Source organism: Pecten maximus, chromosome 15 (assembly GCF_902652985.1).
Source record: "Pecten maximus chromosome 15, xPecMax1.1, whole genome shotgun sequence".
Lineage (NCBI taxonomy): Eukaryota > Metazoa > Mollusca > Bivalvia > Pectinida > Pectinidae > Pecten > Pecten maximus.
Window position 1 is genome coordinate 19920615 of NC_047029.1, and position 221905 is coordinate 20142519.

General features: G+C 36.5%; 5 protein-coding genes and 3 long non-coding RNA genes across 14 annotated transcripts in view; 3 read left to right on the top strand and 5 right to left on the bottom strand.

Moving 5' to 3' along the window:
- LOC117343987 overlaps window positions 1-4930 on the top strand; it is a 10117-nt gene extending 5187 nt beyond the window's left edge. Inside the window, exons 2-3 of the long non-coding RNA XR_004536106.1 lie at window positions 610-711; window positions 2634-4930. This is a non-coding gene — a long non-coding RNA (uncharacterized LOC117343987). The remainder of the gene's footprint in view (window positions 1-609; window positions 712-2633) is intronic.
- A 641-nt stretch (window positions 4931-5571) lies between these two features.
- On the bottom strand, window positions 5572-11887 carry LOC117344357. The gene is made up of 4 exons (XM_033907095.1): window positions 11849-11887; window positions 10386-10960; window positions 8405-8518; window positions 5572-7367 (listed from the first exon to the last, which is right to left on the bottom strand). The coding sequence occupies exons 1-4, from the start codon at window positions 11867-11869 to the stop codon at window positions 7211-7213; spliced, it is 867 nt and encodes a 288-aa protein (XP_033762986.1). The 5' UTR covers window positions 11870-11887; the 3' UTR covers window positions 5572-7210.
- Window positions 11888-18168: 6281 nt separating this feature from the next.
- Window positions 18169-79969, bottom strand: LOC117343172 (mucin-5AC-like). Its single transcript, XM_033905505.1, has 51 exons — window positions 79843-79969; window positions 78990-79324; window positions 76335-78716; window positions 73544-73682; window positions 72383-72780; window positions 62121-62262; window positions 61394-61917; window positions 60808-60940; window positions 59943-60406; window positions 59262-59412; window positions 58763-59017; window positions 57734-58563; window positions 56327-57197; window positions 55667-55854; window positions 52821-54791; window positions 50991-51674; window positions 50621-50680; window positions 49384-49610; window positions 48874-49000; window positions 46060-46347; window positions 41934-45752; window positions 39226-40290; window positions 37778-38410; window positions 36679-36861; window positions 36337-36642; window positions 34291-34995; window positions 33896-33955; window positions 33049-33350; window positions 32408-32543; window positions 31771-32169; window positions 30966-31364; window positions 30490-30567; window positions 30004-30164; window positions 29628-29771; window positions 29181-29331; window positions 28587-28643; window positions 28068-28358; window positions 27385-27596; window positions 27030-27125; window positions 26182-26332; window positions 25668-25838; window positions 24868-25149; window positions 24544-24585; window positions 23791-24003; window positions 23305-23406; window positions 22413-22519; window positions 21447-21560; window positions 20731-20814; window positions 20361-20492; window positions 19706-19757; window positions 18169-18735 (listed from the first exon to the last, which is right to left on the bottom strand). The coding sequence occupies exons 1-51, from the start codon at window positions 79878-79880 to the stop codon at window positions 18404-18406; spliced, it is 21186 nt and encodes a 7061-aa protein (XP_033761396.1). The 5' UTR covers window positions 79881-79969; the 3' UTR covers window positions 18169-18403.
- Window positions 68018-71203, top strand: LOC117343173. Its single transcript, XR_004535992.1, has 3 exons — window positions 68018-68868; window positions 68980-69061; window positions 70780-71203. It is a non-coding gene; the product is annotated as an uncharacterized LOC117343173 (long non-coding RNA).
- A 291-nt stretch (window positions 79970-80260) lies between the features above and the next one.
- LOC117343306 (mucin-5AC-like) lies at window positions 80261-95581 on the bottom strand. Its single transcript, XM_033905649.1, is given in 20 exon segments — window positions 80261-80271; window positions 80514-82592; window positions 82805-83367; window positions 83821-84121; window positions 84599-84729; window positions 85148-85410; window positions 85600-85784; window positions 86224-86471; window positions 86983-87288; window positions 87889-88118; window positions 88120-88133; window positions 89067-89237; window positions 89520-89823; window positions 90396-90744; window positions 91092-91323; window positions 91944-92094; window positions 92358-92464; window positions 92710-93360; window positions 93930-94025; window positions 95524-95581. Coding segments are annotated over 20 exon segments (6450 nt in total).
- A 343-nt stretch (window positions 95582-95924) lies between these two features.
- LOC117343174 lies at window positions 95925-100191 on the bottom strand. The gene is made up of 4 exons (XR_004535993.1): window positions 100170-100191; window positions 99767-99805; window positions 96445-96517; window positions 95925-96060 (listed from the first exon to the last, which is right to left on the bottom strand). It is a non-coding gene; the product is annotated as an uncharacterized LOC117343174 (long non-coding RNA).
- A 19638-nt stretch (window positions 100192-119829) lies between these two features.
- On the top strand, window positions 119830-134504 carry LOC117344253 (kielin/chordin-like protein). 7 transcript variants are annotated; one of them, XM_033906937.1, is made up of 21 exons: window positions 119830-119914; window positions 121668-121811; window positions 122181-122324; window positions 122517-122660; window positions 123705-123848; window positions 124217-124360; window positions 124547-124690; window positions 125078-125221; window positions 125413-125556; window positions 125940-126083; window positions 126467-126610; window positions 126792-126935; window positions 127122-127265; window positions 127604-127738; window positions 128660-128779; window positions 129850-129999; window positions 130185-130331; window positions 130574-130717; window positions 130957-131085; window positions 131869-132021; window positions 134110-134503. In XM_033906937.1, exons 1-21 carry the CDS (start codon window positions 119860-119862, stop codon window positions 134478-134480), a joined length of 3132 nt encoding a protein of 1043 aa, XP_033762828.1. In that variant the 5' UTR covers window positions 119830-119859; the 3' UTR covers window positions 134481-134503. The 7 variants fall into 7 exon arrangements, with proteins under 7 accessions (XP_033762828.1, XP_033762831.1, XP_033762830.1 ...); XM_033906940.1 differs by lacking the exon at window positions 126792-126935 and having other exon boundaries at window positions 134110-134504; XM_033906939.1 differs by lacking the exon at window positions 125413-125556 and having other exon boundaries at window positions 134110-134504.
- Window positions 134505-139864: 5360 nt separating this feature from the next.
- On the bottom strand, window positions 139865-179618 carry LOC117343905 (telomere-associated protein RIF1-like). Its single transcript, XM_033906461.1, is given in 35 exon segments — window positions 139865-142179; window positions 142989-143102; window positions 148366-148574; window positions 150485-150645; window positions 153639-153740; window positions 155435-155584; window positions 156242-159715; window positions 159717-159926; window positions 160328-160400; window positions 160873-160962; window positions 161211-161290; window positions 161649-161837; window positions 162099-162204; window positions 162770-162972; window positions 163559-163753; window positions 164087-164217; window positions 164968-165064; window positions 165434-165583; window positions 167892-167996; window positions 168326-168506; window positions 168993-169066; window positions 169563-169646; window positions 170244-170398; window positions 171710-171820; window positions 172408-172584; window positions 172936-173011; window positions 173260-173411; window positions 173786-173921; window positions 174259-174351; window positions 174945-175134; window positions 175820-175914; window positions 176651-176792; window positions 177753-177917; window positions 178317-178465; window positions 179533-179618. Coding segments are annotated over 34 exon segments (8082 nt in total). The 5' UTR covers window positions 178424-178465; window positions 179533-179618; the 3' UTR covers window positions 139865-141874.
- Window positions 179619-221905: the final 42287 nt, after the last annotated feature.

Below are 221905 nucleotides of genomic sequence, written 5' to 3' on the forward strand. Positions count from 1 at the left end.
TAAACAATACATAATTCATCTGACAGTGTTATCAATACATTATGTAAATATGCTACTTTTCCGACATAGAGTAATTATGATCGAATGAACACAATCATTGTTGTATATATTTCATACAAAACTAAGTATTTCGTATCTTAGACACGCTCCAAAAGCTTTTCTTTTCATCTTTAAGATGTTGATACATGTTGATACATGTTTTCCCTATTTGTCATACAACTTTCGGTGTTATAAGCTATCGTTATTTGGCAGCTGATAATGTTATTGCAATTTTTTGTTTCTTGGTGTAAATTATATATATTTCTGCATCACAGTTGCTGTTTATGTATTTTTATGGCATGCGGTGTATACGCCGTCAGTGACACTGCATTTTAAAATAAATAATAACCCGTCTCTATAACTGTGACTTTAATAAACAATACTATAGAATGTTCGGTTAGGAGATTTAAATATGGATACGTTATAAATATGTTTTGCTCTCAGTTTGGTTTCATTACTCAATGTTCGCCTGCCACATCCCAATGGATTCATCATACTTACGACCACAAAACACATTAACCTACACATTTTTTAAATAGTCAACCTGAGGTTATGTTTTTGTTTTTGCAGGACAAACGTTGACGCCAGCCATACACGTAACATGGTGACCGTCGCACGATGACGTCATGTGAGATTACGCGTAGTGTAGCCATGCGTGTACCACCCGTGATGGTGAGTGATACTACGAATAGAACATTGTAGATAAGTTATCCGTTTTCACTGTCATAATTTTATCTCAGCTGTATGATAAACGTGATGATTTCAAATTTCCTATTGTCAGTTTTCCATTTCTAGATTGTAACATCCATGTTCTCCCAGCCTACAGTGTTTAAATGTCCCAGTTGATTCGATATTCAGTTCGTTTGCGTATTGGTGTTATCTGTTGTTTCAAGTTTACTCGATTAGAGTAGTAGTTAGTAGTACCGCTACATTTCTCTACATGGTTAGAATTTTAACAGGAAAAGACAAAACTTTATAACGTTATCTTCATTTGTCCATATAAGACTTACTATTATACTGTGTAACCTCTTGACAGCATGAACTAAAGCTGTGAGAAGTCAGATTGTTTGTGTTAGGAAAGTTCTGTTATATGATTACTGGAGTAGGGATGAAACATAAGCGTAATCAAAAAATCAAAAACAAAATCTGAAAGTAAACGGGAAGAGAGCATTTATGACCATAAAGCGAAAATTAAACTCCCTAATCCGAACCAGAACGGTACTAATGCTCATCTTAAGTTGTTATACTCCAAGAATTGTACAGGATTAGTTAACTAATGTTCACCCTAAATCATTCTAGAGTCAAGTGTTAGACAGGGCTAGTGTACTTATGCTTACCCTAAATCATTCTAGAGTCAAGTGTTAGACAGGGCTAGTGTACTTATGCTTACCCTAAATCATTCTAGAGTCAAGTGTTAGACAGGGCTAGTGTACCTATGCTCACCCCGAATTATTATAGAGTCATGTGTTGGACAAAACCGATGTACATGTACTAGTGCATGCCCGAGTTAAATCAGTGAACTTATGCTCACTCTGAGTTATTAAACCATCAAATATTTCTAAAAATTAGTGATCAGAGTCCCTGAACTATTGCACTGCTAAGTATAGTAAGGAACCAGTATACTTGTAAGAACTACAAATGTAGTAAGAACTCTTTACTGAGATTTGTTTACACATGAAGGTTATATCACCTCTACTTGTAAAATTCACACCGATCTCTTACCAAAAATACAAAACAAACAAGGATCGTACTCTCATCTAGTATTTAAAGTATCGAACACCTTCACTAATTTCATATGAAACTCCCTTTTCCATGAACATGCTTAGAAGTGTACTCAAACAGACTACAACATCACAGCCGCTTACCTCGATCATTACTTACAAGGCAACCAACAAGGATGGCTTACAGCTTAGCTTTATAAATAGGCGTGGTAGTTTCAATTTCCCAATGGTTACTTTTCCATTATATATATATAGCAAAATCCCTATATCCTCTGCCTATGGTGTGAACAGTCCCATTTGATTCGATATTCAATGACTTTCTATTGCCACGATTTCCCTGACGGATGTCGATGACAGACGGAGATGATGAAGGCCATGGGAAAGTTTTATAGTCAAAATCATATTCTCATTCTTTTTCCTAATGCGATATGAAATACGTGTTCGAGGCTTGTTGGCCTAGTGGTCCCTTTGTCTTCACTCTATCTCTCATTTGAGATTGTAATTTAACACAGGTTTGACATTCATTTGTATGGCGGATGTAGTCCTTTTACAATTATCTTAATGCAAATCTATGTTGTTTTTGGGTTTTTTTTTATATATGTTTTTTATTATTTTGTACTACGTGTATCTATATTGAGTAAGAATTACGGTTTCGTTACGATGTCGGTGTTCTTGTTGTTTTTGTACTGCTGATATCATAGCGTGTTGTTGTGTATATACGCATGACGTCATTTATATACGAGATCACATTAGTGTCTAAAGCAGTTTTACATCTGTATTGTAAATATGCAATATCGGTTTTAGTGAAAGACAATATTTCACGGCAAGTAAGCTGTGTCAAACTATTAACTTTACTATATTGTTTCTTTGCAGAAAAAACAATATTCATATACAGGCTTCGGATGTCCATGTCACAGACGTGATGTTGTCAGCAGGAGGCAGCTTTCTACGAAAATCCCTTGTGCAGATCATCCTCCTCTTTCTTATCATTAAGGATGCCTCTATCACAAATTCTATGTCTATTCCAAATAATGTCAAAGAAAATATCACAAACATCAATGATACGACGGTCCAATCACATTCCACGCAGGCAGACCGCTGTATACATTGTTATTTACCATCTGGCGAAGACTTCCAACATAACGCCTTCATTAAAAGGCCCCCGGAGACCTACGTAGCATTTAAAGAGAGCACAGCTGTATTCGAATGCATTCCGAGTTTATTTAACATCTCTAGCGATGACGTCACAGTCACGTGGACAATTCCATTTTCAGTTCCGGTGACGTCATATGATAAACTACATTCCGAGGATGCAACAGGAGCATTTATAACCCCAAACAGCTCAATTTTGATTATGAAAAATGTACAGCCTGAATTCTCCGGAATTTATCAGTGTGTTGTTGAGACCTCGGAGAGTACACTAATAGCGGAGATGAACTTGATTGTACGGATATATGTGATCGATCTATACAGCTGGCTCATCGCCGGAATTCCCGGATTTTTGCTCGTATCCATGTGTGTTGTCATTACGTTCTTTTATTGCAAAATTGAGAAAAACCGAAGGGAGTTCTACCGAGCACGAAGAATTATTAAAGAACAACAAGTATTGTACAAGTACTGACACATGTAAATTTTATAATTGCATATTTATAACTATTGTGAATTTATCTGACCTTCCGTCCTATGGATTTAGCGTTATTTTACAAATTCAAATCAATAAAATTCAGGAAAATTGGTATATTTATCATTTTATTAGTCCCCTGCCTATGAAACCGGAGGACTATATGTTTCCTCCACGTCTGTCTGTCAATCCGTCAACTCAGTTTTTCACACTTTTATCAGCCATGCTTCAAGGAATATTGGTGGAAGTTAGCATGTAACCTTAGTATGAGAAGCTTTCAAATATATTTGTTAATAGGTGATCATCATAGACTAAATAATATGATTATAATCGGATCTACATCAGTTGACTAAGTGTTCTAGCTCTTTTCTATTATATCTGCAAATTCTGTGATTTCATTTCCAAAGAGTGAACCAATGAAAAGTTTTGAAATCTAAAATCTAAATAAGCCATCCTTCACCTGGTCATAGTGCGTTATTTTGTCATCATTTTTTGGTATAATTTCTGCCTGAGCTCCGGTGAACTAGTTTATATTTCAACATTATCATAAACTCAAGGCAACTGTTGTCTCTCTATATATTGTATGTTATTAAAGTTCGTTTGGTTTCACTCCGTACACCGATCATATAGATCTTTCGTGTTTTGTTCTGCCTGTCAGTCAGTTTTTATTAATCTTCATGGTTTACTATGTAGTTTATTTATATAATCATTGATTTGACGTCATCGTTCGTATTTGTGTAGTTCTTAACTTGAGTAATTTTGATTATTTTCTTTTTTTTACATAGCTGTATTGTGTACTTGAGCCTTATTCTTTGTAGATTTATACGAATCTGCCAAGTGCTCGTATTGTTTATAATTTGATTAGGTTACCTATGTGAACGTCAAATAAGGATCAGACTATCAGTTCAAAAGATCGGGACAATGTTATCAGAAACACGATACACAAATTATCTGCTTTTCACAGCTTCAACATGTGGTGTTGTTGGGTCATAATGACATTACGTAATCCCAACACAATTTTATTTATGTTTTATTATTGTTATTTTTTCGTAATCTTATGATGGACAAATGGCCTTTGTATGATGAAAGATTTATCCCTTTGAACATTTTCAAATCATTCATTTTTCACCTTAAACACTTTCGTGCAGTTTTTTCCTCCCGATTTCACATAGTTGCTACACCTTACGTACCAAAGCGTTCCAGTTCTGTCTTTTGTTTCTCGGTGTCGTTTTGATATAGATACGTCGATCAGTTACATATAAGTTACATATACCATTATTGTGTGTTAATTCCTGTAGCTTGAAGTTTTATTAATGATATTGTAATAGTCATCTTGTGATCAAGCGCGAAAAAAAAATGAAGAAAGCCCTTTAAGAAGTATATATTACTATTAAACGCACCTTATAATGTGAACTCCGAGAGATGTGAAGTTGTTAATTTTCATTTGCATGTTATCCTCAAAGAAAGAACTTTAAGCTACAAACAAGTGTCTTGAATAACAACATGTTCAAGATTAAGATGTTTGAGCAATAAAGTATTTTTGGTGTTTCTTTCGTTTTGTGTTCTTTGTCATTGGTCATAATAAATGTATCATTAAAGATATATTTCCTATATCAAAACACTTTCTTCTTTCATTTAAGCATTGATGTCATTTTTTTTAGTTTCATCGGGGTATGAAACAAATTTTGTTTGCAAACTGTACTCAAGGTAAACTCTATCTTTACACATTATGTAGATATATCAATTAAACAAATCAATTAAAACGGACGATATTTTTTTGAGGATATATCTTACATCCGATGCATTTAAGACACTTTTGCATTTTTTTTGGGGGGGGGATCGTAAACATATAGAGCGTTTCATGTTAGGTATTGTAGTATCTCCCCGAAATAAAACATATCTTCACACATATATACCTACACTTATATCAGTATATAGCATATGTCATTGAGTACACTACTTCTATAGTCTCAGATATCTTATATACATGTTCACAGTAACATAAATACCTACTCTTTCTATATCATAAGTATACAGTACATAGTCATAAAAGCACATCATGTCATGATCCATGATGTGCATCCCTCGTTACCATTCAGAATAAGCAAAATAAAAGACAATAAAACTTTTTATTTTTTATTTTTTTAATGAATTCCTCACTGTGTTTTGTACAATAACAAATTATTATTCTCCAAAATGATGTTAACATAATAAATGGTCAGCAAAAACGGGAAAATATCTTTAACTACAATTAAGAGAAATGGTACAAAATGCAGTATTCCTTTTCAAACAACTAAAAATTCTCAATTCCGCTGGCTACAGGTTAACCATAATATTCTAACAATCTACTCTTATGAGTATAAAGTAGGATTATCTAACAACACTAATTGTATTTTTTGTGATAGAGAAAGGGAGACAATTGTGCATTTGTTCTGGAAATGTGAGGATGTTTGGAAGTTTCTGGCAAGTCTTGAAAGGCTATTAGAAGCACTAAAAATCACATTACCGATTAATTAAGAAATATTGTTGGTTGAATGGTAAATGTTCATGATACAGGCATTCATAATCGTATCGACAATGAGATTGTTCTTCTTATCAAATCCTATATCTACAAATGGAACTCCTGCTGTTATGGCTCTAGTAAATGTAATAAAAGAAAACTGTGTGGTTCAAAAATGTATTTCATATGGTAAAGGTGACCAATGTCTACAATTTTGTTGTAAATGGATAAAAGAAATGGATCAAAATAATCGATATCGCCTGTAACCTGACATGAATAAGACTGATAAAAAATTCTTCTTCCTCTATCAAAATTCTAATTATTCAGTAACTATTTTGTGATTTAACCTAAATTATAACCTGGTTCAGTCTTGACTTCCTTCAATGACATGCTTGTTGTGATATCTATCTTTTCTTTTCCTCTGTCCTTTTTCTGTACTATTATCAGCTTCCCGTTCTTTCATTTCACCTCTTTTTTCCTTATAACAGTATCATATTAAATGACACAATAACTCTCTTTAAGCAATCGTTAGCGATAAAGATATTCTTTGTATAATTTGTATTGTACGATATGTAATCATATGAAAGACAATTTTTTTAAATAAATTATTATTTAGTTTATACATGTATGAACTATCATTGTCACTGTATTGAAAAAAAACACTCTTTTGAAAAGAAAAGAAATATAAAAAAAACTTTCAGAAAAAGGTACGTACCCGTCCATCCACTACATTTGCAAAACATAAATACATACACTACATATATCAAATAACATTTCAATACTTTGTTACTCACTCACACACATCAATCTACACAGACGAACCACATATATCAAGTTCCCTATGATACACAATTCGTTGTCTATCAACCTACATATAATTTTACTCAATAATGGTCTCCTTTTCAGCTCTATTAAGTAGCCTTTATACTAAGATCTGACTGTACGACCTATCAAAAATCAATGCAGCGTCCTTTTCCCCAGCACAAGATTAATTTTATAAGCAAACTACTCATAAAAACAAACATTTAATCCTTGTTACTCAGTGACTTTGGTCGTTATTGCTTTAATTTTTTTCATGATTTTCAATCCTTAAAGCCGTCGTTCTTCTTTAGTATACTTGTATTAACAACTGTCTATGTTCTCAGAATTTTACCTCAAATGTTATGGTTAATTCCCTTATACATCGCTATTTTATATGACACGTGCCATTTCTGCAAAATGGCAATCACGGTCTGTAATCTGTCAGTACTAACTGACAAAACAAATATTAAGTTAACAAGTACGGATCCGTGTGTTTATGTCAGGACGATGGATAATGAAATATATGGATCACTGTTTTATACAGTTCAACTTTTTACATGAACAGTACATTGGTACACTAAAAGCATCAAACTTCATTTTTAGTTTGGAGTCGTCGTCAACGTCCGAATGCACAAGAAGCCAAATGATGACGTTTTCCAATTTACACTGATCACAAGTCCCGTTTCTGCAACAAATAAAATATACATATGGGCGATGTGAATAGTTCAAAATATAATTACCTATTCAAATGAATATATGACCGTTTACTTAAATTTGATGTTACAAAATATTACGGAAGAAAATAAATGAAATTTTGTGAAGTAAAACAGTTAGTATGAAACGTAATCATCTTCCTATCAATATTGACACTTAATAAAAAGTGTATCATGTAAGCAAATGATAGGTCAATAAGTGGGTTTTTGGGTTTTTTTTTTTTTTTTTTTTTGCGGATATTATTCAAAATATCATTTTGTCATTTAATATAACCAATAAGAAAATGTTTGAGTTATCGGTATGATATATTGAATATATCAGTATACTAAAAACCGTACATAATTTAGTGGTAATCTTATCTTAGCTCTTTCCGCACTGGAAACATTACGCTAAATTATCACTGCTCTAATTTATGAATGCGATGATGTGTTCAAACTAGAAAATTCGCAAAAATTTGAACACGCCAAATTCGGTACGTTTACAGTATATTATGTTTATCAAAACGTATAAATATGAATAGATAAATGAAATCTGAAGATTTGTAATAATGACTTTATACGATTTATTACATTTTTACCACTGAAATATCGACAATTATATATTCTATAAAAATTCACTAGTGTAAAAAAAATATCACTTTTTTATTTGACCAATCAAACAAAACAATGCTAACAAACGACAATAGGGAAAATTAAATGCTGTCCCGGTACATTTTGCTATAAAAATGTAATAAACAGAAAATCTAACAGTTTATTCAGTAATATCAAATAAATTTCAATCGTGATAATTTGATATTTTTCTTGAGTGCTTTTGTTCATTCGTGAAAAATATCAAAATATCAGCCCCACTCGTGAAATATATTTGGTATTACAGAAGTCACTGTTAGATACCCTCTATATATGTATGTGCAATACAAAGTACAGTACAACAACTATTTGTGATCATACATGTAATGGGATAAATAGTCGCTGATATTAAATTCGTTATGATAAGAATTTTTATACTGACTTGCAAGGATCAGGAACAGGGATGACTTGATATCTTTTGTTAAGATAAACTATCATTTTCAAGGTATTTTGCACATTAGTCCTATTTCCCTGCACAGGCTTGTACCGAGTTTTTCTGAAAAAAAACCACACCAAAAATAGCATTTATTTCATTAATAAGACAAATTTGATCAAGAATGTTTTAGTGATTAGGTGAGTCCGTGGGTAGGTATGGGTAGGTATGGTAGGTATGGTAGGTATGGGTAGGTATGGTAGGTATGGTAGGTATGGGTAGGTATGGTAGGTATGGGTAGGTATGGTAGGTATGGGTAGGTATGGTAGGTATGGTAGGTATGGGTAGGTATGGTAGGTATGGTAGGTATGATAGGTATGGTAGGTATGATAGGTATGGTAGGTATGGTAGGTATGGTAGGTATGGTAGGTATGGTAGGTATGATAGGTATGGTAGGTATGGTATGGTAGGTATGGTAGGTATGGTAGGTATGGTAGGTATGATAGGTATGGTAGGTATGGTAGGTATGGTAGGTATGGTAGGTATGGTATGGTAGGTATGGTAGGTATGGTAGGTATGGTAGGTATGGGTGGTTGTGTATGGTAGGTAGTGGGTATGGTAGGTATGGTAGGTATGGAGTAGGTATGGTAGGTTGGGTAGGTTGGTGTTGGTATGGTAGGTATGGTGGTTGGGTATGGTGGTCTGGTAGGTATGTGGTATGGTAGTTGGGTAGGTCTGATGGTAGTTAGGGTATGGTAGGTCTGGGTCGGTCTGGTAGTGGTAGGTATGGTAGGTCTGGTAGGTTGGTGGTTAGGTGTGTCTGGTAGGTCTGGTAGGTTTGGGTAGTTGTAGGTCTGGGTAGGTTCGGTAGGTATGGTGGTATGGTCGGTATGGTAGGTATGGTAGGTATGGTAGGTATGGTAGGTATGGTAGGTATGGGTAGGTATGGGTAGGTATGGGTAGGGTATGGTAGGTATGGTAGGTATGGTAGGTATGGTAGGTATGGGTAGGTATGGTAGGTTGGTTAGTATGGTAGGTATGGGTAGGTATGGTAGGTATGGTAGGTATTGTAGGTATGGTAGGTATGGGTAGGTATGGTAGGTATGGGTAGGTATGGTAAGTATGGTAGGTATGGGTAGGTATGGTAGGTATGGTAGGTATGGTAGGTATGGGTAGGTGGTAGGTATGGTAGGTATGGGTAGGTATGGTAGGTAAGGAGGTACTAGGTAGGTATAACTACATACATGCAATAGAACACAAGGTAGGCATATCATCGCGGATGAGTAGGTAGGAATATGGTAGGCTCGTGATATACAAAGCGTCATTAAAACCATTTATCGACTGATAAAAAACCTTTACCGTAAAATATTAAAATATTGAATAAAATATATATTGTATTAAAAGAGACTACAATATGAAACATTATTTTTGAGAAACTTCCATCTAACATCCTCTTTACGCGATAGTCTTTATAGAAACAATTTTAGTCAAGGAGGTGGTGTAAAAATGACCTTCAACAATAACATAAGGTGAGGCTTATATTCAATCTGATGTCTTTTGTACAATCTTGTGAGATTGCAGGTGGTAGAAACTGCTGGTGGATTTTAAGTACCGATCATTATCGTAACCTGCTTGTCACGTTTTAGTTCATGTGAATAGTCATACGATTAAGAAGTCAAAATATATATAATATATATAATATTGAATATTATGGTATTTATTGAAATTATTGAACATTTTCACCTGCGTATCCAGATTTGGACATTTCTTTTGACCTATTGCGAGGTTTGGGTCGCCTCCTGTAATAACTTTATGCCTTTAGCATCACTGACCAAGACAAACATCAGTATGCTGCATTAAAATTCATTTTTGCTCTACTGTATCTTACTCACAATTTGTTTTTGAAAGATTTTGATATTTTGTGTGATTGCTCAATTTTTCAGATTATCTCTTAAATAGACATGTAGACAAGACACGTGGTCTTACTTACGTTGGACAGCAGTTGTCACGGTCATTATCTTCAAGTTTAAGATCCTGGAAAGCAGCGAGCATGTTGTCCTCGTTTGTCTTCTCGTTCATGAAATCAATTTCTTCTTTTGTGTGAAACAACCCAGGATAAGTATCCATAACCTTGTCCGGATCCATTTTAGTGGAAAGATGAGGAAGATCGTCTTTGTTAATTTGTTCAGTGTAAATATTCTCATCTCTCTTATTTTGCCCGTCATGTCTATTTTCAAGGTCAAGATCTGTGCTTTCTATATGATCTTCAAACTCATTGAAAATAGTAGTGTCAAGTTCATTGCCATTTTCACCATGGTTACCGTCCGGAACAATATTATGATCTTGATGTGAAGTTGCTATGTCAACCTTATTAACTGTCGTTTCAGAGTCACGATCCAAGTTCGTCGTGTCAGCATCATGATTCTTCTTAACTTTCTCAATGTTCGATAAAACATTATCAAAATCAAGATGTGTAACACGTCCCGGATCGAGTTCCGTGTTTTTGAAATCCTGCAGCATCTCACAGGAAGCCGTTGAGAATAAAATACAAAGTAGTACCACCATCTGGGGAGAGAAACGATCATAAATGAGATGTTTGAGAAACCAAAACTAACGGGAAAACATATCTAGCTAAAAAAAAGTTTGTTTTCATCTTATGCAAAGAGACAACAAAGTAACGCCAACTATGGCTTGCATTTGTGGCATAATATGAAATATTTGGTTGAATTTTCAAATATATCATCAATAAACACAGAACAATGTGAGCATAAATCAGATTTTTTCTACTCTGAACAATAAATAGATAACATTAAAAGATCATTACTGGCTCTTATACAGTAATGACCTTTCAACCTAGATTACTTGTTGTTGTAACAATATGATTGAAAAGGACTTGAAAAGAATTGTAGATGACTGTTCATTGCTTTTGTATCATGTAGCAGATAGCAAATTATTTATTTTCCTTTTTTGTTATTGTTGGGTTTTTTATATACCATTATCGTTCAACAAAGAACTGACGATATGTCTACGAACAAGTTTTTTCCATGTCGAATAAAAAGAAATACCGACAAAATTATAAATCATATCACTAAAACGACATTTAAGATTTACAACGATAACAAGACCAGATGTTATTAAAGAATAAACGTCTTCTGTTTTATCGACGATACGCGTCGTAGAAATTTAGGTCAAATCCATGTCAAGGCACCTTATCAGATATCGAATTAAATGAACAGATTTTATGAATCTATTGTTTAGCTAAACATATTATGCATATGTTGTTTACTCGAGTCTTATGCTATCAACATTTACAAAACATCGGTGTTATCAATCGCTTTTCTCCGATAATGGATAGTTTGCTAAAATAAAGAAATATACAGTAATTATATAGGCAAGATATTAAGGTGGTTTTAAAAGACTGATGGGTTGAGTCGTAACTAATGTAGTACCAACCATTATGTTCCTCATCCCCATTCTCTTCTATTGCTTCTTCCTTCACAAATATCTTATCATGGATGAATTCTTTGATTTATAATAAGATGTTGATTGGAATTCCACATCGTGAGATTTTTTTCCCTCCCTATCGCGTGATATACACTTGATAAAACTCTTGTGAATCAGATGTGTATGTCAAGTACAAGTGATCTGTGGCGGAAATATATCAAGATTGGTTAGCTTGAAGTGTCGCATTGATAGTTTCTCTTTTTTCTTATACGTTAACTTACAATTGATACTACATTGAAATTATCACTATTTAAATCAGTATTGTAATAACATGTTAAAATTAAGTAAACAGAAAGGATAATATTGAAATACTAGCTTGTCGATACTGTGTCAAGCATCAATGCATACATAGTAATCGTAATGAATTCGATTGGCTGATTGACTAAGAAATCAATCTACGTCACACTAACAAATACATTTCATCATGTAATCAATAGGAATGTCCAGAAAAGCAATGATTTTACAGAATTTCATTATTCATTCATCTTTATTGAGAAAATGATTAAGTAATGATAGTTTAGCTTCATTTGTAGACAAAATAATATCAAAAATATCTTCAATGAGTTTTAATAATAATGATACGAATACAGAATTTACTTTTACTTTACGAATAGGTACAGTGCTATAACAGTAACAGTACTAGTGTAAGTAAAATATAGAAAAAAGCACAGTGTATAATTAAAATGATAAATAATATCGTAATATATTGTATTATTTCAAAGAAGGATAATTAGTTAGATATTTTGCAAATAAAGAACTTTGATATAATTAAATAAAAGTAAGAAATCATATTGAATATTGACTGATTCAATTTTTATTATCATAGTTTATTTCATTCCGGTGTTACTAATCTTAACTGAACATGTACTGGTAAAAAACTGATGTGTCACAATATCTTTGAAAAGGTTGTATTACATAATACAACTTTTCGATAACGTTATTGTAATAAATATCTCTTTCATATGAAGAGAGCGGCTTAAGAACAGATGGTAAAATTATTTCATTATTATTTTCCTATTAACAAATCCAGGGTGACAAAATTCAAATTTTCTATTTTTAGAAAATAATATGTATGCAAGTAATAGGTATTATCAAAATAACTAAGTGATATTGAAAATTATCAGAACAATTATGGATACCTTATTTACCAAAAGTTAAAGAGTGGATGATAGTAATGTCAGTATAGAACAATGGAGAAATTGGAATACAAATAAATATATGCACTTGTTTACAAAACATTGTATATTGTGTAACACATTCTTTATCGGATCTAGTATTGTGTAACACATGCTTTATCAGAACTAGTATTGTGTAACACATGCTTTATCAGAAACAATAAACAGCAAATCACTCTTCATCAAACTATTGGAATTGCTATTTAAAAAAAAAATGATATTCAATATGGACTATCATGTCTTGCACAATACACACAAAATATCACAAGGATGGAATTGTATTGTCTGATTTGGTATTTTATCAACTATTTGTTTTATTCCAATCAACATTATCATTCTAAAAACAAAATGGTTATCTAATAAAAATCATCTGGCAAAAGTCAAATTCAAGATATTGGAAAAATTCTGAATCAAATATCATTATTGCTGAGTGGAAGTTTATGTATAGATAAAAATTAATAAGTGCCCGTTAAATTCCATAACTCATTGTTATGTGTAAATGATCAATGTCTGTTCATAACATCTGTTAAAACTACTTTATAAATGTATAATGTCCATTGCCATGTGTGGATCAACACCTCAACCAATACATAATCAATACAATAGATAAATGTTTGGTTTGGATTCATACTACATCCAAATCTAGTCTACCATAAGCATTGAGCGGACGCTGACCATCAAGGGGAGTTGATTGGGTCAAGAGATGTATTACAATAAGTAATTTGTTTTCATTTTAAACACAGTATATAAGAAAGTTATGATAACTACGGGTGAAAATAAATTTCTTTCTGATCACCTCTTTGGTCCATCTATATTCCACATACCTAACGTAATTGTAATTTTAACTAAAAAGGGAAAATAATGGCATACTAACGAAACTGTAATTCTGATTTAAGACAGAGAATACTGACATATTAACGTAACTGTAATTCTAACTTAAAACAGAGAAAACCGACATATTAACGCGATTGTAATTCTAACTTAAAACAGAGAACACCGATATATTAGCGTAATTGTAATTCTAACTTAAAACAGAAAATACTGATATATTAACGTAATTGTAATTCTAACTTAAAACAGAAAATACCGACATATTAACGTAATTGTAATTCTAACTTAAAACAGAAAATACCGGCATATTTACGTTATTGTAATTCTAACTTAAGTCAGAAAATACCGACATACATTGTATCGTCAAAATCGTAATGCTGATCATAATAGACAAAATGACTTAAGAGAAAATTACAATTTCGCTTGCATGTGAGTTTAATGAAGTTGTTTTTCTCTAAATTATACATATACAATGCTTATATATATTTTTATTATATATGTAAAAAGAGTAAGATAACAAACAGATAAGTACACCTTATATGTACTTGAATATCATCGAAACCCGCTTCCGTCGTACCAGTACGGAAGTTATGACGCGGAAAGCTATGTCCAATTAGAAAGCCTGTAGCATGTACAAATATATATAGATATAGATATATAGTTTTCTGCTCATTACATCGTTTAACTTGTACTTTAAATTGTGTGTACAGAACATATTTCGGGGAAATAGTTTCATGCATGTATTTTATCAAGTACGGTTACATAGAAATGAAAATTAACATAAAAGTATGGTACTTAAGAGAATGTGGCACATATGGAACGCCAAAGCTGTCTTGTACGATAAATGTTCATTATATGATTTGATTTTACCATTTTACGATATCAAAATCATCATTTTATGGTGAGATATTGTCATTTTATGACATCATTTTGCTGTTATATAATGCGATGTTGCCATTATCTGATGTAAAAAATCATTATATGGCGCAACATTACCATTATATGATGAAATGTATCATAATATGATGCCATATTATCTTTATATGACGTGATTTTCCTATTATATGATACGATTTTCATATTATATGATGCCTTTTTTATTATATGATCGGATGTCTTCTTTATATGATGTAATTTTATTATTACGAGATGACCTTGATGGAGTCGCAGCAGGATAGCATTTGTTTATGCATGTCACATATCTGAAAATTCAACAAACGAAACATAGGAAATGAAAGTCCTGAAAGTTCAGTTGCCATCACCAATAATTAGGATATATATTGCACAAGAGCAATTTTGTACTTTGAAATAAAAACCTCAACACGAAAAATTTAGCATATTAAGCACTGAAAGTCAATTTACCATAGCAATACTTTAAGACATGTTAGACTTAAACAACTAAATACTTTTAAGAGTCAACAAAAGAATGTTCGAATATAAAACCCTGAACTACCATCAACAATAAGCACCAAATAATGGTCGAATAGAAAACCCTGAACTGCCATCAATAATAATCAAAAAGAGAATTTCGAATAAAAAACGAGAAGGGAAATTAAGTACCTCAGATACCATTATACAACAGTCGAGAAAGTCATGCAAAAGGAGAAATATTTATATTGGCGATAATGGAAAATTGCCGTCTTAACAAACAAAGGTTTTAGTGTTGCACAACAGCCAGTGAGCGACTAGTACTTGTTGGGAATGTTCTGAGAATGTGTTCATTTTCGGGCATTTATGTAGTTAAGAAAATACTTTAATACACGTTATGATTATATTGTAACATGCTAGTTAATTGGAATTTAATATGAACGCTATATAATCATAAACGAAGCTTCCTTCAAGTCGTATGTAAAAGAAGGTTAAGAGAAGCATTTCGACTACAGAATCTAATATAGCGAACCGGAAGGGGCAGCGTCCTAAAATGAAAATATGCTGGAATAAATATATATACCATGAAATACACTTGCTAAGAAATCAGCTCGAATTTTGGGTTGAATAACGTTTCATTAATCTTGGTAATCGTCCTTAATATATTATCTAAACTGCATGTTAAGGTTTATTAAATTATAAAATTTACTGAGGAGCAGGGCTATTGCACCTCCTCAATCCAGATTGTGACATTTCTGTCGGTCTGTTTCGAGTTACTTCCGTAGCCTCCTAGGTCTCCAAGCTTTCGGTCCTTAGCATCACTGCGAGTCCAAGAAGGGCGAGTCGGCAGTGTGATATATAAAACTGGACCGTACAGCCGACTCGTCCTTCTTGGACTCGCAGTGATGTTAGGCACATTTTTTATATTTAAAAAACGTGATGAATTATGGATATTCATAAATCGCCTGTAAATATCCATAATTCGTATCTAAATATCAATAAATGAATTATGGATATCCATAAATGAATTATGGATATCCATAAATGAATTATGGATATCCATAATTAAGTTGATTTATGGATATCCATAAATAAGTATTTATGGATATCCATAAATAAGTATTTATGGATATCCATAAATAAGTATTTATGGATATCCATAAATCGAATTATGGATATTAGAATTAATTATGGATATTAAGAATTATTTATGGATATCCATAAATAGTGACTTTTTTCCACTTTGGCTTGCCATACATTTCAGCTGATCTGCTGTGTCTTGATTCTTAGTCTTGTGAAAGATGATATTTTAAAGTTTCGTACAATGCTCGAGATTTAGTTTTGTGAAGTTTATTAGTCGCTGGTGCGTTTATTACAATGTTGACGATTTTATTGTTTTTTCGCTGTCTGTATCCTGTGCTATAAAAGCATGTTTAAGAGTGTGTTTTGTGCGATGATTACGCCTTTAGTGTTCTTTCGGAATATACTACATTATGTAGGCATGTTTATAGTCAAGGGTGTATCACGTGTTATGTAAGCATGTGTACAGTCCCGGATATGTTTTGTGCAATGTTTAGGCCTTTATTGTTATTTCGGAATATACTGCATTATGTAGCAATGTTTAGAGTCACGAGTTTGTACAATACTTGGGCTTTTATTGGGTTTTATTCGGTGTATCCTGTACTATGTAAGGATGTTAAGAGTCACGAGTTTGTACAATACTTGGGCTTTTATTGGGTTTTTTTTTTTAGGTGTATCCTGTACTATGTAAGGATGCTATGATTCCTACTTTCATTATCAGTACTTTATTTATAACGTTATTGTACATTGCTGTCTCGACAAATAAGTAGATCACTAAGACAAGAGGTCCAGAGGGCTTGTATCGCTCACCTGGTTGGATTTGACCAAACGTCACAATAATGTTCATGTTCAATTTGTTAGTAGCTTTATTTGTTGATGTCGAACAATGCTATATGATTATGGCGTTGGGATATCGACTGATTTAAAGATATAACCACGAAAGTCCTTTATGTCTATGGCCCCAGGGGGATCAGTCACCATTTATGCAAAAGCTGTTTCCCTTACCCGAAGGATGTTTCTGACCAAGTCTGGTTAATATATATTCAGCACTTTATGACTAGAAGCAATTAAACGGATTTACTCTTTCTCCTATTGGGCCCCGCTCAGAGTCACCATTTATACAAAATATGTTCCCCTTTCCCAATGGACGTATCTGAACAAATGTGTTAATGGCTTGTTCCTATCGTCATGATCTCCGTGACAGAGAGATACAGGGTGACGAAGACTAAAGGAAACTTTTGTGAGGTGAACCGCTCGTATTCCTTTGGAATTATTCTGTTTCCTTGTGTGATTTAAAGTCACACGTATTAAATGCTTGTTGATGTGGCTAGTGGTTCCATTGTCACTACGCTCTAATTGTTTGAGATTGTGATTTAACTCTGATTTGACATAGATTTGTATGGCGGATGTCGTCGATGAAGTAACACAGGACCATCTAGTCTTATTCCCCTTGTTCTTTTCTGGAGTCTCCATCTGAATCAATATTTTTGTTCATATTTTTCCTTCAATCGATTTTGAGTTTGAAATTTGCTCTCATGTTTATGTCTGTATTTGTTTGTTTTTGAAACACATGGAATTCCAAGAAGTTGGCAAGAATGCATGGACGTTAATGTTATGGAAGAATTTTAGCGTTTTGGAAGAAGTGGATCTTTCTTTTAACATATTGCAAATTCCGAGAATTTCAATGAGATTTCAGAAAAAAATGGTAAAATTACCTCAATCTTGTCCTAAATGATCCTTGGAATTCACAAATATGGCAAATTGTTGTTTTTATGTAGATCTGACTATAGAATACATACAACAATGACAAAGCACAAGCATGAAGATAATTTATTATAGTGACATACATTAACAATGGGATTAGGGCTTAATATTTCTATCACAGAGATTCAGTGCTGCCCTCAATAAATACAATAACATTAACTGGGCATAATCATTACACCAACAGATCTTGGTGTGAAATACAACGTAACCCTTAAAATATTACACTATTACACTAAGTATCATAGTCCTTGTGTCAGTCGTTAGGTGGGCCTTTCGGCTTTCCTTTTTAGGCCCCGCCAGCACACGCACTACAGCCACAAGACGTTGGTACTGTGTACGTCTTGGCGAACGTTGTACCGTCTGTGCAGTGAAGCGTTACGTTACGCGTAACTGTGGCCTGAGGCTGACAGCAATTACACTTGTTGTCAAAACCACGCATCAATGTTGTGTACTTGGCACGTGACTGGCAGTAACCAGAACACTCGGTGAGATCTTGGATGGGGTCTGAATTCTGACAAGTGGCGCTGTTTCTTGTGACCTTGAAAAATCCTACGGAGGCAGCAGGTTGACCAAACATAAGACGTGGTGAGCATTCTGAACACGTCTGGCTGACAGTGGCTGTTAATAAAATGGTATATTTTTAATCACCAGTGCAAGGTATTCGAGACATACATACATTGCTATACAATTCATAAGTTATATCTTTGAAGTCTTAGGAACCTTCATGCAAGTTCTTGAGGCATTTATTTTTCTTTAAAAGGCCAAAAGCATTCAAAACCTTGGTCATGTTTATAAGGCCTTTGTTCACAATGAATTTGTTAATGAATGAAATTATCATGTAAATATATAGAGACTTGAAAATGTTGAGCAAACTTAAGAAGGGAAGGTATCTGTACAAGACTGGAACACACCAGGGCAAAAGGATAAAAGACCAATCTAGTATTTGAATGCTTGACCAAAGATAAATGAACGAAAATGAGTGGTAAAACTTAACAAAAGTAACAAAAGACTCAGAAGGCCAATGATGTTGATCATACACGAAGTTGAAAAGGCATTGGAAGGAAAACTTGACCAAAGTTGATAATGTAAAAGAAACAGGAATAATATGACCTGGCCAATGATGGTAAATGTGAAAAGACTGGTAGGCCTTGACAAAGGTCATAGAAGGTAAACTTGACATGCTTGGTAAGGCTTAAGAAAGGTTTAGAAAGCAAATGAAACAGAAACCGAATATCTTAACCAAACCATCAGAAGGAAAACGTAACAAAACTGGTCAAATATGAAAATGTCTAGACGAAATGTGTTAAGTCCAATGAAACAGGGCTGTCATGTCTTGGCGAAAGCTATAGAAGGGAAATGTTACACATTTGGACAAATTGAATCAAACTTTTACCAGGCAAAAGAAGTCCCAAGACAGGTGGCTATAGAGATGGGCAACAAGAAACATGGCAGAATTAGTCAGACTTGATCAAAGTGATGAAGGGCAAATGTAACAGAGAATGTTAAGTGTTTAGAAGACAAAACTAACACATCTGGTAAGATTTAATGTAGACATGTATATAAGGTAAATGCAGAAAGAATGACTTACCTCTGACAATACAAGTCTTGCAACATCCAGTGCTGTCATACTTGGTTTGGTTCTGAAAACAATTATATATATTATTGCAGATTTTGTACTCTGTACATCAAGGACATGATTTTTTTTTTCTTTTGTTGTTAATTGTTCTATTTAAACTTAACCATTTCTGTATAAAAGTACTCTTCACATGACCCACTTTATTTAATCACTGACTAAAAACAGTGTAGATACCACTGAAATCAGCTTAATATTCTGGTCAGTATATAGTTCCTTCTCCAAAACATTATTGCAAGCACTGAAATCATCTCAATATTGACAAGTTAAATAGTTCATGTCCGTAGACTCATTTAAAGCATATATCAAGGTAAGATTTCCAAAATTACTTTTTAAGTTCCTGAACATTTTGAGAAATGGTTATAATAGATATCCTTGAGGTGATCAATTCAAATCATTTGACATGTTTTCTCTGTACTTCTAACTTAACTCTACCTACCCAACATGTTTACTATCATTCAATTTACCCTTGCGCAAGTTGCTTGTATTATTGAGTATCTACCTTTCCTATTCATTTTAAGGTTGATATTGAAATGTGCTATAACTTTCCAAAAACGTCTTTTGTACCAACTTTGATACAAGTTTTATATAATCCACTAACATCACTTACCCCTTGGCATGTAGGCAGGTTGTCAGTGCGACAATCAAGCTGGGTTTCCCGTATCAGATAGCTAGCACTGCTCACGTCGAAAGCGCACACCTTGGAGTAACATCGCTGAGCTCCTGGTATAGACTGTCCATCCTAGAAAACATCATACACAATAAAATTGCTTGTATTTTCTGTATGTAGAATCCCAAAATATGAATAGTTTTTGCTTTCACTATATCATAACATACCAACATATTCCATGAATCATATCTATCTATAAGATTAATTTATCAATCCATGTCTCTCTCCTGACCATTTTGAAAACATTTGTTCAGAAAAACATCTTTTGATATCTAATATATACAATGTCAATACATTGACAAATCCTTACCTTGAAGACTTGACCATTAGCTACACAGCCAACTGACCTACAAACACCACAGCACTGGTCAGTAGCATTGACTCGTTCTTCTCCCTGTGTAACATACAGATCATTTCATCTTCATTATAGGTCATCAAATTCACATGTCACTATTACACATCTCAGACTCTTATACTGTCTTTGAATTGCTGTTTAGCAGGACTTGGTCAAACAGCTTTCAGTGATTATACAAAAATTTACCAAACCTACTAAGTTATGAATAAGATCCAGTTTAAAACTAACAGAGAGCATCCTCCGACAAGATCAAAATGCTTAAACAGTACAATACCTTCTCAAAATTTAATTTGTCAAATCAATATGTTGTACAGGCAATCACAAATACATATTATTGCTATCAAGCTTAAAAAGGTTTTTTTTTCTATCATTATAATTTTTCTAAAACTGACAGGAAATTTCTGGACTGAAATAAATGAATAATTATAAGTCTCTTTAGAAAATTGTCAGTTTCTATTTAGAAAAACACTACATTATGATTAAAAACCTTCTATATTTCAGAGAGATTGGTTTAAATCTAAGGGAGGTCTGCTGTCAAAACAAATATTTGATGGACAGACAGCATCATATCATATAATTTTACAATCAAATGTGCATTAATTTTTATCATAATGAATATTTTACTGGTTAAGATTGACCAGTTTATTTAGGGCTAACTATTATCAACTCACCAGTTTACAGTCTGGACATGTCTGCATGTGACACACAGTCTCACTGGTGCCATCAGCCTTGTCAAGGGTACATTGGCATGTTTTACACAGTCCGTCCTTCCAGGTCTCGCCAACCTATCAAACAGACACAGATCTCCATCAATAAACACAGTACAACTATATCACTCTTGGCCGTGACTCACTCTTCACAATTTCTTCGCTTAATATCTTTGACAGTATTATAACAATTCACATACAAAGCCTTGGAATCATCATTAAAATTATAAATGTGCAAATAAAAACGCCAGATATAGATTTTGATGCTGAGGGAACTTTTTCATTTTTTTAAAATTATGGTCCATGAAAATGAACAGTTGACTTCTAAACACTTGAAAGTCATAGTATCAACACAACTATTCTCTTCAGTTCCAATTGTAATGAAAGATCTATGAAATATAGCTTCTCAGATGTCTAATGATGTTAATTTTGCTAGAAACAAAGGATTATGATACTATTGTGTATGGATGTCACACAATTAAAGCACTCTTGGCTATTCACCATTTTAACTTCCACATCAAATGACCTGATGTACTATGTAGTATAAGTTAATTTCTATGTTATAACCAGAAAAATACTATTCAAACACAACATTGCTTCTTTCATATCGGTCAATTAATAAATGCTAAAAGAACATTGCTTCAATTACGTCTTAAATTTTGAAATGCTTTTCTTTTAAAATAAAAATTCAGTAAGTATACAACTGCAACTGCTCTACTTCGTTGGAATTCGAGAGCAAGTCGTTTTCTGGCTAATGAATTGTAACAGTTGAATTTTCTACATATCCATACACCTATAACATCCAAGTGGAGTTCCGATTGAAATATAGCATGATGATATAGAGAACAGTTCTGTAGCTAGGGAACTGTAGCTAGGATACAGCTAAACATTAAAGGGGGGTGGGACGTCCCGGGGCAGTCATAGTCTTACCTGGTGTGTGGCTGGGTAGGGTGCAGGGTTGGGTACAGCAGTGGCATTGACAAACTCCATTGTGTAACGACATCCACTGGGTTTTGGAGTGGTAAGAGGCATGGGTACTGTGGACAGATGAAAAACAGAGTATTGAATATCAAATTTACTAAACAGCAGTAAAAATCAATCAAGTATGATACAATAACAGCGTCTACAAGTGAAAGGCTGCATAATACATTTTAACAGCAATAAAATCAATGTTTAACATGTCAGGTCAATTCTTCAAAAAAATACATTCTAACAGCAATAAAATCAATGTTTACCATGTCAGGTCAATTCTTCAAAAAAACATAAGTTCACCAAAAAATCTTTATATCAAAATGTTTTAATTATTTCGTTCAAGGGTTTTTGTAAGACAGACGGATGAACTGAACTGTAGGTGACGATAACAATCACACTTATTACAAACAATACCTATATGTCTACCTGTGTTGTTTACCTGATGTCTATCTAAAATATCAGTACCATTTTTTTACTATAACATTTACCTTCTTTCAACAGCTAACTAATTCAATTTGGAACTATGTTTCTTAACAATATCTGTTAACCTAAATTAGTTCTAGTTTAGCCATAAGCTAAACAAAGTAAAGAATTCACAAAGACACCCTTTGTTCCTGCCATTTTAATAAAATAAAAATTTGTTTCAAAAACTAAAAGCAGAACAGGGCGTCAAGAATGAGCTTGAAGTGAACTCTGTATTATCTAAAGATTCAATTCTTAATTATTTTCATTGTTTACTTGTAAATAAAGATCTCATTTTTAATGGGATTTGTTTTAATACATTCCAATTATCTAGATAGACTAAAACTGTATGTCAAGCTTTCATTGGGAGATCCTGTCAACGACTTACCACAGGCGTAACTTGTGCAGTTGCAGTCGGTTTCTACCATTGTAATGGTTGATCCTGGACGACAGGTTGGGCGTGTTGGGGTAGGACAGGTGGCCGGGCAGTCTGTCAAAAAACAAAATATAAAATTTGTAAGGAAAAACAGAAAAAAAGGAAGAAAGAAAATGTTTTAAGCATTTTAACATATACAGTAATAACAGTGGTAGTGTAGACAAATACAAATTTTCAATCATTGATTTAAATAGGACATTTTAGTCCTGAAATGAAACATTAAAGAAAAAAGTCAAGATGCTCTTAAACAGTTCAAATCCTCATGTAACCAAAAAGGTAAAATTCTGAGAAAAAACAATTATAACAGAAACTTAAACTTTAGGATTTGTTTGCGTATTAACAATTATCTTATTCAACAAAATAAATGGTGAAGTCTTAGATGTGCATGCTTGTCACTCTCAAAACCTTAGTTTAATCTATGGAATTTTCCTAACTCACCACATCTGAAACGGAGACAGCACTCGCCAGGGTTGATGGCAGCCATTACACGGGGTGTAGTGCATGTAACCTGGGATGTACTACAGTGATCAGGCTTGCACACAGCTTGGTAGCGGTCACAACATCCATCATCTGTCTTCACAATCTGGGAAACTTCACCCTCCTGTAAGAATGGCCTTACTAATGGCTGGCAAACAGTAGTGAAGCAGCTGTCTGTAACATAAATTTGGTCAATGTTTGATGAAAAAAAAAATAAGTAAAAATATTTCAGTAGATAGTTACATTCATACTTAATCCGCTATAGACATAATTTGTCTGATCTGATAATAACTTATAATCTGATCCTGATTTACTTTCAGAAACTTTCAAAATAACTTTCTTTAATATTTACTGTTGCATTGAATTATATTTCTTAATGGTGGAAAGATCATTCTAGAAAAATGTATAATTTTTAAAACACAATGTTTCAGCTTTGCATTTAAGATTTGTTTTTAATCCTTATATTTCTTTTTTGCAAGGAAGATTCATTTGATATATGCAGATACATCCCAATGAGGAGTTATATTTTATGTCAAATTAACACTACCAAGTTGTTTGGAATAAAAAATATATGTTTGCGACAAAGAGTTTTAAAACAAAACTGAATATGGAACTAGAAAACGTCTGTAAGATATAAATGCCCCAGCCGCCAAGTGGTTTTTATGTGGGGCATTAAAAAATGTTCATCAGCAAAATGACTGACAATGTTCTTACCTGAAGTTGGTGTAGCGGTTAGAGCTGGAGTAGGGTTTGGAGCTGAAGCACAAAACATAATTATAGAAAATATAGTTGTTATATATAATTATTAGTTTTTCCAGGATTTTAGATTATCAAGAAAAGTTAAAATAAAACCATCAAACAAATATTTTGCACTGATTTTAACAGATTTCTTTGTCATATTTTCTTATAAACATTGTGGATACAGAAGGATGAATAATAAATATTTACTAGTATTTTAGTTGTTTTTTTGACAAATCAATTTTTAAGAACAAAACTATTCTTTTTTGCTTAAAATTTGCTATAAAAATGAAAAATCACCTGTTGAACACTGGCAGTAATATCTGATCTTATAGTTAGAACAAGGAACTGGGAAGTTATCCGAATCCAGACACTTCAGCCCAACATCAGTGGTACACTGAATTACTTCCCCTGTTGAATAGGACGGGGCATTCATGTCAATTGAGTAACATTCGATGCGTTCCAGTGATCCTCCAGGACAGGCTCCAGTGTGTTTCTGATACAGTGCTGCCGACGGCTCAATGTCTCCATTAACTGTTCTGTTGTTCTCGTTGTACCATGGCAACCATCCGCTAACACAAGCTGAAGGACAATTTAAGACACACATCACTAATCACCGTAACACAGAATTGCTGAGACACTATCGCACTAGAGTAGTAAGCTATAACTGCAAGTCTTTATTTCAGGGCCTCTTTGCTCAGTTTCTTTGCATCATAAACCTTGCTCAGTTTCTTTGCTTCAAACATCTCTCAAGTTTCTTAGCATCAATTAAACCTCGCTCAGTTTCTTTGCATCAAACCTAACTCAGTTTCTTTGTGCAAAACAATGCTCAGTTTTTTGTTTCAAACACATATGGACATTAATTAAATAGATTAGCGAGTTGATTAGCTAAACATTTTTTTCCTGTCGCCAATATTTTCCTATAGTTCCCTTCAAATGTTGCTAACATTCATCATGTGTCATTTTCTACCATTGTAGCATATAATGGTGACAGCTAGTATAACCAGAATAAAGTATCAATATTAAGCCACACACAAATCCAAATGTATGGTGATAATAATATGCTGTAAGAATAAAGGGAAAATACTGAAGGAAAATACCAGATGTTCCAGTAGGTGTGTACAAGTCATGGCCAGTGGCTGGTTTTGTGTGCATTGTTGGTGCACGTGTGGGCGTGACCTTGGAATAATTTGGTCCAACTGTGGGGGTTCCTTGGCCTCCAGGTGGGGCAGCAGTGGGTGTGACTGGGGGAGTGAACAGGGGCACAACAGCTGAAAAAGAAAATATCAATTATAATATATACCATTTGTGCTAGCTCTTTCAATAGATGAGAAAATGTCTCTAATGAATCCCCCCCCCCCCCCCCCCCCTCCTCTTCCTATGCAACACTGACTCCTCCTGGACCAAATTGACCACTATAATGTGACCATGCAGGTGTAGAATTTGCTGTTATGATAATTGTTAGATCCAGTTTTATGCTATATTTAATGATCACGAATGTATCAACATTAAATTACCAGTGAATAGCACCATTTAAAGTGAGCAATTTGAAAATGCAGATACCCAGACTCAACAGTAATGTTTTTCTCTTAATATTTTCAAACATCTATTTACCACACAAGTGTTCATCATTGATACAGTCGATGACTCCATCACACTTGGCACTAGCAGGGATACACTGGCCGTTTCCGCAGCGGAACTCATTCGCATCACATGTTACACAGGAACATTCACATGTGGTGGTATTGAAACCCTTGGTGTAGCCCTGAAAGTAAAAACATCAAGTGTAAATATTGATGTTACTCTGGTCTGTGTCTTAAATAACTTAAATAACAAAATTAGATCTGTACGAAACACAATTTTTAAGTAAAAATCTTCCAGAGGTGATTTTACAATTCATTTTTAGTTACTTAGTATTCCAGTCACAATGGTTGGAGCCATGTGCTCAATATTATTTGAAAATCGTCCTCTCATAGAAAATTCATTCATTCATTCACGTTCATTTCTATGGTATTTTTATTGTTTTTATTTATTTTTTAGGGTTATTGTTTCAAATTCATGATTTGACAAATTGACTGATTGCCCTTGAAAATCCATTAATACTTATACACACACTTATGCCACACACATAAAATCGTCATAACACATATACCACACACGTTCATAGACCATAACACATACAAACACCATAAATGCACTTTGTATGTGCATGAGTATACCTGTATTTCTAGCAATGTATAGCTAGATGTTAAGTCGTTAACCAACTTAATACCCATCTTCCCATCTAAAAATCATATATATTCATCTTAGATATTATAGATAGGACAAAGCTGCTCAGAAAGAAAATGTTCAAAAATTTATCTCACAAGCCTATGACCACTACATGTGTAATACGTTTTATAAGAATTGGTCAAAATAATCACTACCTTTATAACAAGAGATAAAGTTTTACATATACTTACATCCATACACAGAGGACACTGTTTGGGAAGGCAGGAAACTTGTCCACCGAAACACTGACATGTCTCACACTTTGAATTCTCCATAATGTCACTAGGCTAAGGAAGGTAACCAGATATATTGACATAACATCATCAAGGAATAATATACATATATCTAGTAAAAATATTTACTACTATACCGTACAAGAATAGATCCGAGAAATATGAATTTAAAATAATTTGTTCTTTTTGGAGAATGCTACATAAAATTATGCACTTATATACTCTCAGCATTGTTTCAGATAGATCGATATCAATACCGTTAAACAGTTATATTATAAAGCAACATCAATACCGGTAGATTATGTACACTTACCCTGACAATTTTGCCTTCAATGAGACAAGTACATTCTGATTTTCTCACACAATTCTTGCCATCACAGACAAGTCCTGGAGCACATCCATTTACTGGACAGTGGGCGGTATTAATGCCCTCAAAACACAACGAACCGTTGTATTTCAGGTCAACAAACACTGTTGATCCGATGACAGGAGCCATGGATGGAGTTGGATGTGGGATCGGGGGAACTGGAAATCAAATAGCATAAACTTTACCTATGGAGCTTGGTCTTTCTGCTTAGATTGTCTCACAGACAGGAGCAGCAGAGTTTGTACATATTACTGTTAGGAATACACTTGATAGCAACTTAATTGTGCTTAATTCTTATCAGGCATGAATCATCTTCAAACAAAACCTTATCACTTGTGTCTGTGTATGCATGAAAAAAAGAAAATACTGGAACACTGGAAATAATAAAAGCAAACAGAAACCTCCTCCAAATCATATTACTATTGACAACAATCAGATTTATGTAACATTTCTCTATAAAGTCAGAAAATATAAAACATTTTTACTATCAGGAAAAATGCCAGTTACACTAAATCCTATTTTGGACATTACACTAGAAATTGTCTCAAAGATATTAAATACAACGCCCACTCTGATGCAAACATCTTGGTGATAGTGATTACATTTTAACAAATAACAGATGAACATACCACACTCAGGACTGTTCCGCAGACACCCAAGTCTGACTTTGTAGTCGAAGCAGCCGTTGCTGTCTGCCTGGTCAGCGTTGTTACACACTAATCCTTGCCAGAGGTTACAACTGACGACCTGGTCAGTCTCGTTGTACAATACTCCAGTGGCCGTGCGACACTCGATCTTCATTGGACTGTGACAATGCTGAGATGCTGCCTTCACTCCATCAATCCTTTCGTAATCTCCACCACTGAGAGGTGTGGGCTGGCCTATGTTTACCCAGTTATCATACTCGACACAGTTTTCATCTGGAATGTATCCAGCTAAGTTAAATTATCCAAATTCTCACCAGAATTCGCAACAATAACTGATCATTCTAACAAGAATTCTCACAAGAATCAAGCAAAATTTAACTGTGATTCGTCACATATAAGATTTGAGTAAATTTAAATTAAACTAGCATATTTTTTCACAAGAATCCAGTGCACTATCATACAATTAGGAAGACAGGTTGATACCAGAGACATTCAACTTACCAACAGCTTTGGTAGGGATAGGGGTAGGTACTTTCCCAGGTGTGCTCTGAGTTGTAGCTGTAACAAAGTTGTTCAATCATATCTGATAAATGACTTGATGCATATTTCATTATATAGTTTTGTCTACTAAACGTTACCTCATTAGTTTAACTTCTGATGATTACTATTAATAGTAATGATGAAATATTGTTCCGCAACATGACTATAGTAACTGGTAACTCGAGCCAGATACAATAAAAATAGGGTATATTGATAGTTGAACATTTAAGAATACATTTTCTAGCTAATATTTCACAGAGCAGTTACTGCAGGACTAACAGAATATCTGAAAATCAAATATATGTACCTTCAAAACCTTAAATATACACAAAAAGCATGGGTTTGGAAAACAATGTGTTGATATTTTGAGTTTCAAGTTTCAAATCCTTGTCTGCATGACCACTGCTTTTACTCACTTCAATTACAATGTATGATTAAATATCTATTCATGGCATATTTTCATAGATTAATGGAATTTTCACGGTAATTTTATGTTTTTTTCATGGAATCTCTTTCCCGCAGTGAAAGAAATCTAGCTGTCAGTACCATACTTACTTGGGTAAGAGGCGAAACAGCCATGGATCTCAAACCTCATTGTGACCTTTCCATGGTAGCTCTGTGGGTTAATTCTGATGTAGCGAGCTCGTATTGGGTTGGAGAAAAAGTGGGTCAGAGGTGTGACAGAGTCAAAGTTGCCGTTGAACAACTACAATATAATGCAGTGAGGTTACACATTCTTCTCAAACAAAAGATTAAAATACTTCAGTTTTAATGAAAAAAATCAATAATGAGGGTTAAAATCACAATAATAATAATCTTTAACATCTTCAAAATGTACTTTCAAATTGCATCTTTTGGCCTATAAAAACGAGAACTCTTGTTTGAGAAGAGAATTATCAATTTGGTAATAATATTATTTTAAAAGATATTTGCATTTTTAAAGCAAACAGTGACTGAAAACTGTGTTTGCGAGCTTGCAGGACGTCTGAGAACTCCTATTACCTTATCAGCTCCTTCCTCTCTGTATGTGTTCCAGTTGAGGCCATCCAAGGAATAGCGGACATAGTATGAGGTAACGTAGGATGGGACATTGGGGCGACCCTGGGTGGTTACCCCGGTGATCAGGGATGACTGTAGGAAGTCAACCTGTTTAAAGAAGCAAACTTATAGCTAAACCATAATGCAATACAGAATAGCTTGATAAATTAACAACACATATGATATAATATTAGTGCTTTTATAAAAACTTTCAAATAAAACATCTGCAAGTGCACAAAACATACTCCAAACATAAGATGGTTGTTTTAACAGGCTGTGTACCTAGTTATAAGTGGTTGACTCGGACTGACTAACAAATAGCCGCCAACCAATACATTACCTGTATAAACTGGGCCTTGTTATCAATGGCAGCAGTCCATGCGGAAGGTCCACCGAGGCGAGCCTTGTATGGGGCAGAGTTAGCATCACGTGAAGATGAGGCTGTTATCATGTCATCACGGATCTGGTGGTTCTGCATGCCCATCTGTTCCTTACAGGCAGCTGTGGAAAATCAGCTTATCTTAGTAGTTTTCTGATACTTGTTGTGGAAAATTAATTCAATGTTTTGGTTAATTTCTATCATAATTATTATACCTAGTGTAATTATAGTTCCATGCAGAATCCTACAGGCCTTACAAAAATGAGAGGTCTCTTGAAGCTAGATGCAATAAATTGTTGTAGTAATGCTATATGAATTATATATACAGAATGAGGCTGATTATTAGAGAGATGATCCAGGTAGAAGAAGTACTGGTGAAGTAGTCTGAAGTACCTAGTCAATACAAAGACAGTGAATGGTAAGGTTACAGAGTGAGTGTCAACTTACTAGGAATGTTGTTAGATGGGGTTACAGGCGCAGCAGTTGGATTAACAGCACTGTGTGATGGTGCAGGTGTGGGAAGATCTGTGAATAAATAAGCACTGAGAGCTAACTCTGGTAAAACATCTACACAACGGGGGCGACTCCCAGTCTGTCAAACATGAACCACCAACAGAAGTTATTAAGATAATACTGTGTAATAAGATGCGTTTTTTTCAGCATCCATCATGTATAGACCTTCTTCATTTCTGAGACCCCCCTCCACAGAATATGAAATTTACTGGAAAAACCCTGACTCAAATACCTTGATCATGACAATCTAGAAATGGTAAAAATATATAACATTATTATTTTATCAATACTATTATATCAATTGCAAATCGTGTATATTTCTTACATAAAAGTTTTTTCGAAAACACTCAGACTATAAATGACTGTCAAAATCTCTAAAATGGTCCAAATTAATCTCCAATACAACTTACCAGCGCAGTCACACCAGTACTGAACTTTGTAGTCACTACAAGGGATGGGGAAGTTGTCAGCATTGTTACAAGTCAAACCGCTGTCAACATAGCAACTGGCAACCTCTCCAGCACTGCTGAACTCGATGCCGTCCACTGTCATACAATGAATTTGAGTCACATTTCCTCCTGGACAGAACTGCTTCTTTTCCGCGGGTGTCATAGCCTCATGTTCCATGTCGCCACTTGTCGGGTTGTCACGGTTGAGCCACTGGGACCAGCGCTTGTCACATGGCACAGGGGCAGGTGTTGGCATTCCTGTTTGACTGTTTGGTGCCAAAGAAGGATGACCAGTTTGACTGCCTGGTGCTGAAGTTGGTGATCCAAAACTACCCACATTAGGTTGGGCAGTTGGTGCAGCTACGTAGTACAATAATTGTAGGCAATTGATTAGATGGAAACAAAAAAGTTATGGATTATCAGCAACAACTTATATTTCACATGTCCCCAACAAAAATACAAGAATAAATTGCATTTAACATGTTATGAATGCCACAATTGAAAAAATCAGAGATGCACATTAGGTCATCTACGTAAATAAAATTACTTCCGCATTAACTAAGTCACTACAAGGGATGGGAAGTTGTCACAACTTACCAGGACATCACACCATTATTAGATTTCAAAGTCACTACAAGGCTAGGGAAGTTGTCAGAATTTACCGGGCCATCACACTAGTATATTGGACTTCATAGTCACTACCAGGGATGGGGAAGTTGTCAGAATTTTTTAAGGGATGGGATAGTTGTCAGAATTTTTAACTTACCAGCACAGTCACACCAGTACTGGACTTCGTAGTCACTACAAGGGATGGGGAAGTTGTCAGCGTTGTTACAGGTCAGACCGCTATCAACGTTACAAGTGGCGACTTCTCCGGCACTGATAAACACAATGCCTTCTTTTGTCCTGCAGTTGATTTTAGTCACATTTCCTCCTGGACAGAACTGGTCTTTCTCAGCTTGTGTCATGGCCTCATGTTCCAGGTCACCACTTGTGGGATTGTCACGGTTGAGCCACTGCGACCAGCGTTTGTCACAGGATACTGGTGCTGCTGAAGGCTTTCCTGTTTGACCAATGGGCGCTACAGATGGCTGTCCTGTCTGTCCTGCTGGCACAATGGTAGGTAATCCTGAACCATCTGGATTAGGTGCTGCTGTTGGAGAACCTAATAGGAAAATCAGATATGCAAGAGTCATTGTTTTGCCTACTGATACAGGTGTAGGTAGTTGAAGGCAGTTGTTCAAAACTCTGTGTTATCTATTTACCAGCTAAATTCCTGTTATGTTATTACAGACATAGTGGAAGGAGTCTACCATATTCTTGTTGCAAAATCATTTAAATTGTAGTCCATATCAGAATATATATGCCCTTTTACCTGTACATTAATGTAATTGTCACATTACCTGTACAACCATACAGCTGCCAGCGAAGAGCAATGTCTCCCTCCCAGACAGCGGGTATAACCTGTACATAGCGGGCGACAAATGGTGTCAAGGTCTGTTTCACAGAACTGTCAGAGTCAAAGTTTCCACCAATCAGCTGCAAAGATACAGAATTATATCTTAAGCTTGTTGGTATGCTGCCATTTCTTATGTACCCTATCTTCATGTAGCCATATCAACAACAGCAACTACGGTCATTAATATTTACAGACTTAATACTAAGTCCTTTCGTAACCTCAAGACAATTACATTTCAAATCCACAGCATTCACATAATACGGTTATAAGCTTTATAAATATGTTAATTTTATTAAGAAACTTTCATTAATAACAACAAGCTCTTAACCTTCAAAACATAAATTCTATTCATCCTAAACAACAAGGTCTAAAACACCAATGTCTAAAACACATATCTCTGCATATAAATACTGAGGTCCAAAAGTCACAAAGATCTTTATCTTGAATGGCTGACAAAAAAAACCATAGCTATATCTACCTTAAACTTCAAAGTCTTATACTCATAGAACCTACATTAAATTATCCATGACTAAACACAACTCCACCTGAACGATCACGTCTAAACACATAGATATAACTGTCTACCTTGGGTTGACCATTCTCTGTGTAGTAGGAGAAGTGAGCACCATCCAAGGAATACATGATGTAGTAAGCCTTCACCCATGATGGCTGTGTTTTATGACCCTTGGTGAGGAGCCCCATAATGACCTTGGGCTGTCCAAGGTCAGCCCTAATCCACTGTAACTTGTTATTGGTGCCAGCCACCCAGGCCTGGTCAGTGAGAAGGGAGTGTTGAGGACCGGTCAGAGTTGTCTGGCTTGTTGAGGAACTCAGAGCAGCATTGGACAGGTCAATCACTGCTCCATTGTCCAGAGGATTTTCGCATACTGAAACAGGTAAGTTGTATCATCATCATCAAACATGGAAGGAAAACCCTGGTATAATTTAATCACAGTTTTGATAGAACAAATACAAGTACTCAAAATAACAAAGAAAGATTAACCTACTGTAATAGTAGTTCTTCATTTTGGTAAAGGGTTTGATATTACACATCTTGATTTTGTGAATAATTAATATAGCAAAAAAAAAGCAAATGAAGAGAGGTCATATATACCTCCAACCTCTTCTTCAGAGTTGTGAAGTGCAAACTTTGACCTTGACAGATCAACAGATCACATAGAATTTGATTGTGTGATATTATGTGCTGTAAATATGAACTAAATCTGCCCAGGGGTTCATGAGACCAAGTCTTTACCTGAGCACACAGATATCTTACACACATGCACAGAAAACTGCTTTTTACCATTTACAATAATCATGTATAATTGAGTTGTGTCAAAAATTTCAAAATGAAATGCATAACATAATTCCTAGTTGAAGATTATATTTAGCTTGACCTGAGTGGAGTTCCAGTAGTGGGTATAAAACTTACCTGGCGCTGGAATCACAATAGGAGACTTGGAAGTTGCGCTGCTCGTAGTAGGGGCTGCACCTACAATTGATGTAAGAAATTACTCAAATAGTTAAAATTTAAAGAGAATTCACACTGTAAAAGTTTAATGTGACAGAGAAAGACCAGGCAACAACAAAATCATATATATCACTCAATGTTAGAAATTTTTTCCTTGTGAAGTGGGAAGATTTGCTGAAATTTCCCCCAGTAGGATGAGTAGCTCCAATCAAACAAATAACCTTAGACATTCCAGTGAATCTCCTTAACTTTGATTTAGGAAACCATTTGTTAAAAACCTAGAAGTTTGTGGACACAATGTTAGTGTGGAACATAAAATGCATATTGGGCTGGTAAGATGAAAATGAATTACTCACTGCACACATCACATCTGTATCTGATCTTGTAGTCGGTACAGGGGATAGGGAAGTTCTCAGCATTGGAACACACAAGTCCATCAGCAACTGTGCACTTGATGACTTCCCCAGAGGATTCAGAAGGAGCATCCAGGGTCACGTCCCAACATTCTATTCCACTGATGGTACCAAAGCTACAGAAGTCTGTCTGTTTCTGGTACTGCAGGGCAGACACCTCATGGTCTCCATCATCAATGTTGGGGTTACCCTGGTTTATCCATGGTGAATAGGTCATGGAGCAGATTGTAGGCTGGGCTGTTGGCTGACCATTGGGTCCTACTACTGGACCAGCTGTTGGCTGACCATTAGGTCCTACTCCTGGAGCAGCTGTTGGTAGGCCATTTGGTCCAAAACCTGGACCAGCTGTGGGCTGACCATTAGGTCCCAATCCTGGACCAGCTGTGGGCTGACCATTGGTTCCTAGTCCTGGACCAGCTGTGGGATGACCATTGGGTCCTAATCCTGGACCAGCTGTGGGCTGACCATTCTGACCTAATCCTGGACCAGCTGTGGGCTGACCATTCTGACCTAATCCTGGACCAGCTGTGGGCTGACCATTCTGACCTAATCCTGGACCAGCTGTGGGATGACCATTAGGACCAAATCCTGGACCAGCTGTGGGCTGACCATTAGGACCTAATCCTGGACCAGCTGTGGGCTGAACATCTGATTTAGAAAAATAGATAAGTAAAGATTATATGTAATGATATGTCTTACATATCCCAATTTGATTTCTCAGTTTAATTACAATAAATCAATTATTATTAATCAAACTTCCAAATTCACAATGCTTCAAATATATTTTTCTAAAAAGCAATTAAAACAACTTCCACTCTGTATGGATCTGAAGCAGTACCCTGTATATTATAGAATTGTGTAAATTTTGATGCAGTGAAAAACAAATGCAAATTTCATATGATATTCTCTAAATGAAATGTGTGTTGAGATGTCCACTATGTGATCTATCTCTATACCAAGTTTGGTTGCAGTTGAACTTATATCTTTTGACAAATCGATCTAAATTCAAAACTATGAATTGAAATGTTGACAATGATGATGTCACTGTCACTGCCAGAAAAGCAACACCATATTTTTGCTTTTGTGATATTCTCTCACAGGCAGGACAATGAAAAATAACTTAAAATTACAAAATCACTCATCACCCTTATTTATACTAGAATTTATTTCAATACCTCAACCAATAGCTTTGTACTAACAGTTTTCAAACTGTTAATTTCTGGAATTTGGTCTTCTTAATGATATCAGGGAAAAAAATTATCCAAGGTAAGACAAAATTGACAATTGCAGCATAAAATAAACAGGAATGCTGAGGGATTGGACCAATATACACCTGTCAGCTGTCATGAAGATTCAACCAAGAATTCCTACAGATAAAAGAGCATAAGCCACAATTTCAGAGTATGATCACTTCATCATCCCTAAATATATTTGAAAATATTACAAGGCATCCAAAACAATACAAATTAATCCCCCACAAACTAACAAGAACTTGTTCAAGGTTTTCTGATTATACTTGACCAACATGTGAAATTTTATCAAAATAAGCTTTAAAATGAAGTCACTAGAGCAATGCCAAAGATTTTCTATTAATAGTAACAGCAACCTTGACATTGACACCCCGAAAGATGAAATAGTTTGAGATATTTAGTTTGATCAAAATTTGTGTAAAAATGAAGGTGTAATTAGAGCAATTACAAAGATTTGATATGAATAGTGTTCACTGACCTTAACCTTGCCCTTGATATATAAATGAACTTTTGTCAGAATGTTTTAATTGATTTTATAAAGAATCACATATCAACATTCTACAAATTGGCAATTGTTATGAACAAAGGGACATAACTCCATCATAAAGCAAGAGACTTGCTCCATTTTTTGACAGGCAAGATTGTACCTATTTGTCTGCATATCCACAAACATTGAATTACTCATAAACCAACAATTCATTCTCTCTTGTTTTCTTCTGGATTCAAATGCTTGACTTACGGCATATGTCACATCTGTATCTGATCTTGTAGTCGGTACAGGGGATAGGGAAGTTCTCAGCATTGGAACACACAAGTCCATCAGCAACTGTGCACTTGATGACTTCCCCAGAGGATTCAGAAGGAGCATCCAGGGTCACGTCCCAACATTCTATTCCACTGATGGTACCAAAGCTACAGAAGTCTGTCTGTTTCTGGTACTGCAGGGCAGACACCTCATGGTCTCCATCATCAATGTTGGGGTTACCCTGGTTTATCCATGGTGAGTAAGTCTCAGAGCAGATTGTAGGCTGGGCTGTTGGCTGACCATTGGGTCCTACTACTGGACCAGCTGTGGGCTGACCATTGGGTCCTACTACTGGACCAGCTGTGGGCTGACCATTGGGTCCAAATCCTGGACCAGCTGTGGGCTGACCATTAGAACCAAATCCTGGACCAGCTGTGGGTTGACCGTTGGGTCCTAGTCCTGGACCAGCTGTTGGCTGACCATTGGATCCTACTCCAGGAGCAGCTGTGGGCTGAACATCTGATTTAAAAAATAAAAAATAAATCAATGAAATGGAAAATTGTTTCTGATCCCTTTTCAACAATTCATGCTAGATAATATTTCAATAATCATCCTATACATCTATATTTTTTAAAAAGACCATTATTTTGGTATTTTTTTTTTTTTGTTGGCAGCATTGAACTATATTATGAATACACTAATTATACTTTCTATTATTTTTCACTATGGAAAATAATTTGGCCATGCTTGTTCATCAATGCATTATTCTGTTGAAAATTTGAAAATGCACTAAAATTTGAGTATACAGGACTTCGAGGAAATACAGCAGTTCACAACTTCCATGTTATGTAGAATGGAGCGTCACCAAAATTTCATTTCCTGATCACTTCATCAAACCCTAATATACATGTTGTATCTAAATGATAAAAATCTTCTCATTGCTAACAGGAACTCGAGGTATTCTCATGTTTGACAAATATATACATTTTTATTAAAATCTGCATAAAGTCACAAGAGCATTGACAAAGATTTTGTTCAAATAAAAAAATGTCACCTTGACCTTGACACCCTAAAACAAAAACTTCTTTGAAGCATTCATTTATTTAGGCTATATATGGACCAATGTAACTATGAAGTTTGATCAAATTATGTTTTAGATTAAAGTTGTTTGAGGGATGATCAAGAATTTCTATATAAAGTGATAGTGACACTGCACTTGATAAGTAAAAGACCATGTTATACTATGTCAAAGTTGATTATATCAAGAATCACAAATCACAATTGATGCATGTACACAACTGGTAATGTACACAATTGGGAATGTTAATGAACAAATCTATCATGTAGCATGGCTATCTTTTTGTCGACAGGCAAGACTTCCCATTAATCTGCATATACAAATGATGTTTATGTTTAATAATCAGTAATGACTTACGGCATATATCACATCTATATCTGATCTTGTAGTCGGTACAGGGGATAGGGAAGTTCTCAGCATTGGAACACACAAGTCCATCAGCAACTGTGCACTTGATGACTTCCCCAGAGGATTCAGAAGGAGCATCCAGGGTCACGTCCCAACATTCTATTCCACTGATGGTACCAAAGCTACAGAAGTCTGTCTGTTTCTGGTACTGCAGGGCAGACACCTCATGGTCTCCATCATCAATGTTGGGGTTACCCTGGTTTATCCATGGTGAGTAAGTCTCAGAGCAGATTGTAGGCTGGGCAGTTGGCTGACCATTGGGTCCTACTACTGGACCAGCTGTTGGTTGACCATTTGGTCCAAATCCTGGACCAGCTGTAGGGTGACCATTTGGTCCTATTCCTGGACCAGCTGTGGGCTGACCATTTGGTCCAAATCCTGGACCAGCGGTGGGCTGACCATTGGGTCCTACTCCTGGGCCTGCTGTAGGTTGACCATTGGGTCCGAATCCTGGACCAGCTGTTGGCTGACCATTGGGTCCTAGTCCTGGACCAGCTGTGGGCTGACCATTGGCCCCTATTCCGGGACCTGCTGTGGGCTGACCATTGGGTCCTACTCCAGGAGCAGCGGTCGGCTGAACATCTGATTTAGAGAAGAAAGAAAATCAAAAATCAATGCAACATTAAAAAATTGTTTCTAATCACTATTCAACATAATTCAAGGAAGATAATATTTTTGAAAAATTCCATATAGATTTAAGTTAATGATAAAAATACAAACAAATAGCTTGGTGTTTACAATTTTCAAAATGAAATCTAAAAATGTTAGTGATAAATTAAAAATTATTGAAGTGTTTTCCCCATTGACAGCATTGAACTACATGTATATCATGAGTGCACTATTTCTACTTTCTATTATTTTTCACTGACTATTGAAATAATTTGGCCATGCATATTTGTCACTGCATTATTCTGTTAAAATTCGAAAATGCACTAAAATTTCAGTATACAGGACTACGAGGAAATACAGCAGTACACAACTTCCATGTGATGTAGATTCAGTTCATACATGTAGTAACATAATTGAGAATACGTCAAAATTTCATTTCAAGACACTTCACTTCATCAACCCCCAATACATATATGGTATTTTAATGATACAAATCTTCTCAATGCTAACAGGAACTCGAGGTATTCTCATACTTGACAAATACATGTATATAGAATAGATTGAAAAAAATCTGCTTCAGGTCACTAGTTAAGAGCAATAACAATGATTTTTATTAAAAAGTAGGTGTCACTTTGACTGTGAGCTGAAAACCGGTGATGTATAATGCCATACAATTCTTGAGACATAAACAGTAACGCACTACTAGATCTACAGGTAGAAAAAATTAACATCTGTCAACCCCCACCCCATTACTTTATCTTTCCTTTTCCAGCGTAATATAGACTTACGGCATATGTCACATCTGTATCTGATCTTGTAGTCAGTACAGGGGACAGGGAAGTTCTCAGCATTGGAACACACAAGTCCATCAGCAACTGTGCACTTGATGACTTCCCCAGAGGATTCAGAAGGAGCATCCAGGGTCACGTCCCAACATTCTATTCCACTGATGGTACCAAAGCTACAGAAGTCTGTCTGTTTCTGGTACTGCAGGGCAGACACCTCATGGTCTCCATCATCAATGTTGGGGTTACCCTGGTTTATCCATGGTGAGTAAGTCTCAGAGCAGATTGTAGGCTGGGCTGTTGGCTGACCATTGGGTCCTACTCCAGGACCAGCTGTGGGTTTTCCATCAGGTCCTAATCCTGGACCAGCTGTGGGTTGACCATTTGTTCCTATTCCTGGACCAGCTGTGGGTTGACCATTGGGTCCTAATCCTGGACCAGCTGTGGGCTGACCGTTAGATCCCATTCCTGGACCAGCTGTTGGCTGACCATTGGGTCCTAATCCTGGACCAGCTGTTGGCTGACCGTTGGATCCCATTCCTGGACCAGCTGTGGGTTGACCATTAGGTCCTAATCCTGGACCAGCTGTGGGCTTACCGTTGGATCCCATTCCTGGACCAGCTGTGGGCTGACCATTAGGTCCCAATCCTGGACCAGCTGTTGGCTGACCGTTGGATCCCATTCCTGGACCAGCTGTGGGCTGACCATTAGGTCCTAATCCTGGACCAGCTGTGGGCTGACCGTTAGATCCCATTCCTGGACCAGCTGTTGGCTGACCATTGGGTCCTAATCCTGGACCAGCTGTTGGCTGACCGTTGGATCCCATTCCTGGACCAGCTGTGGGTTGACCATTAGGTCCTAATCCTGGACCAGCTGTGGGGTTACCGTTGGATCCCATTCCTGGACCAGCTGTGGGCTGACCATTAGGTCCTAATCCTGGACCAGCTGTTGGCTGACCGTTGGATCCCATTCCTGGACCAGCTGTGGGCTGACCATTAAGTCCTAATCCTGGACCAGCTGTTGGCTGACCGTTGGATCCCATTCCTGGACCAGCTGTGGGCTGAACATCTGATTAAAAAGAGAAAAAAAAAACAGAAATTATTTAAACATTAAAAATAACTTCTCTTCTCATCCTGATATATGTCTCTTAAAAGGCAATATTTAAGTTCTTACACTTTGAGTAATACACGTTTCCAGGAGTTTCTAAATAGTCTCCAACTCATGAAACACAAAATGATACCATAATTATAAAGCTTACGAAGTTCAAAACAAATCAGAAGGATCTCTGGACAAAAATCAAACACTGAAATAACGGACAATTATATTTGCCAAAACAGTCGATTACAAATGCTGTTCAGGGACACACAACTATATATAATGGTTATAAATCCTGCTAAGTTTGAAAAGAAATTAGTTGAAAAATGTAGGATTAGATTTGCAGACAAAATATGAATAATGAAATAAACACAGTGGAATAACCTTTCCAAAACTAGAACTATCGTTAGGGGGCCAACTCATACCCTCTTCCCCGCCACCAATGAGCCTATTTGTAGAATAATGAAATTAACTGTTACAGTGGTCTTGCAATACAGCTTTCTGAAACAGGAGGTAAATTCTACCTCTTACAGATTACACAAATCTACAACGTATTAGGATTACTGCTGCTAAGTTAAGTTGAAATCCCATTGCATCTATATAAGACAAGGACATAGAAATAGAAAACCATTACAGAAATCCCCCAAATGACTCCCATATTCCCAAACATACAAATGTGGTCTCTATAGCAACAAAACAGATGTAGTTGAATTTGCAGTTCCTTTAACCCCTATAAATAAATTTTCACAGAAATCAAACAATATCTAAATTTCGACCAATCAGAAACTTCCATGTGGTAACTACGGAAGCCAAACCCATACAGTTGAATTTGCAGCCCCCTAATACTCCTATATACAAATTTTCATGAAAATTTGACAATATTAAAATTTCGACCAATCAGAGGCAGGGAAATGGTTTTACAGTGCCAAACTACACATACATAATAAATCTAATCAAAATCGAACAATATCTAAATTTTGACCAATCATCACTATGGTGGCCATTTTGTCTTTAATTTCAATTTGTTTATAGAAAATTAAAGTTTATGATGTAACCATTCGTCAAACAAAGTTTTATTGAATTCCATTGGGTAGTAAAAGATTGATAGCGAATAAGATTTTTTAGCCAATCAGAAGCGTGGCACAGACAGATGGACAGACGGACAACCTGATTCCAGTATACCTCCCCCTAACTTTGTTGCAGCTGGGTATAATTAGTGAAATCAAAGTTCTTTTCAGGGAATTACAACTTCAAATCATGATTATGATCATGATCACTGAGATTTTTAACTTTGATAATTAAATGACCTTGTTTCAGTATGATTTAGTTAATTATCTAAACACAAAAATGATGTTTTAGTGAATAGTGCGAACAAGGGAAAGACATTACAGACACACAAACTGGGCAAAAGTAAGGGATATAAACCAAGTTATAAGGCAGGTGACTTCGCCATCTTTCAATTTCTCAGATATGATTGTACCCCTAAATCTACATATAAAAAATTTTGAGTTAAGTCTGTCTCCTTCATATACCCTCTTGTTTCTGAACTAATTAATTATTCCTTTAAAATTAATGAGGGTTTTTAAGATTCGGTTTAACATTCAATAATAACTTACGGCATATGTCACATCTATATCTGATCTTGTAGTCGGTACAGGGGATAGGGAAGTTCTCAGCATTGGAACACACAAGTCCATCAGCAACTGTGCACTTGATGACTTCCCCAGAGGATTCAGAAGGAGCATCCAGGGTCACGTCCCAACATTCTATTCCACTGATGGTACCAAAGCTACAGAAGTCTGTCTGTTTCTGGTACTGCAGGGCAGACACCTCATGGTCTCCATCATCAATGTTGGGGTTACCCTGGTTTATCCATGGTGAGTAAGTCTCAGAGCAGATTGTAGGCTGGGCAGTTGGCTGACCATTGGGTCCTATTCCAGGACCAGCTGTGGGTTTTCCATCAGGTCCTAATCCTGGACCAGCTGTGGGTTGACCATTTGTTCCTATTCCTGGACCAGCTGTGGGCTGACCGTTGGGTCCTAATCCTGGGCCTGCTGTGGGTTGACCATTTGTTCCTATTCCTGGACCAGCTGTTGGCTGACCATTGGGTCCAAATCCTGGACCAGCTGTGGGTTGACCATTGGGTCCCAATCCAGGGCCAGCTGTTGGTTTTCCATCAGGTCCCAATCCTGGACCAGCTGTGGGTTTTCCATCAGGTCCTAATCCTGGACCAGCTGTGGGTTGACCATTGGGTCCTATTCCTGGACCAGCTGTGGGCTGACCATTGGGTCCAAATCCTGGACCAGCTGTGGGTTGACCATTGGGTCCCAATCCAGGGCCAGCTGTTGGTTTTCCATCAGGTCCTAATCCTGGACCAGCTGTGGGCTGACCATTGGGTCCAGCTCCTGGACCTGCTGTGGGCTGACCATTGGGTCCAAATCCTGGACCTGCTGTGGGTTGACCATTTGGTCCTAGACTCGGACCAGCTGTGGGTTGACCATTGGGTCCTGCACCAGGACCAGCTGTGGGTTGACCGTTGGGTCCAGCTCCTGGACCAGCTGTCGGTTGACCATTGGGTCCTAATCCTGGGCCTGCTGTTGGCTGACCATTAAGTCCTACTCCTGGACCAGCTGTGGGCTGACCATTTGGTCCTAGTCCTGGACCAGCTGTTGGTTTTCCATCAGGTCCTAGACCTGGGCCAGCTGTGGGTTGACCATTGAGTCCAGCTCCCGGACCAGCTGTGGGCTGACCGTTGGGTCCTACTCCTGGACCAGCTGTTGGCTGACCATTAAGTCCTACTCCTGGACCAGCTGTGGGCTGACCATTTGGTCCTAGTCCTGGACCAGCTGTTGGTTTTCCATCAGGTCCTAGACCTGGGCCAGCTGTGGGTTGACCATTGGGTCCAGCTCCTGGACCAGCTGTTGGCTGACCATTTGGTCCTAGTCCTGGACCAGCTGTGGGATGACCATTTGGTCCTAGTCCTGGACCAGCTGTTGGTTTTCCGTCAGGTCCTAAACCAGGGCCAGCTGTTGGCTGACCATTGGGTCCTAGACCTGGGCCAGCTGTGGGTTGACCATTGGGTCCAGCTCCTGGACCAGCTGTGGGCTGACCATTGGGTCCTACTCCTGGACCAGCTGTGGGCTGACCATTTGGTCCAAATCCTGGACCAGCTGTGGGTTGACCATTTGGTCCTAATCCTGGACCAGCAGTTGGCTGACCATTGGGTCCTAATCCAGGGCCAGCTGTTGGTTTTCCATCAGGTCCTAATCCAGGGCCAGCTGTGGGCTGACCATTGGGTCCTAATCCAGGGCCAGCTGTTGGTTTTCCATCAGGTCCTAATCCTGGTCCAGCTGTGGGCTGACCATTGGGTCCTAAACCTGGACCAGCTGTGGGATGACCATTGGGTCCTAAACCAGGACCAGCTGTTGGTTGACCATTGGGTCCTAAACCTGGACCAGCTGTTGAAGGTTTTGGTAGTGTTGAACAGTCTATTCCTCGTGGTTCACAAAACACTCGAACTTCATAGTCATAGCAACGTCCTCCTGTGGCACCTTGTCTGCTGTTGATACAAGTGAGTCCTCCTCTATGGAAATCACAAATAATACCTGACTGTCCAGCCTCAGTGTAAGATAATGAGGAACCAGCTTTCCTACATTCTATTGCAGTTATTTCATCAGTGTCACAGAATCTGTACTGTTGGCGTAGGTCAACAAATAGCTCCAGCTCTGCGACATCATTAGGCTTGTTACCATTCATCCAGACTGACCATCCACAGAATGCAGGTCCAACAGTGGGCTGACCATTGAGTCCTAGTCCTGGGCCAGCGGTGGGATGACCATTGGGTCCTAATCCTGGACCAGCTGTTGGCTGACCGTTGGGTCCTAATCCTGGGCCAGCTGTGGGCTGACCATTAGGTCCTAGTCCTGGACCAGCTGTGGGCTGACCATTAGGTCCTACACCTGGACCAGCTGTGGGCTGACCGTTAGGTCCTAATCCTGGACCAGCTGTTGGATGACCATTAGGACCAACTCCTGGACCAGCTGTAGGGTGCCCATTGGGTCCTAATCCTGGGCCTGCTGTGGGTTGACCATTGGTTCCAAATCCTGGGCCAGCTGTTGGCTGACCATTAGGTCCTAATCCTGGACCAGCGGTGGGAATAATCTTACAGTCACAGAAGACTCGTACCTCATAGTCTTGACATTTCTTATCCCTCTGTAATTCGTTTCTACATCTTAGACCTCTAATTCTGTCACAAGTTACAATTTCTCCACTAGCAGTGTATGGCAGGTGGCTAGTAGCTACACGGCACTCAATTCTGGTCATCATTTGGAAGCTACATAGAGGCAAGGAATTCCTTAGACTGGATAGAGTCTCAAAATCTCCAGCCATTACCTTACCAGGCTTCATGATTGTTGGGTTATCTGTATTTAACCAGGGAGACCATCCACAAGTGGGAGCAGCTGTAGGCTGACCATTGGGTCCTAATCCAGGACCAGCTGTTGGTTTTCCATCAGGTCCTAATCCTGGGCCAGCAGTGGGCTGACCATTGGGTCCCAAACCTGGACCAGCTGTGGGCAGACCATCAGGTCCTAATCCTGGACCAGCAGTGGGCTGACCATTGGGTCCTAAACCTGGACCAGCGGTGGGCTGACCATTAAGTCCTAGTCCTGGACCAGCTGTTGGCTGACCGTTGGGTCCTAATCCTGGACCAGCTGTGGGCTGACCATTGGGTCCTAATCCGGGACCAGCTGTGGGCTGACCATTGGTTCCTGCTCCTGGGCCAGCTGTTGGTTTGCCATCAGGTCCTAATCCTGGACCAGCTGTGGGCTGACCGTTAGGTCCAAATCCTGGACCAGCTGTTGGCTGACCATTGGGTCCTAATCCTGGACCAGCAGTGGGCTGGCCATTGGGTCCTAATCCTGGACCAGCTGTGGGCTGACCGTTGGGTCCTAATCCTGGACCAGCTGTGGGCTGACCGTTAGTTCCCAATCCTGGACCAGCTGTAGGTTGACCGTTGGGTCCTAATCCGGGACCAGCTGTGGGCTGACCGTTGGGTCCTAATCCGGGACCAGCTGTGGGCTGACCATTGGTTCCTGCTCCTGGACCAGCTGTTGGTTTGCCATCAGGTCCTAATCCTGGACCAGCTGTGGGCTGACCGTTAGGTCCAAATCCTGGACCAGCTGTTGGCTGACCATTGGGTCCTAATCCTGGACCAGCAGTGGGTTGACCGTTGGGTCCTAATCCTGGACCAGCTGTGGGCTGACCGTTGGGGCCTATTCCTGGTTGAGCTGTTGGTTTGCCATCAGGTCCTAATCCAGGACCAGCAGTGGGATGACCATTTGGTCCTAAACCTGGACCAGCAGTGGGTTGACCATTTGTCCCTATTCCTGGTTGAGCTGTTGGTTTGCCATCAGGTCCTAATCCAGGGGCAGGAGCTGTATAAATGACAATTCTTGTTTGTTAGTGAAATACTTAGGTTCTATACCATTATGATCATCTCTTCAATGGCATGTATAATGCTTTTATCTAAACAAAAAAAACACTGCATATACTTTCACCAGAAGTAGAACAAAATAGATTTGATATATTACATGTAAACAAGAATGTTTCCATTAGTATTATTTTTCCACCAAATAAGTAGTGTGTTTAGGAGTAGGTTTTGTTATATACAGAAAAATGTCAGAATTGTAAATATTAAAGAGCATGAACCTTGTATAAAGCTAATGTATAAGAATGACATACTTGTACATGGACAGAAGAATCGGACCTCATAGTCTTTACATGTATTGCTATTTTCCCAATTGCGGCATTGGAGTCCAGTTTGAAGATCGCATGTCAGTTTCTGGCCTGAGAGGGTGGCATCAGTGTGTGTGGCTACAACGCGGCACTCAACCTGGATGGGGTTATCACAGAATGAATGACCTTCACGGATTGAGGACAGGGACTCAATGTCACCCATTCCAGTGGCAGGAGAATCCACATTGATCCAGTATGTCCAGGTACAAGCAGGATGGACGAATGTGGGGTTTGCTATTTACAAATAAAAAGCAAAAAAATTATCAATACAATAATACAAATAAGCCTTCTTCCTTTTTTCAGAATCATCCATTTTAAAGAGTGGTTCGCAAATGGGCCAACCCACAAGTTTTAATGTAGGGGAGGAGGCTTAGTTTAGATAAATACTGTAGCCATTATAAGTTAAACTAGAGGAGGCTTAGTTTAGATAAATACAGTAACCATTATCAGTTAAACTAGAGGAGGAGGCTTAGTTTAGATAAATACTGTAACCATTATCAGTTAAACTAGAGGAGGAGGCTTAGTTTAGATAAATACTGTAACCATTATAAGTTAAACTAGAGGAGGAGGCTTAGTTAAGATAAATACTGTAACCATTATAAGTTAAACTAGAGGAGGGGGCTTAGTTTAGATAAATACTGTAACCATTATCAGTTAAACTAGAGGAGGAGGCTTAGTTTAGATAAATACTGTAACCATTATCAGTTAAACTAGAGGAGGAGGCGTAGTTTAGATAAATACAGTAACCATTATCAGTTAAACTAGAGGAGGAGGCTTAGTTTAGATAAATACAGTAACCATTATCAGTTAAACTAGAGGAGGAGGCTTAGTTTAGATAAATACAGTAACCATTATCAGTTAAACTAGAGGAGGAGGCGTAGTTTAGATAAATACAGTAACCATTATCAGTTAAACTAGAGGAGGAGGCTTAGTTTAGATAAATACAGTAACCATTATAAGTTAAACTAGAGGAGGAGGCGTAGTTTAGATAAATACTGTAACCATTATAAGTTAAACTAGAGGAGGAGGCTTAGTTTAGATAAATACAGTAACCATTATCAGTTAAACTAGAGGAGGCTTAGTTTAGATAAATACTGTAACCATTATAAGTTAAACTAGAGGAGGAGGCTTAGTTTAGATAAATACTGTAACCATTATAAGTTAAACTAGAGGAGGAGGCTTAGTTTAGATAAATACAGTAACCATTATCAGTTAAACTAAAGGAGGAGGCTTAGTTTAGATAAATACAGTAACCATTATCAGTTAAACTAGAGGAGGAGGCTTAGTTTAGATAAATACTGTAACCATTATAAGTTAAACTAGAGGTGGAGGCTTAGTTTAGATAAATACTGTAACCATTATCAGTTAAACTAGAGGAGGAGGCTTAGTTTAGATAAATACTGTAACCATTATCAGTTAAACTAGAGGAGGAGGCTTAGTTTAGATAAATACTGTAACCATTATAAGTTAAACTAGAGGAGGAGGCTTAGTTTAGATAAATACATTAAACATTATCAGTTAAACTAAAGGAGGAGGCTTAGTTTAGATAAATACAGTAACCATTATACATGTAAGTTAAACTAGAGGAGGAGGCTTAGTTTAGATAAATACAGTAACCATTATCAGTTAAATCTAGAGGAGGAGGCTTAGTTTAGATAAATACAATAAACATTATCAGTTAAACTAAAGGAGGAGGCTTAGTTTAGATAAATACTGTAACCATTATCAGTTAAACTAGAGGAGGAGGCTTAGTTTAGATAAATACTGTAACCATTATCAGTTAAACTAGAGGAGGAGGCTTAGTTTAGATAAATACTGTAACCATTATCAGTTAAACTAGAGGAGGAGGCTTAGTTTAGATAAATACTGTAACCATTATCAGTTAAACTAGAGGAGGAGGCTTAGTTTAGATAAATACTGTAACCATTATAAGTGAAACTAGAGGAGGAGGCTTAGTTTAGATAAATACTGTAACCATTATAAGTTAAACTAGAGGAGGAGGCTTAGTTTAGATAAATACTGTAACCATTATCAGTTAAACTAGAGGAGGAGGCTTAGTTTAGATAAATACTGTAACCATTATCAGTTAAACTTGGGGAGGAGGCTTAGTTTAGATAAATACAGTAACCGTTATTAGTTAAACTTGGGGAGGAGGCTTAGTTTAGATAAATATTGTAACCATTATTAGACTAGTTAAAGATTATCTGTTGTAGTCTTAATACCTTGGTAATTATACAGTTGAGCCTTATTACCTCAAAGTCAGTAGGGTCATGAAATAACTTCAAGATATCCAAGATTGGGAGTGTTATATAATTCAAATGACCAGTTACTTTAACTTTGACATAAAAAACTGAATGAATAAGAAACATATCTACAGATAATGAAGAAACATGTCATATCAACAGTCAGTATACAAAAGGGCCATGTGATATCATATCTACAGATAATGAAGAGACATGTCATATCAACAGTCAGTATACAAAAGGGCCATGTGATAACATATCTACAGATGATGAAGAGACAGTGTGTCATATCACACAATTGTATCTAATAGGATTTAAATCTCTGGCTTTAAAACAATTCACTTTAATCAATATTTTTTCTTTAAATTTTGTCATTCCAAAAGACTTAAGCAATCTTTTTAAAAGGAATAATGATTTTTTTTCATCAATAATAAATTGGTTAATATTGTTATTGGTAAGTGAAAATAAAAAGATGGATGTTTTTCGTCCTTGCTGTTAAGATGATGTTGCATCTCACCTCCAGGTTGTGGGGAAGGTTCTGGTGTTGTATTCAGACAACCAGAGTCCTGGATGCAGCTCACAGTATTGTTGAAACAGCGGCAGATTGAACACTCATCAAAGGGGTTGGTCCATGTCTCAAAAGGCTGTTAAAAGATTGATGGATTGTTACAAGTATACAGTAACTGTAGATCAAATCTGCATCATTTGGTGTCAAACCATGGCCAGCAGTACAAGGTATGCACTTTATGCATCACATACTTGATAATTAACATTTAACTTTTACCTGCACAACAAATTTGGTTCAAACTTAACTTGATTTGGCAAATTTTCATTAAACTTTATATCACTCTCTGAAATAAAATATTTTATTGCCCTTTAAAGACTAAAATATTAATAATAACAGGATTTTGTAACATAAATAATTAATTATCCAATTCCATTCTATATTAATCTACTGAATTTTAATTTCCACTGTTATCCAACAAATTGATTTTTTTTTTTAATAAAGCGATATCTCAGAAATTACCTTTGCAATAGAGCCATCCTGTTTTCTGCATGGACACATTGACTCAGGAATACAGGTACCTTTGTCTTTGAGTTTTTCTCCGGGCAGGCAGGCAAAAGTGTCGGTCTTACACATAGGCACACATGCATCGCTATTCTTACAGCTGTCAGACAGGCTGGATAGACTGTCACACATGTCCCCACACTTGTATGCACATGCATGCAGACTCTCACCTGGTGCACACACCGCTGAAACCACAAAAAAAAAAAAAAAGTTACATTTAGTCTACAAAATTTTTATAAAATAATTTGACACGCAGAGAGATGTACCATATGTACCATATACACTTATTGATGGCTACTTAAGACTTGTTGATGATGACCATCAAAATCTTTAGATGGTAGACTTTATAAAATCTTTGATATCAAGAATGGGATGAAACAGTCTTTCAATGTATGTGTAAAATAATGAGCAGTCTGTTAATTTATTTATAGACTATGTGGAAGTCAAAGTCCCTAAAATCTTCATATAAAATAGTTAATCAGTTGTATATTTATGCCTGCTCAAGTCAATTAAGCTATACACATCACCCCTTCTTGAAATTACATATTTTTCTTTTTGTACAGGTTTTGTATCAGTCTGAGAAAAGTGTCGGGAGAATAAACTTCAAAACAAAATTTTGCATTACTGTCAATTTCAATTATCAACTTAAGACCTGATTTTCTTTACATTTTCTATCATATAACTATGATCTCTAATATGCTAGCTGGGTTTATTACCCCGTGAACTGCCGTTGTCATTTTGGCTGGGTATCCTTGTAGTAGTTGGTGACTACCTTACTGAACATTACATGCAATCCAGAGCAATAAGGGTAAAGTGACTTGCCCAAGGACACAACCACATAAGCACAGACCGGCTAATTTCTCAGCGTCCGAGAAACACAAGCTGACATGGAAAGGGATAGTCAAACCACGCACCTCAAATTTTCACCTGAGGCTATGTGGCCGGTGTCATATAAAATTTTGACCCCCCATAAAATACTGACCTGGGTCAGTATTTCATGGGAATCAGAAATTTATAGGACACCAGCACTCTGACTGACTGACCTATTGTGGCCCGATAATTGCTAAAAACAAACACTAAACAATTCAGTGCTTGTCATGTTATTGTTATAAAGTGAAGTGTATATAAATAATTAATCAACAGCTTGACATTACTTCCAATATAAACTTTAAACCTCATGCATTATTATGATTACCTGTGGTTGAGTCTACCACAATATTTGTCCCTGGTGTTGTGGAGATCATTCCTGGGTTACCTAATGATAAAAGAAAGGTAGTCTATCTTTAACAAACCAAATAAAGAAAACAATAGAATTCTAATAATTTCATAGATTTTGTTTTGAAATTCAAAGTAGCAATACTATTACATGTATAACACGGACGAGAAAAGACAGGAAAGTTATCTTTATCATTAATTAATTATATATGCTTTGATTTTCCTTTTAGCAAGCAATTCCTTCATGTATTATTTTGTTTTCACAAAAAAAGTTTGGTTATTAAAATACAAGAAAACTATAAGATATTATTGTAAATTCATCCAATCTTTTGTCAATAGTATATACTTACAATAGTCATTGTTCCAGCACATGACTCTGACCTCGTAGTCTTCACACTGGCCATTCTGCTGATCACGATTATAACACCTTAGCCCATTGGTCACATCACATGTTACACCCGTCTGTCCAGCAAGAGCCAGAGGTGCCTCGCTTCCATGGACACGACACTGAACATCAATAATGTCCTTACACAGGCCGTACTTCAACTTCAGTCCACTGATTGTCTCGAAATCTCCGCTGTTTAGGCGGCTTTCTGGTGTGTAACTGTTCAACCAGGAAGACCAGCCGCAACGGACGAAAAATGGTGTGGCGGTAGTGGGAACCTTGGCTGGTGTCACAGCAGAAGTGACATGAGGCGAGCATTCACAGTAGTAGCGAATCTTATAATCGTTACAAGGTATAGGGGCGTTCTCCGCATTAAGACAAGTGAGACCTGATGCCAGATTACATGTGACAACTTCTCCTGTGCTGTAGAATGGAATAGGGTTGATCTCATCCGATGTGTAGCATTCAATTTTCGCAACCTTGCCTCCAATACAGAAGTCCTCAAGGTCACTCTGTCTGGCCTGTTCGTGGTCACCATCACCAATAGATGGGTTATCCTGGTTCATCCAACTAGACCAGCGGCTCTGTGTACACTGTGTGATTACAGCAGTAGGCGTACTGATGTCGGTCATACCCGGGGTGGGAGTACCTAATACATACAAAACAAAGCATTGAAAATAATGAAAATATTTCATTAAAAATCTCAAAAAATGTATGCATTCCCTTTACAATAAAAAGAACATATATATTTATCTATAATGGAATGAAATAATTCCAATATTGAGTATATTTTGATATTAGGAGAATGAATACTGGAAGTCAAAAAACTGCACATCGATACTATCTTTGCATACTTGTCCCATCCACTTTGAATAATCAAATTAAATATCTGATAAACAATTTGCATAGGCATACTAGTAAAGCTGTACTTCTGGTCAGTAATATTGACTCAAATGGCAAGACCTCAATAAGGAAAGCATCAAAATGAAAAAAAAATTCTATATATTAAATAATCACCATCCATATCTATAATACCATGTAGAGGACAGATTTATTAAAATCTTCAATGAAGAATACTTGTGTGTACAACTGCGAACATATTCCAACCACTAGTCAAAATCATAGACATCCAGAACAACATATATCCTGTCAAATATACACCTTAATCATCTTAATCAAAAACATTCTTATAGCATCCAGACAAGTTGTTTTTTAATATTTTACACATCTAAAGCATCTGAAAATGAACCTTTCTTTCCTCACAGAAACTATGGTGCTCAAAATTAGAATATTTGTTCTGCATGAAATTTTTGAAAATCCAAAAAATAATAGACTTCTAAGGCTTTCCACTAACAAAAATGGTCTCCAAACAGTCTTATTTGTTGCTTCTTTTAGTTTTAAGCCAACATCAATCATTATTAATCAATATCATTATTAAATAGAAAATGTCAATAAGACATCCACAAATCCTACTCAAAACAGTGAAGTAAAAAAACAAGGTCACAGTAACCTGTATGTCATATGACCCCTAACCTTCAAATCACTATATCAACTAGTCTATTAACAAAGATGTATAAGACAAATGGAGCCAAATATAAATTTTACCTAGTGACAGAACTTAAAGCAGTGATCAAAGGTAATGAAAAGTCATAAGGGACACAGAACGTATAGGTCACATGGTGTTGTAATAGTTTGATGATTTACATTGGCTAAATGAGACTAATCATAGAATCATACTGATGGAACTATCCAAAACATAATCACTAAATTCATCCTCTCCATTGTCGAAACCTACCATTTGGTAATACTCCTGGACCAGCTGTTGGTTTTCCGTCAGGTCCTAATCCTGGACCAGCTGTGGGCTGACCATTGGGTCCCAAACCTGGACCAGCAGTGGGCTGACCATCAGGTCCCAATCCTGGACCGGCTGTGGGTTGACCATTGGGTCCTACTCCTGGACCAGCTGTGGGTTGACCATTGGGTCCTAGTCCTGGGCCTGCTGTTGGCTGACCATTGAGTCCTACTCCTGGACCAGCGGTTGGCTGACCATTTGGTCCAAAACCTGGACCAGCTGTTGGTTTTCCGTCAGGTCCTAATCCTGGACCAGCAGTGGGCTGACCATTTGGTCCCAAACCTGGACCAGCAGTGGGTTTTCCATCAGGTCCTAATCCTGGACCAGCTGTGGGTTGACCATTGGGTCCTACTCCTGGACCAGCTGTGGGCTGACCATTTGGTCCAAATCCTGGACCAGCTGTGGGTTGACCGTTGGGTCCTAGTCCTGGTCCTGCTGTCGGCTGACCATTGGGTCCTACTCCTGGACCAGCTGTTGGCTGACCATTTGGTCCAAAACCTGGACCAGCTGTTGGTTTTCCGTCAGGTCCTAATCCTGGACCAGCAGTGGGCTGACCATTTGGTCCCAAACCTGGACCAGCAGTGGGTTTTCCATCAGGTCCTAATCCTGGACCAGCTGTGGGTTGACCATTAGGTCCTACTCCTGGACCAGCTGTGGGCTGACCATTTGGTCCAAATCCTGGACCAGCTGTGGGTTTACCGTTGGGTCCTAGTCCTGGTCCTGCTGTCGGCTGACCGTTGGGTCCCAAACCTGGACCAGCAGTTGGCTGACCATCAGGTCCTAGTCCTGGGCCTGCTGTTGGCTGACCATTGGGTCCTACTCCTGGACCAGCTGTGGGTTGACCATTTGGTCCAAAACCTGGACCAGCTGTTGGTTTTCCGTCAGGTCCTAATCCTGGACCAGCAGTGGGCTGACCATTTGGTCCCAAACCTGGACCAGCTGTTGGTTTTCCATCAGGTCCTAATCCTGGACCAGCAGTGGGCTGACCATTGGGTCCCAAACCTGGACCAGCTGTGGGCTGACCATCAGGTCCTAATCCTGGACCAGCAGTGGGCTGACCATTGAGTCCTAAACCTGGACCAGCTGTGGGCTGACCATCAGGTCCTAATCCAGGACCAGCTGTGGGTTGACCATTGGGTCCTACTCCTGGACCAGCTGTTGGTTTTCCATCAGGTCCTAATCCTGGACCAGCTGTTGGCTGGCCATTGGGTCCAAATCCTGGACCAGCTGTGGGTTGACCGTTGGGTCCTTGTCCTGGGCCTGCTGTTGGCTGACCGTTGGGTCCAAAACCTGGACCAGCTGTTGGTTTTCCATCAGGTCCTAATCCTGGACCAGCAGTGGGCTGACCATTAGGTCCCATACCTGGACCAGCAGTGGGCTGACCATCAGGTCCTAATCCTGGACCAGCTGTGGGCTGACCATTTGGTCCAAAACCTGGACCAGCTGTTGGTTTTCCATCAGGTCCTAATCCTGGACCAGCTGTTGGCTGACCATTGGGTCCTAATCCTGGACCAGCTGTTGGTTTTCCATCAGGTCCTAATCCTGGACCAGCTGTGGGTAGACCATTAGGTCCTACTCCAGGACCAGCAGTGGGCTGACCATTTGGTCCTAATCCTGGACCAGCTGTGGGTTGACCATTAGGTCCTACTCCAGGTCCAGCGGTGGGCTGACCATTAGGTCCTAATCCTGGACCAGCTGTGGGCTGACCATCAGGTCCTAGTCCTGGACCAGCTGTTGGTTTTCCATCAGGTCCTAATCCTGGACCAGCTGTGGGTTGACCATTGGGTCCTAATCCTGGACCAGCTGTTGGTTTTCCATCAGGTCCTAATCCCGGACCAGCTGTTGGATGACCATTAGGTCCAAGCCCAGGCTGAGGTGTGGTAGAATATCGATCATATCCTGTTGGCTTGGTAACTGTTTGGAACAAAAAAATGGCATGAAATATTTCATTTATTTCTATCAAGCACAGTACTGTTATCTCAACAGTACAACAGTGTATAATACTTCATCTTAGCTTACATCTGTATAATCACTGAATTCATCATTTCTGGATTTGATAATTGTTCCAAACATTAAATTATAAATTGTCTTGATCTTGTTTACTTTGGAGCCTCAAATCGTATATATTGCAGACAAGAAAACCTTTGCTTTATGTTATACTTCACCACAGCTCAGTGGCAATAACAAGTGAGTGAATTTCACGGTTTTCACAATTTCACGATTGCCTGCAGTAAACATGTAAAATATGGTCACTATAATTTTGAAACTTATCAAACACTTATACCCAAGTATACAGAAATTGTTAATTCTTAAAAGAGAGTTTAAAATTGATGAACCAATATCCTTTTGCTGTAGGAATTTAGTCACTTTTTATGTCAGTCTGCCCTACCAGCTGAACAGGACATCCAGTTGACCCTCATTTTTTAGTAATTTCACAAGTCAAATCACTATTTCTCAGAAATAGGAAGGGTCAAATCATAGTCAAATATGTCCCATTAATCTCAAGAGTCAGATCTGATGTTTGGGAGTCAAATATGTATACATATACTTTCCAGGGTCTATTGGATGCCCTGCAACATAACATGCATTATTCCCTGGAAATACGGGAACTTACTACTGTGAAAAATCCCAATGATCCAAGCTAAATAAAGAAATGCATTTTCAAATGATATAATCCAAGTTGAATAAATAAATGCATTTTCGAATAAAAAAAATACAACTTGCTAAGAACTTATTAAAGTGCTTGATATCATTTGAAACAGGTACAAAAAGGATTATAAACTACATACATGTACAGAGCTCATTGCACTGATACTTGATCTTGTAATCCTGACAAGAGAATGGATAGTTCTCCACATTTTTACAGGAGAACCCAGTCTTGATGTTACAGGTAGTGCTCTCTCCACTGTTGTAGGCAGGGGTGTTACCAGCTGCCAGGTAACACTCCACTTTGGCTATAACTCCCTGGCCACAGAAACTGTTTCAGAAAGAAAGTATTTCCATTACACAGATTTTCTTCTAATTTATTAACACTGTTATATAGTCAGTTTAACATATACCTCCTGCATAACCCCACAAAAATACCACATGAACTAATGTGTGTGACATACTGTGATAAGATAATTTGGGAAAGATGGACTAATCATATTCTCTGAACAACTAGCTAACTTAAAAAGAGAACAGCTGAAATACTCTAATTTGAGTTGCATTGCAATGACATCAACCAATAAAATTATCAACATTAATGACATATAATAATTCAATAATTTACTAAAGTATCAGATTGTAATGTACTTAGAGTAATCTTTTAGGACAATTCTGGTGCAAAAAGAATGCATGAGTTATGTAGATAAAAAGACAACCATAATAACATTACATATATCCAATAAGTAATACATGTATATCTAATTACTTCAAGCTTAAAGAAGAGAAGCTAGAAATACACGTACGTATGTTGTTCCTCTGGAGTCATGAACTCTAGATCACCTGAACCTGTGCTGGGTTTGTCTCTGTTGAGCCAAGCTGACCATCGTGTACATTTTTCTGGGGCAGCAGTTGGTGTCCCATCCGGTTCTATTCCTGGACCAGCTGTGGGTTGACCATTGGGTCCTAATCCTGGACCAGCTGTGGGTTGACCATTGGGTCCTAATCCTGGACCAGCTGTAGGCTGGCCATTGGGTCCTAATCCTGGACCAGCAGTGGGCTGACCATTTGGTCCTAATCCTGGACCAGCTGTAGGCTGACCATTGGGTCCAAATCCTGGACCAGCTGTGGGCTGACCATTGGGTCCTAATCCTGGACCAGCTGTTGGTTGACCATTGGGTCCAAATCCAGGGCCTGCTGTTGGCTGACCATTGGGTCCTAATCCTGGACCAGCTGTTGGTTGACCATTGGGTCCAAATCCAGGGCCTGCTGTTGGCTGACCATTGGGTCCTAATCCTGGACCAGCTGTTGGTTGACCATTGGGTCCTAATCCTGGGCCTGCGGTGGGCTGACCATTGGGTCCTACTCCTGGACCAGCTGTTGGCTGACCGTTGGGTCCTAGTCCCGGGCCTGCTGTTGGCTTTCCATCAGGTCCTAATCCTGGTCCAGCTGTAGGCTGACCATTAGATCCTAATCCTGGTCCTGCTGTTGGCTGACCGTTGGGTCCTAATCCTGGGCCTGCTGTTGGCTGACCATTAGGTCCTACTCCTGGACCAGCCGTGGGATGACCATTAGGTCCTACTCCTGGACCAGCTGTAGGCTGACCATTGAGTCCTAATCCTGGACCAGCTGTGGGTTTTCCATTAGGTCCTAATCCTGGCACCAGAGTTGTAGGTTCTTTATTGAAATGAAAAATGTTATCAAATATAAATATTATGTGAAATCAAAATATAATTTCAATTGATAATTGATCACAGTAAAATAAAGAATATCTGAAATTAGAATTTTTAAGACAGTATTGATTACACAATTAGTAATATAATCATATTAGATTAGCCATAATTGTCATCCCTGTCATAAATATTGTTGTAATTTGACCTGAAATCCAAAGGAATAACTTGCACCTTAGATACAAAATCTGTAATAATGTAGCCCTATTTGTCTTTGTTTGGAGAAATCTTACAGGCCTAGGGTAGTATAGAAGTAAAATCTATAACCATTATGTTTAAACTGTAACATATGTATTTTTAAATGATGAAATTAAGATCTTCAGTTCACTATACTAGAAGGCCTCTCTTGAGTGGGGTTATAAGACTAAGGCTAACTCTGCCAGGCCAGGACATCTCAACAAGCTAAGAATCTGATCTAGACGAGAGGAACTCTCAATGACAATTACAGGTTTTCAAAATGAAAACTGGGGGAAAAAAGCCTACCTGAGCAATCACAGTAGAATCGAGCTTTAAAGTCATCACAAGGAATAGGAGCATTGTCTTCATCCCGACACACATAGCCATTTTCTGGAGTGCAAGAGCTAAAGGCACCACTGCTGAAGTAGGACACACCATACATATCCTCACATTCTACTTTGGTAATGCGGCCACCGTTACAAAGGCTCTGACGCTCTGCCGTGGACAGGTTCTCGGTCTCACCACCATCTCCACTGGGTACATGTTTGTTGATCCATATCGACCACTTACTCTCATTACACACGGGCAGATTTGGGTTGGGCGTGACCTTTGGAGCAGGTGTCTGGACGGTCGTCGTCACATGTGATGCGCACTCGTCACAGAAGGCCCTGATCTCATGATCCTGACACTGACCAGAGGGCTGCTTGCTGTTCAGACAAACAAGACCATTGTAAGCCATTCCACACATGATGCCAATCTCACCTGTTGCGTTGAACGCCATGTGAGACCCAACAGCCCGACATTCAATCTTGGTAATTCTGTCCATTTCACAGGTTCGTATGAGGTTCTTCATATTATAGATGGTCTCATACTCTCCTGTCTGGTCTGGCTTAACTGTACTGATCCAGGGTGTCCAGTAGAGACAGGAGGTTGGAGCTGCTGTTGAATAACCTGGGATATAGGGCTCGAAAGTGGAAGGTGAAATGTATGGTTCCATTGTTGTCACTTTGTTGAAAGGTTCCATGGTGGAGCCGGGAATGAATGGTTCCATGGTGGTTGGAGCTGGAGTTGGTGACAAACATCCCAGGAGATTGAAGCGAACTCCAATACCTTTGTGCCACTCCAGTGGGCGAAGCCTAGAATAAAAATGCACATATTCAGAGATATTTATCAATCCGAATAAATCTACATAATGATTCCATCATTTAAATGGTTTTTATAACAGACTTTTAAAAATTGATAAAAACGGTATCCAGTCAGCCATGGCAAAATGATTAAAGAAATCTGTATAATAATTAACTTACCAACAAGATGTAAGTAATTTAATTATCTCACCTGATATATCTGGCGTAAATCAAAGGGAAATTGTTTGTGACTGGTGTGTTCTGATCAGAGTTACCAGATATCACCATGGGGGATTTGTCGGTCTTCGAAGCCGTCACAGGTATGAATGTCCTTCCATCTCGACTGTAGTACACCTCATACTTGGTTACCCAGAATTCTTTGTCCTGCTGGCCTTGGGTGGTGATTCCAGCAATGTGGTAGGGGGATAAGAAGTCAACCTGGATGAACTGTCGGGTGTTGTTGACACTGAAGTTGGACAATGTTATATAGTCAATCAAAATATTTCATCAGAAATAAGACTGTTATACTTTTAAAGGCAGTAATCTAAAATGTTTTAGATTGATAGATTTCGTCATGTGTTTATTTACATGTGAATTTATAGTTTATCTGTTCAAGTAGCAATAAAGCATGTATCATTATAATAAGATATTATCAAAATAAAACATGTGGCTATCATCCAATTCCCCGAAAACCTTAAAGTTACACATACGCTGGTATCCATCCTCCTCCATAGCTTCCATCCTTCTGAGTGAAGATACGACCACGACCGGCATTATGGAAACGATCGAGGTAACTGGAGGCAGACAGCTGGAAGTCTTTGATAATCTGTTTGTCAGCCATGCCCATGGGTACATCACAAACTAAAACCGATGAAGTATGGGTATTAGAAATAGAAATTTAAGCATTATATGAAACCGGTGATTTTATTATTTATACTATACAGGATGGACTCTCTTTGTTTTGGAGGGTTTTTTTATGTTTGAGGAGGGAAAATCACATAAGTTTTTCCCTGAAATTTGAATGATCATAATGTATATATTAGATACATATATAGTTAAACCTCTTAAATCACATCTAGGAGGGTAAAAAACAGATACATAAAGGTAATGTGAAGCCTCTGAGGTCTCAACTTCTGACCCAGGTACCACAACAAGAGGCCCACAGGGACTGTGTTACTTATAATTACTTGTAATCATTCCATGTGTGTCTGGGATATGAAAAAATCTTGGTTAGCCCAACTTTATATTGCATAATTGCTATGCCTAATACTTTTCACTTTTGTAAGTTTGAGTCAAAATCAAACCAAATTCTTTATGTGATATCTAACACCAGAAATCAATATTCTACTGTTGAAACCTACACTAGACAGCTGTTTAAGAAGCTTCATTACCTGTGTTGGGTGCAACAGTTGGAATGCTAGTCACACCAGATGACGGTTTAGCAGTGGGACTAACATTTTGTCCTGGGAGAGGCATGGCAGTTGGTTTAATGGTTGCTCCTGGTACAGGAGTTGGCAGAACCGGCGCATCTGGAGTACAACCAAGTATATTCAGCCTCAGAGCGGGAATCGCCCCCTGGAAATGTAGTGGGTAGATTCTGATGAACTGGGTGGTGATGTTACGGTTGAACAGGTGTCGCACTGGGGTCATACTGTCAGTGTTACCACTGAATACTTTGGCAACGGCGGCACCAGGTGTGTCGCTGTAAGGGGTGAATACCTTCCCGTCAAGAGAGGTCGCGACCTTATAGTCCTTGACCCATTGTTGAATTAGGTGACCTCCCATCGTGATGACACCAGACAACAGTTTCGGCTTTTTGAAGTCTACCTGGATCCAAGGTGTACTGTCTGTTGTACTGTATTAATGAGAAATATCATTGACTATTACATTATTATGTGTTAAGCATAAATTAAATATTCAAACACTAGTAGTGTCTGGGACTATTCTATTGTAAAGGATTTTAAACTGTAGTAAATTAAGATTTAATATATGAAATTTAGATACTATTATAATGTTATACACTTATTAGACTTTAATACGATATTGAACCCTAGCTCATTGTGATGCATAATTTTTATATCAAAATAATTCGCATTATATCTTCAACTGATCTGACCATCAATGTAGCAAATGTTCCAGTGCCTACAGGGTTGCTATTTTTTCAGGAAAATAGAATTTGATGACTAGATACAGCTGCATTTCACAAGAATCGAAGAAAAAATATTATAACCAGTTCTGTGGCTGAGAAGAAAGTACCTTGGCATCCATGATGTCTGTGAGAAGATACGACCCATACTGGGACTGTGGTCTTTATCTTTGGAGGAGGAGGCTGACAGCTGATTGTCACTAACAACATAGTGATTCTGTAGGCCCATTGTGGACAGGCAGACTGAAGAGAGACATGAACACATGTGATTGGAAAGAAGAGAAACAAAGAGAGAAAAAAAGTTTTTGGCATGCATACATCACAATACCGTAAATTTCAATGAAATCATAAAGGCACAAGGTGAAAAATGGTGACACAATCAGATCATGTCTGATGTTTTCTCAATGAAAGTTAATGTTACCATAGCAAAACTACTACCACAACAATTATCATCAATATATTTTCCTGGAAAGTATTCACAATCATGGTATGCATACAGAGAATTACATGTGTTTTTTTTATTTACAATGATGATAATAAAGGGCAACACACATACCGGGTTATAGTGCACACCAAAATTACATTCTGATATCTATCAAAATGAATACATCAATGGAGATTTGATTCATTCCTATATTTCCTTTAAACACTACACAGCACACCAATATAAACTGGTAATACCGTAATCTACCTTACCTTTAGATGGTTCTTCAAATTTGCCAACATGAGGGGCAGCTGTTGGTGCTCCCTGACCTGGGACAAGAGGCATGGCAGTTGGTTTGGCATGTGACTGTGATCCTGGGGCAGCAGTGGGCTTGGCCCCACCTCCCATACTTGGTGCAGCTGTGGGAACACCCTGGCTGCCAGGTAATGGGGCGGGTGTGGCACGAGGGGCTGATGGATTACAGCCCATAATATTGAACTTCATGGCGGGTAGTCCATAATACTCAAGTGGTGTAATCCTCACATACTGGGCAACAATTTTCCTGTTGAAGAGGTAGGTGACTTGGGAATAGCTGTTCTTATTTCCGGGGAAGATTTTAGCAGTTGTACCATTAACATCATCCTTGTATGGAGTATAAGTGTTTCCATCCAAACTTGTCGATACAGTAAAGGACGTGACCCACAGTGGAAGTTTGCCTTGACCTTGAACTGTGACCCCAGTTATAGATTTGGCCTCTAGGAAGTCCACATCAATATGTGGATTTTTATCAGAGAGTCTGAAAGAAAAACAGTATGAATTTATTTAAACATGTTCTATTTTTTATTGGTAAGCATATGTTTAAGCTTTAAAGGAATGAAACTAACTATAATTGTGCAGAAAAAAAGTCTCTACAGAACCAAGAAGGCAGTAATTTATGCTAATTTTAGACAATAGTTTTACAGTCTTTTTAAACATCCATGATAACTGGATAATGATTACCTTGGTATCCAAGCGTTCCCTTTGCCATCAGTATAGAGACGACCTTGGGTGGCATTGTTCTTTGGACTCTTGGAGGAAGAGGCAGAGATTTGACTGTTAGCCACAATGAGACCATTCTCAAGCCCCATAGGCAGAGCACAAACTACAAAACAAAACAACCCATACCAAAAAAAGGTATAAAAAGTTATAACTTTTTAGTACCTTTTTAGTACCTTTTCTGTACCTTTTTCAAAAGGTACAAAAAAGTTATAACTTTTTTGTACCTTTTTGAAAACTTAGAATTAATGAATGTAACTTTTGATAACTTTTTTGGACTTAGACAATTTTAGATGTAACTTTTTTGTACCTTTCTAGACTTAGAAAATTTGAGGTATAACTTTTTTGTACCTTTTCTGGACTTAGAAAATTTCAGGTATAACTTTGTGTAACTTTTCTGGACTTAGAAAATTTGAGGTATAACTTTTTTGTACCTTTTCTGGACTTTGAAAATTTGAGGTATAACTTTTTTGTACCTTTTCTGGACTTTGAAAATTTGAGGTATACCTTTTTTGTACCTTTTCTGGACTTAGAAAATATTTACAACATCTGAAAAGATTGATTAATTTTAGCAAAACTTTGCTGGACTTAGAAAATTGCATGTATAACTTTTTTGTACCTTTTCTGGACTTAGAAAATATTTACAACATCTTAAAAGACTGATTATTTTTAGCAAAACTTGTCTGTATCTTTTCTGGACAACCATAAGATTACTAAATAAATCTTATGTTTGCTTATGACACATAATAATTACTGTAAATGTAATCACAAATAATTATACAAGACAGTGACAGTGAAATTCTATTACAGGTAATTCAATCAATATAAGCTCAATCCCCATTTAAATGGAAATCTTAATTTAATAATGTACATACAATTGATTAAAATACAATTATCAGTGAACTGTAGGGAATTTGTGATGGGTCAGAGAGGCGAATCGCCTTTAGAAGACCTCAACGACAGGTAAGCTAGGTAACAGGTGATTGGAATCCGAAATGTGTGTTGAATTGTCCATGCATAGATAAATTTTTCATTCCAGAGAGGCATCAAAAATATTTTGATAAATAACATACATATAGATTTAAAATTAAACAAGAGATCCCAGAGGGATCTTGGCGCCCACCATTGAATGATCTTCATAGGTTCCATGTTAGATTGATCTTTTCTCTTTTTTTCCCTTCCTCTTACTAATCTGTATAAATTGAGAAACATCCCTCCAGTGCTTTTTAAACAAGGGAAACTTATATATGAAATTTGAGATTTGGCTATAATGGTTGTCTGTCGACAATGTTTTCAGATTGGTCCAAAAATGCAATACGACGGACCAAGGAGAACCTACATATGAAAATTGAGAAAGATTCCTTCAGTTCTTTCTGAGAAATCTCGATACCAAACTTCAATTGTCGAAATCCAAGATGGCTGCCTGTCGGCCATCTTGCTTTCCGATCGGTTCCAAAATGCGATATGCATAACTAGGCACCAAGGGGAACCTACATACGAAATTTGAGAAAGATCCCTTTAGTACTTTCTCAGAAATAGCGATAACAAACTTCAATTGTCAAAATCCAAGATGGCTGCCTGTCGGCCATGTTGTTTTCTGATCGGTTCCAAAATGCGATATGCATAACTAAGCACCAAGGGGAACCTACATATGAAATTTGAGAAAGATCTCTTCAGTACTTCCTCAGAAAAAGTGATAACAAACTTCAATTGTTAAAATCCAAGATGGCTGCCTGTCGGCCATGTTATTTGGTGATCGGTCCCAAAATGCGATATGCATAACAAGGCACCAAGGGGAACCTACATATGAAATTTGAGAAAGATCCCTTCAGTACTTTCTCAGAAATAGCGATACCAAACTTCAATTGTCAAAAACCAAGATGGCTGCCTGTCGGCCATGTTGTTTTCCGATCGGTCCCAAAATGTAATATGCATAACTAGGCACCAAGGGGAACCTACATAAGAAATTTGAGAAAGATCCCTTTAGTACTTTCTCAGAAATAGCGATACCAAACTTCAATTGTCAAAATCCAAGATGGCTGCCTGTCGGCCATCTTGTTTTCTGATCGGTTCCAAAATACGATATGCATAACTAAGCACCAATGGGAACCTACATATGAAATTTGAGAAAGATCTCTTCAGTACTTCCTCAGAAAAAGCGATAACAAACTTCAATTGTTAAAATCCAAGATGGCTGCCTGTCGGCCATGTTGTTTTCCGATCGGTCCCAAAATGTAATATGCATAACTAGGCACCAAGGGGAACCTACATATGAAATTTGAGAAAGATCCCTTCAGTACTTTCTAAGAAATAGCGATAACAAGAATTGTTTACGGACGGACGGAGGGACGGACGGACCACGGACCACGGACGCAGGGCGATTTGAATAGCCCACCATCTGATGATGGTGTGCTAAAAAGGTATTCACTTTTAATTTATTGCATTTTTAGTACAATATTCACACCCTTGAAATGCGTTTTTTTTTTTTTTTGGGGGGGGGGGGGGGGGCAGTTTTTTTTAAAGTTTATCTTTTTATCTCAGAGGACCAATCATTGCTCAGAGGACGTGAATAATTACAACTTAGCATTGATAAGTCACGACATGAACAAACTCAGTTGTTATAAAAGATAAGCAGTTCGTTATATCCCAACACAGACGTTCATAAACGTACGTACATAGAACATGATGATATAATTTACTTCACGTGGGACGATGGGTCGCTCACCCACAAAAATATTTTCCGGAAAACCCAAGCTTCATTCATCCCCATGGGATTAATATAGCATGGTCTTTGTCAGTGCATCGCATATTTTCTGGATGTTTGCGCTTTTGACATTAATCTTGTAGTAGCATGCACAATTATGCCGCATTGGACACAAACTCCAGCGGTAAACAAACACACGTGTGTAACACTTGTGTCATTTTGATCGTCCAAACTCTCAGACGCTTTGATTTAACTCCATATAAGTAAAGCGTTTTTATGATCTCGATATGACGTAAATTGCAATAAACATTTTAATCTGAAAACAGCGCACACGATGTTTTGTCAGTGAACACATTAAACAAAACAATCAATTGGTCATATATCTATAAGCCAGATCGTCAGATTATTCACAAAGGACATCTGCAGGAGAATTGATGTCGTAGCATTACAGTAGCCCGGTCTCACTAGTTACCGACAAGAGCCGACAAGAGCCGACAAGAAACTAGATTTACCGACAAGAGCCGACAAGAAGTTAGAATTACCGACAAGAAGCCGACAAGAAAGAAAATGAGAGATAAAATAGTTTTTATTTATTAAAACAATCTATGATTTGTTGATTTTTTTTATTTAGGAATATTTTGTGGTCTGATATAGATGGTTGTGACAGGTAATATTGAGCCGACAAGAAAAATAGATCTACCGACAAGAGGCTTGAATCACCGACAAGAAAGAAAATAAAAGATAAAACACATTTTATTTATCAAAACTATGTTTGATTTGTTCATTTATTAGTTATTTATTATCTATTTGGATTGTTTTGTTGTCTAATGTAATGTTGGCGACAGTTAATATTGAGCCGACAAGAAAAATAGATCTACCGACAAAAGGCTGCAATTACCGACAAGAAAGAAAATAAAAGATAAAACACATTTTATTTATCAAAACTATGTTTGATTTGTTCATTTATTAGTTATTTATTATCTATTTGGATTGTTTTGTTGTCTAATGTAATGTTGGCGACAGTTAATTGAGCCGACAAGAACAAAATATGATTTACCGACAAGAGGTTATAATTAGTCTACCGACAAGCCGACAAGAAAATGAACAATACGATCTTTTTTATTTCTTGATTTAAACTAATTTAATTACACGTACAATGAAGTAATACATGTATATATCGACAATGATTGCATTACCAGAAAATGATTGATACAATTGTTTCTGTATCTTCGTTTCTAATAATTTCACTGCATTGAACGGGAACCGACAAGAAGTTAGAATTACGGACAAGAAGCCGACAAGAAAGAATAGAAAGGTTATTTCTTCGTACATACTAATTTAATTATATGTACTGGAATATATTGAACAATTAACAATTTAATAATATGTATATATTTAAAAGAAAATTTATTAAATGATATGATAATGGAATAACTTCAATGTTAATTTTGTATTGATTAGAAAACTACCCATGATATATTCCAAATTTCGTACTAATTTTAAAAAGGTAAATCACAATTTATTTTTATTTTATATAAGTTCGTGTAGATTGATTATTAGAAATTGTTGCAATGAATTAATTCTGACACCAACTACCAGATAATGAAAAATAGTAATTGGCGATGTGGGCGGGCCCATATTTAGAAATTATACTATCATACCTTCACCTATGAGCCACGTGCCGATTGACCTTAGGGGACACACGCGTCCACGGGTAACTTGTATACACAAATTTCTGCCAAGAGTAATAATGACCAGCGAAATCTTACACAATGACAACATACACTTAACTGGCTGGCTTCCTATGCAGTGAAAACACATAATACCAGCACCCGAACTGAATATCTTTGAAGAACCGCGACAAAATATTAGACATGACAAAATGTGTATATACATGTTTTTCGTCTGTATGTACAAGAAAGTTTAATACATGGTGCATTATACGGCCATGGGGACTTCGAGTTAAGTCCACCAGTAAGCAGCCTCCAATGTTCTAAATCACACTGCAAAGCTCACAATCCCACAAACTCAATCTTTGGCACGTAAACCTGGGCAAAGAAAACGCACAATAAATGCAAAAACTCTATCGCTTAAAAAAATAAAACTTCAGTGAGTCTGGTGGGACCGTCAGTGGTGGAATATTTCACTGTTGAGACCAAAAACATTCACCAACAGAATATGTTTAACTTCGAATGCAAAACAAATACATGAAAACAAAAACAAAAAACAACTAAGAAATAAAGAATAATATATGCATACTTTGTCTCTTATCGTCATCTTGTCGGTAATTCCAGCCTCTTGTCGGTAGATCTATTTTTCTTGTTGGCTCAATATTACCTGTTGCCAACATTGCATTAGACCACAAAACAATCCAAAATAAAAATATAAACAAATCAAACATTGTGATAATAAATAAATTAAAAAGCAACTATTTTGTATTTCATTTTCTTTCCTATCGGCTTCTTGTCGGTAATTCCAGCCTCTTGTCGGTAAATCAGTTTTTCTTGTCGGCTCAATTACCTGTCGCCAACATTAGATTACATTAGACCACAAAACAATCCAAATAGATAATAAATAACTAATAAATAACCAAATCAAACATAGAATTGGTAAATAAAATGCGTTTTATCTTTTATTATCTTTCTTGTCGGTAATTCCATCCTCTTATCGGTAGATCTATTTTTCTTGTCGGCTCAATTTTCCCTGTCACCACCATTGTATCGGACACCACAAAACAATCAAAAAATGAAAAGAAAGAGAGAAAAAAAGGGGAATAAAAGCATATCAAACATTGTATTAATAAATAAATTAAAAAAGCAACTATTTTGTATTTCATTTTCTATCTTATCGGCTTCTTGTCGTTAATTCAAGCCTCTTGTCGGTATATCTATTCTTCTTGTCGGCTCAATATATTACCTGTCACAACCATTATTTCAGACCACAAAATATTCCTAAATAAAAAAATCAACAAATCTTACATTGTATTAATAAATAAAAACTATTTTATCTCTCATTTCCTTTCTTGTCGGCTTCTTGTCGGTAATTCTAACTTCTTGTCGGCTCTTGTCGGTAAATCTAGTTTCTTGTCGGCTCTTGTCGGCTCTTGTCGGTAACTAGTGAGACCCACAGTAGCCTAGTTAGTGCTGTTACTGAAACGTGCACATCATGTGTGTAGGCTACCTCACGAAAAGTGGGACCACGCACCAAAAGTTAACCGACCCCGTCAGACACAAGCTGATCACCGAATACCTCATACTCGGGGCATCAATTAGAATGTAATTAGCGGCAGTCTACTGTACCGAACTCATTGAATTTTGTAAATACCTGTGTACCTGAGGAGTGTCCAGTTCACCTGCTGACATAGCGGTGTCCTGGGGCGTTAATTAATTAGTTACATCGTTGTCATGCCTGACTGCCTATGATTTGTTGCATTGGCCAGTTTACCTGGGTATCTCACCTGTGCACAATATTATCGGTATCAAGAATATAACCGAACATATGACACGTTAGTTTCTCTGTACAGACACTTATGCATGTGTGCAATCATGTGCACTGTGAAAGAGTACGATGTTGCAGTAATCATAGTAATAATTAAATAAAAATATATAACAACAACTAAAATATATATATATAATAATATCGATAGGATTTCTCATGATATCGTAGGCGGCCTAATAACTTTATTCGACATTTTTCTTCTTCGTTCACTTGGCCCTACTATACACATGTATACCCACCGCCAGGCGGCGCTCCCTTCAGTTTAGCGGGAGATTTGTATTACAAGTGGCGGCCATTTTGTTTGTTTACGGAAACGTGATGAAAGCTTAGACCTAGAACAAAATCACGTTATATATACAGTACGGTATATATTTGCGACATTTAATTTCCCCACTCACGGAATACAATCGACAAACTGGGAACAGAATATCAAATTTCGTCTAGCTTTTGGCGACTTATGATACCCCTTTCACCGGCAAACACTGAATTATCGGACAACATGAAATCAGGGTAAGTTATGTTCTAATTTGTCTTCGAATCGCAGATTTTGTCGCTCTCGCGATCGTCATACATTAAACAACATTGAGTGAATATGTTCATATGAAATACTTCATGTTTCAGGACTAAATTCACCAGCATTCATGATCCTCGGACCACCCGCCCCCTACGTACAGCCGATTTATAAATGTTGCATCTTTCAATCGTAAGTTTAATTTGCTTGCCAAGTGATTATTTTTTAATCCTTCACCTTCACATTCAGGGTCAAAATTATGATATATTTAAAATGGATTCACAAATATATGTGGCCATACACGTTTTTCATTTATGGCGTTTGGTATGAACGTCCCAAAGTATATATAATATACTTCGTTTTTCAATGGATTTTCTTGAAATTCGATCCACTATATATTGGGGTAGGCAATAATTCGTCAGCTATTTTACCTGATAATTTTTTTCATGTTTTCCCGTACATTTGTTACTATTTTTTACTGAAATAGACGAATATATGCACCATAATTTATGGTAAGTATGAACATTTTGTTCTTTATTCCTAATTATACGCACAACACTATTTTTTTTAAATGTAATTAACATGCAATTAATATCTACGGAATCGGCTACGGTAAATTAAATATATATAGAAATGAGAGGGATTGTTACTTGTTGTGTGCGTGAAATTTCAAGGAAATCCAATAAAATAAAGTCCTAATTGAAAATTTGTCAAAGTATACATATTTAAAATAGATCTACAAAGTAAAATCTATATACAATTTTAGCACATTTTATTTATTATACATAGACCATTGGAAAATTTGAGAAGAATCTTTCTTCTTTTATTTTATGTGAATTCATTTAAAATGTTTTATTGCTGAATTAACACACATTGATTACTCTCACCATCAGTTTCCCTTTTAAGTTGATCATCCCCGCCCCCAATATATTAGCTTGTATGCAATGCAAGATGGCTGACAGGCTGTCATTTTGAATTTTATAATTTTGAAGTTTCTCAGAAAGTTATTTGTGGATCTTATTCAAAAGAAACATTTTAGGCTTCTGTTTTCAAATTAATTAAATACGATCTAGAAGAAGAGAAAAGTGATTCCTTATTTGGGAATCACTTTTCTCTTCCTTCTTAGGCTAAAGAACAGTCTTGTATATATGATATATATAAAATTGATATTTATATAATAATCATACAATTACATGATATCTCTGGGGGTATCTTCTTTTTGATTTGACATGATAAGTTGTGTTTGTTAGCCTATAGTAATTACTTCTGTCTCCCAGCCCTCTAATTTTGCTGCTGTCTAATAATTCTAGAATTTATTGACAAATTTACACGAAATGGGCCAGGTACAGTTCACAAAATTATGTCAAAACCCAGGGTCAAAGCTCATGAAGGTCATTAGATTGAAAGGTCAAGGTAATTTTTTTTTCTTTTCATCAATATTTTGTTTTGGCATGATGAAGCAAATTTAGTTGGAATTAAACTAGGTGTAAACTGACAAGGTCAAGGTCAAATTTTGCGTTTTTTTCACTGATTAAATATTTTGTTTCAAGGCTAAAGCAAAGTTGGTCAGAATTAAACATTATAATAATGCATGGAGTCAACTGACCAAAGGTCAAGGTCACTTGGTCAAAGGCCAAGGTCAGATTTTGTTTCAATATAATTCCAACCAATATTACTCGGTGATTTAGGCAGATGGGTTCTTGATGATTATGGGAGATATATATTATTTATTGCCTCATGATGAAATTGATGGGGTCCTTTAAATTTTCAGTGTTCTAGTTAATAAATTATAATAACCCAATTAACTCTCAGCCTGTCCTAGTTATTAAGTTATTACACCGAAACCAGCGTTACAATATGTAAATAGATCACTAACTGTTTTCTTTTCTTTTCTTTTTGATGGACTATAGAGTGTCAATCCCAAGAAGAACCCTGATCAGCTCCTGGAAAAATCAGTGTTCTTGCAGTATTGTCAGTCAAATCTCGAGGAAAGGATCCCAGAAGAGGAACATTTACATTATTTCAGACTTTTTTCTTTCCTGTGTAACAATGCCTCAAACAGCTAACACATTTTATATAGTATACAATACAATGTGTATTAATAACAGTCCAGTTAGAGTGCTGTGTTATGCAGTAAAAATACTTAATTCTTGATGACATGTTGGTTTTATGTTTACATTAAACGGTAGTTATAATATATATATACTAAAGAAACATAGTGGATAATGCCTTGTACAGGAGCAGGAGTATGACAGTGTAATAGTACATGACTGCTGCGTTCATCCATGGAAGGAGTCTGTTATTCGAAATAAAGCTTTCCATGAGGACGAAAAATAGTGCTTTTGTTAGTCTTTCAAGAAAATGTGCAAAGTGAAAGGAGATTTCCGTGATGTTTTATGAATAGTAATTCATTGGTCTAGAAGACATGTATTTAATAAGTATATTTCTGGATAAAAAAACATTCTGAAGCAAAATCTTTTTATATTTTTCTGTACTTTTTCCATACTTTTTCTGTAACTTTTCTATACCTTTTTTGTACCTTTTCAGTACCTTTTTCATACCTTTTTAGTACCTTTTTTGTAACTTTTTAGTACCTAGAAAAAGTTATAACTTTTTTGTACCTTTTTCATACCTTTATAGTACCTAGAAAAAGTTATAACTTTTTTTTAACTTTTTAGTACCTAGAAAAAGTTATAACTTTTTTGTACCTTTTTTATACCTTTTCTGTACCTTTTTAGTACCTTTTTTGTAACTTTTTAGTACCTAGAAAAAGTTATAACTTTTTTTTAACTTTTTAGTACCTAGAAAAAGTTATAACTTTTTTGTACCTTTTTCATACCTTTTCTGTACCTTTTTAGTACTTAGAAAAAGTTATAACTTTTTTGTACCTTTTTCATACCTTTTCTGTACCTTTTTAGTACCTAGAAAAAGTTATAACTTTTTTTTAACTTTTTAGTACCTAAATTATACCTATTTTTGTGTGAAATGTAACTTTTTTATACCTTTTTTGTACCTTTTTTATACCTTTTTTGTACCTAATAAAAGTTATAACTTTTTTTAGGTACAGAAAAGTTATCAAAAGTTATAACTTTTTAGTACTAGATTGGAACTGCTGTTTAAACATGGTTCCAATCTAGCATCAAAAGTTATAACTTTTTTGTACCTAAAAAAGTATAACTTTTTTGTACCTTTTTTTGGTATGGGAATCCTTAGTGCTTCAATCGTAAACATACCACTATATACATCAACATCTATTCGGAACCAAAAATGCTATGGTGGTCGTGACCATACTCATTTCCACAATGGTGTCAGGGGTATTGCTTCAGGGAATTGGGGAGATATGACTATACCATGTTCCAGGGTTACATTGGGTAATGGTATGGGTTGATATAACCATACCTGGTTCAAGGGTTTCATTGGGTTATAGTATGTGGTGTTAGGGAGATATGACCATACATGATTCCAAGGGTTTGATAGGGACTTGGTTGGGGAATGGTGGTGTTAGGAACATACCTGGCTCCAGGGTTGTGATGGGTACTGGGGTAGGCTTAGGTTTGCTGGTGACTTTCCCTGGAGCTGGAGTTGCACTGGAGAAACATCCCAAGAAATTCAGTCTCATTGCCACACCCCCAGGAGCAGCCTCCACAGGAATAATGCGAACAAACCTGGCAGTAATCTGGTTGTCAAGCTGATTGATGACTTTGTTACTACCATCAGTATTACCGTGGAAGACTTTTGGTATTCCTGTTGAAGTGACAGAGTATGGATGGTAGCTGATGCCATCCTGACTTGTAGAGATGATAAACTTGGTAACCCACTTGGACTCTGTCGGACTTCCCTGGGTAATAACAGCCGTGATAACTTCTGGGGTGAGGAAATCTACCTGTATCCAGTCTCGCTTGTGGCCACTCCTGCCACGCAAAATAGAAGTATTTCTAGATTAATGTGAGCAATCATGCTGTTATATACAAAATTCAAGGGATTGTATAGACAAATTACTAGCTTCTCAGGAAACAATTGATAAATAAATACTGAAAAATTAATATAAAATGGTTCATATAACAGGTTCATCTTTCTAGGATTTTTGAGTGATGCTAGCAGTAAAAACTGTTTCTGTAGCAGTGTTTACTAATTAGTTTTTGAACAATATTATATTTGGTTGTTTAGAAACAGTAACTATTTTTGGAGCTGTGTTTTTTTTAAGTGTTTTCTAAGCAGTGTCACTGTGTCTGGGTCATTATTACTATTTTGGGGACAATGTTACTGTTATTAAAAAAATTGTTACTGTTTTGGAACAGTGTAACACTGTTTTTGGAACATTGTTACTGCTTTTGGAACAGCATATTTTTTTGAGCAGTATTACTGTTTTTTTGGAACATTGTGACTATTTTTGGAACCATGTTTCTATTTAAGGAACTGTTTCACTTTTTTGAGAACATTGTTACTATCTTTAGGAAAATATATTACAATTTGAGGAGTAGCATTACTGTTTTTTAGCAATGATATAACTAGTATTGTTGGAATTGTTACCATTGTAGAACAGCTTTTTTTAACATATTGTTACTTTTTTGGGGAGCCTCATTATTATTTCCTGAAGAAGCATATGTTTTTGTAATTTTAGAAACACATCAAACCATTTTTTTTATTGCAAAGAGATATTATGTTAGTACTCACTCGGGCACCCAAGCTCCAAACTCATTGAACAATCTGCCAAAAGATGCCCCAGAGAGCAAGTCCCTGGAGGAGGATGACGTCATTTGTGTATCCTTGATAATCATACTGTTGTCAACGCCCATTGGTTCTATGCAGGGAGCTAAAGTAACAAAACACGGAAAAGTAAAACCATAAAGGAGCAAAAACAGAAGCTACAGATGTCAATAGTTAGTATGTATAGGTAGCACACCACAGTAAGACAGCCTGGCCATGGGCAATTTTTTTGTTAAGCAAATAACTCCTGTATTATGATATGTATAAAAAATGAAAAAATAAATGTACACTATAATTGGTATATCCAGTATGAAGTAGTACATACAGGCTTCACATTTATTAAAACAAAAATCAATAAATTGGTTCCGGATTTTAAATATCCGGATTTTCCGAACGTGTGTTTACACAGGAAATTTAGTTTTGCCTACAGCGCAAAATGGAAGCCCACAGAAAAGGTAAGATAGCGGAAAAACTTAATTTACAACATATGTCCAAACAAGATTAATTCTGTCTTTGGGATAGAGATATTTAATTTTAAATAGGTTTCAGAAAAAAAATTGTGTAGAGAATTGTGCCATTTTGGGTCAAATATCATAATATTTTGCAATTTTCGAGAATTTTTTAAGCTGTTACCATGGTATTCACAGCTCTAAAAATCACAGAAAATATCAGTTTACTTATCCTTCAGAGCTCTATTAAAATTGCAAATGTTGTACAGATTTCAAATATATATACTTTATTAGAGGTTATATGTAAGGTTAACTGGCAATGTTTACATATCTAAAGCATGTGCCATATTTTTCAGAATTTGGCATTTTTACTGTACACTGCTACCTTATAAGGGCTGAAAAATGTTATTTTTTGGAAATTGTGCTTAATTATGCTTGATTAAGCTTCATTTTAGTTCATTATTGCTCAAAAATGCATAAAAACAATTTAAAACTTGTTTATTATCAGGCTTGTCATATTCGAGGAATCAAGGGAGGTAACTCGCATATTTACCCATTTTAAGGGTGGGTTAATTAAGCATAATGTTAATGAGTCAGTGTAAATTGAAAAGATATGCTATGTTTTATAACAAACCCAAAATAACTTATTGGGTATCTAACAAACCATATAGACCGAATTCTGGTTTGTTTTACCTGATTTATTACCCCGTATCCATGGAAACTATTACAGTAAGTGTTATTTTTTGAAATATTTGGTGAAACCATTATTTTCAATTTATTTATACATTGGTAAGCATGTAATTTCAATTGATGGAGTGTACGGTTGATACAATATTGTCAATTATTGTCACTTCCTTCGGTAAAGCAGAAAAAATAGCATTTTCCGCATAAAATGGGATCAGCGGACACTTTCATATGATCATTGGTACATATCTGAATTACCGGGGTGGAAACAGATGACTGTGATGTCATAGGCATGACATTTTGAAATCTTGGATGTCATGTCATGATTTATCAGTTAGAATATTGCATGTGTTGCTAAGCTGAGGTTTGGAAAGGAATTTGGTTATTTATTATGACACCATTGAGTATTTATGACGTCATAGATACCATCTGATGACGTCATAGTTGCTGATGACGTCATGGTAACTATGACGTCATATTACAAGGCTAAATTTGATAGTTGTATAGTATTTTTTGCTTGATTACATGCACAGAGACTCAAAGTACCACATTCAACTCAAAACACAACTTTATTCAAGAGATATACAGAATTATGGGAGTTTTCATCTTTAAAATTACCTCCCCTTATTACTGGATTGGGAGAAAAAGTTGTCAAAATACACCTCTCAGGGAAATCAGCAATACTCGGTGACTATTAAAGATACACAGTAACCCGATATGTCATTTTGTTCGTCGGAACATATTCTAGACATTCATGGGGTTTTTAGTAAAATTAGAATTAACGAAAGTGATGTATAAGGTAGCACACCACAGTAAGACAGCCTGGCCATGGGCAATTTTTTTGTTAAGCAAATAACTCCTGTATTATGATATGTATAAAAAATGAAAAAATAAATGTACACTATAATTGGTATATCCAGTATGAAGTAGTACATACAGGCTTCACATTTATTAAAACAAAAATCAATAAATTGGTTCCGGATTTTAAATATCCGGATTTTCCGAACGTGTGTTTACACAGGAAATTTAGTTTCGCCTACAGCGCAAAATGGAAGCCCACAGAAAAGGTAAGATAGCGGAAAAACTTAATTTACAACATATGTCCAAACAAGATTAATTCTGTCTTTGGGATAGAGATATTTAATTTTAAATAGGTTTCAGAAAAAAAATTGTGTAGAGAATTGTGCCATTTTGGGTCAAATATCATAATATTTTGCAATTTTTGAGAATTTTTTAAGCTGTTACCATGGTATTCACAGCTCTAAAAATCACAGAAAATATCAGTTTACTTATCCTTCAGAGCTCTATTAAAATTGCAAATGTTGTACAGATTTCAAATATATATACTTTATTAGAGGTTATATGTAAGGTTAACTGGCAATGTTTACATATCTAAAGCATGTGCCATATTTTTCAGAATTTGGCATTTTTACTGTACACTGCTACCATAGCTATGATTAGAACACACACAGCTATATGAATACAACAATGATTAAATCTGGCATTATTTTATTATTATGTTTTAATGCAATAACATTTGGTGACAGGTCTATCAAATTTTAAATCAATTTAGAACATGTCTATCATTTTAACAAAATGTAACAAAAGATTAACAAAAAGAATACCTTCAGTTGTTGGTTTTCCATCTGGTCCTAATCCTGGACCAGCTGTGGGCTTTCCATCAGGTCCTAATCCTGGACCAGCTGTTGGCTTTCCATCAGGTCCTAATCCTGGACCAGCGGTGGGCTGACCATTTGGTCCTAATCCTGGACCAGCTGTAGGTTTTCCATCAGGTCCTAATCCTGGACCAGCTGTGGGCTGACCATTGGGCCCTAATCCTGGACCAGCTGTGGGTTGACCATCAGGTCCTAATCCTGGACCAGCAGTGGGCTGACCATTTTGTCCTACTCCTGGACCAGCTGTGGGCTGACCATTTGGTCCCAATCCTGGACCAGCTGTTGGCTGACCATTTGGTCCTACTACTGGACCAGCTGTGGGTTGACCATCAGGTCCTAATCCTGGACCAGCAGTGGGATGACCATTTGGTCCTACTCCTGGGCCTGCTGTAGGTTTTCCATCAGGTCCTAATCCGGGTCCAGCGGTGGGCTGACCATTGGGTCCTAATCCTGGACCAGCAGTGGGCTGACCATTGAGTCCTACTCCTGGACCAGCTGTGGGCTGACCATTAGGTCCTAGTCCTGGGCCTGCTGTTGGCTGACCATTGAGTCCGAATCCTGGACCAGCTGTTGGTTTTCCATCAGGTCCTAATCCTGGACCAGCAGTGGGCTGACCATTGGGTCCTACTCCTGGGCCTGCTGTAGGTTTTCCATCAGGTCCTAATCCGGGTCCAGCTGTGGGCTGACCATTGAGTCCTAATCCTGGACCAGCAGTGGGCTGACCATTGAGTCCTACTCCTGGACCAGCTGTAGGCTGACCATTAGGTCCTAGTCCTGGGCCTGCTGTTGGCTGACCATTGGGTCCGAATCCTGGACCAGCTGTTGGTTTTCCATCAGGTCCTAATCCTGGACCAGCAGTGGGCTGACCATTGGGTCCTAATCCTGGACCAGCTGTGGGCTGACCATTGGGTCCTAATCCTGGACCAGCAGTGGGCTGACCATTGAGTCCTACTCCTGGGCCAGCTGTGGGCTGACCATTAGGTCCTAGTCCTGGGCCTGCTGTTGGCTGACCATTGGGTCCGAATCCTGGACCAGCTGTTGGTTTTCCATCAGGTCCTAATCCTGGACCAGCAGTGGGCTGACCATTGGGTCCTACTCCTGGGCCTGCTGTAGGTTTTCCATCAGGTCCTAATCCGGGTCCAGCTGTGGGCTGACCATTGAGTCCTAATCCTGGACCAGCAGTGGGCTGACCATTGAGTCCTACTCCTGGACCAGCTGTGGGCTGACCATTAGGTCCTAGTCCTGGGCCTGCTGTTGGCTGACCATTGGGTCCGAATCCTGGACCAGCTGTTGGTTTTCCATCAGGTCCTAATCCTGGACCAGCAGTGGGCTGACCATGGGGTCCTAATCCTGGACCGGCAGTGGGCTGACCATCAGGTCCTAATCCTGGACCAGCTGTAGGCTGACCATTAGGTCCAAGACCTGGTCCTGCTGTAGGCTGACCATTAGGTCCGAATCCTGGACCAGCTGTGGGCTTACCATCGGGTCCTAAACCTGGTCCTGCTGTGGGCTGACCATTGGGTCCTACTCCTGGACCAGCTGTTGGCTGACCATTGGGTCCTAGACCTGGGCCTGCTGTAGGCTGACCATTAGGTCCAAATCCTGGACCAGCTGTGGGCTTGCCATCGGGTCCTAAACCTGGTCCTGCTGTAGGCTGACCATTAGGTCCGAATCCTGGACCAGCTGTGGGCTTACCATCGGGTCCTAAACCTGGTCCTGCTGTAGGCTGACCATTAGGTCCGAGACCTGGTCCTGCTGTAGGCTGACCATTAGGTCCGAATCCTGGACCAGCTGTTGGCTGACCATTTGGTCCTAGGCCTGGGCCTGCTGTAGGCTGACCATTAGGTCCAAATCCTGGACCAGCTGTGGGCTTACCATCGGGTCCTAAACCTGGTCCTGCAGTGGGCTGACCATTGGGTCCTACTCCTGGACCAGCTGTTGGTTGACCATTGGGTCCTAGGCCTGGGCCTGCTGTCGGATGACCATTAGGTCCAAATCCTGGACCAGCTGTGGGCTGACCATTGGGTCCTAGGCCTGGGCCTGCTGTGGGCTGACCATTAGGTCCGAATCCTGGACCAGCTGTTGGCTGACCATTTGGTCCTAGGCCTGGGCCTGCTGTAGGGTGACCATTAGGTCCTACTCCTGGACCAGCTGTTGGCTGACCATTGGGTCCTACTCCTGGACCAGCTGTTGGTTGACCATTGGGTCCTAGGCCTGGGCCTGCTGTCGGATGACCATTAGGTCCAAATCCTGGACCTGCTGTGGGCTGACCATTTGGTCCTAGTCCTGGACCTGCTGTAGGCTGACCATTGGGTCCTAATCCTGGATTAGCTACTCAAAAATGATGAAAAACTGAATAAGTAATGGAATACTAAATAAATGAAAGTTGCTGAAATCTTTATGCATTTGAATCTAAAATGTAATATAAAATTTACTGTTAAAGTAGTTATTACTACATATTTGTTTACTAAATTCACAGAATAATTTTATCATGTTTATCATAGAAAATCTCAATAAAATAGGATAAATCAAAGCAAAAGAAATTCATGTGTGTTCCTCTGTCAAATCCAAGCAATTCAGACAGTCAATGCTAATGCCAAGTACCTGTAGACAGCAAGGTCTTGTAACAGCTGAGAACATCAAATCGTAGAGAAATGCCACCTTGCCATTTACGAGGCTGTATGCGGACAAAGTTGGTTAGGATTTCTCTGTCAAATCGAGCTTTGACAGGTGTATTTTGGTCATGACTTCCAACAAAAACCATCTCCTCAGCAGAGCCAGTCTCATGATAAGGGGTAAAATTGACTCCATCGTCACTGACCAACACCACATACTTGGTGACCCACTTTGCTGTGAGGGGATTGCCCTGTAGGACTATACCAGAGATCCGTGTTGGTTGCTTCAGGTCGACTTGGACAAACTGCTGGTCATCATTGTATCTACAACAGTCAGTGTATTGCTTAGATCAAAGAATCATTCTTCTAACTTTCTAAGATGAGATATGAGAAATAATGGTCTTGCACCAGCTACTTCCTACTGACATCACAAGTAAGAATTTATATCTTTGCCAAATTCAGTGGGGTCTGACTAGTAAGCAAGGAGTCTCATGTTCAATACCGAACACAGATATGTGGTGTCAATGTAAGAAATTTCAAAACTTCCTGAATTTTGTGAAAGATAGCATGCATTTTCTTTTGTCTGTTTCAATAAAATAGAAATGTCAATGCATACTTGATGTCATGCTTATATAGGTATCTGAGTTGGGTTTTTTTTTTGGACATAAATAGAAAAAAAACTTAGGAATAGCAAATGAGGTTCCCTCACAGAACCAAAATGAATCAAATCTTGATAAACTTAAACACAAACTACAAAATTATAGTTTAAATATACAAAATCAACACAAGTATACCATGTACCTAGAATTGATTCTAGGAGGATAGCACTATTACAAACTTACCTTGCAACCCACGCAGCAGTCCCTCGGAGTCGGGCCATGTTAGCATCGGTGGAAGCGCCCGTTGATGATGAAGAATCTAACTGGTCATTTGGAACTTGGACTGGACTGGACACTCCCAGCTCATTGTCACACCCTAGTAACCGATGTAGGATAAATGTTAAACTCAACATGCATGTACACTACTGCATCTGTACAAAGATATATTATATACCAGCTTTCTTTGCCGAGATACAAAAACAATGTTTTTTTAACCATTATAGACCTTTTCAAGACACATATAGGAAGCAATATAAACATTAATAGTCAAGTTATTATCACTGGATGGAGGTAAAAATATTTCATTTTCTATTAGGCATTCAAGGCTTTTGAGAAGAAAAAAATTTGAGATAAAGATAGAGAGAAAAACATAGTTGAGCCATCAAACTATTTCTGAAGACACCAACATCAAACAAAAGAAACTCAGCTAACAGAAAAGCTTTGTTTACCAATACAAGTATTTAAAGCATATTCCCTGAATAGCTGGAAACCAAAATCTTTCAATCCAAGAATTTTGAAACTGGAGGAAATTAAAAATATCTATAATGATTTAGGTTCCTGCCTACAAAACAGTTTCCTGTGTCAATTCATATTGCCACAATTACAAGGAATAAATTGTGTTTTTGTAAACTTACCACTATTCCCTGGTGTGTAATAGATGTGTGTGGTCTGGAGGGTAACAACTGTGGTTTCACCCAAAAGGGGGTTGGGAGTAAATCCAGCTGTGGGTTTTCCATCAGGTCCTAATCCTGGACCAGCAGTGGGGTGGCCATTGGGTCCTAAACCTGGACCAGCTGTGGGTTTTCCATCAGGTCCTAATCCTGGACCAGCTGTGGGCTGACCGTTGGGTCCTAATCCTGGACCAGCTGTTGGTTTTCCATCAGGTCCTAATCCTGGACCAGCTGTGGGCTGACCATTGGGTCCCAATCCAGGGCCAGCTGTGGGATGACCATTGGGTCCTACTCCTGGACCAGCTGTTGGCTGACCATTAAGTCCTACTCCTGGACCAGCTGTTGGCTGACCATTGGGTCCCAATCCAGGGCCAGCTGTTGGCTGACCATTAAGTCCTACTCCTGGACCAGCTGTGGGTTGACCATTGGGTCCTAGTCCTGGGCCTGCTGTTGGCTGACCATTGGGTCCTAATCCTGGGCCAGCTGTTGGCTGACCATTAGGTCCTACTCCTGGACCAGCTGTGGGTTGGCCATTGGGTCCTAATCCTGGGCCTGCTGTTGGTTGACCATTGGGTCCAAATCCTGGACCAGCAGTGGGCTGTCCATTAGGTCCTACTCCTGGACCAGCTGTGGGCTGCCCATTGGGTCCTAATCCAGGTCCAGCTGTGGGTTGACCATTGGGTCCAAATCCTGGACCAGCTGTGGGCTGCCCATTGGGTCCTACTCCTGGACCAGCGGTAGGTTTTCCATCTGGGCCTAATCCTGGACCAGCCGTTGGCTGACCATTGGGTCCTAATCCTGGACCAGCAGTAGGTTTTCCATCTGGGCCTAATCCTGGACCAGCCGTTGGCTGACCGTTGGGTCCTAATCCTGGACCAGCGGTAGGTTTTCCATCTGGGCCTAATCCTGGACCAGCCGTAGGTTGACCGTTGGGTCCTAATCCTGGACCAGCAGTAGGTTTTCCATCTGGGCCTAATCCTGGACCAGCTGTGGGCTGACCATTTAGTCCTATTCCTGGACCAGCTGTGGGCTGACCGTTGGGTCCTAATCCTGGACCAGCAGTAGGTTTTCCATCTGGGCCTAATCCTGGACCAGCTGTGGGCTGACCATTTAGTCCTATTCCTGGACCTGCCGTGGGTTGACCGTTGGGTCCTAATCCTGGACCAGCAGTAGGTTTTCCATCTGGGCCTAATCCTGGACCAGCTGTGGGCTGACCATTTAGTCCTATTCCTGGACCAGCTGTGGGCTGACCATTGGGCCCAACACCAGGTTGAGCAGTGGGATGACAGGCATCATTACAATACACACGCACCTCATAGTCCAGACAAGTGGCAGTGTTCTGGTTGATATCCTCACAAACCAAACCTCTGTTGATATCACAGGACACACCCATCTGACCAGCTTGGTTCAATGGTGTATGTTGGTTTGTGATGCGACATTGAATCTTTGAAGGGAATTCACAGAAAGAGTAAGCCAGGCGGAGGTTACTAATTGTTTCATAGTCTCCTTTGCTGGAGGCTGTTCTCTTGTAGCTGTTCATCCATTCTGACCATTCACAAGAAGGCTTGAGAGGATATGGTACCCCTGGCATTGGGGTCGGCAAAATTGGTTTTCCATCTGGGCCGATAACTGGAGCAGCTGTGGGTTTTCCATCAGGTCCTAATCCTGGACCAGCTGTGGGCTGACCATTGGGTCCTAATCCTGGACCAGCTGTGGGCTGACCATTGGGTCCTAGTCCTGGACCAGCTGTTGGCTGACCGTTGGGTCCTAGTCCTGGACCAGCGGTGGGCTGACCATTAAGTCCTAGTCCTGGACCAGCTGTGGGCTGGCCATTAGGTCCTAATCCTGGACCAGCTGTGGGCTGACCGTTGGGTCCTAATCCTGGGCCTGCTGTGGGCTGTCCATTAAGTCCTAATCCTGGGCCAGCTGTGGGCTGACCATTGGGTCCTAATCCTGGACCAGCTGTGGGCTGACCATTAAGTCCTAATCCTGGACCAGCTGTGGGTTGACCATTAGGTCCTAATCCTGGAGCTGCCGTTGGAGCTAAAATTCAGGAACAACTTTTAAACTAATCAGAAATTTTCTCACATTGGCATTTAATTTCCTACTGTTGATTCAACTTATTTTCACAAAAAACATAATACATGTATACTATTTAATTTATGATTTTGCTTTCGACAAAATATTATCTTTGCTTAAAAGCAAGCAATAACACCTTTTATATGAGCCTGATGTATGGATTTATTTCTACTCACCACAATCACAGTTATAACGAACTTCATAGTCATAACAGATTCCACCATTACGCTGATATGCATTGTTACACACAAGTCCAGTTGCCAGATCACAAGTAGCACGTTGTCCTGCCTGGTCTGCCATGGTGTTGGTGCCAATGACTCTACATTGGATCTCTGTCACCATGCTAGCATCACAGAATGTATATTTTTCTCTTAGTCCCTGCATTGTTTCCACATCCCCACGGTTGAATGCTGTTGGTACTGCAATACTCATCCAACTTGTCCACCCGTTTGCCACACAAACAGGTGGCAGAACAGTAAGACCAAAAGTCGCGGGTGTGGTCTTGTACCATCCATCTTGGTGTGGTTTGGTGTATCCTGGACCAGCTGTGGGGTTACCGTGGCTACCAGGCTGCGGGTGGGCCGTTGGTACGCCAGTCTGTCCAGAGCCAGGACCAGGTGTTGGGTGGCCATTAGGACCAACCATCGGACCTGGAGTTGGATTTCCACTCTGTACTGTGGATGGCCCTAATGTTGTACTACAGTAGCCATTCCTCTTGATTTTACCATCGTCACAGTAACTGGTAACAAATTACATTATGTATAAAAATCGTTGTATACTGTATTTGACTTAATAACTGCAACCCTACTCTACCTTCGGGATATATGACGAGTTTGCTTTATCAAAAAGCATTTAATTCTGCATGCTACTGTTACATTTCCTTGTCTAATTCTTCAATTTATGGTAAATAAAACAATTTATCATATTCATCAAAAACCTTTTATAAAATATTTATTAACTTTAACACTCCTCTATAATAATAAAAATAATAATATTACAATAAATTTATCTTCTGAAGATAAAAAACATGGATTTTCCAAAGGCCAATTTTTCTCATGTTAGATAAAAGTTATATATATATATATATAGACTATTATTGGCAATATAGATATATTACAGTTGTCTTTCTTTAAACTATCACAGAATTAATACTTGAAGTGCCTGCCCTTTAAAGGTACTCCTCTATACTAACCATATCTCACATTCAGCCTGACAGACAGACCCATCTGTGATACGTTCGTTTTGTCTGTAGTCCTTCCCGTTAACAGAACACACAGTTGTGTTACAGAAGGCTTCTGGGATACATGTCATTGGCTCGGCTGAGCTGTCATACACCTGTCCAGACGGACATGGTTCGATATCGCATCCTTCTACACAGTTTTGTTCCTGACAGCCGGATGTAACGGTATCGTAGACCAGATGGTTGTCACAAGTACGTTTTGGGCAGAGTGATATACAGGGATTGTAAGCTTCACAATCCTCACACTGTATCGCTGCATAAAACAGAAACATTTAATGCTTATCCACTCTCTGGACGGATTGATCTTACCAACACAAGGAAGTAAGTCTTATTTTTATAATGGCCAAGGAAAGAAGATAGAATACCAGGCTTTTATAGCCAAAAAGCAATTTTTTTTTATTTAATTTTTTTCCATGAAATTTAGATTTTTCTTAAATAACTGAGCTTTCCCAGAAGTTCCTATTATCTTGTTTGATAAGTATGATAATTTGTCATTATATGTATAGATTAAAAAGCAGCTAAGGAATTTCGAAGAAATGTTTAGTGTTTTAAATGTGTTTGATATGCTTTGAGTAATTTCCTTTAACCACATTATATCTACTGCTTTTTGTAAAATGAAATGAAATTATCATGGATTCCAAGTGATTTTCTGATGAGTACAGAAACATGTAAGGACAAATTTTGAAGAATGTCTTGGACACATCTATTGAACGATTTAAAATACACATACCACAGAGTTCCTCAGTTCTCCATTTGATGGGAAGTCCACTGATAGCACACTGATGGGCATAGGCAGCAATGGCAGTACATAGACACTCACAGTCACCGCCCAGGTCACACGCACAGGTGTCAAAAATACACCTGTAAACAGATACAACAGGTAATCATAGACACTCGCAGTCACCTCCCAGGTCACACACACAGGTGTCAAAAATACACCTGTAAACAGATACAACAGGTAATCATAGACACTCGCAGTCACCTCCCAGGTCACACACACAGGTGTCAAAAATACACCTGTAAACACATACAACAGGTTCACATAGACACTCGCCATCACTGCCCAGGTCACACGCACAGGTGTCAAAAAAATACACCTGGTAATAGACCACTCGACTGCAGATAACTTTTCTGTAGCTAGATCGGTTGAGCATTAGACTAAGAGGGTCCCAGGTTCGATCCCTAGCAGAAGTATTGAAATCAAATGAGCTTAATTTGTTAAATAGTGTCAATTACTGCAGATCAATTAGTTCATCATCTTTTTACACATCATACAAACCTGTTTAAGTACTCCTGAACAGGGATGAGATGGTGGCAGGGCTGGAATATGTGTGACTGTAGTATGCTACATTTTTGTTGTGCCCAAGGTTTACGGTGTGGCGCAGCCTCACAAGTATCGGTTATCACCCCTGGGGTAGCACAGGCTTGACGCACTTTCCAGCTGTCAGCAAAGGTCGTGACCTTCACTGCTGGAGGTCCGCCCTGAGGCATAGCAAAATCATCCAGCTGGTCTCCATTGAAGTTTCCACAAAGACCAACAACCTGTGTTATGATTATAATGATTCTGTGTTAATAAATTTTAATGACATAAGACCATTTTAATGAACAGTTTTTCATCTTCAAATAGTAATATTTCATCACATTCATCAAAATTGGATACATTATTTCTACAGTCAATATAATTAAATAATTTCATTCAGAAAGCAAATCTTGAAATCAATGACTCTGTACCTTGCCCTTGTGGATGGTAGAAAGTTTGAGGTACACTCGGGTACCCCTATCCCAAGTCAATGTGATACCACTGTCTGTTGAAATGATCACAAAGTTCCCAATCTCTTGTTTGTGAAAAGGCGAGTTGGATTCCACAAATACAGGCTTGCCTCTGATCAACTGGATTCTGAAGAAGTTCAGGCTCCCTGTCAAACAATAAAAAGTTGCAGCCAACAAGATCAAATGAAACACTGTTCATCTTTATAGATGAACAGCTATTAAGAGTGTGTTTCATATGCTAGAACATTCACAGATAAATCAATTAATTATCAGATTATATTTTGCATACTAATACTTTTTTTGATTTTGTGGTATTGTCAAGTTACTTCTGGAGGGCAGTACTATCCTTACATTTATAGATTTTCTTGGATATTTTGTGTATTTCATTTCATGTGCTTCTTTTTTTTCTGCACCAGTTTTAATTCACTTTTTTTTTTTTTTTTTTTATTGTTTAAATGTTTTAAAAGACCTTTTCTGCATGGTTATTTATACAACAGACATATATTCTTCTCAATATATTTCCTGGTAATTTTTTAATAATCCTTTTTTTAAATAATCTTTCCTTTATTTTACTTTAGTACTTACCAGGCACTCCTACTTCAAATGTGATTGATTTGGTACAGGTTACACCACTTGTTCCACAAGGAATATTTTCTGTGGTGATCTGGAACTGGTTGGGGTTATCTGGGGATGCTTTAGCCAGAACATAGTCACAGTTACCCTGGAACTCGTAGGTTTTGCCATCAAATGTGTGGTAATGTGAGTCGCCGTAGGCACTACAGACTGCGGGACAGTCTTTGTTCTCACACACCCACTTGGTGCTGGTACAGGTGCTGTAAGGGAGCAACAATTTTTTTTCATATACCATGGGTAATAGTCAACTATAAAAACAGATAGGATTTTTTTTGAAGATATTAATGAATAAAGATGCATGAATGACTTAATGGGCGATTACTGCAATATTGTTCAGAAGGAAGAAAAATATTGGAACATGATTAATAGAGACTTTACAGGGAGAATACCAAACAAATGTTTTGTCAAAGAAGATAAAATATTGATCTATCTCCTCTCTGTAATATGTTTTAAAAAAATCATATGGGCATGCAGTTCCAAAATTATCCATGTTGTTATAAATGAAAATATTATTGTGGACATACTTTAAAATTTTGAAAATTTGATCTTCCTTAAAAATTCATCTATAAAAATACTATAAAAAATATTATACGACATTCAACGTCATATTGAAAATAACTAGACATATCTAGGTTACATTTGATCTTCAGTAACAAGATCAGGGCATCAGGAAGAAATCATTTCAATCATAAAGAGCGAGTATATACGAACCACTGGTTACAGTCCATAACCATGGTCTCTCCCTCACGATAGGCCTTTCCTCCATGGTGACATGGACAGTCGCCAGCTAGGATACAGCTATCACCCTCACGGACATATCCAGGTTTACAACGGCAGCCTGGCTGACAATCACTTGGGGTGGGACAGGTAGGAGGTGTGGCCATATTCTGACAAGTCAAAGGGCAGTCGGACGAGCACTTGGTGTATTCTTCGTTTTCCGGACAAGGTGAGGAAATGTTAGCCAGAGCAACATTGGGGGAAGGGAGCTGGCAGTCCCAGTGTGCATTACGACAAGTACTGCAAAGCAAGCATGTTAACATTAGTTATTAAAAGTAATTTCTATATCAGAAGGATGTGGCAATCATTAGAATGTATATGTCATTATTCATGTAATTACTATGTCATGTCAATCATCTTTTAAATTTATAATCTACATAAACAGTTCAAAATACAGGAGATTTGAATTTTTCTTGATGTAGAATTCATAGCATACAGATCCTTGCAGGCAAAGATACTGTATTGTGATAGCTTACAACTTGTTTTTGTCATGCAAAACAGTGTCATTCAATCCAATGAATTTGTTTTCCAAGGACCCATTGCACAAATTATTTGACATTTTAACAAATATTTGGATCTTAGCATCCATATAATGTTGTGAAGCAAGTAGCATACTAGCCACTTATGACAAAATGCCAACAATGCATCGACATTAGTCAGAGAGACAAATGCTGGCAAGAGATGGAATCATGTAGACAGCAAATCAGTAATAACTGAAGTGTCAACCCCCCCTAACCCCATTTTATATTGATATTTGTAACAACCCTTGATAAGCTTGTCTTACTTGTCACCTAGGGAGAAAGACTGTGAGGTCTATATCAAGGACGTTTTTGGACATACCAAATTTTGTCCTCCATCATGACAACTTTGCCTGGCTCCATCTGGCGTTCACCAAACACGCAGGGACACTGGTCAATGGTCACACATTCACCGTTGTCATTGAGAGACTGACCAGCAGGACAGGCACAACCCTCTGCACACTCCTGGGACTGTACACAGTCTGGAAACTTCCCCAAAACGTCACAGGTACGCTTACATTCGTTAGGACACACCTGGTACTCCTGTCCCTCCCGTACAGGGTAACACTGAAAAACAGACATGGAATAACAGTGAGGTTTTAATCATTTTAGAAATGAACAACACACCCTTTCACATATGTGATATATTTCTTCCACTTTCCGACCAATAATTTTAAAAAGGGATAACATTTCCAATCATCAATGAATAACTCTTAGATGTGAAAGTTAATTTGCCCAAATCATTTAAAGACTTAAGAGAATATTGAACTTTTACCATCTTTATTATAAATTAATATTTTAGGTAACAAAGGTACACGTACAATCAATTTTGTATTAAATAAATTTCTTTAAGGAAAGGTCTCCAATTACTTGTTAAGTTTGGTTAGCATTTAAATGAATATTTAGAGAGCTACAATTGTCCTAACACAGCTGATGGACTTTCAAATAGTTTCTTTTTTACATTGTGTAATTTAGGACATAAACCTAACACATGTTAAGATGTTTATTTCAGGCTTTTTTTATAATTGTATACCTACCATGGAGACATTGAGATGTTGATTTCAGGCAGTTTTTGTAATACCCACTACATTTTGAGATATAGAGATGTTGATTTCAGGCAGTTTTTGTAATACCTACCACATTTTGAGATATAGAGATGTTGATTTCAGGCAGTTTTTGTAATACCTACCACATTTTGAGATATAGAGATGTTGATTTCAGGCAGTTTTTGTAATACCTACCACATTTTGAGATATAGAGATGTTGATTCAGGCAGTTTTTGTAATACCTACCACATTTGGAGGAATAGAGATGCTGATTTCAGGCAATTTTTGTAATACCTACCACATTTGGAGGAATAGTGATGTTGATTTCAGGCAGTTTTTGTAATACCTACCACACTTTGAGATATAGAGATGTTGATTTCAGGCAGTTTTTGTAATACCTACTACATTTTGAGATATAGAGATGTTGATTTCAGGCAGTTTTTGTAATACCTACTACATTCAGAGACGTTGAGACGCCATGGGATTGAGACACCTGAGTTAGCACAACGTTGTGCATAGCTGCCGAGAATGGGACACAGGCAGTCTTTGACATTGTCTTGGCACTGACACATGTCAAATGTACAGTCTTGTAGATCTGTTGCGTAGTCCACAATACTATGGCATGCTGGGAAGTGAAAAAAAATTCGTTCATGTTGAATCAAATTTTCATACATCTAAAATCAATTTTCATCAAAAAGATTTCTAAATATATCTTAAGATACCAAAAACGACTTGCTCTAAGGGACTCCTTTGATGGGCAATGAAACGATACAAAGACAAAAACAAGAGAGAATGAACAAGTTTTACACAATGTATAGAAAGACTCTGCAAAAACTAAAAAGTATTGATAATTTGAAAACGACTATCATTTAGAGCATTTTCTATTATATAATGGTGAGTTACTTACATTTGAAGATGTCCCCAGACAGGTAAGCACAGTATTGTTCAGCTTTCACTTTATTCTGGGCATTTTCGTCACAGGAATTCACCACCTCCCCAACATCTTTACAATTAGGGCTGACTTTCCATCGGTTCCCAAAGTTTGCTGGTGAAGTTTCAATATCACCCTCTCTTGTCAGAAAGTCATTGGATTGCTTAAAGTCGTAGGTACCACACAGGCCCTGAGTTTTGTTGACAAAGGTGGGAGGTACTGTGATGTAGGCACGCGTTTTACCATCCCAGAGTATAGTAACACCATTGTCCAAAGTTGCCTGCAAAGTATCCCAAGTTTTTTCAAGCATGAAAATTTGGTAAATTAAGAATTGAAAATGCTGAAAATATCTTTCTTTTGTGTAAGAATAATTTTTTGTAGCAACAAAATTAATCTATCCCTAAATGAGGCTTAGGTGAGGAACTACAGAATTGAACAATTCAGAAAAGCTTTAAAACACTAAAGATGCTACAAGGCCGACAGCATATATACTACTAATCACAAAAATGCATAAAATGGCGACCACTGTATTAAAAAATATCAAAATATTGTATGACATAAAATATTCATTGTGAATAAACTTTCATTGTTTTCATGGTAACTATGAAACCACACAATGTAAAAACTAACTAAAGAAATTTGTACCCACAAAATGATTTGAAATCTCCAAACCACAAAAGAAAGTTCTCAGGAACATTACATGTTAATCAATATACAAATGTACCAATAAATAAAAACAAAATAGCTCCCTAAATGTGATCACTTATAAGACCAAAAATTACATATGTAATATATAGATCACAACAGAATTTCTGAAAAATGCAATTCATTATTTTCTACTGCTAAATATACCTTTATGAAGAGTGAATTAATTCTATCAACAACGATGCCAGTTCCTCTGTATGGAAACCTTGGTGTGCTGACGGAGTCTACGGTGAGATCATGCTGGAAACCCATCTTGATTGTGTGACCACCATACTCGATCGTGACAGACTTGGTACAGGACGCACCTCTATGACCACAGTGTACGTTTTCTGCCAGGATGTTAAAGTTTGGTGACTGTTTAATCAAATAGTATGTACATTCACCCATGAAATCATACCGCTTGCCATCAAATGTCATGTAGTGAGGGTCACCCGTAGCAGAACAGGTTGCAGAACATTTCTTCGTGGTGCAGTCCCAGGCTGCATTTTTGCATGTACTGAAAGTAATAACAATGTCTCTCTTGTAGAAATTTCTTCTGTAAAATGATCATTTGTACAGAAGACATTTTTGACAGCAATTCTGTGGACTATTTTGAGGACATTTACGTCTTGGCCTCTTATTTTTGGCTATTAATAGGAATTATCCAAATATTGAGAATCTATTTGTAACTTATCTTCTATTAAAATGGAATCTATCAACAGATATTTTGAAAATAACATCCAGGACAACATTGAAATATTTATTTACTGCCAGACATTTTAATAATAATTAGAAAATAACAAAATATGTTTATGTTGGTTCCAAGTCCTCACAAAAAAACAACAACATGGCATTAATATTTACCAGGTATTACAGTCTTTCTTGATTGTCTCCCCTGGCTGATGGAGATGCTCTCCATGTTTACAGGGACACTGATCGACAGCCACACAGGTATCCCCAGATACAACCATATTATCTGGACAGAAGCAGCCGTCAATACATGTCGTATCAGTGCATGTCGTCATGCTGGAGCCACATGTCCTTGAACATGTACTTCCACACTCCTTGTGAATAAAGTTCCCAGGACATTGGACAGCTGGTAAAATAGCAAAAATCTATGTACTACTGCATATTTCCAAGTCCAACCGAGAGATACCAGACTTAAAGAGATTTTCCCGATGTTTAAGCCAAAAATTCAATTTCTTTTTTCAAAGTTTAATCCAGAGATAAAAAGATTTACATTTTTACCTATTTCTTTTTTTTAACAAAAATTCATTTTTTTTACGAAGTTTAAACCAGAAATAAAAAGATTTTGGGATTTTTACCAATGTTTTTGATTAAGAAATCTATTGAAATTCTCAAAATATTCTACAATACATATAAAGGAAACTTCTATCTTGTTTCTCCAAAATCCTGAATTTCCCAGTAATATTAATGACCCTCATTTATCCCTGTCTACTAAAAGATTATAAGAATTTTAAGCTAGAGAATGCACTAAACAGCTAATAGATTATTGTCCTTAAATATGGTTGCCTGGTTATAAGGCCAACAATGTCTGTTGCAGTTCTGTGTTATTAAATGCTCCTTGAATGCCCCACAATTATTCAAACACTAGCCCCAACTTAATGACGAGTCAGGAGTTTATTTATTGGCCTCTTGGACTTAAAACAGGATAAAATAATGGCACTCTACAAATTAATGTAAGTCTGTACATACGACATAGCTGATCCGTTCTCCAGGACAGTTTGACATTGGCCTCCATACATGCACGACTGTAGGCCTCAAAGCTGTTACAGGTACAAGTCTGTATGGAGTTCTGACAGCAATCACTTTTACATGCTTCCAGATATGGCTGGGGATCTATCGTCTATGTGTAAAAAAAAAAAAGGATTTTGTTGAAGGTTTTTTCCTTTTTTTCCCACTGTTTATGAACAGTTATCTTCAATATTAAACTTGCAATTTTCAAAGATTTTTTTATTAAAATTGTGAATCAATAAATAACATAACATAAATTAACATGTATTCACCTATCATATTGACATTTGTTTCAATTTACAGAATATATTGGTCAAATACATTACAATAAACATTGATATTTGACATTTCCCAGACCATATCAAGATCACCAACCGAATGACAAGACTGGAAAGCGGAACCCATGATGGTGGAGCAGGTGGACTGAGCTTGTGTAGCGGCCGCTGGACTGCAGGTCTGTTGTGGAACATCAGGACAGGTCCCTGAAAGCACAATCAATATAATTATCATTTTTATACCATAATTTCTTACATACGGGTAAAACAAAACATCAATTTTAATTTGGATATTAACAGTAGATTTATATAGAAGATCATTCAACTGTTATTTCATTGTGATCTTGAATTAATTTAATCTGAATACATATTATTCATTTATTACCATAATCAGACAAATTTATCAAAAAATTCAATATGGTTTAAAAATGATGTTTTTGTCATCAACATACCACCGCCAAGTGTAGACCTTTTCCATGTTGTAGCAAAACTGGCAGCAGAGGTGACAACTTTTCCAGAGTCTGTCAAGAAATCATTGGACTTGTCCCCATCGTATTTACCGCAGAGTCCGCATGTATTACCACGGTGGTCTGAGGTAACTGCAAGGAACACAGACTCACGCCCATCCCAACGTAACATGTATCCAAGGTTGCTCCTGATGATAATGTAGGCACCAAGCTTCTCAAAAACATGCCCGTTTCTAGACATCGGCAGTGTCATCAACGACCCATCCCAAAAAATTGCTGGCCCGGCTGCTTCCCTCCTTAATGAAACTTTCACATTTCCGAAATAAACGTCAACCTGCCTTGTACATGGTGATGCAGGGGAACATGACTGATCATTGATGACGTGGATGTTGAATGTGTTAGCTGCACAGTCTTTTAGCAAAACATATTCGCACTGGCCCTGGTATGAATAAACCTTGCGGTCAAATGTCCGGTAGTGATCCTGTCCCCAGGCCACACATGTGGCATCATAGGATGTGGAGTGACTGGGCGTACTGCCTCCTGTGGGGGTAGCGACTGAAGGGAGGCCACTCCCGGGTGAAGAGGAACCACTGTCAACTGCAATAGATAGGGATGGTACAACACACAAACTAACCCCTCAATACCATTTTTTGTTTTCAACTTTTGGAGCGATTAATTCTCAATTGTGTCATGTAACACACAATATTTCTTTAAAAAAAAATTTTTTTTAATTCTATATAGATCTTATACAGACTGACTTACAAATGTTTGTGTGTGCCTAATTGCATTATAACAGGTTAGAGTTTTATTAGCTGAACAGTGTGAAATATTTGCATATGCTTAAAATCAACCAGAAATATGACTAAATTAACACCAGGGGCATGGCCCTGTTAATGCCGAACAAAGCAATGGAGTTGCAATCCCTGCAAAATTTATAAGTGAAAAGGGTACATGTATACACATTTGTGTAATAACCTAATAATTTGCATAAAATCTATGATCCAGTGACCCTATTACATTCAGTTTTGATTCCCTATTCCCCAATGTTCCGTATTTAGACAGTCTAATTCATGTGCGTATAGTCTGTAGACATTCCGATAGGGTTAATTAGTTATCAAAGTATTATGACCTGACAGATAGCTCGTCAACATCAGCTGACACATGAAAAAGTTGAACAATTTAAGTTTAAGCTTCACGGAAATTACCAATTTCACAGCGGAGTCCTTTCCATCCCTTAGAACATGCACAGGTTTCCGGCATGACACAGGAACCACCATTTTCACACCCTTGGGAACAAACAGCTGGAGAAAGAAAAAAATTCTGTATAATTTACTGAATAAGGTGTTGGGTCAATTAGTAATAACACATGCTTTTTGTAAGATGCATATTATACACATAATTTATACATATATATATATAATCTACCTAGATCTTTCCTGCCAGCAATGTTGATGTAGTCCAATGCAAAGTTTCTGATGTTTTAAGACAGCCTAGCTGGTACTATTAGGCCGATAAAACCTCAAAAACTTTCAGATTTAAATGTTAATGATGAATGCATTTTGTGAGAGAGATAATTATATCATTAAATACACCTGCTAATTAAGGCTTATATAATTACTCCACAAATACTATACTTCAGCATTAACAATACTTGACAAGTTGTTGTTACTGTATTAGATTTATATTAGAATCGAATCACATGTATATATACATGCAGATTATCATAAGGATAAAACTCTGGTTTCTTTTTGACATCAAACAGAAACTTTAAATATTATTTTTCCTGACACTAACATTTTTTAAGATATGATATTTTTTATTCATTTTAAGTCGTCGGGCATACTTTGACCGACCGACATAACTAAACTAAGATGTTTCCACATAACTACATGATACAAAAAAACAATTAATGTACAAACACATGCATTGCCTAAAACAAACTGTTTAATCACATGCATGGAATACTCCCCTCTCACCCTACCCACTCTCTATGGACAAAACTATGTGACTATGTCTTTAATAATCATTAACATTCATTGCAATCCCCTATAATCACATAATTAAGCTCGTTTAAATATTTTAGTATCTTGATCGATAGGCTATATAATAAAAATAATAAGCTCCTGCAATGTGCTGTGATCCCTAAATTCATCTAGTCAGTTAAAATATGCTCCGTCGGTGGTCGGGTGGCACAGTGGTATTAAAACACGTCACACGTGCCTTTCACATAGGCGGTCGGGTTCGATTTCCCGATCGGACGTGAAAATGTATGGGGTCACCTGCCCGACCACCTAGTTTTCCCGGTACTCCGGGTTCCTCCCACAGCAAGACCCGGGCGCTTCCGTCCGGGGCCAACAAGCGTGATTATTAGAAGTTGATATAACGCAATTGTTGTAAAATAAACAAAGTTTTCAAATGTTGCATACTCTGCGTAGCTCAAAGCACGATATCAGTCAAATTTTCGCGCCATCTGTGATATGAACTACTTCCGGTGCGATAACTCTTCATCAGCATCGACGCATCGACTCATCGACGCCGAGCTGAACGATATAAAATGATATGATGTAATTCATAAGTGATCCTTGAAACTTCAGAATCGTTTATATGTCATTGCTTGGACCTACTTTCGTTCTACCCAGAATAGCTTATGTTATCGCCAACCCAGATAGGCCTAATTAGATATCTACCCCCGATTTTTTAGAATGCGTATGAAATATTGAAATTCAAGTTAAGCGCTGGAATTATTTATCATCATACAGGTAGTTTTCCACACGGTTCTGCTCCTTTAGAATATCTTACATAGATAGTTGATATAAATAATTGTTAAATCAAACACAATGAGAGCTCTGGGTCTCATCTCGATTGTCATAGTTAAAGAGCATTTATGAAAAATATTTAAAATTCATGATATTATTCAAAATATATCATTGAATAAATGATATTCTCAAGAGCAAATAAAATGAGCACAGTCCGTATTTTTCGGAATGTAGGGAATCTAACCCATATGTAGCGGGACTGGACTGGGTCGATCATCGGTGACCAGGTAGCTCAATTGGTAGAGCATCCGGCTAGTGTTCGGAGGTCCCGGGTTCGAACCCCGGTCTGGCCGCTACATTTTCTCCTCTCCTGTTACACATATATGCAGGGCAGAATGAAAAGCTTTAATGGTGAAATTGTGACTCACGTATACAAATTGGCAGTGTTGGCTTTTCCCCGGGATTAAGGGTTTCCCCATCTTTAGGGAAATACTCTCCGGACGCAGAGTCACACTCCCGTTCTACGAAGGCCGAATTACTTTCGAATTTATAACCATCGTTACATCGAGCTGTGCAGGTACTGTGGACAAACAAACAATAACCTAACAATTAATGTGGTCCTTTATACAAAATTAAATCATGTCACAAAATAAATAATCAGTTTATCATCGACATTTACACATGAATGTACACGTTTGAATCTCTCTCCTCCCCGCAATATTAAACCATTGAAAGATAAAAATTATACCATCAAAAATACATTTACTAAAATTGGGGTGGGGGAGGGGGAGGGGGGCGTATCGGTTACCGTGTTGACGGGAAATGCAAATGTTATAGTACCAAATGTTGTTGGTTTTTTTTTTTTTTTTCTCCTGTTTTAGAACCAGAATGACGATCTATATTTCTGACTCATACAAAGATATTGGAATATATATTTCAAATGATTATAAAATCTGTCACTTACTAGAAGGGGATGTTGTCGCCACAGTTGATGTTACCGTTGGTTGGGGCCTGTAGCGGTTGACAACTTCCAGCGCCTAGAAAAAAAGCCACAGACTCAAATATTCAATTATTTTTTTCAATAAAATTAGAATGAAATACCTAAGCTAAAGGTATAAACAAAATCAATTTATTCAGTTCTAAAGAAACGTTTTTGAATGTGGTGGCTGGGCTAAGATGTATACGTAGACCTGATTGAAATTCCTCCGAAATTAATTAGATATCAACAATCAGTGCGCAGACGTCAATTAAACAACTGATATCGCAAAAATAGACGTTGAAATTAAATTTCACTTTAAAAGCACGTTTTAGAAAAAAAAATATATATATATAGTGTAATGAGATTAAAATGTCAATTTGACGTGTCATTCAAGACGCCTTGAATGTGTTTGAGCAGGTTTACTACAGCCATCAAGATAAATCTTTTCCTAGATTTTACTTTTATCATTATTCCGAAATTGCATTCCAACAGATTTCATCAAGCAGTTTTACTTTATCCTAAAATCTCTACAGCGTGGGCGTTAGGTGTTGAATTGAATAGGTCCTAGATCCCTAGTTTCACGTTGCAGTCGTAACGCGGCTATCTCGAGTCCATTTAGCCCTACATTGTACACCTAATCATATGGTTTTCGTGTTGAGCTTCTTTCCGATTGCTATGATTCGACAGCTAGATTTGTCATGTAAAATAAAGTATTGAAATGAAACTAGAGACGTGCACTTTGGCAAATATCCCGATTGTACCTATAGCAAGGAACCCTATGGGGTCTCTGACAGTTGATAGCAGGGTCATTCAAAGGCAGACTCGGGACTTATCATGACATGCAGGGTAGGGTAGAGTGAAAAATGATTTCGGTTTTAAATTGGTCTTTTATACGAGTACTTCTATCGGAAGATAGCCAACATCATCAGGTGTGCTTGGCTCTTACAAGCCGGCGTTAAGTCAATACTACCGAGGGTATATCTACATGGCCGGTTAGATAGGTGTAATCGCTACAATAAACACTCCGCAGAGATTTCGTCTGAATCTACACCTGTATTCCAATACATTCTTCTTTCACAAATACGAGAAATAAATGATCGAAAATACTTTAGTGTATGGTGATAAGCTGTATAAATGTGTAGCGGTAGCTATTGTAAGATTACGGGTGTATGTCTATACATGGAGACATTCTAAATACGGATATTATAACATTATTGAATTAACCACTGGAAATGATGATGTTATGAAGGAGGGAAAGTGGTGAAAGAGTTCATTAATTGGGAATATAAACTGTCATACAATTAATCTAGTAGTAGTACTGAAAGATATTATTTATTTTGTTCGTCTAGTGTTTACAATTACATGGTGTTTACTTCATATATACGACACGTAGCATTATGTTACACTAAAGGGACATTCCTTTGTAAGGACATCAGACGCATAATTTATATTCAGAAATTAGGATGATATGAGTTTTTGTGCCTACTAGTAATGAAAGTAACGCCGAAATGTACTGAAGCACTTTGATTTTCCCTGAGAGTAAAACTACCGTTTTAATGTCAAGATTATAACTTTAACTGAAAATTTACATTTCCCATTAAGTTCCATTTTGACGACCTACACTTTATTAAAACGAATGAATGTCCCTTAAAATGAAACAAATTATAAAGCGGTGGTACCTAACACATCCTTTGTATCTAATAGTGATACAGACATACAGGCTACAGGCCAGCGTCTGTGACAGTATACAGTGAGGGTACCTAACACAGACATACAGGCTACAGGCCAGCGTCTGTGATAGTACATACAGGCTACAGGCCAGCGTCTGTGATAGTACATACAGGCTACAGGCCAGCGTCTGTGATAGTACATACAGGCTACAGGCCAGCGTCTGTGACAGTATACAGTGAGGGTACCTAACACAGACATACAGGCTACAGGCCAGCGTCTGTGATATATCTGAATTCATCCTATGAAATATGAATACTGTTGAAAGCCACGTTGTCATTTATTCATGGAGCAATGCCGATGAAGTACTAAGTACTAAACCAAATTATTTAAGATATGTCATTTTGTTTTACAAGCTCACTTCTTTATAAGATATCTTATAGCTACGATATATCTTATAAAATGTCTTATACAAGATGTCTCATAAAAAAAATCTATTCAAGTAAATAAGATATCTTATTCAAAGATATGAAATATCAATCTTATTCAAAGATATGAAATATCAATCTTATTCAAAGATATGAAATATCTTGTGTAATATATAAGATACCACATAAAAGATATCTTTTAAAGTTAATAAGATCTTTTTTATTATGACTATACGGTAAATCATAAAACATATAAGATATCGTATATTATTTGGTTAATTAATGACAACTTGACCCATCATGCATTACGTCAATGTTGGCATTATGATTTGATAACAATGATCCGTTATTTTTCAGACGAAGGTGACGTCAAACATCCGAATCCTCTAAATCTATGTAGGCTACCCCCACAGTCTGGCTATTCGACTAAGATTTACAACACGAAAGTCTGTTACTATCTATGTAATCCGATTCTCACGCGGGATGTTTAAGGGGATTACTGAACTCTGATACTGACTTTGTTAACCAGGTCATTTTTTGGTACTGAAACCATTTCGGAACCACGAGTTATCCGCCCCTTATTGATTTTTAGTTTTACTAGGTATCTTCTGCTTGATTTTAGGGATAGCTCAATAAGTTTGTTTATTGGGTATATATTTCATTAGCTATAGATGTTTTAATAAACTAGTCAAACAAAACATCGTATAATCAAAAACAGGGGTAAGAATTCGAAAGGTACTGGCGAGAGATTTAGTTTGGAAATGTTCCAAGCCAATATTTTTAGCCTTTTCTGAAGTTCTATATACAGTCCTTGTCTTCTAGGGTGAGATTTTCAAAATGCAAAATTGCGAATTCAGTCCTTTTAAAGACAACTGCGAGATATAAATTCGTTAGAACCTCGTGGAAGTTTGCATCTGATCGTATGACGAATCAAAGCCATATGATATAAAAACAAAACAAAAGCAAAAAACAAAAACAAAAAAAAACAAAACAAAAAAAAAACCAAAAAAAAAGGTTAGATCTAGAAGGATAAAACCTAAATTAATTTTCTGTATTATAGCGTCATTATAAAGATCGGAGTACGCATACAGTTCCTTGTAAAATATCTCTTTTCAGATTATATCTTGGTTTCATATTCGTCGGCAGTTTGATTTTTTTACAGTAAGAATATCATAATTGCAAAGATTATCAGAGAATTCGGCTATACATACCTGCGCCGGGGCCGAACGGGTCTGAGAAAGGGTCGAAAGCTGAAATAGATATTCTTTAATCAGTATCATAATTGACTTGTATGTATTGTGAACCGGTACAAGATTCGGTGATTTTGTATTCCGTTCAGAATACTTATAATATACGTTTGATTTGATTGCATTACTAAGTGTTTAATGATGACGTAATGATTATTATAATCTATACATACACATGTATTGATGACGAATGATAAACATACACACATGGATCAATGACGCAAAGACTGCTTTCTGAACACATGCATGTAGCTATCTTAGTTACAGTAGAAAAATCTACTTATTTTCAGCTAGAGAATTATAAGAGTAACGAAATCGCTACCATTTTTTTTTTAGAGAAAACTAACATTTCTAAAACAAAACATACCTTGTCTTTTTGATCTCTTGGCTCTGAAACAAGAAAAATAAAACACATCGTACACGATACATAAATGTTCGTTCTCCAACATCTTTCCAAGATAATACAATCCTAATACTTTCCAAAAACATTCACAATACTAATTTCTCTATTAATTTTAATACATCTTCTTAGGTGATAATAAGGTGTCTATTTCATAAACCAAATTCATAGCATATCACGAAATCACCATTACAAACAGGAACCGGAAGCTGGCGCACAGAAATGGCGTCCGTCACCATTGGTACAGATATGAGATCACGTGCCCGACAACGTATTGCTGATACTCGAGATTCCTCCCGCAATAGCATCTCAAACGAACTTTCGTTAGGGCCACAAAGTGTGATTAATATCAAGTTGATAAATCAAGTATAAGATATATCAATAAATTTATATCATACAAAAATAGATACCCCTTATTTTAAATTCACGCATACATTTTAATGGGTGTGGACATGTCGGCATGGGAAGGGAAACCTTACTTGTCACTCTGATTAATGAATTCATAATATGTTTATGTAATAAAGCGAACCACAGTTTGTTATCTCCAAAGTGCTACAACGTAGAATCCAGTCACCACAATTAGTAAGGCCCAGTCCTGATGCGTTCATGGAGCTATGAAACGCAATAGGGATTTGGTAGTTTTATTTACTATACTTGTACATTACTTTATTTACTCTATATTAAAGTGACCGATTAAACCGATTATGCGTACACTTATCTAGTTTTAATTCGCTCCTAGTCAGTTTCCAATGTAAGGCATCTCACAACAGGCTACAGAAGAGAGAAAAAAACAGGCACACGTGTGATGGCTACAAGTTGGACGCTTCCAAAGGCATACATTTGACAGCTCGCCAACACAGTCATCCCAGACATAGGATAAACATTGGACATTTGGTCTAATGAATGAGCACAGTTTTAATGAACATGACAAGACCTACTATTACTATTGAGAGCCACTTCGAAGTGGCAATGAGAATCAGTTAAATGGAGAGTACAATCTTTCCTTGATTCGCCAATGTTTGACACTAAATTATACTATACAATGTATCTTTTGTTCTTTCTGTAGTTGTTTTAGTCACTAGGATTTCTTATTGCATATATTCTTTCGCTTATTGGACAATGTTTACAGAGAGCCGCGTCACGTTAGACATGCGCACTTGTGAATCCTAAGGTATATCCTTGTAAAATGCGAGCAAACACACAGGTTGACAGCAATTATCATAGTCGAGTAACTCTTCTCTAGTTATAGACTTGCTTTATACAATGTTTAAACTTTAATAGTTTGCTTTGTGATCGTCAATACTGTTATCATCCATAAGCACACCTCTATCGAGATAGTTGATACCGTTAGAGAGATGCAACAGCGCTAGTGTGGGCGGGCAAATCAATAATGTTATAATGAAATGAAGGTCATAATACATGCAGAGTTAAAGTTTCGAAAGCGATCGTTGTTGCTTGACATCAAGAGCCTTTACACGAAGTAGACTTGTAATTAATACTGTAGAGTTGATAATACTTGTGGGACATTTAATTTTGCTGTATCCGCGGTCAGTGAATATAGCGCAAAAATAAATACCCATCGGATATTTACACATATACTAAAATGGAAAGTGTTTGCTGCACACTGTTAACGGGAGTGGTCGCGTGTGATTTAATTCACTCAAACTTGGTCCCGAGACAACCGCAAAATATAAGCTCCGCGAAATTTAACATCTATACAGTATAAAAATAAGGATTTCATGGTGAACGACTTCAAGTCGATTTCCATGAGTGTATCTCTAAAGTGAGTTACATCAAACTTATTCAATGAAGTGTCTGAATATAATTGATAAACTTGTTCTGTTAATAAATATGCCAGCCTTTCCCGGAGTATAAAAACTCAAACTATCCTATTTTGCATTGTGAACCCGTATTGGCTTACAAATAAACAAAAATTGTTTTGTGTAAAATGTCTATGGATTATCCAAGAGGCGCACAAATAGAAACCATCATAGTTACCATAGAAATGTAATATACCGAATACTAAAGACAGAACTGCATCATACAGTTGTATCGCCGTCAGTGATAACGGTGACCAAACGTGGGGAAAACATCAAAATGTACATACAGGGATAGCATATAAAACAAGAGGTCAAAAACCCATGATTATAGTCTTTTTGTATTTTAAAAGAGTATCAAAACATTGATGATAACCTTAACACCAATAATGAATAAGACGTGGCATAAAGGGTAACCGTAAACATCGGGGACTAAAATATAGTCTGCAGGGAGTCGGGAAAATCAACCTGAGCCTAAACGAAAACCAATATTCTGTTAATATAATAAGAAAGCAATTCCTTACCTTGCGTCTACAAGAGATCCGGTGAGGACCAGTGTTAGACACACGGTCCCCAGTAGGGCACTGGGCGCCATTTTAGGCCCCGAAAACGGATGCCAATGAGGAAAAAGCACTTCTTCAGAAAGTTTTACACAAATAGTTGTCACTTCGGGGAAAACACCTGGTCGTGGGCTGTTAGTGTCGAAAGGACCCCTTTGGAAAAGTAGCTCAGAGTTAGGGACATTTATTGAGAGTCGGCTTGTTCACGTGACCAAATGTTTCAAAGCTCATTGGTTGCAATGACATTCGATTTCGGTGGCATTGATTTGGGATTGTAAGGTTTGAGATAACGATAAATAGACTTTTGTTAGTTTTGTGTCTCCGATACGGATATAGAATCTGAATGTCGTGACTTTAAATTTACCTTTAGAACTACTTTGATAAATGTTTCAAGTTGTAGACATCATATGTTTAGTTTATAGTCATAATTTCTAAAAGTAATGGATTAAAGTACATTTAATTCAGAAATCTGTCAGTTTTGAGTATACCCCTAATGGATTAATTTAAATGATATCCAAAAAATATCGAGACGTAAACAGGTATCTATAGGAGATAACGTTTTAACACAAAATAAGTCGTAATTTCTCGGTGCTGGGGAACAGGGATATTAGGTACACATGTCACCTTGTTACTCCCCGTGGTGCAATCAAGCAATTTGTTGAGGATAATTATAATAGCATGTTTACCACAAGTTAATTAAAATTGATAAAGACAACTTATACAATGTCATGAAAAATAACAATAAAAATTATAAAGTATTGTTGTATGATAAAATGACCACAACTCATTAGCCAATGAGGTGAGAGTCTGGTATGTTCCTGTCTAGGAAAGGTTAATTCAATCTCGCTTTAATTTTTATGAAGTCAATTTAATTCAATTCAATTTATTTATTACTTTATCATTAAATAAACTTACATATATTTTGTCGATATACAAATGTACATATTTTACATCACTCGTGCCTTTTTAGCCTCAAATATATATTTAGCGAGTTTACGAAGATTACAAATATTATCAACACTTGATAACTGTATATGTTTGTATACGGGTGGATTTCGCCAGTAATATGGTTTTATGTATTTTACTCTCGGAATGCTATTTTTCAGAAAGTTTCATGATTCTGTAATCGTTAGTGCAATGCTGAAGATAAAACAAACTCTAGATGTTAAGCTGTGGGAAAGAAAAAAAATGATGTGCGCGTTTTTAGCAAATAATATCGGTCTTATGTTTTTTAGAAAAGTACTATACTTTTTGAATTTGCTTCAGAAACAAACTTTTCAATTAACATACATATTTAAATATCTATCTTCAGATAATATCAGTTTCCTTTACATACTGGTGTAAATAAAATATAACTTAAGAGGAAATAAACTTAAGTAATGTAAATATAGGAAGGAGGATTATTTCACGTAAAACAAGTTTGCCATTACATCATACAATCACCATAAAAATAATATCATTATGTTATTCTAAATAGTTTTTATGATCAGTTCTAGTGAGCGAGTATGCCACTTTTCTGTTTCCTTTCACAAAGTAACGATGAAAAATGCACTCAAACTCATTAAAATCTTTCTATATTTCCCTCAAGGTAGATACCTTTCTGTTCAACACAAAAGTATTTTTATGACAGCGTCTCGCCGATGAAGCAGAAGACGTTTACTCTTTCGGAACGCCTGGTCTTATTATCATTGCACTTTTTGGATGTCTTTTATATTGCTGTTTCTGTCACCACCCTAGTTCTCATTTGAGATTGTGACTTGAACCTAATATGTTTTGTTCATATTTTGGCATTTTTGAGTTAGTATCACGATTTCGTTATAATGTCGATACTCTCGTATTTCGTCCTCGATGACAATGGCAAGATTTTATTGTCATAAACATAATTATCAAGTGTAGAGAATGACATACATACAAAATTATACAGGACATATGATATAATACATGGATACATTTGTAGATAGTGTTGAGTCGTATGATTATTTGCTTAATTAATTTCACAAGTGATTTCAATTGATCATCTTCTACAAAATTAAAAAGGTTATTAAACTTGAATGTACTGGGTCTTTCATAATAGTATCTAGATATATATTTTTCCTGTTTATGCTCCTGTTGTCGAATTTGAAATATAATTGCAATGTATCATTTCAATGTTTTATTATCGGCATTTCCTAAAAACTGCATTCTTTCATTGCATTTTTATTTCCTAAGCGGATACTATGTAAAACTGGTCGGTCATCGTTTGTGTGAAATCTCTACATCTAAACTGATATTCTTTTGTAGATAACACATGGCAAAACACAGGAGGAAGTACGGCATTAAGGTGTGAAGTATCCCGCTGTGACTTATGTAGACTGAAGTCTAACAAAGACCCTTTGTTATTTACCTTACGAGTAATTTCTTAGTAACATTATGCATTTATTTAACCCTTCCCTAAATTCAGATGAACTACATCAGAAGACCAACGTGTGGACGACTTTTAATTCTACTTCAGAATCGATAAACCAGGACAGATTTTGAACGAAATATAGATTTACATGGAGATCCGTGAAATCGAATATTTAATGCTGTCAAGTTTAAGAGTGTTGTTACCGTGTGGGAAACGTCACAAGCTATTAAACATGTATACTGTAAGTAAATTATTTTGTGTGAGTACTTTTTTTCGCGGTTGTATGTCAAGCATGTCATCGGCTGAGACTTCGTTCCGGAATATAATAATGTATTGTATATACTGGTACTGAAACATGATTTGTACCTGAACATGATTTATACTCTTTATTTGAGAATTTACAGACATGATTAGAGATAAATAACAACCAATTGTCTTTATCTATATATTTTGTTTATTTCATAAATGATTCCCGATTTAATCAAGATTATAATCATTTACGAAATGACTTTACATAACTAAGCGTTTCGCTGTAACAGATGTCATAATGTGACAAATGGAATACTGTAAATGTTTATATTTTAAGCGATAATATTATTTTAGCGCTATTTGCTCTGAACGACTTCCGCTAAATTATGATTCCCCTAATCTCAGGCTATTTAAACTGTTTTCCATAGCTTCCACATGTTTGATCTTTGGTCATTTTGATAAATGTCAACTTCTTCTTCCCTAACTGATACTATATTTCAGTTCGTTTTCTCCATTATATCACACGGTTATCACATGTTACAGTTGATTGGCATGTTTCTAATGATTTCTGTGACAGTTGTCGATTACTGATGGGGAAATCTCAAATCACAAGTTTCGGAAGGTGCAGGTTGATAAAAAAATGGTGAGTATCTTTAATCATCGTTATTACATTTAAGTGATAAATTGATCAAATCTCCAATAGTATATCTGACGATGACGTTGTGACTACCTCGGTTCTTATTTTGAACACGGGTAGTTACCTGGACTTGACCTCACGTTACATGGCAGGTGCGCTGAAAGACACACCAGGAACGCATGGCCTTACTCTCCTCGTATTTATCAGAAGGTAAATGTATGTTTCGTTCCTATTACATATGCTGTATCGATTTCGAGCTATTCTTTTGTTTACACATTAACAGTATGTTATTGTTTGTGTGCAAATATTTCGGCCCGATGTCGTCTGTCACAGTCCTCACATTTTCTGCTTGGACTTGTGAGTTTATGTTGGGGATTTATCGTGGTTTTATTTAATCTTTTCTAAATTACAGGTTGACTTATTTTACCAAGATCATTGGTTCGTGTCTTAATTTTACGATGCCTTGTTCATTTTGATCTGCTTTTTTTATTCAGTTTCATTTGTTAAAAATTACAACGCCATAAAACGTTCACATAAGATGTTGAACATTGGCATTATTAAAATAATTGATTGTAACATGAAACATATTACATAGTAAAATAAAAAAAAATATCTATATTTTCTCACTGTAAATATTAAAATACCTTTTCATGATACAGAAATATCAAAAAATGTTTTGTCCTACAAACTAGGATTACACAGGTAAGCTATCGGGCTTATTGCTACTGGGGTCTATTTTTCCTGCAGACGTTTTATCTGTTTCGATAGCACGTTCCCTATGCTGTCAGAAGCCAAAGTATTTATTTCCAAAACAGTAAATGTTGTTAACTGTTTAAGTCGATAATACACAACTACTCAAAATATCGAAAGTGGTTAAAGAAGCATAAAGCCGAGTTATGCATCCCAAACCTATATTGCTGGCATTCAGACATGCATCTCAGGACTCAATGGTGCCATTGGAATTTCAATAGCGTTTTGTTGGCATTGCTTTATTGTATTAAGAAAACAATTAACACACAACATGTATTATATATTTTTATTAGATTAACGCCAGTTATGCAATTACGGCACTCATAGCAACACGAATTAAGATTGTCCGTGTGGTAAGAACATGTTTATGTTACCGGGGTCTTCGACAAAATGCATATCCATTGTATACAAAAGGTAAGGATTCGTTTAAAAACTGTGTTCGTAAATGATGGAGGAACGTTTATCTAAATGTCAGTAAAGCTGCTGGTTAATCATTTGTCTCAGTTTCAGATTTGTCTCAGATTCAGGGCGATTAAAGGATGAAAGATTTGTCTCAATATTGGGATGTTGATGGATAAATATGTTAGAGAGCCAAAGGTGATGACAATGATGTGTCCCTCCATCGGGCTTTGTGATAAAATAGCCTCTATTACCCAGAGTAATTCCTATGATCAGTGGTGAGTTTTTTCTGTCATTTATATCCCCCACTTCTGTTTATTTCTGTAAGAGCTTCATTGCGGATTACAAATGGCGGATTTATCAACATTGATCGTGAAAAAAATGAAATCAATTTAAATTTGACACATTTGACAAAACATAGCACTTTGAGGAACACTGGGTAGAGATAAGAATGAACTCGCATGTATGTTATTTGTACTGTACTTTATGTAGCTATGAAGGGATTGGAAGGTTGTGATAGGACGCCGTTCTGTCTGAATTACGTTTTGTTAAAACTGATCCTCCATACCAGGAAGATCTTGCTAGTTTCACTTTCGCCTTTTTTGCCCGTCTTAATAAGGGTGAATATACAATTATTATACAGTGTAAAATTAACATTGCTGAAAATCAATATATATCATATTATAAATAATACATGTAATCATAAATAAACGAATATCGAAATTAACACTATAGGTAAATATATGTATATATATATATATCATACCATAAATCAGGCGCATAGCTAGCATATACTCCCATACTTCCACATCATTTCTCCATTTTTATTTATATATTTTTTTAAAGATTGGATTGATATTGATTCCGTGACGAACTTCCACGTAATAATACCTACAAAACACAACTCCTAACTGGGACATAGTACACATCTCCTCTGTTTGAGTTTACATCTAGGTACAAAATAAAATAGACTTAAATGTGTTGTATGGTATCCTGTTGTTTAGGGTATCTAGCCCGAGTTTAAAACTTGAAATACAGTACAGTTACACACTATAGTATAGTGTGGGCTGGGAACTGGGGTACTATATGATCACCAAACTAGTACCTGATATTAATTTACATATATGAGATAAAGATAAGATTTCCCAGAAGGCCGAAGAGATCTAACTTTTATTATATTAAGGTGTTGTGTACAAAATACATCCATTAACTTATCACGGTTATTAATATTTTGAGATCTAAGACCAATATGACTGATAGAGGATGATGCTCTATAGGGTTACATGAATGAATATTCAACACTGTGTTTCTCCAAAGATTTCTATGTTGAGGATAAAATATTGGTAGAGTGTAAACACTTTACATTTTCTTTGAAAGAAATCTAGAATATACTTGAAAGTTCAAAAAATTAATCGAAAATTGTTTTTACACTTACATGATATTGACCGCGTCCCGGTACTTGACTGCTATTTTTGAGTCACTATATCTAAAAAGGTCTCATAATTAATTGATCAATCATAATTTCGGGTCGCATCTGCAATATTGCATCCACATTGTTTCTACCCTGGCTATGCCCCTGCCATAAATAATAATCATACGAATCACGAAATCAACATTAGGTGAATGTCTTGAAACACACATTATACCATTTATAACAATGGAAAAGGGCAAATTTGATTCAGGAAAAAGATTGATATTTATCATACCATATATAGCAATTACAAATGGTTACATCATACCATTTACAGTAACTACAAAGTGCAAAATTATTCCTTGGGAAAAATGTATTTTTCTATCATAATAGGTGGGTGTTATTCAACTCCGTAGGCAAGAAATTTTAATCATTACAACTGTTGAATAACATTCAGTTCATACCACCCGTGGAATTAACTCTAAATATGTTTTGGTTGGTTTTACACGGGGACCTTTGACCGGTACTATTTTTTTAATCACGTGGTTCAATGCGTTTTGATTCGCTTTACGAGGTACCGGAAATGATAACACACAAAAAGTAGCTCGCAGTTTCGTTTAGTCATAGTTTTAAAAATATCTGTAGATTTCCATCAATTACAAGATCTAAAAAGACCTAATATACAACAACCACTTGCTGTGTAATCCCTGGATTCCGTACCATATATCAACAACGGGCGAATAGTAATTCCAGCGAAAGGTGGTGGATATTTAACAACAATGACGTATTCCATGAAGCTATTACATTTTGTTTGCGAGTATTGACGAATCTAAGAGCCTTTTTGTCAAATAACTCAGAAAACTTAGTTTTTCAGACTTTATCGTCAAAATGAGGAGGGCTTAATCGAACAGAGACAGCATTTGTGTTGTACCATTCATATTTAATGATGTCACGTTATCATCCATATCATGACGTCACAATCGAATTTGGGATGGCACAGCGAACGAAAAACGCTCTAGAGTATATTTAAGCATTGAATGGCTTTCAGTTGGCATTCATAGTCAATATGAATGCCAACTGGACAGAGGCAAATTCCATGAAGCGCGCTAGCGCTTCATGTTGAATTTGCCTCTGTCCAGTTGGAATTCATATTGACTATGAATGCCAACTGAAAGCCGTTCAATTCTTATATTTACCATCTGCGATTTTTTATTTGTCATGCGATTTTTGTTTTGAAATTTTCAAATTCAAATTTCCCGCGCTTACCAGTAGCAGAGATCACTTCCTGTTGGCAGTTCATAGGCTGGTGAACTCGCAACTGAATTGGTAGGGTTATATAGTGGCAGTGCCATACAATGGTAAATATAACACTAGTGACGTCTGACAAGATATTGTACGCGCGAATTCTTTGGATAACAGACCAGTTATATTGTGAAACGAATATTGACGAAAATTTAACTGGGTAAAAACGAATATGCTGAATTGTTCTCAACATTCATCCAATGTGTGTATGAATGTAGGATAACATACCATTTAATGCAAGATATTATTTTCGGGTGCATTTCTACAAGTGGACGAATAACAACAATAATACTAATCATGGCAAAAGCAAAGGGACCTGAGCGTTTGCTAGTCTAGTTGTAATTTAACACTTCATGTTGTGCATACTCAATAGCTATTTTAATCACAGGGACCAGAGAGTTTGTTACATCCTGGTGTTATAGCACATTTTAGACGTTTTATGGCATTGTTTGCAAATCTGAATACCAAAAAATCTTGCATACTTTATACATTTTTTATAACAGTAACAATTACAGCCGTTTTCGGCTGGCTTAATTAACACGTGATAAAAATGACATCTCTCGGTGTTCATTATATAGTGTCGGGAGATTATGTCGAGGAATATCAGTTTTACCGAATGTTTATCCAACCCCCTATTTTTAGAATTATAGTAAATAAGTAATACCCATCTGCAATAATCGCTCTTGATGGCCAATGACAATGACAATATTTTATTCTCAAACATATAAAGTGTCGAGAATTACATACATACAAAATTGTACAGGACATATGATATAATACATGGATACATTTGTTCAGCAAGAGATAATCTTTAAGTCGTATACTTAATTGCTTAATTAATTTCACAAGTGATTTCAATTCATCGTCTACTACAAGATTGAAAAGGGTATTAAATTTGAATGTACTTGGTCTTTCATAAAAGTATCTAGATATATATTTTTTCTGTTTAATGATATTTGTGGTCAGGCAGGCGACCCCACATTTTTTCATGTGCGATCGCGGAATTACAACTCGGCCGCCTTGGTGAAAGTGTGCTACCAATGTGCCATCCGACCATGCCATGAAACGTCAAAAATGTGTTTTAAACACTAGTATGTAACAAAGTCTCAGGTCCCTGTGATCAAAAGCGCTATTGTGTATGCAAATCTAAATACCCAAAAATCTTGCATACTTCATACATCTTTATAACAGTAACATGGCATCATTTTTAAAAGTGTCATAGAAATACTTCATAGATTCTCTGGAATTTTCAATTATATAAGTAGAATTTCCAATTATATAAGTAGAATTTCCAATTATATAAGCAAGTTATAAAACATCCCGCCATTCATACCGGGGTGATTTTACCCGGGCTTAGTCAGATAAAACTGTCAAAACGTGTCGGATGTTCTATCAATACTGACGACCATTTATTTTGGAAGGTGAATCGAGATAAAATTGATCGAAAGTTAAAACTTGTTACAGATTGTGTCATGATCAGTGATAGATTTCCTTAGTAATGCAAACTGCTTTAGGTTAATGACTTTAGTTCATGTGCGAATTTCAATAAAAGTTTGTCCCCTTACAGATAAAATTGGAAATCATTCGTTTTGGTTATGTAACACAAAACACACTGTCTGGACGACACATGAGTGATCTCCTCACGATGAAATTACCTACAGAATTCGTTTTCTTTCATTACGTAAATAATAAAAATGGACATATTATTGATATTCATCCTCATTGTAACAGATCGTGGCGTAACAACGGAGACTTAAGTTCCAGGTGTCACAGATACATGCGAGGCCAATATAGACAATTGATTACGGTGTGATTACAGATATCCGGGTAACGATTTCCACGATCTAAAGCCTCCTTAGCGAAAACTTTTAATTCCATTGGTGTCTAGTAATCCACAAATTCTTTATGTATTTTCAAATAAAAAACACTTCTCTGTGGATAATATGCTTTGGTTTACCGTAATTTCAACATGTAAGGTTATATCTAGGTAGGTAACACTGAAAGAAAGCAAAATAAGTCAGAATGTAATAAGTGATCAATTTTGGTTTCCCCAATGTTTAAGCGTGCAACATAACGAAGTGCAAAAACGTAGGAAGATAATTTCAGTTTAAAAACAAGCTAAATATTTACATTCTTCTACATAGGATCATTTTAAGTATTCTACCATTTCGTCAATGTAATTAAGTGGATAATGAACGTATTCCTTCAATGCCATTTTGTGCAGGAGCAGGTCATAAATACACCTGCTGCATAATACTGTCACCTTCCGGATTGTCATTTGAGAATGTGATTTAACTCGGATTTGATTTGACTCAGACTCTTGTTGATTATTTCAGAAGACTCATACTCTTCCAGAACGCCTGGTCTTATTATCATTGTACTTTTTCAAGGGCCTTCGTGTAAAACTATATTTTTGTTCAATGTATAATCGAGCTAGAGTCTGAAATACTCTTTCGTTACTATGTCGCTACTCTTTTTTTATATATCGTAAGAACCCACTGAATTAGGAAGTGAAGAATATGGCCCTATGTACTTCACTGACTGTTAATTGTGGGAGGGGTCTAAAGGTGGACCACTAACAAAAACAACATGCTGCCTTTAAACATCTTCCCCTACACCAATATGAAATACTTTGGATCTTTGTATTTTCTTTCCCGTCTGCTACTCCTTATTTTATATTTTCTTTTGTCTGTGTCCCCTTGACACATTTCCTCATATATCCTGGCTGTTGGCGTCTCCTTGACACATTTCCTCATATACCCTGGCTGTTGGCGTCTCCTTGACACATTTCCTCATATACCCTGGCTGTTGGCGTCTCCTTGACACATTTCCTCACCCTGGCTGTTGGTGTCTCCTTGACACCTTTCCTCATATGCACTGGATGATGGTGGCTCTTTACCATCTGTCCTCATAAGACTCGGCCTGCATATCGTGAGGACGTTACGCACCTTTCGGCAATTAAAACGGCAACACTGTAGCAATATAGCATCAAGTAGAGAACCATCAGTCGATCCTGAAGCCGTTTGAACTCCAGCAATTGTTTTTGTCAGTCAACGTGCTTTTCATGAAACTCGTGTATGATCGTGCTTTTCATGAAACTCATGTATGATAATATATGTATAAAGCTGTATCGCCTGTGGTCAAATAAGAATTGAAAATTTCGAATATTCAACTTTGATAATGAACGTGGTATCTAGTTGTATTGATATTAGGCTACCGTAAGCAATAAAGTGAACCCTGGCTCTATTTCATAAAAACTTTATAAATCATATCAACTAAGCGACACACGGACACAATTTCTTGACAGATATCAACGCATAAACACAGCAAACATCAGTATAAGAAAGAATGACATATTTGAACAAGATCACAGCACCCTGTAGGAGATACACACACTGTGTGAACCTGTCGACAAGAGAGGATTGTCAAGTTTACCTTTTGTATTTGTTTGGATTTAAAACATGTAATCAAGTGCGAATACAACAGCAATGCTGAACTCCGGCGTGTCTCTGTCTAGGACTAAACACTGGGGAAAAGGCACGTATTCATAAATACACAGTAACACTGGGTATACAATTTCGGTACGAAAACTATTAAGCTACTTGAGGAAATATGCGTCATAAACATTCTTGTAAAAAAAAAAAAGGCTAAACAAAAATTAACAACATGCGTTTAGCAAACTAGTCAACATCTAGAACTACTCCATTATAATTTTAAGAAATCTTTAGAATATGAATTTTTAATTGTACATCATTCGCGGATCAAGTTATATCTGGATATATTAATTAAATCTGATATAGCGGTACCGCAATAATCAAACATACCACAGTTTCAAAGCATTTCAATTCCCCCAGATGAAACAAGACATTTTGAATTATTAGTGAACATAATTTGCGGCAGTCTAACCACGATATATTGACCGCAGATTATATAAAGCCCGGATGTGGATTAGTATTAACGTCAATAACCCCGATCGACCCGTACAAATCATGAAAATGACGACCTAAACAATGTCACTAGCTTAACCAATCTTCGGCATAAAGCAACTGGAAATTATAAGGAGTATCGCTTATAAAAACCTAAAACCTTCTGGAAGCAAAACAGTTCAAATCAGGATAAAAAGAAAATTAAAACAGACTAGGAAATCCAAAAAAAGAAAAGCAACAGGAAACAATGAAAACGAAACAGTAACTGGAAACCACAGAACAGTAGTTACAATATACCAAAACAGTAACCGGAAATTATAAAGCAGTAGTTACAATATACCAAAACAGTAACCGGAAATTATAAAGCAGTAGTTACAATATACCAAAACAGTAACTGGAAATCACAAAGCAGTAGTTACAATATACCAAAACAGTAACCGGAAATCACAAAGCAGTAGTTACAATATACCAAAACAGTAACCGGAAATCACAAAGCAGTAGTTACAATATACCAAAACAGTAACCAGAAATCACAAAGCAGTAGTTACAATATACCAAAACAGTAACCGGAAATCATAAAGCAGTAGTTACAATATACCAAAACAGTAACCGGAAATCACAAAGCAGTAGTTACAATATACCAAAACAGTAACCGGAAATCACAAAGCAGTAGTTACAATATACCAAAATAGTAACCGGAAATCACAAAGCAGTAGTTACAATATACCAAAACAGTAACCGGAAATCATAAAGCAGTAGTTACAATATACCAAAACAGTAACTGGAAATCATAAAGCAGTAGTTACAATATACCAAAACAGTAACCGGAAATCATAAAGCAGTAGTTACAATATACCAAAACAGTAACCGGAAATCATAAAGCAGTAGTTACAATATACAAAAACAGTAACCGGAAATCACAAAGCAGTAGTTACAATATACCAAAACAGTAACCGGAAATCACAAAGCAGTAGATACAATATACAAAAACAGTAACCGAAATTATAAAGCAGTAGTTACAATATACCAAAATAGTAACCGGAAATCATGAAACAGTAGTTACAATATACAAAAACAGTAACCGGAAATCACAAAGCAGTAGATACAATATACAAAAACAGTAACCGAAATTATAAAGCAGTAGTTACAATATACCAAAATAGTAACCGGAAATCATGAAACAGTAAGTGAGGTACAAACAATAAATCAAGAATCAGAAACAGGAATAATAAGACAGTAGCTATGATATACCTTAACAGTAACTACGAGACAGTTACTGCCAGACACAAAATAGTAACCAGGAAATTAAAAATAGGAGAAAAATAAAATACCACAGAGCTTCCTAATGATTAAAATATGTGCAACGCGACAACTGTAACTCAGAGACGCCAAAATAGACTATAAAGCATTAAGTAGATGGCATAAACAGTACAATAGCCCAAAGATAATTAACTGGGAAAGATTTTCTGGATATCAACAACAGCATCACATTCAGGAGTTTTCTGATCCATTAAACTCAAACAAACCTAATACCACAATGAATACAATCTTTTTTCCTCTAACACTATAATTATCTGAAGAGCTTAAACTTTTCTGAGCACACATGAATCTACAAACTCGTGTCTCAACACACCGACACTCTCGGACAGGACAATTTTGCTATACATGTTTCGCGGTATTCAAATTCTCAGACATCCGTAATGGTAATCTGGCTAAAAATTTGTCCCTGTGACATCTGTATCGTCCTACAAACTCACACTGGGTGCAACTTTTATCTTTATAATTACCTTTTATTTATTTTATTTTTTAAACATAGAAAATTTAATAAAATCAGATGTCACGCTAGCTACTAGCATGTTCAATACACTAACACACCTACCGATTTTAAATTTTGGTTAATGAGTCCACCTATTGACCTCAATAAAGGATATTATAAAACCAGTCGGTGTTTATCTCACAATAAGGGAACAAAGTGGTTATCTCGTTCTGTTATGGCCATTTAACGTTCTGTATTAAGATTTGTAAGGAGCTGTGAGATTAATTACGCTGGTTATCAGTGCACTGATAACGTGGATATTGTGTCTTTTCCATGTGTTCTTAATATAGACAGATACACCATCGCTATTGAAGTAAGCCTGTGCTGTTACTCATTTTGTACTGATCAACATTAAATTTCTGCTGAGGTCAACAACGTTTCAGCGGAATACAACGGTAAAGATATAAATACGGTGGTCACAACAAAGAACGCTAAGACCAGGTGAACGTTTTACATAATTTATTGGTAGGAGAACGACAGAATAAAGTAGATAAGTGTTTTAGTTGAAATTCCCTCTGATTACGGGAAACTTATGAAAGGACTGTAAGGTCAATTGATATTGTAAAAGTGAGGACTTAAACAGTTAATGTATAAAGAACAAACATATTATTTAACTTCACACTAATTTAATGATGGTGTTTGTTGACGAATTTTTTCTGACATTTACTAAAATCAGAAAAAAATGTACCTTTAAGTAATGTCTTCAGTAAGGGTTATTTGAAGTACTTGTAAATCGTTATTAGTCGATCATTTTTTGTTAATTTGAACGCAGAGTGTTTCATAGTCTCAGAAGGATCACAATCTCAAGATTTCAACAGGCTGTTAAAATGTCCGAGGATTATATACAGTTAGTATCTCTAAAGCTTACAATAGGACAAAGTGGACAGAGCTCGAAGTAGAGTTGCATTAGTATATGTCCAGATTAGAGACCAGTATTCCTTATTATTTTCACAAATAGTCTAGCAAACCTTGAACTAACTGTAACTAAACCGAATTTGTTAGGAAGATAAGATAAAGTACTCGTTAGTCTTGTATATATATCACCACAAAAAATGTTTTCATCCCAGAAAGATTCCAAGGGAAAGTCGTACGAAAACATATCTAAAGTTACTGTAAGTTTCAAATTTTCGTTTTTTTCGCGGAAATTATTAAAGAGACAATATTTCAATACCTTTCCATTCTAGGTAATATATTCTCTCGTCGAATTTGCCAATTCATCGATTAATTGATATCAAACATTCCATTCTGCTCTCGGTACATCACTTAGCGTTGTAATAAATCCATGAATTGTACAAACTGAAAAGAGTCACTAACATAAAATTCAAAATAATTTCGTATTAACAAGGACCATTTTACACACATGCGATTATTTCGTCATTTGCACACGTTATTAGCTTCTCTATTTACATACATATGTAATTATCTTGTAATTTTATACACATATGTAATTATCTTATACTATATTAATACACATATGTAATTGATATTATCTTGTAATTTTATACACAGAGGTAATTATCTTGTAATTTTAACATATTTGTAATGATCTGGTAATACTTATACACATATGTAATTATCTTATACTATATTAATACACATATGTAATTATCTTGTAGTTTCATATTTCACTATTTTGTTATTAGCTTCGCCATTTTATACATATATATAATTACCTGATCATTTTAAACACACTTTTAATTTCTTTACCATTCGTTATCACATATATATTTGCCGTATTATTTTATCCACACATGTCATTGTAATATCACATACACAGGTAATTACGGATAACTCTTGTTTATTAATATATTTGTATAACCATTTATGTATATATTTCTAATATTAATCACATTCACTATCATACTTAGCATTGTGTGTTACATATTGACATAAACTATCACGTTTTAATATTTAGGTTTACAGAAAATCTTATTTTCAAATTATGGTTGCATATCCACTAAGACAATAAGTAGTGATTGATACAAAAACAACATATTGAACATAGTACTTCTGGCACTGGAATGCCATTAGGACTACATACGGGTACATATGCATAATTGACGTCAGATCCTCGGTGGAAGTTTACATATGTACATGCGTTTTGTAGGTATGTCAACAAAGTTCTTCAATCACGGGGCTGTACGTGCACTGTTTGACTTCACGCCAATGTTGTCGTGCTGATATGATAGGTAAACAAGGTCGTCATATAACGATTTACACACGATGTGATATTAAAACAAAGTAGTCAATACAACGGGAACCTTAATACAGACACAAAACAATGAGCGGACAATCACTTATATAAATTTCATATATCCTGTTCAGAAACACGTATCACATAGTTTGATCTGTATGGTAAACGATTTGTGGTCTTTTATCATAGTTTTGTTTTCATAACAAGAATCAGCAAATATGGCCGTGATTGTCACCTTAACACGATATCAACACACCGGGGATGGAAACAAAATACGTCATTATTAGTTCAGAGAGAATTAAAGTCGTCTTGAATCTCATTGTTACGATGGAACATACAATACAGTAAACAAATTCTACATAATCCTAACTGGAATTGATTGATTGATTGATTGGTTGGTTTGTTCATTCATCCATTCATTCATTCATTCATTCATTAATTCATTCATCCATCCATTCATTCATACATACATTCATTCATTCCTTTGTTCTTTCTTTCATTCATTCATTCATTTGTTCTTTCTTTCATTCATTCTTTTTTTCATTCATTCATTCATTCATTCATTCATTCATTACTTTGTTCTTTCTTTTATTCATTCGATTGATTGATTCATGATTGACTGATTGACTCATTTTATTACAGATTTGTTCAATCATTCATTCAATCTTATTTCTTTCTTTCCCCATTTGATTCTATATTTTTTTTTCACTGACATCGTTTCGCGTTTTGTTCTACCTGATAATTAATCAAACATATAAAGGAAATGACAGGTAAACTTATTAGACCATCAACAATTTGATAATAAATTAACGTACTGATTCAGTCATCCTATAACAATGACCAAGTAATATATATCACCTTGTTGCCCATACATTTTTTTTCTATCAATCATGAATCTTCCCTTGGATATTTGCCTTAGTCAATTGTTAATTATCCAGTAATCAAATAATTAGGTTATCGTTATGTTATGCTGATGTCATTATATTCCTCCAGCAGAAAAAAATAAATGTCTTCTGTATAAACTGTTTTATCTAATCTTGACTTTTAACAATTTCGGACTGTCAAATCCCATGGACAAACCCGTCTGTGTAACAAGGCTTACGCACATGTACAGACCAGGTCATATAATCGGTAATAAATGACACATTTCTCTCACCAACTAAGGGTATTATGGAAGCCCAAGTTGACCCACCGAATATTTACCAACAATAATGTGATATGCCCATGAAGGATAACAAGTAACTTAACAAGGGGACTTTGTCACATTATTATCCATTCCCCTAAAACTACTTTTTCTGTTTTTGACACTGGATTATTTTCTTTCTGTTCAAAACGGATTGTACAAAAACAAGAGGGGAACCAAACATGAATTAAACTGTATCATACAGATTTTTGTATAGCCAATGAAATGTAGCTGATTAGCGTACTGATGAATAAGCACAAAAAAGATTATTTCATAAAGAAACGGAAATCACTGTAATCATAATCCTTGTGATAACCGATAATTTATTATGTTGTCGAAAACGCTGATTGTCCTGAAAGAGGCATTATTTTATGAGCAGAAAAAAGATGATTTCATGATAAAAATAATACTTTTATACACAACACAGTAAAAATAATACTTCTGAAAACCACAAATACATTATTCGATACAGAAAAACAAAGATTATCGACATAATAACAAAACCATAATTCCAATTCAATATCGACAAAACGAGGGCAAAATATGAACATATATATGTGTTTGCATATGGACCTTTGAAAAGGTACAAAAAGACCCAAGCCCATGTTCTCCGGGAGAATCAGCGTCTTCATCGACGATACCCGCATTACAAGTGTAGGTCAAATCCGCATTAAGTCTCATTCTCAAAACGAGGATTGTGACAATGGAACCATCGACACGTCTGACTTCATATCGCATAAGGATTAAAAACAGTTCTAAATGAAGCCATGGTGTAGGTCAAAACATTTCCAATAGTCTTCATCTCTAGAAACAATTTTCTTTTGAAATGGAACACAATGAAGGGTCTGTTTATGCATTTGTTCATTAATAAAGTGTTACAGGCTACCGTTCGCGAAACCAATAAACAATACAGCCGTAAGTTGTGTCGTATACGAGTTTCCATAGCATTGACATCAAAGATAAGACATTAACTAAAGACATATATATGGCACCGACGAGCTGGATCACTGTCAGACGAGATAACAAAATGAAGACTTTATTACTTCTGTGTATACTGCCATGGTTCTCCGTGTATGCCAGAGGTAGGTATACAAACCTTTATTCAAACAAAGCATTCAATACCATCAACACAATACCTTGTGTACAGACAAAAATATCTTTCATATTCAGGGATAATAATCAGCTTATCAATGAATCCTGGCCAATTTGACCAAATGCAGCCATGCAATAAACGTTTTTCGCTGATCTACAACTAATTATCATAGCTAAATTCCAACCGTCACATTATATCAAAATGTAATCAATATAATTACTCGTCGATTTCATTGTATGTTACATGTCATATTTCATATAACTTCAAATTGAAAACCAATATATACTGTATTTGTCTTGAGTGTCTTTGGTTGAGACGTGTTATTGCCCATTCACAACAATGGTATGACATCACCACGATACAATATTAGGTCAAGTTGACATGATTCACGATTACAATGTCATAACGCGAGTAATTAACATGAATGATAAACTTTCTTCCTTATAGCAAAAGCTCTGCTCTGGCATTTTATGAGAAACTGCTAACGTCGAAAGGTATAGTTCATCTAGGGTAACAAGACCAAAGACCTTCCCATCGCGGTGTTTTTGGAGACAGGAACATTATATGGCAGAAATGTTGTGAAAAAATGCCGAAGATATCAAACTTCAAGTCGGGTGTATTATATATGATATTTTGACATCCAGATTATAGAATATTAATGAAAGGCTGATGCAGTGAGAGTTCGGTCGGTTCTTTTTATCAATCCTATTCCTAGAAACAAGAGTATGGTATATTACTCTATCTATGAAAAGATATTATTATGGCATACGTTTACAATCAGTATTATATCTTATTTAAAGAGTTCATTTTTTAATTTATATAATCATTAACTTCCACAGCATTTTCAACGCATAAAGATACAAAATGTCACCCGTTCAATAATTTTCCATCAATCGGATGCTAACCGGTCAAAATGGATCACTTCTCTAAACCGATCCCTATCTTCACCAGCCAAATAGTCATTGTCGTTTAAAAGAAGTTCCACTGTATACCCTTTGATACCCAAAACGTCACCATAGGATATTGGGTGTGGGATTCGTATCAGAAAATACATTTGCTGTGACTGATAACTCGTGTCATAGTATCTGGAACAGCAGTTCACGCCTTATGACCCCTATCTGTTCATATTTGATCTTAAGACTGCAAGACGGTGCAGTACGTTGCAATGCTATCTCGTGCACTTATTTATCTGTTTCCGATAAAGCTAGGCCTTATCGTTCCATTTTCTCATTGAAATTAAACAACCTCCAATCACGCAATGCTCATTAGAATCACAATGGGACGACCAAAACATATATCTTGTAACAAAAACTAGGGAATTCAGATTTTTTTTTCTATACAGTTATTCATTCCCCAATGCTTTCTCTTACATCCGTCTTTACGTGGGTTCATATGGCTGTGTAGCATTTAAACCAAAGTAGCATAAGACGGTATTAGAGCCAGAATAGACATTTTTTCCAATGTCCGAAATTTACCAATTTGATTAAACTCGAAATGAAGTCCTCAGCACCTTCTATATTCTAATATTTTTTCCGTTCGTTTTGGTTTCCGTAACTTCCCGTCTGGCATCACTGGCGATTCCAAATAGTACAGAGCAATGTTGTGGTGTAGTCAACTGATGCCGAATATGTTGTGTGATGTAGTCTATTGACTTATTCACCATTCCGTACATTAATAGGGCCTGTTCATCTTCAGCAAATATGATATGACTGATAGTTTTCTAATCGTTTCTGTTGTTGTAGAGAGCTGTACATACCACGGGAAGAAATACCACGACGGTAAACAATTCCCCGCCGTGGACGGGTTTGACACGTGTAAATGTCTCCACGGAACTGTGGTCTGTACGGAAAGTGTCTCCGAACGGGACATCAACGACAGCAGGAAAAGTGAGCACTTTTTCTCCATAATGAAATTCTTGACGGTGACAAGCATGTAGTTTTTATGCAGTAGTTTGTATTGCTGATGGCCTTTTTTGACAACTGAATATTTTTGTCGTTTTGCTTGTAAATACAACAATGTTTTAACAGTTTTCATCGATGATCGTCTGTTTGGTTTCTATTATCAAGTAGCTTATATCTATTATTGTTTAAGCGAAATGTATTATGAATCGAAAACAAAATCCTTTGATGATAAATGCCAGGACAAAATAGGATAAAGAGGCTGGTAGATTGCTATCATATTTAAAAAAAAAATTGTCAGAGTTGCCTACAAAAAAGTTGGTTATTCTTAACTGAAATTTATTATGATCTCCCCAGAGAGCTGTACATACGACGGGAAGAAATACCACGACGGCAAACAATTCCCCGCCGTGGACGGGTTTGACACGTGTAAATGTCTCCACGGAACTGTGGTCTGTACGGAAAGTGTCTCCGAACGGGACATCAACGACAGCAGGAAAAGTAAGAGACCTGTATTGTTTGAGAACACCATAATTCTATAAATAGAATATCACACTGTCGTGCTTATCGAATAGATCAATTAACGAACAGGCAGTGATGTAAATATAATATTTTATTTTCACAAACAAATACGTTCGTCATGGCTATATATTGAATGTTGATTAATTAATGTAAAAAATATTATATTAAAAGAGAGCTGTACATACGACGGGAAGAAATACCATGACGGCAAACAATTCCCCGCCGTGGACGGGTTTGACACGTGTAAATGTCTCCACGGAACTGTAGTCTGTACGGAAAGTGTCTCCGAACGGGATGTCAACGACAGCAGGAAAAGTAAAGACTTTGTTTCTAGATTTTATTGTATCAATACTTACTCTTGTTGAATTGTGTTGTTTGTTTTAGTAAAACTATCATCGCTACGGAGTTTTGCTATTCAAATTGATTCATTTATAAATATATGAATAGTGAACAGTTGCCAATGTCATCTGTTTTTTTTAGTAATTTTGGAAGTTTTCGAAATCTCGCATACATTGTTTTCAATCGCTGTTTGTGTCAAAGATCAACATCTTTCCAAATGAATGAAACTGATGAATCGCATCCCGTTCACGGAATCGTGTTTTTTGGAAGGTCATCCTTGATATAATGAGAACGGTACTTTTTAAGTCGGACTAACCTCTTTCATGATACACTTTTACATAAATTTGTAACGCTTTTAGAAAGTTAATATACGAAATCGTCATCCCTCTGAATACTGTTAACTAAAATTTCAGTTCAGAAAGAGAATCTTCCACATTGATAACATTTCTGCAATTGCTCACAATTAAGCTCTATGATAAGGGTGCTAATTTCAGTTTTCAAATTATCAATGTCCATTTCTAGATAGTAACATTCCTTATTCCTTAACCTACGGTGTTTCTAGTGTCCCAGATGTTTCGTTAACCAAGGATTTGTAACCGTTATCGCCATTTCCGTGAAAACCGCCAAGTACTGACGGAAAAATTTACAATAAAAGATCTTGGGAGATGCAGACCAATGAACACCATGGGAAAGTTTTGTAGTCGACAACCCGATTTAATTTCGAAATAGTCCTTTCTATTCTTATGCGTTGTGAAGTCTGACCTGTTCAATGCTTGTTGAAATGCCTAGTGGTTCCTTGCACACAAGTTCTCATTATATGAATTCGACATAGATTTGTATAGTAAATGCTGTCGATGAATCAGAAGAATCCTTTTGTGCCGGAACACTTGATCTTTTCCCATTCCATGCACCTTTGTCTCAAAAACAAATCTATATTTTTGCACGTATATTGCGGTCGTTTTACCGATTATGAGAGTATTCTGTAATCTTATCGGTATTCTTGGTTGTTTATATCTCCAGAAAGTTGTACCTATGACGGAAAGAAATACCATGATGGTAAACAATTCCCCGCCGTGGACGGGTTTGACACGTGTAAGTGTCTCCACGGAACTGTGGTCTGTACGGAGAGTGTCTCCGAACGGGACATCAACGACAGCAAGAAAAGTGAGCACTTTTTCTCCATAATGAAATTCTTGAGGGTGACAAGCATGTAGTTTGTATGCAGTAGTTTGTAATGCTGATGGCCTTTTTTGACAACTGCATATTTTTGTCGTTTTGCTTGTACAACAATGTTTTAACCAGTTTTCAACGATGATCGTCAGTTTGAATTTTATTATCAAGTTGCTTATATCTATTATTGTTTAAGCGAAATGTATTATGAATCGAAAACAAAATTCTTTGATGATAAATGCCTGGACAAAATAGGATAAAGAGGCTGGTAGATTGCTATCATATTATTAAAAAAAATGTTTTTTGTCAGAGTTGCCGTCAAAAAAAGTTGATGGTTATTTTTACTATTATTATCTCTCCAGAGAGCTGTACATACGACGGGAAGAAATACCACGATGGTAAACAATTCCCCGCCGTGGACGGGTTTGATACGTGTAAATGTCTCCACGGAACTGTGGTCTGTACAGAAAGTGTCTCCGAACGGGACATCAACGACAGCAGGAAAAGTAAGATACCTGTATTGCTTGAGATCACCATTCTTCTATGAACAGAACATCACACTCTCGTGGTGATCAAGTAGATTAATCAATGGACTGGCGGTGATGTAAATATATAACATTTCTTATTTTTATAAACGACTTCGTTCATCATTGACATTGATGAGTTGTAATACAAAATAATTATATTTAAAGAGAGCTGTACATACGACGGAAAGAAATACCACGACGGTAAACAATTCCCCGCCGTGGACGGGTTTGACACGTGTAAATGTCTCCACGGAACTGTGGTCTGTACGGAAAGTGTCTCCGAACGGGACATCAACGACAGCAGGAAAAGTGAGCACTTTTTCTCCATCATGAAATTCTTGACGGTGACAAGCATGTAGTTTGTATGCAGTAGTTTGTAATGCTGATGGCCTTTTTTGACAACTGAATATTTTTGTCGTTTTGCTTGTAAATACAACAATGTTTTAACAGTTTTCATCGATGATCGTCTGTTTGGTTTTTATTATCAAGTTGCTTATATCTATTATTGTTTAAGCGAAATGTATTATGAATCGAAAACAAAATCCTTTGATGATAAATGCCTGGACAAAATAGGATAAAGAGGCTGATAGATTGCTATCATATTTAAAAAAAAAAAAAAAAAAAAAAATTTGTCAGAGTTGCCGTCAAAAAAAGTTGATGGTTATTTTTACTCAAAATTTATTATTATCTCTCCAGATAGCTGTACATACGACGGGAAGAAATACCACGACGGTAAACAATTCCCCGCCGTGGACGGGTTTGACACGTGTAAATGTCTCCACGGAACTGTGGTCTGTACGGAAAGTGTCTCCGAACGGGACATCAACGACAGCAGGAAAAGTAAGATGCCTGTATTGTTTGAGATCACCATTTTTTTTACAAATATAGGATTAAACACTTTCGTGCTTATCAAGTACATCAATTAATGACTGGCATCGGAGTAAATATATATATTGTATTTTCATGAACGACTACTTTCGTCCTTTGCTATAATGTTGATAATTTTAAATACAAAATTATTATTTTCAAAGAGAGCTGTACATACGACGGGAAGAAATACCACGACGGCAAACAATTCCCCGCCGTGGACGGGTTTGACACGTGTAAATGTCTCCACGGAACTGTGGTCTGTACGGAAAGTGTCTCCGAACGGGATGTCAACGACAGCAGGAAAAGTGAGCACTTTTTCTCCATAATGAAATACTTGAGTGGGGCAAGCACATACAAATGTAGTTGTTATGTAATAATTTGTTATGCGGATGGGCTATTTTAACTACTAAATATTTCTGTCCTTTTACTAGTATGTACATCAATGTTTGAACAGTTTTCACCAATGGCCTTGTATTGGGCTTTGATTGTCAAAATGCTTCTATCTTCCATTGTTTAAGAGAAATGTAATATGAATCCAAAACAAAAGCCTACTATGATTAATACTTGGATGAAACTTGATAAAACCGCAGATAGAAACCAATCATACTATTAAAAAGGGTTTTTATGAGAGTTGCCGTCACATAAAGCTGATAATTGTTTTTCCTAAACCAGATTATTATCTCTCCAGAGAGCTGTACATACGACGGGAAGAAATACCACGACGGCAAACAATTCCCCGCCGTGGACGGGTTTGACACGTGTAAATGTCTCCACGGAACTGTGGTCTGTACGGAAAGTGTCTCCGAACGGGATGTCAACGACAGCAGGAAAAGTGAGCACTTTTTCTCCATAATGAAATACTTGAGTGGGGCAAGCACATACAAATGTAGTTGTTATGTAATAATTTGTTATGCGGATGGGCTATTTTAACTACTAAATATTTCTGTCCTTTTACTAGTATGTACATCAATGTTTGAACAGTTTTCACCAATGGCCTTGTATTGGGCTTTGATTGTCAAAATGCTTCTATCTTCCATTGTTTAGGAGAAATGTAATATGAATCCAAAACAAAAGCCTACTATGATTAATACTTGGATGAAACTTGATAAAACCGCAGATAGAAACCAATCATACTATTAAAAAGGGTTTTTATGAGAGTTGCCGTCACATAAAGCTGATAATTGTTTTTCCTAAACCAGATTATTATCTCTCCAGAGAGCTGTACATACGACGGGAAGAAATACCACGACGGCAAACAATTCCCCGCCGTGGACGGGTTTGACACGTGTAAATGTCTCCACGGAACTGTGGTCTGTACGGAAAGTGTCTCCGAACGGGACATCAACGACAGCAGGAAAAGTAAGAGACCTGAATTGTTTGAGAACACCAATTCTTCTAGGAATAGAATATCATAATCTCATGATTATCAAGTAGGTAAATTAATTACTGCCATTGGTGTAAATATATATTTTGTATCTTTATGAACGACTACTTTTTTCCTTGCTATATGTTGATGAATTAAAAAAATATATATTAAAAGAGAGCTGTACATACGACGGCAAGAAATACCATGATGGTAAACAATTCCCCGCCGTGGACGGGTTTGACACGTGTAAATGTCTCCACGGAACTGTGGTCTGTACGGAAAGTGTCTCCGAACGGGATGTCAACGACAGCAGGAAAAGTAAGAAACCCGTATTGCTTGAGAACACCATACTTCCAAAAATATAATTAAACACTTTCGTGCTGATCAAGTACATCAATTAATGACTGGCTTCGGAGTAAATATATATTGTATTTTCATGAACGACTACTTTCGTCCTTTGCTATAATGTTGATAATTTAAAGTACAAAATTATTATTTTCAAAGAGAGCTGTACATACGACGGAAAGAAATACCACGACGGTAAACAATTCCCCGCCGTGGACGGGTTTGACACGTGTAAATGTCTCCACGGAACTGTGGTCTGTACGGAAAGTGTCTCCGAACGGGATGTCAACGACAGCAGGAAAAGTGAGCACCTTTTCTCCATAATGATATGCTCAAGGAGGCCAAGCACATAGTTATTATGTAATAGTTTGTAATGATGATAGGTATTTTTAACTATTAAAAATATTTTTGTCGTTTTGCTGGTAAATACAATGTTTGAACAGTTTTCAACGATAATCGTCTGTTTGCTTTTAACTATCACCATTCTTTAATAATTTTGATGAAAAGTAATACGAATCGAAAACAATATTTTCTACGATGACAGATGCCTGGTTGGAATAGTATAAGAAAATATTGTCTTTGTGAAAGTTGCCCTCACAAAACGATGATGTTTTAAGTAAACCATATTATTATCTCTCCAGAGAGCTGTACATACGACGGAAAGAAATACCACGACGGTAAACAATTCCCCGCCGTGGACGGGTTTGACACGTGTAAATGTCTCCACGGAACTGTGGTCTGTACGGAAAGTGCTGACATAACAGTAAGAGATGCAGGTAAATTTCAGTGAATACCATATTTAGATGTGAATATAGTAATGGAAACAGTATAAGTCATGTAACGAATTCAGAACTATAAAAAACATGTTGTTCCTATATATAAGACGTAAATTGTACAATGTTTACTTCCTAAATATTTATGATGTTTTACCTCATCCTTCTAAGCTTCCGTTGAGTTTCGTTGTTAATTTCGCTAGCACTCAGATGCCTTATGAACACCATGTTAATTTTACTAACACTTACATGCCTTCTGAACACCATACGAATTTCATTAACACTAACATGCCTTATGAACATATACAAATTCCACTGACCCTCACATGCCTTCTGAACACCATACGAATTTCATTAACACTCACATGCCTTCTGAACACCATACGAATTTCATGAACACTCACATGCCTTCTGAACACCATACGAATTTCATGAACACTCGAGTACATGCCTTATGAACACCATATTAACTTCAGTAACACTCGCATGCCTTATGAACACCATTTTAATTTCATTAACACTCACATGCCCTATGAACACTGTATCATTTTTGTAACTCCCATTGTAGCTGTTTATAATTCCAACTACCAGCTTGAACCGACCTGTTCTTACTGAAGTATCTTTCATCTTTGTATGGGTTCATGCAAAGTTAGAACTATGCATTTCAGAACTCTATAACAAGCCACCTTATCGAAAATGGCAAGAAATGGACATGTCACATGAAACATAGCCAACATGTCTTGATATGAGTGATCAACTGTCTCTTCGAACTCAATTGTTCGGAATATCACAATATCTGTGACGCCATGACAATATACAATATGTGACGTCGCGACAGTGACGTTGGCGCCATATCTACAAAAGTTTCATTTATGTATATATGTATGCTTGATTTCATTAGTGATACATCTCTCAATATAATAGGCGTGTGTTTGTACTATGGAGCCCAGTATGCGAATGGCGATAAATTTAACGCAACGGATGGCTGTAACACTTGCTCGTGTGATAACGGTGCGGTTGGGTGTACATTCATGGTGTGTAACGGTAAGTCAAATACATTACGCTTTGAACAATTAACAGATGTTAGTATACAGTCTATATAAATAAAATTTTAGGTGACGGATTAATTATTATGTCATCCTAACTGTAACTCTAATTGCATTCATACCGACCATATAACAGTCCAATGCTTCTATCTGCATTGACTTATTGTTGCTTAAGGTCTCACAAAACTAATTATTTCACTATATGTTATTACCAATGACTCAATCCCCTCAATCGCTCATTTGAAGTTCAAATGTTGTGAAAGATTTCCCTTCCAGAAAAATTATGTTATTGGATAGGTTTAATAGCATATAAGAGCACACCTGTAATTGGAAGACAGTAACCTGGATATTTACAGTACACAGGGGAACTCCCACCTGGGGAATTCCCGCCTTTTTACACCTGGATTCGTACATCTTTTTATTTATACCAGGAGTGTATATTTTTGATTTTTAAAATCTCAAGACACTACTCTTTATTCTCGTATATAGAAAGTACCCATTGCGTGTGTTATTTACTCAGGAAATAGCTACAAACCCAAGAAACACATTTTCTTCGGGAACTTGATTCAGTTGAAACACCAGCTGATTGGCTGAATTAGTTGTGTGAGACCTGAACCTGAAATAAAACGGATGTTTCAATTTGCCGCTTACTAACAAACTGACGTCATCAAGTTCAAATCCCAGAGCAGCCAGTAAAATTCGTAATTAACCTTCTTTTATCTTTTCTAATATTCACGTTTGACTATTTAAAAAAATGATAGTGCATAATACAAAAATAAAAATTCAAAATAACAAATATAAGAGATGAAATAACAAAGTAATAACATGCATACATATGTGACTGATGCATTCCGGCTTTCCTCCATCTCGAAAACCTGGCATCCCCTTAAATGACCCTGGCTGTTAATAGGACGTTAAACAAAATAAACCAACTTCTTCTGTTATTTGACACAAGCGAATAGAAGGTTGAACACTATAGTGGTTGGTGGTGGATGATGCGAGTTATTAAGTAGAATGCACGGTACAACGAGTGAAGGAAATACAGTGTTTGTTTTCCTTTGATTGTAGGTGGTGTGAACAGCAAGACGTGTGTGTACAATGGGACTGTCTATAAGGCGGGGGATAGCTTCCTCTCCTTGGACGGATGTAACACTTGTAGCTGTGATAATGGCGGCATGGTCTCTTGTACCGAAATGTTTTGTCAGAGACCAGTGAATGGTTAGTACTCAAGCCATGATACCTATATGTTCACTACTTTTCCACGACAGCTTGTGACTGCTATGGTTTTAAATACTTTTTAATAGTAACTCTTCGTGAATTATGCATCATGTGCGCGTGATTTGGGAGACTGCGGTATGTCAATTTATTTTTATAATATCCTTATTTCCATTGACAAAAACCAGAACCAACTTGCTCATACTACGGAAACACATTCCAAGACGGACATAGCTTTACTTCCGCTGATGGCTGCAACACGTGCACGTGCAATGCTGGGAAAGTGTCATGCACCATTGAACCGTGCGTAGGAAACGTACCGAACGGCAACGGAGGTAATATCAGTGAACGTAATACTAGTACATCGAAAGGCTGATAATTGTGTCAGTCCCCCTAAGACATTGTAACAGATTTTCTTTTGTCTGAACAACATTCTTATCAGTACTAACATCAAAAATTCAATATAATGTACGTTGCAACTGTATTGTTATATATGAAATATTGTTATTACATATTTTAATCTATAAAGTATGGTTACACATATTATAATCTATAGCATTGCTATACATATTTGTAGCGGCCTGTGTTGACCACGGAACCGTCTATTCTAGTGGACAATCATTTGTATCAGGCGACGGATGTAACGACTGCGTCTGCTTCAACAGTCAAGTTATCTGTACACAGAAAACGTGCGCCCCCGGTTACACCACACCAGATCCAAGTAGGTATACGAGAATGTACTACCGTATTGTACACAGAAGGATTTAAAACTGGGTTGTTATTAATTTATACATACCCCGAGTATCTGGATACATTGTAAGTCATCCTCTATATGGCTGGTGTTGACGGTGAAGCAGAAGACGCTTATCCTTCTTGAACACATAGTTAGCTTTCCCTGGTGTTTTTCAAGACTTTTGAGGTAGAGTTACGATGTTGTATGTTGATATTCCTGTTCTGTAGATCACTGCCAGGCTAATGGTGTAACATACAAACCAGACGAGACGTGGCCGGCGCCCGACGGTTGTAATCACTGTTTCTGTTCACGTGGAGGTGTGGTAGGGTGTACCCAGATGTTCTGTCTCGTCGGACGTAAGTACATGTGGTTATGACTGTAAAAATAAGATCATAACAATATCAAATTCGTGCAAATAAACGTCAGACTTGAACTGGACTGCTACGTTGGCTATTACTTTGGTAATTGGCAAAGCTTGATCTCGGGAATCCATTCTGATTCTGAAGGAAATATAAATGCTTCTTTGGGGTTCTCTGGAGCTAGGTCTTGGTGACTAAGGTTTGGGGACCACACCAGGACTATCCGAAAATTTTCAATGTCTGTAACGGTAATTTATATGAAAACTAACTACATTTATTATTTATCTAACCTGACCCATTCTGGCCTCTTGTTTGCCAATGAACTTGCTTTTGTTACATAATGTCGGCCCTCCACTGAGAATCCTTGATACTCCAGGGGTTGCGTTCACTTTTACTCTCTGCAGCCTTGAAATATGTTCTTGGCAAAATCGAAGGCTCACTCTCCCCATCTTTTGTGTAGAACAAAAGAACTAGTATGATTTGCCTATGACCATCATACGAATCTCGAGGTTGCCATACTGTTAGGTTGACTTATTTTAAACATTATCGTCGCTCCTCTGCAATCTGTAAAAGAAACTAAGAGAAGTTTTTTTTCCTCACAACAATTAATAGCTAAGTATCGAGGATGCACATATCCCAGCGTTGCAGAGCGAAAGTGATTGCAACCATGAAATATTGAGGATGTACATATACCAAGGGTGCAGAGCGAAAGTGATTGCGACCCTGAAGTATCGTGGATGAAAACTTAAGCCCGTAGTTCTTCGTTGAATACATTTACAGGTGACCTAGATCAGACTGACACCTGTATGTACAACGGACAGGAGATAAAGGTCGGAGACAGTGTTCTCGCCAAAGACAACTGTAACCACTGTTTCTGTGGGCGTGGTGGTGCTGTCGGCTGTACCGAGATGTTTTGTTTGGGACCAGTCGGACGTAAGTAGGGATGTGCTGGGAACGGTGTCGATTGTTCTTTTTGTCTTCACATAATTATATACATACATAGTATACTTTTTGAAAGCTGATGTAGAAGCGTCTATATGGCCATTAACTTAACCTGTCTGCAAAAGGAGCTAGGCTTGCATGAAACCCATTCATTATGACGGAGCGTTCATCCATCCAAAAACTGACCCCGTCCGACGTTGCTTAACTTCGCTATATAGACACGACACTCAACCTCAAAGCCATAAAAGCTTGTTATTGAAATGACCATATCCATGAATCATCATATTACCCCTTCACCTCCCAAAGATCTCGTGGACTCAACTTGGAATATACACAACAGCCCTCTTGTTGTTACAGCGGTGCCGCCTCATGACTAGACCCTATAGCCACAACAAATCTCCAAGAAACATGCATTCTTCACATGCTGACCAAGGGCACAACCAGGCCCTTCCTCTGTCCTTTAATACATTGTATAACGAGCACCGGGAGTAAAACGGAGCGGTCACCTATCCAAGTGCTGTTCCTGCTCGACGTTGCTTAAACCTCTCAATTGTTTTTATTTATAAATATAAAACATTATCAAGCTAAGCATCATCCTTAGGGTATACTATCCTACTATTTAACATATTTTTTTCGCAGTTTTGTCAAAATATACGTGTTACGAAAACAGACCGTGAGACGGGTTTTAACTTCGCTACAGACACGCCGTCCAACTACACCGCATAATCTAACTATCGGGCTTTGCTGCTGAAATGTCTACATAATTCATGAATTTCCATTGGGATACTGTCTACTTCAGTAGTGGAATAATTTAAATGTGTATTTTAAAGTCTCATTCATTTACACTACCATTTCACATTCCAATGAACGTCTCTCTTATTGTGAGAGCGTGTTAAGTACATAGTTGTGAACTTTATTGTCAAGACCACATTTCGTTAATCGTACGACTATAGAGCCCTTAGGAAATCAACGAGGATGAAATCCTGAGAACGATTTAACTCCTGGCCGACACTATCTTTGTTGAATTTGGTGACGAGGCTTTTCTACAGACTATCGGCCTATCCATGATAACACCATGTCCCTCTCTTTGCCGACTTGTTTTACTTTCATAAGAGACTGGCTAAATTTAAGAGCTTATCAGAACAAGATAGAATCTCTGCGTCCTCCACCTGACTCAGTTAAACATATACATAGATTCAAGGACTTGCTGTCATCACCATGACTTCGGAGACAAAGTTCCACTTCTTGCGGTGAAAACAAGAGGCTCTCTAGAGATGAAGTCTGTGAAAGTTTGTATGGTCGACATCGTCATTGGTCGACATCGTGATCTCCCTTGGGAAGGATCAGACGTGATCAATGCTTACTGATATCTAGATATCATCATCATAGTTATCATTTTGAGAATGTCATAACCCAGATTTGATATATACAGCGGTTGTCGTCGATGAAGCTAAAGACGCTTACCCTCTCCGAATGCCCGGTCTTATTCTTCTTGTACTTTTGCAATGGTCCCATTTAAATCTACATATTTGCCCTCGTTTTATCGATTTTAAGTTAGGGTTCGTTTTAATCTTGGTAAGCCCTGTACCGAGTACAGATCTCGTTCGTTTTCCCAACTATTCAATATTTACTGTATCTGTTGTCTGAAAATAAAAATATCATTTGATGACAACAATAACCCCAAACCAAACCGATTCAACTTTGGACGACAGGGGAAGCGTGGTATGTAATCGTACACACAAAATGTACTCATTGTTACCTTTTGTTTTGTTATGTATACAATACGGGTCATAAAAGACTAATATGAGACGCAGTTAAGAATGGAGGTTCCATTCCATACAAATCATAGAGGCATATGTAGCTTCTGATCCGAATAATGAGCAAGTCAACATAGTACATGTACGTATGACTTAAGGTTAGTCCTTGGACTTCATAGCGATTATATGGGTCAAAAGCGGGGAATCAAATACACCGAAAGGTTATTTGGCCAATCTTCTCATTCGCCCACAAAGACAACGTCGTTTCGACCATCTCATATATGTAATCACTTATATTATTTTAGATATATTGTTACTATAGGTGACTTACCCACCACTCAGCCAGAAACGACAACATTTGACCTCTTTAATGGCGGACAGACAGGAGGATGTCACTACGAAGGCCGTGTGTACTGGGCGGGTGCCAGCTGGCAAACTGTGGACGGGTGCAACTCCTGCTTCTGTTCGGCCCATGGTGGAGCGCTGTGCACCGATGCTGTTTGTGACTTCAAATCAATCAACGAACGCGAGGTGACCACATGCACGTACCACGGAAAGACGTACAACGTACACGATAGTTTCCCGGATGTAGATGGCTGTAACACGTGCTGGTGTTCTAATCTCGGCGATGCCCTGTGTTCGAAACTTTGGCATTGTACATTCCACACTCTTCCAGGGGAAAATGGAAACTAATTATTATTTCAATTTAGTGTTGTAATGATTAATTCAATAAAAATGTTAAAACAAACTGGAATAGAATGTTTGATGTCGGGGGTAGGGAAACCAAGGCACATGACAAAAAGCGGCTCCAATTTAAAATATATAGATATTTTTATGCTTTTTAATTAAGTTATTTTAAAAGAAATAATCATTATTTTATCCTTGAAAAAAAATATTTTCAGTGAGCTCTTAATAATACCCTGAATTCTAATATTATTATCAGGATGGAAACAACATGTTATGTTCATCATTTAGTCTGAATCTGACCGTTATGCCAAAGGGGCTTTTCACTAATTACCAACCACGCTCCATATATTATATCTACATTAAAACATATGTACGGACCCTGGTGGAGTTTGTTTGTTTGTTTAGGTCTTACGGTCCATCGACAGCCATGGTCATTTAGGGCGAAACAAAATACCACCGTGTGTGGAGAGTCTGTCCCAAGCCCCTGTCTAAGCTATGAATATATACGTTTCCATGTAAAAATAGTCTACTTTCCTACCCAACTAGTGTCTATTCTGTTTTAAAACTGTTTCCGAGATTGGTGGCGGTTACTTTCTGATCTATAATGTATAATTTTGTAAATCAAACTGTAAAGGAATGGTGACCCCGAGTTAAACATACGAACACTATAGCCACGACTTTCGTCCAGATAACCTACTTACCGAAATCTATCTGGCTGATGACCTTACTAACATATATCCTTACCACGTCCTGCAACTCGTCAGCCGATAGAATATTGGCGTACTGTCTCTGTGCCTCTATGTAATGACAAAACGCTTTGATAAACTCTGAACACTTGTGCTTAGTCGAAATATCTCCTCTTTATTTATTAATTTGATTATTTAAACAATGGCTACCAAGACAGGGTCCCAAGCCTAATAAAAGAGTTCGATGACAAGTAACAAACGACAAACATCAAGTGTTTTGAAGTAAAAAAAAGAATATATATGACCGACAAATGTTTTTGAGTTGTAATTCAAGACGCAGTTTTATCGTCTTCGACACAGTTCACGAGGTACCTTACAAAGCGATACATTTTCATAATTGAATCCATATCGCCTATCATATGATATATTCATGGAACATTCTGTATGGTATGTATGGCTTTTTTACACGGCCAGCAATTAATATGGAATAACAATTTTGGATTGTATAATCTTACATTTATTTGAAACGAATTGGACCAACATCTATTTATCACTTTTTCTTGGGTGTGTACGAGTTGTCCCAAGTTGTCGGGTATGTTGAATATAGACAAGAAGCCCAATGGGCCTGAATCGTTCACAATATATTAGAGCAAATTTAAGTTGATCTAGGTCATATGAAGACACTAATTAATGCTGATTACCACTTTATTAAATTATTTCAATCAATCAATCAATATTCTTTTATTCCTCTTTTAAAGAGAGTACAAATACAATGTAATAAATACTATTTACAAAGACGTTTGTAGATCAATGTTCATTATTCATTTCCGTTTATAACAGACATTTTCTTTCATTATTGGAAATATATTTTCGAAGCCATGTACAAGAATGACGCGCAATCATTCTGAAATGAGTTACAATGCTCATCATTATCAAATACACAGTCTTTGATTTTGCCTTTGAACATAGTCTGTACAAGAATTTCATTTTCCATGTTACGAACAGCTAGATATGGAGGTATACCATATTCATTTAAAATTTTGTCTTTGAACACATCTCTCAGGGCGTAGGTAACCTTACAGGAAGTCAGGTAATGTCTGATTATATCCGATCGGAGTTCACCACATTTATCACAATGTTCTGAAACTGTTGTGTGCAAGGGAACACATGTTAACATTTTACATATATACATTTTCACATTCGGTTTAATTTTAGAATTGTCTAGAAGTGGATACGGTCTGTACGACGTGTTGTGTACGTACTGAAATCGTTTAAAATCACTGTCGGGAGTTCATTCTCTGTCGTAGTAATTTTTCTTCTTTCACGTCTGTAGCGTTTTTAACTATACGTTTCTCAAGCATACTATTTTCCCAATATCATGTCAAGAAATCAGTTTCAATAGCTTAACATATTTGACTCCTGTGACTTTGAATGTTAGTCAAGGTCATTGCTTTGAACAAACTTGGTAGCCCTTCACAATAGCATGCTAAAAACCAAATATCAAGTACCTGGGCATCTTAGTTATTGAGAAGAAGTTGTTTCAAGATTTTAGCCTATTTGTAATTCAAGGACATTCATTTGAACAAACTTGGTTGTCCTTAACATCAGCATGCTACAAACCCAATATCACCACCGTGGGCATCTTAATTATTGAGAAGTCGTTAAAACAGTTAAGCCTATTTGACCCGTTACCTTGAAAGTAGGTCAAGGTAATTCATTTGAACAAACTTGGTAGGAGTTCATCAAAACATGCTACAGATCCAATAACACCCCCTGATCCTCTTGGTTATCCAGAAGTTGTTAAAACGACTCTAGCCTCAGTTTTTGAGCTCTTTAAAACAAGAGGCCCATGGGCCTTAACCGTCACCCGAGTTTTGATATATTTTAACATATTTGACCTCTGTGACCTTGAAAGAAGTTCAAAGTCATCCATTTATACAAACTTGGTAGCCCTCGATCCCAGGAAGCTAAAGATCTATTATTCAGTCATGGCCTTTAGGTTATCAAGAAGTTGTTTAAAAGATTTTAGCATATTTGACCCCTTTGACGTTGAAGGTCAATGTCATCCATTTGAAAAAACTTGGTAGCCATTAATCCCAGCATGCTACAGACCTAATATTGTGTCTCGCGGCCTTTTGGTTAACAAGAAGTCATTCATAGATTTGATCATATTTGACCTGTGACCTTGAATGAAGGTCAAGGTCGTCCATTTGAACAAACTTGGCAGCCCTACATCTCAGCATGCTTTAAACCCAATATCAGGTCTCTGGGCATGTTGGTAATTGAGAAGTTGAAAATGCTAATTGTTTACAATGCACGATGGACGACACTGGACAAAAAGGTGATCGCAAGAGGTCAACTGAGACTTTGTCTCAGGTGAGCCTAAAAAGTTGACACCTGGATGCCTACCACGGCATAAGCTCAGTTGCCCTTTCGGCAGGTGAGCTAAAAACAGTTTTCCATTGGTACAGTGTATGCAAAAGTCTGACTTAATACTCCCAGCTTCCCAGTGACAGCACCATCAATATACAATATATTACCAAACATTAGCTACTGTTGTATAGCAGAAAGCATGCGACACTTTTGACTACTTTTAAGCATTCTACACAATTTTGAATAACTTTAAAAGTGTCAAATGCTTTTCTGCTATATATATAACGAATGTAGTTTATAAATAAACACACAAGACAAGATTGTACACGTATCCAATTTAATATCTAGGATAAAAAAATATATGACACATTATGTATATCTTAATTTGCCTTTGTCTTCACCTTTAGAACAGTAATCTAGTTCTGAAATGTTGCATTTTAGCATGGCAATATTCAAATATCTAACTCTACAATTTTCTGAGAGGAACGACATTTAGGATTGAATCCTAATAGAAGTGTACCAGTAAATAAGTACATTAAGGTAATTAAATCAGGGAAAATAAGATCAAACAGTACTGTACAGGGGGAATTTTCACCACCAGGTAACTTTCACCAATAAAAAAGGCTAATTTAATGATTTAGTGAAAGATGTCATTACTTCCTTCTGTAAAATACTCAGACACCCTGGGTGATTTTTTTATGGAAGGAGTTTATCTATACACATTTTTATCAGTTTAATCTGTATTTTCTCCCAAAATCCATGCGTAGATATTCTTTAATCTGGAATAGTCATGGTGATTTTTAGATATTTTTTTATTCATGTATTATCATTACAATTGGTGTCATATACATATCATGCATTGCTTTTATCAACAGGAATGACATTACATTAATGATGATAAATTAATGACATATTAATGACATTACATTATCGTATTTACATATTTAATGGAGAAAATATTGTAATATATTCCTCAATTAAAATTGAATATATGTCAATATGTAAAAATAGTAAGCAACAAATACTTGTAAAACAAGGGCCCAATGGGCCCAAATCGCTCACCTGCAATGCAGTGATCTTTTCATATATGGATCCTGCAGTTATTTGAAAGCATGCTTCCAAGATTTTAGCCTTTTTGACTCCTGTGACCTTGAATGAAGTTCAAGGTCATTCATTTCAACAAACTTGGTAGCCCTTTACCCCAACATGCTACAGACCCAATATCAACTCCCTGGGCCTCTTGGTTATTGAGAAGAAGTCATTTAAATTTTTAGCCTTTTTGACTCCTGTGACCTTGAATGAAGGTCAAGGCCATTCATTTGAACAAACTTGGGAGCCCTTCACCCTAGCATGCTGCAGGCCAAATATTAGGTCTCTGGATCTGTTGGTTATTGAGAAGAAGTTGTTTAAAGATTTTAGCCTTTTTGACTCCTGTGACCTTGAATGAAGGTCAAGGTCATTCATTTGAACAAACTTGGGAGCCCTTCGCCCTAGCATGCTGCAGGCCAAATATTAGGTCTCTGGATCTGTTGGTTATTGAGAAGAAGTCGTTTAAAGATTTTAGCCTTTTTGACTCCTGTGACCTTGAATGAAGGTCAAGGTCATTCATTTGAACAAACTTGGTAGCCCTTCACTCCAGCATGCTACAGACCCAATATCAAGTCCCTGGGTCTTTTGGCTATTTAGAAGAAGTCGTTTAAATTTTTTTTAACATATTTGACCCCTGTGACCTTGAATGAAAGTCAAGGTCATTCATTTGAACAAACTTGGTAGCCCTTCACCCCAGCATGCTACAGACCTAATATCAACTCCCTGGGACTCTTGGTTATTGAGAAGAAGTCGTTTAAAGATTTTAGCCTTTTTGACCCCTGTGACCTTGAATGAAGGTCAACGTTATTCATTTGAACAAACTTGGTAGCCCTTCACCCCAGCATGCTACAGGCCCAATATTAGGTCTCTGGGCCTTTTGGTTATTGAGAAGAAGTTGCTTGAATGGAAAAGTTGACGCCGGACGGCTGGCCGGACGGCCAGACGGACGGACGACGGACGCCGCGCCACGGCATAAGCTCACTTGCCCTTCGGGCAGGTGAGCTAAAAAAGAAAGAAAGAAAAACACCTGCCACAAAAGTTGTTTCAGAATACATATCGACAATGCATAATTGTCACTCTTTACGTTGTGTATAGCATTAGCCTTGTTGAGTGAATAGACTTGTAAAATTGGCAAAAATATTATTTTTTTAACATTTTTTCAGGATAATGCATTAAATTTCAGAAAAATTGTTTACTTTCTCAATACCTACATGCATACATTTTTGGGGGGGGGGGGGGGGGGGGGGGGGGGTTGTTTGATACATGATGAATGAACAAATGTTTAATATTGAAAATCTGACTTCTGTCTAAATTATTTTGCTTCTGAAACAACGACATTTATCCATTTTCGATACCTGTCATAACAGTAAAATGTTATATATTGAAACATAGAATTACCTTTGGATGTCCTCCATTCACAAAACATACATTTTTACATACAAACAGTTATAGTCAAACACATCTGCCCAATTTATACAATAATCCTTTTACACAATACTCATACAGCCACTCCATATTGGTACTTTAAAGAAGTCTCCCATTTACATTCCTATAGACATAACTCGACTAGTTACTCACAAACCTCAAAATGTTGTCACTTTTCATACATCTTACCACTCTTCAAATTATATTAGGCCCCGTTTTACAAATGGTTTTACTGGTGTGAAAAACTTGAAACTACAAAACATGTATCAACAGATATCAAAAATATTAATTTGTTTTAAAAATAAGCTGCTACATCTAAGTTGATTGTGATGTTGCTATATTTAGAATGAAAATATAGTAAATATAATGCTAGCCTTGATCATTACAGAACAATGCATTTTAAAAATATTTTCAACAGAAATCTGACATCACTCTCCAAATCATGAAGGTAATACTATAAATTATTACACAATGGACAGTAAACTTCACGAGGCTGTTCCTTATATAATTACTGTAACTTAATTTACGAAAATCAACATTAGCAAAGTGATGTCAACTGTAGCTGTACATGTTCAGTGGAAGATGTAAGCTATCAGATATTTCATCAGCTCTTTTCATAAAAATATAAAAGACTTCCACATTTTTCTGATATTCCCCGCCTTTAGCTTGATATTTTCATCTTCAAATCTTATAGTATCTCTGTTCCTAGAATCATGCACACAGATATATATTTATTACATTTTTACCAGTGAAATATCAAAAATTAGTCATTCTATAAAAATGATATTTTTCACTAATGTCACATTTTCTGATTTGAATCAAAAACACTGCTTACAAACAACAATGGGGAATATTAAAAGATGACTCAGTATACTTTGCTATGAAAATGTAACAAACAGAATATCAAACAATTTCTTCAGTAATACTAAATAAATTTCTCGTGGCAAATATTTTAATATTTTTTATTCCTGCTGTTCACTTGGAAAAGTATCAAAATATAATCCCCACTTCTGAAATATATTTGGTATTACTAATACACCGTTAGATATCCTCAATATATAGTGGTATAGATTAGAAATGTCTGTAAGACATAAATGCCCCCACTGCCGTTACTCGTAAACGATGAGATAAAAATTACAGATTTTTTTGAAGTGATTTTAGGCATCAAATAATAGGGGTCTATATTTTAAGCCACTTCACTCGTCGATGCAAAGAGTTTAAACAATAGGTTTTCACAGATGATTTTAAAGAGCTTCTAATATACTTTAAACCAATTTGGCTATAACTGACTAATTTACTTTTAAATGAACATCCTTTCAATAGGTAAAGTCATTTCAGGACTGCATCCCATGTGTGCAACATACATGCGGGTGGAGAGTGGGTGTTTTGGGAGGCTGCGGCATGTTCAGTCTCCTTGCGATAATTTTACATTATGGTGTGATATGAAACTTAAAAACCCCGCTTTTGAATTTCGAAATAAAAATGAGAAATTTCTGTTATTCTGTAGTGATACGGTGTAGGGGAGATATTTATGTTTACACAGCAGGTATAATAATATCATACTGTTTAGCTGCCAGTCTCCCATAGCACTAGATAGTGTAACTTGTTACGTGTAGAATTTCTTCATTTCTGCAGTCCTGAGATAGGAAGTATTCTTTACTGAAATCAACGTAACCAGTCATATTTTCATACTTCTACCAGTGTAAATACATGGAGTGACAAGGTCTTCTGATTCAAGCTGTAAAGAACCAGATCACCCACTGGAGTAGTCAAACAACAGTAATTGGTACAGCGACATACAAGTGGTTTGTATATAGTTGATCAAGGTTACGCATCAGGACATTTACATCTATCTTTCAGTTCAGACATGAAGCTTGCTGTCAGGTTTGTTAGGTGATGGTGCATCTGGAAAATATCTGCTGTTTTAAACTCGCTCAACTTAGTTTTATCATTACACTGACGTACAATGTCCTCCAGTGACTGTAGGAGAGATCCCGCGGCAGATGTCGAAGTTTCCGTTGACTGCGTGGCATTTTCTAAATTTGACGTGTTAGTGATAGATTGTAAACTGTCTGTGTAATCACCATCAATCGACATACTTTTACTGCTGGCTGGCAAATTATCACCGTCACCTACAACAAATATACAAATATTTTATCACCGTCACCTACAACAAATATACAAATATTTTATCACCGTCACCTACAACAAATATACAAATATTTCTTTACCACAACATAGTTCAATAGATATGTTCAGATTCTAATATCTAACATATTTTGAGAAAAAATATTACCAGTAAACTGATCATCAAAGTTGAATTGTTTTCAGTCATAATCGTAATTAAGTGATACTGACAATTGTTTTTATTGTCATAATCATAATTAAGTGATACTGACCATTGTTTTTATTGTCATAATCATAATTAAGTGATACTGACAATTGTTTTCATTGTCATAATCGTAATTATGAAGTACTGACAATGGTTTTCTGCCAACTCATTATTACCATAAACCAATAATAATGATTTTCAACATACAAAAATTCTCACATAACTTTCAAAGTAAAAGAAAGTTCATGTACATTTTTTCATAACACATTACATAGTTATGTCAATCAAAATGGATCCTAAGCTTTTAAATGGTCTCGAATCAATGACAAATTAGCATGTTGAAATTCAGATTCCCTCGGTTTTGTTTATTATTGTTTAATGTCCTATCAACAGCTAAGGTCATTTAAGGATGGCCTACTGTGTGTGCAACATGCATGCGTTTGGTGTAGCGTATGTGTGTTTTGGGAAGCTGTGGTATGTTTGTATGTATATGGCAGACGAGATGCCACTTCAAAGTTTTCTGCTATTCTTTACCTATATCATCAATACATTTTTTGTTTTTAAAAAGTTGGTCAACAAATATCAGTCGAGACATAAAGAAAATTTTACCTTTTTCTTCCTTCATTTCAATAACTTCAACATCCAAACTTTCCAGAACAATAACAGGCCCAGGCTTCTTCACTGGAGACATACCTTCCTCCTCCGGAATGTCAACGCCAGGTGCTGCAACAATAGAAACAACAGTTACAACCAAGTTAGCATTGAAGTTGTTCCCATAACCTTTTGAAGCACAGAAAAAGATCCTATATTTTTTTAAGGAAACCCATTCAATACTTTTTTTAAAACAGTAGACTAACATCATTACTGATTATGTAGCTGAACATCACCTTAGAACAGTAGACCAACATCCTAACTGATTATGAAGCAGAACATTACCTTAGAACAGTAGACAACATCCTAACTGATTATATAGTTGAACATTACCTTTCTTAGAACAGTAGACCAACATCCTAACTGATTATATAGTTGAACATTAAATTACTTAAAACAGTAGACAACATCCTAACTGATTATGTAGTTAAACATTACCTTACTTAGAACAGTAGACAACATCCTAACTGATTATGTAACTGAACATTACCTTATTTAGAACAGTAGACCAACATCCTACCTTACTTAGAACAGTAGACCAACATCCTACCTTACTTAAAACAGTAGACCAACATCCTACCTTACTTAGAACAGTAGACCAACATCCTACCTTACTTAGAACAGTAGACCAACATCCTACCTTACTTAGAACAGTAGACCAACATCCTACCTTACTTAGAACAGTAGACCAACATCCTACCTTACTTAGAACAGTAGACCAACATCCTACCTTACTTAGAACAGTAGACCAGCATCCTACCTTACTTAGAACAGTAGACCAACATCCTACCTTACTTAGAACAGTAGACCAACATCCTACCATACTTAGAACAGTAGACCAACATCCTACCTTACTTAGAACAGTAGACCAACATCCTACCTTACTTAGAACAGTAGACCAACATCCTACCTTACTTAGAACAGTAGACCAACATCCTACCTTACTTAGAACAGTAGACCAACATCCTACCTTACTTAGAACAGTAGACCAACATCCTAACTGATTATGTAACTGAACATTACCTTACTTAGAACAGTAGACCAACATCCTACCTTACTTAGAACAGTAGATCAACATCCTACCTTACTTAGAACAGTAGACCAACATCCTACCTTACTTACAACAGTAGACCAACATCCTACCTTACTTAGAATAGTAGACCAACATCCTAACTGATTATGTAACTGAACATTACCTTACTTAGAACAATAGACTAACATCCTACCTTACTTAGAACAGTAGACCAACATCCTACCTTACTTAGAACAGTAGACCAACATCCTACCTTACTTAGAACAGTAGACCAACATCCTACCTTACTTAGAACAGTAGATCAACATCCTACCTTACTTAGAACAGTAGACCAACATCCTACCTTACTTAGAACAATAGACCAACATCCTACCTTACTTAGAACAGTAGACCAACATCCTACCTTACTTAGAATAGTAGACCAACATCCTAACTGATTATGTAACTGAACATTACCTTACTTAGAACAATAGACTAACATCCTACCTTACTTAGAACAGTAGACCAACATCCTACCTTACTTAGAACAGTAGACCAACATCCTACCTTACTTAGAACAGTAGATCAACATCCTACCTTACTTAGAACAGTAGACCAACATCCTACCTTACTTAGAACAGTAGACCAACATCCTACCTTACTTAGAACAGTAGACCAACATCCTACCTTACTTAAAACAGTAGACCAACATCCTACCTTACTTAGAACAGTAGACCAACATCCTACCTTACTTAGAACAGTAGATCAACATCCTACCTTACTTAGAACAGTAGACCAACATCCTACCTTACTTAGAACAGTAGACCAACATCCTACCTTACTTAGAACAGTAGACCAACATCCTACCTTACTTAGAACAGTAGACCAACATCCTACCTTACTTAGAACAGTAGACCAACATCCTACCTTACTTAGAACAGTAGACCAACATCCTACCTTATTTAGAACAGTAGACCAACATCCTACCTTACTTAGAACAGTAGACCAACATCCTAACTGATTATGTAACTGAACATTACCTTACTTAGAACAGTAGACCAACATCCTACCTTACTTAGAACAGTAGACCAACATCCTACCTTACTTACAACAGTAGACCAACATCCTACCTTACTTAGAACAGTAGACCAACATCCTACCTTACTTAGAATAGTAGACCAACATCCTAACTGATTATGTAACTGAACATTACCTTACTTAGAACAATAGACTAACATCCTACCTTACTTAGAACAGTAGACCAACATCCTACCTTACTTAGAACAGTAGACCAACATCCTACCTTACTTAGAACAGTAGATCAACATCCTACCTTACTTAGAACAGTAGACCAACATCCTACCTTACTTAGAACAATAGACCAACATCCTACCTTACTTAAAACAGTAGACCAACATCCTACCTTACTTAGAACAGTAGACCAACATCCTACCTTACTTAGAACAGTAGATCAACATCCTACCTTACTTAGAACAGTAGACCAACATCCTACCTTACTTAGAACAGTAGATCAACATCCTACCTTACTTAGGTAGCAGTGTACAGTAAAAATGCCAAATTCTGAAAAATATGGCACATGCTTTAGATATGTAAACATTGCCAGTTAACCTTACATATAACCTCTAATAAAGTATATATATTTGAAATCTGTACAACATTTGCAATTTTAATAGAGCTCTGAAGGATAAGTAAACTGATATTTTCTGTGATTTTTAGAGCTGTGAATACCATGGTAACAGCTTAAAAAATTCTCAAAAATTGCAAAATATTATGATATTTGACCCAAAATGGCACAATTCTCTACACAATTTTTTTTCTGAAACCTATTTAAAATTAAATATCTCTATCCCAAAGACAGAATTAATCTTGTTTGGACATATGTTGTAAATTAAGTTTTTCCGCTATCTTACCTTTTCTGTGGGCTTCCATTTTGCGCTGTAGGCGAAACTAAATTTCCTGTGTAAACACACGTTCGGAAAATCCGGATATTTAAAATCCGGAACCAATTTATTGATTTTTGTTTTAATAAATGTGAAGCCTGTATGTACTACTTCATACTGGATATACCAATTATAGTGTACATTTATTTTTTCATTTTTTATACATATCATAATACAGGAGTTATTTGCTTAACAAAAAAATTGCCCATGGCCAGGCTGTCTTACTGTGGTGTGCTACCTTATACATCACTTTCGTTAATTCTAATTTTACTAAAAACCCCATGAATGTCTAGAATATGTTCCGACGAACAAAATGACATATCGGGTTACTGTGTATCTTTAATAGTCACCGAGTATTGCTGATTTCCCTGAGAGGTGTATTTTGACAACTTTTTCTCCCAATCCAGTAATAAGGGGAGGTAATTTTAAAGATGAAAACTCCCATAATTCTGTATATCTCTTGAATAAAGTTGTGTTTTGAGTTGAATGTGGTTCTTTGAGTCTCTGTGCATGTAATCAAGCAAAAAATACTATACAACTATCAAATTTAGCCTTGTAATATGACGTCATAGTTACCATGACGTCATCAGCAACTATGACGTCATCAGATGGTATCTATGACGTCATAAATACTCAATGGTGTCATAATAAATAACCAAATTCCTTTCCAAACCTCAGCTTAGCAACACATGCAATATTCTAACTGATAAATCATGACATGACATCCAAGATTTCAAAATGTCATGCCTATGACATCACAGTCATCTGTTTCCACCCCGGTAATTCAGATATGTACCAATGATCATATGAAAGTGTCCGCTGATCCCATTTTATGCGGAAAATGCTATTTTTTCTGCTTTACCGAAGGAAGTGACAATAATTGACAATATTGTATCAACCGTACACTCCATCAATTGAAATTACATGCTTACCAATGTATAAATAAATTGAAAATAATGGTTTCACCAAATATTTCAAAAAATAACACTTACTGTAATAGTTTCCATGGATACGGGGTAATAAATCAGGTAAAACAAACCAGAATTCGGTCTATATGGTTTGTTAGATACCCAATAAGTTATTTTGGGTTTGTTATAAAACATAGCATATCTTTTCAATTTACACTGACTCATTAACATTATGCTTAATTAACCTACCCTTAAAATGGGTAAATATGCGAGTTACCTCCCTTGATTCCTCGAATATGACAAGCCTGATAATAAACAAGTTTTAAATTGTTTTTATGCATTTTTGAGCAATAATGAACTAAAATGAAGCTTAATCAAGCATAATTAAGCACAATTTCCAAAAAATAACATTTTTCAGCCCTTATAAGGTAGCAGTGTACAGTAAAAATGCCAAATTCTGAAAAATATGGCACATGCTTTAGATATGTAAACATTGCCAGTTAACCTTACATATAACCTCTAATAAAGTATATATATTTGAAATCTGTACAACATTTGCAATTTTAATAGAGCTCTGAAGGATAAGTAAACTGATATTTTCTGTGATTTTTAGAGCTGTGAATACCATGGTAACAGCTTAAAAAATTCTCAAAAATTGCAAAATATTATGATATTTGACCCAAAATGGCACAATTCTCTACACAATTTTTTTTCTGAAACCTATTTAAAATTAAATATCTCTATCCCAAAGACAGAATTAATCTTGTTTGGACATATGTTGTAAATTAAGTTTTTCCGCTATCTTACCTTTTCTGTGGGCTTCCATTTTGCGCTGTAGGCGAAACTAAATTTCCTGTGTAAACACACGTTCGGAAAATCCGGATATTTAAAATCCGGAACCAATTTATTGATTTTTGTTTTAATAAATGTGAAGCCTGTATGTACTACTTCATACTGGATATACCAATTATAGTGTACATTTATTTTTTCATTTTTTATACATATCATAATACAGGAGTTATTTGCTTAACAAAAAAATTGCCCATGGCCAGGCTGTCTTACTGTGGTGTGCTACCTTAGAACAGTAGACCAACATCCTACCTTACTTAGAACAGTAGACCAACATCCTACCTTACTTAGAACAGTAGACCAACATCCTACCTTACTTAGAACAGTAGATCAACATCCTACCTTATTTAGAACAGTAGATCAACATCCTACCTTACTTAGAACAGTAGACCAACATCCTACCTTACTTAGAACAGTAGACCAACATCCTACCTTACTTAGATCAGTAGACCAACATCCTTCCTTACTTAGAACAGTAGACCAACATCCTACCTTACTTAGAACAGTAGACCAACATCCTACCTTACTTAGAACAGTAGACCAACATCCTACCTTACTTAGAGCAGTAGACCAACATCCTTACTGATTATATAGCTGATTATTACCTTTCTTCATGGTATTTGCTGCGTCTTGTTTCTCGTTTTTGACCTTCCTAGCCTCCATCTGAGTTCCAAACTTCTGCAGTACACTACGTACTATGGAAACCTTGGGTGATTTGATTGGCAGATTGTCAACTTCACGTTCCGTAAGAGCAGACAAGTCTCCAATCGTGTGGATGTTACGTGCCCTCACGAGCTGTCCCAGACCTCTCATCCTGAAATGTTATAATATAACAGAGTAAATGACAATTCTATCAATTTTCTAGCCTCATTTGTGGCATTCAGAAATATGGACTAAGGTTTACAAGCATACTGGGTATTGCTGATGTCCCCTACAAATAGGTTTTAAGTGACCTTGACCCAAAACCCTGAAAATCAAATTGATCTGTATAGCTTCTCAAACTTAAGTTACATACCATCTTTCACCACGATCAGAAAGACTCTTCATCATAATCATTTGAAGGTTCCATGCCAGTCAATATTTTTGAGTGTTCACTGTCGTCCCAGTGAATTCAATATTTTATGTATAACCTTGAATTTCCCTCAACATGTATCATTTCCCTTGTCATGCCAAATCTCTTAACCTATCAGAGGCCAATATTCATTCGGTTTCCATTATTCACCTAAATATCAAATGATATTAATATATAGAAACACCTAATATGTCAAATACTTTGTTAGGGTTTGTTTCCTTACACCATTTGACCAACACTGAGTAAAATTAGTCACATGACTGATGAGTTATGGCCCTGTATAGGAAAACCTGTTTATAGTGACCAGTTACCATGGCAACCAAAATTTCATAGAATCAAATGTCCTATGCACATCTTGTTCCCTGTGCATTTCATTGAAATTGTTTCACAAGTTTAGAAGGAATTCACCAAACAACATTGTGGCCCATATCCAGACACAGGGCAATTCTAATATAAACCCCCCCCCCCCCCCCCGACGCGGGGTAGGTGTGTGGGGTTATAAATATACAGTCAAACCTGCTCTAACGACCCCCTGTATATAACGACTGCCTGTCTATAATGACCGGTTTTAAGATTCCCCGCGAGATTTTACTATATAACGACCCTCTGTATAGCGCCTACCTGTCTAATGTGGCTAACGACCGGTGATTTCGGAACGGCGGTCGCTAATTTGTTTTCTATAGCGACCAATTTCTGTCAGCCATCTTCTGCTCTCGGCAGTCATCTCTCATAAAATCCCCGGAAAATTCAGACACATCGACCCTGGCTTGATTATACAAACAAAAGACCACCACAACCCTGGCCTGAGTATATAAACAAAAGACCCCTACCACCTGTTAGCCTATAATTACTGTAGCTGCCCTGGCCTGGGGCTCGGTAAGAGAGGAGTCGGGTCACCATGCGTGTTGGTATTACATTACAACTGTGCACAGGTGGCTTCATTTGACACGGTCAGTTAATTTTGTGATTACAACTAGGATACATCACTTCAATAACAAACACTGGTCATATCTGTCAACAAGATTTACTCACATGAAAGCCAATAATGCCTTTCTTAATCGTAGCTGTCGGTACTAGCGTTTGTACTGCCGCCATCTTTAATTAGTCAATACTAATAAAAAGTCGTAAACTGACACAAATATCCGGATTTCAATTTGGGTCAGAAAAAAAATATTTTTGGTTTTAAGAAGTAAGACTAAAACACAAAATAATTAGTAGTAACACAAATATAATTAATTAATTATTATGTATTATTTTTCTTTATTTATGAAAGAAAGGGAGATAATTTGATAGATACATATAGCATTATTTCAGAACAAAATATTTACAAAAAAATTATCCATACGACCATTTTGAGTTATATTTTGTGTTTGGGTCCAAATCATTAAATATTAAACCCTTCAGATTTATAAAGTTTATGCATTTATTTAACTTCTGACTGGTCTTCTGAATGCCCTGTTCAATGACAATTCATTTATGGCAGTTTTAAGTAAATTGGTTGGTGCAATAATTTTGACCTGTCTATAAAGGCAACTTGTCTATAGTGACCGTTTTTCTGCCTCCCCTTGGGTGGTCGCTATAGACAGGTTTGACTGTACTTAATTTACATATACAAAGAGAGTCTGGTAACAGCATCAGCAGTCTAGCCTTACCACATAGAGGTAGTTAATTGGGGAAGGATCTTGTCCACTTTATCTGAGCACTCCAACAGTTCAGGATAGATAGGGTCCGTACAATTGAGCTGCGATTCCTGAGTACTTCGGTAGCTACTTTGTGTCTGTGATTGGGTCAGCTGTGACTCCTTATTACCATTCTATCAACAGAGAATTGTTAAATGTCAGACAGGAAACAAGTGTATATAACAAGAATTACAATGTACATGTAATTATATATCTTGCTGTCTCATTTTCTCAATATAGTAAGTTTTAAGCAAACTCCAAAACTCATTAACATTTCAGTGGTACAGAAGCTCCATGTAATACATTAAAGACGTGTAAATATTGAATGATACATTGCAAAATAAATATCAAATTTTGCAAAATCACTAATTATCAAAATTCACCTAAATATGTGCATGTTTACCCCCATAAACACTCTTTCTGAAAGTGACTGGAAAATACATTTAGATACATGTATATGATAGAATTTATTCCATATTGGTTATAAACTAATTTGTAAATTTGAAAAAGTGGTTAATTTGAGAACTGAAACATTTAAGATATCATATCAATTTCCCAAAATCTAAGATTTTAACTGAAAAATATAGCAAAACAAGAGGCCCATGGGGCCTGTATCGCTCACCTGGTTGGATTTGACCAAATGTCAAAATAATGTTCATGTTCAATTTGTTAATACATTATACAAAAATGTACTCTCTGAAAGACCATATGGATTATTTTTTACAACATAATGGTGTTTAAAGAAACTAAGTCCCTTAGGGTGGGGAAAACCCTTTGGCCTATGTTTACATAAGAATTGTGTTTATCCCTTAATGCCCAGCGTTACTATACATAGTTATGGGATTGAGGGTCACAGTAACCATTTATGCAAAATCTGTTCCCCCATCACCACGGATGTTTCTGACCAAATTGGGTTCAAATCCATTTAAAACTCAAATCTCTATTTCCCCTATTTGGCCCCTCCCTTCAGGCCCCTTGGTGGTCAGAGTCAATATTTATATAAACTCTCTTTCCCCCTTCCCCTAAGAATATTCCAGACCAAATTTGGTTCAAATCCATTAATAACTTTATGAATAATAGCGATTTAAAGGATAAACCCCTATTCCCCTATTTGGCCCCGCCCCTCAGGCCCCTGGGGGTTCAGAGTAAAAATGTATACAAACTCTGTTCCTTTTCTGCCAAGGATGTCACTGACCAAATTTGGTTCAAATTCATTCATAACTTCATGACTAGTAGCGATTTAAAGGAGTAACCCTATTTCCCCTATTTGGCCCCGTCCCTCAGGTCCCTAGGGGTTCAGAGTAAAAATTTATACAAACTCTGTTCCCCTTCTGCCAAGGATGTTCCTGACCAAATTTGGTTCAAATTCATTCATAACTTTATGACTAGTAGCGATTTAAAGGATTAACCCTATTTCCCCTATTTGGCCCCGCCCCTCAGGCCCCTGGGGGTTCAGAGTAAAACTGTATACAAACTCTGTTCCCCTTCCCCCAAGGATGTTCCTGACCAAATTTGGTGAAAATCCATTCAATACTTTATGACTAGTAGCGATTTAAAGAAAAAGTTGACGGACGACGGACGCCTGACGCCGGACGCCGGACGCCGCACCATGGCATAAGCTCACCGGCCCTTTGGGCCAGGTGAGCTAAAAACTGAAGTTCACGTAATCTCTACGGTGTGTTGAGGTGTCCATACTAAGATGCAACTTTACTCCAGGTTTGGTTGTAATAAGATCAATACTTTTTGAGAAATTGAACTTAACACAAACTTGAAATAACATTGATACTTTTTGAGGAATCTGATCATGACTAGGTCCAGATTACCAGCATCGCTCACTAAACCAAAGATTCTGGAGGATATTCCATAAATCAAAGCTGTGTTGAGATGTTCACCACATGATCTAACTATATATTGTTTGGATAAATTTGGACTTATGATTTTTGAGCAACTGTATATATATAAACACAAAACTTTAAGAGTGAAATGTTGTCATTGAAGGCAACACAAAAATCATACAGAATTTGTGGCCATACTAGATAATCTCATGCTCTTGCTTGTTTTCTTTATATGGCTAAATAGGTACTATAAACCATTGGTAAACATCTTAACTAAAATGATTTGTTTAGCTTGTGTGCTTAAGTCTGGACCTGTAAATAAATCCATCAATATTTCATATTATTTTATTGATCAAAGTACCCAGTCCCTATTTTTGTCCCAATATGGAGCTTTATATACATTATAATAAATCTATACACCATCTTAGATTGCTGTAGTACTATTTCAATGCAACCAGAAAAAGCTACAGAAAATTAACACATTAATTAGTCTCGACCCTTTGGTTTGTTTTTGCTTAACGTCCTATTAACAGCCAGGGTCATTTAAGGACGTGCCAGGTGTTGGAGGTGGAGGAAAGCCAGAGTACCCGGAGAAAAAACACCGGCCTACCGTCAGTGCCTGGCTCGACCCTACCCCCCATATACAGTAATATCGCAGTCAGAAAATAGGACACCATTAAACTTAATTATGGCACAGAGAAACAGCAGCAGCAACCCTCATGATGGCTTATCTATATCAGGTTTGGAGTTTACTTATAAAATATTATGAATCACTTGTGTCTCGTTGAGAACTCTTAGTCACATTGTAATTACCTTTTCACAATTTATAACTGATTTTATTTTTATTAATTCATAATACATGTATATTTAACAATTATTTTTGATGAGGCAAGTAAATATCTTACAAACTTTTTTTTATATTACAAGTTTGACAATTTTATAATAACATCATAAATTCATGAAGAGGGAATCTAACTGCAATAAGAATAGAATTAGACAAGGGGGAAGTTATGTCAGGTGAGATGTGTCAGGATAAACTAAGGTGAATCCCATGGGACAGAAACAACATTCAATGAATCCAGCTAATAGTAAATATAGCAGCAACACATGTTTCTTGTGAAATGCCAAGAAAGATTAGCTAGATCATGTTTTTCAAGAAAGAGAGGAAACCAGCCAGAGAGTCTCTAGCTCTTCATGAAAGAGGAATTGAGAAGACTAGCCCGAAACATGCATCATGCAGGTGCAAAATGAAGTGGAAAGGCGGCCAGGGGTGAAGGGGAATTTTTCCATACCGGACCAATGAATGATGCTGCCACTTTCGGACTAGGATTTAGTGGCAGTGATTTTTTTATGTGTTTGGCACTTGGGCTCATTATGACAGGCACTGTAAAATACTGAAACAAAGGCAGACTTAGCAAAACATTGTAAAATACTGAAACAAAGGCAGACTTAGCAAAGCATTGTAAAATACTGAAATAAAGGCAGACTTAGCAAAACATTGTAAAATACTGAAACAAAGGCAGACTTAGCAAAGCAGTGAGTCTCAATGGCGCGGGAGAAAGGGAGAAGGGAAAGAAGAAACAAGGAAGAAGGACAACAGGGACAGGAGGGACCGCCCCGAGACCAAGGGAGCACCGAGGGGAGACGCGACACACCGAGACCAAGCGAGCACCGAGGGGAGACGCGACACACCGAGACAAGCGAGCAGCGAGGGGAGACGAAACACACCGAGACCAAGCGAGCAGCGAGGGCAGACGAAACACACCGAGACCAAGCGAGCAGCGAGGGCAGACGAAACACACCGGAGACCAAGCGAGCAACCGGGGGGAGACGAAACACACCGAGAGCAAGCGAGCAGCGAGGGGAGACGAAACACACCGAGACCAAGCGAGCACCGAGGGGAGACGAAACACACCGAGACCAAGCGAGCACCGAGGGGAGACGAAACACACCGAGACCAAGCGAGCACCGAGGGGAGACGAAACACACCGAGACCAAGCGAGCACCGAGGGAGACGAAACACACCGAGACCAAGCGAGCACCGAGGGGAGACGAAACACACCGAGACCAAGCGAGCACCGAGGGGAGACGAAACACACCGGGACCAAGCGAGCACCGAGGGGAGACGAAACACACCGGGACCAAGCGAGCACCGAGGGGAGACGAAACACACCGAGACCAAGCGAGCACCGAGGGGAGACGAAACACACCGAGACCAAGCGAGCAACCGGGGGGAGACGAAACACACCGAGACCAAGCGAGCACCGATGGGAGACGAAACACACCGAGACCAAGCGAGCACCGAGGGGAGACGAACAACCGAGACGAAGCGAGCACCGAGGGCAGACGAAACACACCGAGACCAAGCGAGCACCGAGGGCAAACCGATACCAAGCGCTAGTACATGAGTTATATCAAACACACCTATACCAATCTATCACCTATTTTATACTAAACACACCTATACCAATCTATCACCTATTTCATACTAAACACACCTATACCAATCTATCACCTATTTTATACTAAACACACCTATACCAATCTATCACCTATTTTATACTAAACACACCTATACCAATCTATCACCTATTTTATACTAAACACACCTATACCAATCTATCACCTATTTCATACTAAACACACCTATACCAATCTATCACCTATTTTATACTAAACACACCTATACCAATTTATCACCTATTTTATACTAACACACCTATACCAATCTATCATCTATTCATACTAAACTAAAGAGGTATTTTTTTTAAAACAAAATACGTATAACTTGTACATAAACCATGGAATCCTATCTGAGCTTTGGAAGCATTACAATTGCACCTGTATACCGTTTTCATAGCAAACAAATGTTGGTCAGATTCTTCATGATGCTATTATTTGTCAAAATTGGTATTACACTAAAATTAGATTGTGCCAAAACTAATACAAAACTATACAACTAAATATTGTGTTTAAAAGAAAAATTACAAATCAAAGTGCAGAATATATATATACAATATGTGAGTATGTAAAACAGCCAAAAAAGCAAGCTAAAGCTATAAATCTGGTACTAATGTTGTAAACAAACCTTTTCTGACGAGAATGTAACCCTGGAGGATGTCACTAACGGCGATGGTGATTTCATAGAATCAGCTGTTTTGATTGGATCAGTATCATTATCTGTCAGGTTTATAGCTTCTTGTTCCACAGTCAAAGGATGAGCGAAACAAACTCGGCGCTGCAGAAAGAACAAGATCTGTTGGTGTGAAAAATGAACAGGAAGCCTCTCAGGCTATAATAATCAATCATATATTTTTCAAAATAATATCTTTATTAGACAATTTTTTTCTTTAATTTTGTTTTTTAGATTTCAGAAGAAGGTAAAGATATTGGGTTATATAGTCAGAAATTAAAACACTTTACAACAACATAAAAATCTGTTGATAGAATCATTAAAACTATATCAGCATATGTTAATACTGAGGAAGTTCTACAAATGTAGCACTTTTTTTTTGGTATATACCTATTTAGAAATGCTCTCAAATTCAATCCAGTTCATCATCTATTGTAATTAAGCAATTACAAAACCTTCCTCTAAAACTACGGACAAATTCCATAGAAATATGATTAAAATTTTGAACTATTTAACCAAAGAAGGAGAGTGCAACTTGACTTTACCGACACTGTATGGGACAGAGTCAATGTGTCAGATATTACAGTGAAGCATGTCGCTGTTCTGGTGGATATGGTCGGATGTTACCGAGTGTTGGTAACATGACAGGTCTGTTAAGTCAGGTGGCACTGTATATACTGCTTACAAAAAGGCGCACATAAATTAATTGTAACCATACAATATAGGAAACTGAAAGAAAACAAATTAAATAATCCAATTTACCTTGCCTGGCGGTGATGGGGAGTTGGTAACTATATCTCCACTTAGTCGTTGCTTCTTCAGAATTCCTGCACTAGGTGATGCAGATGGTGAATGCACATGACCAACTCTGATTGGATGAAACCTTTTTCCTTTCCCAGTTATGGGCGAAGATTCGTCAGTACTATTCTGTGAAGGCGATGGCTGTTTTAAGATGCTACGTCTAGCCACAATGTGCCGGGTCTTGTTAAATTTCCTCGAAGCAGATATCAGTTTAGAGTCCGAGTGACTTTCAAACAAAGTACAACCAGTGGGAACAAATGATTTATCAGGAATCTTACGAGGAGTTACATCCAATTCCTTTTCTTTTCTCATTATTGGCGATTCGACCGATTTAAAGGTTTTATCATTGTTGTTGTCACTTTCAACTTCCATGTTTTTATTCTGAACATTGTCACTTTCAACTTCCATGTTTTTATTCTGAATATTGTCACTTTCAACTTCCATGTTTTTATTCTGAACATTGTCACTTTCAACTTCCATGTTTTTATTCTGAACATTGTCACTTTCAACTACCATGTTTTTATTCTGAACATCTCTTTTGTTTCCCCGACTTGGACAATTAGACACATCTTCCTTACCAACCTTTTCACTGTTATCTTTCTTGGATGGCAAACTTCTCTGTCTGGAATTTTTTTTAAGGCTTAGATTTTTGTTATCCCTTGCTTTCCTTAAAGGCGATCTTCTCTTAGTTCCTGAGCGAGTTACCGACGCCTGTGAACGTGTCAATGTCTTCCTCTCCCCAATTTTCTTCGATGACTTCTTTTCATTGGAATCCTTCGAATCCTGTGATTTAGTTAAGTCAACGATATCGTCTTGTTCAATCTCGCTTTCTTTCCTTAGATCACCGTTCTTTCTACTCAGGGATTTAATTTGACTTAAAGGCACATCGTCGTCATCATCAGAGAAAGTTATGATTTTATCTTGAGCACTATCTTCTTTGTTACTTTTAAGTAAGGATAGTGGCTCATCATCCATGACATCCTCTTTTTCGGGAATGTCACTTGTGTGGATATTAGAATCAGAATCCATGATACAGTCCTGTATTGTATTCCCAGTCTCTAGTTCACTACACACATCTTTTTCATTATTTAACGCTTTTTCATTGCCTTTAGATGCAGTTAACTGGGCATCCGAATTGGACAAGCTATCTCCATGCCCAAGTCCATCAGAATCAAATTCACGGATATTTTTCAGAGACCCCTGAGAGCTTGTATCAGACAGAGGTTTCAGAGTCCCCTGAGAGCTTGTATCAGACAGAGGTTCTACAGCTGGGGATATTTTTTGAGAACCTTGATCTTGAGTTTCTGATGCTTTAGGTATTTTGCCAACACATGTATCATCCTCAGAACTCTCGCTGTCCAGATTTGAAATTCCAGAGTTAATGATGATGGTTTTTTCCATCTGTCTTGCCCTCTTCTGAACAACCTCCTTCTTTGTCTTTGTAGTACTCTTCCTATAAGGCGTGCTACGTGAGGACCTCCCCTCTGGTGTTTTTTCACCATTGAGCTCCTCTAAATCAGGATTTCTATCCAGTTCATCTAACATTTCTTTGCTTATTTCATCACTCAATTCTTTATCTTCTGTTGCAGTAATATCACTGTTCTTTGATAGTACATGTTCTGTGATCTCATTGGCTCCTTTCTGCAACTTTTGGTCCAAATCGCTGATGTTTAAAGTTGTTTGCGATTCATTTACTTGTTTATTTTCATCTACCTTGCTATTTATACTATCCTCTGCACATTCAGCTTTTTTGTCTGGCGTTGTATGTATATCAACTTTCACTTGTATGGGACCATTTTTCTCCTCCTCTGTTTCTGTTGTGGACTGTGCATTTCGTTTTGGATTACGTAGCAGCCGAGGTGTTCCAGATTTTGGAGTTCTCTTGACCTTAGTGTCCACTTCAGAAGTAATCTCATCAGAATCCAAATATTTTTTTGGAACTTTTCTAGTTCGCTTTCGTTTGATGTTGTCTGGTGACATGTGCACTGGAGAAGTCTGTTTGCGTTTGCGGCCTCGACCTGGAGTTGGTGCATCACTTGCCATAGTTGAGATTTCCTTAGGGTTGTATGATTTATCCTCACAGACCGATGTGATTGGCTCCTGGGTTTCGGCTGAATCAGTCTGTACATTTTCCTCTTTCTCGGTTTCATTACAATTTCGAGTATCAAATATCTTGGGTGTTGCTAAAGTACTTTCCTTAAATGTTGAGTCCAATCCCGGGTCATAAGAGACCGTATCCATACTTTCTGTAAAGAGATTCTCTGTTAAAGATGCCCATTCGGGATCTGCTGTGTCTATTTCAATGTCTAAGACACTTGCATGTGTAGTTACTGGTAACTTCTTATCTTTTTCCACAGGATTAACAACACAAGCTTTTTTGAACCCACTACTTTGTAAGTGACTTTGATCGGACTTCTCAACACCCCCAGTCAAAGTGGTAAATCCCTGAGAACTTGGTATAACATCTTCACTGTCAAGTGGACGGATCTCAGAGAAGTCATCATGCTCATGTAATTCATCAACTGTACCTGAATTCTGGTCCCCTCCTTCAGTCTCTCTATTCTGAGATGTATATTTGCCAGATGGACTGCTCTGTGTAGAATTTTTACGTGTCGGACTGAACTGCTTGATCTCATCATCAGTGAGTCGCTTTAATTTGAGAACCGGTGTTCCAACTTTCCCCGAGAATTTACTCCTCTGCTTTGGGGAAGCTGGAATGATGTTGGAATCCTCTGTGAAGTCCTCAATTTCCTTGCCAGTGTCTCCACCAAATAATTTCTTGTGGCTGCCCCTTGTTGCAGCTTGCCGATGGAGACGAGCAGGGCTTCCGTGGTCTGGGCTACTTTCCTTCACTGGATTTTGTTCCTTAAATCCAAGTTTTGCAGGTGATTGGGTCTCCTCTATAACTGTTACAACGTTAGAGCTTTGCACGCTGTCTGTGACCACTTCTTTCCCAACCCCTTGTGAGACGGCTGGCTGATTAAACCATTTATCTAACGTTACCTGTCCAGACGATTCTGTGCCTTTACTTTTCTGTGGTGATTTCTTGATGGGAGAACTGCTGTTTTCTTCCTGACTTGACGGAGGATGTTCAAGTAATTTGTCTGCCGAGGCAGACGACCGGATTTGTCGCTGAGATGTTGACAAAGGTGATTGACTCAGAGCTGTTAGCTTGTTACTCCAGCTCAGTAATGGTTCACTTGACGGTGTGTCTGATGTTTTCAGTTCTTCCTCATCATTTTTTGGTGACGAACTGTGATCACTTTTTTTAGAGTCCAGAGAAAATGACTTACTACTCAATTGTTCGAAGAGTCCTATGACCCCTAAAGGATTCTGAGGGAGGGAAGGTGTTACAGCACTCTCTGCTGATGACAGAATATCTTCCTCCCCAAGGGACGACTTCTCAACTGTCTCCTCAGCATTCTCAGTTTGTCCCATTGCTTGCTGGATCACAGGAGAAGTGGTTGATGCTACGAGATTCAATGTCATCAACACTTGTAGGTTGTATAGAATCTACCTCATCTTGTTTATCCGAGTCACGGAATCTCACAGATCTTCGTCGCCTTATTTTTCCAGGTTGTTTCATTAACTTTGTGTCAGATTTGCTCTCCTCTCTTCTTGTCTCCTTCATACTGCCATCTTGCTGCTGAAGTAAGGAATAAAAGAAATTATAGATTTTATTCTTCAGGTGAACAATTCTTCAAAATCTACATATCTTCTTGATGGGATGCTTAATAATTACAACTAACTTTTCCAAAAGTTTAATATCTTCTTTAAGACAATGTGAATTTTTCAATGTTTTCATATGTATGGAGTAAACTAGAAAATGGCTGTAAGACATAAATGCCCCCGCTGCTACTTGATACCCAGAAACACAGTTTGGTGAGGATAGCATCAGCAGTTCCTGAGATTAGCTTGTTACATTGCATCAGGACGGGACAGACATGGGTAACACTATATGACCCTATTTCATGACTGGGGCATAAAAACATTATCAAGTCATTATTGTTTAATTCTTAAAAAGTTTTAATAATTTCAACATCTTACCGTGTTTGACTGTGACACCTGGGAGGCTGAGGAATCAATGACAATTACAGAATCCAAACTTGGTAACTGAGACCTACAAAACAACCAGCAAACTTTAATACGTTCATTTAGTAAGTCACAAATTGAAACATTATTTAATCTTATATTTACATAACTTGAGGATATGATAAAGCAACAATATTGTGTAATATACTGGTGTTTGGTAAAAAGTTATCTACTTTTTCAAAAATCTGTACAGACAGCTGTGCACTTAAAATAATTGAAGCTATTTCCAAATTTATCAATAAACATTCAAAAACATAGCTCTATAATATACAATTTGAAAGTAATAATATGCTGAATAAAATATGAAAATACTTGACGTATTATCTAATGATAAATGTATAAGTTATTGTCAAGATCTATATATTTCTTCAATCATTCACAGCTCTTCATAATTTCCCTGTCAACCCTTAGAATAAGATTTCTAACGGACCAGATTTTCAAGAAATCAATCTCCATCATATTCACTCTGAAAGAATCATTCATATGATATCTTAACTTACTCGTTCTGTGTGTTCTCATTACCGAACTGTGATGACATCATGGAGACATCTTGAGAGAGGTCTAACGAATTGTACATGGCTGGGAAAGACCTAAAATGGAAGATTTTAATATATATCTAGTCTTAAGTATTAGAATGTGACCTTGACCTTCAATCAAACATAATGATACTCTGTTCAAGACTTGTCTACAGTAAACTGCATCTTCATTTCCACAAAATTCTTGGCATGAAACATGATAAGAATTATAAAGAGTGTTGTGCTTGACATATACGTCTCATACTCTCATATAGACAGTTTAACAAGGTTGTTTACTGTTCAGTTAATCACACTTTATTTACTTTTTCTCTCGGAAGACTTCCTTCTGATGTTCTGTGAGAACCCTCTTCTTTTTCAGTGGAGATTTTATCACAACAAAATCCTGAAACAGCAAAATTAACATTAACATTGGTGTATCATCAGTAATAATCCAATCAGAGTATAATGCATTGAAATCCTCCAAAGATTTTTAAATGTTTAGTCTGGTGTATGTTAAAACGCATGATAATGTCATTACAGGTAATTGGTGATGTGAAAGTAGAATTATCTTGAATCAACATCTCAGGAGTGAAAACTGCTGGTTATATAAAAACACAGTTTATAAGGATTCTCAATACGATGACTGGAGTATCAGCTGATTGAAGATAAATAGCATTCAGCAATCAATGATTTTAACTTGTCTCTTAAAAAAAAAAGTTTTCAAAATGCAGGAAATATAAAAATTCAAGATTGCCAATTACATCATTCTTCATCCCACTAACAGACAGAAGATCTCGCTTGACAATCTCTGGTGCCTTGGTTTCCATAGCAACAGGTTTAGCAGGAGATTTTTTTATATGTGGTGACACAGCTTTGTTGAGGAAACTGCCATGCATTTTGACAGGGGACGGCATTCCAGGTAGCCGAGGTTCCGGTGCCTGTGATTCGGCCTACAACAAATAGTTAACAGGTCACATTCATGAAGCCAACACAACTTCAAATACCAATGACCACATAGCTAAAGGGAGTTAAGTAAATCTTAACTTCAAATAAAACCATCAATGTTGTTAAAATATTGATGCAGAGTTTGTAAATTAAATTTTTATATCAATATTCAGCATATCTGGCTCATTATGGAGAGAACTTTGATATAGGCTTAGGCCTGGTGTTCACTCCAATTGTTTTCCAATAAAATATATTAAATGAATTACCTGGCTCATTTGACTAACTGGTGTTTCCTCGACAACAGAGATACTGACAGCTGACCAACCAGGCAGGACAATGGAGGACTTCTCCTTCACTTTACAAAGTACAGGCCTGAAAAGGAGAACAGGTCAGACCCCTTTAATGGTTAACATGAGACAAACATTGAATTAGAAATCAAATAATTACAACTGAAGGAAAAGAAGAACATAAATTACCCTACATAGTGGAGGCTGACTTCAGTTACTGTGTGTCATGATATTTAATCTAACACAGCTAAGAGGATTATGCCAGGTATTTTGGGAATGGTCCCCTGTCCTGAAATGGAGAAATGTATCGGGTGTTTTGGTTGATTTAATTACTGGTTCCCAAATTGTCCTAATCATCAAAATCAATAACATTCCAGTACCCAGCAAATCAATTAAGTCACGAGACTTTGTTGTCACCGCTAGTTGGTGTAAATTTCTGATTTGTAAATCTATGTCGAATTCGGGAAAACACGGGAAGACCAATATTCAATTGGAATAGAGCTACATACCAAAACCTACCAACACCTGGCAAAATCCCTTATTAGGGTAACACTATTTACACAACAAAAGATTTACTACTTAAAACAAATATGCAATTAACAGGGTATATTGATCAACATAATTCATTGATTTAGAAAAAAATGTCTTACTTGAGACTCTCTGGATAAACCAAGGGTGCTGACTGACTAAACTCCGTCTTCCAAAAATTGGTAGTGATGTTTTTCATGGCTCTTCTTGGATGTAGAAATGTTGCTTCTAGCATGGGGGATAATGTCGCAAGAAGTACGGAGTCGGCCTTGGATGTGAATTTGTTTTGTACTGAGTTTGTCAACGTTTGCCATAACTTTTCCACCTGCAATAAGGCAGAGAAATAACATTTTTTGGAGGATATTTTTACTACACAAAGCAAAGTCACTTTATACAAACTATTAATGTTATCTAGTTTTAAAGAGTATCAGTTTGATTATGGTGATACTGGAAAAAATAAATATCTGAAGAACCATGAGCGACAGCCATATCACAAATCAGGATATTGGATGAAAAATAAAGTCAGTAGAGTTGGAAGTTATTTAGTTACATACTAATGTACTCATCACAAAAAGATAATTAAGGAGCTAAATTATAAATCAAAACGACCTCAACCAAACATTAAAGTATTGATCATCTCTTAATTCCCTGGTCATAACATCATAGAGTTGAGAACCACAACTACCTACAAAATAACATTGTTGAGTTGAGAAACACAAACTGGCACAACATTGTAGAGTTGAGAACATAACCACAACAAAATGTTGTAGTTGAGAAATATGACCACAACACAACATTGTGAGTTGAGATAAACAACCATAATGTTATGTTGTAGAGAAACATGACCACATCGTAACTGAACAGAGAAACACTACCATGCATAACATGATCAGAGTTGAGAAACTACTAACCTTTTGCTGGAAGATACTGGTGTATATCTTAGATGTTGTCTTTCCAGCTGATCCCTGGAGAAGGTCTGCTATTGGTTGAGCCAGTTGACCAATCATAGGAAGTATAACACTGGAAGTGTTGATGTGTGTGAAAAGATGTGTGAGGACCTCAACAATGGCAGCAGCCGTATTATGAATGGAACCAACACCAGGTTTCTGAAAGTACCAAAATATAATACAGTACATTAGAATATTTTCTTTGGAAAGTAGAATATTATAATAAGCAGGATCCACTGTAATAATAAGGATTTAAAGTTTTTATATCATAAAGTGTTTCACAAGTTATTACCTGTGGTGGTCAGGCTTTTAGCTATGCCTTTCACAACTCCCCGGGGAGCATACAGACAGATCTTATCAAATGCTACTACAATTGATTGAAATAATATTTTCGTCATAAATTTTCTCAATTTTGTGATATATACAGGCAATAATCTGAAATGAAGGATACAACTTTACAGATGACAACATATATCCCTATGATAAGCTCACCTTCCCAGAATCCCCTTTTGTTGCCATGGTCAGTGTGGCCTCTAGAATCCGTTTGCTCAGTATCACCAAGCTTTGGATGTTGTCCATAGGTTTCTGTTTCTTCTTGGCCCACTTAGCTGGACTCAGGCCATCTGGAGCAGATATTCAAGAATTAAAGTTTCTTTGAAATTAGTTTATACATGTAACCCCAGTTATATCAAATTCTGGTGTATAAATGACAAAGTTTTATAATATATTTAACAGCTGTGAATGTAGATTTTTGGATTTTTTAAATAAATATTTTATCTCCTCTCCCTTATTAAATATGAGTGGGAGGAATAAGGATGGAACAGCTCCCTTGGAAGAATTTAAAGAATAAAAGGAAGGGAAATATCTGGAGCGGAAGGAAAAAAGACCGAACAGCTCCCAGGAAATGAGTTAACAGAGAACAAGATTTCTACAGAAGTGGATGTGTCGTCTGGACAGAAAGTTGGGCGATTACAACAGTTATTGCTTTTCTATTTATAGTAAAAATACCCTTGACATTTGTCCAGATAAAAAGGCAAATACTTGTGGCAAGGAAAAACTGCACAAAGTTTGATCTGCCCAAGAGAACTTAGTTATCATGCTGCCACTGCAGATATAGTGATACTTATATGTGATACCTATATGTCACATCCATTTTGTAGGCGATACAATAAAGGAAGGGATAGATCTGGGGGTGGAAGGAAAAAGGACAGCACAGCCCCAAGGAAAGGAGTTAACAGAGAATAAAGAGGGATAGATCTGGGGGTGGAAGGAAAAAGGACAGCACAGCTCCAAGGAAAGAAGTTAACAGAGAATAAACGAAGGGATAGATCTATGGGTGAAGAAAAAGGCTGAAGCAGATCTCTATAACTTACTGAGATTGAAGGATGGAGCAGCTCCTAGCGACGAGAAGTCCACAGCATTGACCATGGACAGACAGCATTGGGATACAAAGTCTAGATATCCAACCTCCTGTTGTAAAATGGAAATAATATCAGGTTAATCTAACATACAGGCGTGAAAAATTGATACCTAGAAAAGTTTTCCATATCATGTTATTTCATCTTGTAAAATACTATACGCTGTGACATACTTTTCTGGAAAGATCATGAGTTTAAGTATGATCATATTATAAAGTGTCAAATATAAGCTTATGTTAACCACATTGTAGAGGCAGCAATGTCTGTTCCCACTAACATCCTATTAAATCATTCCGTGTTTTGTTTGACTAGTGTGACTACTAAAAAGCTTATTTCACCTCATTAACCGTGGATGACAATTATTTTTTAAAACCGTTACATAAGGTTCATTTTATAGACCTTTTCCTGCCTGTATCCCTACCTCGACATGGTCATCAGTGGTGAGCTTGAGAACTCTTTGGCACAATTCCTCACAGCATATGTTGGGTTCTGCATTGGAAACAAGGGCCGACAGCCGGGCAAACGTCTTATATAAATCACACCAAGACTTCAGCATTGTCTTCACAGAGGCCTGTCAAGCATATCAAAGTCAGTGTGAACATCAATGTCATCTTCAAGTAAGCTAAAGGTAGACTACAAATAAGCTCACACCCAAAAAAAGTACTATACCTGTAGAGGTGTAGTAGTGGTATCCGAGTAAACATCTACTACACACCCTGTAGTAGTGGTGTCCGAGTAAACATCTACTACACACCCTGTAGTAGTGGTGTCCTAGTAAACATCTACTACACACCCTGTAGTAGTGGTGTCCCAGTAAACATCTACCACACACCCTGTAGTAGTGGTGTCCCAGTAAATATCTACTACACACCCTGTAGTAGTGGTGTCCCAGTAAACATCTACCACACACCCTGTAGTAGTGGTGTCCCAGTAAACATCTACTACACACCCTGTAGTAGTGGTGTCCCAGTAAACATCTACTACACACCCTGTAGTAGTGGTGTCCCAGTAAACATCTACTACACACCCTGTAGTAGTGGTGTCCCAGTAAACATCTACTACACACCCTGTAGTAGTGGTGTCCCAGTAAACATCTACTACACACCCTGTAGTAGTGGTGTCCCAGTAAACATCTACTACACACTCTGTAGTAGTGGCCATGGTGTCCCAGTAAACATCTACCACACACCCTGTAGTAGTGGTGTCCCAGTAAACATCTACTATACACCCTGTAGTAGTGGTGTCCCAGTAAACATCTACTACACACTCTGTAGTAGTGGCCATGGTGTCCCAGTAAACATCTACTACACACCCTGTAGTAGTGGTGTCCCAGTAAACATCTACCACACACCCTGTAGTAGTGGTGTCCCAGTAAACATCTACCACACACCCTGTAGTAGTGGTGTCCCAGTAAACATCTACCACACACCCTGTAGTAGTGGTGTCCCAGTAAACATCTACCACACACCCTGTAATAGTGGTGTCCCAGTAAACATCTACTACACACCCTGTAGTAGTGGTGTACCAGTAAACATCTACTACACACCCTGTAGTAGTGGTGTCCGAGTAAACATCTACCACACACCCTGTAGTAGTGGTGTCCTAGTAAACATCTACTACACACCCTGTAGTAGTGGTGTCCTAGTAAACATCTACTACACAGCCTGTAGTAGTGGTGTCCTAGTAAACATCTACTACACACCCTGTAGTAGTGGTGTCCCAGTAAACATCTACTACACACCCTGTAGTAGTGGTGTCCCAGTAAACATCTACCACACACCCTGTAGTAGTGGTGTCCCAGTAAACATCTACTACACACTCTGTAGTAGTGGTGTCCCAGTAAACATCTACTACACACTCTGTAGTAATGGTGTCCCAGTAAACATCTACTACACACCCTGTAGTAGTGGTGTCCCAGTAAACATCTACTACACACTCTGTAGTAGTGGCCATGGTGTCCCAGTAAACATCTACCACACACTCTGTAGTAGTGGTGTCCCAGTAAACATCTACTATACACCCTGTAGTAGTGGTGTCCCAGTAAACATCTACTACACACCCTGTAGTAGTGGTGTCCAGTAAACATCTACTACACACCCTGTAGTAGTGGTGTCCAGTAAACATCTACTACACACCCTGTAGTAGTGGTGTCCCAGTAAACATCTACTACACACCCTGTAGTAGTGGTGTCCCAGTAAACATCTACTACACACCCTGTAGTAGTGGTGTCCCAGTAAACATCTACTACACACTCTGTAGTAGTGGCCATGGTGTCCCAGTAAAAATCTACCACACACCCTGTAGTAGTGGTGTCAGAGTAAACATCTACTACACACCCTGTAGTAGTGGTGTCAGAGTAAACATCTACTACACACCCTGTAGTAGTGGTGTACTAGTAAACATCTACAACACACCCTGTAGTAGTGGTGTCCTAGTAAACATCTACCACACACCCTGTAGTAGTGGTGTCCTAGTAAACATCTACTACACACCCTGTAGTAGTGGTGTCCGAGTAAACATCTACCACACACCCTGTAGTAGTGGTGTCCCAGTAAACATCTACCACACACCCTGTAGTAGTGGCCATGGTGTCCCAGTAAACATCTACCACACACCCTGTAGTAGTGGTGTCCTAGTAAACATCTACTACACACCCTGTAGTAGTGGTGTCAGACTAAACATCTACTGCACACCTTATAGTAGTGGTGTCCCAGTAAACATCTACTACACACCCTGTAGTAGTGGTGTCCCAGTAAACATCTACTACACACCCTGTAGTAGTGGTGTCCCAGTAAACATCTACTACACACCCTGTAGTAGTGGTGTCAGAGTAAACATCTACTGCACACCTTATAGTAACGGTGTCTGTAATACTCTACCTGAGGCATAGAGGTGACAAGACTCTGTTGTACGGGGAACATCAGAACCGCATACAGACTGTTGAAGTTATGTTCCAATGCATCTCCCTGGTTTACTTCATTAGTCTTCCAGAAGATAAAATATCAGATTATGTTATGTCTCAATTTACACAGAATTTATTATTGTAAAACAATACGATAAATGTTTCTGTTGATAATGGAGTAAGTTAAAATCCCTGAATTAAGCTCAACCTTATTATTTTATAATGCTATAATGAATTCCATATAACAAGTTTTACTGTACTTACCACTATCTATATTTAACATATATTTATTACTTTACCTATTTCCTTAGAAGTTACCAGAAGTTCAAGTCTCAGAATTATTCATCATGGACCTAATCTATATGATTCAGTAATATTTAAACATGGAGTTGTCTACATGACCACACCTACCTTTTTGATGTGTTCATGCAGTGGGTTCACCAAACCACTCCAGAGTCTCCACATCATTTCTGGAATTACCACAAACTCTTTATTCTGTTCCAACATTCGTACCGTAGAATGGCAGAACTCCAATGATCCTGACGATGTGCTAATACCGCAGTCAACCAGTATTCCAAATAGTGTCATGTAGCTGGGAGTAAAACAGAACAGCTTTAAACACTGTAGCTCAAGAGTTAATCGGTATGATGTATCTAGGGATTAAAACAACAGCTCAGTACAATGTATCCAGGGAGTAAAACAGAACAGCCCAGTACCATTTTCAAGGGAGTAAAAAAGTATTCAGTTTCGACTTTGAAAGATTCAGATGGGGACTAGCATGAAACATTTAAGCACCAGGGAGAGTAAATCATAATGGCTTAGGATAATGTTTCTGTATGATAACAATTTTACTTTTTATCCATTTTAATCTGCAAGTTAATCCAATAAGTGCTATTTCATTAAAATACATATCCTCGTGGAGAACTAAGTCTAGGGGAAGAATTTGTAATCTTTCAGGAGATTACAATTCTGAAAATTTTCCACAGCTAAAATCCAATAGCTGGAACTGTACACCCAGCAAAGTCTATTTTTATGTAAACCTCACAAACATTCACTGTGAGAGATGTTTTTAACTTACCTCTCCGAGACTGTTCCATTGGACAATAGTACCGGAGTAAGGAGCAGCTCAGTGAGAAATAGGGCAGGGGTTCCCTGTATAACAATCACAGACATTTGATGCCATTTTCACTGACCTGTATATTTGTACCCAAATGCTAATAACTAACAATTCTGTGGTCATGTGGTCAAGTCTTCATTTCAAATTAATTTTGCAAATAGATGAGTCATCAAAGTTTTAACCTATAGTAATCTATCATCTTTATTTATCATACATAACCTATAGTAATCTATCATTTTTATTTATTATACATAAGTTAACTTTTTAATTAAATCAGTCTGAAAATATCTGTGAAATGTTACACATCCATAGTACAAAATGGACTGCAATATCTGCACTGTGGATAGCAAGTCCAACAAATTTTGTTCAATCTTTGAATAACAAATGGTAAATCTTTGGATGATTTCTTGGAGGAAAATGTTGTGGTTTAAAAAATCTGTTAGTATCCAAGATATATAAATAACTATCAAAATGGTTTACATTTCATACGTGTGTTAAGTCTAGAATATCAGCCCTTAATGCAATACTCACATGAATCCTCTCCCCGTTGCCAACATTGTAGGCCGTGGAGGTTAACGACTTTCTAGGAAGACAGCACACCACCTCAAACATTTTCTGAAAAACATTGGACCAAAACATATTTATCTAATACAATTTTCCTTAATTTTTTTTTTTTAATTCTGATTTAACAACAGCTTCAGAGCAACATAAGACTATATTTTGACTTTACATGGAAATGATTTCCAGAAAATGGTTTTAACATAAGTGCACAGTTCACTTATGAGGTCTAATATAATATTTCTAATTAAAAGCAAAACAAGATAAGTCAACAAAACTTCAGCAAACCTTATTTCTAACAATGCATCTCAAGTATAAATGAAACATAAGCAAGGATTGGTTTGGTTCTGTGTTGTTTAACGTCCTATCAACAGCTAAGGTCATCTAGGGTCAGTCTCAACTGAGTGCGGGATGCATGCGTGTGGCGAGTGCGCATGTTTTGGGAGGCTGTATTATGTTTGTCTTTATCTCCTTGTGATAAGAGCGGAACTGATGCAGACTTTATAGTGCTACCTCACTGAAGCAATTGCATTTTTTATACCGCAAAATCTAATTTACTCTGTATTAACAATATTGCCATAAATATTTATAGAAACAACATGATTCTATGACTAAACAAAAGCTTAGTAAGTAAATATGGCTGTCAGTACACACCAGTAACACTTTATGAGGTAGGGCCTGGCTAAGTATGATGACCTGGAACTGGGTCAGAAAGGAAGTGAGTATCTCCCTCATCTCAGTCTTAAGGTGCTCCAGGGCATTCTTCATGTGAGCCAGCAAAGAGTACCATATCTGGTATAAAAGGGCCTCTGTAATAAAAAACAGAATATAGACATTTAATGAGTGTTCTTGGCTGAAAAATCTGAGAGAAAAATTATCATTTTTGGAGTGTATGAAATAATTTACACTATGTAGTAGCAGTGGAAAAAATGCACGGCCAGACCAGGGTTTCGAACTCGGGACCTCCGTGTACTAGTCGGATGCTCTACCAATTGAGCTACCTTGTCGCCGATTAGGAATGTATGAAATAATTTTAGGAGTGTATGAAATAATTTACACTGTAGTAGCAGTGGAAAAATGTACGGCCAGACCAGGGTTTGAACTCGGGACCTCCGAGTACTAGCCAGATGCTCTACCAATTGAGCTACCTTGTCGCTGATTATTGAATTCGTCCAGTTCCGCTACCCCTATATTATGATTGTGGTCAATTTTAAATGACCAGAAAAAAACAACAAAAAACAGAAACAGGCACATACCGAAACAGCAGATCCCAATGGGATCTTGGCACCCACCATTGAATGTTCTTTATCTTCTCTATGAGAGACTGATCTTTTTCTACTTTTCCAACTTTCCCCCTCCTCCTAATTAATCATTTGATAAAAAGGGGAACTTACATATGAAGTTTAAGAAAGATCCAAGTAGAACTTTCAACTGCTGCCTGTCAGTCATTTTGTTTTCCCAATCAAACTTGAACTGAATGGGCACAACTAGGTACCTACATGTGTAGTTTGAGATATAATTCTCTGTAAGTTGTACTTTTCAAGAAATAGCAATTAAAAACCTCAACTGCCAAATCAAAGTTGGACACCAAGGGACCAAGGAAAACCTACATGTGAAGTTTGAGAAACATCTCTCCAGTATTCCTCAAGCAATAGTAAATTTGTTAGCCCAAATAACTCTGAAACTCAAAACTTGTGCAAGATATTATCATCCTTTATAATGGTGTGAAGTTTGATCAAAATCCCTCAAGGAATGGAAACACTACAGCGTAAAGGGATTTTCTAAAAATAGTAACTGTGACCTTCATCTTAACCCAACATCTCCTAAACTCAAACTTGTCAGATATATTATGGTCATTTACCATTGGGTGAAATTTCATCAAAATCCCTAAAATTTCACTGATAGGGACTACAAAGATGAGGGTATTTAAGTAAAATATATACATCCTACTGAAGGTCTCCAGAAATAAAAGAAAGTCTATGCATGCTGGGTTCATGGTTGACAAACCTAAATTCCTTCAGGTAGATATTTTACTGTAATAGTCATGAACCATTTTCCCAGTTCTTTATTTTACCATCTGTTCAAAGTTGAGCCCACCAGTGGAGAAACTAGCAACTTACCAGGGATTTTGTTGCTAAGGGTACAGATGACTTCAGCAGTACTGTTGACTAGGAGATTAGCATGCTTGTAGAAACTTGATGGCCCAGTGATGATTTCATGACTTAGTGGATCTGTAGCAAAATAGGTGTTGGTTTAGAAAGCAATGACTCAAAATCATTCTCACACAAATATCCTCAACGAATGTCAACAAATCCAAGGGAATCAAGTTCTTATGTAAATACATGTAATACTGGATATTTTGGTGATGGAAACACTGTATTTTACCTTCTATAAACCCAGGGGGCTAGTGCATGGAAAATTGGCAAAATTAGGGGTGGGTGGGAGAAGGACTTCTCCCAGCTGGATATGATTATTTGTAGGATGAAAATTTTGGCTGCCATCTTGGATTATAATATGGAAGAGGATAGTGTGATGTAAATGAAGGATCTGTGACCAATATTTTATGAAAATAATTCAAAAAATTGTTAATTATAGTTACAAGGTTCGGAAAATGTGTTGAGCAAGTTACTCATTATTTTATTTTTCACACAAGCAAGAACTAAGAAATATTACGAATATTAAGAATACATACAGCTGTCTTGATCTATATTAACTCCTTCGATGTTTGGGCATTTCAACTAAATGAAGAGTGATACACTTGGAAAATATTGTATCATTTTCATATTTCAAAAGTTTTCTATAAAGAGATATAACTCACCAACTGTATAACTTGGACGAGGGAAATCAATGTCGTTGGGCAAGTTGCCAAGGATATGGGCCAGTATCTCACAGCCCTTGAGCTGTAGGGAAGGAATAACGGGAGGTGCACTGGAGGAGCCAAGCGTACTGAGGTTCATCTGGGGAGTGATGGGACTTGTCCCGTTTTTTAGACCTCCTGTCAAAATCGTAACAAAGTTAAGATAATAGCCAGTCATTCTATTTAAATAAGATGTACCTGTTAAATTATGGAAATTGCGTCATTTTGATAGCTTACTTCTCAGGATTCTGACACAATGTACGGTACTACTTGATATGACTAGAATAATTTCAGAGATGAAATCTGGAGGAAAGTTTTGCAGTTTTATCATTTACCAGATTTTATCATTTATGTGAATTGAACAAAATGACAACAAATATTTCTAGCCAATAGCATAACTTCATCTTAAACAGTACAAACTGACTGAAAAAACGACATTTTATTGACGTAGTCTGCGATATTTACAAGCATGATTTAGGAATTACTTACGTGGTGTTGCTGCTCCATTCATGTGATTATTCAGCTTTCCTCCTCCAAGACAAAAGTGCAGGAGCGGCACACACACCTAGAAAGACAATCCATTCATCTGTTATATCTCACACATACCTAGAACCAATCCAAATACAATCCATTCATCAGTTATATCTCACACACACCTAGAAAGACAATCCATTCATCAGTTATATCTCACACACACTTAGAAAGACAATCCAAATACAATCCATTCATCAGTTATATCTCACATACACCTAGAAATATAATAAATCTATGCTATCAGATATTTCATGAATGGGGACAAAAATAAAGACTTACCTGATCAAAGTGGACAGAGGCCTTCGGGCCAAGGAGCCAGATAAAGTGCCACCACACCTGAAGCTTGACAAGTGCTACACTCTCAGATTTAGCGTTGTTTAACTTGAACACTTGCATCACTAGTTTGATCCGCTTGGGGTCTGTCAGGATACCTAAGAATGAACAAACAGCACATATTGTACAGATACTGGTCTGTCAGAATACCCAAGAATGAACAAAACAGTGTGTATAACATTGTACAGATACTGGTTTGTCAGGATACCTAAGAATTAACAAACAGCGCATATTGTACAGATATTGGTCTGTCAGGATACCCAAGAATGAACAAAACAGTGCATAATATAATATAGTGCAGATTTGTACTGTAAAACATTCTCTTTTTTTTACACCTTGTGCGACGATGGTAAGCTAACTTAATCAAACATCTGAAGATTTGCTTGCAGTCTAAATCTGTTTCTATCAAAACTTCTCTGTGTATAGATATTCAAATGTCTTATTCTAAGTTGTGTATAAGTAATCAACTTACTGTTATTGGTAGCAAAGTTGTCAATCAGTTGTTGCCATGCCTGAAAGGTCACACTTTTCACCTCTGTGTTCGAACTCTTGAACCCTAACTCTGCTATTGGTAGTACATGGTTGATGAAACTGCCCCTATGAAGCTCCTGTTGGAACAAAATGTTCGGATATGACAAATGTTCAAAACTCCTGTTGATATTTCATTAAACATGATTGAATAAATGTTGCTTAGAAGTCATTTAAGTCTGAAAGTTTTAGTAATTTTGAACAATACAGAAAATAACAGATCAACTTCCTTCCAAAATGCGACACTGGGGTTAACAAAGCAGAAAATTATCAATTTTTATCAACCATAAGTCTGGTAGAAGTGTATTGATATTGATATCTTTATTAGAATATATATATATAATTATCAATTTCTTCACATCCATACAGCATGTACAAATCAAGAATAAACAGGAACATGAACATTATTCAACTCACATCTCCTAAAATCTGGATAAGTATTCCCCACGTTTTCAGGACATGAACCTCATGCCTACTTCCAAACAATCTTTCCATTTCTGCTCCAAATTTCTGAAACATCAAGATGCCAAAGGGACTTAAAGGTCATCTATCTTTCATCAAAGTTTGCAAATCTGCTTAAAGTATAAAATGTAGTAAAAATACAACAATCTCAAAGACATTGGGATATCTTGTTGTATAATTTCTATTACTATTAATACCATTTCTATATCGCTATAATAAACTTTACCCCTTACGAAGGTAGGTAGGGGTGGAACGTCATCCATACAGGTAATGAATTGACAAGCTTTATAAAACACCCAAAGACCTCATTTTTGCAAGAATACTAGATTCTGACATATCTGGGTCTGCTAAGAAGGAGATTGTTGACATTCAGCCAATTTGACCCTTTTGGGCCCCTAAGCCCCTTGGGATGTTTGTGTGTCAATATATCCATACTCAACAGGAATTTTGTCCTGATAATTTCATCCAAGATTGAATAATTTCCAACTGAATTCTTCAATGATGTCCACATCAAAATATAAGCATTCCTTTTAACTCTTAAAAGAAATCAAATATATGAGTCTGCATTAATATTCCTTTGAAAATTCCTAATGTATACACAGAACAATACATACTGACATTTACAATGATTCTTCAGTTACCTTGTTGAAATCTGTCGTCACAAACTTGGCAAGCACTTTCTGCTCAGTCATCAGGGATGACAGCCGTATGGTGACAACCTCTAATGCCTTCTCCCTGATTTTGATAGCAGTGTGGACCAACTGTTGAAGTAAAATCCTTCCCCAACGGGCAATGTGGTTATTCATCGCTGTAGGACACACTTCCAGAAGTCTAAAAATTAATATGAAAATATATATACAAAATTTTTTTTTTTTAAATAAATAAATAAATAGAAAATGTCTGTAAGACATAAATGCCCCGCTGCCACATGACACCTCGATAAATGCCCCGCTGCCACATGACACCTCGAAACACATTTTGGTGAGAATCGCATCAACAGTTTCTAAGATTAGCAAGTTACATTGGATAGGGACGAGACGGGATAGACATGGATAACACTATATGCCCCCCCCCCCCCCCCCCCCATTTCGTGAGGGGCATACAAAGAAAATGCTTGCATTCAAGACATGAATACCTCTGCTCCTACACCAAAATCTTGGTGATATGATACTGTGGTGTCAATGGGAACCATACCTGTTAAAGAGTTCTTGATGTATAGGGAGATATAGGGAGTATTGTGAATAGGACAAGACAGCATTAACATGCATGATGATGTCCCGTTCAGAACAGCTCAAATGTGTCCCAATAAATTGACCTGTAAGACTTTTACCCCTATCATAGGAGTATCATTGAACCTAGAATGATTTTAATTAAATTGAAGTATTTCATATATTTCAAAATGTATTTGTATAAAATCTAAAGATAAAAAATTAAGTATATATGGAAAGGTAATGACCTATACCCTTATACCAAGTATTAGGATATAACCCAATATTTAGAGATGGTGACTTGTTACCTTGAAATGATATTTGATGCTTCATTTTCCACAGTGATGGACTGTGCCTTCCACTTCTCCATGGCAAACTCTGCAGAATCTAGCATCACATCGACCTTAAAAGATTAATGGAAGTTCAGGTATTAAGTTCTGTTTTTTGTTCTGTGGCATTGTATTGAGGCCAATAACATAAGCTGCCACAGTTGTTCATAATGCAAATCTTAGATGGCTATCATGTCTACCATTTTGGATTTTAAAAACATTTTCTCCAGTTCCAACAATGGAGTTCAGTTGTTTTAGGTTATGAGATTTTAAGATAGATTCATAATAGCACAACTAATTATTCACCTCTATACCAAATTGAATCAAATTGAACAATTACCCACCAATTAGATAACAAGACAAAGCAGCAATATTGACCAGTTACAAAGCCTAAGTGGTTGTAGTATTGGTTGTGTCCATATTCTAGTTAAAATATATATACCAAATTTCAATGAAAACAAAAAGTCTACACTCTGGAAAATGCCAGTTTTTCTTGGGTGTCCAGATAACCTAATGGCTATACACCAAATTTGATCATAATCATAATCAGAGAACTTATATGATTAGCAGCATTAATGGGGTCCTAAGCAAATAAACATACTCAAATTAATCCAATCCGGCAACAAATTTCAAAAAGAAAAGGCTACTCAGCTTAACTTTCTGCAGACTTTAGACACTCTTGGTGTTAACAATTTTTTTTTAATTTCTAAAAGATATCTTTCAATTCAAGTAATAACCTTGCTTCATGATCATAGAATTTTGATACACCATCACAAGGTTCTATTGGCCAATATACAGAAATAGACGTACGTTTTTGTTGACGACATCAGTAGACAGGTTCTGTTGGCCGAGACACCACAAAGCACGAGTGCATGTTGTCTTGTCTTCTGTCTTTGACACACATTCCTTCAGGGCAGGTATCACAGTCTCAACATTCACCACCGACAGGTTCCTGAAAGTTAATTAAATTAATCAGAGATATTCCAAGCATCTTGGATTCCACCAATTTGGGTTTAATAAATAAACCTAATCAGGACCTTATCTATTTCACAGACACTCCTTTATCTGTGTAAATGATTTCTAGGGATTCTCAATAAATATGAGGAATTTTCCTCCTTTTGTCATACAGAAAATTTCTCTTAAGACTTCTGAGTTGGCATTAACCATAAATGGTTGGTAAAGTATGACTTACTGTCAAGCGAAAGAGGTCAGCTTCCATACCTTGTTAACAGTGATGAAATTTCATAAAGGTTCTATCTATGATAAACATTACATAACATAATTTTCAAATTCAGTATAACATTGATGTATTACCACATATTGTGATGCCAAATTTGCATAACACCACAAGTTGTAGTCACACATGTGCAGTTATAGATGTCATTCAAATCCACACTAGAGTATGATTCGCACATAAAGTTATTTTCTGTGTTATTTATTTCATTATTTCCTACAACTTCTTAAAAGTGTCTTGTGTTGGATTACTTTTACACAGACTTATAACTTTTAATTATGTGCCATTACTTTGAACTATTATTAAAAGAACTAAATCTATAGGACATAAAATGAAAAGAACACTTCTCGTATTTTGCGCAATAAATGCAATTACTTCTATGATAAGATTTGATGAGAAATGTCTTAGCATTAACCTGATTAGTCAGTCAAAATGACAGTTATAAACAATGGACCAAAATATTGATATCAATTAACCTTAAATCATTTTTAAACTTTGTCATATTTCTAAACAAAAACAATATGGGATACATTGTATTTGGAAATAATCTTTGTAAATGATTGGAAGACTGTCAGAGCAGCTGGTAAAAACACACAATACATTTCAGAATAAATATCATTAAGGAGATAGACTTTAATACTGAAGAAAATGTCCAAAATAATATTTCATTTGTTTTACCTGACATTATCGATGTCGTGGAGAAAAAATCCTAGGACTTGTAGTGCAGAGTGGGCCACAAGGGATTGGTCACTCATGATGTCCTGTTGTAAGACAGACCAGATCTGATCCGCATTCTTCGCCACATCCATATTGAACAGGCTCAGGTCATCCTCTTTCATGAGACTGGGATAGGCACAATTAAAATTATTATTTGAGAAATATTTACCATTTATGATTATAAGTTAGATCATAATCAGATAAGGATATCTACTTCGTGATATGATTAAATGTGACTCTGTTCAAGCTCCTTGAAATGTTTAAATCTCATTGAGTTTCAATCAAATTAAAAACAAGATGCATCTTATTATTCAAACCAGGCACAAGTGCTGGTTTCTGTGCTTAGTTTTCAAAGCAGTTCAAGCTGAAGGAGTTGGCAAACACAAAACAAATTTTGGAGCTGAAAAGTAACACTATGACTGATGATAGTATGCAATGATGCAACAACTTAATGTGATTATATTTTCAATTAGTTATAGAGGACCATTCTTTACTCAGTAACACAAAGAATATTATCATACTCACTTGCTGAAGTTTGTGTAAGCTTTGATTCTGTCATCTTTGCTTGATATTTTAGACTGCAGCGTTGTCAATATGCTAATGATGTTCATGTCGCTGTCATTGGCAGCCATAACCATCATCTTTCCTGGAACATCTAGATCTTTTGGAAATATCTGAAAAATAAAGAGAAAGATATATCAGTCTCACTGTATGAAAATAAAGGAGTATATGTATAAACCTTATCTTTTGAAAATCATTTAGTTACCAAATAATAAACACGCATTATTCATTTGCTCATAGGAATAGGTGAGTGTAGCTTGTACAGTAACTGTGTTCTCTCTCATCATTCACCTGACAGAGCCTGCTGGTCATCATGCATATATGTCAGAGACCTGTGTTCATTTCTGGTCAAGGCACTCGACAGGAATGTTATTTTCCATGTTCGTTCACATATTCAGTGTATGCCAGATTTTTTTTATAATTGGCTTTGTATTGTATTGACCTATCGACTTATGGACAGCCTCTGACGAAGAATTCAATAAGGACAGATTTTATTTTTAAACAAAAAATATTCAATTTTAATTATCTTCTAACTTGTTGACATTGGGCAGTACCCTATAGACATGTAGCAAATGTGCAATAGTACTTGGTACATACATTTTATTGAAAACACTGGTCCCCTGACAAAGTACAAAATTATCAAATAATGCTATTTACTTTCCACCATGTACAATGCAAATATAATAACAGCTCTGGTTGACGACACTTCTACTCCAACAATGTTAGAGGTTTTACACGGCGAGATACTTTTGACTAGCGCCGTGTAACCTCGTCGCAGTTGGCAAAATAATATCCGATAGAAAAAGAGCCGACCAGCGACCTCTTATGTTATAGGAGTAACGACACTTCCTGCTTCCTGATCATGACAATAAACATCCTGACATAACGCCTTTGTGTAACTATTACCAAAATCTAAATTCAAGCAAATTGGTGTAATCATAAATGATTTGTGTATGCTGTATACATACGGCCAGACCGCTATAGGCCTAGAGCATCGTCAGCATGGAACATATTTTGTGATTAGATCGACTTGGCTTCGGATTTATTTCCTGTTGTGTCCGATAGGTAACATCACTAACGTTCCAGGAGAAAATACTGTATCGTACTAATGTGACATTTAAACAATAATGGGACACAATAGGAACAAGATATTTGGTGTTCTTTTCAATCTATAACTTACCACATGTAGATTTCCCCTTCTTCAGCAATTCGCGCGAAATACTGGCATAGTGGTGTTTGGGCACAATTGATTGGCTAACGAAATTCTGACGTCATTTTCGCGTGAAGAGCTCTAAAGCGAAGGGAGGTAAACAGTATATATAGGTGGCGCAACACCAAATACCTAGAAGGTTACATTGCTGAGGTGTACTGTTCCACATGGCTGTATATTAATGATGTTTTCCTCGCTAATATAATAAAAGTATAACATTGTAATGCCGGTTATTTCATAAGATAAAGAAAAGAAGGAAATGTCTGTTTTTCTCTCCATATGTAATATCGTAAATTAACCGATATAATTGTAAACCAGTTCGGCTAACAAATCAAGTCACCGTAGAGAGTCAATACAATATATACAATTTATATATGGCATTTTTGAGAATAGCAGAAGGGCAGGTTTACAAACTCTCGAATTAATTGTCATTAAATTCATGCTGTGATAATGACACAGTTTTGTTATCTTGATTTGTCATATGTGTCCGGCAAATGATAATATTGCTAATATTTATTCAGATAAAGCATCCGTATGGTACAGTGAACAGTTATACATTGCATTCTGTTCATGTACACAATGGAATTCAACCTTTTTTGTTTACTTATCACATATGTGAATTATTTTTAAGTAATTGGATAAAGCGACGGTTGGTAAATGTTAACCCTAGTAAAACAGAAGTGATTTTTATTTCGAATTCTGAGAATTTAGACGGCAAATTCGAATTAAAATTTGAAAAAAAGCTCCTAAATTTTAGTAACTGTCATAGGCACTTGGATGTTACTTTCAATTCCAAAGGTAATTGGGTTGACTATATTGAAAACACTTATACACCTTTTCTTAAAAAGCTTAATGTTCTTAGGCAATTGAACTATATGCTTACATTATTAAAAATATATACAACTTTTATCTTACCGGTTTTGGAATATGCCTGTGAACTATGGGATTTGATTTATTGATTTAAACATATTTTATTTGTATCAATATATACAAGAGGATTGGGCACAAGTTTTCAAACTTATATGAAGCCCTTTCCCAATTATCATGATTTTTTACAATTTTTATACAAGATGACCTGACATTTGAAACATTAACAATTATATTTGGAGAGAGAGAGAGAGAGAGAGAGAGAGAGAGAGAGAGAGAGAGAGAGAGAGGAGGAGGAGGAGGAGGAGGAGGAGGGGTATTATGATTCGAATTTATTCAATATTCTATTGATAAATTTAGTTTAATTATTTACTAAACAAACAATTCCGATGCCGATAGCAGAAGATTAAACTGTTCGCTGCACAAAAACACACTGCTATTTCTAATGTTCGTTATATCCTGTTCCATGGTAAGCTTTCTCCGTTCGATCCATTGCCTTATGGAAAAAAATATTCGTTTCTCTTGCGCTATCGGAATCGGAAGAGACTTTATAAACACATTTTTTAACTGTCAATATATGTATATTATTTCACAATACTGATTAAGAAAAGAGAAAACGGGGAATTAAAATCTTCTTGAGTCAAGAATGTATTTCTGAGTGATTTATCTTCAATGGATAAATCATTGTTTCCATATAATAATAGTTGCAGGTCTAGTGGCATGAAATTGTTAAGATTGCGGAACAATTCGATTCTCTGTTCAAAGTAATTTTGACAAATGAAGAAATAGTGATATCCATCCTCAATAGGATGTCCACACTGACAATGGCGGTAATCAATAAGATGTGATTGGAAAAGGTCATTTTTTAGAATACTACATTTGTTTCTTAGTCTCGCATGCAATATATTAGATTTTCTATTTCCAACTGAGTAATGGGATGGGTGTAATGTGTTAGAATTCACTTGATCAGAAAAGGCCCAACGTGAAGCGGCAGGTATTGTAACTGGCTTACCTTCATAGGTTAGTAGCAATTAATTCTTTATCTTTGGAAATTGGTCTAGAGTCACTTTCGTATAGACGTTAAATAAGAAAACTTCAACTACTGTACAAAATGAAAAATAATCTAACGCCAGACTTTTTTACTTCTATATTACGTACCTAAAATGTTTGGTCAAAATTCCCCTTGTGTACTGAGAGATAAAAATGTTTTACCTCCTGAAGTTGATTACTTATTCCTTATTCCATTACTTATTCGATTTCTCTTTACAAATTAACACTTTAAATGGTTCAAAACTAATTAATAAGCATTCACAATGCACATTCCACCATTCCATTCCTTATCCATACATTATTACTTGTTCAATACCCCCATTACTTATTCGATTCTCTCATTACTTATTCGATTTTCTCATTACTTATTCGATTTTCTCTTTACTAATTAACACGTTAAATGGTTCAAAACTAATTAATAAGCATTCACAATGCACATTCCACCATTCCATTTCTTATCCATACATTATTACTTGTTCAATACCCCCATTACTTATTCGATTCTCTCATTACTTATTCGATTTTCTCATTACTTATTCGATTTCTCTTTACTAATTAACACTTTAAATGGTTCAAAACTAATTAAGAAGCATTCCCAATGCACATTCCACCATTCCATTTCTTATCCATACATTATTACTTGTTCAATACCCCCATTACTTATTCGATTTTCTCATTACTTATTCGATTCCTTCATTACTTATTCGATTTCTCTTTACTAATTAACACTTTAAATGGTTCAAAACTAATTATTAAGCATTCCCATCATCCAGTCGACCATTTCATTCCTTATCCATACCTAATTTCTTCTTCAATTCCTTCATTACTTATTCGATTTTCTCATTACCTATTCAATTCTCTCATTACTTATTCGATTTTCTCATTACTTATTCGATTTCTCTTTACTAATTTACACTTTAAATGGTTCAAAACTAATTAATAAGCATTCACAATGCACATTCCACCATTCCATTTCTTATCCATACATTATTACTTGTTCAATACCCCCATTACTTATTCGATTATCTCATTACTTATTCGATTTTCTCATTACTTATTCGAATTCTCTTTACTAATTAACACTTTAATTACTTTATGAGATATCTTATATATATTTGTTAATAAGATATCTTATATACTATATAAGATATATCATTAAAGATATAAGATATCTTATAAAGTATATAAGATATCTTATATATTATATAAGATATCTTATAAAGACAATTAATGAGATGTCTTATATATTATATAAGATATCTTATAAACTTTAAATAAGATATCTCATAAACATATAAGATATCTTATATAATTTGGTAAAATACTGGATCAACATTGCTCCGCGAATAAATGACAACTTGGCTTGCCATACACGCATGTTGTTAAATCGAAATCCAAAGAAATAAGCATACGTCGGATCTACCGTGTCGTCACTTACAACCAACTCTGTTCCCGCCAGAGGGCGCAACAAGTTGCACTATATTTGGAGCATAGCTATATTTGACGTGGGCTTTCCCTAAACTTAAAACTGACCATAAAGGACATTGGTGACATAGAGATAGTTATTGACCGCAAATGTTTTTGTCTGGATATATGTTTTATCGTTTCTGTCTGAATTATACAAAAAACATGCTTGACTAAATTGTCCCTTTAACATTTGGACCTTTTTACATTTTTTCGGTCTTGATACATACCTAACAGATTATCGTGAATCAGAAACTGAAAGAAAATGTATATTTATGAAAGTATACGGGGAATTCCCAAAAAATAATAACTAGCTGCCGGACCAAGTTTCTCTGAAAATTAGTCCCACAATGCAACGGCGGGTTTTACAGTCCATACAAAATGACAGATTCAGCCAAAAAAAAAAGACTCAAAAGTGTGTGGAATTGGCAAAACCCGAGTAATTCCTTCAGAAAGAAATTATTCATTGGAACTAAATTAGAGAAGAAAAAGGAAGGAATAGACTCGAATTCCGAATTTTTCGGACGTCTATTGGATTGCTGGTTAGCTTTTGAACATTACGAACTTCATCCATCGAAGATTTTATAGATGTTTTGTTATATGCATATTGCTATATTTTAAAATTAAGTATTTAAATGTAAACTATGTTTGCTTATTTTGTTCAGTTACCTGGGTATTACGCAAATATTCTGTTAATACGTTCATTTATGTTCAGTGCACGTTGTTATAGCCTCGTTCTCCTTGACAAATCACGCTATAAATATACATGCGGCGAGTTATTTTTATACGCTGATGTCATAAGGACTCCCCCGGTCAAGCGTCCAGGCCAGTGGTCAATTTAATGTTGGGAGAGCGTGAATGAGCATCTTGGATTGCCATTAATACACGTGTGCAACTAAAAGTTTAGGTTGTTCGGGAGTATATGGCTTTAAAATAGATTACATATATATTAGCTATAAAATAACTGTAAGATTAGAAGCTTCCCTATTCAATTCGCCCACTTATGAACTCGATCAATATACGCCTATGTAAAATGACTGGAAAGATGTTTGAAAAATAAAACTTCATTTCCCCAAATCTTATTTTGAGGCTATAGATTAGGCTATGTTTATAAATGAAGTAATGCATGAAATTGTTCTTTTGGATGAGGATTAAAAGTGTATGGCTTGACAGATAAGGGGAGCCAGTGGCGTGAGAATGTGTGTGCCTAGACAGAGTGATTAGGATAATGGTATGAAGAGCGAGGAGTGAGGATGGGGCAGAGGAGTGAGGGTGGGACAGAGGAGTGAGGGTGGGACAGAGGAGTGAGGACAGAGGAGTGAGGGTGGGACAGAGGAGTGAGGGTGGGACAGAGGAGTGTGGACAGAGGAGTGAGGACAGAGGAGTGAGGACAGAGGAGTGAGGGTGGGACGGAGGAGAGAGAATGGGACAGAGGAGAGAGAATGGGACAGAGGAGAGAGAATGGGACAGAGGAGTGAGAATGGGACCCTGAGTGAGGATGGGACCCTAAGTGAGGATGGGACAGAGGAGTGAGGATGGGACAGTGAGGATGGGACAGAGGAGTGAGGACAGAGGAGTGAGGATGGGACAGAGGAGTGAGGATGGGACAGAGGAGTGAGGATGGGACAGAGGAGTGAGGATGGGACAGAGGAGTGAGGACAGAGGAGTGAGGATGGGACAGAGGAGTGAGGATGGGACAGAGGAGAGAGAATGGGACTGAGACCCTAAGTGAGGATGGGACAGAGGAGTGAGGATGGGACAGAGGAGTGAGGACAGAGGAGTGAGGATGGGACAGAGTAGCGAGGATGGGACAGGGGAGTGAGGATGGGACAGAGGAGTGAGGATGGGACAGAGGAGTGAGGATGGGACAGAGGAGTGAGGATGGGACAGAGGAGTGAGGATGGGACAGAGGAGTGAGGACAGAGGAGTGAGGATGGGACAGAGGAGTGAGGATGGGATAGAGGAGTGAGGATGGGACAGAGGAGTGAGGATGGGACAGAGGAGTGAGGATGGGACAGAGGAGTGAGGGTGGGACAGAGGAGTGAGGATGGGACAGTGAGAATGGGACAGAGGAGTGAGGATGGGACAGATGAGTGAGGATGGGACAACGGAGTGAGGATGGGACAGTGAGGATGGGACAGAGGAGTGGGGACAGAGGAGTGAGGATGGGACAGAGGAGTGAGGCTGGGACAAAGGAGTGAGGATGGGACAGCGTGTGAAAGTGACTTTTAAATGGAACTTATAAATATGTGAATAAACTGTAAACTGTAAATAGAAAACTACCCGATTATCGTTGTGTGATTAGCAAACCAGTGGCTCCGTCACAAAATATCCATGTGTTATAGGTGCCCCTGTGGTACAAAAGCTGTGCAGCATCTAAAAGATGCAGATCAGAAATAAAATAAAATTAAGATAAGCTATATTACCACTTGCGGATTATTTGGGGGGGGGGGGGGGGGGGGGGGGGTCATGGTTTTGCATATACCTGCTCTATTTTTTTCCCGCGGGTAGTACCCCTGGACCCATCATGAGATATTAAGAAATACCGAGAATGAATGAAATGATGATGCTGCAACTGCAATGACAGGCCTTTGTACAGTGTTGTTATCTCCATATGATCCAAGTAAATGCTTTAAATATTGTAACGAACTCTTCATTGATTTAAAGACATTGCTTAGTTGACACAACGATAGTTGGAAAAAATATATATTTCACGTGATGCAATGTAGCAATATTACTATTATCCTTTGTTCTTCCAAAACAGGACAGTGCATATGTCTCAAATATACACTTCCCTGCTGACAAGTGAACAGACAGTTGGAGGAGAGGGAGAGCGAAATCGTATCCTATCACGTGTACCATTAAAATGCTTCAAAATCAAAATGTTGAGTAAAACTGTAACTGTAAACGTGTTTGATAAACCATGCATATTAGCTAAAATTATAAATTAAAATAGCCCACAGGGCCATGACATAAATTAAGACATAACTTATTTTCACTGACCTGCAGATCGTCTGCCATAGTCTTCTTCTTTAGGCCTAAATGTTTACTTCACAGTATGCGCGCGCGGCGACTGTTTATATTTCAGTTTTATCAGTATGATAATTCTTTACCTTTTCGAAATTGTAAAGATGGAGTGGTGTAGTGATTACATCTTTTCCTCGTGTGGACAACGGTATCTGTTCGATACCAACCAAGGCAGGCGTTGTGGTGTTTTTTTTTGTTTTTTTTTATTACTTTCTATTTTTTAGCTTTAGTATTTATATATTAGCTATGTTAGTAGTGATATCTTATTGCTAACCTTTCCTTTCTGATATGGTACTTTATTTTAATAGTACTTTTTCTGTCTTTCATAGATAATTAAAATTCTGTTACACTTTTACCTTTAACATAATTCCAATGACGGTTATCTGCACTGAACTGATGGATATTTTTGTGGTTTTTAAATGTGATTTTTTGATGCAATTAAAGTGAGATTAATTTCATAAAACACCATTATATTATTGATACCCTTTTCCATCTCTTCATATATGGAATCTCATTTTAATTGCAACAAAATACCGAATTCAATAGCCATAAAAATTTCAATCGGTTCAGTGCAGTTAAATATGGTCAAGTAGTAATACCTACAGTACAAACAAGATAATTTTCTAATCGTTTGAGCAATCTGATCAAGCCACGGGTACGTGTTTATTAAAAATGATCACATATAGACATAGGATATGGTCAGTTACACACGTACAGTAAATAAACAACGAACAAAGTTGGTATGATTGTGTTAATGGTCCCTTACCCTTGGTCGATAATTAATTCGCCGAAGACCTATTGTTATACATTAGGAAACATCTTAGTTGATCTAGAGATTGTATGAATAGTTAAATAAAAGGTCTAAAAAATAGCGGCGAAAGTAAAAGCGATGTGGTGATAGCGCATGCTTTTTAGCAAATGTTTGTATATACATTAAATATTATTATTAAATATTTGAGCGGTAAATTAAACATCTTGTTTATGTATATACATATGTAATGTAATTTCATGTGTTTTTTTCTTTTGTTTTGTTTTGTTTTGTTTTTTCTGGTACAGCAAAGTTTAATAGATATTGAAAACCTAAACTAGCAGGTAATTCTCATGTCAACAACGTTCCAATATCATTAAGAAACACTAAAAATATGAATTACTAGTCCAAGAACACACAGATATTGCATTGTATACGGAACATATGGAAACAACATATGTCATTTAATGTCTATACCTAAACATGCAAGGACTCAAGCGTTTATTGAAATGGTATTTTTGAAGACTATACAAAAAGATGCTATGACAATAATATACAAGACATAAATATTTTGATAACATAAGTAATGAGAGAATCGAATAAGTAATGAGAAAATCGAATAAGTAATGAGAGAATCGAATAAGTAATGAGAGAATCGAATAAGTAATGGGGGTATTGAACAAGTAATAATGTATGGATAAGGAATGGAATGGTGGAATGTGCATTGTGAATGCTTATTAATTAGTTTTGAACCATTTAAAGTGTTAATTAGTAAAGAGAAATCGAATAAGTAATGAGAAAATCGAATAAGTAATGAAGGAATCGAATAAGTAATGGGGTAATTGAAGAAGAAATTAGGCATGGATAAGGAATGAAATGGTCGACTGGATGATGGGAATGCTTAATAATTAGTTTTGAACCATTTAAAGTGTTAATTAGTAAAGAGAAATCGAATAAGTAATGAAGGAATCGAATAAGTAATGGGGGGATTGAAGAAGAAATTAGGTATGGATAAGGAATGAAATGGTCGACTGGATGATGGGAATGCTTAATAATTAGTTTTGAACCATTTAAAGTGTTAATTAGTAAAGAGAAATCGAATAAGTAATGAAGGAATCGAATAAGTAATGAGATAATCGAATAAGTAATGAAGGAATTGAAGAAGAAATTAGGTATGGATAAGGAATGAAATGGTTGACTGGATGATGGGAATGCTTAATAATTAGTTTTGAACCATTTAAAGTGTTAATTAGTCAAGAGAAATCGAATAAGTAATGAAGAAATCGAATAAGTAATGAGATAATCGAATAAGTAATGAAGGAATCGAATAAGAAATGAGAGAATCGAATAAGTAATGGGGGTATTGAACAAGTAATAATGTATGGATAAGGAATGGAATGGTGGAATGTGCATTGTGAATGCTTATTAATTAGTTTTGAACCATTTAAAGTGTTAATTAGTAAAGAGAAATCGAATAAGTAATGAGAGAATCGAATAAGTAATGGGGGTATTGAACAAGTAATAATGTATGGATAAGAAATGGAATGGTGGAATGTGCATTGGGGATACTTATTAATTCGTTTTGAACCATTTAAAGTGTTAATTAGTAAAGAGAAATCGAATAAGTAATGAGAAAATCGAATAAGTAATGAGAGAATCGAATAAGTAATGAAGGAATTGAAGAAGAAATTAGGTATGGATAAGGAATGAAATGGTCGACTGGATGATGGGAATGCTTAACAATTAGTTTTGAACCATTTAAAGTGTTAATTAGTAAAGAGAAATCGAATAAGTAATGAAGGAATCGAATAAGTAATGGGGGAATTGAAGAAGAAATTAGGCATGGATAAGGAATGAAATGGTCGACTGGATGATGGGAATGCTTAATAATTAGTTTTGAACCATTTAAAGTGTTAATTAGTAAAGAGAAATCGAATAAGTAATGAGAGAATCGAATAAGTAATGAAGGAATTTAATCAGTAATATGGTATGGATAAGGAATGAAATGGTCGACTGGATGATGGGAATGCTTAATAATTAGTTTTGAACCATTTAAAGTATTAGTAAAGAGTAAACGAATAAGTAATGGAATAAGGAATAAGTAATCAACTTCACGGAGGTAAATGTTTTGTTATTCCTAACAATGGGCTTTCTAGTACGAATTCTTCCTTCTTTACCTTCAGCTCTTCGTCTATGAAGTGAGCTTAGATTATACTACAAGATCTTCATTTTCCTTGAGCATATTCAATAACTCTATTACTCCCGATTAAGATACATTAAAACTTCCTCGTGGTTGTTAAACAAAGACACAAAAAGCTCCGTTGTTTATATGAGTTTATCTACAGACAAAATATGAATGTTGTCCCTAGGTGATGGTTCTAATCAAACCCACTAATTGATATAACTAGTCATTACGTGGCAGGGAATCGGTCGGTTAAATTGGGACAAAAAAATCCGAAGACCAGTTTCTTTGGAAGAAATTTCAGCTCGCCCCGCAAGAACCATCAGCATCAGAAACAAGTCAAAATGATACAACTGATGTAACAAAGCTCCCTGGTGGTTGTCAGAATTGCACATTCAGGACATAAAAGATCATGCATTTTATATACAGAATTTGCAAGATACGGATATATATGAGAAGTTAAAACAAATTCCAAATAACACACAAAAAATAGCTTTGATATCCCACGGTTTTAAATGAGCTTTGATGCAAAAACGTTAAGTCCTAAACATAGGAAATATTGAAAGAAAAAATATAATAATTCAATTATTTGTTGTAAATTTACTCTACTAAATGCTTATTAACTTGGTTTCGATTTAGCGTCTTCCACCTATTGCCACACCAATGTAAACGCTCACTTATTCAAATAAAATCACTTACATGAACAAGACTACACAATTTTACCCCTTGTTGTCAATGGCCAAGTTAATGGTCCCATGTGGAATCCGTTCAGTTTTTAGCCTGAATAAGTAGGAAACAAATGACCGACAAGAGGTTATCTTGAATTTTTTGACAGCTGAAATTTTTATCAATATTTCTTAGAAATTCTTCTAAATTGTGGACACCACATTCCCGCTGTGATCTCTTGTCTTGATCAATCAGTCTATTGTGTATTGATCTACCTTCAAAATAGAGCAAATTGTTTTTGAAGTTCTCCTAATTTCCTTCTGTTTATCCCTCCTACCATTCCCTTTTACAATACAGATTTTTTTATACAATACAATTTTTTTTATACAATACTGATTATTTTTTAAATCTATGTCTCAAGTACACGTATTTGCTTTGTTGCAGTTAGACGTTCATCTCAGGTAAAAGCAGATTTCAATTGATTCCATGAGGAAAAGGGATATCTGAAAAGCTCTTTACACATGTCAGACAATCTAACTAATATTTTTTTTCAAATACATGTAAGTATGTGCGTATTTTACGAGGCACAAATTGCATGAAACTTGTAGAAAAAATGTTGATACTTTCTCAATTAAAACAAGCGCCTATATCATCTACTGTTAGACGTAACATGTAGAGAATGAGCGAATAGTGAAAATTAGAGATAATATCTCATTTACATATGTAAATTGCTCATTTAAAGATGATGTAAATGTTGGGCATAGTAACGTTTAAATTTTTTTCTGTGGTCTGATCTAGCCCACCATCCTCCCTTTGGTGCCATTTCTAAAAAGGACTACTTACAACCGAACACCTCGGTGAAGTCTGATTAACATATTTCTTATTTTTTTCTTAAAATAAATCATTAAACATTAACCAAAAGAACTGATCCGGAGTTATATCTGCGCATAGAGTACAAAATTCCCTATTGAATTTTCCTCAATACCAGACAGTTGGTAAGATGCAGAAATGAATGAATATTTTCAAGGAAATTGTTTGCTTTCAAACGTAAAGTGAACGTTAATATACGTATGCCAAGGAATGTCATTGAACGCAGAAAGACACAGAATTCTAATTTTCAAATGTACAGATTTTGATATTACATATGTACCCCCTGTCTAATCTTCGATGGAATTAGTAAAATTAATGTATTTTTAAATCGATAGGTTTGCACCACCAACGCTGTCACGAAACCTTTTGCCTTATATATCAAGACTGCTAAATAGTGGGATTAACGTCTCCAAACGAGGCCAAGTGTGATTTAACATGATTTTTCAGATGGTAATTTTGAGGTGTCAACCACTTAAGATTTTTATTTGAATTTGCTGTCGACTGTAACAAAGACACCACGTGTCGTCAGAATGTTTCCATTAGTAGACTTCGGTCGAGTTTTCCTTCATGTTTCTAACAAGTGTTTAGATACCCGCTATAGGGATGTTGTGTTTTGAATTGTTCATGATATTTTACCGGTTAATTATCTGATGAATAAATTTGGAATTGATTCATCAAGAAAAATGTACGTTTTGTGATGGTATTGAAACCATTCCACACCTGTTTTATGAATGTTCTTTCATTCAACCTTTAGTATCTTTAGTGAACTCTTGGATACACAATATCTCGGATAAAAAGGTCCCTACTGATTCGGAACTTTGGCGTTTCCATGCACCTGTTAGTCTTACTCTAAAAGTATAGTCCCTTGTCCTGTATTTGGTGGCAGAATCCCTATCGTCCATTTGGTATACCCGTTGCTCCAGGAAATTATTCAAAAAGTCTTTTACTTCTGATTCACTTGTCTGCCACTTTCTTAATAATGTAACTATGCGTATGCAATCTGATTTTACCCGTCCCCCCCCCCCCCCCCCCCCCCCCCCCCCCCCCCCCCCCCCAAAACGTCGTGTTACAGTATGTGTATGATAGTCGTTTGTTTTGTTGGATGCTGAAGACATGGCAGAGACGGATTTGTCTTACCCTCAACATCTAATATATTAATTTGTTCTATGCAGGTTTAGGATCAATCTGGCCACTTTGGTCCGAGTAATTTGATGATATTGCCGGTGTTTTGTTTTGTTTTGTTGTTTTTTTTAAAGCCTCAGCGCGCGCGCGCTCGGCAAAGACCGGCCGGAGAGGCTTTTAATCTGTTTTTGCCCCTCTAAAACGGAAGTAACTGTAAACCGGAAATCGCGCTTTCGAGATCTCGCGGGTTTTATGAATAAAAAACATAAATAAACTGATTTCAAGAGCTAAAATCGAGAGAATTCTCATACAATAGATATTTTATTATAAAAGTAAATGTGCAGTTGAAGTTCTATAGTATTTTAGTAGAAATATCTGTCGGACAGTTGGATTCGGTTCGAGATTAGGCCGGAAATCGACAAGGTGTCATGGTTGCCAAGTAGTGAAAGCAGGCGCTCGGTGATAGAGAGGAGAGAGTTTGTTTTGCGGGAACAATTTGAAAGGTAAGTTCGTTTATAAGTGTTTATATCAGCTAATTTTAGTCTTCTTATGCCACTTACATCTTTAAATAAGGATATAATGGACTATTCAGGTAAGATAGAAGACTATTTGTGCTGACTTGAACGTTCATTGATAAAGTTTATTGAATGAAGTGATACTGAACCGATCATATTTATGTTTACATACACTTCGGAAGGCTCAGTTGCGGTAATTTGAATATAGAATATTAATTGAAATAATAACTGGAAGTCTAGCAAGAAAGTGCGGAGAAAAATGTTCATCCAGACTCTTTGTTATTCTTTGTTAGATACAATTATTGCTTAAAATTTCTAAAACTTTTTACATTGAAAATTGTCATGTGTGCATCACAGAATATTACTACTGGAGTCAACAGACGACAGTTTCGTTGTTCCAGAAGTTCTTGCTTGTAGTTTTTGTTGCATTTCGGTGTATTGCCGTTAATTGGAGAATGGATATATCTAAATTGGGTATATTCTAGAGCAAATAACTTCTCTTTCGGACGAGAAATCTTGCAAAGATTGCAAAATTTACTATAATCTTTTCATTTTCCGAAATTTTAGCCTCCAGACCCCTGGCCAAAAACATTCTGCTCGCGCCTATGGCGCTCGGATTACCACTAAATTACACAGTTCAGAACATATATACTTTTAAAGAGATAATTTGATGATTGACTTCTTTCACTATATTGATTAGTCATTTTAAAAGGTTAATGAATCCAAAGAGAAATTTTGTATCATTTGAAATTAATAGTTTTATCTTTAATTTATAACACACTTATATGCTTGCAAAGTTAAAAATTTAAAACTTGTATTTTGCAGATTCAACAAAAAAGAAAAGTTACTGTAATTACAGGATGGACATACACTTAAAGCCACATACCCCTGTACCGGTATATCAATGTTTACATTTTGAGCTTTTTACAGTTTTCGGACTTGATGCATACCTACCAGATTGATGTGAATCAGAAACTTAAAGAAAATGTATATTTATGAAAGTATACGGGGAATTCCAAAAAATAATAACTGTGGCTGCTGGACCAAGTTTTTCTGAAAATTAGCCCCACAATGCAACGGCTGGTTTTACAGTCCATACAAAATGGCGGAACGCCGCAAGCGTGGAACTGCAAAAACGCAGACAGATTCTGCCAAAAAAAAGACAAAAAAATTGTGTGGAATCTGCAAAACCCAAGTATTTTCTTAGGAAAGGAAATGATTCACTGGAACTTAATGAGAGAAGAATACGGACTAGACTCGAATTCCGATTTTTCTGGACGTCTATTTGATTGCTGGTTTGCTTTTGAACATTGTCAACTTTACCGATCTATGATTTTATTAATATGTTGTTTGCATTTTACTACATTATAGAATAAAGGATTTAAATGTTAACTATGTTTGTTAATTTTGTTCAGTTACCTGTGTATTACGTGAATATTCTGTTAATATGTTTAAATGAAAGCATTATTAGGCTATTTTATACACTGATGTCTCTTGGACTCCCTCGGTCAAGCGTCCAGGCCAGTAGTCATTTTAATGTTAGGAGAGCGTGAATGAGCATCTTGGATTGCCATTAATGCATGTGTGCAACTAGAATTTCAGGTTGTTCGGGAGTATGTAGCTTTAAAGACGTCCGAGTATACGTAGGGCACTAAAATTTTGAATGGTAAATATCTCTTGAGATTAGTCATTAGTGATGCATAAAACAACTACATGATTTTCATGTCTTTGAAGATATTTTTTAATGAATCTATCCAGCAGCTTTGCTGCATTGTCTTGTTTACTTTCAATCCTGCAGCAAAAAACAGTCAAAATGGCAGTGGATCAGACAGTGCAGTTACTGTGTTTACATAGAAATCTCAGCCTCTGGTTTACTTTTTTATATAAAACAAACAAATTGTTCTCCAGATAAAAAAGTTTTATGATATGATACAAAGATCAACTGTATCAAATGTCTTATGAAGGTCTAGTTGAAGAGACGTTTGAGAGTTTATAGGGTCTTCTACAACCAGAATGAAACTCAACGGTTCAAGCTGCTTGTATGCTGCTTTTTTTTTCAAGAATTTTAGAAACAATGCTCAAAATACTAACAGGTCTGTTGTCAACTTCAATTTATCTTTTTTATCGTTCCAGTTAATACTAGTATGTGTGTTAAAGTTGAAGTTTTACACATAAGAATTAACATGCACCATACATAACAAAAATATGTACGTCATATAGTATATAAGATAAAATAAGAATGGTACAACTAGCTTCAATTAAGAATCTGGTTTATTTTGTTTCATCGTCCAATTAACAGCCAGGGTTAATTAAGAAACAAGAAATTATATATCTGATAAAATACCTTGTCAATGATGGCGTGTACACAACTTTGTTAATATTCTAAACATCTCGTGCGTTTAAATAGTTCGAACGTATAAAAGCCATTCTCTGTCCCCATCGGTTGTCATTCTATCGCTATTCCATACAGACGAAGAGGTTGAAGTTGACTTACCTCGCTTTTGTAAGCTAAATACAAAACTGACCAAGCTATAATATCAGAAGTCATTATCAATTATATTATCTCAAATCCTCCACCATAGGGATCGATTGAACCCAAAAATATGTAATGAGTTTTATTGGGACTGTTTATATACATAAAAACAGTATCGCTCTTGCCTACAATGAAAAAAAAGGTTGTGAAGTTAAACATCTTCCAACAGAATAATGCTTTATCTGGGAGTAAGCACGCGAATTATTTATTTCAATGCTGGAGATCTGCGCGTAGCCAAGTTATTTTGTACGTGTATGCAGAGAAATGAAATCAGGGGTGGTATTATGATATACAGTTAAGGGTATGGACACTTTAAGTCCGTCATTTAACGATGTCCGGGTAGTTAAGTTGTCCTGTTTTAAACAGCATAATTTGTGTTGACTTTACCTTATTTTGCACGCTTGGAACACGTTTACAAAAGGTCAATATGTCTTCAATAACCATACGTACATTACCATGGTCCATTCGACAAAGCAATACCTTTCCTGTGGGACGGGCTGTTAAAGAAAGTATCAAGACCAAAAACCTGATATCTACCTTGTATTTTAAGTCGCGTTACCGTAACACGAAGTTTTGGGATGATCATTGGAACAAAGGGCGATGTTTTCATGATGGCATGTGTAGGTAATTTACTTATATATAAAAGTACAGTTGTAGTTATAAAAGTTCCAGTAAAGTTGAATTGAATTTTAAATAAATGATGCCTTTAACTGTACCAGTGGTCATACTATAGCACGACTTGTGTTCTAGAATAACGTTTATCATTATTCTCAGATAGGGGTCAGAGTTAAGTAGCTTAAATACTAGGGAGCTTTGTTCATGTGACAACCCAGGCAAGCCAGGAAAATCACACTTGGCCTCGTTTGGAGACGTTAGTTTGACCACTGTTTGGCAGCCTTGATATATAAGGTAAAGGTTTCGTGACAGCGTTGGTGGTGCAAACCTATCGATTTAAAAATACGTTAATTTACTAATTCCATCGAAGAAATTAGACAGCGGGTACATATGTAATATCAAAATTTGTACATTTGAAAATTAGAATTCTGTTTCTATCTGCGTTCAGAAAGCTATGTTTCATTATATTCAATAGCATTCCTTGGCATACGTATATTAACGTTCACTTTACGTTTGAAAGCAAACAATTTCCTTGAAAGTATTCAATCATTTCTGCATCTTACCAACTGTCTGGTAGTGAGGAAAATTCCAATAGTGAATTTTGTACTCTATGCGCATATATAACGCCAGACCAGTTGTTTTAGTTAATGTTTTATAATTTGTTTTAAGAAAACAACAAGAAATATGTAAATCAGACTTCACCCAGGTGTTCGGTTGTAAGTAGTCCTTTATAGGAATGGCACCAAAGGGAGGATGGTGGGCTAGATCAGACCCCAGAAAAATTTTTTTAAACGTTACTATGCCCAAAATTTACACATGAAAAATTTTTTTTACATCATATTTAAATGAGCAATTTACATATGTAAATTATATATTATCTCTAATTTTCCCTATTCGCTCTTTCACTACATGTACGTCTAACAGTAGATGATGTGCCTCGTGAAATACGCACATACATATTTGAAAAAAAATGTTTTCGTTGTGTATAATTATTATAATGGAATGAGTTTCTAATTTTATGTTGTATTGTGTTTCGGCATATTATTATGATAGTATATCTTATATGAGACAATTCATTTTTAAGGGATAGCAGGTCTAACAATGCTATATAGTTTAAATTCAGCACGGATGTGAATATATTTGGTAGCAAATGTAACACCTGTTTTTAAAAAAGGTGATAAATCATCTCCATCGAATTACATACCTATATCCCTACTTTCTATAATGTGAAATGATGGAAAGATGTGTCTTCAAACACATATACAAATTTCTTCTTGAAAATTCTCTTCTATCACCACATCAGTCTGGCTTTAGAACTGGAGATTCGCCCCAAGACCAACTTCTCTCTATCATTCATGATATTACATCAGCGTTAGATATAGGCAAAGATATTCGGATGATCTTCTCCGATATCAGCAAGGCCTTCGATAGAGTTTGGCACCGTGATTTAGTTTTAAAATTATCTAGCTTTGGCATTAGTGGAAATTTATTGAAATGGTTTAAACATTACTTATAACACCGTACCCAGAGAACTGTTATAAATGGTAAAAAGTCAAATTGGCCTATATATCAGCTGCTGTACCACAAGGATCAATTTTAGGCCCTTTGATGTTCTTGATTATATCAACGATATAGTTAATGACATCGAGGCTATTATTAAACTATTCGCTGATGATACTTCACTGTACATATTTGTTGACACTCCAGCAACAAGTGCAGATCCTATTAATAGAGACCCCGTTAAAATTTATTCTTGGTCAAAAAGATGGCTAGTAGATTTTAATCCTCTCAAAACCGAAAGTGTAACAGTCAGTAGAAAAGGCGTACGTGTAGCTCATCCTCCGCTCTACATGAACAACATTCCTATTAATGAAGTCAGTCTCCACAAACATCTCGGTGTGTACATATTTGACAACGGCACATGGAAAGACCATGTTCATTATGTAATTTACAAAGCATCCTCTAAGCTTAATCTCCTAAGGAAATTAAAATTTTATCTTGGTCGGCAACGTTGTATTTTTATGTAAACGTATAAGAAAACGACGGGCTTCTGCCATTTTATGAGTGACTGATTTAGCAATTAGTATCTGATTGGATAGTATAAACATGTACATGTATGTATTTTAATTTGACGCATTATTATTGATATACATTTGTACATGCATGTGATTAGATTGAAGTTACTTTTATCTTCGTGGTGCTACCTGTAACCTTCGTTTATATATGTTTAATCAATCATCTATCTGGTAGGTCGATATTTTTCATGTATTTTATACATCATATGATTACATGTATTTGTATTGAAATGTGGAACACGTAAACAAGATAATTTTTATTCATCAACTTTCTTTTCATGCTGCGTGTGTGTTTTTTACACCGAGAAAATGTATTGGACACGTATGAAAAGTTATTAAATGAAGTTGTCAGTGTAAACTTACCTGTTAATAAAAACAAACCTCGTGCGAATAAACATAAAAACGGCAAACATTGTAGGGCTGCTACCGCTTTAAATCATCTGCTAACTAGGGAGACAGAAAGCAAATATGTTACGAGAAATTCCGTAGACAGTCTGTTACGCTTAGACGATTTTTGGCCTACTGTTAAGTAAGTCTTTTTAGTTAAATATTTTAATGACCAGAAAATTCTTTTGGAAGAAAATTACCGTGTTGAATTCAGAATAGAGGCAGCAAACTGACAAAGGTTCAAAATCAGTGTCCATTATTATTTATATCTATGTCATATAGATTCTTAGTTTTGTATAACCGGTAAAAGAATGTACTGTTATACTGTGTAACTATAGTATGTCGAGATTATTGTTTCTATATATGTTGCATATATATTATTAAGTATACTGTGATATTAGTTAAATATCATATTTGTTTGTCGCAAGAATTGAACCGATGTTAATATGTAATGTGTATACTCTAGGATATGAATAAATTTACATTATAGGAGATTTTAAGTCAACATGATAAATGTTCAACTCAAACAGGGACGTACATATACTGCCTTAATTAACTGGTACTAAATAGACACGGATTACAAAAATAAATCTTGATAAATCAATACGGGGACTGTCCCATAAGTTACTTATTTACATACCATATATATTTGTATTTTAAATACATCAAATAATATATATATAGACGATGGAATGATTTGTGCCTAGTCATATTCAGATCTTTTCATTATACTTATGTCACAAGAGATATCGGGGAATTTTCTGGATTATTATTAGATAATATATAACACATCAATAAAATTTCAAATGCAAACTCAAAGATTTAAATAAGTTTTATTAAATATCTAATATTTTTACTACATTCATTAGTCAGTCATTTTCCAGCATGATATTGTATATAAAGTCATATATATGCAAAGTGTCATTCACTAACGAATTTTAGTGAAGATAATATAATACTGTAATATGTGATTATGAATATGCACCAGTTATGCGGATAGTTCAGAAATCCTGTACTTTTTTAGTTTATTTTCTGGTTACATTTTATGAACATAAATGTTTCAAATAGACAATCAATAAGACAACGGTCAAGGCGGGATATCTTACCAGTTAATCTAAACAGCCTTTCTACGAGTGCTGAATTGCTTGAATAGCCAAGAACTTTAGAAAGTTTGGAGAGCGAGTGGTGTTCACTCTCTAGTACATCAATGGGTCTTCCTTTCTGCATTTGGAGGGCCGCGGTGGCCGAGTGGTTAAGGTGTCCCGATACTTTAACACTAGCCCTCCACCTCTGGGATGCGAGTTCTAAACCTACGTGGGGCAGTTGCCAGGTACTGACCGTAGGTCGGTGGTTTTTCTCCGGGTACTCCGGCTTTCCTCCACCTCCAAAACCTGGCACGTCCTTAAATGACCCTGGCTGTTAATAGGACGTTAAACAAAACAAACAAACCCAAACCTTTCTGCATTACAAGTATACCTCTGACAGATATGTACTGGGTTCCGACAATGTCGTACCCGAAACATGTCGACTTATATGAGGAGTGCTAGGCAAAACGCGTAAGAAATCATCACCCTTTGATCTTTTCATTTGAGGGAAAGACAACCGTTCATCATCTTGAGTCAATGAATCAAAGACTCTGCTCACTTTTCTTTTTCAACAGCTCAACATTGCTTATATACGGAAGCCGAATAGGACCAATGAAAAAAATAAACTTAGTTGGTATCATTAAAAAATAAATAAATAATCTCGTATATACGAGTTTCTGTCTCGTATAATCTCGTATATACGAGAAATAATCTCGTTATTACGAGAAATAAACTCGTATATACGAGAAATAATCTCGTTATTACGAGAAATAAACTCGTATATACGAGATTTTTTATTTATTTTTTAATGATACCAACTAAGCTTATTTTTTTCATTGGTCCTATTCGGCTTCCGTACTTATACCCTCTTCCTTACCACACCAGACCATAACTTAAACCTAGGGGTTATCACTGTGGCTAAAACAGGAGACTCATTAGCGAGTTACTTTGATAATCTCTTGTCAATGGATGCTTTCAAACTTGAGAATAGTTTGAAACAACATGATTCTACATTGTTGCAGTTTCAGACGATGTACTATAGGAATGACTAGACTGGCTGTCACAGACCTTTCAGCTTGCACTTTGATCGTTGCACCCTCAAAAGGTTCAAGTACAGCACACAACTCTGTTAAAACCTTTCTGTTATTAACTCACAATTTATATTTACAAGAGATTTCCTCCATCCTTTTTTCTGGTACATCTCAAATTGATCTTAGCATGGTCAATTGGGAATTCCATCTTGTAAGATTGTTAGCCTGAAGGCGATTTTCATCCACACGAATTTCAGACGCCAGTACAGACTTTATGACAAAGGGTACTATGCTGGATACTTTTCCTATCATGGTGTTAATGTTTTAATAACACGCACTCAGTCAATCTTTGACCACTAGTTGTATTGTATGTGCGAAGCATTGCATGGTTTTGGCATCTCCTCGACTAGATCAACACACATGTTTTTATACTTGTGTCATCTTCCATGTCTGAAGAATCAGTGTCGGCCTCAGAATTAGGAGTTAATGTAGAGTTAATTAATAATACCAATAAGTTCTTGAATATGTAGATGGTCTTTGTCATGTGTGAGGCATTATCGGTAACAATACTGTTAATTTTGGAATCTACTGCAAAACCTGCCACTATCCCCTCATACTCTTCTCTGATCACCACGGCCGTTTGTCTTCCCTTTATTCTTTTACAAACCAACCTGATAAATCTTGCATGGTCTAATCTGTAAAGACATGTTATTCCCAGAACCTCGCATTTGCCTATCGACCCATATGTCTAAAGTGAGATAAACACTTTCGGCTTTATTTATCTTTATCTTTATTTATCTGTTGCCAAAACATTGTTCCTCATTTCAGTTGACTTCTCCGTAAGTTATTTGGACGAAAACTGATGTCTACTTGGTAGTTGATTTTTGGGATGAGCCTTTTCCATTACATCCTTGAAGTAAGAACTCTCCCTATCGATAGCGGTAGAAGATCTTCAGCTACCATATATACTCTCGGTTATTTGAAGTTGTTCGGGTCCATCGGGTATAGAAGTGATGATCTTTGGAGTCTCTGTATACATGTATTGACTATTTTCTTTGTGTCAAGGTATAATTCTCTATGTTTCCTCTGAAAAATGTAAAACAAAAAACATTGATAACATTTATATGTAAAATGTTATTTACTTCTTGTCGATATCAAAATGCGTGGAATTTAGAAATTACTAAATTGATCAGGAAGCATACTGTATAAAAGTTATTGTGCATGTATATCAGGTACTATGTTATAGTTTATATAGCATGGATGTGTATAGTTAATTTGCAAAATTTTACCATTTTAACTGTAATTTTGGTTTATTGACATTCTTTGTGAATTGCATTTAATAGTAATCACAATCTGCTTACCTTCATATAGGTGATAAAGTTAAGCTGGAACTTCCCGATATTAGACAGCTGCAATGTTTACACCATACTTAAAAAGGTCACGATTGTATGGCCGGTAATTATTGAGATACACTTGAGAGCTTACTAGAAGCCATGTCTGCTAACTCTACCTATAGACATTCAATTCAGATACATGGTAATACTAGAGGGAACAACCAACCAATTGAAAAAATATATTTTTGAAACAGCCCCTGTGTATAGAAAGTTGAGCCAAGGATAAAATGTCTGGCAGCCACTGATTGGCCAGTATGTTATGAAGTGAGAAAATAGATATGTAGCCTGATAGGTAACTATCAAAAAGAAATGTTGATATAAATTTCGCAAGTCCGATTGTTTTTTTTTCCAAAAGTTCACGTAATAATAGTAAACAGGTAAACATTTAAGATTTTTGAGAATTTTTACTGCGAAATTCACCTATTTTCAAAATGGCTACCCTGGAGAAAATTTGAGCTGAAGGACCCAACTTTTTTTTTTATTAGGTGTTATATCAGACCCTAAACTTTTGTTATAAACCATAATCGTCATATTCAATTCAAGAATTTTAATGAAATAATCCAAAACGTTAACACTAAAGTCTATGGGAAAACAATTGGTTGGTTGGTCTCTATAGATAATATGAAGAGCGGCACGATGTAGGGGCGAAAGTACTAGAGGGACAGCAGATATGTGCTTTACTTTTTATTCTAATATTATTGAACGTCACATGGACACTTTAACTTTCTTCTATATATATACATATCATTTGAAATAAAGCACTGTGTATATGTATACCTTTATATATTATCTTCTTCAATATTATCACTATTTATATATACATATTTAAACATAACTTTATATACAGGTAAAATAGAATGATCGTAGAATAAATATATACATGTATGTACTTTCAGAATAATAAAAAATATAGGTAATACTATCTTATTATAGTGGTAAGTAATTTAAAAGTGAGAGGATTTTAATTACAGTTACACAATTATTTTGAATGTAATTAAATTACAATTACAAGTAATTGAATTTTCCTTCAATTATATCAAACACCAATTACATTGGGATCATGTAATTAATTGCAATTCATTACATATTGCAATTACCTCAACCCTGTTATTATAATATCAAGTCAGTCGGCAGTAACAGCTTTTTAAATAATCTTCTGATGTATTGGCATATAATAGCTTATGTAGTTTACGCAGTTTTGTTCGAACCGACATAACAACTGACAATGTCAATTAAATTTATAGCAAAAACTGTCACACAAAATATGACAGAGAGTTGCTCAAAATAGGACATGTGAAACAACCTTGAACGGGATTAATCTGAACGACCATACACGTCATAAAGGTTAAAACGGATAGAGGGTAAACTATATTTAAATAAATGCTTATTTAATGTCCATTGGTGCAGCTTATTCATTGCAACCCTTGTATCAGTTAATTTGTATGTTACCTGTGTGTATATGGTGACAGGTGACTGTTCGCGTATTTCTTTTTCTAATCGAGATCACTTACTTTTCTTGAATTCTTATATACAAACGAATCAGGAAACAAAATACATTTTATATCACACATGTCAGGCCGTTAAGCTAACAAGATTACAGATAGTGCTAATATTAGCATATAGCTATGTCAATCTTTATTATTTACTGTATTAGCATGCGTGACATATAACGACGAAATACCTGTGCATGAAACCTATATATTCTGTGGTAATTTTAATTAAGATAACCGTGTAATTTTTTTTTATTACGGAAGCTTGTTAGTGCCTCATGAAGTAAACTTTATTATGTCTTGATTACAACATAGTGATTTCGTAATTACGAATTGGTTATCTACTAATTACGACTTAGTTATGTAGTAGGTACAACATACAAATTGTAGTTATCTCCTAATTACGACTTGGTAAGTACTCATTAGAGGATGCATTTGATTTCTAAGGAACGGATGTTGGGATTATTTATTTCCAAGGATATGAAAATTGCTCAACTTTGTAATAAACTATGCAGTCCTTAGGCCTTTCCTATATTGCACTTTGAATATAATGTACACTAATTGTTCATTTCCATTCAACTGTGAAATTCCCACGTTACGCCTGATGAGGAGTTGTTGTTGTTGTTTTTTTCCCCGGAAAGCCGTATCATACAATAAACCTAATCGATTACTGTAAACGTACTTATTTTAGCGCAATCAAATTTTAGCGCATTTGCAGATTTCAGCCAGTTAGCGCAATGATGAATTAGCGCATCCAAAGAACTTTCTATAGAAATGGAACGTACAAAAAGTAATTAGCGCAATCATAATTTAGCGCAAGGCTTCCAGCGCGAAAAGCGCTATAATAAAATTACCGCTAAAATATGTACGTTTACAGTATCAATTTTGTTAAGACACGTTAGCACAAAGTACACAACATATAGGAAAACTACCAATTGGATTTCCCACGGAAAAATAGTGTTTGTGTAGATCAAATAAAATCTTTCAACTTTGGTGGGCAAGCATGCGTATTATTTTTTATGTTAATTGGGGTCACCTTGTCTCGTTATCACACGTAAGAAAAACGAGAAGACAGGAGTATGTAACACTTAGTCGTGATTATGAGATAACTACGACGTAATTTCGAGATAAGGAAGTCGTCGTAATTACGAGATATCTGTCGTTATTACGAAATAACTATGTCATAATTTCGAGATAATTAAGCCGTAACTACGACATACGAAATAGTTGAATACGAGATAACTATGCTGCAATTACGAGATAATTAAATCGTTATTACGACATACTACTTTTTAGTGAAAGTGTCGTAATTACCTGAAAACTATGTCGTCATTACGAGATAGGTATCTCGTCATTTCGACAGCGGCACTGTCTTTCGTATGTGGAAGATTATCGTTTGCCTAAACACTTATTTTACCCTCGATGGGCACAGATTACTATTATTAGATATTCTACTATCATTATAGTCAAACGTTCACAAGCGTGACGTTATGTACTCAATACTCAATTACACAGTGATGCGATCTCCCATTATGAATTCAGCAAAGGACGCGAGAGGAAACTAATAGGTCACAAGGACATGGATATTTATTACAGTCCACATGTATTTGGAAACTGTGCTATACACACTAGGATATTTTCAGGTCCCCGTGTGTATATCATTTTCCGCATTCGTCGGATTCTACTCTTGTGACAGCTAGTAAAGTATATATGGATTCGACCTTAGCCTTACTGAATTAATTAGCTGTCTGAAAAATATACTTTATGCATTTATACTTGACATTACTATCATTCGTTAGAATATACCTAGATTATTTATCGTGTTTATAACTTAATCTCGCCACACCTGGCATGAATCAACAGATGGATTGTGAGCGTGAGTGAGAAACACGTGACTACAGCGGCTGTGATCACGTTATCAAATCCGTGTATTCTTTGTATTAGGCATTGACTATGGATAAAAAGAGCTTACATTAAGGAATCTATCGCGAAGGAAACCATACACCCAGTCTTTTATAAATATTTTTTTTTTCAACATTCATGAGGACCATAACAACATTGGATTTCTGCACATATTTACAACGCGATTCATGGAATATATCCTGAAGCCAATGGTGTTATGACCTCCTCATATAATTCCTCGATAAATTGCATTTCTTCAATATCAATAATCTAAATATATAAATACGTTTCGATATATAGCTTAATTAATCAATGCCATTTAACATATTCACATACGTATCATATATGCTTGTATATACTTCAAAGACTGGATCTGTAGTTTGTTTCAGGTTATACTTTTGTATAGGCATATTGAGCGTGTGACACATTATGATTTCTTAGACTTGTCACTGTTCGCTGTTGTCTTCCAAGTCGCTTGTGTTTTGTGGACTATTTATCATTACACAGTTTGCTACACAGGCCCCTGTGGGATTTGTGTTTGCATGCAATACGTCCATTGGAAATATAGAATTAAAACATGGATACTTATCGAGGGCAGGTATTTTGAATTTTGACAGTTAAAGTTTGCTTTATTTTTGTGAGAGTTCTCCGTGGATGTCTCAAATTTTACGTCATCCTTGACCCCCAGTTGTGTATATTCTATTTGAGCTTGCTGAAAATAATATGGCCAATACACAGCCATTTTGAATTTTGTCACTCATCCTTATTTATAAGAAAGTTCTTGTGGGTATTTCCAGAATTTCATTTATATCCGCTTGTAGTAGTTTAATTTCTTAAACCTATTTCACAGTAAGTTCTTGATGTATCAGAAATTAAATGATTTAGAGGAAAAAGTGCAAAAGAATAAAAAAATAAAATAAAGAAAAAATGCAAAGATCCATTAAAGGTCGGTTATTCGATGGTGGGCGCCAAAATCCCCCTGATATCTCTTATTTATCCTTTCAAACAACATGTTGTGTCAGACTACTAATTTAAGAATGTCTCATTTGTATGCAAATATCATTTTTATATTTCACCTTGAAAACAATGTACATGGTTTCGTAATAACCAAACCCCTTCTTTTCGGTTTTGTTTTTGTTAATATTAATGAACCCTACGCCGACATGTGCCTTGGTGACACCTTATATGTGTATCATGGGATCATGGCCGCGTTATTGCGGTTGAGAGAAATGCTATCTTGAATAAGCAGCCGAATAATGCAGGTCTTCTGACCTATAGACCATACCACAGTACTTTCTTTAGAAACCGTATGAATTTTCAGATAGCATTGCATGAATTTCATTTCTGTTTTGGTTCTAGTGACCTTGGATGTGAATTCATGAAAGCGATTAATTTGAAGCAACTATAACGCACTGAATACTGTTGACCTTCATCCTGGTCTACGGGAACAAGAGGAGGGTTATTGCGAATGAGAGAAATACTATCTTGAACAAACAGCCAAATAAAACAGGTGTTCCGGAAGACTTAGTCGGTAAGATACCACGCAGTGCCGTCACCATGGTGTAATGGATATACCGGCTACACGTACATCATACTTATTGTTACAATAACTAGATATAGATTAAGATGTCTGAGATAACTTTGTAGCATTGTTAATACAACACCCCGTCGTACTGACAATACTACACAATGACAATAGAGCATCTCTATACAACTTTACAAATGTGTACGTGCTCGTTAATTTTGTTTGCGCTCAGTCATCATATGAAACACGGCCATGGACACCACTCTCCCTGTTGTAGTGACGAAACGATTTGGTGTCGTGTGTTGCTAATGGTGGCTTGTTGTTTCATATTCAATAATAGATTTCTGGTCACTCGTCACACATTGCAACAGTTATAGGTAATGGTTAGAGTTCGTATAGGCCTTTTGATAACAATGACAGTATTCTTATCAAAATGAAATTTCATCATTCTTTTGATAAATACTACATGGAATTTTAAACATAGATGACACTTATGATATTGAAAGATAAATCAATTTATATGATATATCTATGGAACGCTAAATTAAGATATATTCAATTAATTGAACCTATCTTCAATCATTTGAAGATAGGTTCAATTAATTGAAGATAGGTTTTGCATAACGCTATATTCAAAACATTTAATGACGGAAATTCATTACAGCTCTTACAGCTCCCTGTAGGGAAACCTCTTAACGTTTTTTCAAATGTCAAATTTCGGTCTGTGCCAGGATCTAAATCTTTGGATAACGTTACATTAATTTCTAAGTTATTTATTTGACCTTTATGACCATTGTGGATTTGGATTCACGAAAACGATTAATTTTAAGCAACTATTACGCACTGTGTACTGTTGACCTCCACCCAGGGTCCACGGGAACAAGAGGAGGGTTTAACCAATAAGTGTCCATGTGGACCATCACCCACCAAAATCCCGCACACCAATGTGATTATTTTAGCTCTTCTCTTCGAAGAAGAGGGAGAGCTTATGTTGTCACCCTGGCGTTGGCGTTGGTAATCTAATATTTACATATTGGTACAAGAGTTGATAGGCATATTGATATTTGGTAGTAGGGTCCTTGCAGAGTTATACTATGTTGAACTAAAAATAAATCGTTTTGTGTGTGTGCGTGGGGGGGGGGGGGGGGGGGGGGTGGGTTAAAGGGTACTTACATATTAATTCATAACTGTGCTAAGGTACCGATATTTGACAGAAGGGTCCCTGTGGGGTTAGACTATCACATGCCAGAGTTGAACTGAAATGCTTTTGGAAAATGATTTTTGACGTTTTTATGTGAACAATAAAAACCTTTCCGATATGCAAAACCATACCAATTACCATATCTTATTATTCATTGACAAACATTTGCGTGACGAGCTATGGTGTTCAACTGTCTTCAACAGCTCTTGTTAAGTAACGAATGATCTATGTTACTGAGATGTACAGACAGACAAACACGATATATATTATTTAGCTCACCTGGTCCAAAGGCCATGGTGTCATTTTTATTCTATACAACGTTATTAGTCCAGTACGTCTGTACGAAATGTGCTCGATATTTTGTCTGGGTTTTATTTGTTTTTATTTTATTTTTATGTCTGGGTAAAGGAAGGACTCGCCGATCTGTGAGCAGAGGTGAGGAACCAAAAACGGGAAATACTGGTAATTAAAATTATATGTATCCTTCTTTCGTTTGAATAAATGGATTTTGAGTATAGTCGTCATATATGGATGAAAAAGACTTAATTTTAGGAGAGACTGGTCTTTTTTTAAATCTTCTCCTTCTGTGCTGATGAAAAACTTGAATGATTAAGGCGTGGAGCGGACTAAGTGTTGTATAAACAGAAAATCTATGAAACATAGATGGGATATTAGATGTAAATGTGTATGCTTTTAAATTAAAGTTTTGGAGTCAAACGTCTATGTATGTAATTATAAAAACTTAGTTCTATATGATGGAATGATTGTGTTCTACATGTCTGTCCCTCACAAGCAGATAGAAATGAAAAGTTTTATATTTAGGCTATGGACAATAATGTTTTCGCGCGATTCCTAAAATACCCCAAACAATGCACTATGCAATACTCTGAATCCCTATCGCTGAAATACAAACCCCGCGAACGAAGTTAGAGAAAAAATTTGTACAAGAAAAAGTAATTATTTTGCCACAACAGGTAAGTTTTTAGGATTGAAGCATTATAATGGACATGTTGGGGAAATGAAGGTAACAACAATATACAGTGTACTTACAATATTCCAAAGTTCTACATATGGGTCTGTATCGTTCGACATCATCTTGCGCTAATGTGCCACAATATCCATTCCTTGAAAGAAAGTGTAGCATATAAGTATAACACATCAATATAACTCATACATTAAAACAGATTTGATGTTATAACATATGTATAAATATAGCATTGTAGTATCACGTGTATTATTATCAATAATTTGGTATTGGTATAAAATGTATGGTATTTTGTATTTACCACTAATGAATCCGTTAAGATACAAGGCCAATGACATCCCAATAAAGAAATAGTATCAGGTTTTGTTTTTTACCTCACACCAGATAATTTCGTGTCACTTACTCTTTTGCGTTTGTACACACATGCAGTTCTCTACTAACCATATATCATGTATCTAGTATTAATATTCATTACTAAAATTCAGTAGCTACCTTACCAAAACTAATGAACGTTCAAGTCGGGTCCACGATAAACCACAAAAGTATTCCTTGTTGATAAAAAAACTTGCTGGTGAAGATATTTTGTGTCTTGTTAGTGCGACAAAGGACGGTGCATCTAAACTTACAGCGCCCCCATAACTTACCTGGTCTCACGCTGCTGTATGTAGTTAGTGCACAGCCAAAAAACACGTATTACACTACACAGACTAAATTGTGTGTGTCACATTAAATCCTGATGTATGTTTCACAACACCGTATTACAATGTTATCATTGTAAGATAACACGTATTTAAATAATTAATATTTTATAAAACGTGTATTAAAATAATATCTATGTATTGTAAAACGTGTATCAAAATAGCATGGTTATTTTCAAAGCAAATGCATCAATATTATACACAGACACAATCTCTTGACGTAAATTTGTCCTGAAAATGACATGAAATTCACCTGAAGATGAGGTAAATTTCACAAGAAGAAATTTTCAGGTCAATTTCTTAAAATGAATTGAATATTTTGACATTTTGACCTAAAACTATTCCCATAAAATTGTATATATATTAAAAAATAATTTTACCAAAAGAAACGATTATGCTATTACAACACATATGTATGACAACGATATTATTAAAACCAGAGCATCAATATAACATTAATATTTTCAAACTATTGAAATAAATGTATTAATATCATTTTGACATTTTTTTTTCAAAAAATATCAATGTAATATTTAGATATAACACATGCATATCATTATAATATATATGTATGCATTCTGAGACTCAGACAATGTATCGGCCAAATTCCATTCAGACGTTCTGGACTAGTAACGTTGTATAGAATAAAAGATACACCATGACCTTTGGACCAGGTGAGATAGATGTCGAAATTGTTGTAGAACAGCATATCTCGTAATCAAAACATGTAGATTTGTATTGTTTTGCACATTGGAAAAGTTTTGTTCACATAAAAATAGTCCTAAAACAGGTAAAAAAGCAGGAGTTTTTTTCCTAAAAAAATCTTTCAGTTCTACTCTGGCGTGTGATAGTGTTAATACCTCGTGGACCTCAATGTCAATTCTCATTTAAGTAATGTGTTATTGCCTTTCAGTTTTTGTCCACATAAAAAGTCCAAAATATGTCAAAAATAAAAAAAAACAACAACAAAAAACAAACAAGAACAAATAACCCAGGAATCCAGGAATCTTTCAGTTCGACTCCGGAAGCTGGGAGGGGATAAATATGACCCCCTCAGATGTAAGACAGGGTGATGATGCGGTAAGCCTCGATCGTTTGGTAGCTTATGTATCGTAAATAAGTGCCGATCACAAGCATGAGATATATATATATATATTGTAATAATAGTATTGATTGATGTTACTATTATTTTATATTATTGCTTTGTTCATTCTCCTGTGGCCAATTTAACATTTTGTATATATGTAAATATCCTGTATATCATATGTTTACACTGATGAGTCGTAAGACTTAAAGTAATAAATGAACTTGAACTTGAACTGCCCAGGGGGTGAAAAATTATTTTTCTTTTACCCCTTTCACCATCTTAAGTAGTGCATGGACCCTAATACCAAACATCGATATGCATTTCAACACTTGCAGAGACAAACAGATTGCAATTCGATGTTACATGAAATATCACGTGATCGGATGTAGACAAATCGGCATCTGATAGAAAACTGAAAATGAAATAAAATCCTTACTTTGTGTAACACATCCTAATTGGTGTTTTCACGATATATATTCTTTTTGTGTGTGATATATCCTAATTTGTACTTCCCAAAACCAATATGAGGTTATGAAACCGGGGTTACACGAAAACAGTTTCGCGAACATAAGCGCTACATCTATTGGCTATTAACAAGAGGTTGTAAACCTCAGGAGGCTGGAATCCTCTGCAATAAGATCTTTAAAGTGACCCGTCTCTCTTGGATTGTGTACATTTAAGTGTAACCTTTACACCTAGTGCACCAACAGTGCAATGAAATATATAATGTTATTGCATGTAGTAGGGGTGAAGTCATCTATCTGCTGCCCTAAAACACTACATGTCATATTTATACTTTATGAACTCAATTAAAACCCTAAATTGACATGCTCAACAATGAGTATATACAACTGCATTATGAACCCAACTCTCAATTGAAGCCCATGCTATCTCATTAACTATCTAACAGGAACAGTTTATGCAAATTTTCTTGATATTATGCATGCACTTTTCAATAATGCTTACATTCAATATGTATACACTGCTCAAGGCTGTCTTACATAATATGTACATAATAAAAAGGCACATTACATGTGTCTACTTATAAGGAGGTTAAACACTGTATCTGCATAAAGAATTGTAATTAAGAAAAACCTTTTGGCAACGAAAAACATGTTAAAATATATTTAAATGACTGGTTCTTCGGGATACAAATTCAAAAATGCATTTTAATAATTTTGTGACGTGAATTTTATGCATATTTAAAATGTGACCGCAAGTAAAATCCGGTATCATTAGGTCAGGTAAATGAGAGTCTAAAGCACGGTAACTGAATTATCTACATGGACCCGCGGGGGTTAATTTTATAAATAACTAGTGCTGTGATTGACACATTTAATCATAATTATTGAAAACTGGAAGTAACGTTTTCCTTAAAAGCACAATTGTAGTAGGAGGGCGAAAATTCATGGCCAGACCAGGGTTCGAACCCTGGACCTCCCTCCGAACACTAGCCGGATGCTATACCGATTAAGTTACCTGGTCGCCGATGATCGACCCGGTCCACCTCCGCTCCACTCTTCCCTCCCTTTTGAAGTCGTCGACCCCAAAGACCCAGCAACTTACAACCCGTATTCGGGTATCCCCTTCTACAGTATTCGCCTCACTTGAAATAAGGTTTGGTCACATGCATCAAAATGTAGTAGGAGTGGGAACATGTACGACCAGACCGGGATATACTCGTATTAAAACCGTCGCACCCTGGAATCCTGGGACATCCAATCAAATCGTGGCTTAAATTCGGGCTTGGTTTCGCAGTAGACCAACATCGCGGCGCCTAGTGCAGAGCTTCCTTGTCGAGTACTAGTATGTCATGGCATTTGCTCGATGGTAAGTATTCTATACATTGATAGAAGTTGTTGATCACATATATCATCAAAATGACACAAGTCAACCAGGTGTGTTTGTAAACATAACCGATGAAGTACATTTGATTTGTCGAAAATCAGACGGTCAGAGCTGACGACTATATGCCAAGGGTTCGTGGAGTCTAACGCAATCAGAAGCACTGACTGGCGAAGATACACAAGAGTGTACTTAAACACTTTGGAACCCAATCCTTACTGTCGGAACCAAGTGTATATAAATGGTTTTTTTTGCATATGGATTGCCTTAGTAGATAATCACTGGAAAGTCCATACATGTAGCATTGTTCACTATCTCAATTTCGACATATTTACACCAGCATAACACCATTTTGTACAACCATAACTCTTGAAAATCAAAGGATGTTTCTCGATTGGTACAAACTTTCGCTTACTGCCACGTAATGTCATAGCTCAACTGAAAGGCCTTCAACTAAGGCAGAGTGCAATCAACCAATAATGATTTATTCATGATACTATCTTTATATACGGCTCTTTATCACAGCTATACTACTGTTGTCTCGAGGTGTTCACAAACCAGTTTACTTGGTTTTCGGACCTTTATAGGTACCCACCATTGCTTATTTCAACTCACTGATGAGCATACATCTAGAGATGTCATTCGGTATGAAAACACAACATTTCCAGCACTGCCTTATCATGTACAGGTTTCAACAGAACGGATTAAAGTGTCTTGTGCAAGGATACAGTGCTGTTACCGATGAGTTAGCTGGCTGTTTAGCGCCTACCATATATACATTACTCCGCATGTTGCCCATATAGTCCTCATGCTGTGTCACGAACTAGTGATCCCTCCACTACCCCACCGTCCTTTCACTAATCGGAGTAACAGGAGGTGGGTCCAAACATTTTTTTTACACTCCTCTTATGCCTTAAGTGTACCTGACATCGTACAATATCCCGTGAGTGTCGATAGATCCACATCTTATAGTCACCATCATCACTCAGGTGTCCACTGATGTAGCCAGCTACCAGTGACATTTGGTATGTGCCCCAGGAGATTGACCGAAGGTATTCTATGTCTAATCTTGGAAAGTCCCAATTATCCATAGATGCATCTAGAGTTTGACAAATAGTGACTTGGCACTTCTCGATCTGGTGTTCTAACATATATGGGTCCTCGGATTCCATTCAAACAGGTTGTTACTATTCTAAAGAGTACTCCAATGACATCGATGAAATAGTTGGAGAAAAGTTGTGTTTTGAAAAACAGCCATTGCTTGAAGCGTCCGTGATATGACTGCACTACCAATCTGTATTTAGTTATGGATCTATCAATGTTAGCTTGCAGGTCGTCATGTTGAGTCTGTCCAGCTTTTAGTTAATTGATGTCATATTTGTTGTCAAACCATGTGATTCCAAATCTGGCAAAACATCCCTAATCCCTCGATCAACAACTACATTGTCATTTTTCTTCAGCCTGGGGAGACTAAACATGATGTCTTTTTCTATTTTCGTATCATCGATTCCATGAAAAGTCCCTACTGTGTGAAGAAAGTAACCATCGGCTAAGCTCATGAACTTCAAATAGATCCGCTTCTTTTGGCCACAGTAAGAGATCCTCTTGAGATTGTGATCAGAACTCTTATTAGGAATAAAGAGATATGTACCGTCAAGTATGACAGTCGTGCGCTTTCCTAAAGATGCTTCGGAGAACACTGTGTTATGCTCCAGAGCATTTTCTCTTGCAAGATGTTCACGTCCTTGGAACAATGGAACAATATTTATGTGTAAAGTTTTTATTATGGCATGGATTTGTTTCGATATACTGGAAACTGACATGTTAAAAAGAGTTGAACACTGTTTCCATGATATGTTCGTCTTCATTTTTACCCAGAACATCGATAGTGTATCCTCGTAGTTTGGAGTATACATACCAGAGTCAATAGAGGATCAACAATATGGAAGAATCTCTATAAACTATGTTCTAGTCTAACATGTTCAGGCTTTACAATCTGCATAATGCAGGGAGTATAAACGAAGAGTAAAGGAAGACTCCTGCTTTGATAGTATATGTGATATCTCCAAAAGATCATTGATGATTTTCTTTGACATGGAAGGTAGCTGGGATGTCAACATTTCTCTTTTATCAATGCGAATTTCACCGTCAGGATTAGGATCTTTCCAAATGAGATGATATGAACATTACGTGAGGGCCAAGGACACTACAACTTGTGATGAAAGATGAGTTGGTGATTTGCGTGCTTGGTCAAAATGGTCGAGTTTTGGTAGAAAATCTTCATACATAATGTACATTTGGCGTGGGAAGACGGCCACGTATCATCATCATCAACACCAACGTTTTGATCTTCGGATTGCGGCTTTCGTTTCTGGTAATTCTGGAAACATTTCGCACACATGCCAATCTCTTGAGTATCAGCAAAGTATCCAGTAACCAATTGTGCTTGGAAAGTCTGATGTTTCTAGCAGATTTCTTGGTTTTAATGCCCCTCCTAAAAACTACTTTAAAACCCGCATCTACACAACTATCTCTCATTGTGAGAATCGCACTTTATTAGGTGTTCAAAGACTCCGTCAGACGCGATTTCATCAATAGGATAGAAGCGCTTTAATAATATAATATTTCAAATCATAGATATGGAAGCTATTTTTCATTATGAAGAAAATTTAAAAACAGTAATGTCAAAAGAACAATGAGATTTGCGTATATGAGATATATTGATGCAATATTTGTTTAGTCAATATCGGTCATGTAATATATCGTATTTAACACCCTAAATATAATTACCTTCGATGGTCATTTAAAGACGTGACCTCCGGATGTCGGTATTACTTGTATACGTGCTGCGGGTTGTTATGTGTAAGGAATGGCACATGTGTGAATTAGGTTTGGAGTGTAGCAGGGTGATCTGTTATGTCCTCTCTCGTTCAAAAAGTCATTGGGGTGACCCACATCAAAGATGCGTGTCTCAAGCGTTTGTCGTTGCTGTTGAAATAGTCATAACTGTGCCTACCTTGTTATAACGAGATACACTGTGTCTACCTTGTTATAACGAGATAGACTGTGTCCACCTTGTTATAACGAGATACACTGTGTCTACCTTGTTATAACGAGATACACTGTGTCTACCTTGTTATAACGAGATACACTGTCTACCTTGTTATAACGAGATACACTGTGTCCACCTTGTTATAACGAGATACACTGTGTCTAACTTGTTATCACGAGATACACTATGTCTAACTTGTTATAACGAGATACACTGTGTCTACCTTGTTATAACGAGATACACTGTGTCTACCTTGTTATAACGAGATAGACTGTCTACCTTGTTATAACGAGATACACTGTCTACCATGTTATAACGAGATACACTGTGTCTACCTTGTTATAACGAGATACACTGTGTCTACCTTGTTATAACGAGATACACTGTGTCTACCTTGTTATAACGAGATACACTGTGTCTACCTTGTTATAACGAGATAGACTGTCTACCTTGTTATAACGAGATACACTGTGTCTACCTTGTTATAACGAGACACACTGTGTCTACCTTGTTATAACGAGATACACTGTGTCTACCTTGTTATAACGAGATACACTGTGCCTACCTTGTTATAACGAGATACACTGTGTCTACATTGTTATAACGAGATACACTGTGTCTACCTTGTTATAACGAGATACACTGTGTCTACCTTGTTATAACGAGATACACTGTGTCTACATTGTTATAACGAGATACACTGTGTCTACCTTGTTATAACGAGATACACTGTCTACCTTGTTATAACGAGACACACTGTGTTTACCTTGTTATAACGAGATACACTGTGTCTACCTTGTTATAACGAGATAGACTGTGTCTACCTTGTTATAACGAGATACACTGTGTCTACCTTGTTATATCGAGATACACTGTGTCTAACTTGTTATAACGAGATATACTATGTCTACCTTGTTATAACGAGATACACTGTCTACCTTGTTATAACGAGATACACTGTGTCTACCTTGTTATAACGAGATACACTGTGTCTACCTTGTTATAACGAGATACACTGTGTCAACCTTGTTATAACGAGATACACTGTGTCTACCTTGTTATAACGAGATACACTGTCTACCATGTTATAACGAGATACACTGTCTACCTTGTTATAACGAGATACACTGTGTCTACCTTGTTATAACGAGATACACTGTGTCTACCTTGTTATAACGAGATACACTGTGTCTACCTTGTTATAACGAGATACACTGTGTCTACCTTGTTATAACGAGATAGACTGTCTACCTTGTTATAACGAGATACACTGTGTCTACCTTGTTATAACGAGATAGACTGTCTACCATGTTATAACGAGATACACTGTCTACCTTGTTATAACGAGATACACTGTGTCTACCTTGTTATAACGAGATACACTGTGTCTACCTTGTTATAACGAGATACACTGTGTCTACCTTGTTATAACGAGATACACTGTGTCTACCTTGTTATAACGAGATACACTGTGTCTACATTGTTATAACGAGATACACTGTGTCTACCTTGTTATAACGAGATACACTGTGTCTACCTTGTTATAACGAGATACACTGTGCCTACCTTGTTATAACGAGATACACTGTGTCTACCTTGTTATAACGAGATACACTGTGTCTACATTGTTATAACGAGATACACTGTGTCTACCTTGTTATAACGAGATATACTGTGTCTAACTTGTTATAACGAGATAGACTGTCTACCTTGTTATAACGAGATACACTGTGTCTACCTTGTTATAACGAGATACATTGTGTCTACCTTGTTATAACGAGATACACTGTGTCTACCTTGTTATAACGAGATACACTGTGTCTACCTTGTTATAACGAGATACACTGTCTACATTGTTATAACGAGATACACTGTGTCTACCTTGTTATAACGAGATACACTGTCTACATTGTTATAACGAGATACACTGTGTCTACCTTGTTATAACGAGATACACTGTGTCTACATTGTTATAACGAGATACACTGTGTCTACATTGTTATAACGAGATACACTGCGTCTACCTTGTTATAACGAGATACACTGTGTCTACCTAGTTATAACGAGATACACTGTGTCTACCTTGTAATAACGAGATACACTGTGTCTACCTTGTAATAACGAAATACACTGTGCCTAACTTGTAATAACGAGATACACTGTGTCTACCTTGTAATAACGAAATACACTGTGTCTACCTTGTTATAACGAGGCCAATATTAGAATACGCTGACATTGTTTGGGATAACTGCATACAACAATCTGCCGATCTTCTGGAATCAATACAATTAGAAGCAGCAAGAATCATCACAGGCCTTCGCTCTGGCACTTCACATATTAAACTGTATACGGAACTTGGTTGGGAAACTCTGGCTGCCAGAAGAATGAAACATAAACATATTATGATGTATAAACTAATGCATGGACTCGCACCGCAATATTTACAAGATATATTGATTCCATTTACTAACAATCCTAACGATAATACTTATCCTCTCCGACACATCAGACTTTTTAACCCACCTTTATGCAGAACTAATAGCTACTTTGATAGTTTCTTCCCGTCTATGTGCCGCACAGCTAACAACACAGATACTAACTACGCTGATTATCCCTCACTTGCAAGCTTTAAACATAAACTAAATAATAATAACACATTGGAAATTGAATCTGTTAAAATCTTTAAAACTGAAGGAAACAGAAGGGCGAACATAGTTTTAACTCAGCTTAGAAATTATTGCAGTGATCTAAATTTTGATTTAAACCAGGACCATTTAACAGACAATCCTTTATGTAATTGTTCAGATGACCGTGAAACAGTTTCTCATTTTTTTCTAGATTGTCCTCTACATAATGATTTGCGGATAAATTTGTTTACTTCCCTCAATAATTTTAATATTGACCATAACCATATTTGTATTAACATTATTTTAAATGGATGTCCTAGTTGTGATGGAAATATTAACAGAGTAATACTTAATGATGTCCAAAATTTTATAGGAAAATCTCATCGTTTTAACTTATATAAGATCTAGAAAGCCATCATACTGTTCATCTTGAAAAATACTACTTCTTAATGAAATTAATAATTTTTAACTTAAGTTAAATATCATATATATATAATATATATATATATGAACCCAGTTGAACATAGCTGATATTTATTTATGTATTAAAATATACTTGCATTGATTTTAGTTCCTGTTTTCTATATATTAAATCAGTGTGTGAATAAAGTCATTAACTACAGTATTATTAAAATTACATAAATTATATGCATAGAAAATTCCTATACAGTTCAGGTGGTGATGACCTGTGCAATATAGGCACATGGACTTTTGGTCTAGCCACCTGTTACTGTCTCTATATTAATTAACTTTGATGTCTACAATTGTTTATTTATTTCATTCGGAACTGAATCACTGTTATATTTGTTTATATTTATATTAAAGTGTGTATGTGTGTGTGCAAGTGTTCTATGTAACATATTCTGTGTTTATCTTGTGTTGAAAAATAGTTACTTCCCTTAATTCCTTTGTTTATATTATGTATTTCATTTCAAAATATTTAGACCAATTGATATTAACATCATGTCAATAAAATTTGTTGAAATGAAACGAGACACACTGTGTCTACCTTGTTATAACGAGATACACTGTGTCTACCTTGTTATAACGAGATACACTGTGTCTACCTTGTTATAACGAGATACACTGTCTACCTTGTTATAACGAGATACACTGTGTCTACCTTGTTATAACGAGATACACTGTCTACCTTGTTATAACGAGATACACTGTGTCTATCTTGTTATAACGAGATACACTGTGTCTACCTTGTTATAACGAATTACACTGTGTCTACCTTGTTATAACGAGATACACTGTGTCTACCTTGTTATAACGAGATACACTGTGTCTACCTTGTTATAACGAGATACACTGTGTCTACCTTGTTATAACGAGATACACTGTGTCTACCTTGTTATAACGAGATACACTGTGTCTACCTTGTTATATCGAGATACACTGTGTCTACCTTGTTATAACGAGATACACTTTGTTTACCTTGTTATAACGAGATACACTTTGTTTACCTTGTTATAACGATGTAGACTGTCTACCTTGTTATAACGAAATACACTGTTTACCTTGTTATAACGAGATACACTGTCTACCTTGTTATAACGAGATACACTGTGTCTACCTTGTTATAACGAGATACACTGTGTCTACCTTGTTATAACGAGATACACTGTGTCTACCTTGTTATAGCGAGATACACTGTGTCTACCTTGTTATAACGAGATACACTGTATCTACCTTGTTATAACGAGATACACTGTGTCTACCTTGTTATAACGAGATAGACTGTCTACCTTGTTATAACGAGATACACTGTGTCTACCTTGTTATAACGAGATACACTGTGTCTACCTTGTTATAACGAGATACACTGTGTCTACCTTGTTATAACGAGATAGACTGTCTACCTTGTTATAACGAGATACACTGTGTCTACCTTGTTATAACGAGATACACTGTCTACCTTGTTATAACGAGATACACTGTGTCTACCTTGTTATAACTAGATACACTGTGTCTACCTTGTTATAGCGAGATACACTGTGTCTACCTTGTTATAACGAGATAGACTGTCTACCTTGTTATAACGAGATACACTGTGTCTACCTTGTTATAACGAGATACACTGTCTACCTTGTTATAATGAGATACACTGTGTCTACCTTGTTATAACGAGATACACTGTGTCTACCTTGTTATAACGAGATACACTGTGTCTACCTTGTTATAACGAGATACACTGTGTCTACCTTGTTATAACGAGATACACTGTGTCTACCTTGTTATAACGAGATACACTGTGTCTACCTTGTTATAACGAGATACACTGTGTCTACCTTGTTATAACGAGATACACTGTCTACCTTGTTATAACGAGATACACTGTGTCTACCTTGTTATAACGAGATACACTGTGTCTACCTTGTTATAACGAGATACACTGTGTCTACCTTGTTATAACGAGATACACTGTGTCTACCTTGTTATAACGAGATAGACTGTCTACCTTGTTATAACGAGACACACTGTGTCTACCTTATTATAACGAGATCATATTACAAGAATTGTAAAGAAGTTTGTACACTCTTTTAACCTATAATGTTGAGCGTGGTTCACAAGGCGGTAGGAGTTAGCTCCCTTCCTCAAGTGTTTTCCTTTATTGCACGGTCATTTCGCTACACTTTATAAACCGTTCATGGTTTTGTTGATTTTCTACACTTTTGACCTTGGCTGGATAGTTATGGAAGTTTTCAATTAAAAGTCCAGCGTCGACAGAGCATGTCGCCTCTTTCCTTTCTAAAGTCTCTCTTAGAAGAATTGAAATCACAAAGCTAGAACAGAGACCTATATTTAGTATATAAGTCTCCAAGCTAGAAATAGTATTGAACTTGAAGACTTAGTCAAGATACAGGACACTTACCTTCCTGCCTTGCACGACATCTATATTTGGAGTCGGAGATAATCGAACCGAATTCAATTATCTTAGGTTTAAACATTTTTATTGCCTTAAAATGACAAAAAGGATAAGGCAAAAGTTGTTACAGCTAACATGTATAGAAATAGTGATGTACATTTTCTACTTCCCCATGTAAACATAAAGGATTATCACTAAGGTAAACTCTATGAAGGTCATATTGCAGAGAACAGCATCCATTCCTAAGTCTAGTGTGTGAAATTGTAAGTTTTCTATCTCCTACTGTTAAAAAAAATGAAATAGAAACAACATTATGTTGTAAACAGCTTATAGATGCAACAAGAGACTGAGGTGTCTTTATAGAGGAGTTAATGGAATGCCATTGTGTCACAGGTGAAGGTATCAAAGATTTACTAAGTAATTCAGTCCTACATCTTGGGATAGTGAAGTCACTTTGGTTACAAGTAGGATATGCTGATGTTCCAGAACAGAGTCTATATAGAAAGGAGTTCTAACAGATAATTTGGTGTGTAATGTAGTATAACATCTTTTTGAAAAAAGGACTGATATATTTGTTTTTACTGCATTGAATTTCATTAATCATTTTCGGACCAATTTTCCAAAATAGAAAGAATCATGATTCAAACAAGTTTCAATTTCTCCAGTGGATGAGGTTGAATTTTCAGCAACATCATTTAGATATATAAGAAATAAGAGAGGACCCAGTACTGACCCCTGGGGCACTCCTCCAGATAGATTTAGTGAGTTTGATTGACTAGATTTAATAAGTAACGTTTTAATCAATTCAAAATATTACCTGTTATACCACATTTTTGTAATTTTTATAATAATCCTCTATGCCAATCTCTATCAAAAGCTTTGGATAATACACAAACAAACTATACAACAGTCTTGCTGGTTGTCCAGAGCAGAAACAATACTATGGTAAATTTCCAAAAGTTGGAATACGGTTGGGTGGCCTGGTAAGAACCTTACTGATACAACTTAGCAGTTAGAATATCTTTAGATATGTGCACATTTTTTTTATATTAAATACAAAAATATATTTTGATAGTAATTCACATCACCTTATGATAGAAATATACACCTGTTTTCATTGTATTATTAGTCTTACATTTGTAAATGTACATTGGGAGAAGACAAAGATCACTTGTTATAACTTGTGCCTAATCCTTTGTCACAAGTCTGACAATAAATATCATTTAATCAAAATAACGAGTTCTATCATAAAATGTATTACCACGGTAATCATCGCATGTTTGCGACAGTGAAATGTATGGGAAAATAAAAACAAAAACAAAATTTATTTTTAAAATCATTTATAATCACTGACGCGTATGGCACTGAGTGGCATATATGAACAATGCATTATAAGCTATGACATACTCGCTTATAGAACAATGTGAT

What these genes read in the sequence shown, in the direction of transcription:
- LOC117344357 (XM_033907095.1), bottom strand. Translation starts at nt 11,869, where the DNA reads ATGGGGATGAGGAACATAATG. An exon ending in CGTGACAACTGCTGTCCAAC is followed by an intron (nt 8,519 to 10,385) that starts GTAAGTAAGACC and finishes GTTTTTTTTCAG; the next exon opens with AAAAACTCGGTACAAGCCTG. An exon ending in CCTGTTCCTGATCCTTGCAA is followed by an intron (nt 7,368 to 8,404) that starts GTCAGTATAAAA and finishes TATTTGTTGCAG; the next exon opens with AAACGGGACTTGTGATCAGT.
- LOC117344253 (XM_033906937.1), top strand. Translation starts at nt 119,860, where the DNA reads ATGAAGACTTTATTACTTCTGTGTATACTGCCATGGTTCTCCGTGTAT. An exon ending in TTGTCAGAGACCAGTGAATG is followed by an intron (nt 130,000 to 130,184) that starts GTTAGTACTCAA and finishes GACAAAAACCAG; the next exon opens with AACCAACTTGCTCATACTAC. An exon ending in CGTACCGAACGGCAACGGAG is followed by an intron (nt 130,332 to 130,573) that starts GTAATATCAGTG and finishes ACATATTTGTAG; the next exon opens with CGGCCTGTGTTGACCACGGA.
- LOC117343172 (XM_033905505.1), bottom strand. Translation starts at nt 79,880, where the DNA reads ATGGCCCGACTCCGAGGGACTGCTGCGTGGGTTGCAAG. An exon ending in ATTCTACTGTGATTGCTCAG is followed by an intron (nt 57,198 to 57,733) that starts GTAGGCTTTTTT and finishes ATTTCAATAAAG; the next exon opens with AACCTACAACTCTGGTGCCA. An exon ending in GTGCTGGAACAATGACTATT is followed by an intron (nt 50,681 to 50,990) that starts GTAAGTATATAC and finishes TTTTATCATTAG; the next exon opens with GTAACCCAGGAATGATCTCC.